The 280,053-nt window shown below is 32.6% G+C and overlaps 42 protein-coding genes, 4 non-coding genes and 2 pseudogenes across 66 annotated transcripts; 25 read left to right on the top strand and 23 right to left on the bottom strand.

The window, feature by feature from the left end:
- Positions 1-6,855: 6,855 nt before the first annotated feature.
- On the bottom strand, positions 6,856-13,654 carry LOC113846483 (pyrophosphate--fructose 6-phosphate 1-phosphotransferase subunit beta). Of its 3 annotated transcripts, XM_027474820.1 has the most exons (17): positions 13,551-13,654; positions 13,233-13,461; positions 12,984-13,145; positions 12,750-12,871; positions 12,284-12,337; positions 12,083-12,189; positions 11,571-11,676; positions 10,983-11,046; positions 9,910-9,998; positions 9,306-9,437; positions 9,010-9,180; positions 8,798-8,913; positions 8,473-8,584; positions 8,239-8,323; positions 7,908-7,952; positions 7,530-7,598; positions 6,887-7,329 (listed from the first exon to the last, which is right to left on the bottom strand). In XM_027474820.1, exons 2-17 carry the CDS (start codon positions 13,426-13,428, stop codon positions 7,253-7,255), a joined length of 1,707 nt encoding a protein of 568 aa, XP_027330621.1. In that variant the 5' UTR covers positions 13,429-13,461; positions 13,551-13,654; the 3' UTR covers positions 6,887-7,252. The 3 variants fall into 3 exon arrangements, 2 of the variants coding, with proteins under 2 accessions (XP_027330621.1, XP_027330620.1); XR_003501688.1 differs by having other exon boundaries at positions 6,856-7,329; positions 7,530-7,717; positions 13,233-13,649; XM_027474819.1 differs by lacking the exon at positions 13,551-13,654 and having other exon boundaries at positions 6,897-7,329; positions 13,233-13,503.
- A 10,288-nt stretch (positions 13,655-23,942) lies between these two features.
- Positions 23,943-25,362, top strand: LOC113847540 (baculoviral IAP repeat-containing protein 7-like). The gene has a single exon (XM_027476712.1). It carries the CDS (start codon positions 24,387-24,389, stop codon positions 25,029-25,031), a length of 645 nt encoding a protein of 214 aa, XP_027332513.1. The 5' UTR covers positions 23,943-24,386; the 3' UTR covers positions 25,032-25,362.
- Positions 25,363-36,603: 11,241 nt separating this feature from the next.
- LOC113874873 (1-aminocyclopropane-1-carboxylate oxidase) lies at positions 36,604-38,701 on the top strand. Its single transcript, XM_027513091.1, has 4 exons — positions 36,604-36,771; positions 36,929-37,155; positions 37,271-37,604; positions 38,162-38,701. The coding sequence occupies exons 1-4, from the start codon at positions 36,667-36,669 to the stop codon at positions 38,450-38,452; spliced, it is 957 nt and encodes a 318-aa protein (XP_027368892.1). The 5' UTR covers positions 36,604-36,666; the 3' UTR covers positions 38,453-38,701.
- A 3,739-nt stretch (positions 38,702-42,440) lies between these two features.
- Positions 42,441-45,669, bottom strand: LOC113847122 (protein CLMP1). Its single transcript, XM_027476007.1, has 2 exons — positions 45,513-45,669; positions 42,441-45,424 (listed from the first exon to the last, which is right to left on the bottom strand). Exon 2 carries the CDS (start codon positions 45,385-45,387, stop codon positions 43,045-43,047), a length of 2,343 nt encoding a protein of 780 aa, XP_027331808.1. The 5' UTR covers positions 45,388-45,424; positions 45,513-45,669; the 3' UTR covers positions 42,441-43,044.
- A 392-nt stretch (positions 45,670-46,061) lies between these two features.
- LOC113848686 lies at positions 46,062-46,194 on the top strand. The gene has a single exon (XR_003501949.1). It is a non-coding gene; the product is annotated as a small nucleolar RNA snoR111 (small nucleolar RNA).
- Positions 46,195-47,370: 1,176 nt separating this feature from the next.
- LOC113846011 (probable tyrosine-protein phosphatase DSP4) lies at positions 47,371-50,564 on the bottom strand. 2 transcript variants are annotated; one of them, XR_003501608.1, is made up of 5 exons: positions 50,022-50,564; positions 49,817-49,910; positions 47,917-49,579; positions 47,783-47,826; positions 47,371-47,699 (listed from the first exon to the last, which is right to left on the bottom strand). XR_003501608.1 is itself a non-coding variant. In XM_027473802.1 (5 exons), the coding sequence occupies exons 1-5, from the start codon at positions 50,213-50,215 to the stop codon at positions 47,514-47,516; spliced, it is 576 nt and encodes a 191-aa protein (XP_027329603.1). In that variant the 5' UTR covers positions 50,216-50,564; the 3' UTR covers positions 47,371-47,513. The 2 variants fall into 2 exon arrangements, 1 of the variants encoding a protein (XP_027329603.1); XM_027473802.1 differs by having other exon boundaries at positions 47,917-47,974.
- A 1,495-nt stretch (positions 50,565-52,059) lies between these two features.
- On the top strand, positions 52,060-53,726 carry LOC113874635 (RPM1-interacting protein 4-like). Its single transcript, XM_027512851.1, has 3 exons — positions 52,060-52,536; positions 52,646-52,849; positions 53,610-53,726. The coding sequence occupies exons 1-3, from the start codon at positions 52,060-52,062 to the stop codon at positions 53,724-53,726; spliced, it is 798 nt and encodes a 265-aa protein (XP_027368652.1).
- A 664-nt stretch (positions 53,727-54,390) lies between these two features.
- LOC113847233 (EH domain-containing protein 1-like) lies at positions 54,391-59,029 on the top strand. The gene is made up of 16 exons (XM_027476209.1): positions 54,391-54,643; positions 54,737-54,816; positions 54,977-55,045; positions 55,140-55,197; positions 55,811-55,866; positions 55,963-56,005; positions 56,093-56,154; positions 56,581-56,694; positions 56,836-56,938; positions 57,060-57,109; positions 57,235-57,363; positions 57,476-57,727; positions 57,823-57,902; positions 58,220-58,346; positions 58,496-58,639; positions 58,713-59,029. Exons 1-16 carry the CDS (start codon positions 54,559-54,561, stop codon positions 58,896-58,898), a joined length of 1,638 nt encoding a protein of 545 aa, XP_027332010.1. The 5' UTR covers positions 54,391-54,558; the 3' UTR covers positions 58,899-59,029.
- A 3,392-nt stretch (positions 59,030-62,421) lies between these two features.
- Positions 62,422-64,376, top strand: LOC113847794 (tropinone reductase-like 3). The gene is made up of 6 exons (XM_027477076.1): positions 62,422-62,644; positions 62,942-63,058; positions 63,217-63,351; positions 63,489-63,614; positions 63,963-64,064; positions 64,168-64,376. Exons 1-6 carry the CDS (start codon positions 62,516-62,518, stop codon positions 64,315-64,317), a joined length of 759 nt encoding a protein of 252 aa, XP_027332877.1. The 5' UTR covers positions 62,422-62,515; the 3' UTR covers positions 64,318-64,376.
- Positions 64,377-67,196: 2,820 nt separating this feature from the next.
- LOC113847680 (serine/threonine-protein kinase HT1) lies at positions 67,197-71,628 on the top strand. Its single transcript, XM_027476918.1, has 3 exons — positions 67,197-68,140; positions 68,762-69,217; positions 71,303-71,628. The coding sequence occupies exons 1-3, from the start codon at positions 67,721-67,723 to the stop codon at positions 71,549-71,551; spliced, it is 1,125 nt and encodes a 374-aa protein (XP_027332719.1). The 5' UTR covers positions 67,197-67,720; the 3' UTR covers positions 71,552-71,628.
- Positions 71,629-78,975: 7,347 nt separating this feature from the next.
- Positions 78,976-79,755, bottom strand: LOC113847113. Its single transcript, XM_027475993.1, has one exon. It carries the CDS (start codon positions 79,730-79,732, stop codon positions 79,100-79,102), a length of 633 nt encoding a protein of 210 aa, XP_027331794.1. The 5' UTR covers positions 79,733-79,755; the 3' UTR covers positions 78,976-79,099.
- A 3,022-nt stretch (positions 79,756-82,777) lies between these two features.
- LOC113847112 (probable carboxylesterase SOBER1-like) lies at positions 82,778-85,891 on the bottom strand. Of its 3 annotated transcripts, none has more exons than XM_027475990.1 (6): positions 85,589-85,891; positions 85,209-85,261; positions 84,148-84,271; positions 83,884-84,005; positions 83,115-83,222; positions 82,778-83,030 (listed from the first exon to the last, which is right to left on the bottom strand). In XM_027475990.1, exons 1-6 carry the CDS (start codon positions 85,845-85,847, stop codon positions 82,935-82,937), a joined length of 762 nt encoding a protein of 253 aa, XP_027331791.1. In that variant the 5' UTR covers positions 85,848-85,891; the 3' UTR covers positions 82,778-82,934. The 3 variants fall into 3 exon arrangements, with proteins under 3 accessions (XP_027331791.1, XP_027331792.1, XP_027331793.1); XM_027475991.1 differs by having other exon boundaries at positions 82,778-83,027; XM_027475992.1 differs by having other exon boundaries at positions 82,778-83,027; positions 83,126-83,222.
- A 1,700-nt stretch (positions 85,892-87,591) lies between these two features.
- Positions 87,592-89,720, bottom strand: LOC113848383. Its single transcript, XM_027477869.1, has 2 exons — positions 89,288-89,720; positions 87,592-89,065 (listed from the first exon to the last, which is right to left on the bottom strand). Exons 1-2 carry the CDS (start codon positions 89,685-89,687, stop codon positions 88,536-88,538), a joined length of 930 nt encoding a protein of 309 aa, XP_027333670.1. The 5' UTR covers positions 89,688-89,720; the 3' UTR covers positions 87,592-88,535.
- Positions 87,818-87,922, top strand: LOC113848683. The gene has a single exon (XR_003501946.1). It is a non-coding gene; the product is annotated as a small nucleolar RNA snoR109 (small nucleolar RNA).
- A 1,567-nt stretch (positions 89,721-91,287) lies between the features above and the next one.
- LOC113847212 (alkaline ceramidase-like) lies at positions 91,288-95,101 on the top strand. Its single transcript, XM_027476175.1, has 3 exons — positions 91,288-91,447; positions 92,353-92,667; positions 94,146-95,101. Exons 2-3 carry the CDS (start codon positions 92,414-92,416, stop codon positions 94,657-94,659), a joined length of 768 nt encoding a protein of 255 aa, XP_027331976.1. The 5' UTR covers positions 91,288-91,447; positions 92,353-92,413; the 3' UTR covers positions 94,660-95,101.
- An 8,739-nt stretch (positions 95,102-103,840) lies between these two features.
- Positions 103,841-104,899, bottom strand: LOC113874634 (acyl-CoA--sterol O-acyltransferase 1-like). Its single transcript, XM_027512850.1, has one exon. The coding sequence runs from the start codon at positions 104,897-104,899 to the stop codon at positions 103,841-103,843; it is 1,059 nt and encodes a 352-aa protein (XP_027368651.1).
- Positions 104,900-108,119: 3,220 nt separating this feature from the next.
- On the bottom strand, positions 108,120-110,399 carry LOC113847935 (rho GDP-dissociation inhibitor 1-like). The gene is made up of 5 exons (XM_027477268.1): positions 109,947-110,399; positions 109,770-109,836; positions 108,916-109,134; positions 108,710-108,834; positions 108,120-108,191 (listed from the first exon to the last, which is right to left on the bottom strand). Exons 1-5 carry the CDS (start codon positions 110,241-110,243, stop codon positions 108,120-108,122), a joined length of 780 nt encoding a protein of 259 aa, XP_027333069.1. The 5' UTR covers positions 110,244-110,399.
- Positions 110,400-112,356: 1,957 nt separating this feature from the next.
- On the bottom strand, positions 112,357-115,474 carry LOC113847581. The gene is made up of 3 exons (XM_027476774.1): positions 115,223-115,474; positions 113,806-114,027; positions 112,357-113,691 (listed from the first exon to the last, which is right to left on the bottom strand). The coding sequence occupies exons 1-3, from the start codon at positions 115,397-115,399 to the stop codon at positions 113,470-113,472; spliced, it is 621 nt and encodes a 206-aa protein (XP_027332575.1). The 5' UTR covers positions 115,400-115,474; the 3' UTR covers positions 112,357-113,469.
- A 1,512-nt stretch (positions 115,475-116,986) lies between these two features.
- On the top strand, positions 116,987-120,802 carry LOC113847406. Of its 2 annotated transcripts, none has more exons than XM_027476501.1 (6): positions 116,987-117,804; positions 118,677-118,788; positions 118,926-119,097; positions 119,218-119,402; positions 119,707-119,868; positions 120,301-120,802. In XM_027476501.1, the coding sequence occupies exons 1-5, from the start codon at positions 117,419-117,421 to the stop codon at positions 119,839-119,841; spliced, it is 990 nt and encodes a 329-aa protein (XP_027332302.1). In that variant the 5' UTR covers positions 116,987-117,418; the 3' UTR covers positions 119,842-119,868; positions 120,301-120,802. The 2 variants fall into 2 exon arrangements, 1 of the variants encoding a protein (XP_027332302.1); XR_003501774.1 differs by having other exon boundaries at positions 116,988-117,804; positions 119,218-119,480; positions 120,301-120,612.
- A 4,890-nt stretch (positions 120,803-125,692) lies between these two features.
- Positions 125,693-127,308, top strand: LOC113846757 (neurofilament light polypeptide-like). Its single transcript, XM_027475366.1, has 2 exons — positions 125,693-125,814; positions 126,524-127,308. Exons 1-2 carry the CDS (start codon positions 125,800-125,802, stop codon positions 126,935-126,937), a joined length of 429 nt encoding a protein of 142 aa, XP_027331167.1. The 5' UTR covers positions 125,693-125,799; the 3' UTR covers positions 126,938-127,308.
- An 829-nt stretch (positions 127,309-128,137) lies between these two features.
- LOC113846756 (E3 ubiquitin-protein ligase UPL5) lies at positions 128,138-135,036 on the bottom strand. Of its 3 annotated transcripts, none has more exons than XM_027475364.1 (3): positions 133,037-135,036; positions 129,641-130,230; positions 128,138-128,898 (listed from the first exon to the last, which is right to left on the bottom strand). In XM_027475364.1, the coding sequence occupies exons 1-3, from the start codon at positions 134,733-134,735 to the stop codon at positions 128,635-128,637; spliced, it is 2,553 nt and encodes an 850-aa protein (XP_027331165.1). In that variant the 5' UTR covers positions 134,736-135,036; the 3' UTR covers positions 128,138-128,634. The 3 variants fall into 3 exon arrangements, with proteins under 3 accessions (XP_027331165.1, XP_027331166.1, XP_027331163.1); XM_027475365.1 differs by having other exon boundaries at positions 128,412-128,945; positions 133,037-134,949; XM_027475362.1 differs by having other exon boundaries at positions 128,600-128,901; positions 133,037-134,938.
- Positions 135,037-144,741: 9,705 nt separating this feature from the next.
- Positions 144,742-147,324, bottom strand: LOC113846445 (F-box protein CPR1-like). Of its 3 annotated transcripts, none has more exons than XM_027474735.1 (3): positions 146,062-147,324; positions 145,213-145,266; positions 144,742-145,091 (listed from the first exon to the last, which is right to left on the bottom strand). In XM_027474735.1, the coding sequence occupies exons 1-2, from the start codon at positions 147,192-147,194 to the stop codon at positions 145,227-145,229; spliced, it is 1,173 nt and encodes a 390-aa protein (XP_027330536.1). In that variant the 5' UTR covers positions 147,195-147,324; the 3' UTR covers positions 144,742-145,091; positions 145,213-145,226. The 3 variants fall into 3 exon arrangements, with proteins under 3 accessions (XP_027330536.1, XP_027330535.1, XP_027330537.1); XM_027474734.1 differs by having other exon boundaries at positions 145,033-145,093; positions 145,208-145,266; positions 146,062-147,318; XM_027474736.1 differs by lacking the exons at positions 144,742-145,091; positions 145,213-145,266 and adding an exon at positions 145,814-145,913 and having other exon boundaries at positions 146,062-147,323.
- Positions 147,325-151,202: 3,878 nt separating this feature from the next.
- LOC113847310 (tonoplast dicarboxylate transporter-like) lies at positions 151,203-156,086 on the top strand. Of its 2 annotated transcripts, XR_003501770.1 has the most exons (7): positions 151,203-151,763; positions 152,033-152,510; positions 153,451-153,494; positions 153,589-153,684; positions 153,786-154,299; positions 154,391-154,759; positions 155,434-156,086. XR_003501770.1 is itself a non-coding variant. In XM_027476320.1 (6 exons), exons 1-6 carry the CDS (start codon positions 151,317-151,319, stop codon positions 154,450-154,452), a joined length of 1,641 nt encoding a protein of 546 aa, XP_027332121.1. In that variant the 5' UTR covers positions 151,203-151,316; the 3' UTR covers positions 154,453-154,995. The 2 variants fall into 2 exon arrangements, 1 of the variants encoding a protein (XP_027332121.1); XM_027476320.1 differs by lacking the exon at positions 155,434-156,086 and having other exon boundaries at positions 154,391-154,995.
- LOC113847311 (cysteine proteinase inhibitor 5-like) lies at positions 154,037-156,079 on the top strand. The gene has a single exon (XM_027476321.1). The coding sequence runs from the start codon at positions 155,645-155,647 to the stop codon at positions 155,981-155,983; it is 339 nt and encodes a 112-aa protein (XP_027332122.1). The 5' UTR covers positions 154,037-155,644; the 3' UTR covers positions 155,984-156,079.
- A 2,966-nt stretch (positions 156,087-159,052) lies between the features above and the next one.
- LOC113846964 (putative MO25-like protein At5g47540) lies at positions 159,053-162,966 on the top strand. Of its 2 annotated transcripts, none has more exons than XM_027475760.1 (11): positions 159,053-159,312; positions 159,386-159,547; positions 159,633-159,751; positions 160,081-160,155; positions 160,392-160,485; positions 160,565-160,624; positions 161,339-161,407; positions 161,765-161,863; positions 162,206-162,250; positions 162,338-162,440; positions 162,533-162,924. In XM_027475760.1, exons 1-11 carry the CDS (start codon positions 159,211-159,213, stop codon positions 162,607-162,609), a joined length of 1,005 nt encoding a protein of 334 aa, XP_027331561.1. In that variant the 5' UTR covers positions 159,053-159,210; the 3' UTR covers positions 162,610-162,924. The 2 variants fall into 2 exon arrangements, with proteins under 2 accessions (XP_027331561.1, XP_027331562.1); XM_027475761.1 differs by having other exon boundaries at positions 159,063-159,312; positions 162,366-162,440; positions 162,533-162,966.
- A 1,058-nt stretch (positions 162,967-164,024) lies between these two features.
- LOC113846571 (inositol-phosphate phosphatase-like) lies at positions 164,025-167,777 on the top strand. 2 transcript variants are annotated; one of them, XM_027475008.1, is made up of 12 exons: positions 164,025-164,289; positions 164,373-164,428; positions 164,515-164,565; positions 164,655-164,735; positions 164,808-164,911; positions 164,986-165,070; positions 165,483-165,537; positions 165,622-165,665; positions 166,735-166,803; positions 166,894-166,994; positions 167,101-167,157; positions 167,422-167,777. In XM_027475008.1, the coding sequence occupies exons 1-12, from the start codon at positions 164,277-164,279 to the stop codon at positions 167,516-167,518; spliced, it is 813 nt and encodes a 270-aa protein (XP_027330809.1). In that variant the 5' UTR covers positions 164,025-164,276; the 3' UTR covers positions 167,519-167,777. The 2 variants fall into 2 exon arrangements, with proteins under 2 accessions (XP_027330809.1, XP_027330808.1); XM_027475007.1 differs by having other exon boundaries at positions 164,254-164,428.
- Positions 167,778-168,703: 926 nt separating this feature from the next.
- LOC113847678 (cytochrome b561 and DOMON domain-containing protein At5g47530-like) lies at positions 168,704-170,648 on the bottom strand. Its single transcript, XM_027476917.1, has 3 exons — positions 169,742-170,648; positions 169,406-169,660; positions 168,704-169,318 (listed from the first exon to the last, which is right to left on the bottom strand). Exons 1-3 carry the CDS (start codon positions 170,357-170,359, stop codon positions 168,983-168,985), a joined length of 1,209 nt encoding a protein of 402 aa, XP_027332718.1. The 5' UTR covers positions 170,360-170,648; the 3' UTR covers positions 168,704-168,982.
- A 7,721-nt stretch (positions 170,649-178,369) lies between these two features.
- On the top strand, positions 178,370-180,777 carry LOC113847259 (U-box domain-containing protein 4-like). Of its 2 annotated transcripts, XM_027476246.1 has the most exons (3): positions 178,397-178,792; positions 179,042-179,711; positions 179,857-180,077. In XM_027476246.1, exons 1-3 carry the CDS (start codon positions 178,495-178,497, stop codon positions 179,915-179,917), a joined length of 1,029 nt encoding a protein of 342 aa, XP_027332047.1. In that variant the 5' UTR covers positions 178,397-178,494; the 3' UTR covers positions 179,918-180,077. The 2 variants fall into 2 exon arrangements, with proteins under 2 accessions (XP_027332046.1, XP_027332047.1); XM_027476245.1 differs by having other exon boundaries at positions 178,370-179,709; positions 179,855-180,777.
- Positions 180,778-183,101: 2,324 nt separating this feature from the next.
- On the bottom strand, positions 183,102-187,267 carry LOC113874633 (inositol transporter 4). The gene is made up of 7 exons (XM_027512849.1): positions 187,235-187,267; positions 185,831-185,983; positions 185,669-185,739; positions 185,255-185,590; positions 185,039-185,146; positions 184,154-184,759; positions 183,102-183,566 (listed from the first exon to the last, which is right to left on the bottom strand). The coding sequence occupies exons 2-7, from the start codon at positions 185,961-185,963 to the stop codon at positions 183,102-183,104; spliced, it is 1,719 nt and encodes a 572-aa protein (XP_027368650.1). The 5' UTR covers positions 185,964-185,983; positions 187,235-187,267.
- A 4,870-nt stretch (positions 187,268-192,137) lies between these two features.
- Positions 192,138-192,224, bottom strand: LOC113848613. The gene has a single exon (XR_003501877.1). It is a non-coding gene; the product is annotated as a small nucleolar RNA SNORD96 family (small nucleolar RNA).
- A 565-nt stretch (positions 192,225-192,789) lies between these two features.
- Positions 192,790-192,880, bottom strand: LOC113848624. The gene has a single exon (XR_003501889.1). It is a non-coding gene; the product is annotated as a small nucleolar RNA SNORD96 family (small nucleolar RNA).
- Positions 192,881-196,209: 3,329 nt separating this feature from the next.
- LOC113874632 lies at positions 196,210-197,301 on the bottom strand. The gene is made up of 3 exons (XM_027512848.1): positions 197,025-197,301; positions 196,409-196,555; positions 196,210-196,322 (listed from the first exon to the last, which is right to left on the bottom strand). The coding sequence occupies exons 1-3, from the start codon at positions 197,299-197,301 to the stop codon at positions 196,210-196,212; spliced, it is 537 nt and encodes a 178-aa protein (XP_027368649.1).
- Positions 197,302-198,794: 1,493 nt separating this feature from the next.
- Positions 198,795-203,122, bottom strand: LOC113846389 (scarecrow-like protein 13). Of its 3 annotated transcripts, none has more exons than XM_027474581.1 (2): positions 202,889-203,122; positions 198,795-201,950 (listed from the first exon to the last, which is right to left on the bottom strand). In XM_027474581.1, the coding sequence occupies exon 2, from the start codon at positions 201,766-201,768 to the stop codon at positions 200,140-200,142; it is 1,629 nt and encodes a 542-aa protein (XP_027330382.1). In that variant the 5' UTR covers positions 201,769-201,950; positions 202,889-203,122; the 3' UTR covers positions 198,795-200,139. The 3 variants fall into 3 exon arrangements, with proteins under 3 accessions (XP_027330382.1, XP_027330383.1, XP_027330384.1); XM_027474582.1 differs by lacking the exon at positions 202,889-203,122 and adding an exon at positions 202,441-202,627 and having other exon boundaries at positions 199,937-201,950; XM_027474583.1 differs by lacking the exon at positions 202,889-203,122 and adding an exon at positions 202,127-202,235 and having other exon boundaries at positions 199,937-201,950.
- Positions 203,123-210,647: 7,525 nt separating this feature from the next.
- Positions 210,648-211,070, top strand: LOC113874631. Its single transcript, XM_027512847.1, has one exon. It carries the CDS (start codon positions 210,648-210,650, stop codon positions 211,068-211,070), a length of 423 nt encoding a protein of 140 aa, XP_027368648.1.
- Positions 211,071-212,943: 1,873 nt separating this feature from the next.
- On the top strand, positions 212,944-213,831 carry LOC113848367 (glucan endo-1,3-beta-glucosidase 12-like). The gene is made up of 3 exons (XM_027477841.1): positions 212,944-213,058; positions 213,298-213,546; positions 213,797-213,831. The coding sequence occupies exons 1-3, from the start codon at positions 212,992-212,994 to the stop codon at positions 213,829-213,831; spliced, it is 351 nt and encodes a 116-aa protein (XP_027333642.1). The 5' UTR covers positions 212,944-212,991.
- Positions 213,832-215,941: 2,110 nt separating this feature from the next.
- On the top strand, positions 215,942-218,269 carry LOC113847093 (CASP-like protein 2B1). The gene is made up of 3 exons (XM_027475961.1): positions 215,942-216,802; positions 216,882-217,014; positions 217,895-218,269. Exons 1-3 carry the CDS (start codon positions 216,579-216,581, stop codon positions 218,141-218,143), a joined length of 606 nt encoding a protein of 201 aa, XP_027331762.1. The 5' UTR covers positions 215,942-216,578; the 3' UTR covers positions 218,144-218,269.
- Positions 218,270-219,820: 1,551 nt separating this feature from the next.
- LOC113846491 (protein NAR1) lies at positions 219,821-224,920 on the top strand. 5 transcript variants are annotated; one of them, XM_027474837.1, is made up of 12 exons: positions 219,827-219,871; positions 220,120-220,241; positions 220,370-220,440; positions 220,897-221,050; positions 221,202-221,388; positions 221,664-221,790; positions 221,984-222,161; positions 222,261-222,310; positions 222,390-222,561; positions 223,550-223,676; positions 223,791-223,882; positions 224,291-224,846. In XM_027474837.1, exons 2-12 carry the CDS (start codon positions 220,128-220,130, stop codon positions 224,441-224,443), a joined length of 1,425 nt encoding a protein of 474 aa, XP_027330638.1. In that variant the 5' UTR covers positions 219,827-219,871; positions 220,120-220,127; the 3' UTR covers positions 224,444-224,846. The 5 variants fall into 5 exon arrangements, with proteins under 5 accessions (XP_027330637.1, XP_027330638.1, XP_027330635.1 ...); XM_027474836.1 differs by having other exon boundaries at positions 219,821-220,241; positions 224,291-224,920; XM_027474838.1 differs by lacking the exon at positions 219,827-219,871 and having other exon boundaries at positions 219,940-220,241; positions 223,791-223,886; positions 224,301-224,757.
- Positions 224,921-225,158: 238 nt separating this feature from the next.
- On the bottom strand, positions 225,159-226,367 carry LOC113874630 (annotated as a pseudogene).
- Positions 226,368-227,145: 778 nt separating this feature from the next.
- LOC113874629 (cytochrome P450 71D8-like) lies at positions 227,146-228,857 on the bottom strand. The gene is made up of 2 exons (XM_027512846.1): positions 227,955-228,857; positions 227,146-227,760 (listed from the first exon to the last, which is right to left on the bottom strand). Exons 1-2 carry the CDS (start codon positions 228,855-228,857, stop codon positions 227,146-227,148), a joined length of 1,518 nt encoding a protein of 505 aa, XP_027368647.1.
- Positions 228,858-231,519: 2,662 nt separating this feature from the next.
- On the bottom strand, positions 231,520-233,181 carry LOC113874628 (cytochrome P450 71D8-like). The gene is made up of 2 exons (XM_027512844.1): positions 232,279-233,181; positions 231,520-232,134 (listed from the first exon to the last, which is right to left on the bottom strand). The coding sequence occupies exons 1-2, from the start codon at positions 233,179-233,181 to the stop codon at positions 231,520-231,522; spliced, it is 1,518 nt and encodes a 505-aa protein (XP_027368645.1).
- A 2,419-nt stretch (positions 233,182-235,600) lies between these two features.
- On the top strand, positions 235,601-238,463 carry LOC113846575. The gene has a single exon (XM_027475013.1). The coding sequence runs from the start codon at positions 235,671-235,673 to the stop codon at positions 236,202-236,204; it is 534 nt and encodes a 177-aa protein (XP_027330814.1). The 5' UTR covers positions 235,601-235,670; the 3' UTR covers positions 236,205-238,463.
- LOC113846576 lies at positions 237,389-237,958 on the bottom strand (annotated as a pseudogene).
- A 3,942-nt stretch (positions 238,464-242,405) lies between the features above and the next one.
- On the top strand, positions 242,406-242,933 carry LOC113874627. Its single transcript, XM_027512843.1, has one exon. It carries the CDS (start codon positions 242,406-242,408, stop codon positions 242,931-242,933), a length of 528 nt encoding a protein of 175 aa, XP_027368644.1.
- Positions 242,934-246,613: 3,680 nt separating this feature from the next.
- On the top strand, positions 246,614-248,164 carry LOC113848397 (two-pore potassium channel 1-like). Its single transcript, XM_027477883.1, has 2 exons — positions 246,614-247,579; positions 247,785-248,164. The coding sequence occupies exons 1-2, from the start codon at positions 246,678-246,680 to the stop codon at positions 247,921-247,923; spliced, it is 1,041 nt and encodes a 346-aa protein (XP_027333684.1). The 5' UTR covers positions 246,614-246,677; the 3' UTR covers positions 247,924-248,164.
- Positions 248,165-251,884: 3,720 nt separating this feature from the next.
- On the top strand, positions 251,885-256,458 carry LOC113847764 (microtubule-associated protein 70-5-like). The gene is made up of 13 exons (XM_027477031.1): positions 251,885-251,900; positions 252,968-253,012; positions 253,348-253,433; positions 253,710-253,775; positions 253,878-254,048; positions 254,166-254,336; positions 254,422-254,577; positions 254,663-254,809; positions 255,313-255,384; positions 255,470-255,649; positions 255,770-256,063; positions 256,147-256,298; positions 256,392-256,458. Exons 1-13 carry the CDS (start codon positions 251,885-251,887, stop codon positions 256,396-256,398), a joined length of 1,563 nt encoding a protein of 520 aa, XP_027332832.1. The 3' UTR covers positions 256,399-256,458.
- A 1,744-nt stretch (positions 256,459-258,202) lies between these two features.
- On the bottom strand, positions 258,203-261,144 carry LOC113847314 (pentatricopeptide repeat-containing protein At4g16390, chloroplastic). The gene is made up of 2 exons (XM_027476325.1): positions 258,323-261,144; positions 258,203-258,233 (listed from the first exon to the last, which is right to left on the bottom strand). Exon 1 carries the CDS (start codon positions 261,039-261,041, stop codon positions 258,957-258,959), a length of 2,085 nt encoding a protein of 694 aa, XP_027332126.1. The 5' UTR covers positions 261,042-261,144; the 3' UTR covers positions 258,203-258,233; positions 258,323-258,956.
- A 1,047-nt stretch (positions 261,145-262,191) lies between these two features.
- LOC113846981 (protein PYRICULARIA ORYZAE RESISTANCE 21) lies at positions 262,192-265,707 on the bottom strand. Its single transcript, XM_027475784.1, has 3 exons — positions 265,586-265,707; positions 265,195-265,276; positions 262,192-265,031 (listed from the first exon to the last, which is right to left on the bottom strand). Exons 1-3 carry the CDS (start codon positions 265,595-265,597, stop codon positions 264,379-264,381), a joined length of 747 nt encoding a protein of 248 aa, XP_027331585.1. The 5' UTR covers positions 265,598-265,707; the 3' UTR covers positions 262,192-264,378.
- A 3,075-nt stretch (positions 265,708-268,782) lies between these two features.
- LOC113847563 (heavy metal-associated isoprenylated plant protein 7-like) lies at positions 268,783-272,817 on the top strand. The gene is made up of 5 exons (XM_027476750.1): positions 268,783-268,924; positions 269,068-269,230; positions 269,595-269,791; positions 270,795-270,885; positions 272,311-272,817. The coding sequence occupies exons 1-5, from the start codon at positions 268,916-268,918 to the stop codon at positions 272,631-272,633; spliced, it is 783 nt and encodes a 260-aa protein (XP_027332551.1). The 5' UTR covers positions 268,783-268,915; the 3' UTR covers positions 272,634-272,817.
- The last annotated feature ends 7,236 nt before the right edge of the window (positions 272,818-280,053 follow it).

The following is a 280,053-nucleotide window of genomic DNA, read 5'->3' as shown; positions in this document are numbered from 1 at the left end:
CTTAGTGTTTATCAACTTGTTAATATTTTTTTAATTATAAAAATATGAGATCAATGTCAGTTTATATTAAATTTAAGGAGATAACATGCAAACATTTTATTATGATTTCACATCTATTTCATTTCAGTGTTTGTCAACTTATATTAATTGTTTTAGTAATGAATTATATTTAAATTTTAGAGTTTGAAATAAAATTTTGAAAATCAAGGACCCAGCACAATACTTATGGTTTGAGAGTGAAGTAATACAAAAAGTCATTCAATTTTCTATCCTTTAACTCAATTACTTCTCATCCAACTTCAGTGATTGATATGTGAATTTTTGACAAAACCTTGATGTAAAATAAAAGGAAATTTCTTTCAATGTTTTATTTTAAATCATCGTATGAAATGAGTTATAAGAGTATTACAATATAAACTCATCTCGTGGGACTGCCATGCATAGCAGCCAGTAAAATAGGAAAGAAGGATCATCGACTCTTTCATGAGACAGTAGGCACCACAAACGACGAGAAAAGGATCCAAAAGAATAGAAAGTGGAAGAAGCACAGTAAAGTTGCTATCTCGGACAGCTTAGGACAGGAAACCTATGTATGGCTTCCGACCCTATCTTGGAGGACATGGCTCCCAAAACTAAGCCTTGGAATTGCTCACTTTCACTCCCTCGATAATTATGCTATTGACTTTGATGCTCACTCTTTACCCTTTCTTTCTATTCACTCCTCAATACTCCTTTCATTAAATTTTGCTCTCATTCATTGTGACAATGTCACGTACACTTCTTTCTAGGGATGTTAGTTACGATGTGATGGTCACCCACCAACTTAATGGCCATTAAGGTCACAACCAACTATCATTGCTCTCTGATCCTGGGGGAAATGGGATATCACATGTGAATTACTAACCATTTGGGGAACAGGAAACACTTATTTAATTGGTTAGTTTAGGTGTCCACTTGCACACTTATTCTCTACTTGATGCTATTAAACTCATCCTTAACTTAGTCAATTAAAGTAGTAAACCCATAAACTAAGCCTTCCCTAATGTCATCTTAGGTTGTCTCTTTTCTTTTTTTGTCAATATTGCGTTTGATACGACACACAGTGGAGCTACCTCATGAAACTAATTCAAACTCACTAATAGACATGCAGAAAAAGATACTCAAATCGAGTTTTGCACATAACAGACAAATAGGAATAATTAAAGTTTTGAATGGTAATATAATTTTTGCTATCACAAAAATAGTGAGAAAAAAAATTAACTTACAAAATACATTTGTTTCTTTCTAATTGATCTTTTTAAAAATATTTTTATTTCTTTAAAACTTCCTTTTTTTTAACACATCAGCAAAATGATAAATTAATTAATAAAAAAGGAATACAACAGATAAAAAAATTAGAAAAATAAAACTAATATTAATAAGGATACTAAAAACATTTTTAATGCGTGTAATATAACGATAAAAGATAATTAAAAAATATTTTATTAGTTAATATAATATTATTATATTATTTTTTTAACTTTTAATTTTACATCTTTAAGGAAGTCAAGATAGTTAAGGTAATAAAATTATCTAATCACGTACTGTATAAGCTAATGAAGGCAATTAAGTAACAAGGGAATCAATACATTAATGAATTCCAAAATGTATAATGTAATTGTAATATATTAACACCCTCAGATCATGTCTGGGAAAGAAATAAGTTAGAGCAGGTTAGACTTTACAAAATCTAATCCTGATCTATTTTCCTAATCAAAATTATAAGCCTTACATGTTTATTTAATATACACATTTTTCAAGATTTGATGTAATCTTTTTAATTAAAAATTGGCTTGACTCAAAAGTCCATGGTAAAGTTTGTTATATATATGATAAGATTTATCAAATAAGATTATAAGTATACATCTAAATAAGTTATTACGGTATTAGCACAAAAAAAAAAAAAGTTACTGCGGTGGTCTTCATCTTGTTTAGTAAGTATATAATTTTAAAGTACTATGAAAATATATATTAATAATAATAATATTATTATTATTAAAATTAAATGACTTTTTAAATTGTCTAAAGTCTAATTCTCTTTGCTAAATTGTTTTTTTTAAATATTCTAATGTATTTAGTAAATATAGTTAACCGGACTTAAGCATGATGTGGACTAACCTATTGAACCACCACGGTTTCTTTTCGTCCCTAATTACATTAGATTTAATTATATGTTACTTCTTACAAATTTGACTTTAATTGAACCATTGCCTTGTACAAATTGCTTTAATTAAACCTCCTCCCACATTAGACTATTGACACGTTGGTGCGTACATGAATTTATAATAATTATTTGAATTTTTGATTAAAATCTATTGATTATGTGAAAAACTTTTACATTATCATTCAAACATAGATATTTTAATAAAAAATACTAATGTTCATACTTCTTATACATTTTAGTTAATCAATAATATTAAAATTTTATACTGATAATACATAAAAATTAAATCTATTATTTTAAATGCTGATTTAGTTTATCATGTGGCAATAAATATTTTTACTACGATCAAATAGTAAAAAAAACGCTATCTTCAACTTAGCAATAGAAGACTCAAAGGCATGGAGCAAATTAATTGCCTGAGAGATGACAGAAAATGGTTTATGTTGAGAAAATGATTAATCAATAATTATAGGAAGGACAAGAACAAAAGGAAAAGTCACCATTATGAGATTCACAATCACGGAATCAAGGGCAAAAACCAAACCATTTACCTTTTTCAATTGGTTGCTTGCGAAATATACTCAATTCTTTCACTTTCAGTGATGCATCATTGATTTGCTACAGTCATCCACTCAATCATAAATGGCAACCACTTTTGCTTTTGTTGCCATTAAACAATTCCAGTCATATATATAATATCTCATTATTTACAATTCAATTTCACACAATATCTAGACAAGTTTTAGATCTCGATAGGAATTACCCTATTTCTCCATGTGCTCCACAGAAAATCACTGTTCTATAAAGTGGCAAGTTTTGTGCAAAAAGGGCAAATAATCAAAGCATGCTAAGCAAAGCTTTTATTAATTATCATAACAAAATTATCGAAATAATATTTTATATTTTTACCTTTTAACTTATTTTCTTCCTTATTAGAGCGCGGGTTGAGATGTCATGCCACCCTTGCATGGACCATCATTTTCTGAGTGTGTTTTATATTGAAATAAAATCTAACGTATATTCTTTATTAATTTCTTATTGTTCTTTCGTTTGTATTTCTGATTTTTGTCATTTGTTGGGTTGAAATAATAAAAATATTTTTTTTCAGGATTATAAAATATAAATCCACCAACAATAGAAGAAAGAGAGTGTGATTCTTGCTTTTTTCTTTAGGAAAATAAATCCCAACTCAGAATCCGTACTGGACAGTCCTGGCACGAAGCACGAAAGATAAGAAAAATTATAATATCCAGCGACAATATTATTAAGAAAAAAACTCCAATCTATTATAATAAAAGCTTAATGATATATTTTTCTCTCTTTTTAATTGTCTTAATTTTGAATTTTTTTATTTTTTTAATTCAATTGGGTTTCTTCAATTTTAAATTGAGCAACTTTTGTTTCCTTATCAATTTTTTATTAAAAAATCGTAAATTCTAATTTTATATTTAAAATATTTATAAATTAAATTTATTACTTTTACTCAAAACTCACTAATCAAACCATCAAATTTCACCCAAAAAAAATCTCAAAATTTTATCCTTTTCTAATCCCAATCTTCCATCTTATAAAATCATTCAAATCTTAATCCAAATTTCATTAAATTCTTCTAAACTATTTTATATAAAAAATTCATGAAAAATAAGATTTTTAGATTTTTAGATTTTAAGTAGAAAAATTAATAAAAGAAATAAATTTATTCTATTATAAAAATAAAAAACATAATCAACTCAGCAAATAATTAAGAGGCAAAAATTACGCATTATAAAATTTAAAAGGGCATAGATTAATTTGCATGGAGTTAGTTCAGCTTAATTAACAGTTTCAAGTTCGAATTTTTACAACACGCTTGTGTTTTACACACACACACACACACAGAGTGTAGCTAAGTGTAAAATGATTAAAAAAACAAAACACCCTTCACTCCAAAAGATATGCCGCCGGGCATGTTAGTGTCTTCCAAGGGGAAAAAAGGCCCTCCTATTTGGTGTGCATATTCAAAGTGAGCATAGATGAACACTTCACAAGAAGCCAATTTGGTGCGAAAGGGAAAGAAAACACAGAAAGTAGAAACAGATTGTATGATTGTGCTTATTTTATTTGCTTCCATATCATCACAGCTATCCAAGATATACCATATCCCACAGAAGCTTACAGAATTATGGACCCAACCCAACCTCCCATACTGGTGAGATATAAATTAAGTCATGTGTGGTTCAATAATGTCCACGGGACATCTATTTGAGTCGTATACCTTAAAGTTCCTTGAGTTGATACATGCTTACGGAGTCATGCTACTGAACAAGCATTCTTTTAACCCTTCGTGTCGTATCTGAATGTATGAATGTGTATAAAGAAATAAAAAATAGATGCGTTTTCATGTACATCTACTATCACCTAAAGCCGTAAAACGTCTTGTTGATTGTCACACACAACGCCAATGGCAAAAGGTTTTTGCCTTTGACCCAGCTCCTCCCCACCGTGTTTGATCATCAACGGGTTTCCAGCTACTTAACTTCTTATCATCGTGGATCCAAATGATAATGTATTCATGTTCAAATTGTCCTGTCATATTATACTTATAGACTATCCTACTGTAGGCCTAGGCTTAGCTGTGATCTGAATAGAGTACTGATCAGTTCCACTGGTTATCGGGACTACACCAAAAAAACCTTTCAATTTTTGTTAACAAGATGGGAAAGTGATTGATTCAATATTTTGTTAATCTGAACGCATGTTATCAATATTATCCTTATAAAAAGTTTACATTATATTGTTTTTAAATTTCTTAAAATACTTGCACGCACAGAGAGAGAGAGAGAGAGAGAGAGTCAAGTGTAATGTCACGTCTAATATTTTTAAGGTGGAGTTGGGAGGGATGAGCGATGAAAGGAATGGCCAAACGTGAATTATATGTATGTCCACTCGACAGTGGTCACAAGTTCAGTGGTACAATTCAGATGTTTAGGGACTGTGCTGTGCAGCTTTCGATCTCGAGCCTGGCTCATCTGCCTAAATGCGTCGTTCCAAATTATATTGAGTAAAAACAAGTAAAGACAAATACAAGTCATATCCGCATATTACAAACACTGTGTTATCTTATCTTCAAAAATGTCTGCTAGACCAGGACACTTGTCCCCCTAATCACTGTATCTGTCATTAGTTTAGAGTTTAACAGCTAAGAGATTTCTAAAATTCTGAACTTAATCCCTATTATTCAAAGTGAGGTGACACTACTTATGTTTTTCACCCAAATTACACGGAATATATTTTTGAATTTGTCTTTTTTTTTTGTTTATGTACAAGATATATCATTTAATCCATCCATCATTCATGGTCAAAGAATCACAAAACATTGTAGAATCCTAGGGATGGACCAATTTCTCACCTCTATAATTGTATGCTTCGAATAATTTTTTACTTAATAAAAAAAATGATTTTTTCTACACTAGCCGAAAATAAATATTCAAACTAAAAAGTAATAAGACTCGGTATCCAAGGTTGCCCCTGGTTCGTTTAAGCAAGACTTGCAAATTAAATGGGCCTATAAAAGTATTGGTTTGCCTTTAATTCATTTTGACCCACGGGTTAGCAAAATTGCTTGTTTACTTAATAAAGTACTACTTCACGTGCGTTGAGAGTCTATTTGCACATAGTGCATTTGTTTTTGCCCTGTGTGGCTTTGGGCCTTGGATTAGGCTTTGTTTGTAATTCGTGCTCTTGCCTGATTTTCAATCTTTTTGAATGAAGTTCTCTTGACAAAAGAAAAGGTACTAAAATATTTAAATATAAATATATATATATGTAAATTGTAAAAGTATATAAAAATATAGTAAAAAATATATATTTTTATATATAATTAGCTCATTTGCTGATGCATTAATCCATGGATCAAACCGGTTTAACTCGAAGGTTAAATGGATTGACTATAAAAAAAAAAAATCGGCATTTAAATGGATCAACCACAAACTTGAGTACATATACCCAACTAAACAAAGTAACACGTTGCTAAGGCAAAACGAGTCTGTTGTCGCACCCAAAACAGAAAATCAATTATGACTGCATTTCATACCAAAATTCAAATAAGTATAGAATTATGGAAGTTAATTTTCAAACTTTTTAGTATCTTTCATAGAAGACAATTCAACTCAACTGTTAGATAGCACCATTATGAACATTAAAACTCGCCATCTCAATATTTTACATAATTACATATTCAAACTAAAATTCAAAATCGTTGATTAAACTAGAAAAATATAGTTAATTTTTAAATTATGACGAGTATATCAAAGGAATACTATCCATTTTAGTTGTCGCTAAGGGGATTGGAAACTTCAACATTTAATTCTACGAGTTATATTAATTGTTTGCTTATTTTGAAGTTAAGTGTCATTAAAATATGTCCAAGCTAAGCTTAATTATAGATATTATTTATAAATATATTCCACATCGTGTAAAACTATTTTTCAACGGTAACCAAGCATGCACTGAGTAATGCCCAAGTAACTAAAATCAACCATGAAATCTACGTTCTACGTTAAATAATATGTCTGGAACTTATTCTGAAAAATAAAATTTTCAAAAACTCTCGTATAAGCCTACTTTTGTTTAACAAAATAAACAATCAAGTAGCTATATGGAAAATTGTGTAAATTGGGAGAAACATTACTCGTTACCGTGGTCAGCCTCGCACTTGATTCAATACACAGAGCAGTTCCATTAGCTTTCCTTATCTTAGATAAACACCATCCATCTTACAATTTTCCCACTCAGGTACTCGACCTCCTAAATTTACATTATGGTACCAAAATGGCGAGACAAAATGAACGATGCAGCGAAATATTCCCAAACATAAACATAAGTCGATGATGTTGATGCAGCACGTGTTTACCAATTAATGCACATCGACTAACGCATAAACTATTATCCACTCGCTTAGTTCCAAAGTCAAAAACACAAGCCCTGACTAATCTCCGTTCTATTATATATTTGCAGTAGCTCGCATAAAACGTGAATAACCACCGTCAAAAAGAAGGCATTGTAATATGCCTATGCTTGCGTACCAAGCTCCAAGAGTAGCGTGTGACTAATTGCATTGGATCCTGGGCCGGTGAATTGAATTGGACCTACAGTAAAGATCATCATCATCATGAGCGTTGCTCCAGTTCAACATTCAAAGATCTCGACCAAAAAAAAAGATATTTCAACTTACCGCACTAATTTCTAGCTAAGATAAAACGGCAATACAATTTCCAAACTAAAACAAAGGAGCATGACTAAGGTGCAGACGGAAGAAACAGTAAATGCAAGAATAGTCAGTGCATACCCGGACTGATGTACCGATTCTTGAGGGCCCACTCATCCCGCAAGGAGGCATACTTTTTGAAGGGCGCTCCTGAGGATTCAACATGAAATGTAGTCGTTCAGTACTCCACGACAATTGAAGTAGGTATTATAACAGCAATTGTTATGTATCTGATATTTGCTAATCCACATTTATAAAGAACAGAAAATCTGTACCCATTAACTTGAAAGTTAGGCTATCAAGTATGTCATGGTGATCAACAACGAGGTGTAAAAAAAACTAATCTTTTGTGCCACATTATGAACTCATAAAAGAAAATACTTTTCCCTCCCTTTCATTTTATTGTCATCCTTCCATGAAAGAATATATATATATATATATATATATATATATATATACCTTCAAGCTCCACCATTGCCTTCTTGATCACGGGTTTGAATTTACCTGCAAAGAAAATCACACAATTCTTAAACAGCAGAACATTAGAGAAAGCATCCAAACAAATGAAATGTACACATGTATTCTGGAATTTTAACATTGCTGTGTTGTCAAATATAAAAGTTGTTTCTAATTTAAAATTCAATTATAGCGAATGTCATCTGCAATACATTTGGTTTATATAACTATGGATCTAAGTTTTGAAACATGGAGACAAAATGTTATTTGATGAATAAAAATTCAGAGATAAGGTATTGGAACAAAGCGAAAGCTCCAATAGATCAAAAGATACCATGTCTCCTTTCCACGTCCATCAGTGCAGTGAGGGCAGTTCCACCAACAGTCCATTCTTCTACAGGAGCACACAAATTACCAACCTGACCAAAATATCATAGCAAACCCAAGAATTGAGTCAATGACCTCAACATTCTCAAACAATTTCAACCACTATCAATCATTAAAACCAATCTAGAAGAAATATATAATTTGATCATTAGAAGATAGTGAGAAGAGCATTGGCACAAACTGATGATATTAATCCGGTCTTCCCACTTTGAAGGAGGACTGCAGCACCATAACCCAAAGCATAACAGTAAGTAGAATCAAAATTAGTTGGCAAGCCACATCTTCCTTCATAACTGCATAATTTAAAAGTGTGTCAGTAACTACAAACTTTAACAAAAGAAGTCAAAGATAGAGATACATTAGCAAATGTATGGTCAAAAGAAATTGTTCTAATCCAGGTTAAAGGCAAAGTATAAAGCAGGACCATAGAACTTTTTTATTTATTTATTTTTTTCTAGAATATCATCAAATCTTGCAACTCCAACAATGATATCTAAATTAGATACCCGAAAAAGTGGGACTGCCCCCTAAAGCCGCCTTTATATGTGCCTTCTTGCTTTCTCTTCTCCAACTCAGTTTCAACCATTTGAATGAGCATTTTCTCTGTTTCTATCTTGGCAACCTGAATGGGAATGTATACCAACATTGAAGCTAAGTCAAATTGTGTTACAAGGGAAAATAAACACAGCAAGCATAGCACCATAGCACTGCTAAGCACCTGAACGTTTCCATGTGGATCTCTTTCAAGCATTAATTGTTCTTGAATTGCTTGAGGCAAAAATTCAAAAAGCTGTAATGACTGATCAGTGAGTTTCTTCTTCCATTGCCCATCCTCATCCACGGTATCATGGGCCAGAATTTCATTGAGTTCTGCAATAAGGTGCTGGACCTGCAAACAAATAGAATATAAAAATGAACTTCATTTACAAGTATTTGCATATTGACTGTAAATAAACAGATGCCAAAACATCGAACAGATAGAAAAAATTTCTATTTGTGATGAGTGATAGCTACCTCAGGAATGAAATCTATTAGACCTTCAGGAATAAGAATGACCCCATAGTTATAATTCACCTCAGCTCTTTTAGAAATGATATCTACAATGTAGTCAGTGACATTCTTCAGTGTCAGCTTCTTGGCAGCAACCTGAAATGAGATATTTACAGGTCAAATCAAATATTTGATAGAGAGATCTGACATATCAATGAATCTAAGAAAAATTGAACAAGGAAATGCACATCTTTTGCAAGGATTGGGAAAGGGGGAGGGGGGGCGAATGTTGGAAGGTACTAGTTACTTAAGGCTGCTAAATATTTCATCAGCCCATCAGTATTGCAATATCACAATCTGTGCATTTTTATATTGAAGTGATTATTCAGAACCATGTGCAAGCAAAATTTTGGATTATGTCCTCATTTAATTATATATTCTCTGATTACAAAGCTGTACCAAACAGTGATTTTTCTTTCACTTAACATTAATATTACAAAAATCATGAGCAGTGGAGAGCCAATTAGCAAACTTTAATCACAAGATCAGTAAGGATGCATTTTATCTTGATTTCATCAACCCCACAAACTACCCAAACACTAGATAAATGACCAGATTTATGACAAACCTCTTCTCCAATAATAGTAATGTTTGGATGAGTTTGCAAAGCACATTCCAGTGTAATGTGTGAAGCTGCACGCCCCATAAGCCTCACAACTGCAGACAGATGACGGAGAACAATAATGAACAGGTAAGGTACGGGCACACACACACACACATGCTTAGACAGAGAGAGAGTGAGAGAATGCAAAAATATGAAGCCTCGTATTTAGTTATTCAATAAAAAAGAAGCTCCAACAAATACAGAACCAATTCCATCAAACCTAATTTTGAGGACACAGATTTATATTCATGGACTTGTCAACGATTCATAAATGTTATGAAAATGATCCTTTCAACAAGAGGAAACCATGAGCAAAAAGACAATTCAAGAGTCAGAAATAGAAAAATCACATAACAAGAGATATGTTGACTGTGTCAGAAACCAGTAAAATGAAAACCGAAAACAGTATTAAGGAGGAAGAGAAATGTATAAAAGAGGTGTATTTTGCAACACACACACAGCTACACTCTTGTTACTCTACTAACAGAAATGTAAAACTGACTCTCCACACTCCACTTGTCATCCCCTTTTTTATTTCTTTTGCTATATGTTTTCCCAAACCAAGGCCCATGGCTGAGCAGGGTTGGACCAACTAACTCCTGAGGCCTTAAGGAAGGTGTAGGAACAAGCCAATTTCTATCCCAAAAGTCAAATGGGTAAAGAAGAAGATATCATACAAGCATGTAATTTGAATGAAAAGAAGATGGAATAATCAGCAAATATTGGCCTTTATTGAAGCATGTTTTTGTTGTACCAATGATTGGATTTGTGATTTCAAAACAAAATAGTTGAAAATATGACTTTAGATTTTTATGTCAGAATGAGAACAAGTGATAATATGAGCTAAAGTGCATTAAGTATAAAACTTGAAATGTTAAGTGGACCATTTGTAAGAAATGGGAAGCAAATGAATAGTAATAGCAATGAATATCTGAATATCTAAGGTGATGCATTAAAGATTGATCAGTGCAACTCCACAAAGCATCTAATCTTTAATTGCTATAGTTCTAAAATGTTTCCCACTTTCAGATACTTACAATGGTAATATTTTCCAGTTGATCGAGCATCTATCATAACATTTCCAATCATTTCTGCGTATATCTGCATTTCATTAAAATAAAAATGTGAACAAGGTTAGGCCATGCAAGTGTATAAACGCATATCCCAAAGGCTATCTAACAACAATTGGCAGAAGGGGGGGGGGGGGTGCTGGGAATCTAAAGGATATGCATTAAGATTATTTTTTAAAAGTATTTACAGATAACACAATGCTATTTCAATCGCAAATAAACCAAGCAGAAAAACATTATTATATGATAAAAGGAAAAGGGAAAAGCAGCATGAATGGAACATTCCATAAATCATGTACAAATCAAGGAACATATAAGAAAGAAATATTCCATGAAAAATGCTGACAGAATTGCTGGAGAAAAGGCAATGCATCTGGTGCACTCAAAAGCACCCTGATATACTAGGATATTTCCATCATTAGCATAATTTTTGTATAGAAATTTATTTGTGATTCAAAGATAAGATTAATTTTTTGAAATTTTACAATAATGTAAAAAATATTAGACCAATAATTATAAATGCACAGCAAATACTGACTGCTTAGCTTCATTCACCTTGCATGCTGTATCAAACCCAAAACTTGTGGGAACTTCTTTGCATTTCAAATCACCATCAATGGTTTTAGGGCACCCAATAACACGAGTTTTCATATTTTTGCTCCTGTATAATCCAAATTAAACAAACAATAAACAAATAGGAAGGCTTGCATATTTATGAAAGGTAATTTTTTCTTCTCTTAAGTATATGCCAAACAAATTTAACAGAGATGGACAGCTGATAGGGTCATAGGATATTGAAGGTAAATCATAAACTAACAATCAAATACATATGCACTGAAAAAGCTTCTTGATACAGATCTAGACAAAATCTAATGGGCTCAAAAGACTCGGACATGCATAATTGTATTGAAATAAAAGTCATATAAAAGTTTTTAAAAAAAAATGGCCCTGAAGCTAAAGACTACGTCTATGATATTAAGAAGAAATATTTGAGTGAGAGGTTGAGAGGGGAGCGCCCTTGTTCCTGGACATAGATTATGCCAAAAGTAAATTTCATTTATAAAAACCTGAAATGCTCAGCAAGAAGGCACGCATTTGTGTTCGAGTCATCTCCACCAATAACAACAAGGCCATCCAAGTCTAGCTTCTGGACTGTCTCTTCAGCTTGTTTAAACTGTACATGTAAAATGAATTACTCTGGAGACTTGAAGATTTATAAGCGTTCAAATGAACAATCTGTATACAGAATGGTGGACAAATGGGCCAACCTGCTCTGGAGTTTCAATCTTGTCCCTCCCACTGCGAATCATGTCAAAACCACCCTGACAACAGAACTTGTTCCCATTAGTTGTCATAATGATCGCATGATTATTATTTCTAGGAAAAGAACAGTAACAGTAGTAGGCTGCCTAAATTGACAACATTTACATTTAATAGCCACCAATAGAAGGCATATCATATGCATTAAGTTTACAGCATCAGAAGTCAAGAAATACAAACAATATCACAGCGAAAGGCAGATATTTATTCCACAGAACATTATTAAAAAAATTAAAAAAATTTGATTTTACCAGTTGAAGACTCACAATATACAGAGGCTCCCAAGATACAAATAACAAAATTTCAAAAGAACATTGAAATAAAAGAAAAAAATAACAAAAAATTTCAGCCCAACTACATTTATAGCATGTTCTTAACTTTATATTCCAAAAACTCGCGAATACGAAAATAAACCTGATTTCTATAAGGATAAATATAGTCTGAGGTGAGTTCAACATATTTGCACTTCATGATGCCAGCTGGACCACCCCTGAAACCATACAATGTGCTTCCTTGTGCTCTCTCTTGCAGGTAATCTAAAACGAAAATCAAACTTTCAAATTGAAACCAAACCACATAAACCTAAACAACAAGCTCAAAAAAACACAATCAGCAGTAATTCAGTTCAATTGGAAAATCATCCTTTACCGAAAATTCCCGAAATCACATTGTGACCGCCAGGAGCCTGACCGCCGGACAAAACCACACCGATCTTAAACTTCTGATTCGACTGCGCCGCATCCGCATCACTCGGCACCAGCGTCGCGGACGGTTGCCCGAACAGGTTTGGAAACAGCTTCGCGATCTCCTCTGCAAAAAACGATAAAATCGAAAAATTACGGCGAAGTCGAGCAAGAATTGAAGTTGCCAAGGGGAAGAAAAGTGACGGAGAGAGACCAGGATTGCCGGCGGCGGAGCTTTGGGGACCATCGACGATCTTGAAAGGGGTTTTGAGAACGGATGGAAGAGGGAGAGCGTGGTCGATCCGGCTATTTTGGACCTCGCTGTACACGGAGGCAAATCGGCCGGTGGTGGAAGGAGGAGTGACCCTGCCGCCGGTGAAGCCGCCGTTAATTGCGAAAGATGGCGCCATTGGATTTTGTGGAGGAGAGAGTGAAGGGAGTTGCTGCTAAGTGATCAGTGCAAAAAGCAAATTGAAGCGGTTACCTACCTTACTATCCTTTAATTAATTAAATAAATAACAATTAGGCTTACCAAACTTCAATTATCGTTATCGTTTAGGGAAAAAAGAGGGTTGGTTGGGTTATCTTTCTAACTTTGATAGATTACATTAGATTAGATGCTTGAGAAGGTGACATCATTTCGTTGGTAAACTTGTTAATACGGGTGAATTATAGCCTGTTTGGTAACCCATAGACTTCCGATTACGGCGACCAAAATTAGGTCTCGATTTGAGCGTTTTTCGCCTTCTTTTATTTTTAAAGTAAAATAATTTTTTAATCAAATTAGTTTTTTTAAGTGTGAAATTCATAATATATATTTACATTTACACTAAAAAATATTGTTTCATCGTATAAATGAAAATAATTTTTAAAACTTAATTTTAGATATTATTTCTACACAATTATTTTTCCAAAATTTATTTTCTTAAAATTTATTTTTGTAAAATTTAAAACAAATAGATCTTGATCATTTTTCAAACAGGGAATTGTTTATTTTTCTCTTTTATTTTTATTATAAATTAAATCAACACAAATAACTTTTTTCCACTAAACTTCACTCGGAAGAAAATATTCGGCAAATTCTAATGATTTTTATATAATACAACTATATTTGATTGTTTTTCTATCGGTTTGTTGTACCTTATATCTTTTTTTTAGCGCATGCATGCTAATGTATTTGTTTTTCAGCAAAGTTAAATGCCAAATAGTGTAATTCTTAAAAATGTATACAAATTCAAATAAAAAATTACCAAAATATTAAGGGATTACTTTTCCTTCCTTTCCTTGTCATCCATAAATCCCAGGTATTTTACTTGGGCTAATAATTCGGCATAGTTTCTCATTCTCTTTGTCTCCATTTTTTTTAGTGACTAAAAAGGAAAAGCCCAAACTTCTTACGTACACAGTGTCAACTTGATTTGCTAATATATAGCAACAGATATAAGAAGGGACTTGATCAAATTCTTGTTATCCATATGAATATGGTGGCCAAATTTGGCGAACAAACTTAGAAGTTAGGTTCTTCGTCTCATGAATGAGAGAATTAAAAAGCTGAGTGAGGACGAGGACATCCATTATCATATTAAGAGCACAAGATGAATCGTTTCAATGATGACCTTATTAAGATGTAAACTATCTCCTAAACGCAATGCATGGATAATTACCCATAATTCATCATGATTAGTAGAACAGATACCGAAGTTGCAAGAAAACACCTTAACAAACTGACCATGTCATTACGAGCAATCCTTCCCCAGTCTGCTAACGATCAAGGTTGTATGATAGAACCATTAATTCGTATGTTTCATCGTGTCAACCGAGAGCCAATATGGCTCTATATGATAGGCCTTCAAATTGCAAAGAGATTTTTTTTTTTTTCTGAAAAATGATATAGTATTTCATAATTTTCAAGGATATTTTGAAATTGTGACATCCCGAAATTATGGACCATCTCAATGAGAAGTTATGGTTTTATGTTTTTTGGTTAGCATCGTTGTATTTTTTATGATTAATGTGTAGTTTTGGTGTTTTAATAATTTCTACTTAAATTTAGTCTTTTTAATTTTTAAATATTCAATTAAGTCCTCCTTTTATTTTTTTCCCGTAGAAAACAGCCAAATCCGCTTCTCCTCTTTTTACTTAAAATTTTAAGAATTTAAGATAAATATACAATAAAAATCATTAAACAGGTTTAGAAGTTAAATTTGAAGTACCTTATAAGATGTAAGTTTAGAATTTTGAAGAGAAAAAAAAATTGTGATTTATATGACATTTTGTTTTGTGAGTTTTTTTTATTGCTTTAAAAAAAGAGGGTTCAAATTGTTAAAATGATTGTTAATATAAAATTTTAAAAAATTGTAAGTTTTTTTTTAAAAAAAGCAATTAAGTAAAACGTTTGATTGTAACAACAAAAAAATTGAGAGGTTAAATTAATACAAAAAATTTATTGAAGTATCAAATTTTCACTCCAACCGTAGTAATAATAAGTACAACTGAATTTATAAAAGAATCAAATTCAAGTAAGACCTTACCAAGTCTTATAAAAAATAAAAGATAAGATAAGAAAGGCCTTACTAAAACTCTACTTTTTCCGAATAATTTATTTGGTCTAAGAAAACATTCATCGATGCCCATGACTTGTCGTGGGAAAATATAAAGAATTGGAGGTCCCTTAACTTTGCTTTCATATGAATCATACGAGTCTATTCATTCTTTTCACCTTGTTTCTTATTCTAAAGAAAAGCAACAACTTAAGAGACAGTCTGTCTTGTGTTTCGGTATTCTATTTCTATGTTATCTTTCCTCTCCGGGGACTTAAGCTTTTAGCTTTATCTCTAGCAAGTAAAAATCATTATAGCAACATGTGCTTCAAGGCATGCATAAACAACTTCTTGTACTGGTTGCTGACATATAATTACCATAATAATGCAGAAAAACGAGGATCATATTTTTCTCAAATTAGCATAGTAATCAATGATAATCACATGCTAATCACCCAGTGACATTCTTTTGCTTTATGAACAAGTTTTGCTGTCTTTGTAATGTGTACCATACAAAGACGAATCTGTTAAAGAGATTCTTAATTAGCTGGGTGGATCTTTAGTCGGATTTTCTCCATAATTGGATATTTAATAACGATCAACGCGCGCTCATACACAAAATCAATTGGTACAAGAGAAGTTTTAATTAACAAGAAATGAGAAAAAATTGCTTGGAAGTAGGAACTTGTTTGATTCATCAAGTCATCCAATATTGGGACTAAAGGTCATTATTGAAGTAGAATGTAACAAATTTAGACTTCTTTATCTCATCAACTAATTTAGTAATTGGCCATCCATTGCATTTATAATTTTTCTCAATTTGAAAGTGAAACTGGGTCAAAGGGCACATGAGTGTTAAATTACTAGCCGAAGTGTGTGCTAAGCTCTACTAGGCATGTCATCAACTAGCTCTTATTAAAGAGGCTTCAAGAGTCATGAACCCTCTCTTTTTTCCGCCCATATTGATCAAATTTTAAATTCTAGTCCACCTAATACTATCCTAAAAGGGTTGAGATCATGATAGGTTGAGTTAAACATAATGATCTTTGGCTTAATTAACAATAAGTATGTCCCCCATCTGGCCTTCAAGCTAACACCTAATCTAGTTTTGAATGTTCTTTAAACAAAACATAATGATTAATTCACTGCCGTGCCTCACTTGTCAATTGTGCATAAGTGATTATTCTTGGACAAATTTCCCTTCAAAGCTTAGTCTCTGTGTCCCAGAATGAAAGCCTCAAAGCAACAGAAGCAGCGTCAGCTCCAACAGAGAGGGTGCAGGACCTTGTGTTGCAGTTGCAGGCTTAGTGTTTCTTCCTCGGAGGAAGCAGAGAGCTCTGCCTCTGATAGGTTCCCTTCTGTTTCTAGCCTTGCCCATGCCATGGTGCAAGAGAGACTTGACCAAATGATTAGAGAAAGGCTTGAAGATAGGCATGTAGAGAGAAGGCGGCAACAAAGCAGAGAAGGAACCAAGTTTGTAGTAATGGTAGCTATGGAGAAGAACTCTTATGATCCAAGAGAGGATTTTAGGGAGTCCATGATGGAGATGATAACTGCCAACCGCCTTCAAGACGCAAAAGATCTACGTAGTCTATTGAACTATTATATCTCCATGAACTCTAATGAGTATCATAGTCTTATACTTGAGATTTTTCATGAGGTTTGTACTAATTTGTTCTTATCATGTAAATGCCATTGGTAACGAATGTCAAATTGCCAATTACTTCATGAACAAAGCATGCTTGGGGATAGTTTAGTTTTTCTTTTACTGATTCCCACATAACATGCATTATGGGGGACCTTGCTATTTCGCCAAAAAAAAAAATTCGAATAAGATGGAAGTTTCTACTGCCATTGATAAGTAGGGGGTCTCAGCTCTTTAGAAATCCATTTTTCATGGATGAAAGAAAAAACATTGAATCAATATGGAGAAACACGCATCAAGTATGAGTCAGTAAACTGCATGCGATTTGCTTTTAAGGAAAAAACACGTTCTCCAACGAAAAAAAAAAGTAAGTGAAGAATACAAATATTTAACCATAAAAAAAATATAATATGAATGGTATTCTGTTATTTTTTTCTGGTACAATATGAATGGTTTATTGCTTGGTAAGGACGTGTCATATAAATAAAGTTGTACGTCTGAACAAGCTCAGTAACTAAAAATCTGAATATTACTTTTACTCACACTTCTATGAAGCAAGAATAAGCCCAAGTTTTTCATCATGTGTCAGATATAAAAGAGAGACAAAATCTATAATAACATATATAATGGTGTTTGGGCGATTCATTCCTGGTATGCAGAAGAGTCACGGCTAGTTGTAATGTCACTCACCTGCCCAAAACAAGCAGAAAATTATCCAGGAATTGCTTGATCACGTCAACTTGCTAAAATCTTTCTTTTTTCGAACTTTTATAAAAATTTACCCAAACTGGGCCATAATGGAAGATTAAGGGAGGGACAAAGGAAGATTTAAATACCTACAAGACGAGTTTGCGCCACAGTGGATAGTACTTGATCTTGTGCAAGATCTCTTGCGAATCTGAACATAAACGAGCCAATAAATAACAAAGGAAAAATACAAACCGAAAAAGAATTCCCACAATATCCATGTTGGAACAGCTGCACTTCTTGAATTTAAAACTTGAGGATAGGTTAATGAGTAATGAAGTTGTAACTACTGGATCAGCGAACTGAACAGAGCTTTTGGATAGTGAAATTATATAAGCCGCTGCTCTTAGATGCTACCTAGCAACATCAACATGCAGTCGTGTTCCCCTATACAACAACGAGAGCATACTTGCAATGGATTTAAACACGTAGAAAAAACAAAATAAACATTCTCTGTGTACACATTGATTTTCCTCTTATCAGAATGATAAATAACTATCTGCTAAGAAGTTCATCATTCATCTCTACCAAATGTCTACACATCAATAATTTGTGATATTGATTTAAATTAAATCGAATTTATTTATTAAATTAGTTTGATAAATCAATAACTATTTACCGATTGTATTTAACAACTCTTTTTCTCTCGCTTTACTCCGCCCACTTAACAACCAAAATGTAGCCGTAGATGGATTTTTTTTTTTCCTATGTTTAGATATTTTGAATAATAGAATAAAAAATAATGTTAATATTTTATTATTTGAAAAATGGTAAATTTATTAAATCTAAGTTATTTCATTTCATATTCGATAATTGGAAGAAAAAGAAAAGTAAAGGTAATAATTAAATGAGATAAAAAAAACAGATTTATCAACTTTCATTTTATTTTAAATAACTGGAATAATAATTGGTATTATTTTGTTTCATTCTTCTCTAGTAATGCACCACATAACTTTAGCCTAAACCGAAACTGTGAAACACAACAACCATTGCCAAGGGTCAACGACTTTTTACGCCAACTGCGCCTTCATTTCCGACCAATTGCTCAAATCCGTAATACAATTCCCTCTCCACTGATGATTGAAGTTACTGGAAATTCCGACAAGGCTCACATGTTGTTATGTGAGTGAGTACAATAATTTAAATGGAAAAAGCTTTTTCACAGTACTCTCTGTTAATTAAATTCTGTTACCGACCAATCTCTGCTCAATTTTTAACTTTCCTTCACAGCATTGCCACACCCCGGGTCGCTTCAAATTCAAGGTAAAATTTCTCCTTTCCGAATAAAGCATAAGAAGAGGTGAGAAACGCAAAACAAACTTTAAACCATCAAGCAGTATGTCAGAATTTAAGATTACAATTGTGTAAAATTTTCATTTCTTTTTATACTATTAAGTAGGCTTGTTTCATATAATTTTTTGAGTAATATTTCAAAATTAGTCATTGAAATTGTATGAATAATGTGTTTTAGTCTCTAAAATTTTTAATTTCTTTTTTTATTTTATAAATGACGTTCAATTTACTTTTTAATGCAAAATAACAATAAAAAATAAGACAAAATTAAACTAGTTTGTTATATAGTTATAAATTAACAAAAAACAAAACAAAAATTAACATGCATAATCAATATAATTTGACGAATTAACTTACAATTTTGCTCCATGTTCATTACATTACGATAATTGAACCTTACAAGTTTACTCTATGTTCATTATTTACACTTTCACCAGCTTGTCAGAGTAGCACCACCACCTTCTATTAGATGTAGATTCGACAAGTCTTTAAATTATAAAGGCTGGGGTAGACCAGAAAGAATAAAGAATTCTCCATTTTATTAACTGATAACATTGTCGCATTTATTTCCAATTTCCTACGTACCAAACAGCCAAAACCGAGAGAAATCGACGTTACTGCGACAAGAGGGGCAGCGGAAAAGGATTAGATGGCGTACAAGGTTGGGTTTAATGAACCAGCTAAGCGACAAGTCGCCGGTTTGAAAGTAATGTGCTGTGCCGTAGACATGATAAAGTCCCCTCCATCCGGAACTACCTCATTTTCTTCAGTTAGAAAAGTAATTGCATCTAAGAGTGTTCATAAATTCGATCTATATAAATCATAAAATTAAATTCAAGATCCGATAAATGAATTAATTCAAAATGAAAATTCATATTTTTACTTTATTAAATTGAATCTTAATTTTTTTTAAATAATTTAATCTAATCTAAATCGAACTTAGTTGTATATATACATTTTATATTTATAAAATAAATTATTTACTAATATTTATACAATCATGTATTTATAAAATTGAAACACTTGATCGTTTTTTTATAATTTTTTAAATTTACGTCTTATTATTGATTTTTAGGGATTCATGTTATAATTTTTATATGTTTTATTTATTTTACACTAATTAAAGTTACTATTGTACAGCATATATTTTTATATAAAATATTTAATACAAAAAAATAAATTACCAAATACAATTTAATTTAAATTACTTTTAATTAAATTATATTGGATTTATGTTTTAAAACTGGTCTAAATTAAATTGCTATGTATATATTTTATACAGAGTCAAGTCTCGTATTATCTTTTATCTGATCGTAAAATAATTCAATCTAATTCACAAATATGTTGATGCATCTCTTACAATCCTAATTTAATAGTCTTTTTAGCAATTGAGTTACTTAACCTTATGTTGTGTTTGATTGGAAAGAGAGAATAAGAAAAAAGAGGAAACTAAGAGGAAAAAAAAAGGGGTTAGTGATTTGGATAGGAAGATGAAAGAGGGGGAAAGGAGAGGAGAAGGATTAATAAATATATGAGAAAAATTATACAATTTAAAATTAAAATATTTGTTGTGCAAGGATTAAGTTATTTTGTTTAATAATTGGTTATAAATATTTAATTTTTATAATTCAATAAATAAATTTAAAAAAAAACTTTTGAAATAATAATTTTCATATAAACTTTAAAATGAGATATAATATTATGTCTAAGAAACCCAAACAATATTTAAGAAGAGTTAAGCAATAATTTAAGAATACTGATACCATTTGCTTTGGAAATGAGTATTGAATAATAAAGGATTTTTGTGTGTGTGAAAATAGTAAAGGATGTGATCATTACTTTGGTTAATGATTACAATGAACCTCTCTCGTCATTGCGGGCCTCCACGTAGACGCGTGAGTGAGTATGTGACTGAAGTTGTATTTGGTGTGCACGTCCAAGGCCACGTTATTGATTTGTTGGACTGCATTGACCAACCGATGCCAATAATTGAACCACAAAGATTATGCCAGGACCAGGAATGAATAGGTTGAACTCCACAAGTTAATAACCTGTTTATTGAATATTTTCAATTAGCGTGACAAAATCCGATATAACACTCCCGTTGAACGTTCAATTCCAATAAAAGTTTGAAAGTTAAATTGATAAATCAATAAATTGTAGCATTAATCGCGGTAGATGATTATGCTCATGAGGACCATAACGTGGCTACTTTTAGCTAGATTTGAAATTTGAAAGCCCCCACTCTCGCTAAACCAAACCTGCACCATGCTTCGACTTGGAGGGAATTTTTTTTTTTTAACGTGAAAGAAGAGAAAAAATAAATACTATTTTAAATTAAATATTTTTCTCATCGAATACAAGTTTTCAGATACGTAGACAGTGTCGGTTTATCATTCACTTTTTTCTAGCCATTATTGATATTATTTTGTAAGTAATGTACTTTTTTTAATGATTGGTTATGCAAAACACGAGTATTGTCTCAACTTTTTAATATAATGGAATTTGTTGCTTCACACAAAAAAAGAATCGTTTTTTTTTTCGTGTGAGAAAATAAAATCTTCATGAATTTCACCTCTACTTTGTGTTTCTACTCGAACAAATGTCTCTCAGATAACCTCAGTTCTCTTCGCAAACCTTTCACATTTTCTACTTTGTCAAATGACGACTTAAACCAAATAAGAAAAACACACTTTTTTCTAATCTTGTTCTCTCCAGTATCTTTCTTTTCATTTTATCCTAAAATAATCAATGGGTTGATGTTTGGGTCTTTATATTTGTAATCAAATTTGCTTTGTGTGGAATTAATCTTATTTTTCTTTCTTTCTTTCTTAGTTTCTTTTAGGATTTTATTTAAAAGCTTAAGGTATTGTTGTTATTTATTCAATGGGTTAAAGTAAGGTATTGTTGTTATTAAGGAGGGAAATATCACAAAAATACTTCTTTTATATGAACGTTTAAAATAAAGCATCTTAATAATACGACAAAGACAATTGAATACATGAAAAAGGAAACTACGTGTAAAATTTATGCTATTTTAAAAAATGAGAATTTAAATCTATAATATAAAGGTAAACGATTTAACAAACTAACTAACAAAAATGGATTAAAAGTATGCTAGAATAAATAATTATAATTAAGTGTTTCATTTAACAATTTTATTACATAAAAGCTTGTATCATAAGATTGATTAAGAACTTTCTAAAATAAATTTAAAATAACAATACAATAACTGAACTCTTATTTTTTTGGTTTGAGATGGTTCTATTTTCAAATAGTTTTATCCATGTTGTCTATAGACTGCTAATTTGTTTTCGTATCAACAAAAATGTGATAACAGTCTGTGTCCATCTTTAGATTAAGGGAGCATTTATTCTCACTTGAAATTGTCTATTTATTTATTTATAATATAAATTATTTCTTTAATTATTACCTTGATTGATTTTTTTTACAAATAAAAATAGAAATATCTAAAAAAAACAGTGCTAATAAACCCATAACTGCAATGACAAATGTCACTTTGAAATAAGTATTTGTTGAAGAATTTATAGTTAATCTTATATAACTATAAACATATTATAAAAAAAATGTTTTAAAGCCTGACGACCTCTCATGTCTTAGAATAAGATATCATTTATTTTCTTAAAAATAATTTACTTGAGAATCTGATACAAAAATGATATTCGTATAGTCTGAAGGTCTCATTTCACTCAAATAAATAATAATTACAATAAGCTTATCCTTACTTACTAAGATGTATTTTTTCAATATAAAAATAGATGACTGATTCTATTGTTTTATTGCAATCAAACATTTACAAAGTGCGATAAAAAAACTTGCAAGTCAAATATATGCATAAATATAAAACTTATAGACGACAAAAAATTAAAACAAAATGAAAAATGCTATCAAATAATAAAACATTTCAATTTTACCTGCAAATGGCGTGCAAAGAAAATTACCAATAAAGAGGACGTTAAACCTTTCAAATTATCGATTTCAATTTTTCAGAAAAATATGAACAGGGTATTCCTCTTTTTATTGTCAATAGAATGTTGAGAGTGAATGAACAGGGGCAGAGGAAAGGAAAATGCTGCTAGTTTAGCTGAGTAGAAGAATAACAATAAAACATATGATATGTTTTTTTTTAATGTCAAATTATGTGGATTAAGAAGTTCGTGCGGGGTCTGGTTTTCTAAAACATGAAACGTCAAGTAATGCTGCGTTAACCAATGTTTGATGATGTTTCCATTGGTTTGCTTTTGGATATACTTACAGTGTCAAGGAGAAAAGAATTATATAGCAGATACGCAATTAGGTTTTGTATTGCCGAATGAGAAAATGTCAGATTCTTGATACAGTGATAGCTCTTAAAAAGGATGGAATGATTATCATGAAATATAATTGATTATAGTCACCATGATTAGTCCCTCGTAGCAAATAGTGTCTGAAGTTGGACTTATTGTTTAGTTTACAAACAATTTTGAAGACGATTATTGATTCATTGAATTTAATAAACCGCTTGGGCAATTGGATGGCCAGTGGGTTTTGACTTATTGGCTGAGACTGGTCAGCAGAAGAAGCAACAATTATGAGGCGGCAGAAAAATGAAAAATAAAAAAGGCGAATTTTGTATTACATGTTATAAGGTAGCAGCATCAATGAAACAACTGAAAATAATTAATATATGGAGCAGGGAGAATAAAGTTTTCAACAAGTGGTGTTTTTATGTAAATGTAATGTGTAACGCATTCGGCTTTGGGTTGTGTTACTGAAAGTGGTGGAGTATAATAATAAAAGGAATAAATAAATGTAAACAAAATAGTCCTCTGTAGAAAAACCCCGTTTCGTTTTCCTTTTGTTTTCTTCCACTGCCTTATCTCCCTTCTATTTTGTCCTCCTTTGTTGTCTTTCGTTTCAGTATCTCTCTTTCACAAACACAAACACACTTCCAATTATTGTCTTTTCAACGACGGGGAGTCAAGAGTTGCCTTACGTTGAACCCGCCCGTTTTTGGGTTCCGTCATTTTTCAGATTCTCTTTAAATGTTCTTCAAGAACCTCACGGGATCTCTGTGCTCTAATCTTTGATCCGTTTCTTTATGTCTTCTTGAAAATTTTAAATCGTCTGCCTCCGCGTCGACATGAGTCAACTCGGTCTCATACTGCAGGAATCGCTGCGTAACGAAAGAGAAGCCAGAACCATTCTCGGTTTGTTAACGGAGCAAATGGACGCCGTCGACAGAGGCCCACGGAGGAGGCGAACTCTCAAAGAACGCCTCAGATTTACCGGAATCGGTTGTTGTGGGGCCACATGGGTTTTCCGTCCGGCAACCCTAACCGTCAGGGACGAAGGAGGAACGCAGCAAAACCAACACCAGCAAACCATCGCGGCTCAAGATCCGAACCCGGTTGAACCAGAGTGTGTGGGTCCGACTCCGTCGAGTTCGGGTATGAATCTAGCGGCGGCGCTGGCGGCGGAGCGACAGTTCCGGGAAGCGGAAGCGGGCGGAGAGGGGGAGGCAAGAAGGGTGGCGGAGACGCCGTGGAGGGTGTCGTTGATGCGGTTGTTGGAGGAAACGGAGGGTGGGGATGCGGAGGTGGAAGCGGAAAAAGGGACGGCGGGTAATGATTCGGTGTGCTGCGTGTGCATGGGGAGGAAGAAAGGCGCGGCTTTCATTCCATGTGGGCACACATTCTGTAGGGTGTGTTCAAGGGAGCTGTGGCTGAACCGAGGGACTTGTCCCCTTTGCAACCGTTCCATTCTCGAGATTCTCGACATCTTCTGAAATTCATCACCCATTTTCTTGGATCCTTCCTCCTATGCAACGGAACACACAATTTTTCATTTCCTCGCTCTCTCTTTTTCGCTTATTCGAAAAAAAAAAAAATCAAGATGATATTTCACGTGTAACATGATAGTCTCAATTTCGTGAATTTGCTGTCACTAGAAAATTAAAATACTCTCTTATTTGTGAATTTTAACGTTGGTTTTCTTGCGGTAGATTTTGTCCTTATATAGTGGTACACATACATATGGTGGAAAAGTCTGCGATTGATAGAACCAATCCCCTATCTTTTATTTTGTTTGAATACATAAAATAATATCAGGATAAATTTGGCGATTCAAATTTCTAGAAGGGGACCATTTTCATTATTTTAATTTAGATGATGTATAGTATAGATTATGCACAATTTTTACTGTTGATTTGCGAAGTTTGTCCAATACATGAGGCGTTATCTTAGACATGCCACAAAGATGAGGTATAGCAACATTGCCGTGCGTTGTGTAGTAGGCCACTCGCCAACAGTAAACAAGACAATATTTACCTTGGGTTAACAGCTGATAGAGATGTGGCCAACTTGGATCCTTTCATGAAGCTCTCTTTCCAGCCACGATTCAGCATAATTTCAGTCATTAAATTTATAGTCTAGTGAACGAAATTGATTAAAAGAGATAAATATTTGTTGAGCGAATATAGTTTATTTACCAAGGCTGGATGGAAAGGGGTTTATCAAAAGTTTATAAAAGTAGTTTTTAGTTTTCATAAATTTTTTTAGTTTATTTCAACATCTTTTTTGGGATAATATATGAAAAAATATTTTATTTTATTAAGTTTTATGATCAAATTTATATTATTATTTTAAGAAAAAATGATTAAACCAGTACTTAATTAAATTACTTATTCAAATGCATTTTTTATATGACATAAATTTCAATTTATTGCACCTAATCCTCATTTTACCCTGATTGTGGGGAAAGGGGGTAGTTTTGCTTACGAAAATATAGCCTTTTCCATAATCGACATACCTCAAGTTTATATTTTTTGGTTCACCCAAAACAGCCCAATATGCACTGGAAAATCAAACACGAACAACGTTGCTGGTTGACACAAAATATAAAAACATAGGCAAGCAAGGTTTTAGGTCAACGCAGGAGCTCTTTCAAGTTTCTACAGAAGCCGAAGCTCCAATAAACAGATACTGCACAGAGACAAAAGCTCAGCAAGGTTGGATAACAAGACTGTTTTTCTTTTGGGTCACAGGATATCTCAAAGAGTTCACAAACAATTACAGACGCACTTCCATTTACACGTGGCAATAAAAAAAGGTTCCCATGTTGTATCTTTTAAATTGGGCTCAAGTACTGAACATAAAAAGGCCAAGGCCCAATCAAAATGTGAGCTGTAATAGTTTTAATACCCAATGCCATGCGCTCAAAACCCGGTATCTCTATCTTGAGTGCGTTCAGACAAAAAAGAAAATATCTCCAGTGCGTGTGATGTCGGCAAGAAATTATTCCCCATAAAGGTGACCTAATTTTCTACATAGTAATCCTCCAATCTAATATGTAAAACTTTTAAAGGACATTGGTTTAGTATTTTAAAATTTAATATTAATTGAATCCCTTAAACATTAAAAGTTATAATTTGGTCTTCTAAGAAAAGTGAACATTGATAGCCCCTTGACCAAACAAAAACATAAACAAAAATACTTTGAACACAAACTTTTTAATACTCATCTATTTAATTTTTTTTCAACATGTTAGACGTTCATACATATGTAATATAATAATAGCTATGAATTATATTTTAAATAATTTTAAGCTAAACGATTGAATTAATTAAATTTATTTATTCATAATGAAAAATTTTAAAAAAGATAATTTAATACATGATTTATTTGTATAAATATTTTAATTAAATATTTATTCAATACTAGAAGGCTATATTTAGTGACAGGAGTCTACAAAAAAGAGCCGTGACTTGTAATCTACTTGCTTCATCACTTATTCTCTTTCTTCATTAATAATAACTGTAAGCCATTAAAATTAAAATGCCCTCTTCTGTATTCAAATTGGGCATAATTGAGTATGTACTACAACTAAAGATTCTTGATGCAAAGTTAATTACTCCCGAACCCTTATCCTTATTGTATGTAGCTATGACAAAATAGAAAGTGAAAAAGGCATCATAAATGGATGAAGAAGAGTTCCTCCAAATAATTATAATAGATTGAAAAAAAAATCTATAACCACAACATCTTGTTTTGTTAAAGGTGACCTCTACGTTCGTTTGAATTAAACTATATTAATATATTCGAAGTAGATGTTATGCCGTATAGTACAAGCACAGCATGTTTTTGGACATGAAGAGCTTTATTATTTTGATTAACAATTATTGAGTTAGTGGGTGGTAGTCAGTAGTATCATGATTAGTAGTCTCGAATTCTCCATGTTGTAAGTTCAGCTTCAGAAAGCCCTTTTAGCGTTTATGTATTCTCCGCATCGTTAACGTCTCTTTCTCAACTTTTGCTGATGCCGATCCAATATAGAAACCCACGTATTTGTGAAATTGTGCAATTTGAATCTTTTCCATTTAATATGTGCGTCCAATTTTAAGATATGGTTCGGACCATAAAAATGAACGTTCTTGATTTCTTTGGAACCCTAGTCTCTAATTCACACCGGTCCGATATTATTCCCCCAAGACTCTAGTGGGAAGTAATGTTTTCATATGTACTTATGAGTTTCATTATCTTTTCAATAACAGTAGATACTTGGAGTTTTCGATTATCTTAATTTATTGGTCGTACACTTTTCTTTTTATATTTTCCTTCAATATTTAACTGGTTCTGTATCAAATTATTTATCGTAAGAAATAGTTTAAATGAGATAAGCAAGTTAAATTAAGGTCAGTCATTAAATGATCTCTCATGTCTAATTCTAGTAATTGATATTAGGATTCTATGATGCGAACTACACTTGTTTATAACTGATTGAAATCGCTTATATGTGTCATTGTTGTATATTAAATTGTGACCAATATTGTTGCAATTTTCTCTTTGTTTATTTCTCTCCCTAATATATGAAAGCCTAGATGAAAGTTTGGATATTTACCTTTTAAGGCATTTTAAACTCTAATAGGGAGCCTCAAAAACCAATCTGTTTTTTCCTATTGCATATTTGAATTTTTTTATCACTACGCATACAATTTTCTTTTTTCATTGATATACTTAAATTCTTAAACATGTCACACTTCCACTTCGGTATTGATTCCAAACGAATAATCTTTACCTTATTGGTTGGCGATTGGCGACTATATATATATATTCCCCCCTTATGAGTTCTCTTTAATGGCAGCTAATCAATACTGCATATGTTACATGGATGTCTAATTGAACACATCGGAACTTGATAAACGGAGATTCGATTCTCATATTGACATGGCAAATTATTTTCATTAAAATGTTTATTGATAATTTTTAAAATAATTTATTTATTTGTTAATTAAATTACTAATACAAATATTTAAATAAAAAAACTTAAATAAAAAGTGTTGGATATAAAAGAATGACAATACAATTTTTTCTTAAATACATATATCACCCTTTTAAAAATGAGAACATGTATAAATATTCCTGTGAATTGGGAAGCACATTTTGTACTTTCGAGATATAGAAATGTTCAAAAGAGGGGAATATTATTAGATATGTATATGTATACGTTAGTTTGGAGTGATAAGTGATAACATAGATAGCGTGTCATGTTGTATATATAGTTTACGTATATCTTTCAAACAACCTTTAAACTGATGCCTTTTACAGAATAATGTTAGGGCTAGCTTAACAATATACAACAAATTACTTATTTTATTGATTATTTTTTATTTAAAATATGGCGCAAATATTACATGTCCAGTTGGTATCCACTAGCATTTCCCCAATGCGTTTGATTTCTTGACAACCTAAACAGTGGCTATATACGTTGGAAATAGTAAATTTTAATAACAAAATAAGGACAATCAATTAAAAACACAGCTTAACGTTAGATTGTATAACGGTTAAAAATACCTTTTTAAAAAATATTTTTTATTTATACAAAAGAAAAATAGGTTTAAATTCGTTTTTATTATTTTTTAAATGATATTTTATTTTATTATTTCAGTGAAATTTTTTTATTATTCTATATTTGTTTATACAATTTTTTACGCATGTCTTAAAATTGAAGACTAAATAAAAATTTTATAATATTTAAAAAAAATAAATTACAAATGTAAGATACTCAAATAAATTAAATGGACAGATAAAAATGGCACCTAAAAGAAACAGTAATAAAAAATATATGAAAGATTAATAGAAAAATTATATAAAAAATTATGAGAATTAGATCACATTTTTTTTAAAAATAAAATAAAATTGGAAGTTATTTGAAAAGTAAAAATATTTTTATCAGCATTAGATTAAAATAATTTTTATTAAGTAATTATCTATTATATTTTGAATTCAATAAATATATTTTTGATAAAAATTATTATTTAAAAATATTTAACTTCGAAGAGAATATCAAGGTCGTTAAAAAAATTATAAAGGCTGCGTAATTCTCACAAGTTACAATGTCGGCGCTAAGGATAGGAATTTCAGAACACAAAATATACATTTTGAAAATTCCTACTAGACATCAGAAGATCTTTTTCCCTTTGTTCTTTGCCGATTATTCCCTTTGATGATTACAGCTCTATAATATAAGTCGTTGGAGTCACAAATTGGTATGCACTATGCACAAACAAGATAAGCAAGAACAAATTCTTAGAATTCAGAACAAGAGACAGTACCAAGTATCAGTGTGTGTGCTCTTCTTCTGCTGCCGAAAATTAAATCTGTACAACTGCATGATTAATGTTTATTTAAAAAATCAATTGGTATAATAAATAAAAATATAACCAAAAAAGTAATAGTTTTATAAAGTTTAAATTATTAATATCTTAATTTTCAGCAAAACTTTAAATGTCAAAGGTAGAGAGAGTATCATATCTCATTGGAAACTGTGGAAGGTATTATGTAATGATAAATGGAAAAATTATTCAACCAATGCTGCAGACCCGATGTGAATTACATATCTCACTATACTATGCAATGTTTGTAATTGAATTATACCATGGAAAATGGTTTTTTTAATCAATGTGATAAAAAAATTATGAAAATTAAGAATTGTTATACTGTTTACTAGCTATAGCATATAAGCTGACCAGCTTCTTACAATGGATATACTAATAATCATTTTCTTAAAAGTCTTCTTCGGAATCACAAGCTATTCATATTTGGAAAGGTATTCACCTAATTCGTTCAACAAATTGACTAGAGAATAGAATAAAATCCTCTTAATAATCTTGTATACGAACTTTCCTGGATAGCATGGTAGTCGATGAAGTCCAAGTTTGGATTGGAATTGGATCTAATCGGAGTTGCATGTTGATCACATATATATTCTTTGGAACAAGAGTCCATGTCATTAACTTTTTAAATGATTATAGGTTAACCAAATCTCTCCATCAGTCCACTAATGAAACGCTGGATTTGTTGAAATGACATCAGATAAAGAAAAAGAGACAAAGAATTGAGGGGTATGCATGTAGCTTCGTTACACTTTCCAACATTAACTGTTATAACATCCACTGGCTTGCTCGTGATTGTGAAATCTAATTAACTAACCACAACATGAGACACAACCTGCCACTGCCATTATAGAAAGCAACATTGCATGTGAGTCAAGACCGAAAGCTGGTGAGTCCAATTCCCGTCAACCATGCAGCCCATGCTTTTTGTATTAATTGACTATCAATTAAAAAAACTGTTACCAGTCAACTTTTTAATTATTAGCTAAAATTTTTAATGATTATAAAAATACAAGAAAAAATATCAATTTAAAAATGGATTTTATATTATTTTTATAGTTTTAATAAATTTTAACTAATAAATAACAGTGTAAAAAATGTTGTTAGCCATTAGAGTAAACAAAACAAAGAAATGAAAATGGGTCATTACATGGTTCTGTCTGTTTGTGGTAATGGAAATATAGCCCACAGTTTAGTAGTAGCATACAGAAAACCAAAATAATTAATTCCAGTGTGTCATTTCCATCTTCACACCCCCACACACCAAAACAAGATAAAAATAAAATTGATGCCATATAGATGGGGTGGGGTGACAATATAGTGGCAGTGAACTCTAGAGTAGAGCCTTTAATTTCGTTACATATACTTCACTCGCTTCTGGGTTGCATGAAACTCACGTATGTGTAAGCACTAGGCAGCCTCCTTTGTTTAATCAAGTCTGCGAATAGGAAAAGGAATAGAAACAAAGGAAAAAAAGACAAACAGCTAGGTAATTCTGTGTTAGTTGATGCCATTGAAAATTATATTTATTTGGTTGTTGCGTGTGACTTTGCCATGGGAATACAATGTTTCGCAGGGAAGTCGACAACACTAGATCAAGTTATATTCATGGTTTAATTGCATTTTTAATTCTTTTATTGCTGTTAGTATCTGATTTATTTTTTAGTAAATATTTGAACCTACCTTTTATTTTTTATTATATTTAATTCTTTTAAATTTTTTATTGCGACAATCAATTATAACCATTTTATTAATTTTTTTACTAATAGATTCTTAAAGTTTTTATTTCTCTCGAAATCTTTACTTTTCCCACATATTGTTTGATCTTGATTGTGTTAGGCTTAGATTTCAATGTATTAAAAAATTGAGTCAGAATTAAGACAAAGTTCTCCCAACTCATCTTACAAACACATTCTTAAATAAAATGGCAAGGATTTGAGAATTTATGTAAAGGAAAAATTCCAAAAAGACTTGAATGTAATAATTAAACTTATAATTAGACATGTGTGTGTCAAATCTAGTGTGAGTTTTGGCTTCTATAAATGATTTAGAGTTAGAATCAATTATGATATAGTTTTTATTCAGTGACTAAAAAAATGTGCTATAGTGACGGATTTTGATTTAAATTTTTGGAAGAATCATTAGATATATTTACTAAAATTATTCAATTAAAATTCATACTAGTTATATATAATTTTATCAAACTATCAAAATAATATATCAGCATTGAGAGTGCTTATAAGTAATAAAAAAATTTGGGGGGGTCACAGCTCTCCCCTGCTCCCATGCAAGAAGCTCTCCGACTAGATAGTAACACAATTAAATGTATGAATGATAGCTTAGATAACTAATAATGTTATATGTTTTTTAATTGCTCAGTTATGACCTATTCCAACTCCGTATATAAAAAGATATTAATGCATACCTCAAATACCTATCAAGCTGAATATAATATATACATCAAAATGAAAATGATTTGAATCCCACCTACACTTGTATTTTGTATCCGTGCATGAATGAATGCACGAATGGAAGCATTAACCACATCGTTGGTTCTTGTATGCTCAAAGGGATTCTGAAATTGAAATGAATGCTGATGCAAATTCTGCCGCGCGCGCACGAGTGAGGATAGTTATGGTGGGTGTCTGTGCGTAGTTGAGTTAGCGTCATCGATCATTTAGGATTTAACTACGCGGTAAGCATTTTCCGGAATCTCTCAATGCATGTCTTGTACGACGAACTCAGCCCCATCAAATTTTTCCTTTGTTAGTGCCATGGTGGTGATCAATCCAAAGGGTTACTTTTTCATTGGCCATAGGTCCTATAACTTCCTTAATTATTGGCATGCCATGCTTTCATCCTATATTAGAAATAATTTTTTCTTTACAAATTCAAATATTTTGGGTCAATGTGCATGAAGCATATGTCCTTAAAATTTTCAAGGGAAAACTTCGCTTAAAGTTAACATAAAAGTTGGTTTAAAGATATACTTGATGATGATGATGATGAAAGCAAATACACGTTGAATTTTCAAAGTGGCACAATTTATTTTTTATATCGAAATATTTTATTTTGTACAATCTAATTTAAAATGTGTTACCTTGTTCATATACTTATCGATGTTGGCTTTCAGTGAATGTTAAAAGAAGTAGACGACGATACCATACAAAGATAACACAAGAAAAGGAATAGTGTAATTAAATAGGATACGATAGGTATCTTGTAAAGTTATACTTCATCCTCTCGTTTGTCCCTTGACTAAGCCGCCGCTATATTTTTCTATCGAATTAGGTATATTAATTAATGAAATATAAATAAAAACAAAAGTGCTTTATTAAAATTAAAAGATTTGATACATCACAAACATAAAAAGTATATAAAAAAAAATACATAACTGAATAAATAAATCACTTAACAAGAAACTACTTTTTGTTAATTAGTAATTTTGAGTTTAAAATTTAGTTGTATATACCAATAACTTTATCGTCTTTAACACTATTACCCAATTCAAATTTAAATTGAATAATTAAGATTTTAAACAAATATTTTAAATAAAGCATTTTTGCAATGTATTTAGTGTCTTATACATCTATTACATAAGATAAAAAAAATTTGATGCCAATAATATTTTTTTTACATAATTTTATTGCATTATTTTTGTTCTTTTAATTATAAATAAGACACATAAAATAAATATATAATTTTTATTTTTATTTATTTAATCAATAAATATATAAATATTATTAGCAATATATATATATATATATATATATTATAAATTAATTGTTTTTGAATTATAGAATCACATGTTTTTTTTATAGCACATGTCTTATGGCTTATATCAAATCAAAACAAATCACTATTTTGTTAATTATTTAAATAATCTTAAAATATCTTCAAACACGTTTAAGTATAATAAGATATTCACGTGTCTTCATTAAAATAGTATTACATTAAGTTGTAAATTTTTTTAATTAAAACTATTAAAATATATTTATATTTTAATTTATAATTTTATTATTAATAGATAATTTTTGTGTGATGATTTTAATTAGTTATATATGCAACTTATTGTAATTAGTTATATAAAATACTGAATGTGTTTTAAAAATTAAAATGCACAATCATGACTCTTTATTAGAAAATTGTTTATTAAAATTTCAACAACTTTATAATTTATATTTACACACACACACACACACACACACACATATATATATATATATATATATATATATATATAATTTATCATAGTCTTAATTACTAAATTTTCAATTAACAATTATTACTATAATTTACCCTTTAGAGTGTAAAGTGTCAAATTATTATTATCATTTTTTCTATATTCTAAATATAGCATTATGTCTGTTAATTTTAATTTTTTTTAAGGTGTTAATTTTAAATTGAAGCGACAAGAAAAGAAGTATAAGAGATAAGTGATAAGAGATTCCTATACCTATAAAAAAAAAAGACAATAAGTATCGTGCAAAAGTAAAATGTTAATTTTGTTATTAAAATTATAAGTATATATAAATAAATTTAATTGATATTTATAAAAAAATTATCTCTAAATTTTATAATTATTAATTAATTTAATTTCTAGAATGAGCACAGTTAATTAATCTAGTCCTTAATATTATATATTCATCAATTTAATTCTTAAGTTTGATTTTATTACCGATTTGGTCCTTAAATTTTGATAATCATAAGATAATTTGAATCCTAACAGTAAAGATTAAATTGATTGATATATAATAAAAGTAAAGACTAAATTAGTTAATGAGTACCAAAGTTGATAAATAAAATGAACTAATTATCAAAATTAGGGCTCAAATTAATTATTTTTAACATTAAAAACTAAAACAATAAAAAGTTGTTAATTAGAAATTTTTTAAAATAATCTTTAGAACCAAATTATTTAATAATTATAATTTTAAAGACTAATTTAATAATTTACTTTATATCTTGCGGTGAAAAACTAAAGCTGGTGACAAACTAATTTTCTTTTCTTTTCATTGATGATTATCGAACCATTACTTACCACACATATTCTCTAATCTTTATCATATAAATGGTATTTTATGTACATCACTTAGTTAGAGTTTTTTAATTTAAAATTATTATCATATTATTAGTCTCTATACCTATATACATAATATGTTCTACCTGAAAAAGTAGGGTAGTGGTCTTTTTAGGTTGGAGAGAAGCGGGGCTTTCATTTTTGCCATCATTAAGTTGTCTCAACCACTTGCAAAATCCAGATTATATTTTCATATATAATTTGATGTCGGTAAATCCATTTTATTTTCAATAACAGAGAGGTTCATGCATGGATGATAACGTTTTGAGGTAGAATCTGAGGTTAGTGCCACTAATTGATAATTATCTTTCATCTTGTTGTGAATGGTACTTCAATTTCTGTGATACTGCCTTGCGTGAGTGAATCATTAGATCATAATGTCCAAAGGGCATTATTAGCATTGGCCTAAATTCAACAATCTTGGTGGAAAATAAAAAGAGAAAAAGAGCAGAGCGTGTATGAGGAAAGTAAACAGCCACTTGTGGAAGTGGGATTGGGTCAGTTTCTGAAGGAACAAGGAGAGGGTGAATAGCTACCCAAGTAGGGTCCCATTTCCTACCAAAAACGAAGATGACACAAACCCCTTAGGGCTTAGAGAGAAAGAGGATCATGATTCATGGCCACATTCTATGTGACAAAAGATGGTAGGGCTCCATCAAGATGTGAACACACCACACCCATACTCCACGAGTGCTGCTCTGTCTTTTTTAACTTTAAGATTATTATTAGATTTTGTTTCACATTATTTATCCGTTTTCCCTTTCCTTTTCCCGAGATTAAAGTTTCCCACCCAAATGCAAATATACGGTGAATGCATCTTCTTCTCTCATTAATTATTTCTAAAATAAACCCTTCAAAATTCGCAGTAAATGTTTTAACATCTTACCAACCTTTATTTTTTATTCGTATTCGTATCCGTATCCACTAACAATCGGGTTCTTTTCAACTTAAATATTATTATATATTTATTCCTTGTACACTTCGTTAACAAAAGGATAATATTACTATTCAATCGTACCTTATCACGCAATTGAAAATTTTGATTCTTTAAGAACTATTTAAAGAATCACATTTTTTTTTAGGATGTCACAGTATACAATTAAATAATCGATTTGTCAAGGTTAATTTTAGAGTTAAATTTAGTTGTTTAAAATTATTTTTTTATTTAAAATATATTATTATATTTTTAATAATAATAATAAATGTTTTTTTAATAAAACCATTATTTTTAATTATAAAAAATTATTCTAAATTCTAATGTTATTATATCCAAAAGTTCTAAATATGGCATTTTACGAGCAAACTTTCAACTTCTTTCAATCGATTCATTTTGTTCAAGATTAAAATATTATATAAGTACACATAATCAAGAATCAAATTTTAGTTAATATATATAAAAGTCAATTATCTATCACCACATTGAGTTTTGTCGGTGGTTTGTGTGTTAATTTTGTTTAAGAATTCCAATGTCAATGTAGCATGAAGAGCAACATCAGCAGAACATTTTCTCTTTTATATATTTTTTTAATTAAAAAATCTCTCCCTGTCTTAGGCACTCTCATTGGAGCCGAAGGCCTATAAATTGCACCCCAGACACCGGCACTCCTCACAGCAAATAGTGGCACAGCCTATTAAAGTGAGATAGAAAAAAACAAAGGAGAAAATAAGCTTATGGAGAACTTTCCAGTTGTTGACATGGCAAAGCTTAACACTGAAGAGAAAGCAGGAACCATGGAGAAAATAAAAGATGCATGTGAGAACTGGGGTTTCTTTGAGGTACTAAAAAACCTCTAATCTAAGTTGGTCACACTTTCCTTTTCTTTTCTTTAGCTCAAAATGAAAAACTTTCCTTTGCATATGTTAGAGTTTGAAGAGGCTGGGCTAATATATTCCTTTTTTGTGGTTTGCTTTAAATTGTTTTCTTTTTCTCAAGTTGGTGAACCATGGGATATCCCATGAGTTAATGGACACTGTGGAGAAGCTGACAAAAGAGCACTACAAAACATGTATGGAGCAAAGGTTCAAAGAAATGGTAGCAAGCAAAGGTCTTGAGTCTGCTCAGTCTGAAATCAATGACTTGGACTGGGAAAGCACCTTCTTTTTGCGCCATCTTCCTGTCTCTAACATTTCAGAGATCCCTGATCTTGATCAAGATTACAGGTCTAGCTCAACACCAACAAAACATCCTTATATTTGTTTGAGCCATTGTTTGTGCATTTGTGTTTTGTTTTGTGTGTCACAAAGACCATTTTTTTTGGTTTTGTGTGCATTTCAGGAAGGCAATGAAGGAATTTGCACTGGAACTGGAGAAACTGGCCGAGCTACTTCTTGACTTGCTGTGTGAGAATCTTGGGCTAGAGAAAGGGTACCTGAAGAAGGTCTTTTATGGGTCCAAGGGCCCAAATTTTGGCACCAAAGTTAGCAACTACCCTCCTTGTCCCAATCCAGAGCTCATCAAGGGCCTCAGAGCCCACACAGATGCTGGTGGCATCATTCTACTTTTCCAAGATGACAAGGTCAGTGGACTGCAGCTTCTAAAGGATGACCAGTGGATTGATGTCCCACCAATGCGCCATTCCATTGTCATCAACCTTGGGGACCAACTTGAGGTATATTATATTTATGAATTCGGATTTTCTCATATTCATAACTAACATGATATGGGCACCGTGGAGAAAGTAAAATATTATTTTTTAACAACTCACCTTAATGGCTGGCAAGTCCTACTGATTAAAATTAATAAAAATATTGTCTTTCTCTCTTTAACATGATGATATTATGTTACTCAATAACATAAAAGGATATAAATCATATATTTATTAGTTTTGTTTATATTAACTTTCATAACTGATTTTAAACTTAAAAAAACATTTTTTTAAGTATTAATTATACTTTTTGAATTTTCATATAATAATATTTTTTAATAAAAGATTGCTACTTTTTTTTTTTGCTTAAAATAAGTTTTATAAGCTGATGTTATCAATTTTCTGTATTTATATACATAGAAATAAATATATATACATACACATGCCCCGCTTGCTTAATATTACTTGTAATTTCATACATCTTGTGAGCCTTTAAGCATATTCAAATGATAGGTGAAGGAATGCATGCAACGTTAACTTTGATGATTGTTTTAACGCCTTGGAGTTTGTGATCAAAACAGGTAATTACTAATGGCAAATACAAGAGTGTCATGCACCGTGTAATGACTCAAACAGATGGTAACAGGATGTCCATAGCCTCGTTCTACAACCCTGGCAATGATGCCGTGATCTCTCCAGCACCAGCCTTGGTTAAGGAAGATGAGACGAGTCAAGTTTATCCTAAATTTGTTTTTGATGATTACATGAAGCTCTATGCTGGCCTCAAATTCCAGGCCAAAGAACCGAGATTTGAAGCTATGAAGGCCATGGAGTCACCCAGCATCAATTTAGGGCCCATAGCAACTGTCTAAGCCTGAGATTGAAGGATTATATTAGTCATATGTGTTTTACTGAGATTACTGATTACCCCTTGGTATCTTTGTTTGGTATGGATGCTGGATGCGCCGTTAAGCATGTGTAGCATAAATATAATATATAGTTTAAAAATAAAATATTAGCTTGATCTGATTGATTCTGTGTGATATATGTCTGTGATGGTTAAGTTGGTGTCATGTGTTGATGCACTAGTTTTATTAGAAAGTAACCCGATCTTAGCCATTTTATAAGGAACTCTCATGATTCTTCTTTTGGCTTACTATGCTTTGAAGTAATCTGGTCACGCGATAGAAAAAAAATTTAAAATAATTAAAATGGAGAAACTGCGAAATTTATTAAAAAAGGCTTAAAAGTTATTCACCATTAAGAATTCCTAGGCATTGCTAATCTGTTCAACCTTTTGTTTTCCCGCGGAGTACGAATACATTCATATTCAATGACTTGATTAATTATTTTTATCCATCATTTTTATTCAAATTTAGCACGTTTTTCCTAAAGTTGTTGAGGAACAGTTGCCGACCTGATAATGATATCACATTTCCTTTGAATTGAAGTTCCATTTCCTTTTTTTTTTCAGACATCCCAGGTTTAAATGATGTATAATGTATATAGGTCAATTGTGTTATAGGCAAAACATTTATCAGTATCTCTAATTTCTCTGTCCTGGTCAACTTCTATTGCCAAAGCAGTTTCTTATAAATTTCAAGTTCCATTTGGAGATTGAAAGGCATCAAATTAAATAATATAAATAATTCTCATACCCTTGACATTGGACAACAACCAAACCAGAATGTTGATAATATTAAGAATGCAAAGTTGGTAGGAAAGCATCATCGTTGGATTTGAAAACCAACCCTGAATGTACCAACAGTATCAGGATAAGAGTTGGAAAAAAAGTCGGTCATTTTAGTTGATTGGAGAACTAACAATGGACTACAGTTTCAATGTTTACTCTGAATAATAAAAGCTGCATGGGCAATTTCATCAAGTCATAATGATCAATTGGGACCACAAGGAGTCAAGGAAGGACCATTTCATTACTAAATTCTGCCTACTTCCCGGCCTAAGCTGCAAAAATTGCTCAGTATCCAGTTAGATATGTTGACACAGAAAAAGGGTACACAAGATATGAACATAAAAAGGGAATGATACAAATGCAGAGGACAAGGTAAATAAGGTTGTCTATTGAATTGATGGGCTAATGTCCACTACCAACAATGATTTTCATTCTATTTTAGAAGGGGAAAATCATGATTAATTGAATTAACTCAATCAAGGTCCCGAATTATATAAGATTCTTAGGCAGGACTGCATATTCATTCTGATTGCAATCATCACTGAGAAGTTGCGGTTTTGCAGGAAATTAAGAAAACATATGCGTTCCCATTATGAGCAACAGCTAAAGGTGCCAAACTTTTTTAGTCAAGAGGCACTCTTTGCAAGTAAATAATAGTGGGTAAACCTACAATGAAAGTGACTAAGCATGTCAGAATACCCAAAGCCATAAGCGACTATATGAGATAATTATATGCTCCGCTGACTTGACTTTTAGTTAATGTATCGATAGATCTATTATCATGCACTGGATGCCAAAATCAGAAACAACCCTACCAGACACCAAAAGTTATATTGCAGTTTTATGTCAGTTATTTAATGTAACCAAATGATATCATGTGAGTATCTAAAATATATCATTAAACATAGAAGGGGTGGAACAAGAAGAAAAAGTAGATTCAGAAAAAATACTCGTTTGCCCTTGCCCATTTCCTCAAATGGATCTAAGAGGACGGGGTACCAATGCATTGACAATTATAGAGTAGAAGAAATACGATATCTAAAAGGCACACCTTTTCCTTTAGTCCTTAAAACTAAATAAATAGACATGTTAAAAGATTATGCAAATTCGATACACTTAAAATAAGTTGACTGAATTTCCGTTATTTATGAAAAAAATTAAGCGACAATTTTGTTTTTGCAAATTAAAGGACTCGTTTGAGAAAGCAAAAATCAGGGACAGCCCCCATGTTTTACCACCTGGGACGCACCAACTTGGCACGTAATCAAAGAGCTATAAGCTGAAACGTGGAAGACATTGCTTATCTACACCCAAGTCATCACACAATCATCAATCACACTACCAAGAAACTTGTATACATTTTCTGACATTAGCAACCAATCTGTTCATAAACGCCATGATTCTCCACTCATAATGATAGAAATAATGCATCACTAGATCATGCTTGCATTTATTACAGACACATTGTAGGGATAGAGTTTGCAATGCTTGTAAAAACTTTTTCAGCATCAATGTTCATAAGCTTTGTCATCGTCGATTTTGCTGAAGCAAAAACTAACAGTGAAGCAATAACATGTATAATGAATATGGTAAAGGAGGAGTTTAAAAATTATGAATCACCCCTAATTTTTTGGAATTACAGAGACATGATTCAATGATATTATATTTTTCTTAAAAAAATTACCATCTATTTTTCTATTATGTTCTTTTATATCTCTTATTAAATAATTACTCCTTTATTTTAGGCTAAGATTATAATTGATAAAAAGTCATTAATATTATCTTAAGCTTTTAAGAATGATACATAAATAAGAATATATATTTTTTTGAAAAAGGTGACAAAAGGAAACGGAGGAAGTGTGTGGTTGATAGAATGGTTTTTAACATATACTATCATACCCGATGCAGTTAATTTGGATAAGATCTCTTAACTATTTATATCAAAGCTGTGGGAAGCCATTTCAATCCCCGAGTCATTGTCTCCAAAAGTTTGCACAGACTTCATCTCTCCAACAATAGTTTACCAAAATAAATTGACAACTCATATTTGGTCTTCTTTATGGTTTAATCGATTGATCTCTTTTGTAGAATGCCTATCGAACTGTTCAATTGCAGGAAGCTCCAACAACTTGACCTCAGCCATGACAACTTCATAGGTGCTTTCCAGGTGAAACGGCAACACTCAGAATTAGAGTTTCTGAGCCTCTTTCTCAAAACAAATTTTCTTAAAAGAATACTGGCAATATACTTATTATATATTACCTTCTCGAATTCTTTTTGTAAAAAATTAAATTGATTATTTTCTTGATTTTAATTATAAGAATTATATAATATATTTGAGATGTATTAATTATAAATTTTTTTTTATATAATGATGACTACATCATTTAATATTATGTTTATTTTTTAAATAAAATTTATATTTATAAAAAAATAAAATAAAATAAATTATCTTTTTAATTTAGTCATTTATTTTTTATAAATAGAACAGGAAAGTATTTAACTAAAATTTATTATAACTTGCTAAATAATATAAACCTCATTCAGCATTTAATAAATTTCACTTTTAATTTCACGACTCAAAAAATTCCGATCGATACTGAGCTATAAATGGGTGGCAGCTCATTTTGTGGTTGCATTCCACGGGAGTTGGGTGCCCTCTCATCCTTGCAGAAAGCATTAAACATCAGTTATACTAAGCTCTCTGCCCAGACCCCCACTGAGCTTGTGAATCTTAATATGCGAGAATCCCTCCAACTCAACAGTAACTATTTGAATGGTAACATTCCAGACTCCTTTGATAAACTGTCAAGTTTATTGGCCTGCAACCTTTCAAACAATTATCTTTAAGTATAGACCCTCTTAATCATGTTGCTGGTGAACAATCGCAACACAGAATACCCTCTGTGCATGGATGCCAGGTGGAAATCAATTCCTCGATAACCTCTTGTTTATTACCACGTTCATATTTAAAATAATAGGTAATTTCAACGAAGCAATTATGAGTATAGATAATCAAAAAGGTTTTTATGGTCTTTGTTAAAGATTTGTTTCCTTCGCAATATTTGCTTATACTTGAGCACGAAGGCGTTTGGAAGAACTTGAGCTTATTTTTATTAAATACTCAAGCTGAAAATTAAAGGTATTTGACAAAGTTTATGAAAATGACTTGGAGAGCCTCTTATAAGCCCTTTGTAGCATATTATAAGCCGCAAGGTTTTTGACCCAAAAAATAAAAAACTACAAGGTGAAACTTGTCAAACTAAGCCTTTTTCCAATAACTCTCCCAATTACATCAATTTCACTCACTGTCTCAAATGCTAATGACACAAGCTCAATCTACGATCGAACGTAACAAATTCTAAGCATAACCCTCTAAAACTTCACGTTATAAAATCAGTAACACATGCAGCATATTGGCAAGACCAAACAAAACCAATTTCAAGACTTGACCAAGTACGCATCCTCAATTACGTTGCAACAGCAGTAAGAACAAAGCAGGGGACGAAAATGACTGATCAGCAAGTGAAATTGATTGATGGAAATTGATAATTGTGTAAATAATGTTAAAAAAATAATCCCCCATCATTAGATCACTGAGAACTTCAGAGAAAATAAGAAAAAAGAGCAGAGCTAGGCACCCTAAATTTTCGATTTCTGTTTCAAAAAAATTCACATCCCTCCTGACCTCTGAATGACAAGGATCTTCTTCATCCAGAGTCTTCATTCAAGACACAACTGAACAGATGTAAAAGAGATTTCAAAGCCACATCATTTATCTCTAACTTGATTGGCCTTATTGATCTCCGGTTTACCAGTCTTATTGTGCTGTGGGTTCACAACCTTTTCATCATCTCCTTCTCTGGCATCTCCATTTGAGCAATGATTCTTTAGAACCATCGAAATATCTGCCTCAGAAGCTCCTGCAAGCTTAAACCGCTCAGTTGCAGCATCCAGATTTTCCTTCCATCCACTCATTCCCAATTTGCATTCAACTTGGGATCTTTCAAAAAGCATATTACCCCAGAAGAGGTGAATCTGTGATCTCATGACTGCTGCTTGCTCTGCAGCTTCTTCGGCAGATATATCACCCTGACCTCCAACACTAGAAGGCTCACCTTCAGTACCACCTCCTTGTTTCTTTCTTCTTCTCAACAATTCTTCTTTCTTGGTTGCATTTGGGTCCTTTAGCTCTTTTGCTCTCTGTTCCTCCAGCTTCTCCCACATATCTGTTGCAGCTTTCATCTTTTCCTCTGCACTGTCAAAGAGTTGAAGTGTCTCCTTAGAATCCCAGCCTGATAGATCTATCTTCTTAGCAAGTGCAAAAGACCAATGAAGTTTAGCCATTTCAAATTGTTGCTGCCCCAGAGCCAAGAGTCCCTCATAAAAGTCAGGTTTGATCAAGAGTGCTTCCTCATACTTCTCTCTTGCCAAAGAATACTTTTCCTTGACCCAGTCATAAGCCACTTGAAGCTGTTCTGCCACTACCTCCTTCCCAGCAGACTCGTCCAGGGGGATCCGCTTCCTAGCAGCGCACATGTGAACATTACCCCAGTTGAAGAATGCCAAAGCAGCCACCTCCTGAAACTTTGAAGCAGCCTTGTCAAATAGATCCTGAGCCTCCTCACTAGTTACTGTTTCCTCAAGTGCCTCAGAACAAAGCTCCATCCCAAGCTCATGCAAGTCAATATGAGCATCTGGATCAATACCAACATGTGAGCGGAAAAGCTGAGCGAACTCGAACAACCAATCATCCATCTCCACTTCTTTGCATTCAGTATCTCCTGGGGCTCCAGACTTTTCCTTTGGAGCATTCTTCCCTATCTTATCAACCTCAGTATCAGGAACTTCAGATACAGATTCACCAAGGGAAGAATGAGAGCCACTCTCTTCTCCTTTGGTCCCTTCATTCTCAACAGGTTTTTCTTCCTCTTCTTCCAATAAAGGTGGCTCCTGCTCTGGACTAACTTCAACAATATGCAGTCTCAGCATCGAAACTGAATCACTTTTATCTGCTTCTGGTTCTTTCAGGAGATGGCTATCGACACTAGACTCTGCTAGTCTGAGTTCATCGGTAGAGGTTATAGTAACCAAATCACCATCACTATCCTTATACTTGATCAGAACTGAACTAGACGATGGAAATCTTTTGCTCACTATATCTCTTAGTACTCTAAAACCGCAATTGACTGGCATCTGGGCAAGCCTAATGTCATGATCATAAACAAGCTTCAATGGCCTCCACTTAATTGCAACCTCAGAATGCTTCCCAAGTATACCTGATGCATGAGATGACTGTTCCTTGTGGTCTTCCTTTTTAGGATTACGTGGCTTTGCAGAACCATTTGAAGGCTTCAATGCCAGTTTTGGCAACTGGGACTTAGTCTCAGGACCATTTTCAGTTGGCAAAACTGGTTGGGACTTGTCTAGCTTGTTATTATTAGGCGACAAGACTGATCCAACGGCTGAATTTGCTCCCTTCTTCTGCGCAGGCCGAGCTGGCAAACATGGCCCTAATCCAGCAATAGGGGCACCACGGACCGCAGAAGCGCCAAGGGCAGCAGGGGAGGGGCGACTGTGGAGGTCCTGCTGGGCTTCCTGGCGAGGTCCCACTGCAGTCCTGAGTCTCTGAGCAATCTCCAAAGCATCCCGGTGGTTAGGGTCAGCTGTCAACAAGAACTGCACATCTTGCAAAGCCATTTCATACTTGCCAACGGCTTCAAAAGCCCGAGCCCTGCGGAGAAGAGCCCGGACAAAACGGGGCTGCACCTGAAGCGCCATGGTGCACTCAGCAATCACGGCTTCATAATCTATGGGCTTCATTTGCATCAAACACGCGGCCCTGTTGCTGTGAAAAACAGCAGTTTCAGGGTGCGTTTTGGGGGTTAGTCGAAGAGCATTCTCATACTGTTCAAGAGCACCAGCATAATCCTGATTCAGAAACCTTCTATTCCCTTCTTCCTTCAGCTCATGCGCTTTCTTCAAAAAGATAGATGAATCCAACTCAACCCCACCATTAGCCGTTGGGGCTGCAGCAGAACCTACACTATCAACGTGACCTTGGTTTGAAGAATTCAAACCACCCTTCTTTTTTCTACCCCCTGATTTCCCCATAGTATTATCCTTCCCCCACGGGATTATTCACCTAAACCTAAATCAACACAGAACCAGTAAACAGGCAATCTTTCCAACCAACCTAGGGCCAAACAGAGAGATGGGAGAAAGAGAGTTACACTTACCAGTGAGAAGCCGAATGAAAGCTCCGCCAAAAAATTGGATAGTTTTTGCAGCGAATAGCCAGTGCCAGTGGAAGACTCTAGAAGAAGAAGCTAGCGCGAATGATTAAAAAAATAAAAGGTGGTAGCTTAGTTAGTTCAGCAGTTTATGTTGGGTTTTGAAAACTCACTCAAGGTGTATGAAACCCTAGATACTCATTGTTGGATCAGTTTCGTTTTTTATTAGATGTCATCCTCAACCCTCTGATCCATTGAATCATCCCCTCCTCCAACAGTGTTGACATTCCATATCAACCATCCGATATTCCAGGTATTTTCGTAAATAACCCAACAAGGCGGGGCAATTTTGTCCACTCGTAATCACAGGTTAGGGTTTGCATCAAATTGACCACTCTATAAAATGCGCCTAAGATGACTATTATGTATTCATTCTCCATCTGCGTAATGTCATTGGCGGTGAAGAACAATAGGGTTAGGTAATTGAGATTGTTTGTTTATGTGTGTTTCAGTGGTTTGCTTATAACTTCATAAAGAAAGGCCTCAATCGTTTCTAAGAAAATGACGAGACTGTTTGAAGTGTCTCTGCCATTGTATGTGAAGATTGAGGTATAACAAACCTAACGGGCGAGTCATCGTTTCGGTCGTCATTTGCGTGATTGGCGAATCGATTGTTCCTCGTCTACATTTATTTTTCTTTGGCTTCCGTTTCTTTTTTTATATATTTTTTTATTTTTTTTATCTGCTGAATTATTTTTTATGTTTTCGTGAATGCTTTGAGTTTGAAAATATAAAAAAATGTTTTATTAAAAAAAAAAAAGAAGTGTCCCTTTGAACCGAGGAGATCTGGGACTCTATTCATTCACTTGGTTATAATCTAACCTCCATATTTGCAGAATTGAAGATATGTCTAAGAATATATAGCATTCTAATCCAAGTTTGCATAATTGAAGATATATCTAAGAATATATAGCATTGTTCGTTACACGGTTGATAGCCGTTATGATAGTGATAAACTGGTAAATGCCTTGTAAGACGTATTTTCAGAATTCTCTTTCTCAATCTGGGATAAGTGTCATTTTTATTGGTTTAGAAACTTGCAATTTAAAAGGTATAAAAAATGTAATGTTCAGAAGGTTTTGTTGATTTCATTGTTTAACCCATTATACTGATGCGTTGGCTTGCGTAGGGATTAATTTCTGCCGGATGAAAAGAGTGCTCAATAATTAATCACGTATATGAAGATATTTGAGAGAGAAAAAAAAACGATGGTTTCTGGGAAATTGTTTAGATGAAATTCAATCCTCTCAAATCAGTTTTCTGACCGAACCCCCGCGAACTTAAAAAGGTTAAAAGAGTTTAGGAAATGCAGAGAAGGGATGCCGTAAAATTATTATCTCTGTCATCAAATGTTGGTAAAATTAACTCATCTAATTAAGAGAATTTTGTATCTTCCTTTATTCGTGAAACATCTATGTTAATTTTATAAAAAAACGTTAATACTTTTTAATTTTTTAATTTTTAAGATATAAAAAGATTCATAACTAAGTTAATATACTTTCTTAACTTAACACCTTAAATATTTCTATCTTTCAATCTTGTTTTATCTTTATGCATATAATTTTTTTATTTTATTTTTCTTCAAGTTTAGAAATTAATCCAAGATGTTTTATTAAAAAAATTGAATTAATCAACTCATGTTTGGCATACTATTTTAAACGAGTTCAATTTTAATTTTAAGCTTGAGCCCTTCTCCGAGACACTCTTTCCCCCAAGATACACTCTCACTTTGCAAAATTATTTTATTTAAAAGTTTTAAATTAAAATATTACCGATGAAGAAAATGCTTTGTCACTATAAACAAGTCAAACAGGAAAAGGATAGATCTCATATTAAAAATCACCCTGCTCTAGTTTTCAGATAAACGACTAGTCGACTTCACTTCATCACGGAAAAATTCCATGGAGGAAGCAGCAACTCTCTATAATACCCCCAATTTTTCAATTTCTATTTCCTTGAGCATGAAAATGACAGTGGATAGTGCTTCAAATAAGAGATATCAAACAATTCGATGAACCTCTGGTCTGACACTCTGGCTTTGGCACCTGCAAACCTTTGGTATTCATCAAAAACAGATGATAGACACCACCTCTGCAATCTTCTTATGCATCCCACGAGACAACCAGTGCGGTGCTGTTCATTGTAAATCACTAAGCAACTGAAGATTAAGGATTCAAAAATATCAATAAAATCAAAGATATAGAAATAGGGTATACCTTTCCTCGTTTACAATGAATCAACAGGGGTTGATTCCTAACATCTGGGGAAAGAAAAACATGAACCAATTAGGTTGATATACAATTGAACAAGCTGTATTATAAGAATAGTGAAATTTGAGATTTTGCAATACCAAGGACTACTTTCAAAGCTTCACGAATTGTATCCTCCGGAATGTTGACGAAGGGTTCCTGCCCACAGACACATATTTGTAATCAAAGTGCAGAAGTATATATTTTTAAGATATCAGTTAAAACTTAAAACATCTTTTTCTTGATCTTTTGCTTTTCCAGCCTTGGCTGGCAGCCTGGCATCCAGGCGGAGAAGGCAATTTATGGGGGAAGGGGATTGGTATCACTAAATTTTAAAGGAGATAACCCAATGCGTCCCCAGAGCTTAAAGACTACAGCCTGTAGGGAAAAGATAACTGAAGAGTGCATAAGATTAGGAGCAAATCCAGCATAGGAGGCACCTTCAAACTCCTGCTAAAGATTGATCCCACAAGAAAAATAAGTCTGCATTGGATAAGTTAAGCTGCAAGATTGGTGACCACCTTGAGCAACACTTAGAAGAGACCAGGCAACTCACTCATCTGGCGCGAATAGCATGGAACACGTATTGGAAAAGAAATCAGTTTAAATTGTTTTTGTGTACGCCACTCTCAATCCCCAAACTTTTGCCTCATTAGTTGAAAAACAAGCTCTACACATAAAGATCAAATTCATATGAACAGGAGCATCTTACAGCCATCAGTTCAGCAAGTCTTGAATTCTCCTCTACAGCTCCCACATCTGATTTTTGTATGAGGTGGCTTATAAAGCTAATGTAAATGTTACTGTTGGTAGGTGGAGGTAAAGAGATTTGTTAGTCTGTGCTAAACGTCTTAAATGAATCAAGACTTTGCCAAGGGCACTGAACAATACATATGCTTATTCTAAAATAGCTTTACGACAAGGAATGAAGCAAAACATTAATTCTAGAACTGTTTTGAAATAAAGGACTCAGTGTAGCTGGCGAGCTTCTGTTCATGAATTCAACAATTCTTCCAAAGAATTTTTCAATAAAATGTAAATTAACTTTCCCCATGAATTCAGACCAAAGCAAACTGTACTTGTACTAAATAATGGTATCCTCTTTAGTTCGTCATTATCAAAGTTTGAGGTTTTCAGGTCAAAGAGTTCACTTTCAAAATGGAATTGGGCCTGAAAGCCAGCCCTGCAAACCTATGATAGAAATCTTATACTTTCTAGGAGCATTAAAGTTCACAGCGCTGCAAACATTTTTTATGCCAAATGCACACAGAAATTGTTCTAATTAAAATCGGCTGTATTTCAGCTTTCACAAACAATTATTTCAGTGGTAAAATGAGGTTAAAAAAAAGGCACCACAATGAGACCTATATGTTGAGGTACACAACCTCTTGGTCCACAGTTCCACACTAATATAGTGTGACACTCAATTTTAGTGAACGCAGACCCTTAAAACAACAGAAAATACTTGACTACCTAGCTTGCACTAATGTTATATGAAAGATCAGCACCATCAGATGCATCCCATCTCTATTCCTCGTATATTGCAATGACACGCACATGCATGTTCATGCTTTGAATTAGCAGTTAAGTGCTTTTGATTATAAAGAGAGCCCTGAAGGAACATTTATAATTCTGAAGAGGAAGTCTTCCAGAAATTCATTTCATCACGTTGTGCAATCATAGAAAAGTAATTTTGACATATTTATATCTTATTCCTGATATTCGGACTCATCTTCAAATTACTAATTGAATTGTATCCAAGCACTGCAGCAACAGATCAAAATAGTAAAACAGACTAAGATTAGAAGACTATACCAAATCTGACAAAATTGGATTGGAAAATTACAATGAATTGGGTAAAGCATCATGCAAGTATGCCAGACGTTCGAATCAAGTAACTCCAGTTAATTGCCAGCAAACGAGCAAGCAAAAATTAAAAATATTATTTAAAAAATATCATAGCACAAACGATGATTAAAGAAAAAAAGAAAAATCACAAACCTTACAGCCATCGATCCCGAATTGATAAAGCCTTATTCCGTTGTCCTTCAAAAATTCCGAAGTGGTTTCTGGATACGGCTCGGGGCACAGACATCTGCACCAAAACTTATAAACATAAAGTACAATTCCGCAAAAATGCTCTTAAATTCAGAAATCCGAATTCGATCACGACAAATCGGAATACAGAAAGGAAAATCGAACTCACATTACGGAACGGAGGCGGAGGGATTTCAAGAATCCGAAGTTGGCAGAATCGGGAAAGCCAGACCTAAAAATGCCATTGTCCACCATGGCGAAGTTGAGCGGCGGGACGAATATCTCCTCGGCGTCGCCATGGTCCTGCGGCGGCGAAACGTCGGCGGCGAAGGACATCTGGCCATTGGAGGCGTCGAGCTTCATGGTTTTTGGCGCCAAAATCCTGAACAGTGAAAGAGGCAATGCAACGTTGATGAGCGATTCACGGGATCTCCAGTTTTCAGGATCTGTCTGGTTATGAATACAAATAGGAAGGTGGCACAGTGAGTTTTAGATAGAATAAAGAAGAAAGAAAAAAGTTAGGATCTTTGATAAGATGCTTTCAAAGTTTCAATATGACTCGAGACCGAGACGTGTACAGAAAGAATATGCTGCGTTTGGAAGTCACCACGAAATACTAAACCCTCTATTTCTCCAATCAAATCCACTCATGTGTCATTAAGTTGTATTATTATCATTTATCCTATTTTTCTTCACAATTTGTGCTTTTGACTTTGGCGGTATTATATGGAAATACTTGTTTGTAGCATAGGAAAGAGTGGATAATTTTATCTCTTATTAAAATTTAAAGTGTAATTTAAAATATATAAATAACAAGAAAATATAATATTAATTTTTAATAATTAAAATATCTAAATTGGAGAATAAAGAAAAATTGGGAGAAAAGGGGCCCAGCTGAGATGGTTGACAACCCGATTCTGAACATGCGGTGCTGGCTGATTGCTATAACCAAAATCCATACGTACCAAGCAAAGGTGCTGCCGGTTATTGCCACCCAAGTTGAATGAATCCTTGGCGACAATGACCACACATGATGTAAAGCTTTGCACGTAATTTATTAACTCGGATAAAATTCTCCTCTCTTTTAGTTAGATCGCTTCTTATTGCTCGTTAGAAATTTGTTCTGTGCACCATAGCTTTCTGATTTCTGTCAATAAAGCTGGCCCAAAGAATATATTTGAGGAGGGTGTGTTTGTAATATTTTTTCAGAGAAAATTTGTTACGTCCAAGTTGTTTGTCATCTCATCATTTTTTCGTGGATTAGCGATCCAATTTAGCAATTTAAAATTATAAAAACCAAATAAGAATAAATATAATTACAGGTAAACTAATTTTACTTTTGAAATACTCAACGTCGTTTTTTGTTTTTAGTATTTAACATACACTTTTTGTTTTTAGTATTCAACATAGTAGAAGTTGTATTAAAATGAGAAACAAAACAAGATAAAGAAGCTCTGTAAGCATCGATTTATTTTATTGGTTATGTCCTCCAATTTCTGGGTTTGAAGTTTGTTCGCCTTCATCCTCACTTCACATTACAATAATTGCTCTACCACCACTACTATGTTTGCCCCATCTTTCAATAATATGAAGGTAAGTGTTCATACTATATATATTCTCTACGATAGTTTTCCCTCTGTCATCTTTCTTTCTCATAGTTCTTTTTCTCTCAAAATGTCCATCATTTTTAAACATGACTTTTGACTCGGAAGCAAAAAAGACATTGGAACCACGTGTCACTCACAATTAGTTCTGCATTTAACATCAAGAAAAATCATTCTGAATTATCAAATGAATAGAGGTTGATTTTATTGTCCTATATACTAAGTAAAATTAAGCTTCAAATCACCTAAACATTTTATACTGGAAAGAGAATTTCATTGATGGAAACTCAAAAGGTCCAACAAAGCTAAGTTTCAAATCTGTGGTGTTGGTGTATCTTAAATCCAAATTCAATCGGGTTTAGACAAAGCAAGGTGGCAAATATTCATGAGCAACCTTATTATTACCTTGTTTCCTTGCAAGGTGCCATTTCCAAAGCAATTATTTGGTCTTCAAGAAATATTAAATTCTCTCGAACGTGTATTCATTTCCACGAATTATAGATTTTATATCAAAACGTAATTTTATAGACTTTCTAATCAAATTCCGAGTCCTTTCCATTTGTTATTCTAAACCAAATTCATTCTCTCACAAACTCTTTGCTAATGGATCATTATTATCAACGGCAGCATATTCATGTTCCAAAGTTTAGCAACTGGGACAATGACAACATCCCATACACAATATATTTTGAGAATGCTCGCAAAGAAAAAGCCTTTTTAAATCCAAACGATCCAGAGAAAAATCCGAAAGCCTTAAAAGACGATGATGAAGCAGTGAAGGCTTCTACTCTTATTCACTCCTTTAGTACATGTTCTTCAGAACAAACAAGCAATGAGGAAGAGAGAAGCAACACTAAACAACAGTCCCAGTCCCAGCACATGAGTAAGGGAACTCATCATGGTAGCTACACGACTACAGAGTCTGACATTGAAAGAAGCAATTCCGATTACTCTATCGTTGAGAGAGTGAAGTCAGATCTCAGAAAAAGCATGTCTATGGGAAGTAACTTCATTGATAGCTTCTCTACATCAAGTCGCATTAAACGCAAAGGTGGAAGCCATTCCCTTAAATACAACACGGTACAAGTTTCTCATTTTCTCAACTTGTGAAATATGAACGGCTCCTTGCATAATTGGTGGTGTTAATCATCTTAAGCTAATGCCTGATCATATCACGGGTTGTGTACAGAACCATGAAGCAACCCTGGTACCTGAGTTTGGTGCTTGGGATGTGACGGACCTCAACTCAGGAGACGGATATACTGCCATATTCAGCCAAATAAGAAAAGAAAAACAAATTGCATCTCGCCACATCCCTAGTAAGACCCCATCACTGAACAACTGTTCCAAAATCCACAATCAATGTGGCAGACCTTCCTCCACATTATCTAAGGTAAAGTTACTTCGTATATCTCGTTATGAGATAAATAATAATAATAATTCCTTATGTTTGGAAAATTAATAATGCTAATGACAATAAGAAGGGTCGGTAGACCCCATAAAATTCGGTGACAATTTAAAATAAAGAAATAGTAAACACAATTAACTCGTATTGCCAAATTTATTTCGTGAAACAGATTTCAAAACAGTTTCATCATTGTATGAGTTGGATGAAGTATAATTGCAAATTTGAAAAAGTTTCGGTTTAATGTGTCATTTTCAAAGTAAATTATGCTAACCACTTTACCTTTCATGTTATTATATGTCAAAGATTGAATAAATTAATCAGTATGTATATTCATTTGTCCTAGATTGTTTCATGCATCTAAATTATGAGATGATGATTTGCAATACCGTAATGATTATGATGCAGTACTGCTGCTGTTTGTTTTCAAGTGAAGGCATATGAACCCGAGTTGCTGTTTGCTTTGACACACGGGAGCGCTCATCCTTTAAATTGGAAGTTTCATTCCTTCTAGTGTTTAAAATTTATAATCTATGTTCAAGAACTAATTAAACGTGTTTGCGCCGTTGATTTTATTAATACCCAAAATTTTTAGTTTATCAGTGATCTTGCGCACTCCCCAATGTTATCAAAGTAAAATTTAAAATGTATTATATAATTATTTGTAAATCTATTACTTTTCCCTTTTGATTGCCAATGTTTTCCATCTGATATATATAAAAGTCATAATTTGCTAATTTAAATTCAGCAATTTACTTCACCTGAGTTCAAGCAAACATTACAATCCGTTGGCTTGCCCCTACGCCTCAATGGACAAAGGGTGAGTGTCAAGTCAACCCAGATGGAGCAAGTTGGATACAAGTAATCTAATTAAACAATTAAAAATATATTTTTAAATTTAATATTTATATCTAAAATAGCATAACTTGGTTTATTTGACATATAAATTGTTTATAATTATTTAATGTCACTAAATATATAAAGTAGAAATGCAGTTAATACATGATATTTAGACCAAATTATAAAAAAATATAATTTGGAAATTATTTGAACACATAGAATAATGTAAATAATAGATTAAAAATAACCATTACCTCTCCCTAAACTATTATATATGTATCATTTTAATTTATAATACTAAATTAAATTGAAAATTTATTATTTTTAAACATAATATAAATTAAATTTATTCTAAAAATTAGTAAAAAAAACTTATTACATATTTGAATATATATTTTAGATATCAAATTTGCATATTTTTCTTTAATATATATATATATATTGATAAATTATTTTTATTTATTACTTATCTTTTATCTTTTTATATATACATATTTTAAAACGTATTCACAGTAAAACTTGTCGGGCCTGGGTAGTGGCGCTGCAATTCAAAACTTCAAAATTCCGAGAGAAGAAGCGTAGCAGTAATCGGGTGGTTTTTAGTTGCATTAAACTCAAGGGCCCCACCCCAAGCAAATTAATCAAACATAATCCGACCCACTAATCACAATAAAATAAGATTACGATACTCATCTCATGTTAAAATTGCACTCGAAGCAGGAGACCAAAACTCCACCTGGATGCGTAATCTTTTGACAAATTGAAAAGCAAGGAACCCAAATTGAAATATAAAAGCAAACCCTTCAGATTGAATGTTACTTGCTTAGGGATTCAAATCAAACTCTTCTGCTCCGAAGATGAAAACGGTATCCGATTGGATCGATTCGTGTTCCAAAGAGCAATTGAAGACGTACCAGGAATGGTTCAACTTAGCAGATTCAGGTTTTGCTGCTTCGCTTCCTTCATTCTTCATTTCGTTTCGATTACTGATGTAACGTATTATTTTTCTTTACTTCTATTGTTATTTGATTGTAGATGGAGATGGCCGAATCACTGCCAATGATGCTACCAAGTTCTTTACTCTCTCAAACTTATCTCGCTCTCAACTCAAGCAGGTATCTATTCTTTTTTCGTTTCTTTCTTATTGTTCATCCCTCATTTACCGACAAGTCATCCATTTCTACTTCATTCTCAAATTAAATTACCAAATTCTTCCTAATTGTATTTCATATTCTAGTGAAATTTCACCAATAGTTCCCTGTTTTCCATTCATAGGTTTGGGCTATCGCGGATGCCAAAAGGCAAGGATTTTTAGGTTTTGAAGAGTTTGTTGTTGCAATGCAGGTTCGAGACTTTGAAATTTTGACTCTTGGTTTTGGTATGGATTATATGATATCGGAATCTGACTTTAAAATTGAATGCTTGTTGTAATAAACAGCTCGTTGCCCTGGCACAGACTGGACATGATATCAACTCAGATATCCTTAAAACTGAAAGTAAGTTCACTAATACAACGTCTTTCATGCTTTGCTATTTGCCTCAGGTAAATAGGCTGTGGGTTTTTGGCCATGTAATGAATGTCCTTGTAAATTATTTGTACTGATCCTTATTCCTTGGTTTATCACATGCTTCCCCAATTTCTAGTTAAACACGATACATGTTCAATAGCTGGTAGTAACTAGTAAGGATGCTAAAGAGAGGTTTCTTGACCTATTTTATCTGTTGGTTGTAAATTGTTTGGGTGATAGCGTGATACTAGGCATTCAGTGTGTGACTACTAGGCTTAATTGACTGATATATCATATATGCGAAAGAAAGTTCAGGATTTAATTAAGTCCTATAAATTTAAATTTTAAGGAATATTGAAAAGGCAAACAGACCTGAGAAAATCGCTGGTCTTGATGGATAACGTGCCAAATTCCTTTAGCCACCTAAACATGAAGGATATTGGTCTCAATTTGAGTAATGGTTTACGATATTGATGACATATGAATATATTACCCATTGAATTCAAAGAGACAAGTGTCCCTTCTGTCTAACTTCATTGTCTTTTGTTCTCAAAACTTTGTACTATTCACTCTTTTCAATGTACCTTTCTTTTGATTTCAGTTGACAAGGAAAAGATTAAACCTCCAGTAATGGAAGGGCTTGATGCTTTAATAGCAGTAAGCAATTCTTTTAATCTCAACTTGTCTTTATCAATTGAATCATATTATTGCTGATGAATTTTTAATTATTTTTTTTTACCTTTTTTTTTTCAGAAAACGAAGAGTTTGACAATAAATGCCCAAGCTGATGCATTTGGTTAGAGATTTAATTTTTTCTTTTATTATACATGACATTGTACTGTTTAATTAATATTGATTGTATTATTTTACTGATAATATGCAGGGACTGCTCAGCCTCAGCTGTTGCCTCCCAATTCACGGGTTGCTTCAAAGTCTGTAAAGAAAGTAAGCCCCCCCAAATTGATCCCCATTTTGACAAAAATAAGTAGTTTTCTCTTAAAAAAAATAGAATTAAAATATCATAGATTTTGTATATTCACTATTTTCCGTCTGTAGACTATAATGAACTAATGAGAATTTATTTTCTGGTGCAAATATAAAAGGCTGCCTTGTAATTAGTGAAAGTTTTATTTATTTATTAACTTGCATTATTTTAAGGGATAGCAATCCCTCTTGCATGCATCCATTGCCTTGATGAATCAGATGGTTATATAGGGCAATATTGAAGCAATGTAATTGCTAAGTGAAAACAATTAAAAACGTGCATTTGTGAATTTATTTCTTTTCAAGCTCTATTTAGATATGCCGTCTTTATTTCAGTTTGTAGCTAGGTATATTCTGATTATAAAAGTTTTCTTTTTGTTTTTTTAGTTACCTCTCAGTGCAGTTACATCAATAATTGATGGATTGAAGAGATTGTATGTGGAGAGGCTAAAGCCATTGGAGGTCACTTATCGATTCAATGATTTTGTATCTCCATTATTGGTAGGTAACAATTTACACCCAGTATATAGATAACATATGCTAATTCATGTAAAGTATGTGTGTTAATATTAATTGACATGACACATCAATTATGTAAGTATGATGTTAAGTTTAAGAATGTCTGTGGTTTGTCCCTTTCAGACTAACAGTGATTTTGATGCTAAACCAATGGTCATGCTTCTTGGTCAATATTCCACAGGAAAAACAACCTTTATAAAACATTTGCTAAGATGTGATTATCCAGGTTGGTTAAGTTGTGGATAGTCTAGCAACTGCATTGTTTGAAATTCTTCATGCAAAAAGTAGATGATAGAGGGATATAAATTACATTGTTGATCCTACATCACCTTAAATTCTTCACACAGGAGCACACATTGGACCAGAGCCTACAACTGACCGATTTGTTGTTGTCATGGTACCATAATCCTTTTTCTAGTATTGGCTTTGGAATTTAATCAAATGTTAATATGTTCCCTTGTGTTTATTTGTGCTTTGCTTGGGTTCATGGAGGTTCTGAGCCGAATATCTTTTTATTTGTAGTCTGGCCCTGATGAGAGGAGTATTCCTGGAAATACTGTAGCTGTTGATGCTGGCATGCCTTTCAGTGGCCTGACAACCTTTGGTGGTTCATTTTTGTCAAAGTTTCAATGTTCTCAAATGCCACATCCAGTGAGTTTTCCATGCATACATACATTCAAACATATATATTCCATTTCTGGTCAATTGACAGTTGGTTGTGCTTTTTATTTGTCCTTGAACTTGAAGCTATTTTTCCTTTCAGCTGCTAGATGAAATAACATTTGTGGACACTCCTGGTGTGCTCTCTGGAGAAAAGCAAAGGACTCAACGAAGTTATGACTTCACTGGTGTTATATCTTGGTTTGCTGCAAAATGTGATTTGATTCTTCTCCTATTTGATCCTCATAAACTTGACATTAGTGATGAATTCAAACGTGTAATTGCATCTCTGCGTGGTCATGATGACAAGATACGCGTGGTTTTGAATAAGGCAGACCAAATTGATACTCAACAAGTAATACAGTGTCAACTACTTAATTTAATATAATCTAAATATAGTTGCAATCGACTTTTTGGCCTACTTACATGCATCATATTTTAATATTGTAGCTCATGAGAGTTTATGGGGCATTGATGTGGTCTCTGGGGAAAGTTCTGAATACACCAGAAGTTGTGCGTGTATATATTGGGTAGGTTACTCGTCTTTCAAATACAGCTAATTATTCTTGCTATATGTACAACGGTTCAATTTATGCATTTTTTAACCATTCATTTAAGATTATGTTGTGATTGTTGTCTTGTGGTTGAACATTTTCAGAAATTTATTCAATCTCTGTTTTGGTGACCAATTGATCTTATTACCTTGACATTTTATAGGTGAAATTTGCATTTGAATACATAGCATCTGTGGATGCTTCACATTGCTTTCACATCACCTCTACTGATTCCTTCAGTTAATTTGACATTCTTCTGTTGTAAGTTTATTCTACTTCTATTTTCTTTGCAGTTCGTTCAATGATAAGCCTATAAATGAAGGCTTTGTAGGTCCATTAGGAAAGGATCTCTTTGAGATGGAGCAGAATGATCTCCTTGCAGACTTGGTAGATATTCCAAGGAAGGCATGCGATAGCCGGGTATGATCCTATTTTCATAATATTGTTGACCTGGTAGTTCAAATGAGTAAATTATTTGCATGTGGAAGATCAGTGCAAGCTTTACTCGTATTTGTTTGTATTATTTTCATTCCCTGCTTCTAAAATCTGATGTTATTGGAATGGTACAGATCAACGAATTTGTGAAACGTGCTAGATCTGCTAAAATTCATGCATATATTATTAGTCATCTTAAGATGGAGATGCCAGCAATGATGGGCAAAGCTAAGGCTCAACAGAGGCTTATTGATAATCTTGAAGATGAATTTAGAAAGGTCTCCTCTTTTCCTTCGTCTCCTTGTTTCTCTTAATTTCTAAATTCTTATCATATATTATCTTGGAAAACAGGTTCAAAGGGAGTTTCATCTGCCAGCTGGTGATTTTCCCAATGTAGAACACTTTAGAGAGATTTTGAGTGGCTATAGCATCGACAAATTTGAGAAACTGAAGCCCAAAATGATTCAAGCCGTTGATGACATGCTTGGATATGAAATACCGGACCTATTAAAAAAATTCAGAAATCCTTATGATTGAATCGCAAAATGTTAACGCATGTTGTTGATGTTGTGATTAATGTTTTTACACTGAGATTATGATGTTTAGATTCTTTAGAAATGGTGGCTTTTTTCACGTTTCAATGTCTATTGTCTATACCCCATGGAATCCAATCCTTAGAAAAAGTTTATAAAGCGGGGCTAATTCAGAAAGTTCCAGTTCCCAAATTAGCATTATTTGAAGATGCTCACTGGCCCATTAAACATTTCTTGCGCCCGCGGGCCGGAGTGGGACAATAAAGTCAATGAATTTCTGATGGCCTTTTTGACTAAAAAAAATGCATTCTTTTAAAAATATTTATAAAAGAAAATATACTAATGAAATATTTTATTCGTCTAGAATAACCTTAGGATTTTATTCACGTATACATTGTGTCATTCATCTGAGACTAAAAAAAAAAAGATAACATTAAGTATCATATGCACAATGCGCAATGAATGACTTTTGATTTTATATTGACATGTATTCTATGTGTAGAGAATATCATTCATATAGTAGGTGAGAGACAATTTAAAGAAAAAATATAGGGGGATTACATGTGAGCCACCAAATTGTTCCTTTTCGTCTTATTTATAAGAATTGTTTTTCAAGATTAATAAAAAATAGTTATATATTATAAGTTTTTAGTGTATTTTAAAAATATCAATAATTGGATGAATTGATAGGTTATATATTAAATAAATGAATATAATCATTTATGAGTAATGAGTGAATGTCCTGTAAACACAAATTTTATAAATAAATGTATAAAAAATTGACAGTTAATGCATATAAAATAGGCTATTCTTTTTTATAATTTTTAAAATATATATTAGTAATTTTTTATTATAGATAGAATTGAAGACAGTATAAAGTAAAAGGGGAGTGCTAAGAATGTAATTTAAGTTATTGACTAAATTTTATTTAAAAAAATAAAAAAATATGAGAGCATTAATAAATTTAAAATAAGACTCATAATTTTTATTGAATTTTAATTAATAATTAAAATTTGATTAAAGTGTGATAAATAATGTGTATTAATAGCAAAATCATATAAATGAATACTTATAACCTGCAGAGATGAAGAAATTTATACATAAAAATATATTAAATATCTAAATTATAGAATTGAAAATAAATCACACAATTTTTTTATTTTTTAAAATATTAATGTCAAATTGTAAAATTGATTTTAAGCAAATCAAAATGATAATCGAAAAGAAAGATTATTAATATATTTTTTAATCAATTAATTATTTTAAAAATAAAAGTGCTTATCTTGTAAATTAATTTTTTTAAAAATATTTTAATTTTGAAAAATTAAATAATTATAAAATGCAGAAAAAATAATTTAAAAAGTATATATTACTAATAATTTTCACCAACAAAGTGCGCATTCTTTGAGTCTGTGCTCCCGCAAAAACTGCTCAAACATCAAAACGTTAGACCTGCGTAATTCATAATAGCGGCGAGAATATTAATATGTTATAAACTAATTTTAGAATTTCTATGAAAAAGGGGAAAAAAAGTGCAAGGCTAATAAACAATAATAAAATTTTTAGTTATCAATGATAACATGTGAAAATATGTTGTGTAGACTAAACTTTTATTTTGATACTCGAAAAAATTTGTGTCTTATATTTTAGTTCTTAAAAATTTTAAAATATGATGTTAATATTTGATATATTTATCGTGTATTTAAGTTTCTAAATTAAGACGTTATTAATAGATAATAATAGAATATTGATAAGTCATGTGTCATTGCTTACGCGATAAAAATGACAACATATGTAATATAATATATGTTTTCATTTTATTTTAGTTTTTAAAATTATAATTTTTCAGGCATTTTAGTCCTGAGATTGTCATCAACAAACATTTTAATCCCTACGAGAGAGAAAGAAAAAAAGTGTGGTGGAGGTTATATTGAAAAAAGATCTGGTGGAAGAGATGATAAAAAAGGTTCATGTAGAGCCCTCATATTTCTTTTCTCAATATATGATAATTTTCATAAAATTTTAAATGAAAATAAATTTCTTTCTTAAACTTTCTAATGAGAAAGAAGCAATGAAATGATATATGATTCGTAGAGTAAAAATTTTATTGATTCATAAGTACTTTAAAAAATAAAGATTCTAAAATTTTATCTGCAACAAAGAAAATAATAGCTTATATAACTCAAAATAACTAAGTCTTATAACAGTTTTCATCTATCCATGCACTGTGAGCTAGTATTACTCGTCTTAATTTCTTGAAAATGTTGTATAAGGGTGAGTCTCTACCCTACCATTCATACATAACACATATTTATCATAACACACTTCTTATCACATCTCTTATCACGGATAAAAGAAACATCATGTTATTACATATCTTAGTGTCATGTAAAGCAAGTTTTGGTTTTGTGCTTGACATGAGTCATTACTAGAGTGAGTATCGACCTGATATGTGCAATACTGTTTTAAAAAATAATAAAAAAATAGTATCGTTTATAAATCTCTGATAAACCTATTTACGTGGTAAAAAAAAAGCCTTAAACAGAAAAATAGTTTTTAAAATTGCATTATTTAAATAAAATTGTCATTAAGATGCCTGATGAATTATAATCTCAAAGACTAAAATAAAATGAAAATATATACTATACTATATAAGACATTATTTTTGTCACATAATCAATAACACGTGTCACTTAATGTAATACATCAATGTCATTTTGACACATAAATAATGATATTTGTTACTTAACGTGATATATTAGCATTCTATTACTATTTATAACGACGACTAGGCCTAATAACTTAAATACTCGATAAAGATGAAAGTAAAAAACTAATATAATATTTTTAATTTTTCAAAAATTAAAATACACAATGCAAAGCCTTACGGAGAACAAAATGACACTTTAGTCATGTTGTGTACTATACACGAGTCTTATAACCCTGAAAATTCTAATCCACCTATTATTCCTTCTACTGCAACGGTGTCCTTTCTTAGTTAAGAACGGTAAAAGTTGTCATAAGCCCATATACCATAGGGTGACCATAATGACGTTTCAGTCCTTTCCACGTAATATATATTGTGATTAAGAAGTAATTTTATTAATTGTAATTGTAATTTTTATATTTTAATGTATATATTAATTTTTTAAAATTTTAATGATTTATATTTAAGTCTTATTTAAATGTTAAAATTGAGTTTTCTACCTCAATTTTATACTTTCACTGTATTTTATATATATAAATAAAAGGTTACATTTTTATTAATTATTGAATAAAATTTTAGGATGGGAGATTTAATTTAAATATTAAAAAAAACAGAGAAATTAATATGAATAACTAAAAAAAATCAAAATTGTCAGACAAAAATACAATTAAGCTTTTTTTAAGGCTAATCTAGCCTTAACTATTATTTTTATTCTACATCCAAAATACAAAATGTTAATATAAATTTGGCTGCGTTAATTTTTATGACAATCAAGAATGCAATATGTAGTAAAAATTAAATCTGAAGATGAATATGATTTGGCTGTAAGCATCACCAACTCCGAGTCTCCTTGCTTGTTCGCAGTTCCCCGAGACAAGGATCTTTATTTAGCTGTGATTGACTTGAAAGCAGAAATGGGAAAGGGAACGAGATTTGAAGGCAAGGTCGCCATTGTGACAGCTTCCACTCAGGGAATCGGCTTCGCCATAGCCCAGAGGCTTGGCTTGGAGGGTGCTTCTGTTGTCATCTCTTCTCGAAAACAGGTTCAATTTCCCATTTTTAATTTTTTTTTTTTCGATGATGGGCTTCGATTACTTTTCCCACTTTTAAGCCATAGTCTTTTTCTTTTGGTATATGAGTTACAAGAATTAAGGTTTAATTCCTGTTTGCTTGGAATAATAATCAAGGAGAGAGTTGATAAGAGAAAAGCTGATTGTTAAATAGAAAATTATTTTTGTGTTTCCAAATTCAAAAATCCGCCTATCACGTGACATTTCTGTTCTGCACTCATGTTGTTGATTACTGAAAATGGTATTTTATTTTCGGTTGAATCACGGCAGCAAAATGTTGATGCGGCTGCAGAAAAACTCAGGGCCAAAGGAATTGAAGTGTTGGCGGTTGTTTGCCATGTTTCAAATGCTCAACAAAGGAAGAGTTTGATAGACAACACTGTGCAGGTGAAATTGTCTTCAGATAAGCTATGAAATTTAACTGAAGGCTTTTGTTGATGAATTTTCCTGTTACTGGAATCTTCGCACCCATGAATTGGATTTTGTACTTGTCTAAATAATTTCATTAAGATGTGGTTGAATATTCTGGTTTGTCACACTTACAGAAGTATGGAAAGATAGACATTGTTGTGTCCAATGCTGCTGCAAATCCTTCCGTTGATACCATTTTGGAAACAAAAGAATCGGTCCTTGACAAGCTATGGGAGATAAATGTCAAAGCCTCTATACTTCTTCTCAAGGTAATTGAAGTTGCGAAATGGTGAAAGAAAAAGAAACCCAATGCATGTTTCAGCATTTTCTCTTTATGCAATTTCCATATGGTGTGCTGATAATGTAATTGGTATATGGTGTGTTATCCACTTTCTGATATATACAGGACGCATCTCCTCACTTGCAAAAGGGTTCTTCTGTGGTTATCATTTCCTCAATTACTGGTTATAACCCGCCAGCTTCTTTGGCTATGTATGGAGTGACCAAAACAGCTCTTCTTGGACTTACCAAAGTTGGTACTTGCCTTACGTTTTTCTCTTAAGCCTGCTTGTTTAATTTTTATTTTTATTTTATGATAAAAGTGCTTTTAAAAAAAATCACTTTTTCAAATTTTTAGATCATGAAAAAAGCAGAGGCTGAAAATAATCTGATTTTAACTTTTTAGTAGAAAAAACTAAAATTATAATTACCCACTAAAATTAATAAAAAAAAAGAACTTTTGATAATGGTAAGTAAACCAAAATAACTTTCAACTTTAATAACAAACTCGAAAAAAACCAATTTTTATATCTTAAAAATAATTTTAAAAGTTAAAACAAATGGGCCCTTTATTGCTAATTGTTTATAACATGTTGCATAGGCCTTGGCCGCTGAGATGGCCCCAAACATTCGTGTAAACTGTGTTGCCCCTGGTTACGTGCCAACTAATTTTGCATCATTTCTTGCAACCAATGATGCCATGGTGAGTATCTTTTGGCCCATGTAGGTGTTTACTCTTTCCTAGAGTTTCATTCCTCGTTGCATATTTAGTGATTTGAATGAATTTTCTTTGTGTATTACTGTAGAGACAAGAGCTTGAAGGGAAGACATTACTTGGAAGGCTTGGTACAACAGAAGACATGGCTGCTGCTACTGCTTTTTTGGCATCGGACGATGCTGCTTACATAACAGGAGAAACTATAGTGGTTTCTGGGGGAATGCCTTCGAGGTTGTAGCTTCCATTTTCGTCTTCTCAGTTGTGGGCCGAGCCCATTAATCATTAAACTGAACTAAACCGAACTACATTGTTACTTTATAATTTTATTATGATCGGATCAAATGAGAACTGATCAATCTGCAAACACACATAATCTAGTAAATATACTCACTTGCTTGGAACAGTGGTTTTTCAATTATTATCTTCTTTTAAATGCCACAAGGATACCACTGAGCTACTTTTGCCATTACCAATGAAATAATTAGAGTTATCATTTTTTAAGAGAAAAAAAGGGAAAGATTATGCACGGTTTAAAATGAAGTTATGCACACTGAAGTCCTGTACGTAATTTTGGATTAAACGAAATTTTTTAGCTTAAATAAAAGTCACCTTTTCTACATATTTTACTAAGTCAAATTTTTTTACTTAAGCAAAAAATCATTTTTTTGAAACGAGAAAAATTTCGCTTAAATCACACTTGGAGCAGTACTGAACTACAGGGCAGAAAAAAAGAGGTATCAAACACATGTACGTATCCGGAAGTGCCCTTCTGTAAGTGGCAGCTCACGGGTATTTGTCTAAATGAAAAGCTGAATGAACTTTTGAAGGGTAATTTAGGCATTATAGTTCACATGGGCAGAATTTCTTTTTTATGATTTTCCTTGCCACCCATTTTGGTATACCTGGTTTCGATATATTTTATCTTCTAAAATGTTACTTTCATTTTAAGCAAGCTGAATTCTTTTTTCTTATTTTACATTTTATTTTATTTTTCAGAACTTGATTGGTGAGAAAATCTCTCAAAATATGGGTAAGCACCACTAGGAGAATTTCACCCAATGATTTTTCTCATGTTCAACAATTCGAAAGCACGGACTTGTATCGCACGTAATCAAGAATTTCGTAGGCTAAAATTAAGAAGGAATACCAAAATCTAATCATTTACCTCGCCTCTTTTGTCTTTTTCTTTTTTTGCTTTGAGATGTTTATATCCAATCCAACTGAACACTCAAAATATGGTTGATTGAGAAAATCGAAAGTCGAAATATGATAAACATAAACTGAAAAATAAATAATTGTTGTTTATTTCTACATTGGTTATAAAAATTACGTGTAAATAATTTTTCTTTTTTTTTATGCTTTTTAATCTTATGTTTACAAATTTTTCTAGGTGATAACATATATAGAATGAACTGAAAGACTGAGTTAGAAAAATGCAAGCCTTCACATGGAATAACTTTCATTTGCTTTATGCAAGGAAGGTGGGTGGTTTTTGGTTTTCTCATGCTAATATATCGAATCTTTGGCATTAGGTGTCTCAACCTTTTTTTTTGTGACGGAGTAATCATTTGGCATCTCAATCTTATAAGATGTTTACACTATCACAGAATATTGAATTAATGGTATACTCCCAAAGTTATTGAATAGTTACTACATATATCGTTAGCTAATTGACGTATAATATAATTGTTTTCAGTTTGGGTCTTGCGCACCATCATTTCTACATCGAGCATCTAGTTCTCTTTCTCTGATGGCTTTCAATGGCCGTTTCTCTTGTAAATCAGTATAGCATCATCCTATATTTTATGGAACAAATTTCACGGATAAAGAAACCAGAAAAAATCTCAATGTCCAGGACACCAACAAGAGAAAAATTAATTAAGGCTAAATAAACATGGAATTTTTGTTGTAGACCCATGTTCAGCTTCATATATTACGCTTTTCTTTATCTATATTTCTGTGTTCACATTTTTTAGGCATAAACTACTTTTTAAAATTATTGAAAGTTAGTTTTGGCATAAATATCATTTTATAATCTATTTGTTTTAAATTAAAATTAGTTATTCGAACTGAATTAATATATAAAAGTAGAAAGTGATAAATATACATTCATAAAGAGAAACAAAAGCAATCAAATTAAATTGTATCCGGGGAAAAAAGAACTAAATAATCAAACTTGAACATGCTCGATCATCGCTACAGATTGATTGGAACAGCGGAACCAAACTATTTTGGGCCACATTGAGGGATTGGAATGAAGCATCGGACGGTGAAATAGAGGGTTTTGGGTACGAGTATTTTGTTCCCTTTGATCTTTCATTCTTCCATCTTTATACGTTATGTTTTCCACACTTGTAATTTATTTCTAGACACACATTAGTCTTTAATCAGATTCCACACCTTTTAAATTTATTTTTTCAAAGGTCAGATTCCACGCTTAGAATCTCTGCTTTGCCAAATTTGAATCATGTGCTTGGATTGGAATATAAGCTTAGATGATCCACAATTGAAATGCTTAAAGAACATATTGTTGCCCCGATCACGTTGTTATCTTTGATTTAGTGCTCTATTGATTATCGTAGATAGAATAAAGGGACCTCACATAAAACGTCTACCAATACTAACATAGTGCATCCAAATCCGTCAATAAGGTACTACACCTTCTGTACCTTTCAGTACCTCTCCAAAGGGAACTTCATTTTCTCAGCAGAAGCAAAGATAAACAATCACTTGCACGTTGATCAAACGGTTCTTGACTTGTCCCTTGTGTTCTCTTCTTTTTTATCTTTTAGTAACGTTACGTGACACATGTATTGTAGGACTTTTTTTGGTCCCAACATTGTGGTGCTACAGTTTAAGGATGGGATATGGGATATGACATATCCCAAAGTCTAAGAAAACTGCAAATTGCAAATTGTTGGATCAACAAATCGCAAAGCTCAAAACTACCAAGCTTTGCACTGTGCCCACTTCAACGTTGATGATGTGATGATGCATGCAAGAAAAGAAACCCAAACAGAAGCAAGGTAGCTCAATTAAATTAAATTGAGCTAAAAGTCTCTCTCTCTCTCTCTCTCTCTCTCTCTCTCTCTCGCTATAATCTCTCAACTTTTGAACCAAAGCTCTCACGAGACACCCCTGAAGCTTCTGCCTTTGAATTCATCTTTATGCTGCTACACGACCTAATCCTCCTCATCCGTCCTATTAGGAGAAACCGTGAAAACTGCATCTTCTCTTCTCTTTCTCGTTAGAATTTTCATTTTCATGGAACTTCCCTGCATTTCGTTCCAAATTCTTAAACAATGAAACCCTCTCCGTTTCTTTCTGTGTCTCTAATTTCTACTTGTAAAATTTTTCACCCTTTACGACTTTGATAAACCAAAAGTGTAGATGTGACATGAAAAACCGTGTTCTGCTTCCATAGCATATCTTTCTTTTCCTTTCATTTCGTACAAGCTAAAAGGGTCCTCTTTGAATCCATAAATGAGTCATTTTGAAGCGTATTCTTCTTCATTTTTTGTTGGAGCCTATGTTTGGGAATCGGTTCATGCAGTTGCTGAAATCGGTTCACACGTTCAGAAGAAAATCTCCTTTTGACAGTCTGTTTTGAGAAGCAAGCATCAGTGCAAAACTTTGTTTCAATGGCGGGTTCATGTTTCCATGCGCTTCGTTTGAGGAGGTTCAAGAGCAAACCTTTGCCTGAACCTTCTTCTTCTTCCAAGACCCGGTTGGATTCTGACTTAGAGAACATGGAAAGAAGAAGATTTGATAGCTTGGAATCATGGTCCATGATATTGGACTCTGAGAATGTGGAAACATGGGAAGCTTCAAAGGAAGATCAAGAAGAATGGACCGCTGATCTTTCCCAACTTTTCATTGGTAACAAGTTTGCATCTGGGGCTCATAGTAGAATTTACCGTGGAATTTACAAGCAGAGAGCCGTTGCTGTGAAAATGGTGAGAATTCCAACTCAGAACGAGGAGAGAAGAGCCTTGCTAGAGCAGCAATTCAAGTCTGAAGTGGCTTTGCTTTCACGTCTCTTTCATCCTAACATAGTGCAGGTAATTCACCTCTTAATTACATTGAATTCAAGTGTGAACAAATTCCTGTGCAGGTTTCCTATGTCAACTTCTTTGTCCCCATGGTTTTTGTTTGTTTAGCTTTATGGCTTTTGTTTCTGTCGGTTTTTTAATTCAACTGTTTTTAGTTCTAAATTGTAATATCCCTTTCCTTGTTTTATAGTTTGCTGTTCTTTTGGTATTTCTTTTTTATATAAATATCCATCGCCACTTAAATGCCACTTTAGTGAGAAAAAGAAAAACAAAAGAGGTCTTTTCATGAAAGATTTCTAAAATCTAAATAATAAATTGCCTTAATAGCAAAGGGAAAACAGTGCATGGACACCCTCCTTGGATGTATTGATCCTGTTAGAGTGTTCATAAATCAGAATTGATAACAAAACACCAACTTACTCTAAAAACAATTATTTCCTTTTGTGGTGTTTGTAGGGGATACAACGTGTAGTACTATGATTCATATTTGTCCGCAATCTTGAATACACTTGCAAGTACAAACTAACATCTATGTGTGGTCATACTCATCAATGACTTTATGTGTAACTGCAGGGGTCAGGGGTGTGTGTAATTCCTTGGCCTGATGTTTAAATGACACTTAATTTACAGTTTATTGCAGCTTGTAAAAAACCGCCAGTGTACTGTATCATAACAGAATACATGTCACAAGGAACACTGAGGATGTATCTGAACAAGAAAGAGCCGTACTCTCTATCGATAGAAACTATACTAAGGTTAGCTCTTGACATATCAAGGGGTATGGAATACCTTCATTCACAAGGTGTGATTCACAGAGACCTCAAGTCAAATAACTTGCTTCTCAATGATGATATGAGGGTTAAGGTGGCAGACTTTGGAACGTCATGTCTTGAAACACGGTGTCGCGAGACCAAAGGAAACATGGGAACTTATCGTTGGATGGCACCAGAGATGATTAAGGAAAAGCCTTATACTCGTAAAGTTGATGTCTACAGTTTTGGAATTGTTCTTTGGGAACTCACTACTGCTCTACTTCCTTTCCAAGGAATGACCCCTGTGCAAGCTGCTTTTGCTGTTGCTGAGAAGGTTAGATACCTCTATATCTATAAATTTTATGCTATGTCACGTTTATTATGATAAATGCTTTTAGATAGAATACGGCATCCCCATCACTCATAGAGGAATCTTTCTAAAACATACTGTATCCTTAACTTGTTTTTTTTATTTAGTCCTTCTAAAAATTGTAAACTTTTCATTTGATCTATTGGAACTTGTTGCATTTAGACAAATTGATAATTAAGCTAAAATTGTACAACGAGAAAAAAAAACATTCATAGATGAATTATTTAATAAGACAAATATTTTATGAGGAGCTTGTTTGCAAAGAAAATAGAAATGGGGGAATAAAGGAAAAAGAAAATCGTCAATTTTTATACACTAAATTAAGTCATTAAAATTTTATATAACCTGCTCTAACCAAGATGCAAGAGCTCCATAGCAGATAGTTATTATAACATTGAGATATTGAAAATTCTTAAAATATATCTAATGGTAAAATAACTAAGCCCATCCTATTATGCAGTTTGAATCTCTTCTAATCTCACAAACCTTGATTTAGTGTGGTACCATGGAAGTTGAACTACGAATCTTCTTAACTCCTCATTCCTCACCTGTTTAGCCCCTTAACAATCTCTAAGGCAGAGTCACGTATATATCCTTAATATTTAGTAATTAAACCCACAATTTGGTTACCTATTTAAGGGTTTTTCAGCAAAGCATAGGTGGACAAGCCTTGACTTCCATTTAATTCAAATAAGGTGAGAATTACTTTGATCTCTGTCATACTAAACTTCTCTTATAGGGAAGAAACTCTGGAAGCCATGTCCTTATGTTGTTTAAGATATACAATGAGGCAACACATATTTTTAATGAGGGGAAGGATACTGTTCAGCTTTGTAAAATCCATAACCCATGACCGCCACACCAATAGATTTTTATGCAATTATTGGATATCTTGGAATCTGCTCTTACGTACTCAGCCAACAACATGTCACTCAAGGGATCTAGATAGTAATGCTAATCTTAGTGTTTTATTGAATAATTATTATGCTAAGGTAGTTAGGTACTGATTTGCCTTCCTTCAATTGGGTCAATGCAATCTCTTTAATTTTAGAACCATACGTACCTTTGCTCAGTTTGGGAATTAAGGTTTCGGGCTTTAGTTTTCTTCTTTTTAGCCCCAACAACAATATACAGCGGAAACTTGAATGTTTACCCAAAAAATTGCAGACTTGTTACGGTGACTACTAGCGTAAGGTGACCAAACAAAAGTATAATTGCTACATCAATAGATTTGTTAAGATTATTTGTTACCACTTTAAATTTAAAGGTTTTCTTTGTTCTTTGCATTTTTGTGTAGAACAAAAACTTACTGTAGAAGAAAATAGACTATTTACCACAAACTCTGTATGGCGAAAGATGCATTCACAGGCATAAATGTAATTCCTGTGATGGAACAAAAATAACCATGAATTGCTATTCAACTTCATTTTGGTTATTCATTTGAACTAAAAATAAGCACTTGGAGTGATTATTTTCCTCGTAATAATAACATTTACACCCCCTTCAAAAGTTGGTAAATGTAGGTCTTCCGTCCTGGATTCCATGCACAACAAATTATCAAAAGGCAAGGTAAATTACACAAAAAATAAACATATGAAATTATTTGTAGTTTCATGTATCATCCGGATGTCTAAAACTTGAGAAAATTGTAGCATTCCAAGCATGGAAATTTGGAACTATTTGACCCCTGTAAACTAACTAAACATGAGGAATGGTACTATTGAATTTTGATTAGTATTGTGGCAAGTAGGAACTATATGCATAAGGGTTTGACTTGGACAAGCCTTTGTAGATTATAGGCCCATTTAGCCCATAAAGAGTTGGTCACATGTGACCCAATCATATTAACTGTTAGTTTGGGAGACCCAAAACAGGGATATAAATATGCGTCCGTGGGTCTTGGAGGACTCAATAATGGGAAAGAAGCACGGGTGGATGGGCCTTGGAAGTCCTTCTTCCTTTACTAGAAATATTTAATGTACCTCATTACTTAATTAAACATAAAGTTGGTATTATTATTTGACTTAATATAAGTATTATTTTGAGCAGAACGAAAGGCCTCCATTTCCAGCTAGTTGTCAGCCAGCACTTGCCCATCTCATAAAGCGTTGTTGGTCAGCAAACCCTTCGAAGAGGCCAGATTTCAGTGATATTGTGTGTACTCTTGAGAAGTACGATGAGTGTGTTAAAGAGGGCCTACCTCTCACTCATCATTCAGCCCTTGTCAGCAAAAACGTCATTATTCAACGCTTAAAAGGCTGCGTCTCGATGACCTCTTCCATACCTGTACAGGCTTGACTCCCCTTAAGGTAATGCTTTGCTGCTGTCTTCCACATTCAAGCCCATATTAACTTCTATATCTCTCTTCTTTCTCTCTCTCTCTCTCTCTCTCTCTCTATATATATATATATATATATCTATATCTATATATATAGTTTACACATGCTTCATGTTCTTTCAACTGTATTATGTACCTGTACCTTTTTTAGTTGTGTCAAAGGGATAGTTATTTCATTAAGAAAATAATAAAGACCAGATACAACTCAATAATGTCTTCATTTCCGAATATTCAGAAGTCTAGTGCAGAGTTATAGAGCGGAATTAATTAATCAATTAATTAATTAAAGGCCACGTGACTATATTCATATATGCTATGTTGGGGATGCAAAATAACTATGCCTTTTATAGCCGTAATCTGAAGCTCATCATCCACCAACTACCAAAAGCTAACCAAATTCAGCAACAGCATCCATTCACCAAACAACATGAGAGCAAAGTACTACTGCATTAACACATTGGTAACTATTACATTCCACCCACCACGAACGTTGACATTAGTCTTATAACTACGCTATTGTTGGAACCTTTCCTCGATATTTTATCCCTCTTCTTGTCTTAGAAGTTAATTTCCACCTTAAATAAACACCCTGCTAGCTTAACCATTGAAAAAAAAACTTGCAAAGTAACTCGTAAGTGTCAGTTAGCCAAAATAGTAAATTTCTTTGGTGGCAGTTACTCGGATAAATGATTAAAATTTTCCTTCAATAGAGTTAGGTAAGATTACGAAGTGCGAACTTTAAATGCATAAATAGACTGTGAAAATGACACACAATATTGTAGAATTTGGGGCAGCCCACTTGATATTTTTGTGTTAAGAACTTGAGATATATTCGCTTGGAGTCATAAGTCTTGTACCTGTTATTTGTAATTGTGATTTCATGTATAAGTAGTGTCACTCATGAGCTGCTACTACAGATGCACGCTTTGCTTTACTTTTCTTGTTGCCCTTATGTTCACTTTCTTTGTGGTTGGGCTTCTTACTTATTCTGTGTACATAAAAGGAGAAAAAAAAATGCTGTTTGCTGTTGGTGATGGTGGGACACATGAATCTAGAAAATCTGTGCCGCAGAATATTAAAAGTGGCTTGGCAATAGCAAACATGAGAAAAAGTAAAATAGTTATTGATCATTTGGTTGTTGAGATTGATATTAGCGTTTATAGTATCTGCACAAACATATATGCTCATTGTTATCCAGTGTGCAAGCATCTTTCAGCTATGGTTTCTTATTAAGTCATAATTCACCCTATATCAATAATACCCATCTTCTAAAAGGAGAATATTAATTCACTGCCGATGTTAGGTTGGCTCATTGAGTGACACATTTAATTTTATATATGAAAAAGGGTAACTTTTCAAATTAGATATATATACTTATATACTTTTTATTTTTATGAAATCATATTCATTAAAAGTTAAAATATTAAAGAATAAAAATAATTAAAAAAGGTTTGGATTGAGTAGTGAAGTTTGATCGGATCCAACGTATGCATACCTGGTAGTTAGCTCGATTAAATTAAATTTGACATAAATCAACTTATTGTGACCTATCAAACCGATTTAATCTTATTACTTTTAGTTGAATCAAATTGGTCGGTTTAGTCCATCTAAATTCTTAGAAATTACGACTTTTTAGTTGTGTTTTGCAATGGCCAAAAGAATGATAATTTTATTATTATGCATAAACTCATATCATGAAAAAATGATTAAAAATTGAATTTTTTTATTTAAGTGATTAAATTTGTTTTCTTATTTAATTTGATTTTAATTTATTAAAATATGAAACTAACTATTTCGCTAGATAAAAGCTTCCATGATTATTGTATTATTTCGTATGATACATGGCTTTATTGACGCAATACAACAAGTGAGAACTGAGAAAACATGGCAGACTCATTAGTACCTAACTCCACTACTTGTCGTCCTTTTTCTCGTTATCCACTTATCATCATTCAGAAAATGAGAAAAAAAAAATCGTATATCACTGACACTGTACATATATCAAACCTGCGGATAATGGCCCTAATTATCTTTGATTGGTTAACACGCGGGATTGCCACTGTGTTTATCCTTAGCATTTTGGGAAAAATATTTACAGAACAGTTTTTGAAATATATATACAATAATTAATAGCATAATTATTAAAACAACTTTATCTCAACTTTAGATAAATATAAATGGTTTATACCATCTTGCTCCATCTGAATTTTTGGTATCTAAGTGCGCGGTTTTTATTTTTATTTTTTTTTAAATTTACAACAAAAAGGAGGCAGTGTTTCTAAATGAATATTGTTATAACTTTCCAATATATCTTTGTATTTATTTTCAAAATACTTTACGAAAATGTGATTTAAATTTGTCCTGGTACTTGAGGTCGGAATTAAGCTATAAAGCTGATGGTATTTTGAAATTTGATTTTATGGGATGGAAAAATTGGAGATCATAGTAAGATGGAGCGAGATTACAAGTTTAACTATGGAAGATAATGCCGTGGATAGTCTAGAGATAGATGAATTTTTTTTTTCCTTTTTGTCAGAATTTTTCACATAACAGGGTTATCTAAAAAGAAATAAACACGATACCTTCTACATACATGGTTTCATAAAATAAAATAAGAATAAAAACCGTTTGTTTAATGTTGTATATTTAATCTCTTCTGGCATGATCCTATCAGACGAGAAATTTAATTACTATGAATTCATATCCTTAATGACTAAGCAGAAGACTAATTAAAGAAGATACCGACCAAGTCCAAAATGGAGGGACGGTTAGACTTGGAAAGGGTTATTAATTTTGAAGTCAGCGTCACAATCACACGCATATACCGTGAGAGTGTAAAGATTAGCGATTGAAAATTCATAAAAACGATAACTATAGATGACAACAAAAGCTCAAAGTATTATTTGGAAAACAACACAGATATGCACCATACACCATCAATTAAAGGCAAAGTTATCAAATTCTGGCAATGAACCGGCCACCTAAGAGTTTAGTCAACTTGTCTCACTTAGAGAGTTTGAAGCGCTCATATTAATTTTTTTAAAAATGTACTTAATCTCCTTCACTTTTTAATAATTTTAAGAGTATAAAAATAATTAATACATTAAGAATACAATTTTATTTTTTATAATTAAATAATAATAATAATAACTAATTAAATATTAATTAACATTATCTTAATTAATCAATTACTAAGAAGAGGCTTAGGATAGGAATCAATAACATACATGCGGTTCTAGGGAAACGTGTACGGTGATAGGTTGTGTTGATGAGAAAAGATTGACGGTGTAAGAGGGTGAGACATTAGGGTAGAAATGTCTGGTGGGGTTTGAGAGTTGTCCCCTCTTTTGTGTATCAATTAATTATTTATTGGCCGAACGCAAAGCATGGAGATGCGCATTCCAAAGATGCTCTAGCAGGGCGTGTCAATTAATTAACATTAATATGTATCACACTCCCCCCAAGTATTCGCAAGTCCTTCTGATGCATGGAAACAATCATGATCACAAAAGTCTTCAAAACATTAACTGTTTAAATTTACCTTTACTTCATTTGCTACTACTTTGAAGTTTTGAACATATCTATCTATTATTGTCATCTCTTACTATTTTTTAACAGAAAAATTATAAGTAATTATATTTTAATAAAATACAGCAATATTAACTGTATATTCTTTGAATTTTTTTAAAATTCTATTTTCTATTAGACAGCCCTTTATCTTAGTCTCATTAAATGATGTCCTCTCTTCTTTAATGAGATCAGCATAAAATTGATGATAAAGTATAAATAAATGTGTTGTTATTTTTAAAAAAAAGATAATTCTTCAGTTAGACATGGTTTACTATGGGCATTCAAGGTAAATATACACACTCTCATTCATTTTGAAGATCAATTCATTTTAGAAAATAAAAATCCAATCACTCGAATCATTATTTGACAGATCTAAAACTGTGGAGGCCATGATATAATGTAAATGTATTTAACTTCACATTTTTTTAATATTATATAATGATTTGAGCACTTTAAAAAACATTACTTACATTAAAATTTCTCCAAATTTGTCCATTTTTTTCTCTGAAGAAGACAATTTAATGAACTTTTAACTTGTCTGTAGTCGATATTTGCAATGCGTTTCGTTTATCTCTGCGTGTTTTCTCAATATATTTTGGTAGCCCATCGGCATCTAGAATTTGACTTAAATTTCACTTCTCCAAGCGGAATCCACCCTAAGAATAAATAAATATCTGACTGGTATTATATTTAGTGCCTTCACCTTTTATTATTAATATATTATCATTATAGATAGCGCAATAATTTAAACGACAACAAAACTTTCTTATTTGGCAAGGAAGTTCAATGATAGACGGATGTACATTTAGTTTTTTGCAAGAGTTTCTCATATATACAAGTGACTGGGGGATATATTTAGGTAGGAACTAAAGTAACTTTAAGGTACTGTAGCACAAGAGTTTAGGTGATCTCTACTTTTTTTATCATCCAAATTTTAAATTTGTGTAACATCACGTGCATTTCATTTGAAATTGAAGAGCTTCAAACATAATTATTCCTGGAAAGAGGTATATTTTAGTGAAGTAATTGAGAATTATATAGTAGGGTTGATGCCATTTCTCTATTCAGAACTCTAAGAAGTTAAATTTATAAATCATTCAATATTATTAATCTATGTAACTATGGCGCAAGGATAACACAATACTTAGTCTACACATGAAACGCTACACAAAGTGAGACATCTTCATCCTCAAGCTACAACCGGCTCTAGCAACCTATTTAGTGTATGTTTAGTTTCATATTTACTAATGATAAATTTATATTTAATACTATTTGTTGTAATTTTTTAATTAAATTCATGTTTTTGAGATTTCAACGTGAATTCATTCAAACACACACTATCGTGAGTCCAGAAATGTTTGAATCAATGCTTAAGTTGCCACCGTTGTAGCTGAGGTGCACTGCACTAAACTACTACCATCAAGGAACCCTGCAAAGGTACAGCCTTTTTTTTTTCCTTAAAATTTTAGACGACCCTCTTTGAGTTCGAATTTGCGTACGTTTTACGCAAGACCATAACCTTACATAGAGAAATAGACATATAGTAATTGAATAAAAACATTTTGAGAAAATAAAATGAAAATTTAAGGAAAAGGATAATTTATCAATTTTGAGTAAATTTAATTCATTTCAAATGAAAAAATATTTAAAAAACTAAGAATATTTCTAACAGGATAAATTGGATTGGACTAAAGTACAATTTCAAAACAAAAAGAAGAAAATAGTAATTTAAACATTTTTAAGAGGGTAATTTGTTAAAATTTAAAAAGTGTACGAGCAACGATGAAGCATGTAAATAGTTAGTAATTACAACTAAAAAGAAACGTCGGATGCTTATTAGTTGAAATAATTTTATCTGTATTTTTATTCGTTTAAAATTTCGTTAGGATTAGTTATTTAAACTCAACTTAATTTGACTAAAACTCAATGATGTAGGAGACAAAATTGGGTTAAATCAATTTATTGACATAATATATTGATTTTAATATTATAAAAAAATGATTCCACAAGTTTAGTGCAATAAATAAAAATACAAGTTGCAGAATGCATGACGAATGCCCCCTCATTAAATTGTGACATACAATGTAATAAACAATCACTGTATAATAGTCTCTTGGACAACTAATCCATTCACTACAACCACAGTGAAAAGGCAACCCTTTGAACATGCATAAATCTACTTAATTAAATGATGAAACAAAGAATATTAAACATTTATTAACTTATTTAGCACATAGCAAATATACTATGCACACTTGGATGTTTGGTTTGAGACACTGGATTGAATAAATGGGTCATGGAGAACAACGAAGAATAAATTTGGACTTGAGTGGAGTGGGAAGAGAAAGAGGAAGTGAGAGGGGGGCCTTTCCATGCCCCTCTTGCTTTAATCGAAGCATTTGCTTTCGCCGACCTCGTTCTTCGTGACACCTACCCGTCCCCATCACATTTTAAATTTTTCAGCCCATTTCAGTATTAAAATTAAAATACATGTTTACCAATTTTATTTAACCTTTAATTATTTTCCGATAGTACCCTTCATCTTCAACATAATAGAATCGCACGGTGCAACAGCCACACGGCAGTTTTCGGAATAGAGTTCCAACCAATCTGTGAGTTTCGTGATCACCGGTACTGCAACGTTGACGAAATCGCCCCGCTGCCCAATTGTTTCCAAGCCACAGAAGCGCGGTGGTGGTTTTAAATCTCAGTCTCGGGCCATTCCCCGTTTCCACCACGAATCCACGTCGTGTCAAAGCCTTACCAACACATGTTTCCCTCAGACTTCCCTACTATGATAAAATAGCACTATTAATTTACTACCACGCCGTAGATTAAAGAAAGTATAAAACTTTAGATAAACATACCCATCATTTATCACTTATATTAAAAATATAACAAAATAAAATAAAATCCTACGTTATTCTCTTAAAAAAAAAGGTTTCCAATTTGCTTTTTGAAGAGTTAAGAGAGCTAATATTTTATCTTTCCCCAATTTTAATAGTATTTTTGTCAATAAGAATAATTACCATAGAATAACAGCATAAAATAACGATTCAATCATTAAATTTAATAAAAATTATATCGCGCTCATGTTTTTTTTAACACTACTTGTTCAAATTAATGGAAAATATTTGTTACGACAAAAAATATAATATATAACTTTTCTCTCTTAACTATTTAATAAACCCAATCTTAAGACCGAAGGCATATACAAAGAATGAGTTTTCTTCCATGAGGATTGAAGAGTAGATGAAGTTAAATTTTGCTCTTCTAAAATTCGTATTCGGCAAACCAATTGGCATAACTTAGAAAATAGCAATAATCCCTTACCCTTTCCAAAGGCTTCCGTAACTTTGCATTAACAAAACGTTGGAGATAAGAGAAATGGTTATGAGTTTGATAGGAAATGAATCATAAACAATCAGGCCCACCATTTGGAAGCGAAAAGAAGAAGACACTAATCTGGGCTTTAATTTCCTAGACATCTTTAGTGTATTCCGTTATGTTTCCTAAAATCAAATCAAGCCATCTATAACCCTACAAGATTTGAAGTCGTTCAGCAAACTGCATTCAATATGGGTAGAATGTTCTGAAATTTGCAAAGAAACAACTTACTAATCGAGAGACCATCCAAACCAACATGAACTAATCTCGGACGAAATTCATTAGGCTAGAATACGAAACAGGATTTTCGTTTTGCTTCCATAGATTAAATATAAAAGAAGAGTGGGTTTGTGTGTGTATGATTTGATTGTGGTTATGACAAAACTAACTTCATAAAACCCAAAAACCAAACTGCCATTCCTTTTTATACATTGCAGAGAAGTGATTACTGATTAATGTACAAAATGAAAAAAAAAGAAAGAAATTGGTTTATAAATAAAAAAAGAAAGAAAGGGGAAGGATTAAACCCACCTTTTCTCTTGCAAAATCATTCACTGACCCCAACCACCCCAAATCCTTTCTCCAATGAAACTCACAAACCTTCTCACTGACCCTTTCTCCTCATCTTCAACCCCATCACCGCTTTCACCAACTTCAGCGTCACCACCACCCCCACTAATACTACTCTCTCCCACCGATTCCGACTCAGGAGACGCCGAAGCCACGAACTCCAAGCGATTCGACTCAGAGGGTTTGTTGTTGGAGGCTCTCTTGTTTCTCTTCTCCTTCCTGGTCTTGTTACCCTTTTTTGTGTTCTGAGACAACGAGTCTTCGAAGGCGTCGATGATTTCGTGTATGAGTTGGTGGTTGGGAGAGGAGTTCCATCGGGCCCAGTAACTCATGTAGCAACGGAAGCAGCTGCAGTTGAAGAGAGGAGGGTGATCGCCGTCGACGATAGCTTTGGGGTACCGGCGAGGGTTGTTGCCGGAGGAGGAGCATGAGATAAGATAGGCGAGAACTTCCTTGTCTTGAGGGGAGAGAGCGAGGGTGAGGGTGAGGATGGCGGCGGGGAGGAAGGAGAGGTGGTCGGAGATGGATGGCTGTGGCGGTGGCGGTGGCGGTGGCGGCAGCGGCGACAGCGACGGCGAAGGGTGAACGGTTCCTTTGCGGTAGAGCTTCTTCATGGTTCTTCAAAAGACGGAGAACAACTAAAAGTTTAGACTTTGAAGGCTTGATGCCCTTTTATTGTAATTATTCTGATTCTCCGTTGTGAGAGATAGAGAGAGAATATGAATATGAATATGTGACGTACATTTGGGGGGGTGTTCCTGTGCGATGCGGCACTCGCTACGACCCAAGCGTTTACGTATCTGGGTTTCTGATTCGTGCAGTGTTGGGTCCCTCGCCTCTGATTTGTCCCTGTCTTCGCTTCGACCTTTGTGGGGTTTCATGTCAAGCACCTTCTTACACACACACTCTCTCTCATTGTTATTGTTGTTATTATCGTCTGCAACTACCCCCGAGTACATACTTTGATTAGGGTTTTCTTCTTCTTCCCTTGCCCTTCATATTTCATAATATTATTATGCATATGGCTGTGAGATTCTTGCGATTTATTTTTTTATTCATATATTATGACTTACAACTATTTATTCTTTTAATTATTTATGTTTAATTTAATCAAAATTAAATCATTCTTACTTTGATATATTTTCAAAATATACGTCACATTATTTTTGTAATATGTATTAACAAAGTAAGTTTTAAATTATTATGATTTTATAAACACAATGCATATCATTAAAAACCCTGAATTTTTTTTTATTTTGATTCTTACAAAATATATTTATTTTTAAATAATCTTTATCATTACATATTAAGAAATTATTATGCATCACTTTACCTCGTAATAATAATATTTAATGTATCATAAAACGCATGTCACCTTGTCTTTAAATGAAGATAGGAATTTACCTTTAAATTATTAAAATTTAAAAGCATCAAAATAAAACAAAATTAAGGAAAAGTAATAGTATACTTTTGAAAATTGTTTCATATAAATTGTCTGTATTTTTTTAATATGAATATAATAGCTGTGAGATTCTTGAAAAATTATATTAATAATCTTTCTTCTTGAGTTAATGGCAACAAAATATTACGCTTTATTTATTGAATTGATGTTTGCATAGATACACGCAAATTTTATTCTTGAAAATTTGTTATTTCAATGTAAAAAGGAATTTAAATTGAACGCACTAATTATTCTTAAATTATATCAATAATAATAATAATAATTTTTAGTATTTAATATAAAAATTATATTTTTAATTGTTTTAATTATTTAACATTATAAAAAAACTTTACATTAAAAATGCGCTAAAATTAAATTATATATTAAAAAAAATCTTACGCATTTTAAAAATGCCGCAAGACTTTAATTAGCACAGAATATCTTTGAAGTTGACGAATATCATACAATATGCATGAAAACTTTAACGGTTATATTAAAGTATATGTAAGAATGTATATTAAGAAATTAATAAATAATAGTATTGTATTAAAAATCTTCGTATTTAATGTTAACATTATATTAAATCTTATAATAGTATGTAATTTTTAATTAAAAAAACATTATATATGATTTTTTACTATGTTTTTATGAACACACGTTAAAAAATTAAAATTATAAAAAGCAAAAAATTTTAGATAAATTGATTGATAGATATATGAGTTAACATACTGTCGTATCTATATCCATGGCTATTAAATTCAATAAGTTTTTTACCCATAAAAAAGTCTCAATAAGAAACGTAATTATAAAAGCAATAAAAACAAACATTAAATTACTTGACGTGAGTTAGAAGTTACAATTCAAGCGGAAAAAAAGAGGGTTTTTTTAAAGATTATTGATTGCATTTAACCTATTATATGATTGACGTGTAATGCAAAAGCAACTGGCATGTAATATGACCAATTTGATCGATTAATTTAACTCGCATTTAATAAAAATCATAGTTTTTAAAAAGTAATGTCGGGATTTTAAGTCTACCAAACAATTCTGGCTACGTGTGGTGAACTCAAACCGTCAAATTTAGAAGTTTGTGGTTATTAGCAAATTCAAGATAAGTGAGATTTTGCTTCCTCTTAATTATCGGTGGGGGGGTGGTAAACATGATTGATTGCACAAGTCCGTAACCCCAATCAAACTATTATTAACCACACTGGGTCTTGTGAGGGAGACAGCGACTCATATAAATTCTATAACCTACGTGGAAGGTACAAAACGGTGGCGCCAATGTGATAAAAAGGCATAGGATGCTTGCAACATTATTGCCATAAGATACACTTCTGACATTAAAAATTTATGTGCTTGATATGTGTCAGGTACTTCATCTGTCTTCATCATCCTAAAGAGTGAGCCCCCGCCCAAACCATCTATTGGCTACAGATAGTCTTGAAATCCAATTGCTGTTGGCCGAACTAAACTAAAGAAAAGACGGCAACTGAAGATAACAAAAAACTCACAACAGAGGGAAGTATTCGTGATAAATAAAGGTGGCCGCAAGAAAACGAAATTTAGGTTTTGCATGCTCAACTCACCAATGGTTAGATAATCTATCCTCTATGCAACTAGTATTGGCTTAAAGGAGATTGAGTTCCAAGTGGTTTTAAAATATTAGTTTGCTCATAGAGCGATAAGCTTCTCAGTTCAGGGACTTGATAGTTTGGTCCAAGTGTCCAACTAATAACGATATAATGGGTATATGAATCGACCCCACCAGAAAGAGGCAGCAGAAAATATGCTGCATAAATATAGATGTTGCTCAAGAAAAAAACTATGCAGCGAGTATACATTATATGCTCTCCATGTGGGGCTGTTTCCGTAGTTCAAAAAGGAAATAGGCACCGGGGAACCGCATCACTGACTTTTTTACTATTTTTACAACATCGCATTTCATTTTTTTCTGGTGAATTTGGGCGAATTATTCACCGTCACACTCACCCCTCTAAAGTCAGAAAAGTTCCAACTGCCAACATTTACGCTAAATTTCAACTCAGATTATCTGTCCCAATCATGACCAATGATCATTTTTACCCATGTTTTCATAAATACTAATTAAGTAAAAAGCAGAGATCTGTAGCAATTAGCTTAAAGTAAATTATTCCAGATACTACAGACGGGAAAAGAGCAAAGCTCCAAAGTGAGAGAGAGAGAGAAGAAAATAAAAGCTAATGGTATATCCCACTGTGATGCAAAAAGAGTAAAAGATGAAGATAATTTCAATGCCGGTTAACACTGGGATGAATAAAACGAAATAGATTAACTGATGAGGGAGTCTACACAAGTACAAGCCTATATTCAAATTATATTCCAGGCTGAAATAACTATTGGGAAGAACTCTGTAGGCGCGCATTGATCCATGACTCGAGATACCGCAGCTCCTCATGGTTTATCGAGTGGTCAAGACCAGGATAAGCCTGCTAATACAATAAATGTCAATATCCATGATGGACGGAAGGGCTTGTTGGATAAATAATCGAACTGTTGAGAACTTAGAATTTCACCTTAAACTCACATCCCACACCAATTTTTTCAAGGAATGGGGGACCTGCTTGTCCGGCCTCGAACAATACGGTTCTATCAACCAGCCCATGGGACCATAGTATGGGTGTCTACAGATATTTATATACACTAGGTCAATAAATAGAACAGATGATAATTACATACCGCAAAATTCAGTTGAATCAAATATTACTAGGACAGACTAAAAAATTTGTACAGTCCTACCAATTAAAAATACCCCATCAAATCATACCAAGTTATTCTAGTGTCACGCTCATGGCACATGTGGAAAGCGATTCTATATTCTAATGACACAAACAATTAAAGACTTTGAGGTGTCATTGTTCCAAGGAAGATTGAATTTCAACAACTACATGCCCCAATGAGGAAAACCAACTGAGCTGGCATTCATGCTTGACAGGGAAAGAAAATAGAAATCCATGCTGTTGTGTGTATTTAAAGCCATGGGTATGATTTTCAATGTTGGGTCGGTGTGTTTTTGTTGGGACATACAGCAAATATCGTGTTCCAAAATCCAAAGAACAAAGATAAAGGCAAACTCAATATTTCCACATAATCCTTTGATCCAAGAGGCGGTTAGTACGTAACCAAATCATTACCCGCAACCATTCTATTTTCCCATCCAATGTTATAGATTCAGAGTAATTACTCTTGAAGAAAATGGGCAGAACACAGCTACACTTGACAAAAAGGAAATACGAGAGAAAAAATATTAAGGTGGCACATAATAATATTCCTAAAGATCAGTACCTGCTTTGCCTCTGGTGTAATTTGTTCTGTAAAAGACGAATTGAATGGAATCCAACCACTAAAGACTGCACCTCCACCTAAAGTTTTAGGGTGCAGTAGAACACTAGCCAAAGTCAAGGCACCTGCAAAACAATGTTCCCATTAGCAAACTGTTTACTGTTTATAAATCACATCCATTTTTCTATTAATGAATTGGTAAGAGGATGAGAGATGCACAAACATGCAGAGACACACTCATACAGACACGGGAAATAAAAGAGAGACCTCCTTGACTGAATCCACAGATAAATATATTGTTAGGGTTTATGCCAGCAGCTATTTCCTTGTCTATAGTAGCATGCACATTTCGAACAGCTTTAAGTAAACTACTCTCGTCATTTGGAGAATCCTGACAAATATAAGCAAAACGTTTTGCAACATAAATTGATTAGATCAGTAACATATCCTGAACCGGATAATAGTAATTGCCTAACTCAAGTTGCTATGCCAGTACACTAAGCTTTTTAGTAAATCAAAGTAGTTGAACAAAAGAAGGGGGGCAAAAAACAACAAAAAGCCCCTCCTTAAGCTTGTTACACGACATTTACAAGACATGGTGACATGATGTTTTCAAGAAAATTTATTGTAGAAAACTGATCATGTTCACAGTCACCCAAGTGTTGGCCTGAAAACTACATCATTAAGTTAAGGAGACACACTGGCTCACCGTATGTAAGAGAAGGGTGTAACTTGCTTCACACAGAAATTCGAAACTAATTAGAACCACAAATAAGATAATTTTTTCCTTCTAAAAGGAACATTGTAACTGATCAGATTGAAGGCAGTAAGCATAACTATGATCAGTGGTCAAAAACTTTGACGTATCAATATAAAATTATAAATGTACACGTGAGAAATATGGTTCAATTCACTGCCAATACATGGTGGCATTAGTAAACAAACCAATATTAGGTTAAGGCTACACAGAAGAGCACTCTGCAGATCTCATGATTCTTAATATCGGTTAACAATTAGCACCACTTTCGACAGAATTATGCTTGATGTCAAGTGGACTTTACAACCAGTCACTAACATTTTGTAAATATATTGAAAAAATATGTAATACACATACTCCAATTCACAATCTGACAGCACTTCGCAATACAGAAAATGTGGAAAAAGGAGATATAAAGAATCCCACAGCATTCTAAAAATAAGAAAAGCAGTAATTTGCTGTATTGCTTATCATTTTCCCTTCAAGACTGGTCATTCGGCATCAATATTCTCAAGAAAGAGAGTGAGTGAACAGAAATAATCCAAAACGGAAAAAAAAGAGTTGAACTTACAGCTGTCACAGGAATCTCAAGAATGTCAAACCACGAAGGCATTATATAACCATCTACAAGAAGAGCGAATCAGTATATGGCATTTTCATAGCATTGTATCTAAAATAAAACTGGATAGTAAGTCTATCGTGTTGTTAACAAATGCCGTCATAGGTGAATGAATGTACATTAAAAGGTACGAAGCAGAAAATCAAGACTAAACAAGGGAGGAATAGGAGAAAAGATCAAAGGAAACACTTATACGAACAACATTAACGAAGGCCCATCAATCGGAAGCTCTAATTAACAACGCCTAATTATGAATTCTAAGATCCCCTAAAACCTCAATTTTGTGGACAACACTGGTAAATAAAAGTAGAAGAAGTGAGGCATAGACATACGGTTGCAAGTGACTGGGGCGGAAGGGGCAGAGGGGAAGGACCATTTGGTGTTTCTGAATCGGGGAGAAGTGAAAAATGTTTTGATGGGTTCGTTGGGAGGGCCAGAGTCACCCAAACCGTGAAGCCACAGAATAAAACTTGGCGCCATGGACATGGAGTGTTGTCGTGGAAGATAGTGGTTATTTGGAAAGGAAAGTAGAAACAGAATGGCGCTACTTAATGTGATTGCAAACACAACAGTGGGCTTTATCAGATTCATCTCATCCCTCGATCTTCCTTCGACCCACCCTCCACTCCACCAATTTCTTTTTAACATGCGCCTTCCCTTACCCCTGTTTTCTTAAATTGTACTTTACATCCTTGAATGGTGTGTAATTTTAATTTTTTATTAAGTTCAATGAGTTATTTTAATTACAATGTTTATTTTTTAATATAATTCAGTAAATATATATGTATATAAGAAAATTTGAATTCTTTTTATAAAATTTATCAATTTTATATAATGTTATATTAAGGTCTTGAGATTTTATTTAACTATAATTTAATATTTTGATCGATAAATTTTAAGAAAAAAACGGATTCATTTAATTTATAAAATTTTAAGAAAAATATAAGATTTGAAAGTCTTAAATGAAAGAGAATAATAAGAGAACTGGGTTAAATTAATTTAAAAAATATAAAGGCACATTTAACTCCGAGAAACTTGATGATTGGGATCATATATAATTTTAGAAGGGTGACTCGTGTTCAAACCATTGATTTTGAAAATTTCATTTCTAAGCCTACATCACAACATGAGTTACATAGACTAGTTGTCATTGGACTATTTTCTACGAGATATATGAGAAATTGGATACGTCAAAGGAAAAGGTGATAATTTCAATTTTTAAGCAACTTGTCCACAACTTCTAGGACTTGGAAAGGGTCATAAAACCTTGTTGTAAGTTCATGGTTATTTTGGCCAGCCATGGTCATCTTCTTCTTTGCATGCCTCTTCGTCTACCATGCTGCACATGGCCAGTTGTACTTCAGTGGTTTCTAAACTATTTTCAATCAATCATTTTTTTTCATCACAGCTGCAACCTTTTAAATTAGAATATTTAATAGTTGGAATTAAATTTAATAATATTAAACAAGAATAGAATTCATATATCCTAGTACTTTTAAAAAATTGTTTTTATTAGTTTGTATAATTTATTTTTTTCATAAAAGGACCACAAAAAGGTAATTAAAACATTATATGATAATAGCTCTTAAAAGAAAACTTTGCTAAGGTACAAGCGAAAGGAGCAAAATCTTTTTTAAAAAATGAAAAGAATAAATATTTCTTTTATTTTGAAAAATATTTGTCAACAATTAAATTTTATATTTTAATAAAATCAGCACAAAAGATTTTTTTTAAATAAGTGATTTTTTCAAATATTATAATAGTAGTATAATCACTCATTATAACAAAATAATAATAATAAATATGTCTCACTAAATATTTTATATTTATAATATAAAAATAACAAATCACAACTAAAGATTAAGTAGCACATTAAAAAAATTACTATTTACTAGACAAAGTAGTAACAAAATTTACTTAATACATGTATTTATAATTTATAAACAAAAAAATTGCATAAGTGGATATAAAAAAGTTATTTCTTCCTTTTTTTTTTATAAGAAATAAAATACAACATTTCTTTAGTTCTTATTAAATTTTTTATATTTTTATTTTATTAATATTATTAATTATATAAATTATTTATTATAATATTTAATATTATAAATATTTTTAAAATAAATTTTATATTAATAAAAAATATAAGTGACTTAATTATTTTTTTAATTATAAAAATTTAATTTTTTTATTTTTTATAAAAGAAAATAGGATGTTGTAAAAATTTATTCTTTAATAAAAAGAATAGGAGGTAGTATGTAATAGTGATTTTCGGCGGTGCTGAGCAGTAAAGATAGTATAAATACGAGGCAGTAACCGGTCGTTATTGTTTACCCTCAGTTCTCAAATCTTCTAGGGTTAGGGCTGGTTTCTCCGCACCCTCGCCATGGAGTTTGATGTTTGGCTCAATCACCCCTAACAGTCTGGTTTCTTTGGTGTTTGGTGACTATCTTTTTCGTTTTAACCTGATTTATTTTTCTTTTAATTATTGTGTGAGGCTACATGTACCAAGAATAGGGTGGGAAGCAAAAAGCCGGTACCCTTGATTCTTGAATGTGCCATAGCGGCTGTAGCCAGATCAAACAGACCAGAGAAGCTAACTGGCCGGTTGTTATGAGATCCTTTTTGGGTTTCCGTTAACATATCTGCTTACCGAGCTTCTCACATTTGATTTGTTCTGTACTGTTCCTTCTGTTTTCTGAATTTCTGAAACAAAACATAAGTTGAATTTTGGAATATGAAAACAATGTGGCTAACGTATGCAGGTGGCGTAGTTGGGTTTTCAAAACTTTTAAAACTGGACACTTTTTTGTGATTTGGAACGAAAATACCCCCATCTTTATCCATTAGATCTCCTTCGATCGGGTGTTAAGATCTACACTCTTAATAAATTATAAGATTTTATAAGGATAAAAACTAAAAAAAAAATAAATTAGTTCATTTACATCGCGCCTAATTAAATTGGAAGACACATTTTTATTTTACACTATACGCAAGAGATAATTTTACATGCAGGATTTGGCAAGTTGGACATTTCAGCTACTGTGCCCAACCATATTTATGTGCCGCACATCGCCACATTCATTTGAAGGGTTTTGTATTAGGCAGCAACAGACCAATTTATTATTTACTTTGCTGTGCCAATCAAAGGGGCAAAACTTAGCCAGAGCACAGCACTTCTTGGGCGCACTTAAGGCACTTCTACACCAACATTTTATCAACTGAAATTACAAAAAAGAAAAAAAGTACTTCTATACCTATGCACATGTAGCATCAATGTAACTATAATTGCATCCCAAGGCCCTCTGCATTAAACGCATTAGTCAAATGACCAACTCTGAAAGCATCCTTACTCCTATAATCATCCCTACAATTGTATGATTTCACCGATCTTGCTTCAAACCCCACGGACTTTCTGGTAGAGAAAGTTTCCCCACCATGAGAAAAAGGTGATGATGCCTTTCTAGTTGCAACAACCTCGTTAGTTGTTCTTTCGTAAGAACTAAACCACTTGGCTTGCATGTAGCCATTTCTCCTCCATGGAGGTATGTGCAGATCCATGCTTTTCATTGAGCCCTGAATAGCATTGCACATCAACCTCACAACCAGCTTAAGCTCTTCCACTTTACCAACAAATACTCGAGGAAAAGCACTAAGTAACGAAGCATATTGATTTGTGGGACGAGCTATTTCAAATTCTGCAACAAGGGAAATTTCAATAATGTAGCGATTTCCAGCAATATTCACGTCAACGTAATCGTAATCACCAACAGGGAATCTTCTATTTTTCTCGCACTTTGATTTGCAAAGTCCTGTTATGAAAAGTGAGAAATCATCATAATTCAAAGCAATTGACGTCATTTCCTTCCATCAAAATGAAATGAACAGGTAGTTATGTAAAATTTAGGTGGAAAAAAATTATGCTTCCTTGTTAGATCAACACAGACAGGAAAAAAGAATTTATATGATCTCAGTTATTTTTTTTCAATATTTAATGGAAAGGGAAAATAATTGCATAAAATCAGAGTACTCACCTGCATCAAATCCTCTCTGACGCAAGCGAGCCATCAGGTGGCGTTTGAATCCGGGCGATGAGTAATCCCCCACAAGCCCCAAATCAATTTCAACTTCTCTCCTAATATTTTCTTTGACATCCCCATCTTCGCCAAATATCCCCTCCAACATCTCCCTCTTCTCAGAATCAGACCACTCTGAATCAATCTCAAGCCCTTCCTCTCCTTCGCAACCAGCCACAGCGGCATCTTCTCCTTCCTCCTCTCTCTCCATGAACGATTTCACAAGATCCGACAGATCAATCAAGCCTTCTCGCGAGTGCTCGCTCCCATTGCTCTTGAAGAGCCTCACCCGCGTCACGTCGGCGTCAAAGGCCGCCGCTACCCTCTCAAACCTCACCGGAACCCTTCCCAATCCCATGCCTCAGTTTACAATTTCCTCTATTCGCTTTACACAAAGTACGGATGAGAGACAAGATTAAGTAAGAACAAGAAGAGGGAAACGGCGTCGTATTTGTACGTTATTTTCAAGTACGTTGCGATGGCAGAGATTTACTTCAATTACAGCATGAATGTGGTCCAAATTACGACATTTTTGGATGAACACAAGTCCCATAAGCGTCCAGGTTCACTTTTCCATATTGCGTTTGAAGGAACGGAGTTGGACGATTATTGGTTTCTACTAGTTACAGGCAGTCAAACTGTTCAACAACTCATCATCGTAATCCTATAATTTAGTTTATTTCCAAGTTCCAACTGTTTTCATCACAATTTCTTTTTTGATAAAATACTATTCTAAGGATATTTTATTTAAATTAATATGGATGCAACGTGAATAAGCGTTTGTTTTATTTGAACGTAGATCCAAACGTGTGTTACACATTACAAATTTGGCATGTCTCGAGCTACTTTCTATCCAAATCCAGTCACACACTCATCTCGTGTTTTTCTCTGTCATGCGATGTGGAAATTGGCTGCTGCTCTGTGACTTTCACTCCAAACCCGAGAGCTGCTAGTAAAATGTAATGTAGGTTCAGTGAATATCAAATGAGCGTAGCCATGCATTGATTCTTGGATTTTGTAAAACTAATACAACATAACTCATTTAAAACTTTCGTTTGATCCCTGAATAACATCTGTAGAAGAGTTTCGCATACTTCAATCTCCATTTCTTTAATTTGGTTGACTGGGATACAAACAAATTCACGCAGCCAGTATATAATTAATACTTGCAATTTCTAAACTTAGTAATATATTTGATCAAAATAAATTTTATTTTAATTTATTCAAATAATTTCAAATGTTAAATTTATGTCATGAACTATTATATAATACAAATTTATTAAATAAACGCATTATTGAGTTGCTTAAAAAAATCAAATATTTTAAGCATGTATATTTTGATTTTATGCTTAATATTTTGAATGAAAATTTTGATAATTAAGTGAGTCAAAAAATATCATCGAAATAGATGTATTTTATCTACTGAAAAGGGATATTTTAAAAAGAAAGATATCAAAGTGATCGATTACAATAAATAAATATTATAATTGGTCCACGATGCATTTTTCTTTATGACTAAAAAACTGATAATTAATAACTAAAAAAATATAGAATAAAAATGTTAGACATCAGAGAACTATTAATTGTGATAAAATTAATCTTTTAAAAATATTAGGTGATATCTAAATAGCTCACATCTAAAACTTCTTAAAAGTTTGTCAAACATTCAAAATTCATTTACTACATTTTATAACTACACAATTAGCAAAAAAGCTAGATATATTTCTTTTAGCTCGGAGGAGGGAAAAAATAAAACTAAATCTTCTACCGTCTTAAAACGCATTGAAACCGCGTAAATGCTGCTAGGAATGCAGTGTCGAACGGTGTTAGATTGAGTTGGACTGATTTCGGTCAAGATGCGGCCCAAAGAGAAGTTTGACTTATGAGGCCTGAAGGAATCGTGGGCCAGACGAGATTCCCGACCCGATATATAATATAGTAATATATTATAGAATTTTAAATACGGAATGGCATGTAAAATAACTAGACTCGCAAAATCCAGAGCATAGCGTAGGGTTGCTGCGTTCCGTTCCGATGGGTTTGTGATTTGAGATTTCACGGCGCGCATTATCAAAATCTTGTGTGTTTCGCGGCCATTGCCTCTGCTCGTGGCTTCAGGTAATCTTTCTCTTTTCACTTCATTTACATTCTAAACTATCACCATTTTTTTTTATAAACGCCTCCTGCTTCTATTTCCGGACTTCCTCTCTTTCTTCCCCAATTTCCCTAACCCTAGACCTAATTACTCGCTTCATCTTTGTCACACCAAACGCTCTAAGCTTTTCGACGCTTTTCCCCAATCATCTCTCCGAAATTTTCCGATCGGTGGTTCACTCTGGCTCTTCGGTTTCATTAGTGAGGCACGAATCTTGCTTCCTCTGGATTCCTTGCTCGATACGGTTGCATCTCAATCCGTTTTTATCTCGAGATAAAGGAATACTGCATTAGCATTTCTGACATCGCAGAATTCACCGTCGTTGGCGTCGTTGGCTATTGGAGTTAAAGCATTTTAGGACCATTTGAATTTCATCAATTGCATTGATATAATTTTTTTCTCCTTTGGAATTTTACACATGATCTATAGTCATGGATGCACGCTTTAGCAGTACAACTTTAAAACCGAATATCTCTTCAGCTTCTGGTGTGTATGCTTGTATTATAAATCTTGTGTGAACTTTTCAATAGCTGTTTTTGATTTTCAAGTTTACACTGTGAGGGGTTTTGAGGTTTCTCTCTTGATTTTTATCTGCAGAATTAATCTTGAAATTTAATGTAGTGACCAAACTGTAGATCCTTACATGTTTTCTATTGATACTTTTCAGTACATTGTTATTGAATTACATCCATATCTGCACTTGGAACTAATTTTGTCGTACTGACTCAGTACATTTACCAGGCTTTCATTGTGAATTAACAGTTGTGTGTACGTGATATTTGAGAACTGCTTGACTTGATTGCTTTCACCCTTACAAACAAATATTTTGATTGATTGGATTTTGACATGTTGCTACATGGTTTTGCAGGATTTTTTTTAATTCTGTAGCTCCGAATACAGATAAATCAATAATCAGGTTGTAGAGGAGAATGGCAGAAACTATATCTAGCTTCTGGGGTCCAGTCACATCCACCAAAGAGTGTTGTGAAAAAAATTATGCATATTCATCTTACATTGCTGAATTTTATAACACAATATCCAACATCCCAACGATACTTCTGGCTCTGATGGGTCTTATAAATGCATTAAGACAACGATTTGAGAAAAGATTTAGTGTTCTTCATGTATCAAATATGACACTTGCCATTGGAAGCATGTTGTACCATGCCACACTGCAACATGTGTAAGTATCTCCATCATTTTTTTTCCATTAGTTTAAATGAATTAATGTTTGCTTTTATGAAAGGTTCCATTTTGTTTTAAGTTTGTATGATACAAAATGATTTTGTCATTATATAGATCTGTTAATTTCATAATTGAAGAATTTGGATTTAAGGCGCTCGCAAGGAATAAGTTTTATATGTTTATCACCATCAATATGCATACATTAACATCTTTCATATGCATATGGTTTGCTTGATTTTCATGTTTTTGAACCGTTAGTGTTTTTTTCCCTAGAATCCCAATAATCACTGTTTTATTTATTCTATCTCACTTGTTCAACTTAGTTAATCTATATTCCATACTACTATGAAGGGAGTGTGGACACCTCTGTTATAAATGGTGGATGGGGGAAAGTAAACAATTCACCATGTACTTATGGTGGATGGCACTGTGACCAATGGCATAGTGACTAATTAAATTCTTACAATTTGAAGTAAAATCCTGGTTTTAACTACCTCTTTGAGAGGAAAAGACAGCCGCTAGTCAAAACAGGAGAGAATCAAAGAACAGGGGAAGTGAGAACATGGAAGAATGATGGGGGAATAACATGAGCAAAGAATCAGAAAGAGTGTAGACAGAGATGGCCCAAATCGCAGGAGAGGTTTGTGGAGGAGGAGAGGATATGTGAATGGAGAATGGATTATGTTCAGGTTTACATTTAGATCATTCACTGGAGATGAATGGGGTTGGTCACACAATTGCCAGAGATGATGGATGGGTATGGAGTTCATACAGTTTGATGAGGTTGTTAGTGTGGTTGTTGTTGCACCCTCTGGATTTCATATAACAATTCTTATTACAAAATATTAAAAAAAAAAACCTTTTAAAAAATCCCTGTCTACCATTTCTGCTTGGATCACCATAACTGTCATTGCACCTGAGAGAACACTGGCCTCCGTTTGCCATCATGCAGAACCTTCAATGCCATGCATGTCTGTTGTCTGAAGTGGTTTGCTCAATTTCAGCCCACCATGGTGGCTTGTGCTGCCAAGGCAGCAATTTTACAACACTGGATGACTGAATCAACAGCTCTCGCTCTTTTTTATTAATTAAATAATTTTAAAGAAATGTATGAAATTTATTAATATTGTTAGTTCACGTTAGTCCAACTTTAGGACCAAAGTGAGATACAAGAAGGATTGTCATGTGAGTTTATAAATTGGGAGCTATAAAATAATTCTGAGCTAGATAGTTAATAATTCTGGGGACAAGTTATCAATTTTATTCACTGAAAAACGATGCTTTTGCTGATAACTGAACGATTGTTCATAGGAATTAATCTTCAGTTACATTTTTCTTCCATTGAACAAATACTACTAGGTTGTTGTTTTTCCCCTTGTAAAACTGGGTAGATTGATTATTTAGTTTGCTCATCAATGATTCAATGTTCCTGCTTTGGATGACTATTTATTGTTCAGATGTTGTGCTTTATTTTAGGCAACAGCAAGGTGATGAAACTCCAATGGTATGGGAGGTGCTGCTGTACATGTACATCCTCTACTCACCAGATTGGCATTACCGCAGTACAATGCCCATCTTCCTCTTTGTGTATGGTGCAGTTTTTGCCATTGCCCATTCAGTGTTCCGTTTTGGTATTGGCTTCAAAGTGCATTATATCATTCTCATTCTCCTCTGCATTCCGAGAATGTACAAGTATTACATTTACACTCAAGATGTTTCTGCCAAGCGGCTCGCAAAGCTATTTCTAGTTACTCTTGTATTTGGCAGTTTGTTTGGGTTCTGCGATCGTGTTTTCTGCAAGGAGATATCCCGTTGGCCTATTAACCCTCAGGGTCATGCTTTGTGGCATGTGTTCATGGGTTTTAATTCCTACTTTGCGAACACATTCTTGATGTTTTGCCGTGCTCAACAGCGTGGGTGGTCTCCTAAAGTTCTTCATTTAATGGGTGTTTTACCGTATGTGAAGATTGAGAAACCAAAAAGCCAGTAACAGATATTTGTGGGAAAAGAAGGAAGCTTCTTTGTGATCATACATTTTGGCGAGATAAGTTGTTAGAAAACCATGTGTCTTTTTTTTGTGGTTTAGATTGCCTTAAAAATGATGATTGATTATTTATATATTTCGATGTAGAATTAGGACATGTACCATATTTATCCCGTCGGTACCTTTTTTGAGCCTGGACCTTTCTTAGCTTTAATGTTGTTATGACAACCAAAAACATAATTTTACTGTAGTGGTTGTTGTTGGGCTCTCAGTTGAATCGATCCTCACACTCTACTTGTAATGTCTTGTGTAAACCTATTCAGGTTCATTTGAGTATATTACTAACTTGTTTTCGAGCGCTTTCAAATGCCACAAACAGTTTGCTGTTGCTTCTCATTGGGGATTTACCTTGTTATGATGTCTAATTATTTCGTATAATTTTTCACTCTACTATCTTCAAAATTCTCATTTTAGAGAAGTTAAATTCTAATTTACTGATGCATAAATTAATACGTGACCTAGATGTATGATACTTGATCATTTGCGTACTACGATGACCATGCCATGTAGAAAGTTAATTTATGTCGTCATGAGATGCTCTGCTCTCCGTTTCGTTACATCATCAAAATGTTCAACTCTTCTTAATCCTATACGATCGGATTTCAGCACTAAAGACACGGATACGTATGTAATTTTGACGTAAACGTTTGTTTAAGCAAATTTTACAAATAACAAAGAAAATTTGTAAAATTTGGTTAAGTGAACCTACATCGTGAGCAGTTGAAGCAACTTGTCAAAGACACAACTTTCACTACCCTTTTCTTCTCTTCACACTTGATTCCTTCGAAGGTAATAGCAGTGATCCAACTCCAAAAGTTTACTACTTTGTCTTCAAAACCTTAACCGACACCTCCCAGTTGCAGAACATTCCTCCTGTTCTTGACCACTTTGAACACATGGAGAAGTTTGAAACGCCTTAGTTCATCTTTGTGTTCCTTATTAGGTTCTATGGTCTTGCTAACATGGTCCAGGATGTTGTTGATTTGTTCTTCAGAATCCCTAGGTCCAGGTGTACACCAACTATTTGTTCATTGAACTTGGTTCTCTCCCCGCTGCCATTGCCTTGACACTGACAAGTTGCTTGAACTGCTCACACGATGTAAGCGAATTTTCTTTATTATTTATAGATTTTACTTAAGTGAAATAAAATTTACATAAATAAATTTAGACTATAAGCTACAATTTGCATTAAAATTATAAAGAATCCGTATTTTTAAGAAAGTGAATAATTAGATGGAATCTCAAGAAAAAAAAATAATTACCGGTAAAAAAAAAAATCTTAAAATTACAAATCTTTTGCCCTAATTCTTAAAAAAAAATTAAAATGTATTTTAAAAAAAAAAAAACTTTGACATCTAGTGTCATTTTACCAAGTTTGGTAGAACATTGCTCATAAGCTGAACTTTTATCCAGTAAGTTTATAAATGCATTGTTCTGGAATCTGATTTAATGTGTCTGCGAAGGAGATAACATATTTTGTGTTATATGGATTATAATTTCAGCTAATTGTTGAGTACTTTCATCTTAGCAAGAGTGAGACTCTGGCTTAAAGAGTGGAACAGGATCACAATTCAACGAACGAGTTGACAAATGGTGCCTGTCATTCGCAAGTTACTTAAATATTGTATAATTAATGGCATATCCAACTAGTTATGATCTATTACAGCACTAGGTTCCTTGGCCTTGTTAGCCACCAAGAACAACGCATGATGTTTGCCTATGGCAAGCTACACTGTGTCACTATAGTTAAAATAATAATAATATATTCTTGTTGGTAATTTTGTCCTTTTGTTTTTCCCATCATTATTTTTACCACCAAATTTCGTCACATTTAGATTCTATCAGAAGTATTTGATGGAGGATCAACCTAGAAACCGTCTCGTAATCCTGAAGATAAATGCTTGGAACTCACGTTTCTGTTGTCGCCATACGGCAATCCTAACCACCAAAATAAAATTTAGAATAAAGAGAAAATGATGTCAAATTCCAAAAGTCATGTATTTTGCTAACAACCTTAGTACTTGGAAAAATACAACACCGATAATAACCAGGTAGCGATTATGGTCCTGAAGATCCATTTTTTGCTTTAGGTCACTCCGTCTCAGTCTCATTACCCCTTTATAAACCCTGAAATATACTGAACCAGTTCACTAATCTCATTATGTTCCTCCCCGTGACTTCTCTTTCAGATACATTCATCTGATTTCTTATACGATAATGGGTGCTAACCTTTGCACTCTGTGGCACCCAAAATCAGACCAAAAATCTAAATCACCTAGTGCTAGAGATGGCAGGTCAGGGTCATCAGGCAAAGATCTTATCATAGCCAAGAAGAGTAAGAAGACAGAGAGCCCAGGATGGTCGTGCAAGATTTTAAAAGGAAATATGGAGATGGGGGCGGAAGAGAAGAAGATTCCAAAACTGACACTAAAAGATTGGATATTAGCTTCTCCCGGTTTGAAGCCAGGCTACATGAAGAGTGGTGCACTCTCAGTGGGTGCATGTAAGCAGTCTAAGAAAAAGGTGCACCCATGTTTAAGCCAATCACATGGATCTTTGATAGCTGAAGCCAAAGACAGTTTATGCTTGGAAAGACACTTCAATCGTGATGAAGAAGGTGAAGGAATAATGCCAAGTTGCTCGTCCATAACTACTACAAGCTTAAGTGGGAAATCACACAAAAGGGTCAGTTTCAAGCTTCCTCATGATGTCATATTTTACTCACCAGAAGAGCCTTCTTGCAAAGAAGCTTCGCGAGAGGAGCATGAGCCTAAGCCTTATGATTATTATTATAGTAGTGAAAGTGAAAACTCATTTTCCTCATCAATCTGCGGAGATAATTCATTTGCCTCTGCAGAGGAACCTTTTTTCAAACTCGCAGTGGATGTTCTTCCTCACGTCTTTGTCTCTTCCAAAATTTGAAGTAGAGTTGTTCTTGCTTACTCATTGCTGTGCTGCTTAATACCTTAATCCGTTCACGTCTGTGTCTTCCACAACTGCTTGTCTTCCTAGTTAATTAATATAAGATAATTTGAAGGGAAGGGATAACATTTAATGGAAATGTATGGCTTGAACACTAAGATTTAAGGGGAAAAATTGAATACATAGATGCAAAGCCTCACATTCTCATAAAAGGATAATTTAATGTCCCAATTTTTCTTGGGTTCAGAATGAATTTTTTTAGGCTGTTACTTTCCACACCTCCTAACTCCTAGAATTTAATTTTCAAAAGTTAATAATACCTTCCAGAACTTTATGTTTGGAAGATATAAAAAAAATGTGCGAGAAAAAGAAAAAACCCCTTTTTTTCGCTTATTTAAGTAGTAATGTATCTGTAATATGTAGCTGATTGAGCACATTGGAGATGACTCTGGTATTGGTATAGACCAGTTTCGTTCTCCAAGAACCAGGCCTGTTCTTGTACCTCTCCTATGAAATACAACAAGTGACTGGCAAAATATGCATCACCCAGATTACTCAAACAGAACCGTCTTTGAATATCCCCTTCCTCCAAAGTTCAGTAAGTAGACGGCTCAGTAATCCATCCTTCTGCTGAGACCACGTGGTTTCAGCGCTTTTCTTCTCAGGAAAATCAGGTACCAAACAAGGACAAGGCACCCAAATTCTACTCGTATTACTAATTAATTGCATTGCTGCAACAAAATGCCAATTAAATTTAATTCGATTTGCACTGGATAGGGCCTTACTCGTAGAAAAAGGTAACCGAACACCCCTTGTCAGATTAAGAGATAATTAACCCAATTGAGGGTAATAATTAGAATATTATTTACTTTAATTAAAGGGTCAAAACCAAGGCTAACTCAGCAAGTCCATCAGTCCATAACAATACCTATAAAAGAAAGGTAGGAAGTACAGGTAAATGATTAACTTTTAATTATAAAAATAGTATTTACTGCTCAGAACCGAGATCTGATTTCAGCATTGGAGTGTCTTTTACAGGTACCCTCCCTACATCAGCAACGTACAGAAGGACGTTATCGTACATAGGCAGATGTCAAAAGATTAATGTTTCTCGAACGGGAACATTTTGGCGCCCACCGTCGGGTACGAATAGCCTCATTTTTTTCAGTCATCATGGTACTAACAAGAAGCAAACAGGAGAGACAAAATTATCAAGGACGGAATTCTCGTCAACAGGAAGATGTCACACCCAATCAACCGATGCTTGAAGTTTTGGCCGAAAGGGAGGGAGATGCAAGCCTCTCTTCTGTAGTAAGACAGCTCCAGGCCGAGATGAGGAAAATGCAACAGGTCAGAGAGAGATGCTCTTGAGATGTCGGCTTTAAGGAGGGAGAACGCTAACTTGAGGGAGGAAATTAAAACCCATATACCCTCTCAGACTATCTTGTTCGCTCAAGAGCAAGTAGAGTCTTCGACATTGCAAGAAAAGCCTAAGGGAACTCCACAAGTTGGAATCCCTACTGAACAGGACGATGTCTCGAGTCGAAGCCCTTTTATTTAGCCTATCCTTGAGGCCAAGTTACCCGATAACTGGAAAGGTTTAACGTTAGAAAAGTATGATGGCACGTCTGACCCAAGAGAACACTTAGATATTTTCATAATCCAAGTCGGTCTGTATACAGAAAACGAGGTCTTATAGTGCAGAATTTTCCCCACTTTCCTTAGAGGACCAACTCTTAGTTGGTTCACCCGACTCTCCCTTTCCTCCATTGACTCTTTCGCAACTCTTAGATGACAATTTAATCTATAGTTCACCACAAACCAACCTCACCCCCTGACATCCCCGGCACTCGTCAATATTCGCTAGGAGAAAGGGGAAACACTTAGAACATTCATGGAACGCTTTGGCAAAGTCACCTTTTCAATCCATAATTTGGAACCAGCCGTGGCCATGCACCACCTCACAACGGCTCTTAGACCAGGACCTTTTGTTAATAGCATATGTAAGAAACCATCCATAGACCTAGACGAATTAAGGAGTCAGGCAGCCAAATATATGCAAATGGAGGACTTAACTGAGTACCGAAACCAAGTCCGGATAGATCATGGGGGATCCAATTCGAGAGAGGCAGACAAAAAAGAAACTTTCAAGTCTCGACAAGAAAACAAAGCCAGAAGAAATGATGTTAAGAGGCCGCCTAGAGGTCCCAAGTATCCTTCATATACTACTCTCAACACCAACCGATTTAGGGTACTTGACCAAGCTCTCGCGACTGAAATATTGAGCATGCCCAAGCGTGCTAATACCCCCTCGGGTAGACAAAAGCAAATCATGCTGATATCATCATAATAGGGGCCATACCATAGAAGAATGCACGGCCCTAAAGGATAAAATCGAAGATCTGATTAAGGAATGACACCTTCGAGGATTTGTGCAAACAAATCCCACTGATCATGCTGAAAGAAGTAGAGACTGATATCCCCAATCCTCAAGAAGGTATGAGGATAAACAACCCGAACAACAACGAAGCCAGTTAAGAGAACCTCTTGCGAAATGATATGAGGAACGAGAGAGATACCCGAAGCGGGTTATTAACACCATAGCCGGTGGGTTTGCAGGTGAAGGACCCACCAATTCGGCTAGAAAGAGACATCTGAGACAAGTCTGCTCTGTCAACAATATATCACTAGGTAATAGAATCCGGATTTCCCCCATCACATTTACTAACGACGACTTTCAGGGGATAGATCCAGTGCAAGATGACCCTATGGTTATCAGTGTGAATATCTTTAATTGCACCGTCAGGAAAATACTAATTGACCAGGGGAGCTCGGCCGATATCCTTTACTGGAACACATTCAAACAACTAAGGATACCAGAAGATAAACTCAGAGAGTATCACGAAATGCCAATTAAATTTAATTCGATTAAAGAAAGGAAAAATACAAATAATAAAGGATATACTCTTGAATTCCTAAAATATGTAATTTCTCTAAAATTAATTATATACATATATATAATTCAAAATTTAAAATTTTAGTCTTAAAATTAACAAAATCAGGTTAATTTTTATCATTAAAAAATATTAAAACTAAGTAACAAAATGATAATTTATCATGATAAATGATATATGCCAATTTATTTTAGATATAGTGTTTTATTACATTTAAAAATAATTTATTTTTGTTCTAAATTTTAACATTTTTAGACAATAAAGTCCATTTTTTGTCTTTTTTATGAAGTTTTTTTTCTTAACATTGTTGCAATAACATTTCTTCTTCCATGGTATCTATTTTGCCTCCATGAAGTAGTCTCATATTCTTTTTCTCTCAATAATTCTCTTTTTTATCTAACTCAATGTTTCATCTTTTCTCTTTTAAATACAATCAAATAAGTTTAAGTTCTCATCAACTCACAATTATCTTTTAATCACATCTCTCTCACACTTGTCAAAATTACTTTTAAATGTAACCTTTCTATTGACCCACTCTACAACCCTCAATACACTCCATACAAATCCCATCATTCTTTCAATATTTTCAATAATCTCCCTTCGATTAAGGAAAATTATCATTTTACTTCAACAAAATTAGCATCAACTGTGCATTCTTTCTTATTTAATTTGTTTCAAACATTAATCAAAATCCTAGATAAAACTTGGATATGGTGGTTCAAATGGTAAAAAAATGAAATGAAAGAACTTCATAGCATGAACATCGTTGCATGGGTGACAAGGAGATGTCATGGAAGAAAGACAAAGTAGAAAAAGACGAATAGACCTTATTAATAAAAAATGTAAAAAGTTAGAGACAAAAATAAATTATTTTTCAAAAGTTATAATTAGACATCATATTTGTCCATAATAAACTTTCACTTTTCGCTTAACTTCACATATTATCATTTCGTTATTCACTTTTAACATCTCATCACAACAATAACTAATATAATTAGTTATTACTAATTTTATATTTCAAATTTAAATGATATTTCATATTTCAGGGATTTAAATGAAAAATTATGTAATAAAAAGATTACAAAATATTGAAAAATAGTAGATAGAAGTCAAATACAAATCAAGCAAATAAAAATGTCACAATTACAGTATTTGCCCTTGTTCTAAGTCATGCACTTGCAATTGCTATTGCTTCCATAAACTTTAGAGCAGGGTTGTCAAAATAGGCTTGACCTAACATGTTGGTCTGCCTAATCTACAAAAATGACGAGTTAGGTTAAATGTTTTGGATCCATTAGTTCGCCTAAGCTAACCTCTTTTGACTTGCCAAAATAAGGGTTAATGATAGACCAAAGCAAGTTGATCCATAAGGCTCATTTTTTTAATTTTCTAAATTAAAAAATATTTGTTTATTAATTAAATATTTGTTTTATTAATATAAAACATATTTTTCTTATTTATTGTTATTTTCTTATTTTTTTTAGTTAATTTTAATGAGTTGACCTATTAATTCAATTGCCCACCAACCTTTTTATTATTTTTTTATCTTTTAGTTTTTGACAGGTTAACCCATTAGCCTACCAATTCACTCTTAAACTCTCAAGCTATGAAATTTAGCTCATTTTCAAAATGAGACAAACTCAGGCTAATCTGTTTTTGAATGGGCTTTTGGCGGGTTAGCCAGAGCAAGCTAGTCTGTTGAACTCTTTTCTTATTTTTTTTAAATTAAAAATTAGTTATTAATTAATTAGATATTAATTTTTATTAATATAAAAAATTTATATTATTTATTATAATTTTTTTTAGTTAATTTTCAGTGAGTTGGCTTATTAATCCAATGGTCCACTAACCCCTTTTATTATTATTATTTTATTTTTATTTTTGATGGGTTGACCTATTAACATGTTAGCTCATTCTAAAAATTTAGCTCATTTTCTAAATGACGCAGACTTAGGCTATTCTATTTTTTAATGGACTTCTGACAAATTAGTCAAAGCAAATGACTCATTGGGCCCATTTTTTATTTTTTAAAGTTAAGAAATGATTATTTATTAATTAAATATTAATTTTTATTAATATAAAAATATATTTTTATTATTTATTGTAATTTTTAGTGAGTTGGCCCATTAATGCAATGACGTACTAACCTCTTTATTATTTTTTTCTATTTTTAGTTTTTGACGGCTTAACTCATTAGCCAATAAGTTTGCTCTTAAGTTGATTGAACTAGAAAATTTAGTCTATTTTTTAAATGAAGTAGATTCAAACTAGTTCATTTTTAAACAAACTTCTTAACAAGTTAGTTGAAGTAGATTGACCTGTCAAAGTCATTTTTTAATTTTTTTAAAATTAAAAAAATAATTATTTAGTTATTAAATATTAATTTTTATTAATATAAAAATATATTTTTTATTATTTTTTTTATCAATTTTTAGTAAGTTAGCCTATTAATCTAATGACTCACCAACTTCTTTATTATTTTTTTATATTTTAATTTTTAACGATTTGACCTATTAGTCTGTTAACTCACTCAAAAATAGGTCAAGTTAGAAAATATAACTCATTTTTTAAATGAGGTAAACTCAAGCTAGCGTGTTTTTAAACATGCTTTGATGAGTCGGTCGAAACAAGTTATTCTATCAGGCTAATTTTTTATTATTAAAAATTAAGAAATAATTATTTATTAATTAAATATATATTTTTATTAATATAAAAAATATTTTTAATTTTTTATTATTTTTTATACTAATTTTTGGTAATGTACATTAATCTAATGATCCACCAGTCTCTTTATTATTTTTTAGTTTTTAGTTTTTGACATGTTAACTCATCAACCCTTTAAATTTGGTTGACTAAAAAATTTAACATATTTTTTAAACCAAGCGGGCTCAAGTTAGTCCATTTTTTATTAGACTTCTTTCAAGTGAGTCACAAGAGGCTAACTCATGTTGCTTCCCTACATTAAAGAAGGAATTGTGCCAAATACTTTTACATGTCTTAGATGCTTGATTTTGGTATACAATTTTTTATACTTGTGTACGCATTCCATCAACAGTTTTACTTTTTTATGTAAATAAAAATAATTCTTCTCAAATTAACTTCTAAAATATCATTCCCAGATGCAACATCTCAATTTTTTTCTAAACTCAAGACTTTTATTAGCAATCAATTATATTAAAACACAGAAGAAACACAACTTGATTAATTATAGATAACATTTTTATTCAAAAAAAAGAAAGGAACAGAGGGCTCTAAATCATTGCGAGGAGGGTGGAGGTAAGTGCATCAAAGCATAGCGACAAAGTATCTTTGAGAAAGTTTCCGACGGCATGGAACTCCTGAAGTGCCCTTTGGACACCGTTGCAGCGGAGAAGCTGAGGGAAAAACAACCAAAAGGCAGTTACCATAACAAAGCCGAGGGTGAGAGGCCCCGACACCATTCTTGGTAACCGTAACTTGTTGGCAAGTTTCCTCTTACAAAACACCTCCAGGAGTATACAAAGCCCATGAAGCACGAAGAAGCAAGTTATTTCCCAAGTGGGCTTAGCACGGCCCAAGTAGTAGAATATGAGCTCATGAATCAGCCCAGAGGCAAGAAAAGTAACGAACACTGCAGGGAATGGAGCGATCTTGGGCCCAAGAATAGGCATCACAAGGCGGTATGTGGGCTCGAAAAATGTTAGTCGGAGGATGTTGGTCACGGCAAGGTTCCACCTTCGGCTCCAAAAGTCTTGGAGGGAGGAAGAGAGGTAAGGCTCGTTGAAATGTGGATCGGGCTGAACCCCAAGAAGGGTTCGAACCAGGACCGAAACCAATGCTAGTATGATTTCGAGACAGAGATAAACATGCATGCAATAGAGAGAATATAGTATTATAGTGGGGATGTAGTCACCGAACTTGTAAGTTGTTAGCACCCCTGCGAATATTATTCCCTTTATGATGCAACTCCATGGCGATTTATGGCGGGGCGAGGTGGTTCTGGTGTCGTTTTTAGACTTTATCTTGACGGGGAAGGAGGCCACCACTAGGAAATGTTTGAGGGACATAGATGGATCCGATAGAGGACCCTTGTCAAAGGCAAAGAGCAAGAGCTTTGAGTTGGCAAGCCAAGAGATGAAGAAAGAGAGAATGCCTACGAGATGCATTGTTTGGAGGTGGAGAGGAAGAGTCAGGAAGAGCATGAGGGTTGGTAGTATTGCCAACAGTGTTGGCAAGCCTTTTGGGACATTCTTCCCAATCATGTAACAGTAACACAGAGATGCTATTACTTGAAGCAATATGCTTATGAAATTGCTGATTTCACCCTCCATTGCCTGTGAATTGCGATGTGATATGAATGTTAATTCAGTATATGTTGGGAAGCAGAAGCAACATCTTTATATATAGTAAGGGACATGGGTGATGATATGTGAGGTTTTGCAACTTCGTGCGTGAAACTTGCTGTGTTGATCTTTCAGGTAATAATCTGAGTGCATGATGGTTATCATGATTCGGATCCAACATCCTCCAACTGCTACTCTGTCTTTTTTCTCAGCTCTTTACATGAATATCCGCTAACTGCTTGGTTCTAGCACGCCTTCCATTGCAATAACATCTGTTTTGATGGTTCACATTTAACTTTAATCACTCTTTTGCGCTTAATGATTAATAGTGGAGGATAAAAATGTGAAGATAGCTGGAGTATGGTTACTTACTAACGTTTATTTCATAGGAAGGGTTCTAGAATTCTAGAGAGTCTAATAACAGTTTAAACTCATGGTTCTTGCTTTCTAACAGTTTGAATTCATGGCTCTTGCTTTTTTAATATTTGTTTTGTATATAAACTTTAAAAAAAGATATAATTAAATATAAAATTAAATATAACATTGTAACATCAATTAATGAGAAAATGATTTAAAACATAAATTTTTCCATTTAAAAATTAAAACAAAATAATTTAATCTATTCTTTTTAACATGAACATAACTATACAAATTAATTAATAAATATATTTGTGCATTGCACAAATTTACACAAATATATTTTTATTTTTATTAATTAATTTAAAAATAATTATAATTTAAATGTAAAAATAAATTAACTTTAATGTGATAGAAAGATAAAAAAAAATTAATTATTTTTTTAGATAAAAAAATTGATTATTTTTTTAAGATAAAAAAATTGATTATCTTTTTAAGATAAAAATATTATTTGGAATATGATTTCACGGTAACTAAAACAAAAAATATGTACATATTTTTTTCCTTATTGAAACTAAAGTAAAGTAAAAATTTGTTTTGTATATAAACTTTAAAAAAAGATATAATTAAATATAACACCATTGTAACATTAATTAATGAGAAACTGATTTAAAACATAATTTTTTTCATTTAAAAATTAAAAAAATAATTTGATGTATTTTTTTTAATATGAATACAAGGATATAAATTAATTAACAAATATATTTGTGTGTTACATAAATTTTTATAAATATATCTATATTTTTTATTAATTAATTTAGTTTAAAAATAATTATAATTTAAACATAAAAATAAATTAATTTTAATGTGACAGAAAAATAAAAAAATAAAAAAAATTGATTATTTTTTTAAAATAAATTATATATAAAATAAGTATATCACTTAAACTTAATTTATACATATTTTTAAATATTTTAAATTTTAATAATAATAAATTTAGTTATAAATTAGTAAATATATTTGTATGTTGTATAAATTTATTTATATTTTTTATTAAATTATTTTATTTAAAAAAAAATAAAAAATTATAATTTAAATATAAAAAATATGTAATTATAAAATTTTATTACATTGAATGATATTAAATATAATTATATTAAAAACTATAATAAAAAATTTTTAATATACAATTTTTTTTTGTATATTTTATATATTCTTTATTATCTTCAAAAATTTAAATTTTTATTCTTTTAGTTGATGTAAATATAAAAAATAAATTTTTCAAAATAAATTGAAAAATCTTAAAAGGGAAATTAAACAGTAAATTTTTTTAATTGTTTTTAAATATAAGTAATATAAATCTATTATATTATTATTCTTATTAAATACTTTAAAATAAAAATAAAATACATAAAAAATTTCTAATAAATTTGACAAATGAATTATAAAATTATTAATTTATTATTTTAAAATAATATATTTAAATTTAACTTATAATAAATAAATTTATACTAATAATTAGTGACTCTAACATAAATTTTTTTAACTTTTAAATAAGTATTAATTTTAAGAATATAATACTATAAATGATTATATTAATATAAAAATATATATTTATCTTATCTTACGTATGATTTAGATGACAACTTGAGAATCAAACGTAAATTCAAATCATGATTGAATATTTAAAAAAAAAAATTAAAAGTATAAAAATTCAATTTTAATATCAAAATTTTTAATATTTAAATAATTTTATTAAATATCACTCAATAAATTTATTAGGCTTTTTAAAAATTGTATAACTATTTATATAATTTTTTTAATATACAATCAATTCTAATAAATTTTCTTTAAATACAATTTAAAAGTAATAATTATGAATTATTTATAATTTTAATTATAAAATTATACAAAATATTATAATAATTTCAATAAATATTTATTAAATATAATTAATATATTATTTTTACTTCTAACATGCAATAACATTTGTTCTGAACATTCATATTACTAATCATATAAATGAATTTTAACAATTTAAATTTTAATAATTATAATTTTTATTATAAATATATATTAATAAGTAAGTAAGAAGTAATATTTTTTTTAATAATATAACATTTATATCACTAATAATATAATTGATTCTAAGTATTTTAAATATTTATAATTATAAAATTTAATATAAATATATAAAATAATAAGTAATTGTAATTACAAATATCATAAATTACTCCAATAATTATAAAATTTGTTGAAAATGTATACAACACGAACTACTAAGTTAATTTAATTTCTTTTGACGGTTGATTTTCAAATCAATGCAATTCCTTTTCACCTTTCGGTAAATCTGTACTAGCCCATTTATACAAGCTCAAGCTTATTTTTCCAAGTTCCAACCTCTCGTGGAAGTTGTTAACAAGCTCAAATGAGAGCACCACCTCAAGCTTAAGTTCAAGTCATTGGAATCTTCCTAATGTTTCTAAAATTAAAATAAAACACCAAAAAGAAAGAACTTGGGAAGCATAACAAGACATAGTGGCACAAAGCAAATAAAAAAAAAATGCTCCTTATTAGCTTAGTAATTACAAAGAGCGGGACTGAGAAGAAACAGAAAGCATAATTGCGCACCAAAAGAGGCAAACTAAAATTTGTTGACAAAATTATCTGCCAAATGAATATGAATTTCTTCCTCCAAATCCTCTCGTCATTGTTAAGATTACTAATCTCAGACAGGATTAAAAATAAATAAACAACGGAAAAAGAAACAGGTAAACACTGAAGGAGATCTCAGCTCAAATAACAATGACTATGGATTAAAAACATCACTCATGGAGAGGTGAGTTGACTCCTAAAGCCATTCCTTCCGAATATCAAAAGTGTAGTTGATCTCCAAGTACAACTTGTTGTCATCGTCAACAAACTGAAAACCCAGAAACAAAATACCAAGTCAAGTAATGCATTAATCCAAATGAAAGACTGTACTAAGCAGTAACAAAAGATTGTACAAAAAATATGAACTTGTGAGGGGGTAATAAGTAACTTGGAATTTGAATTTTTAATAAGTGGTTAAATATATGCCCATGAAGTCTGGCAACAAATTTATTAAAACATTTATTGATCGATGCCAAAGTGGCAAAGAGACATTAACTCGTGCACGCTTCATTTCCAAAACAAGTCACAACATCAATACGACAGTTGGACACAGGCAAGAATTTAGGATCAGCTAAGTTTTTTCTTATATAATGCACTAGCACTAGATCTCGTGACCATTGCAGGCTTACATTCACTTTTTCTTGATAATGAAGTCATTAAAAAGCAAGATAAAAAATGTGTAAAAGCTACAGATTTTGAAACCATTTTACGCTTTTTGAAACAGCTTGCAGGAATAATAATCTGTTTTGTGTTAATGACGCATGCATGCATTATATGCTAAACTACCTTAGATCTAGCCGAATATGTCCCTCTAGCAAATAAACCAGATGGTGTTGTCTCTTCGGGCATTTCATGCGTGTAAGGCTCAGCTTGAGGGCTGAATGTTCCAATCATCTCTTTAGTGCTGTCAACTGTAACAAGGCTTTATAATGAGATAAGTGAACTAGAAAATCATCTGTTTAGCATGGCTTGATTTTAGTGTGACAACTTACCCTTTAGACCAGTTTTCCACACACTGTTGGTGTATTTGAGACCTGAAACGATATTATGGCTGACCTGGAAGGTGAACATTAGCCTGTAACGGCTACCTTCTTTCAAAGTAAACCACAACCCTTCAGGATTTCCTGTCTCTGGTATTGGAAGAACAATATCATCTCTACCAGCAGACTTGATTGCAAGGCTCAGGATCTTCACTTCTGGTTCGAGAGATTCTTGATCATTCATAAGACATGCGAAAAGTTTAGTCAAGAACTAATAAATTAAAATTCTATGGCAAAAGGATTTTCATGAGGGGAGCAACAAAACGCAGAAGAGGATTTAATTGATCGCTGCTATTTTCAAATGAAAGAAATAAAAAGCCAGAAATCATCTTTCATCAGTAAACCTTCAAAACAGTATAATCATAAGGAAAAGCCAGAAAATTATAAAAAATCCGTTTCAAATTGTGTTAAAAAGAGCAACTGAAATGACTTATTCGAGTCTAAACAAGATGATACAGAATCTTTGTTTGTCGCTCGAAAATCCATGATCAATTCACAATATAATCAATTCAAATTGAGCAAGCAAAATTATGTTAGTTCTGTTTTAGAACGTATTTGACTATTAGAAAGCTTATTACTAGACACATTCTCAAAAGACTATTCAAAATCTTCACACATGGGATAAAATTCATTAAAAAAATCTGATTTTTCAGCCACAATCTATTCTGAAACTAATCCCAATTCTATGGTATAGCGGTATATATCACCAAAAAGAAGAGAAGAGAGAGAGAACAAGATAATATGGACAAACAAAAATTGAAAGAAACCGAAGCACCAATAAAATTAGCAACTGAACAAGTAATTACCCCCAACAGAATTTATGTCGACACTTCCAAGAAGCTGTTCCTTCCACCTCCTCAAGCTCTCATCATCCTAAGGCCTCAAGCAGAAACCAACATAGATACATAAATGATATTAACAAAAGCATAGATCTTTCAGAATATCAAAGACAACAAAACAAAGGGAAATAAAAAAGAGTAAACCTTATCTTTCTCGAGCTGCTCTTTCAAAGTGAACTGGGGACCCAAGTCAATCTTCTTGTCCACGTCCTCATCTTCATCCTCTGTGGCAGCAATGGAACCTTCGCTCATGTGTCTACTGAGACTAGTCCCTTGTTCATCGCCAGTTTCAACATCATTCACCGTTTTCTCAACATGCTGCTTTTCAGGAACATCTGCACCGTCATTGCATTTGTCATCAAAACCCATGCTTTTGCAATTGGTAACCACAGCAACGGCCAAAGACATCAACAGTGGCAAAACCCAGATGGCAGCTAGCATGACAAGACAAGGCCAGAACCACCACCTAGCTAGTTAGCAAACAAAGAGATTTAAGCAAAGAAAACCCACTAGGTAGAAGCTTCGGTTCAACGAAAAAAAGGTGCTAAAAAAAGGGTGGTGTTAAGAAGACATGAGAGGAAGACGTGCGTTCAAGAATGCCAGAAGAAAGCGTTGATTGAAATATGGAATAGAAAAAATGAGATCATAGGATGAGTGTTGCAGCAAGAAAGGACGCCAAGAAGGGAAGAAGAGAGGTACAAAGTACAAAGAAAGAGAGATAGAGAGAGAAGGAAATGGTCGTGTGGTGATCCGCAATTCAGAAATATTCAACGACAAATAAGGGAGAGCTTCCTTTTCATCGTGAAGGTCACTCTTGTAGCACTAGCTACAAATATTATATTTTAAATAACATCTAAACCCAAGATAGAAAGCAACAAGGCCTCAAGAAAGAAAGAAACCATGTACAAAACTGACGAATAATAAAATTCATATTTGATAGTCTTGGCTTAAAACATATAGATTGAGGTTTGAGTTTGAGTATTCAGGTGAACTAAACATGGAGTTTGACTCCTTCAGTCCTTTTTATGGTTAATATCGTTACTATCAATTGTCATTAAGTTTAAAAAGCTGGTGACCTAAAAAATATTGAAAGCTATATCTGGTATATCGTGCATCCCACGCGCACCAACGTTAAGGTTTCTAAATATTACAAGATCTCGTATTTACCCACCAAAAATATACATCTAAGGGGAAATGGAAACTTATTTAAAAAGTGCATTTGCTCTATTGCAGTTCATTGCAAAATGTCAGATGAAAAATTTATATATTACGTATGCCAACTTACTTGACAATATTAAAATTTTTACATAAATTTTCTCTGTCCTTATATATATTTAGAAGCAAACTTAATTGCTTTCTTAACTCAAATATTTCGAAAGTGTGTTATGCCTCCGTTTTAAGTATATTGAAGTACGGGAAACAAAATTAAAGTGTGTTTGTTTCTATCAAGTAGATAAAAGTTATAACTACTCTTGGTTTAATTTAAAGTATATTGTGATTTTAACCTATTAAATTTTCGTTATTGTTCACATTAGAATCGAATTCATTTTAAAATAATTATTTCCCCTAACTGACTGTGTCATGTGCAAAAGCAAAGTAGAGCCATTTGATTCAGTGATCGAGCTGCCATTAAAACCTATTTCGGGAGGTGAAGAAACATTTGCTCTGATCAACAAAGCAAGAGTGTTCATTAGCTAAAATTTTAACATCTTTGCGGTGAAGTTTTCTTCCAAGGAAAAAAATTGACCCCTTGGTGAAATGTAGGTCCATAAGAAATATTTAACACGTATATCCCCCAATGAAACACGCATATGAGTCATAATCTTCCGGTGGAAGAAAAATATTTTAAACATAAGAATTCTCTTCATTGCAGAAGATTGCTTCGCTTGTATTATCACATTTTGTTGAAAGAATATATATTAAACAAAGTATTGCCAACGATTCAAAGGAATAGAGAGCTCAATAATTATTTTTTAATGGATTTCGTTAACTGTCCTAGAAATTATTGGACAACGTGATTGAGGTTTGGGAACATAAAGTCCATTATGAGGAAAGCACGTTCTTTCACAATCTTCCCACAAATAGATCGTGCCCACTTTTCTCTCATCTAAGAGCATAAGCTAGCTACCAGCTACCCAGCTTGCTGTTCTGGAGCTAGTAGCCTAGTAGATGTTCATGCGGTTCAGCTACATAGGCTGAGAGGTGGTTGACTACAATCGGGTTCTGAATTTTTCTATGATCTTGAAATCGTCGGTCAGATCAATTTTTGTTTGATATAAGTTACATAAAATCTGCTCGATCATGTCGTAATTCAAGTAATTATTTACACAATTTGTTTTTATATTATGCAATAATCAATAGAGCAATTTTTTTGGGGTAGATAATAAATAAACCGTGTCTTCCTTAACAAAAATATATTGCCATAAAGAAAAAAGAACGACAATTCTTCTAAAAAAATAGTTTTATTTGTTAATCTGGTAATAAGAACGAAAAGTCCTATGTATAGCATAGCTGGTCTCAGAGATTGGAGAGGTGATTTCACAACTTCATAATCAGCCAGCAAATTTACATGCTTAGATATATGGAAGGAAACATAGATACAGTAATGCAGACAAACAATTCTAGCACCTACAGTCTTAAAGGGAGTTATAAAATATAAAATTATTCATGTAATTCTTATCTATGACTAACTTAAATTATTGAAAAAATTCACAAATGATAATAGAGCATCTATGATTATGTAATCCAAAAGTAGCATGTTAGAGGGGTATTATAAAAGTAGCATGTTAGAGCTTCATGGCAACAACAAACAAAAAGATTAATTTATGGGCCTTCAATACAACAGCTAAAAAAATACGAATGCCCACGTCACTGAGATATCCCAAAACATTCAAATATCAACTTTCAAGCCAGCTCAACTTGTTGGTATATTCGTGCGCATTCCTAATTTGGCATATTGCTGTTCCCTGTGAAGTCCAGTTGCTGACAGTGACAGCCATAATATAAAGGCAAAAGGTGGTCTTAAATGTTTACATTATGAGACACAGCTCAGAAGAAAATGAAATGAGCAAATAATCCAATAACAGGTCATTCCATGTATAATTGTATTTGGAAAAATTAAGTACCATATATCAAATAAATAAATAAAAGCGCACCTAGCTGGTTTACACAGAACTGAAGACGCACTAGGCATCTTTTTTGGGCCATTTTTCAGGTGTTTGTACGCTACACTAGTGGTCACAGCGGTGAGAAATCTGTTTTCTTACTTGATCTTATACATTCATGATGATTTTGTATAAAATTCGATAAAACAACCACAGGAAACCAATCGACATGCAGTTGATGATAAAATTTGAAAGTTACCCTATTGAAAGTGATAACCCAGTGCTCTCAACTCAACTTCCACATTAACAAATTTTCCTTATCAATTGCATGCTTGTAAAGGAGCATTTTTTAACCCTAACTAAACTCTCAGGATGACAAAAGAGGAAACAAAAATCAACAGCTGTTCAGGTGTGAAGGAAAACAAACTTTTAGTTACAACAATAATTGCCGCACTAAGATTTGCATGGTGCAATAGATTATGCAGAATGAGCTGAGAGGGTTAATATAAATAACATCCTGCATTAGAGGGGTAATGCCAAACCTTCAATGAACGAGTTATTCTCTAGTCACTGCCCCATTTTCTTACAACATTCTGTTTGGCAGAAGCATGCTGATAAACTTTCTTCTTCGACAGTCCATCAAAATCAGGCTGATTGTTGGTAGAAGTGTTTTTCAAGACTTTAGATGTTATGAACCCAAATCCATTTCTTACTACCCGAAGTGCATAGAGCAATGGATTGAAGATGACAGCAAGGATCAAATCACCTTTTGCAACTATTAGATACTGAAATGCAGAGAGAGAAGGAAAATAGAGATTTTATTGTATGTTACTGATAATAAATTATGAATTTATGACTATCAGCAAGGGAGTTGAAATAGGAACGAGGAAAATTCTTACTATTAGTATGATACCAAGTACAGTAAGACTAGCTTGTTTTGCTTCTTGCCAAAAGTTATCATCATTAGACCAGCCAAACCATCGACCCCAACCAGACCAACCTCCTCCACCAGTGTCACCTCCACCTCCCAGCTTTTCTCTTCTTTTAATTTCCTTATCCCACTTCTCAAATTCATTTTTTTTCCCACTCAGTGCACCTTCTAATGCTTTTCTAGCTCGTTCCTGCAATCCAAATTTACTTTTAGTTTCTTTTCCTCATGCTAGCTTTGTGGGGCATTAGGGAATATGCAGTCCATCAATAGATTTTAGTGATAAACTATTTCTGTGGATAACCACCCATGAGACCAAAATGATAGCAATATAAGCAGATCGTCAGAAAATCTTCTCCTTCACAAACAAGAGAGTATAATTCAAAATTTAAAATTTTCAAGAAGATTATACCTACACAACATGAGGACGCCAGCATAATAATTAAGATAAATAACAAACAATCCAGATCAATTAATTAAGGCATCTTCCAAATGTTATCCAAAAAGGAAAACGAATAGAAACTCAGCATTGCATTATGGGATCACATTAACATCTAATAGTCGCGTGACAAGGAATTGTCTATAGAAACTCAGCTACAAGACCAAGCCAATACTTAATAGGTCACATACAAATCACTTCAAAATGGGGACCATGATAAACACATGCACTTATTCCTCGTATTTTATAGTATCATGATCTATTGATAACATATGATTCCCAGAAAAAGTATGTCAATTCGAGATTTTGAGACTACTTGAGTTGGCGAAGGCAGAATGTTGTTGATACATGTAAAATTATATGGAATAATTCTTTTGAGAGCCAAGCCAAGATGATAATTCAATTCGCAAGCATATCTACTCGGGCAAAATGGCAAATAATACGCATAATAGGAATTCAAAAAAATATCAAGTAATTCAATGCTGTGTAAATCATGTAATCCTAACTAAAATCCTCTAAGTTGCCAAAATCAAAAGGTAATTCCATGAGGGAAACTATGTTTGTAGGAACAATGAACTCCTTTAACTAATTTAATCTGTTTGATATGTCTTTCTAAGTCGAGAGTGTATGAGTGTGTGTACACTGACACTTGAACACCTTTAAATCGACAAATAAAACTTAAAGAAAGGAAGTTCATAAATATTGTCATGACAAGATACAGTGTGCAATGGACAGATGAAGCATTATCAGTAAAGAAGATAGAGTAAGTATTATCGAAACTTTTGTTTGGAGCAGCATAAGGCCCCATCAGAAACACATGGTCAAGGCAAGCCAAACAGTAAAAGGCTAGAAATTGAAAGGCAGAGTTGCAGAGAACGAACGAATGTTAAATGGCGGAGAAATAGAATTCCAGAAGCAAAAATTAAAATGACACAAATTTCAGCGATACCTCTTTTCTGTTATCTGAGAAAAGGCAAAGGAATCTAGCGTTACACTTGAGCTTGTGCTGCAAACGAGTCCAATTTTGGTTGATGGAGTCATGCTTCGTCAATTGCGAGTGGGAACGGCATGACCATTTCCTCGTACTTGGGAGTGGCGGGCCTCCTAGGTTTACAATCTCTGCCATGTTCGATCTCTGATAGCCTAACCCGTCGCTTTTTCTTCTCTCTATCACAATGCCCAGCAATTCACTTGTATTTTATTAACTCCAATTATCATTTTTGCTTTATAATTTCAATAAATTGGTAATATATCATCATATCTCACTATTGCATTTTTTTTATCACTTCTATGCAAAGTTCATTTTATATTACAAAATAAAATAATTTCTATATAAGTTTACCTTTTCATAATTACATATTTAAGGATTTTTATATTAAAATAAATATTTGTAATTAATTATCTAATAAAATAGGATTATAACTTGTTTAATTGTTGTTTTAATTTTTCAATCAATATCAAATATAAGAAAATATTTAATTATTATTATTGGAATTAAAGTTGTCTAATAAAACTATTTTAGAATTATTACGTTTAAAAATGTTAAAATCTTGCATTTTATATTTTAATTCATCTCTTGTTATGACTAATAAGAATCTTTTCTAACTATACATATTAATAATTATTTTATTAAATCCGATCCATCCCATAAATTCGACTCCGTCTCAAGTTAATTTTGAAAAAAATAAATTTTTAAAATATATTTTGAAGTGTAGCTTATATGTTTTAAACGAATATATTTTATATATTATACTGTTATATTCCGATATTATTTATTTAAAAAATAAATAGTAAAATATGTTGTAATTCTAATTTTATATTTTATTATGTTCGTGATTTAATTATACATTAGAAATAAACTCTTCAATATCAGCAACAATAACTCAATACATGTGAAAGACTATATAAGATATTTACCTATACAATATAGAAAAAAAAAGAAAACTATATATATATATATATATATATATATATATATATATATTACATATAATTAAAATGCATTCATAAATTAACTTAAAACAGAATTTTTTTATTGAAACGTATATTATTATTTCATTAAAAAGATATGAAAATTGTTTATCTTTAACTTTTAAACATGTCAAATATTTAAGACAAGTATTTCTCCTTACAAATTTTATAATTTGGTGATGTACACTTTACCTATCCGTTTACTTAAAAGAAGTTATTATTATTTAAGGTGCATGTACAACATTTAAGAATAGTAAAAAAGTTATTCATGTGAGGCAAAGAGAAGCATGGTTGGGAGCAAGGGTTGATCTGAAGTTGGACAAGGTCAAGTGACCTGTAGAACCTGTCCTCATCCGGTCACAGGCATCTTTATCACTTTATGGGAATAGAAAGACCTATGTCACACTACGTAATAACATTAGTCTCTCTTACATCCGGGTTATGTTATTGACGGATTTCCCATGTTAAAGAGGTTAGATTTTGCTATTTCGCTTTCACTAATACTTAGAAGCTATAAAGCTGGGCCATGGTTGTTGCCTGGGTTGGGTTCCCATGCGTTGACCGTGTCAGCTGAGTAGAAGATCAAAGTGAAGCCCCACCTATTCAAGAATGCAGAATCCTAATTAGTTGACCAAACTCCCCTAATCCCTAACCACCCATGGATTCCCCGTACAAGCTCCACCACCATACCATTTTCAAAACTTGTCTTTGTTCAAAGATAAAGGTACGTAAATGGCAATTCTGTAATTTCCCGTTGCTTTCATTTTACACCATTCCTCGTTGCCAAAGTCTAAAGAGAAGTAGACGGTTACTTTGGGGTGCTCCAACTTTATTATTAGCCCCATGCCTCGTTTCATCCACCTCAAAAAGAAGCAAGGTCCAACTTTTTTTCCCTTTTTACGCTTCTACCCCCCAACCACTACTCTCACTTATCCATCACGCAAAATTACGCTTCTACTCCTATCAATCTGCGCACTGTGGGTACACAGTGGTCATTTCGTTTCGTTGCAAACCATTTTTGAAACGGACGAAAGGGCATTTTGGTGATTTCGGTGTTATAAAGAGAGAGAGAACTAGAGAGAGAGAGAGAGATTTTAGACAGAGAGGAAGAAGAAGAGAGAAGGTGTAGCCGTTTTTTCTGTTGGTATATGAAGGTGGTGAAGAAGCAACAACAATGGTGTCGGACCAGGATATAGCCAAAGGGGTGGAGTCTCTGCTGCGCCACTCAGACCCAAACTCCATAACAACGGTAAACGGTGTCGTTCAGCAGCTCGAGGCCAAACTAGGGTTAGACCTCTCTCACAAGGCTTCTTTCATCAGAGACCAGATCGACCTTCTTCTCCGCTCACAGCAACAGCCATTTGTTCCTCACCCACCACTCCACAAAGACCATTTTGCCCTTCACCCCCAACCACACTTCCCAACCACCCACTTTCCTCCCCATTTTGCCCTTCATGACGAGATAAACTTCCAGCAACCACACCCTCCTCCGCCGAGTAAAGCTCACACCTTTACTCAAAATGCCGACACTGTTACCCCTCTTCAGGTGCCCAAAGAAAGGTGGCATTTTTTCCTATTCCTTTTTTCTTTTCTTTTTTCAAGTTGTTAACTGGGATAGTGGTTTGCCATTGTCGCGTTATTTAAGATCTTAGGTCCGAGGTCTTTTGTTTGTTTCGATTTAGGGTTAGAGTTGTTCGCTTTCGTCCAAAGCTACTGTTATGATCTTGTGTTTGATCTGCTAGTGCTTAGTTGGAGTGCGGTTCCATTTCTGGAAACTGTTAATGGTTGTTTTTTTTTTCTTTTTTATAAAATTGGAAACCTTAGTTCTTTTGTTGAAATTTTAGTAGCCTTACCCGCTATTTTAGTAAAATAGTTGTAAATTTGCTTATGTCATGTCGTTTTCCTATGATGATTTTATCAAGTTGTAATAATTTTATTTATTGATGTCTCTCTCTCTTTAAAACTATTCTCTTCTTGTTTGCTAGCCTTCTCCTGGCCCTATTGTATGGTACTCTTGTTATTATTATTTATTCGCATTCATTGACCATGACAATTTTTTCGCTTATTGTTTTTTTGTCGTTTTTTAAAAATTTAGAATTTGTTATTTAATATACTGTCCAAAATGCCGCCACAGGTAGAGAGCTTTTATATATTTCATATATACATGAGCAAAATTAGCGTTATGCTCGCCCATGTTATGCTGTGACTTTCTTCACTCTTTAAGCCCGAAGTATTGCATCCAATTGCCCAGATTTGGATTTTAAAGTTAATTTGAAGGCAGGGGTTCGATATCTCTGCCAGGTGTCATGTTCTGATTAGCTTTGAGTATGCTAGATTCTCTCCAATCTGTCTTTTATAAGAATGTTGTAGTGTATGTTATGGAATTAACGGATGACATGATGTGTTGGTATTCCTTATAAATGATTTACCAGTGTGCAAACTGGAGGCAAGAGAAGAGGTGGTGCAGGTGGTCTAAACAAAGTTTGTGGTGTTTCTCCTGAACTTCAGGCAATTGTCGGTGAGCCAGCACTGCCTAGAACTGAGGTAGTTTTCTCTTTCCCAAACTAACTTAGATCGTCATCCTACTTTCATTGTTGATTCATGAATTTTCATTAATCTGAAACGAACCATTATTTAAAAAAAAAAAAATCTTTTGGAACACATTGATATGCTCAATTCAGATTGTGAGGCAGCTGTGGGCATACATAAGGAAAAACAACCTCCAAGACCCTGGTAACAAAAGAAAGATAATTTGTGACGATGCTCTGCGTTTGGTATTTGAGACAGACTGCACTGACATGTTCAAGATGAATAAGTTGCTAGCTAAACACATTATCCCACTTGGACCTACTAGTAAGTTGTTAATAGCTAAATAAAAAGAGGAAGCAATGTTACTATCTTTCCTACTAAGGATTTTGTTGGTTCTTTAATTAGTTAATTAATTTAAATATTCCTTAACTGTTATTGCTCCAGAGGAGTCACAAGCTAAACGAATGAAGGTGGATGCTGAATCTAAAGCTGAAAGTGCTGAACTTGCTTCATCTACTGTGGTAATATCTGAAGCACTCGCCAAATTTTTGGGAACTGACGGAAGGGAGATGCAGCAATCTGAAGCCATAAGACTTGTTTGGGAGTACATCAAGCTTCATCATTTGGAGGTGTGTAGCCATGCTCACTCCTGCATGCCAACATACTCAAACATGATTCAACCATTGGTTTAAGATTCCAATAATTATGTAAGAATTAAGAAGATTATGGACTTCTTTGGTAGCGTTGAAAATGTTGCACAAACAAATAACTGAGATTAATTCGTAATTGAAAGCGGAAAAGCAAAAACAAAATAAACAGTTTTATATTCCATGATACCTGGGTAATCTCCTTCTCATTAGACAAGTTCTTTTCAATGAGCTTTTCATGGCATCCATAATTGTGTGATCTACAATTGATCCATGTTATTTGTAGGATCCTTTAAATGCAATGGTGATATTATGTGATACAAAGCTTCAAGAGCTACTTGGATGTGAAAGCATTTCTGCTGTAGGAATGCCCGAGATGTTAGCACGAAATCATCTATTTAAACAGCCTGACACCTGTTAGTGCTGATCAATTATTGCCATATATAAGGTTAACTTTCTCCTTCATCCTACGTTTATTTACTGTCCTGATGAGTTTTTGTTTCTATTTTTTTAACCTGTTTTTTTCTGAAACAAATCTCTCCTTTCAATTACGTGTTCTTTCTTTAGACAATACTGGAATAACTTCAAACTTGCATGTTTCTTCTACCTTTTATAAGTCAAACAATTTCTACATTAGCTGGATCTCTTCTAATAAATTCTGTGTCCCTATTTATTTTGTATGTTTGAAACTGTGTCCCCCACTTGTACAATATATTTATGTATGTTTCCCGGCCTTGTTTTCCTTTCCTGAGCTGCATGTTCTCTGTTGCTACTCTACTATTAACTGGTAGATGCTCATGAGTTATTTTCATCTGTTATAGCCTACTCATTGAATTTGACAAATAAATGGTTCTTCTGTTTTTCTTTTATTATGATGCAGGGCATGATCCGCATAGAGCCTTAGTCATCTGCTTCTGCTTGTTGCTAGATCATATAGGAACCTTTTTACTTATTCCTGTAACTTCTTTCTTTTATCTCTTTGTTCATTGACATATTTAAAGTGTATGTTGTCTGACGGTATTAGGTTCGTTGTTTAGAATGACAATATATCTTGGGCTAGGCAAGAAGTATATTGTATTTAAGATATGCCCCTTTAGGTTGTTCGTGCATTTTACTTTATCAGTTCTCAATGTCTAACCTCAACTGACTGAAGGAAACTGAACTCGAGTTACTGATACTTTTGTACATTGAGACACACCAACTACTTTGAAATGCACCTTCTTGTTTTACCAAATTTGTGAAAAATCTCTTGGCTTTACACACAATACCCGATTGCAGGCTTGCAGCTATTCTTATGTTTCTCCTTAGACAAGTAAACAAGCTCTACTGTTATATTATTACATCCTCTTTATCACTATTTTAATGAAATCGTTTTACTTCACCAATATGTTTTTGCATGGTGAACTTTTTATTTTCTTGACAATGTAACTGCTAATCTGCTATACTTTTTATTGATTATACGAACTCATATTTGTCATATTGTCTCTATATTTTTGTACTCGGAACGGAATGTCATCGAGCTAGTTTATGGTATTGGCAGAAGTAACGATTAGTATAATTATAGGTTATGATGTGATTTTATTGAAACAGCTGTAGTCTGTACGCGATACATAACGGATCATTTCGATTTTAAAATTCAAAATTACAAGTGTCGGTGGTTTAATGTAGGCTTTTCATATGTTTGGACAGATCATTTTTTTCCCTCGAAGCTGTTAAAGAATATCAAAGTTGTTGATTACATTACTATTTCCTCCCTTCTTCCCTCGTATAATATTTGTTCACGTGTGTTTGCAACTCGGGCAAATTTAGTTGAAAATATTAACTAGGTGTAATACTGCTCGAATTCAAGGTAATGTGTCATTCAACTATTAAATAAACCTTGCATATTAGGTGGCTTCGATCACTTTGGATAGCTTTTCTGGTCCTTATTAGGAAGGATGAATCTCTGGAAGATCCAATTATGGGTTACATGCGAACGACTGGGATGCAAACATTACAATATATGTATAAACCACGTAGAGCCTTCTCATTGCAATCCTTTATATTATTATCCAAAAGATTAACAAATTTCGAACAACAAATTCCTAGAACAATCAGACAATCATTGACGTAAAGATGAGAATGCATTGCATATTTCTAATCCCAAGTCCCAACTAATGTTTGTTGTGTACTCTCTGGCAATTGGCAAAGTAATGAAAAACTGCTAAATGGAAAAGGACACAGAAGTGTATGTTCATTACGATTAGAACTTAGAAGCATTAATTCAAGTGACATTCCGATTAGGGTGTTTTGAGACATAGATTGATAGCACAAGTCCCACCCCGATCTCCATTTTCGCAAAGGAAATGTGGTTGTTGCTAATTTTGGTGACGAATGAACAAGTAAAGGTAATACCCATTAGGCTGTTACCGAACAATAATGAAAGGAAAGTTCCAAAAAATAAAGGTCAAAGGGAAAACGATATTATTGCCAGCACATCGCTTTCCAAAACGAAGCATGTCTCCCAAAAGCACCTTTCACAATGAGCCCTGCTCTTGCCGTTCAAATTCATTTACATTTAGTACTGTATGTAAGAGAATAAGCATTTCTTCTGCAAAACTTCCGACACCTCGCATAAGAATAATCAGATAATTTCTTCACTGTTGAGTCACCACCACACTGTTCTCTTTTCATTTATCTGTTCAATACTATAATCAACTTATTCTTACAAATATTCCGATTAAAAAGTTGAGTAATTTCAAAATATTTGTTAAAAAAATCGACTTTTACTTAAAGACTAAGATCTAAACATGGGGATGAGTATCTAGTATGTGCCTCCCTCTCACCCAAAAAGAAAATAGTGCAAGATTCTAAAAGTGATAAGCAATGAATTTAGACTAATGTTATTTTAACACTCATATATAAATATATCATAATTACTTTTTAATTTAATTTATATATATAATCATCGTATATGACGACAGTTTAAAAAGATATATATTGAATATTATAATAACATTATCAAAAATATTTTTATATATTATGTTGATATATTATATAAAAAATATTAAATAATTTTAGATTAATATTTTACAAATATTATTGGGTCAAGTTAAATGAATTAACAAGTAAGTAGCACATGAATGAGTAAATATTTTAAAATTGTTAAATATATATTTTTTTAAATAATATAATTAAAATTTTTAACTCAATAATTAAATTTATAATCAAACTATTTACTTAAAAATATTAAATATTAAAAAAGCAATGTAAGTTAAACTCCCTCTCTCGTGTATGACTATAATTTTATATAATAAGGTCTACTTGCATTTTGTTGTCATTACAGTTTGGACTGAGTGATTTTTACCAATTAACATTTTTATTAATTTTTATTTTGAATTGGATTAATTAAATAATATTTTACTCAAGATTCAACAACTAAAATATCAAAATTTACCTAAAGTTAAAAAGAAACTCAAATTTTTTTTTCTTTCCAAATCATAATATCAGTTCTTATAAAATATTTCAAATTCTATTGAGTTTTGATTAAATCTCTTACTTCTAAACTTTTAATGAGTTTCTCAATTTCATCATAAACTCTCATGTATTTGAATTAAAAAAATGATAATTTAAACATTTAAGTAGTAAAAAAGATGAAGAGATCGAGTCTACATAATGTTAGAAATAAAAAAATTTAAGTGATGCGACCCTCTCTAGTTTCCATTGGTCTTTTAAAATAATAGAGTTGATGAAGGCCACGCAAAGTGAAGCATTATTTTTGCCACCTATGCTTATGAATAATGCAAATTGAGTTTATTTGCATTTGACACTTCTGTGGTTAGAATTTGGAAAACATTAATGAGAAGCCACTATCACACAGCAGCAATTTGGGGTTCTTTCTTAATCTTAAAGTAATGTGAGTCACCAATATTGCCACGATGGAGATGTGACTCTGTCTTAATATTATGTGTCTACACGTTGGAAGCATCATTATCTAAATTCATCAGATATTTTTAGAGCTGAAAATATGAACTATTCCAGTTATTTGAACTACTTCGTTCCAGGGATGAATTTTCATAAGCTGTAATACGAAATTTTAAATTATAAATTCAATTTGAACTCGGGATATTTAACTACAAAAAAGTTTAATTATTATTTTTTTTGAAGGTGAACTCTACATGAAATTTAATTTAATTTTGTATAAAAATAATTAACATTAATATTTAAAATTCATAATTTAAATATAAAAATAATTTATTTATTAAGAGTGAAGTGATGGTGGTAGAAAGAGAAGAAAATAGGGTAATTACAATTAATTGGATCCTGGAAGGCAGGAATTATAACACAACAGATGAGTGGATCATCGAGGGGTCTACACGTGTTAGACAATTAATTGGTCCGTAACATGAGTATTGTAATTTAACTCTTATTTTTAAATTTTCAATTAATAATAAAAATTGTGTTATTAACATTTTTTATTAATTATAACGAAAGAACGATGTGAGGTGGCATGGAGGGTGCTTGCCAACTGTGTTGTCTTGGAGTAGGTGGGGGCCACAAAGAGGTGTGGGGTTGGTTTGGATGGTAGTCATCGCCACTTGCCCTACACCTTTGGGTCCCACATTGCCACCGCCCCTTCTCTTCCTTATCCAACCAAACAAATTTCAAATGAATATATCTTATATTTTAAAATTATATATCACATTTTTTATTTATGTTTAAAAAAATATATTTAAATGAATATGCATGTATGTATTAAAGGATTAATTTTCACCAACTTTAGGAAACAAAATCTTTAATTAGAAGACAGAACTACTTTCATTAAATTATTAAGTGGCAAGGCCTGGTTTTGCAGGCATATGCTAATGTCTGCTATGCTTGGGTATGGACATTGGACAATGTTCATTTAAACTTCAATGGCTCTTATTAATCAGAGTTTGCTTGATATACTATTCTTAATAAAATCAAAGCATTGTACCTATTATTGTATGGACAAATAAATCATTTCAATATCGTCCCCTTTTTTTTATTGTTTTTGTTTTATTAATAAATGCCATGTTACCCTTAGTGTTCATTTGAAATTAAATAAAAAATTTAATCACATTTTAAAACGAAAATAAGGTTTTTGCCCATAAAATCACATGTACCTTTGTCTTCACCGAAATTTCAATAATAGAAGCCTAATGCAATATTAGTTATGATCTTAATTACTGCTCTAAAGATAATCTTTTAGATATTTAAAATAATATTTTTATATAAAAATTGAATTTCATTGAAAATGATAAAAAAAACAATTAATTGTATTTTTAAATAAAAATATTTTACCTTCAACTTTTTAAACAATTTAAGAAACGCAAGGCGAAGGTTATGATATTCCATAAACAGAGCAAGCACACAAAAATCCAAACATAAAATGATCACAATGACCATCCTAAATCTTTCACCATCATATGAACCGTCTCAAAAGAAGAAACATATATATTTCTCACCACAATTCAACTCTTCAAAATAATTTTAATTAAAATTTAATTAAACATTAAGAAAAAAAAAGATTATATAAGATCTACGTCGTACAGAAAAAATTTGTGGGATTTAATTAATGCCTTTAGGTAGTAATTAACATGAATGTTATCAGAGAAAGGATAATATCAAAATAATTTAATAACGTTTAATTACCATTAAAGACGTAATTAAAATAAAGAAGTAAGACTAAATTGGATATTTTCTCAGATAAAGAAAAAGTAACCAAATTACATAAAATAAATGCACATGTTTTTATTTTTTATTATTATTACTATTCACGGGAAAGGCATAAGATTTTAAACAAGCCCTATTTATTTTCTTTTTCCTTTTCAATTTGTTGGGGATCCAAGGAAAGCAAGTTCTTTTACATTAATCCAAAATAATTACCACAGTGAAGCGCACCCAAGAGAAACACAAGATCCTGAATATTTAATTTGTATACGTACAGCAAAATAGTTGTATTTCTATGTTCTCATTAAAATAGTCTCTTTATTTCTTCTTCTTTTTCTTTTTATAATTTTGAAGGAAAAGAGAAATTAAAGGAAGAAAAATCATTTACAACTGGATATGCCGATCTATTTGTTATTATTATTATTATTATTATTATTTTGGGTACATTGATCTCTTTAATTTCTGTCAGTAGCATGAGGTGTCTGGTTGAAAAAGATTCTTCCAAATGGCCACTCTCTCTCACTCTCACTCTCGTTCACACACACTCTCTCCGAAAGGTGTCACTGTTTTACACTCTACGCCTCTATATAAACCTCTCTACTTTGATCGTCTCAGTCACAAGCACTCTCTCAGCTTTCCTTCCTGGTTTATACATCCCTAAACCTTTCTTTCATTTCTATTATTACTTTTCCTCTTTGCTTTCCAAATGGCCAGTGCTGAGGTAATTTAAAGCTATACATTTAATTACTAGCTTATGGTTTAGTATTTTACGTTATTAGTCCATGCGTAGCTTTGTATCTCTAGGCAGACGATGGAAATCAAAACGTTTTTGACCAAATATGTCAAACTTTTTTTATGCGTTTCCTTTTGTTTACTGTGATTGATTCTTGATCAACAAATCAGAACGCGTTTGATGTTCTCTGATGTGCGATCTATGATTCTATATACATAGCATTTGGGATGGTAATAAAAAAGTCTAGTGCAATAGTACATATAAACAAGCACGGCACATTTAATATATACTCCTAATCATCAACATACAAATTAAACCATTATGTATATATTCGATAGCCAGGGTTATCAGTATCACTGTTTTTCGATCATACCCATCTTGATCAAAGAAATTCACGCAACATTTTACACCGCATCAATATCACTCTGATAAGTATTGGTGAAATGGATTGTGATCAACAACTTTATGTAGATCTCTCGTTTTCATGAATTCCATTACAATGTATTGTTAACACTATATTCTAGATTATAGGAGTTCTATTAATTTTTGAATAAAAGACGGTTCATTTTTACCTCATATTAGTTTTGATCGGCACCCATCAAGTTCTTAGTTTCTTATTGAGAAGAATTATTATACCTTGTTAAGCATGAACTTAGATTCATTAGAATGCTTCATTAAACGAAAATGGATCTTGCAGGTTGCACAGCAAACACCAACAACTAAGAATGAAACAGTCGCGGTAACCAAGATCCAGGAAACAACCCCAGAACAAGCAGTCTCCGAGGTTCCTGCTCCAGAACTGATCACAGAACAGGCAAAGGAAGAAACAACCGAAGAAACAAAAGAAGAAGCAGAAACAGCAATAACTACAGAAACAGCAGCCCCAGAAACGGAAGTCTCAGTTGAAGCAGATACTACTGAGGCAACCGAAGTGGAGGCTGAGGCAGAGAATCCAGCCCTGGAGAAAACAGACGAAGAAGAAGAAGAAGTGAATGAGGAACCAACATCTGAGGAAACTAAAGAAACTAACACTGAAGCAGTGGAGGAAGAGAAGGAAAACAAACAAGCTGAAATCGCTGTGGTGGCTTCTGATGAGAAGACTGAAGCTTAGGCACACGGAAAAAGTGATGATGGAAAAGGTTCCAATGGAGTGTTGGTGTTGGGATCGGGTCTACCTTTTTGCATGTCAGAGTTGAGAAGCTTTTCTTATTTTATTTGTTTACTTTATTTACCGTTAATGTTATTGTGAAGGTAAGTCTTTGGGTATGGCTTTACCATTTATGGAGGATCTATATTGTAGCTACACATAAGCACCGCTGAATTTGCTCCACATCAGCATGCATGCCAAGTCCGAATACGAGAAATTTTATGGGTTATGTATCAAAGTGGGTCATAAAGTTGGGGGGTGATGATTCCAGGAGGGTTCAACTAGTTTGTTCATTACGAGTTACTCTTGGTTTGAATAAAATATATTTGCTTTTTATAATCTTTTCTTTTCGTAAGAGTCTATATTTTTTTTTAGTTATTCCTTCTGCTTCACGTAAAGTTTATGATATTTCTAAGTAATCTACTTCTTGATCAATTCAAGTTATATTACTAACGAACTAGTAGACTACTAGGTTTTACTAAAATTGAAAGAATTTCCGCCTTCCAGAAGCTTGAGGTTTATAAATATAAAACAACCCAGTGGAAATAGATTGGAAAAGGCGAAAAAAGAAAAATTTCGTGTGGAATTGTTTACATATAGACCGAAATTTTTATATGAAAAAATACTTAGTAAAGGGAAAAGAAACTTGATTAAATTTGTTTTCGTTGGTCTATTAGATTCGTAAGCAGAATTTCAACTGGGCCTATATTAATTGTATGATTCATCAATACTAATAAATAAACTCATTAATATAATAAAATTGATAAATCATTAGTGTTTCATATTATTATTATGATGAATTAAACTGGTAGCATAAATTCATAATAGCTGTGCTGACAATTTAAATTCTATACCAATTTATTTATCATTGCTTCTCTGCTAATTTGAATATTTATTAAGAGAGAATGAAGTTGTATCTCAAATAAAATTGTCAGTTACGAAAGATATCTATAGAAATACCAAGAATCAGTAATAAACAGATCTACTATTCCAATTTTTATCCATTAGATTTAATAAAGAAAAATTAATCAGAAAACAAAGTCTCTGGGAACGGGTTCTGATGAAAGAACATTGTTTTAAAGCAGCTAAAAGTGCCTAAAAAACCTCCATATAGTTATTCTTGTATTTTTTTTATTTTTTTTTAACGATTCGAAACAATGATAACCAAAACTTATGACATTAGTTATTATTTATTATTTCTAAACAAATACAATTTATAACAAAACAACCACATAGTTTGACCTAAACTAGTTACGAGGGAGGAGGCAGCAGCAAGCCGTAAGCCCACTAAAACAACCCTTACTTGATTTTGGGGCGAAGAGTTGCTCTTTGAGCACGATTACCCCAAATCCAAACTTGATTGTTATGGCATATCCACCATGTCCATGGCACAACGAAATAAGCAAATTTCATTAGAACAGCAATGCTAGATCATAGAGAGATCGAATTCTTTTTGTTTCAATCCTGTTTTTATTTATACTTTATCCATATAAACATTTGACAAAGACCAATGACACTGCAACCCGTGACTACTTTGAAAAACAGCACTAGAGAATTTTCCCACATTTTCCAATTAGAAGATAGATGGAATACTCCTATAATCTGTACAACGATAATTCTATGTGCAGTCAAAACCACTTCTATCCAGATTGCAGGTGTATTCACCAAGTACCAAAACTGCAGCCAATGTGTTCTTGAGTGATGACATCAAGACGATCTTGCATGACAGCCATAGATGAATAAGCTGGGAAACACAGCCGGTAAAAGCAAGTGTGAGATGAAGGAAGGCGATCACCGGGTTCATGGGATCTGTATATGTAGAGACGGGAAGCTAAACCACGGAAACCTTCGACCGGTAAATATTTTACAGATGTCCAAAAGAATAGAAGAACCTTCCTTTGTTCTGCTGTCATTCTCCCAACAATCTGCTATGTTTTTTTTTTAACAGAAATCATACATAAAAATGAACAAACTGAGCGGAGTCTATTAGCAAATCTTGAAATACTATTTTATTTGAAAAAGATTCCAGAACTAATTAATCCAAGGACACAATAACCAACCAGCTTTAGCTAAAAAGAAATCATTGGTCAATTAAATAAAGACACGGGAAATTAATATTCAGATATCTCAGCAAAAGGTGAAACTATATGCTACCAATTTGCAAAATTCACAACATCAATATATTTTTATATGATATAATTATCAGCATAAGAACGTAGATTTAAAATGTAAAAAAACTAGATGATATGAGAATAAGGTCGCAGACTAACAATCATTACCCACACATTTTTTAATGTTAGAGATATATTTGTAAACGACATGAAGCACATCAAAGGTTGAAGCTATCAGGCCTAAAGGAAAGGAATAATTTACAGTAACGCAGATGAGGACTCTAGCATGTTTGCTGATCAGGTTAGGAAGAAGTAGATTCCAAAAACAGTGCAAGGTAAACAATTCCCTTGTGGAGACGGGGACTGTAAAAGTAGCCAAGACAGTGAAACATCCCCCCCCCCCCCCCCACCCCAAAACACACACCCACACTTTTTGTGAATAAAATGGGAACAGAGACAACCTTAGAGAGTATCATGTATCACTTGTTGCCCAATAGAAAAGGAAAAAAAAAAAAGGAATAAAGATACATATTTTGTGATAGCAGAATGCACATACCTCCCAAAACCAAGATATCTGAATATCTGTCTCTTTATAGCCATTGTACTCGGTGTGTGTTTTCCAATCTTCAACAGAAATGGTATCTTCACTCCCATGCAGCATCCAATCAAGATCTTCAAGCTGTAAACTTTGAAAGAAGTACTGCTGGAGCTTTGAGTTTGAAAGAATATCAGCAAAACCTTTGGCAAAATGTGACACCTGCTCAGAAATAGATGTTACGAAGCGATCCTGTATTAGAAGATCAACATACTTCTCCCTGTTCTTACTATTTACTACAAGGGTTTTCCCATCAGGGCAGAGCTCAACCACTTTCCTGTGTCCTAATTCCTCCACCTCTCTAACAAATGTCAGTCCTAATTCATCTGAATCAACGAAATCAGAATCCATCTCCAATATTTGCTTGAGGCTGGTATACAGACAAGGATCTGCATCCCTTATATCTTCTAAAGTAATATAGTTTCCAGCCAATTGCAAGAAAAACACACGATCAAAAACAATACCGACTTGCACCCTATGCATCAAAGCTAATGCAATAATTCGACCAGCAAAGCTGAAGTACTCAAGGTGCAGAGGATGTACCTTAGAAGCTTCAAACAAGTAGACAATGTATAAGCTAAACTTGATTATCCATAAATGTTTTAACAATTTCAACTCACACAAGATATACAGCAGCATGGAATAATACTCAACACCAATCATCATCAAGCAAAAAGCAACCCTAGTCCCTAACAATACTAGCTGGGAACTCAAGTTTAGAAGCAAAACATTCATGGTTGGACAGGGTGACACCATAAATTTGAATTTCAGTTTGAATAGCCATCAACCTACACGATTATATGTGTTAATGGAACTTTGAGACAAGGTGTCACTGTGTGATTCTCCAAAGGTGACTGAAGGAAGCACAGATACTATTACTAACAAATTGTACCATACAGATTCACTTGGTTGTTTTCACACTCATAATTTTCTTCCAAGATGGAAGATAAACCCTTATGCATGACACACTGACCCAAAAACACCCCCAAATAGTTGAATCATTTAATCTTTAGTGAATTTTAAAGTGAACATAAACAAATAATTCTTCCCATCATTTTTATAAGAAACAAAAATCTATTGTTAGATAATATAAAAAAAAATCTATTGTTAGATATATTAATTATAAAATTCTTTTTATTCTCTTATATAAATGAAATTTATGTTAACACAACACCTAATTATTACTCATTCAAGTGGATACATAATAGTCAATCACGAATAGTAGCTAACCTCAAAAACGCTATAGTGGGATAGCGTATAGCTGGATGACCGCTATTTTGAAATTTTAAATACACCTAATATACATTAAGCTACACATGTAGATATGCATAAAAATACAAAATTAATATACAAAAATGCATAATTAATTATTGAAATTGAAAGTTTATAAGCATAACACATGTCAAATGTTAATAATAACAAAATAAAGGAACCCAACAAATTCAATTCTCTGACATTTAAAAGTTTAAAATCATTAAATATTCAAAATTTGCCATGTCATTTTCATTTTTACTTACATCATTATTTTTATAGAAGTTTTCATCCTCCTCTTTTTCAGAATCTTCATCATCACATTATTCTTCTTCTTGTACATTTTCATTTCCTTTTTCCTTAAATGTAGAGGAAAAAGCAATCATAGTTGTCTTGTTTGTCAATTTAGCTTGCCACCTAGTGGAGGTTATTGGCTCACTAATGCACAAGAAGAAACTGAAACAGAGGTATAGTTATGGTTTTGTGTAGTTCCTTGTGACTAATTGGGAAGAGCAACCATTGCTTTTGTTTTAGGTATTCAAATTTGGATCATTTGGAAGGATTCAGAAAACAAAAACAGGACAAAATAAAAAATAAAATAAAAAAAAAGAGAAGGAAAATAAAACATAGAGTTGTCAGTCACCGGAAAATGTCTAAGTCACGTTAGAAGTTTCACCAAAGACAAAGAAAATGACTGGAAAACATTTGGATCACATCAAAAACAACTTTGGTTTTGCCGTTGATGAAGACGACGAACTGAAACTTTGTCGAAAATGGTTACTTGCACCAGAAAATGACATTGTAGATGGAGGAGGAATCAAGAGGACAACAGGGCAAAGAACTTTCACTAGGGCTCGATTTGTTGAAGATGGAGAACCACAAAAAGTAGCAGTGTAAAAGGGGGGGATGAAATCCAAAGATTGCCCCCTAAAAAGGCTTCCAACCTTCTGGAAGGGAAGGTGAACTTGACCTTTTGCCTTGCATGAAATAGCAGCGACGAGTTGCAATTTGCAGCGTGACAGCTGCTACAGAAAACCACAATGCAACTGACCATGGAATCCTCTACAATAGTGGCCGCCGCCATTGACTACTTTGAGTGGATACATCCATTCATTTAATATATAAAATACCTCCTTTGGTCTTTTTAATAAAAAATAACTAATATTGTTTTTGTCCTCACTATAAGAAATGAAAATCTATTTTTAGATGTATCAACTACTAATTTTTTTATACTCATATTTATAATAAGATTTATGTTAACATTCATAAATTGTAAAAGTTGCTTTGAAAATATTAATATACCTTTCTTCAAAGATATAATCTTGTTTGGGACTTTTTTAGTAAAGAGACAAAGTACTTACATTGTAAAATAATGTCTTTTAATATTTTTTTGTGAATTTGATTATCATAGGAAGGAGGTGAATACACAAATGCTGATCATTAATTTTGTTTTTTTGTTATGTTTCTCGTATTTAATTTAACTTGATTTCTCAGGTATGTATGTGCAAGCCAAGTGTCCTATAGTTTAGACATTAGCCAAGTTATTCTCTGCTGTCCATGTTGGAGTCCATGCTTTGTAGTATAGTCCTCCCTACACAACCAAATAATTTTAAGCATATTGGGCCTACTCTACAAACCAGTGGAGATCCTCCACGGATCTCATCTAATAGGAGCACATTTCATATATGAAGAAACTAACGAGTAATAATTCACAAACAAATGATCTGACTTCCACTAACTATGCGAGTTGTGTTAACACAATCAATAAATCCACACCCTTTAGCTACATTTTGTTAGTTCTTAAAGTAGGGTTTTGTTTTAAGTTTTTACATTTTGCTATTTTTTCTGGTGCATTTGTTTCTTTTGGATTTAAGTTAACTGAACACTTCTTTGTAAAACAAAAGATTTAAGCCTCTAATACAGTAATATGAGCTCAACATATTTTATATTCCTAATAAAGACCATTTTGTAAATACAGTATATAACTGTTTTCATATGAAAAATGCAAGCCCCAGTCCAACATTTTCAAATTGAAACTACTTCCAATGCACAGCAAACTATAGAAGTGGAAAAAAAAGTCCATTCAGAATTTCAGATGATACTTACCAGGATTGGGGAAAAACCTCCTCCGATCATTTGGGCAGGCCACAAAAAGAGCATTTTGTGGATTGAATATTGCTTGACATACCAGGAGAAACCACTCCCTAAGAACACCTGGGCCAGTAGCTTCCTCATTTTTGAATTCCATAAACAGGCCAGCATGTAGAGATTCAGGTTCAGCACGAGCTATGTATTCAAAAGATTCAGCCAATAACTGAGATCTGTCAATAAGCATCTCATGCAACTCCTCATAGTCTTCTTTTACCTCCGGGAACATCATCATGGCCAAATGCCTTCGAGACTCAAAATTGGTCACACACCTGTGCTCAAGAATCCACTGATGCTCATCAGTTCTCTTCGCATACCGAACAATTAGTTGACACAGCACACTTCTTTGGCGTGTCAAAACACTCCAAAGCTTTTCCTCAGCACCATCATAAAGCTTAGAAATTTTATTCAACTCCTTCAAGATGGTAAGATAATGAGACCACGCAGGACAAACATTGTCCCCTTCCGCAATCTCCTGACCTGCCAAACTTTGCTCCATCTTTTGAAGGCACTGTTCAATTTTGTTCAACAAATCAATGTACAAACGATGAAGGTGTCCAATCTCTTCGGCAAGCAAGAGGTCCTTATGACGTTTGTCTTGAGGCATAGAATCCTTGATAGCCTGGAGCTCCATGATTCCAGTTCTCAAAGGTATTAAGAAGGCAGTAAAATCACCAACATCGTTCAACAAAAGCCCGGCAGCAGAGGGGGATTCCATACTCAAATCCAAGTCCCTCAACAAGCTTCTAGCAAGCTCACGAACAAAGGGGAAAATGTCTTGAATCAAAATCATCCCTTTGCCATTATCAGAGCCAGCATAGGAAACCCCAGCTGTTTCCAACAATGACCCAAAAGTACTCCGACAATAGAGATACAAAGGGTCCTGATACCCCACTCTCCTAAGCAATTTACAAAACTCCAACACCACACGCGCACACTGGCCGTGCAACGCCTTACACAAGGTATTACAACAAGAACTCAAAAAATGTCTAACAGAAGAATCAGCACAGTCCTTGTTACCTGCAAAGGGAGACATATAGAGCATAACCAGCACCTCAGGAGCATTAGAAGACATGAAAATCTGAAAATACCCAGACGCAGAATCGCTGTCAATTCTTGGGGTCATGTTCAAGTAACTGGCGATCAATCCCTTGATAGTCTTCAAGGCATCACGAACGGTTTCTCCGCGGCAGAGACGGTAAACGAGAGAGACCATGTCGTTTATAACCTGCCAGGCCTGTGGATGCTCCGTGCTACGCATGCGACCAACGAGTTGAAGGTTAGCGTCGTTTTGGATGGAACACTCAGCAAGAGTCTGTTCCCACTGAAGCTGTTTGCCTCTGTAGATTAACCTCTGTTCGAACACAGGGATTCCCTTCATGCTTTGGATTCGCTCGTGAATCGATTTCACGCTGTCGTCGGGATAAGCTTGCATCACGATTGTGTTTCCGCCGGACATCATTCGCACAAAGAACTGCAGGTGCGATCGCAACTCCGACCACGAATTCACCGCCTCTTCCTTCTTCATCCTCACGCTCACTAAGTCTGACAATTCTTCGTCCTCGCCATCGTCGAATTTGCGTTTGGAGGGGTGACGGTGGTGATCGGAGGCGCCCCCGCTGCGGTGGTGAACGGCGGGGGTTTCGATGACAGACATTTAGGAGGCGCCGCCGCGAGGGGGTGAGTCAGTGAGCAGCCAAGCGGGAAGCCGAAGCCGAAGCCATGGAGAGGAACTGCGTGTGCTCCTAAACTGAGCCGAGTAGAGTGGGAATTGGAGAGGAGTGGAATAAGAGTGTGTGAGAGAGCTGTCTGGATTTTGGTTACCTTTCTTCTTCTGCTCTAGCGTCGTCTCTTCTTCCCTCGTTCTAATCCCCTGTTTGTGCATTTTCCAATTTACCTTATTTTTCTAAGTTCCTACAAAGGTGTCGTGTTCCTCTACGGGAAGGCGCATTGTTCACAATCCAAATCCAAACGGTGTGTTACGTTTCTTTTATTACCATTGAGCTCATGGTGGGGTCTCATGCTTTTGGAACCCATGTAAATGTGTAATAAATAAAAGGTCATTTTTATAAATATAATATATATTATATTGTAATATCAGACCACAGAGAGAATGTTCCCATGCTTAGCATACAAGTGTTAGACTTTTTCTTCGTTGTTTTATTCTTATATTTAAAAAATATACAATAAACACAAACTTTTTATTAAAGCTGTTCACACTTTTCTTTTTTTACTTTTAAACTTCTCTTCCTTTCTCTAAGGGTATTAGACTCATAACTTTAGTTCTGAACTCCTAGATTATTATTTGCAGTTTTCTTTAATTTATTTTTAAATAATAAAAAACATTTCATTTATTTATAAAAATATATTATAGCTCGATTTGAATAAAATTTAAAATCTAATCTAATCATAAGTGTTTTAATGTAATTTGATGATTTAATTTTGATTTTTTAATTTAATTATAATTAGAGATTACTTTGTATATCATATAATTATTATTAAATTCTAGTCATTTTTATATATAAAAAAGTAAAAATATAAGGAATTTCCGTTTTAAAGGTTCTTAAATATTATACAATTAATTTTTTAAATTTAAACAACAATATAAAAAATCAGAATCATATAAGATTAAAAAAACTAAACATTCACTAACAAATAAGGCACGAGTAGGAGACATAATTCTTAAAATTATTCTTGTTTAAAATAAATCCTCAAATAAAGGTAGGTGTGGTAAATAAAATATTTTATTTTATTTTATATTTTTTAAAATTTAGATATTTTTATATAAAATATAAATTGTATATGATAAAAAAAATAGACAAAGTAATAATTTTAAGTTAATCTAATTTTCCTAAAGAATCAAGCTGCAAATTTGAGAGCTAAATTATGAAAAGATGATTAAATATCATATTTTATTAGAATTTGATTAAATTATATTAACAGTATAAATGTTTTTTACGTTACTATTCAATTATAGAATATTATGCATGGTAAAAATATTTAAATAATTAATTTTAATGTTATATTTGTAAAATTAATTTCAGTACAAGTAAAGGACTTTTTTATTGAAATGGACAGTTTCTTTTTTGAAATCAACTATCCTATTAAAAAATTATTATTGTAATAATTAATATAATAATTATTACAATATGTATTTTAAATTATTTTTAAAATTAATGTATGTTTAAAAATATGTTAAAAAATTTATAATATAAATTTAATGTAAAAATTATAAGTAGTAATATTGATATATACATATAGAAGAATTTTGTGTAAATCTAAAAATTCTTATACTCTGTCTGAGTCATTTATTTAATCCGTTAAATATAAGTTAAATAAAATATTCAAATTGAGTGTAACATTAGTGTAAAAAAAATTATATATATATATATATATATATATATAAATTAAATATATCATAAATTCAAAATCTGATATATATTAATTTTATATTTTTTAATTAAATTTTGAATGACATGTTTCTACTTATATATACAAACTGAGTTATAAATCCATAAATAAAAGGAATTTTATTTATTTTTAATTATGTCATGAAACATTTTTTGCATTAAATATTTTTAAAAATTTCAATTCTTCTTTAATTTTGTTATGATTTGATTTAAAATTTTCCTAATTTTTATTTTAAAAATTGTAGTCATTTTAATATTATTTAATATAATAAATTTTTTACAATTTAAATATTTAGTTTTTAAATAAAATTATTAATATAATACATCTTTAATTCTTATTTAAAGAATAGTTTAATTTAATAGTATAAAGCTCGACGAGACGCGTTAGAAAGCATTCCTGTCAAACATTACGAGTCTAGAATCAAACCATGTCTCTAGATTTGTTCTTTTTCTTCTATTCTAATCTTTAAAAAAAAAAGTTAGTAAATCTATCAATTGTACGAAGGAAAGCATGAGAAACAAGTTGCAGTAACCTTATGGGTCGATAACCTTAAAAAGAAAAAAAAAATCAAGTTTTGTGCAAGTGTTCAAGAAAATTTAAGTGGCAAGATATATGGATGAAATGTAAAAATAAAAAATAAAAAAAGCTATTTTTATTTGATTCTATAAAAAAAATTAAGAAAACAAAATAAAATATTTATAATTGAGTTTGAACGAGAAGAAAAATGAAAAATTAAAAGAAATTTAAAAAAAAATTATTTTTTTATCCAAATTCACCTTTAATTTAGAAACATTAAAAAATAATTTAGAAAAAAAAACACAAAACCATGCGAATGACAATTAAAAAAAAATACAAACACAAGTAAAAACAAATTATCATTTGATTATTTTTAAATACTAGGAAGGTGGCTCGTGCGATGCACAAATAAATTATTATATTATAGTATAATATTATAATTAATAATTATAAAATAAAAAATAATTACATAAAATATTTACGATAATATTTAAATTATTTTAAAATTTAAAATTAATTAGTATATATTAATATTATTATTCATAAAATAATTTCATAAATTATATAAAGATTTATAATATATTTTTAAATATTTGTTAATTAACTCTAAAAGTAAAGAGATTAAACTCAAATATAATTTAAATTAATAAATTATAAATTTAATTCTATAAAATTTAAAAATACTCTTATAATTAATTTAAAATAATTTAACATATATACATACATACCACAACATAAGAATTTTTTATAAAAAAATTAAATAAATTTTAATATATTTAAAATATTTTAAGACAAAAATTATTAAAGGAATAAAATTACATATCTTATTTTATTTTACAAAATTATATAGCACATAATTTAAAGATAAAAAATTATTTCTTTTATTAAATAAGCCTGTTTTATGTTTTTGAAATCACTGTTACGTATCAAGTATCATAATTTAATTTCTTATTATTGAATCATATATTTATCAATTATATATATATATATATATATATATATTTATATGTCACAGAAATTTGTTTATATTGTATATTAGTATATATAAATATTATAAATTATAATTTAAATATAAAAAAATATATAATAATAAAATTATATTATATTGAATAATATCAAATATAATCAGATTGAAAAATAAGATAAATAAATTTTCATATACAAATTTTTATATACTTTATATATTTTAAAATTTCAATGAGGATTTAAATAGAAAGTAAAACAGGAGAATAATTTTACTGAAAACAAAAATGAATCCTTATATTAATTAAAATTACATATGTTGATATAATATAAAATTTATGAGTCATATATAAAATATAGACAAATATAATGATAAGAACAACTTTATAATAATATTTAATTAGCATATGTTAATGTTATCATTAATAAAAATATTAGTTATTTGAAATAAAAAAATATAGTATATAACTTTATAAAGTATTTTTCTTTCATATTGACATTAATTAAAAAAGAAAGTTATAATTTTTATAATAAATTTAATTTAAATTTCAAAATATTTTCTTATACACCACATTTGTAACAGTTTTTGTATTTTTTTCATATAATATTTAAATTTGAAAAAAAAGAAATAAAATATTTAAATAAATTTTAAATATTCTCCTGTAATGTATCAATATTATATAGATAGTCAAGAGTTTTCTAATTAATTTTATATGAATTGATTTAATTACGTAACAAATATAATAATATTAAAAGTTAAAGTATTAATAAATTTTATTTATTTAATCCATTATTCCTCATTAATCAGATACCATTTAGCAGTTTCCAATAATAAAATTTAAAGTAAACAATTAATATGAAATTCAAAACTATCGTAAGCTTTGTAAGAATAAATGCATTAATATGTTAATATTAAAGTTACAAATACTAAATTAATTAATTATAATTTATTTATTTTACTATTTTTCATGAATAATCCTATATGTTAATATTAAGGTTAAAAAGAACATATAAATATGTTAATATATATATATATACACTAAATAAAATATAATTTTTTATCTTTATTAAATATTTTACATCCATATAGCTCTTATTTGATTATTTATAATAGATTCAAATGTAACATTTACCTTTAGAATATATATATATATATACTCATCAATTTTTATTCATTTTATTATTTCTTATTAATCATATATAAATTATCAATTTTCAAGAATAAAATTTAAAGTAAATCATTTATATTAAAATTTAAAATTTCATTTAACTGCTAATTAAAAAAGAGGTGTTAATGCACCTCTCGAATATATCAAAATTGCTAATCAATTAGAAATGAATGCATTTAAGTTATTTTAATTAAATAATTTTAAATAGCCTTAAACTTTGCAAGGATAAATGTATTAATATATTAATACTAAAGTTATAAAAAATAAGGTAAATATGTTAATCGCACTAATATAACTTTACTAATATAGATAACGAAGGACTTAAATCAAAGTGTGCTAAGAATTTTTCTAAAAGAACTTAAAAGTTAAATTTATATATTCAAAATCTTGTCCACTCACGTAACATTGGTAAAGAATACCAAGGTTTAGATAGATTAAAATATTAGCAAATAGTTTTATAACTAAATATAAAAAAAAAGGTCACATATAAATAAAAAAGAAATTAAATTCATGAAAATTAAACATTTAACTCATTCTTAATGATGACCTTCTTTAAAGGTTTTATCCTTGAACCTTGTGTTTGTGACTCTTCAACAACTAATGGACTCATTACACCCTTATTCATTATCATCTTACAGGGTTGTTTGGCACTCAGAGCTACTTTAACAGAAACTATTTGAGAATTCTAATACAATTTAAATTATAATCAATATTTAAACCAATACTTTTTAAAATATGATTACTCATTTGAAGTCAATTCATTTACTACCTTCGTAATATCAATTATTTGCTCATCTTCAACATTGTTCATGGTTAAGCCAGCACCTTCATTCAAAGTCTGCATGCATCAAACACAATACAAATTTTTTTTTAGATACTTAACAAGAAATAAACTTGTAAATGAAATTTCATTTCAATTTGAAGACGATTAAATTTATTCAAAATAAATTACAACCTTCAAACTGATAGCATTTTGAGTTGACAAAGTATCTTCTTAATCTCTTCTACTTGATCATCGTTCCACTAATATGCAAGATTTCATTATTTTATTTTGAAATCAAAATTTGACACCTTTATTTCAATCATTAATAATTTTAAAAATATACCTTAATACCATGCAATGACTTAAACTGGTTAATTAGATCAACACTATCAGCAAGTCTGTTAACATTGTATGAAACCCAATTGGCATCTAAATTTACTGGAGTAATTTTAACTTTGAATGGAAAGAACTTGAATAATATTGTATCAATCTCAGGAGAAAATTCATTACTCATATTTGCCTATAATAGAAAATAATTTTAAAAATATTATAGATTAAAACAAATATAAAATATTAAATGAAATCAATATCAACACAATCAATTTTAGTCATCTCTGTTTTCAATTGTTTTGCAGACTTTTCGATGAACTGTGATAGGAGATTTTCAAATATTGTAAAAGAAGCAGAATTCATAACATTAACATGCAGCTTAGACCTAGAAAAAAAAATTGGTCATAAGTTCACTAAAAATTTAACTAAAATAGTTTTAAATTGAATATATAGTTTATAAGTAGTAATATTTATACCTGAGAGTAGGAATGATATATCTTTGATAATTTTCACAAAAAAACTTATGTCTATTTTCTTTTAACTTCTTGAAACATTTGAGCCATATTGTCATTCCTTTTAATATTCAATTTCAAAAACTTGGGCAAGAACAACAACAAACCTAACATTTTCAAAGAGAAACTTCAAATTATGACTTCTATATATTTTAAAAATAATTATATGCATTTCACTTCATTATTTTAATATAAAACATACATAATTTGTCTCAATTATTTCATGTATGATTATGCTTTGAGCTTGGAGCAAATAATCTTTCATTGAAACAGAAGAGTATCCAGACATCTGATTTAATAATTGACTTATACTTGCATTATTCATATTCATCTTATACCACAAATTGGATAGCTTATAAGTTAACAAAAATAGGAAACATCAGGCAAAACATAATGATGTCTTCATAAATAAAAAATAATTAAAATACTTATTTATTCTTGTAATCAAAAGTCTCTTTTATATTGAGATTGATATACAACTTTGTCCCATTATAAGCATTTGATATGCCTAAAGTTTCTGAAACAACCATGAAAAATAATTTGTTGATAACTTATACTTACATTATTCCTATTCATCCTATACCACAAATTGGATAGCTTATAAGTTAACAAAAACAGGAAACATCATGCAAAACATAATAATGTCTCCATAAATAAAAAATAATTAAAATACTTACTTGTGTTGGGATTGATATACAATTTTGTCCCATTATAAGCATTTGACATGCTTAAAGTTCCTGAAACAATCATGAAATAATATTTGTTGATAATAATAACTATCACGTAATTAAAAAGAGTTTAATATAGATAAAGAATCATACCACCAAATGTTTTTATTTTACATTAGAATTTTCATTCTTTAAAAAATCAACCATTTTATGCACTTCAACTAAAGAAATATAAAAGCTTCACCTTTTCATCAACTAAAATCATGTCCATGCGATTGACTTGAGTTTTATTTGGAAACTCATGAGAGAACCACAAATGAATTATCTGAACCATTATCTTCCAACCCACCTTTCCAGGTCATATTTTAGAAAACACTGAAATAGTAGGCGCTATTTTGTAAGAATCTTAGTTCAAAATTTTATTTTGAACAAACAACCTGTATTTTTCTTTATATATATACCTAATAAAATATAATTTCTTTCTCACTTTAAGATATTATTTTTTACTGATTTTTTGTTTTTATTTTTATAATAAACTTAATTTAAATTTCAAGATTTTTATGTAATTTTATCAATTATTAATTTTTAATAATAAAATTTAAAATAAACATTAATAATAAGGTTCAAATCTGTCGCAAATGATACACTTTTTGAATATATAAAAATTGTTAATTAAAAATAAATGCATTTAACTTATTTGAATTAAAACATTCAAGACGGTCTTAAAGGTACTATTTTTTTTTTATAATAAACTTAATTTAAATTTTAAGAGTTTTATATAATTTTGTCAGTTATTAATTTCTAATAATAAAATTTAAAATAAATGTTAATATGAAGGCATCATTTGAATATATAAAAACTGTTAATTAGAAATAAATGCATTTAACTAATTTGAATTAAACCATTACGGCTTTAAAAGTAAAGATATATCAAAACTGCTAATTAAAAATGAATGAATTTAATTGATTTGAATTAAAGCATTCAAGATGGTCTTAAATAGTAATTATTAATTATTATATAAAGATTATTATGTTAAAGAGACAAGGCAAATTTTCCTCCTAAACGCATTGCAAATTTTCTTCAAAAACTCGTATACTTTTATATATATAAAGATATTTTCAAAATTTTAAATTATTAATGACTGATTTTGATTGTCCTCTAAACTAGTTCACTAAATCATCCACAAAATTCATCTTAAAATTAATCATAAAATTTGCTTCTAAATTAGTCACTAAAATATATTTCAAGAATAATTTAATTAAATCTCTGATAGTCACTAATTTAATTTTTAAAATTAGTCATTTTTAAAGATTAGACACTAATATAATATTTAAAATTAATTACTAATTCAGTCTTCACAGTCAATTATTAATTCAATTTTTAAATTTAGTTACTAATTTAGTATTTAAATTTAGTCACTAAATATTTTTAAAATTATTAATTGCTATTGTATCCTTTAATTATCTTAATTTTGGCTGCCACTTAAAACTTAAATTACAAGAAGATGTGCTAAGTGCACTTAAAGAAAGCTAATTGTATGAAGAATAGATTGAAGTGTGAAACATATGTCGATGAGAAGAAATCTGAGGTGAGTCACACTGGTAAATTCCTGATAAATCAGCTTGTTTTTACCCGCAACTCGGTTTTTTACTGCATAAACTTTGCTTGTCCCATGTGTTAAGCTCGTCATACTAAATATAAATATATTATTTTTTAATTCAAGAAAATATTTTTAAGAATTTAAAAATTGATTTTTTTTACTTTTTTTAATTTAAATTTCATTTTTTCTCTCTTCCCATTTCCTTTTTATTTTTTAAATTTAACTTTTAAAAAAGCAAGTTTTGAGATATTTTGATGTATAAACATGAAATACTTTTTCCCTTTTTTATTCACTTGTTTAATTAAATAAAAAATAAAAGAGAGATTTTTAGTATAAAATAAACAGTAGTTAAAGAATTAAAAATAATTTTTTATTAAAAGATATTACAATATCTTTCGTCCATATTTTTTAGTAGATTTTCTCTTTACTCGATTTCATATCTTATTTAGTGTTAACATGACCCAAATAGAAAAAATATACCTATGCGATGAGAAAAATTCTTTGTCTATAAACATAATTAATCTTGATGCAATTCTCCTCCTTACAAACAAATATGTAGACGTAAAACATACGTCAATTTAAACACTGTTACAATAAAAATTATCAATTTAGTTTGGGAGGGGAATATACAATTTCATACGAAACCAAAGATAAAGCATTTAAAATACGTGACGTGATACACAACAAAAGATGCATAGTATGGCTTAAAATCATGGAGCAAACAAGGTTCTCAAATGTATTGAACAACATTCTTTACATCGAGCATCCTGTATATACAACATGTCTAGTTGCTTGAGAGCGTAAGCCCGTCTATTGAAATAAATCGTAGGTCAGAAAAGACTACCCATATTAAGAGAAAACATAACAGTCACTCTCTTTGTTTCTCAACAAATATAAATCAGTCAAAATATTCAAACTTGCTTTGACGTGCAGACATTGAAGTCGTTACATATTATACCTTGATTGCTTCTCGTGTTATCCCAGCTATTCTTATACTGAATTACATTTCAATTTAAAAAGACATGCATTGATAAACAAATTACCGAAGCCACATTGAAGTACAAGTAAGATTGCATCTAACGATACCATTGGAGATGAGAATAGATGATTGCTCAATCCTGATGGCCAGACATGCAAAACTGAAGATCAAAATCATCCTACATTCATACATAATGCCGTCTAAGAGCTAAGCATGGTAAGATTATTTAACATTGTTAAGTCATACTGCGATATATTCTATTGTTGATCTCTGTCCATTTTCATCTTCTCCTTTCAAGTACTATGTTTTCTTCTACCCGTTCAAGCACCAAATTCGGGCAAACCAAACTCCCTTCTCTTTGGATTTTGACAATATTAAGAGACCCCATCATCAAATCATACCAGATCAGTGTCAAGTTTTTCCCCGCCGTTTTGATTCCAATCTTTGGTATTTGATCTTGTTAATTAAGGGGATCAAATATTCATGATGATCTTGTGCAACAGTGAATAGGATCAACAAGGACTCTTTCCCTCTATATTCCATCATTACCCCACATCATGAACGTCGTTGTTCATATACAAAACACAAAACAATCCGTCCAACACAGCTGCATTTACGTAATAATGATAAAACATGAAAAATGATTCAGTCCTCCAATGTTATACACCTTTTATAATCCACACACATATTTGTGGACTTCTTTTAATACATAACATTTACTTATACAAGCAACTATCTACTTTAATACTATGCAAATTCGTGAAAGATTACTAGCGTGTAAATGATGGTCCTCTTGTCATACAGCTTTAAAACGTCTGAGATTTATACATCATAGTGGTTTGTATAAGGATGGCTACAACCATTAAAGTACATACATGCATGCATAACCACCCAATGGGACAATCAGAACTCCAGTTTCAACATTAGGAGCCTTGGAGTATATCAACTTAGTACAATAACAAACAAAACGAAATATGGCGCATTTGCTCTTTGGTTGGATGAACAATTTCTAATGTAACAAACAGAATGAAGCAGCATCTATTTTCAATTCCTTTTCTTGATCTTGAATATCGTGAACTCGAGCACCTTCGGCCATTCAATCCTGAGAATAACAAGAGCAAACTCAATGCAGAAGTCTTCAAGGCGACTAATTTCAGCACAAATGACAACTCAAGAAGGTAACAATTCCCACAATAAACCAGTTTCAGCTATTTATCGTTTACTCTTCTTTGCTCGCCTACAACGTCAATTTGAACCCCTGAGACAAGAAGTCATCCCTGCAAAAAAGCGAAGCATAAAACAAGAACACAGAAAGAGGAGGAACGTTGAAAATGCAAATTGGCCACTGATTGAAACGGGAATTAGATTAAGCATTTTATAATAAGATGCATACCGTCAGATCCTTGCCTTAAATTTTCATAATACACAGTCCAACCTTGAAAACTTGACTCTGGCAAAGAGAACCCAACTGTGGTAGGATATAATTTAAACCAAACAGTACTACATTGACTCCAAGTTGACTCAGGTATCCCTAGACTCTAGTCATAAACATTAAATCTCACATTTGCACTTTGCTTCATCAATCATTTCAAGTTGTAAGGTGAGCTGGACTTGGTTCGTTCAAGTCAACGTCAACTCACTACGAGACAGAGCCACACAGCAGAAAAGCACACTAAATCCAATGGTAAAAATGAAATATTCTGTAATCAACTACTATATTTTCCACTCACTTTCTTTTGTATTGTTTTCCGTCCTTATTTTCTTTCTATCTTTTATTTATATATATTACTTCTTTTGTCATATTTTCTTCCCATTTCTCTGTTTCTGCCGCTCATGCCGCTCCCAAATGCGTGTAAAGGGATTATTTTCCTTTTATGTTCCAACCATGGTATCTTTTATTTTTATATTTTCTTCCTATCTCTTTCTGTATATCCATGTAGTGAGTCTATAGTGATCTTTTTTCATAATAAAAATTAAAAAATTATAATACAGCTATCGTCCCTCATCTTGAAGGGGACAACCCATAAGTGAATTTCTTTCAATATCAAACAAGTCAATGGGGATATTGGTACCTTTTCTTCCTAGACTTTTGATCTCTCAGTCCCTGGCACTTGCTCTCATCACGTTGGTTCAGTAAAGTTGGTGGGACAAGGCTTCCCACACAAACCGTGGCTTCAATTGAATTAGGCATTCCCGATATTTTCACGTAACTCACATCTTCACTTTTCAGGTTATACCAACAGAGCTTGCGACGATCTTGTTCAAACAGAACCCTGTCCCCATCACTCGAAAAACCCAAAGGCTTCAAAGATTTTATGGATCTCTTGTCATAGCTCTCTGTCACCGTAAACACTTTACACCACGACTCTTGCGATCCATAAACTCTCATAACCCATACATCAAACCCACTTCTTCCTCTATCCTCCACCATGCAAAGACACCCTCCTAACACTGCCACGTCCATTTCGAAATTCCCCTTCACGGACACAGGTAGCGGAACTTCTCGAAACTTCTCGAACCTTAGGTCAAATGCGACGATCAAATCCGGCTGATCCGGTTCGAGTTTCCGAGTAACGACCCAGTGCAAAGCGCCGCCAACGAGAACGCCCATTGTTCGTGCACAACAGAGCGCGTAAGGCATGCTGGGAAGGTCTTTCCACGCATCGGATCTCATGCTGTAAAGCTGAACCAGAGAATTGAAGGTGCGCTTGTGGAGATCGACGAAGTAGGAAATGCTCACGACTTTGTAATCGTTAGTGAAGGAGTCGTAGCCGAAGCCGTATACTCGAGCCGCGAAGAGAGAGGATTCGGCGTGGTTGAGTCGATCGGCGGGGAGAATCCGATGCTTTCGGAGGGAAGGGTTCCAGAGGGCGAAGTCGTCGGCGATGTTGGAGATGCAGAGAAGGCCGTTGCAGGAACCCAAGACGTTGATGCTGCCGCTGTAACACATGAGAGGGTGGTTGAGCTCCACGGCTTGATCAAGCGCGTGGAGGTCCACCTGGTATAGGTGGGAGTGGTGTCGGAGAATGAGAGCGGTATTGGAATTGTTGTTATGGATGGATTTGCAGATGTGGAAGAAGATGAAGTGAGTGGAGTCGATTAGGGAGCGCCACCACTTGCAGGTGACGCGCAAGCGGAGGAGCGTCTTCACCGGCAAACGAGCGACTATGTCGGTAATTACTTCCGGCGGAAGATCTGTCATCATTGAGGTGCTGATGCATCCACGGGATTCCGCAGATTCGCACTATCTTGATTTGGTTTTTAGGGTTTATTCTGGAGAATTCGACTTCTTACCGAACCGCAAACCTGTAACACACTCCTCCTATCATGCACCGCAATTTTTTTATCCTTTATTTTACATTTTATAAATATTTTTTTCCTGTCTATTTCTTTTATGTTGATGCAGTAAACGTGAGATATTCCTTTTTTTTTTTTTTCCAAACGGTTAGGGAGACAGAGCAATGCAGGGTTCTAATTTTTCAAGTTGCTTTGTCATATTCTTTTTTCTTGTAATTATCAAGTGCCATTGTGTGTAAATATTCAATTGGCTTTTATTCTGTAATTATTATAATTTAGATAGTGAAAATTGAAAACAAAAGAAAGGTAGAAGAAGTTTATTGGTGATTAATTAATCTCAATTTCAAGTATGTTTTTCTTTTTATAAGGTACAGAGACCTTGGACATATTTCAAAATGAGAAGATAAGAGATTAATGAGAATTTCAAAATTGACAACAAAATAAATATTTATTGTGAGTCGGTTACGTGAAATGGAATCAACCATTGACGGTGGGGGCTGAAGGCATACAAAATCAGGGAAATCAATCTCTCGAAAACAACGAAAAGGTTTCCACTTTAAGGAAATCTTCACGGGGCTGAAAGACGCATCTTAGTATTATTTTTTCTTTTGCATCTTTGGGAAAGGTTGGCCTTCTATCTCGTCCTGATTCCCGTGTTACGTTACGCATCTCTCTTTTTCTTATAAAAGCTCTTTGGACTGGATCAGGAAAAGTAAGCTACTGAGATTCGTTGGGCCTATATCCTCAATCTAACTACTCAACCCTTATATAAAAGTAACTAAGGGCCCTTTAAAGCATCTCTAACCCCCAGCCCTACAAAAATATACTAACGCTAGTAACATATTTCTCTCGAGCCATTGTCATAAGTTCAGAGTTTTGAAAATTATGCGAAACGAGAAAGTGGTTCAAAAATAAATCTATTACTTTTTTTTTTTTGCGATTATTTTTTCTTACTCTTATTTTTCATCCTCTATTTCTTTTTCTCTTTTATCATATTATCTATCATCTTTTTTTTTATCTTTTCATTTGTCTCTTCCTCCACTTATTTGAGACCCCAAAATAAAATGTCAAAAATTCGTTTTCTTTTGCTATTATTAAGTGTTTGATAAAAATCTCCACCGGATATCTGTATCGCAATGGATATATGAATATAAGAGAGAAAAATGAAAATGCGATGAATAATATGATGTAATAAAAAGAAAAAAAGAACATGCATGTTAAAGGAGTGTGGACATTGTTTGAATGCTTATGAATAAGACTGTTAAATATTTACTAATTTTCACCTACTGAATCACAAGAATAAACAACAACAAAAGCAACATTTTGGTCAGTTTATCTCATGTATTTATTGTAATAAATGCAAAAATCTATTTGATTACTTTTGAGAAGACTAGTGACTTTTGCGCTGTGAGCTTGATACATCATTATAATTATTAGTCATGTTTCCTGATTTCAAAACCACCATTGTCCACTGGGCTGTACTTAAAACGAACATGAAATTATCTTAAAGATCACCTCACCAATTTTTCATGTGTCAACGATAGCGACTTTCTCTTTCTCTATCCAAGTGGATAAGTATAATATGAACGATTTGAATTTTTTAATTTAATTCTTGGTCCTCAAATCCGTAAAAGAAAAACAATTTTGTCCACCTCATTAGCAATTTAGTTTGTTCCCCTTACTATTAACTTTGCAAGTAGCAGCAGCTTACAAGTAGGATTTCTTTTTCATTTTTGTGTTCTCTTTTGCGGGTTAGACAGAAGTTGATTTGTTTGTCATAAGCTAGTGCAGATAGTAGATACAACCCATTCACGGATAAGAAAATGCTGAGTAATCAAATGACAATCTTATCCAATGTGACGCAATGATGCAGCATGCCTCCAAATTATAAACAGTAAGGTGAAATAATCACTATTAATTTTTAAAAGAGCTGCATCTTAATATATAAATTTCTATGTTGATGGGTTAGTAATATATTAAATCATATAAAAATAAAATTTTTATTTTAAAATTATTTTAGACATTTTAGATAAAAAAACAAAACAAAAATTTACAACACAGACACTCTCTTCCGCTGTTGGAAAGCTATTAGATGCATGTTAAATCTTAATATTATACAATGACATTTTATTCTAATATGCAAAAAAGTATAATAATTCAAAACAATTTTGACTTGCAGAGCGGAATACTTGCTTGTTAAGAGGAGTTTTTTTTTTAAATAAATAATTCGTTAATTTTTAATTAAATTCAAGGTTTCGTTGTGTTATTACTTCGTAATTATTTTTATAGAATAAATTGATATTCTTTTGTTTATTTCTTATAATCATGTGTATTTTTTTTAATTTTACATCACGTATATTTAATTCAAAATTTCTTTTTCCACATACTCTTTATTTCAATTTTTAAATGCAGAAAAAATCCTTCGTATTTGTTTTAAGGAAGCAGTTTAGACTCGAACTTATCGTCAAATTGTCGTCGTTGACTTCAATTGCGCATCTTTGTTGGCCCCCCTGCATATTTGCCTGGGAAAACAGTTTTTGCGGTTTCGAAGAGCCACTTCCATTTTCCGCGATACATTGTTATATATACATAATATTTTTTAATGTGTGTGAAATTAGGCTTGTTTATATAAAAAAATTATTAAAATACAGTGTTTTAAATATATATATATATATATATATATATATATTTATTTTTTTAAAAAAAAAATATTTATATTCCCTGTTACCTTCTAAATAATTATATTAAGTTATTATTATTTTTTAACAATAACATCCTCTGACTCAAAAGATTGGCAGAGTGATATATAAAATTTTATTACATTTACACGTGCAAAATTAATATACTTAATAAAATATATTATATTTGGATCCTATTATATGATATATAAAAATATTGTGACTCTTTAATTGAATTTAACTTTGAGTCAAAATCTAAATTAAACACGAATTGTTGTTTGGTTTAAAAACTTACAACAGCATATTTTGTAAACACGCATAATAAGTTTATTTTCTCACCGAGAGAGAATATAAATAAGGTATTCTACAACTATTAATCATCGATATTTAAGTTGTATTATATTATGCAGGACTATTTTTTTTAAATGTTTATTTATTGTTAATGCTCAAAACTATAATTAATTTTTTATTTTGTCATTAGCAAGATTAACAAATTTTTAAGATGTGTTAAATTTGTTAAATTTTATCATGTTCTTAGATAAATAAACCAGAGTACTGATTATTTGACTAAATTAAGTTTTGAGCTTAGAATTATTTTCTGCTATTTTTAGTGAAACTCTCTTTTTTTTAATCTTTTTTCATATTGGACTCTTTAAAATCTTTGTGACATAGATCTATAACTTAGTCTTATTTTGTTTTACTTTTTATCCTGTTTAATATAAAAAAAATGCTTATTTAATTACTATTTTGCTTTGACTGTATATGTCGCATCATTTGTAGCTTAACAACCTTTAAATCTGTAGAAAGAAAAAAGCAACGTACTTAGCTTATTTTTTTTACTTTAGTTGTTTATAACATTCAACTAACTTCTTATTATATCTTTTTAAAATAATTCTTAAAATAATGAAACATATACATACATACTATCACCAATACAATCTTTTACCAATTAAATAAAACTTTCAAAATTTAAAATCTCAAACGTATAGACTTTTACATTGTAATTATTTCATTTCAAATAGTTTTTATATTAATTAAACTATTTTGTGAAATATTTTAAATTTAGTTTAATTTTAATGCCATATGAATATAAAATATTTATGCGAAAACATAACAAAAATTAACATTTTTGTTAAATTTTTCTATTTTTTAATATGCTACCAATATTTTCTAATAGCAACTGACGTACGTGCAATGTGTAATTGTAATATATATAATACAACTAAAAGAAGCAAATTTGGCCACTCCTTCTCCGTGTTATGCGCAAATTCAGGGATAAAAGCCCACACTCACCATTCACTCGCTCCCCTTCCCCGCATAGTAGCTAGCTGCCCATCTTCTTCCCGTCCAAAATGACCGGAGAACACACTCCAACGTCTACTTCCGGCGACATCAACATTAAGGCCCCACTTCTTCCGCTTCACGACCAAACCCAATCATCACAGAGGCAGAGCCCCCCCTTCACCCTCAAATCCATTCTCACCCTCAAGAACTTGTACATCACCCTTGGACCCTTACTGTCCCTCATCATATGCCTCTTTGTGAAGCTCGATGCACCCCCCAGCAGCCAGAAGATGCTTGCGGTGATTGCTTGGGTTTTCTGTTGGTGGGTCACCGCCGCCGTACCTCTTCCGGTGACATCCATGTGTCCCCTGTTTCTCTTTCCTCTCTTTGGTATTGCTTCCGCTGATACCGTTGCTCACTCTTACATGGACGACGTCATTACGCTCGTCTTGGGAAGTTTCATTCTCGCCCTCGCCGTTGAACGCTACAACGTACACAGAAGATTGGCCTTGAAAGTGAGTCCTTCCCTTTTAGTTCTCCAATGAAGTATTCCATGAACTAACAGATTCAAAGTTTTATTTTGGTGAACCAAATTGTCAGTTTTATTGTTAAAAAATTTAATAAAAAGGAATATACTGTATGAATTATTGAAGCTTGGACAATTCTCTCATTAATATTTTTTATATATATAATTTACTTCCTGAGGTGGAAAATGAGGAATTATTGAAATAGAAAAGGAAAAAAACGTGGTGCTGATAATTAGTTTGGTGACGTGGCACTACAGGTGACGTCGGTGTTTTGCGGTGAACCGCTGAATCCAAGACTTCTGCTATTGGGGCTATGTGCGATTACGTTCTTCGTGAGCATGTGGATGCACAACGTGGCAGCTGCGGTGATGATGATGCCGGTGGCGACGGGGATCTTGCAGCGACTGCCACCGGCGGAAGAGCAATCGGAGGTGGTGAATAAGTTCAGCAGAGCGGTGGTTCTGACGGTGGTGTACGCGACGCCTATCGGAGGAATCAGCACTCTGACGGGGACAGGTGTGAACCTGATATTGGTTGGAATGTGGAAGAGCCTTGTCCCTGGGGCCAAGCCAATCAGCTTCAACACTTGGTTCTTCTTTGGTTTCCCTGTCGCTGTTCTCTTCCTCTTTTGCTTTTGGTTCATCGTTTGCTTCCTCTATGTCCGACGGGACTCCTCTCGGGCCTTGTCTTCTTATCTGAACAGAGCCCACTTAAAGAGGGACCTCCAAGCCCTGGGTAAGCAAATAAAATGTATAGCCAGTATCATCGAGACGTTAGTTATAGAATTAAAGGTAAAATATTTTTATTAATTAATTATAAATATACTTTTACTATAACTTAATTTTAAATAAGAATTTTAGTATTTAATATTAACCAGTACCTTACCTAAGTCACCGAGAGGCAAAACAAAATAGAATAAGTCTAGCGGGTTAACCTTCTTATTCTTTGTCGTTTAGTTTCTGTTTTGTGTGGGAACATCATTGGTGTTCCTTATTGGCCCACGAAATATCTCGGGTCCACTGTGGCCTCCTGTTCAACCTCAGTGGTATCATTTCTTTCTCTTTTTTATGGTCAGTGATGCATGCTATACAAACTTTTTGTATATAAAATTATAAACTGTACGAAACTAATTACCAAGACATCAAAGTGATTAACAACTTCTTTTTGTATAAATAAGTTTCTTACATCTTGGATAAGCTAGTGGTGGCGGAAATTATTATTATCATTATTTTATACAAAACCTCTGTAGCCGGCGCCATCTGAGATTCATCAACCAAAGTAATAATAATAATAAGAAGAAGAAGCTGTTGAAAGAGACTGCAACGGACTTACGTGGAACTGATGACTTGTCGCATTCAAATTGCTCACAGCGTCTATACAATACGATACGTTGCTTTTGTGTTTTTATAATATAATATAATCTGACTAAACAATAAAGTTGAAGCTGATAATTCAGTTATTAATCAAAATCATTTGGACAACGTGTTCATAGTATAATTTAATCCTTTTAAAAATCCGAATCGAATAATTTTCCCTAACAATATGTAATATCTAAACAATTCATATTCCGTTTATTTCAAAATAAATTAATATTTATCAAAGGAACATCTTTTTAACTATTTGATCCAAAACTGTTAAGCTGATGTGGTTCTAATTTTGCATTTGTTATACGCAGGTCCCATGTCTTTTGCCGAGAAGATGGTCTTGTGTGTATTTGGGGTGTGTATGTCCTACTACGGTTTAAACTTCACACGTAATCATGAGGAAATTTATTTTAGCACAGAAACATTAAATAGAGGTGTTGTGAATGCAGTTGCTGATTATATTATGGATGACAAGAAGAATCACCGATGACATTCCAGGATGGGGAGCTTTGTTCCATGGCCTTGTTGGCGATGGAAGCGTTAGTGTGAGTACTGCATACCCTTGAAGATTTTATGTTTATTTGACCAAACTTTGACCCTTGTCTCAATCATACAGAAAAAAAATGAATAATTTTGTATGATGTAGGTTATGGTGGCTGTGTTATTGTTCATAATCCCAAACATGAAACAAGAGGGGGAGAAGCTAATGGACTGGAATGAGTGCAAAAAGTTACCTTGGAACCTTATTTTGCTTCTTGGAGCTGGGTTTGCTTTAGCTGATGGAGTCCAATCTAGTGGCCTAGCAGATGTGCTTTCCAGAGCCTTAGATTTCTTGGAAGATGCCCCATATTTGGCTATTGCTCCTGCAGTTAGTCTTATGAGCAGCATTATTACTGAGTTCATCACATCTAATGATGCCACCGCCACGCTTCTTATCCCACTCTTATATCACATAGCCAAGACTATGCATGTGCATCCTCTTCTGCTTATGGTCCCCGGAGCAGTGGCAACTGAATTTGCTTTCTTACTTCCAACTTCAACTCCTTCAAATGTAGTTGGATTTGCCACTGGCCATATTGAAATCAAAGACATGCTCAAAATTGGAGTGCCACTTAAGGTTGCTGGGATAGCGGTCCTCTCAATTCTGATGCCAACTCTAGGTAATTTATTGTATATGATCTTGTACACATTTTTAAGAGAAAACCAATCTGATTAAAAAAATATTCTGACTTCTAAATTTTGGTGTTGCAGGAGCTGTTGTTTTTGGAACAAATGTCGATATTCAATGGCTGCCAAGGATAAAGTCTCCTTGATTGCGAAATCGATTTCTTCTCCAAATCCCATGTTGCTTTATAATTTTTTGGTGTTGTCTGTCATTGACAATTCCACACAACCTTCCTTCTTACCCCAGTAGATCAAAGCATAGCAATTGTGGGATACCTAGTATATATTTAATATCAATACTCAATAAGCAAAGGAGGAGGGTGTTGAAATATCTGTCTCTCTACTGAATTTTCTTTTTGACAGCTTGAGGGAAAGGTTTTTTTTATCAACTTCTGTTGTAATCATTTCATCCATCAACTATCTATAAGGAAATATGGATTGGAGATGTCGTCACTGGTTAGTTTGCTTGCCAAATTGTTTATAAATGTTAACTTTCTACTCGCGCACACAAAGTTTATCTCTTTCGTCTTGATTACAGTTTTGAATGATCACTGTAAATCTGTAATTTTTCTTAATAATAGCAGAAGAAAAATGATCTAAAAAGTTTTAACTTAGTATAATTAATTCATTTTTTTACTTTATTTTTGGTGTGTAATAACAAAATAATAAGAAGAATTGTGCCTAATTTTCACTTAAAGATGATATCATTATGTCATCAAACAATTGGCCACTTCAATGTTGAGTTTGTGCTTACTAAGAAGAGGATCTAATTCAAGTTGAAAATAATGGACTACAGTATTACAAGACTGTAATTAGAATTTGGAAACAGAATGAAAATGATTGAATCAAGAGGTAAAAACTATGATTAAGCCCGATTTTCACGCTTATCAATTTTTGCTAGAAGGCATGTTATTAGACCGACATCTCAAAAGTAAATGTAAGTTTATGTTTTCATGAATTCATCGTTGAAAATTAATTATATTTTACATTTAGAAAAAAATAATAATAATAATAATCAGGATATATTTGGTGTTATTATGATTTAGGTGGAAGCCAAATGCTTACACAGCCGCAGCTCGTGGATTCAAAAGTCAATGCCTCACCTAATTTTGCATTTTTTTTGTCTGCAGTTGATTGGTGTAATTCGATACCCCCCTTTGTGGGCTACAGCACAGCACCCTCCACCTTCAACCTAACTCCGTCACCTTCTTTTCTCATCCTTTGGGCTCTTTTATGGGCCGACCCATAAAAAAACGATTCCCCTTCGACGCAGAGCTATAAATGGAAGGCAAACCCCAGAAGCAGAAGCAGCACGCATAAACCTCGTGAAAAGTTGACAGCATGATGAGATTCGAGTACCTTGTTGTTCTCTTTGCCTCAGCGGTTGCGATGAATGCAGCTGCTATGCGATTCGGTGGTTGGAGCCCCATCAAGAACATCAACGACCCCCACGTCACGGAGATCGCGAATTTCGCCGTCACGGAGTATGTCAAGCGATCTGGGGCGAAGCTGAAGTTGGAGAAGGTCATCAAGGGTGACACCCAGGTGGTGGCCGGGATCAACTACCGCCTCGTCCTCGCCGCCAACGACGGTTCCTCCTCTAACAACTACGAAGCCGTAGTCTGGGAGAAGTGGGAGCATTTCAGAAACCTCACTTCCTTTACTCCTGTTCATGCTTAGTTAATAAGACAGAGTCTATCGTATTGTTATCTATATATGTGTTATTTATTTGTGCCAATAAAAGTTATGCTTAGTTAATGAGAATGAATTGTGAATCTTAATTTATGGTTGTGTCTTATATGGGTATCGGTCTTCCAAGATGACGTCGATCAAGTCTCTACTTTTGAGATGTTTGTGTTTTGGATATATTTTATTTTCAAGGAGAAAAGAACAGCGAGAAGGATGATTGACAGAACAGAAAAACGATTCTGCGTTACGATTGACTTGCTGTGTGAAGGTTGACCGAGCAAATTCATGGGTCCACAGAGTCTAAGAGGAATGCTTGCATGCGATTCTTTAATACACTTCTGAATATCAGATAAAATTTATTAAAAATATAAATATAAAATAAAATATTAAAAAGTCTTTAAATGCATTTAATTAGTTTTGTTTTGTATGCCTTTTTCTCTTGCTCATTCTAACAGGTCTTTTTTTTTTTGGGAAAGGGTGTTTAAAAAGTACAGTATCATCCTCTTTATTTCTGCAGGTTTTGTTCCGGTGATCGTGTTGTTTCCATTTTTTGGGGGAATTAGAATGTATTTTAAATTAATTACGACCTTTTAATATTAGTAAGTGTATATAATATAATCACATTGAAACACTATAATTTTTATTAAATAAAAAATTACATTAATTAAAAATAATAAAAATGTATTTATTTTAACAAGACTGCACAAGCAACAATACAAGAGAATTCAAATCTTTTGACCACACATGATTGCCTTTTTAATTTACTTAATACTTTTTAGTTTCTTGATGGTCAATAAATTAATAGTCAGTGAATAATTACTTAATTAATTATAATAAATATTTAATAATTTCATTAAAGGATAGATAATAAAAAAATAAATATAGTTGAATGGTTTTTATTTAGTGGGTGAACCCACTAGTTAATACGGTGATTGATTGTCCAGTAAGAAAAACGAGATAGCCGGCAGTTTAGTTAAGAAATCATTTTGTTAATCACAATTTCTAATTTGTATTTTGAATAAATAATTGGGATATTGTTTGATATAAAAAAAGGGAGAGGGGATATTTTAATTAAAGAGAAGAAGTTTTATTCAGTTTATAAGGGAAGAAAAAGAGGGGGGAAAATCAAATGTATTGTATATTTTAATAATTAAATGAAGTTATAAAGTTGAAAATAATTTTATTTTATTATTCTAAAAATTTGAAGGGGAGCTAGTGAAGTGTTATTGGTGAAATGAAGGTCAATAGAGCCTAGAAGCCATCAACTTATTTAACTGTATTCCAATAAATGACAGTAAAGAGATGTAGGAATCGAAATACTTTAGTGACAATAAATTAGAAGTTGGGTGAGCAAGACATGGGTATTGAAGAGGAGCACTAACTCAAGGTGTTCCTATGTATATATGGTACTTTGCTACGCCTACATAAACATAATCAGGTCTGTTTTAGGAACCAAAGTGTTTATCTTTGATAAAATTGGGAAAGTGAGCAATGGTACGTGAAGGGAGGGAAATTATTAGAGGTGGAGGTGATTAAGAGACCAGTTGTTAAGCCAGGGAGAGTGAGGGATAAAAGTAGGTGAGCATCAAAAGTCGTTGGATGGGTGGTTGCATGTAATTTCAAAAAAATTATTCTCTGTTTGTTGAATGGGGTGAAAATATTGTAATATATTATGTCTTTCTCTTTTTAATGACTTAATTGATAAATAAATATATATTTTTATCTAATTTTTACGTGACATAAAATAAGGGAGTTTAATGAAAATAAATATGTTAAAAGAAGTTTGTAAATAAAAAAAAAGTATACAATAACTTTTTTTTCGCTTGCTATGTGAGTAACTAGAGTAACAAATCTTCCCGTAAAAAAAAAATCTGATCCCAATATTAGAAAAATAAAAATATTAATGGAGAAAAATAATTATATCACAAATTAACACATATGTAATATTATGATAAATTTAATATATCATTAATCGAAATCTCTCAATCATAAAATATTCTCTCGTTATTCTTTATCTTTTAATAAGTATCTGTACCTTGATATCTTATATTTAATAGGATAAAATATGTTTTTAATTTCAGTAACTATAGCCAAAATTTGTTATAGTCATTCAAACTTTGGTTTTAATTAATATAAAATATTAAATGAAAAAATATTAAATTTTTTATGCTTTAAAATAATGAAAACACAGATATTTTATATAATATTTATTTTGTAAAAATTAAAATAATATTGAGGAATGTGAAAAGAAGAAAAATTCTTAAAATATTTTAAAATAGTCCATGTTATATTATTTATTGATTGTGTAATATGTATCTAGACATGTCATTATATTTGATACATCGAGTCATAATAAAAAACTATTTTAAGAAAAGTTATAAAGACTAAAAATAGCAAGAATTAAAATCAAATTTAAACATATTTACGTCTAATTAATATTTGTAATGTGTCCGGTTTAGTTGAAATGTAAATAACTCATAATAACTTATTATAGACCGCTTGTTTAATAATCTTAAAAAGTTAATTTTCAAAATATATAAAAGTATAATTTGATTTTACAAAAAAAAAACTTAACATTTTATTCAATTATATAATATAAATTTTGTATGTAAAAATAGTTATAATATAATTTTTTTACAATTATGAATTTTTATTTAATCACAACTAACATAAAAAAAATGTAATAATTAATTTACATAATTTTTTTTCATTTTTATTGTCAATCTTAAAAGTTAAAGCTGCTAATTATTGAGTTTTTTTTTTATATGATGATTTTAAATGTTACATCTTTTTAAAATATGATAGTAAAATATAATATAAATTTACATTTTTCAGGATGAGCACAATTTTATCGTATGCATATTTTCATAACATTTTAAAAAGATTGGGAGTGAAAATATAATCGCGAAATAAGAATTAAAAAAAGAAAAAGAGAAAAAAAGGTTATTGGCTTTAATGCAGTGTGTTGAGGTTGAGTTGCGGGAATCGGCTGGGAAAGGAAATTAACGAAAGAGACATGCGTTAAGGACATAAAGAAAGGAAGGGAAGGGAAAGGAACTTGAAAGAAAGGGTAGCGTTGTGGAAGACGAAACAGAAAATGAGAAGCGCGTGAAGAAAGGCAAAGAGAAGCAGAGATAGGAGTGTGCGCGTCGAAACCGAAGGGGCTTGGAAGAGGCTCTTTATCGGAGGTGGTTTATTCACCTCCGGATTCCCCCAACATGAAGAGTCTCTTCAAGTCGAAGCCCCGAACTCCCCAAGATATCGTTCGCCAAACCAGAGATCTTCTCCGTCTCCTCCAAAACACTCAACGCGATGACAAGGTTTGTCACAAACTCAGTTCGTGCCATCATTTCTATTTCTAATGCTCGCGTGCTTTCTTCGATGCAATTGCAGATGATCGAGTTGTGTAAGGATATTAGGGAGCTTAAGTCAATCCTCTATGGGAACAGTGAATCCGAACCCGTCCCTGAAGCCTGTGCTCAGCTCACTCAGGAGTTCTTTAAGGATAACACACTGCGACTCCTCATCCAATGCCTTTCCAAATTGAACTTGGAGGTGACTGGAATCTTTTTCAAACGCGGATTCCTTTGGTTATTTTTTTTTTATTGTTTTATTATCTTTCAGCTGTGCGGTTTTGCAGGCAAGAAAGGATGCTACTCAAATTGTTGCGAATTTGCAGAGGCAACAGGTTCAGTCTAGGCTGATTGCGTCTGATTACTTGGAGACAAATATGGATCTTATGGATGTTTTGATATCTGGGTAAGCAGAGCAATTGTTGGATGAACATTTTGGTTTTCTTGGTGTTTGCTGGTGAACTCACCAGCTTGATCAGACTGCACAATGGTGGCAGTCTCATGCACTTTCTGTCCTCTTAGAAGCAGTTGGTTTTAATGTCTCTATGATGAAACAGAACAATTGCTCTTGATTACTGAATTTTATGTATTTTAGGTGAAAATCAGCCATGTCGTGTTCATATCTTACTGCCTGCATGTGACTTTTCTTCTGTTTCTTTTTCTGCTCGTTGTCAAGTTATGTTTTCCCTCTTATTTTTTCTTGTTTGGTATTGACTAATCGTTGTTTCTTTTTAGCTATGAAAACACAGAGATGGCTTTACACTACGGTGCAATGTTGAGGGAGTGCATAAGACACCAGATTGTTGCAAAGTAAGGGAAAAGGAGAAAAAATAAATCCAATTTTGTTTTTCTTGTTATTTCAAATTTTAAACAGAAAATTTTGACAGGTGGTATAAGCACAATCATTTTGGTTATGGTTTTAAATCATGTTAATTAGAATAGTTTTATATCTTGAATTCATACATAGGTGCTATTGGTTTCTTTACTTCCATAAAATCGCACAACTTTTGGGAGTTGTGATGCTGAAATTTTGGGTTTTATATCAGATATGTTCTGGACTCACCTCATATGAAGAAGTTTTTTGACTACATTCAACTTCCAAATTTTGACATAGCTGCAGATGTTGCAGCAACTTTTAAGGTAGATTTTTTTTTTGGTGCCAATGCCATATACCTTTTTCAGACATAGTTGGCAGTTATATCGTGTCATATCATTGCAGGAGCTCTTGACAAGACATAAATCTACTGTAGCTGAATTCCTTTCGAAGAATTATGAATGGGTAGGTCCCCTTCCATTCTCAATTTATATCGAACATGGATGTTTTCATACTTGTCTATTGACATGCCACTTTTTGTCCTATTTTGCCTGTTCCTAGCATGGGTGGTGTGTTTGATTTGTATAGGTTTTTACTGTAGTAGTTTGTTGCTTGGTGCTAATGAGGGCACTTATTTTATGATTTTAGTTGTGTGGTAACTCTTAGATTGGTCTTCTGGTTATCTGATATAAATTATGTTCTGAGAAACATAATTTTATAATATATTATTCTGATTTCTGACTATTATTTTAATCTTCCCATTCTTATCAGTTGCTATGGTCCAAATAGATCAATCTCTTTTTGTTTTTTTGCTTTCATAGATTAAAACACTGCACTTAGAAAAATTAATGCTTAAAATATTGTGGAATTGAACTTTTTTGGCTAGGATAGAAGGTGGATGAACACATTTTCCTTTTGGCACACCTGTAAATACATGATCACAACTTTTTATGACTATTAACAACACAAGGGTGTTTACTCACTCTGTTCTTGGAATTAAGATTAAAACAATCTAACCCCTTTTAACGGTTTTTTGGGGGGCTAACTTTCTATTACTTGCATATATTTTATTAGTGTGGCTATCAGTTTATCTTGACATGATTTATTTTGTATTGGCTTTATCTTGTTATACGTTAGTTACCAATCATTACTCATTGTCTTTGTTGTCACTTCTTTCAGTTTTTTGATGAATATAACACTAAGCTGTTGGAATCTTCCAATTATATTACAAGGCGTCAAGCTGTCAAGGTTTGTTATAAGTTTGGGTATTTATCTCAATTGTAAGAATATTGGATGAATCAATATGGAGCAGTCTGAGATGCTGAGATTGTCCTCTTGAAAATGTTTTAATAAATCTTTGTTTCTTTCTTTATAATACATATGAACTTGTATGACCTATAACTATAAGCGTGAAAAATAAACAAACCATCACAAGTATTGTCTTGTTTTTTCCCCTGCTGAACTTGTTTTCATTGATCACTACTATTAGTCTTTGCCGTCCTATGCTATAGTATGTTAATGCAATGTTATTGCTGCTTTTATTATATTGCTTATTTGTTGAATTGATGCATGTATATTTGATTAGTGTTTTCCCCTCTTCTACAGTTGCTGGGTGATATGTTACTTGATCGTTCAAATTCAGCTGTAATGACACGATATGTCAGCTCAAGAGACAACTTAAGGATTTTGATGAATCTTCTACGAGTATGGTCCTTTCTGTAAACCTTCATGATGTGTCTTGAAACCTGTCCTCCCCCTTTCCTTGCTTGTATCCTCCCCCACAAAAGAAAATGCGAAAAAGATTATATGAAATTCAAATACATCTTTTGTATTAATAATGTTAAACTATTCATTTGCTGTTTTTAGCGCTGGAAAATGTATTAGTTCTGTCAAAATGCTTGGTTGTTACTGTACCAACACTGATATGCCACATGTTCAGTGTTGAGTTTCTGATGAGCCTGCATTTTAACGTTGAACAGAAAGTTCAGTTGTTAGATTTATGTTTATACAGGCATTTAATGGTTCATTGCTAATATCTCTCTGCAGGAGTCAAGCAAGAGCATACAGATAGAAGCATTTCATGTTTTCAAGGTACTGTAATTACATAATGGCGTACATTTTGAAATGGTTATTCTCAACCTTGTGTGTCCCAAATTTTGCTTCGTTCTTGTGATGCAGCTATTTGCTGCTAACCAAAATAAACCAGCTGATATCATCAGCATACTTGTTGCAAATAGAAGCAAGCTTCTGAGACTGTTGGGTGACTTAAAAATGGATAAAGGTAAGGAGGAGATGCTATTCTTCAGAGTCTGCACTTTTATTTTTTTTATGGTATCACGTTCCCATGATCACATATATATTGGGATTGTGCAGACGATGAACAGTTTGAAGCAGACAAAGCTCAAGTAATGAAGGAAATTGCTGGGCTTGAACCTAGGGACCGTGCTTGAGCTTCAGGCTGTGTGAAGTAGCAAGTTGCATTGCGACATTTTACTTTATTTAATTGTCTATTATTATACTTCTGTTACTCTTCATCAAGATGAAGCTAACATTTCACCCAAATTCCAATATTTTCATTCTGTAATTTCTTTTCGGTTCTGTAAATTCTTTGGTAAATAAATTGCTGAAAAGAGCTACATGCAGTAGCAGTATATAGCTTTCCTGATGTTAGAAAGCTTTGCCTAGTCAGCTAGTGTATAAATTGTACGAGGTCATGCGTTAGTCCTATTACCTACAATTTGTATGACTTATTTGTTCTGTTATTTCTTCATGATGGCCTGCTGGAGCGCAATGTTCCTGTACAGTTTAAACTAGATGCTGTAATAAGTTTTGGTCCTAAAACGGCCATGCGCGCACGCTCAGATATTGAAGCTCTCTTACATTGTGATATGTTAGCATGTTGTTAAGGTGTTCCATGCGGAGTTCATCTAAAATGAGAGCAGATTTTTTGGGAATTGCTTAACTTGTTTTTTCAAGTAAGCAATTGTTTCTTACAGTACACCAATAAGAGTTCCAGGAGTAGGCACCAAACTATCTTTTGCAAGACGCGGCTCCAAACCAGAGAATATGCGCCCGGCATTGTAAGACCACCACCCTCAACAAATTAAAATTGCAAAAGGCCTTGTAAACTATAATCCTTTAAAGAACTAAAATTTTTAAAAAATATTGAAGTGTATTAAAAAAAATTACATAGAGAACAATGTTTGATCACCATCACCAGCCCCACTCCTCCACGTCATTGATCTCCTTTGCGTAGTCGAGGATCTATGCAAGAATGTTGTCCGAAGATTGAAATTGTTGCCACCCCAAGATCAAAAAATACTGACGTGGCTTAGTAATAATAAGACTTATTATTTCAATAATAATAATAATAATAATAATAATAACAGGAACTAAAATTTTAAAAAATGCTTATATTAAAAATTTTAAGCATAAATTGTAAAAATTTTATATCCTCCCTTGCTTTATTTTCTCTGAACCAAAGCTAAGACTCGTTGAGTTGAAATGGAATACTTACGGACAGCAGTTCACTATTTGGGATTATTACTTGCCTATTATCGAATCTAAGGAATACATAATATGCGATTTTTCTTCCTTTTACCAAAATAATTGAGGGGAATTCCTTTTTCATACGTGGCTATGAGGAAGCTTCGATGGACAAACAAAAGAAGAGGAGAGGAGACAAATGGCTTTAAACCATCGTCTGATTCACGGGAATATGTTTTGGTATATACTGGAAGCATTATGCTCTCCAAATTCGCGAACCCGGGTACCTTAGGAATAGAGGATATTTCCTCTATCTTTTGGAGGAGGACATGAAAGGAGCCTGAGCTTCAGTAACGCATGCACGACTAATTCTATCAATCAGGACGAGCCCAGGGCTACCAAAAATACATTATTTTTATCAAATATAAGAACTAAAACAAATAATTTTATATAAAAAAACATTACAAAAAAAAAAAAGAAAAAAAAAAGAGGCAAGCTTGCGAATGAAATATAAGGGGCAATTTTGGGTTTGTGTAAAATAAAATATCAAAACAGAAGAAAATAGAACTTAACATGATATATGTTGGCTTCTGATTCTCAGACAGACTGCGCTTGAATTGCGAGGGAGAAAATGGGCGACAATGGTAGGGGTAGGAGTAGGATTGAATAATGTTTTTGCGAGTGTTAAATGTGATCGTAATGGTGGTTTTTATTGCAAATATAATAGATTCGCTCTCCGAATTCCTCGCATCTGCAGTCGACGCTGCTCGCAAGGCTGGTGAGGTCGTTCCCTACTCTCACTCTCACTCTCTGTCTCTTTCGTTTTTTTAGCTTCATGTTTTTTGAACGTGAAATCCTTCAAAATCCAGATTATTCGAAAAGGTTTCTATCAGACCAAGCATGTGGAGCACAAAGGACAGGTTTCCACCCCACTCTCTCTTTTTCTTTTAAATTTATGTAAAGTAAACGACGAAAGGTATAGCCCTTTTACTTTTGTTCCGATGCACAGGTTGATTTGGTCACTGAAACTGATAAAGCATGCGAAGACCTCATATTCAATCATCTCAAGCAACTTTACCCCACTCATAAGGTTCAGTTCATTCATCTTTACTTATACTCAAGTTTTATCGAAGGTCATTTTATAAGTTGGTTTTCTTTTTAGTTCATTGGGGAAGAAACCACAGCTGCTGGTGGCGCTGCTCAACTTACAGATGAACCCACTTGGATAGTTGATCCTCTGGATGGAACTACTAATTTTGTGCATGGGTAAATTTCCACCCCATTTTTAATTGATTCACTCGTGTTGCCATCATCATTCACTATAACTCTACTTTCTTTAGGTTCCCCTTTGTTTGTGTCTCAATTGGTCTTACAATTGCAAAAATTCCTACAGTTGGCGTTGTTTACAACCCAATAATCAATGAGGTGAGGATCTTTTCTCTTGCACAACTGGGTGAACATTAAACCATTCAAAATTTCCTGACGTTTAAAACACATTTTTGTTTGATGGTAAATATAATTATGCACGTATTGTTTGTATTTTTGGTTGCCGTGTAAATGTAGAATCAGGTCCAGAATGAGTTTTGTAGGCAGCAATAATCAATTGATTCTTTCTCTTCATTTATCATTATTATTTTCACTGACCTTGATGTACCTATGATGGTTTGTTGAAGGCTGAAGACTATGATGTAGTTAATTTAGGACTATGACAGTCTATAATTTGTTTTCTATTAGTGATGTTACATGTTAGCGTGGAGAGGTGCATTTTTCTAAATTCATTTTTTTCTTCCCTTGCTTAACTTAGTATGCGAGCTGAATCTTAGATTGCCATGTGTAGCTTTTCACTGGAATTCGTGGAAAAGGTGCTTTTCTGAATGGGAACCCTATAAAAGGTGTGTCTTCTGTTCTCTCTGTCTCTTGATTGTTCTTGTTAATTGAGTTTGGTTACCTCATGGATAAGCCTTGAAATTTTGCAGTATCATCACAATCTGAACTGATAAACTCTCTTCTCGCAAATGAGGTATGTCAAGTTTGTTAGAGTTGATTATGTGAAACTTTTTCTATGGATCAATATATTGTATTATATTCCTCTCCCACCCTTTATTGAGCATCAGTGAAACAGTAAGTTTGGACAATAATTTGCTCCAAAATATCAATGGAAAATAACCACATAATTCTTTCTGTTAATGAAAACAGCTGCAGACTAACTAGATGACCAGGAAGAAACCTGACTCATGTTTTGTACTTGGTGTCCTTGTCAATCTACATATAACATTTTTATTTTCAGTAGCTAGCATCTCCCACCATGAACTGCATTATGGAACCAATTGAAATCATGATATTCACCTTTTTTTTTTTTTACAATTATTATCAATGTGTGTACCATGGCATACATAAATGGTTTTGTTGGTTTTTCTTTCATTTCAAATTTCAAACACTGTATGGAAGTAGCAACTGGCTATGAAGAGACTCTTTTTCAAGCAAAAAATAACACTCATTAAATTTGCACGGCAAAGATGCTCAAACTCTGTATATGTGTAAATTGATCATTTGGATTTATAAATTTTGTGTACTGTGCTCAGTTTTTATTTGCTTTGAAAGCATGCTCTGGTAGGCAAATTAAGAGCCTTGTGTTTTTATTGCTATTTGCCACTCAAATATTGCAAATTGTTAAACACATGTCTGGACTATGCATTTCAAAACCTTTGTAGTCTTGACTTCTGCAAACTTGAAAGGTGAAAAATCTAAACATTTCCTTTTATTCTGGTGTTAACTGGGACTTGTTGAAGAAATTATAGGAAAGTACTACTGGAATTAAAGATTTTGACGTCATTACTAAGTCTGCTTCAAATTGTATCCCTCCCCTCCGTACTTGCCTCTTTTGTCCCTGCACTATTGTTTTTAATTTCATGCAAGTCCATCCATCGCTGCAGTTTGTTAGTTATTTTATTTCCTGGAATACCAACTTGAGATGGGATTACCCAAACTCAAAAATTCATATTTGTTGCACTTGGGGTCATGTTTACTGCAAATGTAAGAAATCAAGATGGATTTGAAATTAATCAAGTTTTTTACTTCTGAAAGAGCAGGCTGGAACGAAACGTGACAAGCTAACAGTAGATGCCTGTACAAAAAGGATTAATAGCTTGCTTTTCAAGGTAAAACAAGGTCATCCTACTGGAATCAATTGGGCTGAAGTTCGATATGACTGTGCCATAACCAATTAACCATGCCTTTAATATGATCAGGTGAGATCCCTTCGAATGACCGGCTCCTGTGCTTTGAACCTTTGTGGAGTTGCATGTGGAAGGTTGGATGTATGTTTTGAACTTGGCTTTGGAGGCCCTTGGTAAGAGTTTCACATAACTCATAAATATTGGACATTATGATAATATGATATGGCTGTTGTGGTTGTATTATGATAAGTGATTGGCATGGTCTCTTCCTTTTATCAGGGATGTGGCTGGTGGAGCAGTCATTGTTAGAGAAGCCGGAGGTGTTATGTTTGATCCGTAAGTGGCTTTAATAAGATACCCTTGTTCTTAACGAGATAACATGTTATGATTTTTTAGTGTTTGCAATGTGGTAGTCTAGTTAACTAGCATGGATCTTCACCTTATGGACATCTATATATATAATGTTGGATGAATATGGAAAGTTTTAAGCACTATTTGGCAAGCCTTTCTATTCATATGAAACTACGAAACACAAACTGGCATGGATATGCTTAGAAGATTTTATACTTTTATCAAAATCTGATGGTTCATTTGTTTCAGGTCCGGTGCAGATTTTGACATCACAGCTCAGCGAGTAGCAGCTTCCAACCCTTTCTTGAAGGATGCCCTTGTTGATGCTCTGCGCCAGATCGAGTGATGAACCTGCTATTTGATCAATAACGGGGAAAAATTGCCATATTGGGTCAGCTTATGTTAATTCATTTCCGTTTTGTTAAAATGCTAGGACGTGGGATGCATGACGTAAATTATTTTTCTATTTCTCTTGTGATCTTGCTCACCAAAATATTAGTATTATATTCTCTCTCTCTTTTTCACGAACCTCACATGGTTAACAGTGCAACTTGCTTTCGAATAATTCCATTAGCGTAGCCTCTGAGCGGCTGCCAAGAAACTTTCAACTTGACTGTGTTTTTTCTCCTTATCGCAACTCCTTTTTGAATTCCATTTTATTTAATCATTAGATGGCCGAGTCTTTTGGTAGTTGGTATGATCTTAAAATAATAAAAAAAAAGAGAGGCAGAAATAAGAGAAAAATTACAAGTCTTAAATCGACTATCATAAAGTGAGTTGGCGTGCGCGTATGCTTCCGTGTGGTCGTGTTTGGTGTACAAACTCTCATAATATATGAACTTCAGAAGATTAAATAGAGCAAAATGATTGGTACGGAACAGAGAAAAGTTCAAGAGAATTGTGCCCAGAGAGGATGTTTGAACAAGCCAAAAAGCACAGATGATTAATTTACACATTTAACTGCACAAGTCAATGTGCAGCTAAATGTACCATATTTCAGGGTATCTGAGCTGTGAGCTTAATGTTTGAACTTTTATTTACAACTATACTACAATTGAAGCTAAAGCAATGCTATTAAAATTGTAATGGAAGAGTTGGTTCGGTTCAACCAGACCTTCGTGTTTTCGCTTTGGTCATTTCTTATTATGTTGTTCTGTTCAATTTCAGATGAACCATCAATTTGGTCAGTCGAACCAGTCAAATTTTATTAACATATTTGGTATAATTTATTTCAATTATGAGAAAGAAAATACTTTTTTTTAAATAATGAACTAACAAAAATAGGTTATTATTTTAAAATAAGTTATATTAATTGTGTATATTAATCTTTACAATATTGGGACTACGTTCCTGAACCAAATTTATATTGCTTCAACTTATTTGTTATTTTTGGATGTACTGTAATACAATTTTCATAGTAAATTTTCCGCCTTTTGCTTTGCCACAAGCGGAAGACAGAGAAAGGTTGCTCCCACAGAACGTAATAGAGATATTTGAAACTCAAGGCATGTAGAAAGAGTAAGAAATAAGTAAATAATAATAAATACAAATCTGAAGAAATAGAAACCGATACAACGTATATCCCGTAATAATAGTGTGGAGAAAACAACTAAACCACTCCTCTTAAAAGTTATTATCCTATGAAAGAATTAGCTCAAAAATGAGACTCTGAGTAGCTGAAGTACCCTAAATACCCTCAACATATACGAGAAAATATACAATGGAGTCAAACAAACAATAAAATCAACATATATAGAAGTAAGAGGCAGAAAATAGCAAAAGAAAGCAAAATCTATCTGGCAATCCATCCCTACACCTGCTGTGTTCTAGAACCATACCCATTAACACCATTTGCACCATGAATGCCGTGTGGCATCTTGTTCTCTGATTGCCGCCTCTTCAAGACTATGATCCACGTGTAAGCTTCCAAAAAGACAGCAATGCCACCCAAAGCTCCAATAATACCAATGTAAGCATGCTTCCAGTTATTGTAGCGATCTCCAACGTAATTTTCCAAGGCGTCGAACCCCTTAAAAATGTTGACGATACTGATGATTATGGTAGCGTATCCGACAGAGTGGTGGTACACATTCCAGTAGAATCTGTACTTATGGTCTTTGTTAAGCCTCAAGAATAGAGCGAACACCTGAATCCAATCACATAGGTTTCTGTCAGAACAGGTAAATTTAATGCATCCCTATGGTTTCATAAGCAAATCATGAAAATCTCGCACCTGAAGAGTTCCTAAGCAGAAGAGAACAATACCAAGTGCCCTATGAGTGTCATAATCAACACCCTCTGAATCACTGCCAAGTTTGAGACCCATACCAAATCCAGCAACCCCAACTATGTAAGCAGAGGCTTGGCAAGTGACATGAAGATAGAACCAAGCAGGGTCTGCGGATTTGAACACCTTCAGATACCTCGCGATTATGGCACCCGTTGGCATCAAGACACCCCAGCTCACGGCATTTAGCACACCATGGGTCTGAAATTAACAATCTTCAAGGTAAGCAAAAAGATCACGTAGTTATTACAAAACCAGAAGCTAGAACAGAAAAGTGCTTACGTTTCTTCTTCTTTGACGTGAGTTCCCACTTGCCTGGGTGGAACCAGAAACAAGGTCCAAGAGCTCCTTGGAGTTTTGGTGGGAAGTCTCATGGCTATGCTCTTGAGGGGTACCACCAGAGAGAGGACCATCTTGCCAAACGTGGACGAAGGAAGTGGTATCGTTTGGAAGGGTGAGAGTGGCAAAAATGGTTACCTCGTTATTCTGATACGTGGCCGTTAAGCCCGAGACTGGATAACTGATACTTCCCTCTTGCAACTGTGTGTCGGTGTTGGCGATGGATGAAGTATAGGCTTTTGGGCTTCCACTTGATTGTGGAATAGCCACCAGGGCTTGGGCTCCAACCATGGCTCGACCAAGGTCGTTTTTGGGATTGATGGCCCAAGCAACCCACCTATTTGTTGACGTGATTCCGGCATGTATGAATGCTATGTCAAGCTTGCCACTCGCCTTGTCATAAGTCCAGTGGAGGTAAGAGGTCAACTGTGGAAGATCACGACATGTGGAAAAAACCTTGTTGCTAGAGAACGTTTGGCTTCTACATGTTTGAGCAGAGGATGTCAAAACCACAGTACTCATAACAAACAAGGCCAATACTAGCCTCAACATGGGAGCCATTAACGTTGATGGATGGATGGATGGGGGTGTAATATCTTTGTTATGGGTTGGTACAATGCAAGTCTGTTACCAAATGCGTTTTGAGAACTGAATGGAATGGATGGTTTGGCGTAGCGTTTGTTTCTTGTGATGTAATCAAACGCTCTAATTAAGTTGAAAAATGAAAAAGGAGGAGCAGGTAGTAGAGGCAACGATGAGAGAGACGGGGAAGGGAGGGTTAATTTATTTATAACCTGTAAGAGTTGGTGGGGTTTGGTTGTTGAGTTGTTGATTTCCAAGGATGAGGACGCAGGGAGGATATAAAATCTTTTATTTTTTTTTTAATTTTAAATTATTGACAAATAAATGCTTAATAATTATGTTGTTATAATATCATCCACTAATCATAAGAATAAAGAAATAACCTTCCCTGCCCATCGTTCGGAAGCTTCGGTTCCGTGTGAAAGTGGTTTGATTAATTCCTCTTTTAAGAATTTGAATTCCTACCTCCCCATGTTGACGGGGTTTCCCTACTCTTATTTTAATCAACCATTGCCTCTTATTATTGATGATTTCGCTAAGTTAACATCAATTTTAACATGCTTCATTCTGATGCGTGATTCATGAATAGAAGAATATCCTAATTTTGTTGGCCTGTTAAACCAAACTTGAAATGTTACTTCATACATTTTATTTTCTGTAATGTTAGTCTACATAAATTCTTACAACATTCTTAAAAACAATTATTTTGTGCTCGCTTAAGTACAAGGTTATTGTTAACCAATGTTTAAAGGTACATATTAAAAAAATAATAAAAATAATTTAGCATTAAAAAATATATTACAATGCATTATAAATCATAAAAGTGTGTGGCTGTTTCTATTTTTTTATTTTTTTTATTTTCCTAAATACAATTACTAGCTCTCATGTTTTTTTTTCTTTGACATGTTTTTATTGTCATTTTATAAAATCAACAAATAATTATTGTTTTTATATTTTCAACTTTAACCATTAATGTTTGTTTAATAAAAATTTTATGAATAATTGATATATTAATTAATATAAAAAAATGATTAACTAATAATTTTATAATATAAAATATCAATATTTTTAAATTTTTATACAAAACTTTAAGCATGAAACAAAATTGAACCACACACCCTTTCAGTTTATATAATTATTACAACACAAAATATATGTATAATATTATAGATATTTTCATGTTATTTTTAATATGAATTAAAGTTTTATCTCAGTTGAATACATAGATTTTATTAAATTAATTATTAAAATAAATTTTAATTAAAATATATTTAAAAAATTATAATACTACTCAAATTTTATTCATTATTATACACCTTTATGATACAGCTACCTAGCTGGTTAGGGCTGTTATTGCAACTACTCCACTCCCTTACGAACTTGCTTAAATACCAAGGGATTCGAAGTTTTTTCTTTCGATATACTCGATACGGTATCGTAGCGATAATCTATAATTATATTGAAAATCAATTATTTAATAGGACATTTTTAGCTCGTGCTTTAATTTTTAATTAATACACGGGGAGTGATTTATTAACATAAATTTTATAATGAATACAAGTATACAAAGTTCAATAGTAAGTGTATATAAAAACAGTTCTTTATTTTTTATAATTAAGAAAAATATTATATTCAAAGTGTATTAATAATGTTTTTAAAATAATGTTAAATCTTCTTATCTTTTATTCTTACCAACCATCTTAATCATTAAATAAATAAATATTAAGTATTTTTATATTTTCAAGATAACAAATATGTTCATATAGTTAATAGTTATTTTAAATTTTAATATATATATATATATATATATACAGTAACTTTTAAATTTATATTTTTTAATTTTAATTTTTAATAAATACTCACGAACACACGTGGAAATTATTGGCAAGCAAATATTACTTAAGACTTTGATTACATTTGCTTAATACCAGTAATTTAAGGGTGTGTTAGTGCTTAATTAATCAACAGAACAGAAGAAGATGGTTTGCATTGCAGACTCGCAGTTGCAGAGAGTGAGTCCACAAGTATTGGCGCGTGGAGTTAAAGTAGTTGATATTTTCTTTGTGGGACCCACACGGCAAATCATTCCATTGCTCCCAGCCTGCCATTTGTCCGTTTCTTATGGTAATTAAAATGAAAATCAATGACGGCTAATTAACATGTATATTAATCAGTCAATATGTATTAAAATAACTGCTTAATATCATTTTAAAATATAACTGCTCCGAGGATTTTAGACAAGCAATGATAAAAAAAACATCACGTAATTCAATTGACAAACAGTATTAGAATTCACACCAGATAACAAATAAGTGTAACATTAGAAACTAATTAATTCTTCGTCAATAATTTTCATTTTAGTATACATTATAATTTTTTAAGTATAAACAAATGACAATTGTCATATTATATATTTATAAATATCCATTCATCTAAATTTTTTTATATATAATTTTTTAAATATAATATGACATAATTTAACATTTTCATTCATAATTTATTAAAAAAAATTAGTATTCCAAGTATATATTTTCACTTAAAAAAATATTACCAGCTAAATTAAAGTGATAGAATAAAGCATTAATTAGTTTTTGAATTGTATCAAAATTTATACGCATAATTAACTTCATAAAAAATTTTCAATAATCAAATTCATTAAATATAAACCTGCATTTGGCGTCAATAAACTTTATCTTTGTTGCTGTTGTTATTTTTACATTTCGAAAACATATTTATTAAATTATTTAAAAGATTAAACCTAATATTTTAAAAATTTTGCTGTAGTATTTAAATATCTTGTCAAATCGTCGAATAAAATTAATTCCTATGAAAATATATTTCTACTTTTTATAAAATAAAAAAAATTGATCATGTCTAATTTTCGAATAGGCTAGTATAATCTTTATATTAAAAGACAACATAGAGATGTTCAAGATATATTTTGACCTAATCTAATTCATTTTTACCTTGTTTTTTTACCTCTGCTTTTTCTCCTTATTTTATGGTCGAGCAGTTGAAGAATTTGATTTTCTCATATTAATATCCATCTAATGCAATGTTTATATAGATTTCAGACGAGATATGTGGTGAGACATACATGTGTTTGTGTCCAACTATAATTAAAAAATTATCAATAATAGGAATTTTATATTTTGATATTTAATAAATGTGTGTGGTGTAGGTAGAGTAAAGAGAAAAGAAACACATTAAAAAAGAGAAAATAAAAAAAAATAAAAAATTATGAATGTAAAATATAATAATTGTAATATTATTAAGTTAAAAGTTTAGTACTTGCCAGGCATAGGATAGTACAAATTTAAGGGATAGTACAAGGTTGAAGGAATATTTTTTTAAATAACAAATTTGCAACATAATTTTCTTCTAGAGATACAAATAATTAAGTTTATCTTTTTGTCCGCTCCAAAAAAGTCCTGGTCATAGACCACGTCACCATTCTCTGTCTGAGGTAATCTGATTATTACCTTTTCTTTACAGTGAAGTCATACACTGCGTGAAAGGCTAGGTGAGATAAAAAATAAAGATCTCAGTTTCTCTCACTTTTTTTTTTGTTTGACCTGCAAACTTCAAACAAGGCCCAATTTTTGTGGAACATCCTTATCAATCCATTTCCAGTACCTGGTAGCCCTTGTTTTATATTACAAGAAAAAGCCATTTTTAAAAAAAATTCTAATACCCCTTTTTATATTAGTTTCTATCAATCCACATTGGCAAAAATATAAGCTCGACCTGATTTAGGCCTGCTTCTTTTTGTTCGTTATACTCGTGACAAAGCTTTTACTAACGAAAAAAAGAATTATAAGATTTTGTTAATATTATTTTAGTCCTTGAAAATTTGTATCAACAAATTAGTCATTCAAAACTTATTCTGTCACCGTTTTAGATGACCAATTCAGTGAAAAATTAAGGGATTAATATGGAGAAGAAGAAAAAAAAAAAAGCTTTGGATGACAATTTTAGAATATTTATAAATATGTAATTTTTTAAAACTAAATTGAGGATTTACTCTTGCTGTAAATTACTGAAATGGGACCTAGTCCAGCTAAACAAGTAATTAGCATGAAGAGAAGAAAAGGATGAAAAACTCAGCACCACTGTGGCTTGGACTAGTTCACGCTCAACCAGTAATGTGAATTTGACTTGTTCATTTTGGACTCTTTTTTAATGTAAAGATACATGACATGCATACTGGATGAAGTTGAATTGAAAGAAGAGGTCCAATAAACACAACGTTCCTCCAAAATTCACAAGCAAGCTTTTCAGCTTATTATTTAAATCGAAAACAAGAAAGGTTCGTATTCCTTTGTCTGCGCATGCAAAGATACTCGATTGAAACTTGAATAGCTTTAAGATTTGTTGCGTAAAAGGAGGAGTATAGCTTAAGATCTCACAGATCACTTTTACTTCGAGTCACTGTGGATCACAATTGCACATATATAGTAATTATTTGAAAATATAGAAACAAATGTTAAAAATCAAGCCATTCGTATACTTTTTTTTAAAGCCAATTAATTAAATAATAATTAGCAGTTGATAGTGAGTTGGTAGTATTCTTCCTAAGTGTTACCTACTTCACGAGATCGAAGACCAATTTTGAGGAAAGCATCTTGAAGGAATCAAAAGTGCTGAAGCAGAATACTCGAATATGATGCTTAAAGGGTAAAATTTCGAGAGTTTTAAGTTGAAGTTTTAAGACAGGAAGTTATAAATTTATGTGTGTGTAAAACTCTTAGGAAGTAGTCCTCATTAGTATTTGTCTATAAACAACAATTTATGTAATGTTATCAGATCGGATCTGATAATACTCAAAACATTTTTGTTGTGCCTATTATTATGTCTTTACATTGACTGTTATCAATTGAGATCGAGTATCCGTTCGGTTATTGTTCTTCATTTAATTCTTCTTTAATTGTGTAATGTTCATTTTCTTTTGTTTTCTGTTATCTTAAATTCATTTATTTGTGATTAATTGAATTTGACGCATTCAAACGCGACAACTCAAGAATCGACTGGAAGAATTAAGTAATATCCGTGAACCTATGTTCTCAATCTCACATCCTACACTCATACTCTTCTGAGGAGTCACTAAAAACTATTTTATATACCTCTAATAAGTCCTATGATATACTTTACAGCCATTGAATCTTTTTTACCCAAATTTTACACTTTTTCATGAAAAATTGAAAAAAAAAAAACTTTCATAACGTTAAGTACTTCGTTTCCCATCTAAAAAATATTCATTCCCATGCCAGCCTATTTGCAAAATAAGATTTGCAGCAATATTGATGTTCCATCGGCGACAATAACACTAAAAAAGAATCCGTGTCTCAACCTTAACGCAGGTCTCATCTTTTTTCTTGTTATGATGGAATGATAGATAGTTAGATAAAACTCACATCACCACATAAATTTGTGGGCCTATAGTTATTATGCTTTTATTTATTGATGGTTGGCAGTGATTTGAACCGAAGCTCTTGGTCACGTAAGCTTTTAATAACTCTCATCTGATCTGAATGATTACTAATTGTGTGATAAAAATGTGCAAATGTTCAAAGGTCAATGCAGCTTCGTTGTCCATCTTCCAAATTTGCATGTCCTGTCCAATAGCCATCACGTTTTTTCATTCAATTAAATTCTTTTAAGGACTTATGCTCAATTAAAATAATTGTACTGCTTGACCTAATGAATAATTAAAATAATTTAATTTGTTTATTAACTTCTTGCTTTCATAATTAGATGAGTTGGTTAAATTTATGCATAAATGAATTGAATAATTAGTGAAATAAAGGGATTGAACTGCTATCCCTAATTGTTTGTGACTAAAATTTGATTATCACACTTAAGCTTTTGCTAAGAGATAAACTAATATGGTAGGATAATACTTGGTAGCATCGTAAAACGCTGGGAACTAAATAAATTGTGTCGCTTGAGAAGGTTTAGACAAAGCAAGTTCGCAAGGTGTTGTTTATATTATGAAGGAAGCCTTCATGATATACGTATACAATAAATGAAGACGCTTTTAATACTCATATTGCTTTATAAATCTAATTCAGTCTCTAAAATTTATGGCACTCTTAAATTAGCTGTTCTCAAACCTGTTGACTTTCTGATCAGCTCTCATACTAGCCCATTCCTTGATCTCCTCTTATAACTCACTCTTATTTGATACAAAATCTCTATATACTTGAGATATACAGAGTGAAAAATTATTAATTCCTTCCATTATTTGTTCATTATTCCTTAAAAAAGATTACCGTTTTTCTCATTTTCAGAAGAGGTTAAAACTAAAATATACATGAGATATGCACATTGGTAATACTTACACAGCCACCACGTTGTCCCCCGAAAAAGCGAATGAGCAGAACGTAGAGTGTGAGCTGCAACATCGGTCTCTGAATGAACATCCCCATTAACAATCGATATATCTTATTCCCCGACAAGATTTAGGTGCATGCACGCTCAATTCGCTCCATACTTGATTTAGTTATAATTTCATTTTCATCAAGTTGTCGTTCTTTTCCGTTCAAATGGATATCTAATTATATAATTATTTTTTTCCATGATTGTTGCGTAATGAAATAAATCTCCCAGAAAAAAGAAAACGAAGAAGAAGAGACAAGAATGCAAATAGGAACAAATCCAATCTTTGGGATCTATATATATATCATATTGCTGTTAGGGTTGTGTACAACTCATAATGTTATATCTTTACACTACATAATAATTATAATTATACTTAGTATTGAAGAAAAACTATTCTTATTTATCTATTTATGTCAAAGTTTAGGATAATAATATTATTGTTCTTTTATTAATATTTTTTTTATTTATATAGAATATTTAAACTATTTATGCAGTAAAAAGTTATTATAAAAAATGAAATAACAAGTTTAACAATCAATTCAACAAATGATTGAACTTTTTGGACATGCGTAATTTATTCTTTTTTCAAAAGATAAATAAGAAAAAAAATACTTTTTAATAATTTTATATATTAATTGCACATGCAGGATCATTAAAGTTGTTATAACTTGATCAGCTATACATTACATACTGCAAAAACAGTATTTATTTATTTTTGTCTCTCTCTCCTTTTCTATTTAAGACTTTTTATATAAACTATGTTTGTCTAGAAAACTACCTGACACTTACATATAATATACAATACCAACCTCCACCTACCCGACCATGTAAAATCCATCAGCTATAAGACCATCCACAGACACAAGATATCCAATTTAATATTTCTGCATTCTTTTGTTGAGTACATTTTGAGAGCCATTTCTCTTAAAATTAAGTAAACTATATACACATTTTCGTAAACAAATAATGAACTCAAAAGTTTCAGTAAAACACTAAATTTTATGTCGAAATTAAGCATTAACGAAGAGAGAAGAAAAAATATTTAACAATATTGCAAGTATTCCTTGTCATTATATTTTGCAAGTAATCAAATCCCTTTAGCTGTGACAGTTCTATAAACTCACTTGGCACATGCATGCGGCGTTGGATTTTGGTGACGGCAAGAAAAATTATAAAATAAAATAGAAATAAATATTGGTCATTAATTATGAATAATACAAATTAATTTCGAAAATACTACAATTCTTACTTCTTATTATCTTTTGAAAAATAAATGCATCTTTGGTGAAAAGTTTAAGTGCAGTGGAAGGGTCATTATCGAGGTGTGAGGCTGTGATCCATGAACGCTCATTTTGACTTTGTATAATCGTAATAAATAAAATTCAGATGGGTGGGCGTAGAGTGGATAGATAGGGTACGGTAGAGTGCAGGCATGAGACGTGGAAACGGGAACACGTGGTTCTTACTCTCTCCTTTTGACAGCCCTAATTGAATCTTGTGGTCGCACACAAATCTGAACGGCGCTGTGATTGTACCGAAACCACCCGTTCCTTAGCAAAAACCAGCCTTTTAATTATTTATTTTTAAAAAATTGCGTTCTATAAAGGCATTCGCTGATATCATAAATGCGCCGTTGGTCTCATTCTGAAATCTCAACTTGAGTCACTCACTGCGAAGAAATATCAAATGAAAAAATATCAGTTGCAGTGCTGAGAGTCTCATCAAATTCAAAAATGGTTTCTACGGAGAACGATTCACACGCCAATGCAAACAAAACTCAGCGCCGCGTCGGAAGGTCCATGCGAACCGTACGCACCAATTTATCGCAACCCGACCACGCCACGTGCGTCTCCGACAACTTAACCGATTCACTCATCGAACTTGCCTCGCGAAACAACAACTCCGTTAAATCTTCCGTTATTGAGGAACAACTCCTTCAACTTTCTCACGCTTTCAGTGATTTCTCCGCTTGTAGCAGCGACATATCCGGGGAGCTTCAGAGGCTCGCCACTGTCTCATCTTCCGAACCTCCTGCTCACGTGGACAACGAACCTCAGCCCGAGCCCGAACCTTGCCTAGGGTTCCTGCAAAGGGAGAATTTCTCCACCGAGATTCTCGACAGTATTTCGCCGGAGGATCTTCAGCCGACGGTGAAGATCTGCGTCGACGGCCTGCAGTCGCCGTCGGTCGCCGTGAAACGATCGGCGGCGGCGAAGCTGAGGCTGTTGGCGAAGAACAGAGCGGATAACCGTGCTATGATCGGCGAGTGCGGTGCGGTGCCTGCTTTGGTTCCGCTGCTCCGGTGCAGTGACCCGTGGACGCAGGAACATGCCGTAACGGCATTGCTTAATCTGTCTCTTCTGGAAGATAACAAGGTACTGATAACGAGTGCGGGTGGTGTGAAGTCTTTGATATATGTGCTTAAGACGGGGACAGAGACTTCGAAGCAGAATGCGGCTTGTGCGCTTCTGAGCCTGGCTTTGGTGGAAGAAAACAAGTGTTCCATCGGTGCTTGCGGGGCGATTCCGCCGCTGGTTTCGTTGCTGTTGAGTGGTTCGAACAGAGGGAAGAAGGATGCATTGACGACGCTGTATAAGCTGTGTTCGGTGAGGCAGAACAAGGAGAGGGCGGTAAGCGCTGGAGCGGTGAAGCCGCTGGTGGAGCTGGTGGCGGAGGAAGGTAGCGGCATGGCGGATAAGGCGATGGTGGTGCTGAATAGCTTGGCGGGGATTGAGGAAGGGAAGGATGCGATTGTGGAACAAGGTGGAATTGCTGCGCTTGTGGAAGCCATTGAAGATGGGTCGGTGAAGGGAAAGGAGTTTGCTGTTTTGACTCTTGTTCAGCTGTGTTCTGACAGTGTTAGGAACAGAGGATTGCTTGTGAGGGAGGGTGGGATTCCTCCTCTTGTTGCTCTTTCTCAGACTGGGACTGTTCGTGCTAAGGACAAGGTCTGTTCGTCACTTCCTCTTGGTTGCTACCATTCTCTAAGCTTGTTTATGGCCTTTTTCTTCATTATGCTACATAATTTGATGACCGTAATTTGCTCTCAGACACTAAACTTTCTTGATATTCTCTTTCTGATTGGTTTTGCAGGCGGAGACACTCCTTGGATATTTGAGAGAATCAAGACAAGAAGCGTGCTGTTCAAGTCCTTAGAGAAGAGAACTATTTAATACATAGGTAATTATATTATGTAATTTGTTGTTGTACATATAGTGTTTATTTGATTTGTAATTTTGTACAGTTTGTATTTTTTGAATTAGAAGCTAGCCTGACATTCAAATGATATAAGCTGGGTTTGTTGATTTTGCTTCCTCTTCTTCAATTTGTTATGTTTTCAGGATTTACATGGTTATCTTGGTTTTAGTTTATTGTTTTTAAAATCTTTTGTTTTGTTTTTGTTTTGAAAACAAAAGGTTAGCTGTTTTTTATGCCCTCCTTTAGTTGAAGTGTAAACCCCTGATTGAAATATGTTAGGATTCATAATTTTTTATTATGGTCAAAATGGAGCTCTAATTTGGTTAGTTTAATACTACTAGTAGTACTAAATATATCGCATAGGCCATTAACAATCACCTTCATCTGTTTCCTCTGAATTTCCCTTCGGAGTCATTTGCACCGGCTATCCGGGATTTAACATTCAACCAAGGTGACGTTTGACATAAATTTTTCACACAGTGGAGTTCTTGATTTCTTGCTTGCTTACCAGCATCTCTAAAAGTGGATATTCTATCTTTTCTTTCTAAGATTGATATGTTGTTGGCTGGAATGAAGTTTCGGAAATAAAATTTCTTCTTGCCAAGATTAACTTAAGCGGGTAAGTCCCCAGATGCATGTTTTGTGCAAATTTACAAGACCTAGGCTGTGCTAGGATGGATTTTTGGGAATCTAAGGACGCTATTAAAGTGGTGGTATTTTACCATTGGGAATTATGTGTAGGGACCAAGTTGGAGGTCATGTTCAAAGAATTTATCAGATGCAATAGAAAATCGTGAGATTTAAAAAAAAATTGACCTAAAATAGTAAAAAAAAATTAAAAAAAGTGCTATTCTGATAACAATTTTCATTTGGGCAAGGACTTGTAACAATTTTCTGAGAAGAGTAAAGCACGAGTCTTGAAACTTCAAAGTTAGATGGGCTCGGAAGATACATTTAGCTTTCTTTTTCCAGCTGCTGAACGGCTGTTTAGATTGTTGGCGTTAGCTCTAGTGAATAAAATGCCATACTCAGAAATGTTAGGTGGGTGTGAAATTATGTGCATATAGGATGAGATAAAGACGTGTTTAGTCGGATGTTTACTTGAATACAGTGTTATGATGCTGTAGGCCCGTGAAGCTGCTAGTCCTTGTTGTAAAGCGGCTTACCAGTCTCATACTTTCTCATATGCGATATCCAGTTGATCTGTATTGCAAATCAGTGACCCACAGCCACCATTGAAGGTCAAATGGTCAATCCCACCACAAACTACATCATCTTTAGTGGTACCTATTTTTTCCTTATAAGACCATCTTATATCTCTCGTTTTTATTTTTTCTTCCTTTTCAAAACTTCTTGTCGGTTATAATAATAATAATAACAATAATAATCAATTAGCTGGCACGGCAGGTATGGTCTGTCCTGTTTATTTGGATTTTTTGAAGTTTCCCATCATCAGGTGTCGGTGTTGTCATTCATTCATAAGCATGGGTTTTATACACATTAGGCTGATGTTTGCATCGCAAGGCGAAGCTGTTTGGTGAGAGGATGGTGGTTTCTCTTACTCAAAAGTATGAGTTTGCTGGGGCATACAGAAGTCCACAAAACTTAGTGGTTGGTTGAATTCTCGCTTCTTCCCCACTAGGCGGGTGCGTAGTCGAAAAGAAGAAAAATAAAATTAGGTTGTTGCGTATAGCTAATGTTTGTTTCCAGATTAATGTTTCTTACATCAACATGATCACTAGTAGGTGAAAAAAAATGAAGCAAACCAAGAGAGAAATCAGTAGGTAGCAACAATCAGTATTGGACATGCATTTTACGACGATAACAACTTAATTACGGAATATAATTAAAATCCTTATTTATATTAAAATCATTTTTAACTTTTCAAAATGACCTTTTTTTCCCTCTCATTTACGAGTAGTATATAAAGTATTTAAAATTTGGGTAAAGATAAACGTATATTTGAAAAAGTAATATTTGATCAATATATTATACATAGATAAATGAAAAACAAAATCTTGCGAAGTAAATATATAAAAAAAAAAACGGAGAAGATTCTCTTGGCTTAAACTTAAGATTATATGACGTCTTTAAAGAAGTAATTAAAAACATGTAAGGGTAACTGTCAAGGTTTTAGATTTGATTTTTTATAGTATATTTAAATTTATTCGAATACACTAGAGTGATTAAAATTTAAACAAAGTGAACATGAATCAAAATTAAAATAGAATAAACAATGATTTTTAATGTGGATAACATAAAAAATTTTATGCTAATATTGTATACAAATTAAATAGATTATACTAGTTGAGTTTTAAATAAAAAAATATCAAAATTAATTTGGACTTCACATTTAAAAAGTCAAAATCTATGTTTTAAGGAGTTTAAGTTGGCTTGGTAAGGCCAACTTATGTCATCGTCTCTACATAAATTATAAAAACAAACAATATTTATAGTTTGATTTTATGAGTGTTTTTTTTCTTTAAATTTTTGTAGTGTTTGTTCCTCACATGATTGCTTAATGTTAAGCTAGAGGGACATAGAATGTAAGAAGCAGGTTCAAACTCTTTCACATGCAAACATTACGTTATATCATCTCCTTTAAACTAAAAAGATAGCAATTTTCTCGCTCTTGTTTTTTTTTTAAACTTTCAAGATTAATTTTAAATGAATAATAATAATAATAATAATAATAATATATTACAAATTATTTTATTTACTTTTAATATCATAAATATTTTTAATAAAAATAATATTTTTAGATGTTTAAAATTAATCTTAAAGACTAAAAGTTAACAAAAAAATTGATAAATTCTTTATGTCATGAAAAATTTTAATATAACCTTTGTATTACACTACAAAAGTTAGAAGTATTCTTAGATTAATTTGTTTTATGATTACAAAACATTTAAATAAAATGTTATTTAATATATCTTAATTATATTTTTAATCAAAGTAAAGTAATTAAAACATATGAATTTGAAAATGACAGTTGCAATGATCTTCCATTATTTAGTTTAAACTACTTTATAATAAATTTAGTTGTACTAAACATAGATCTTCCATTATTTTGCCAAATACAAGACAAGCGATAATCATTTTCATGAACTAAAGAAAAATGATTATAGCAGTAATGCTATTCTTACTTGTTAATCTCCTCTTTCTTGTTAAACGGGAAAGGTCTAAAGCCTTTTTGAAGTAACTTCTCCACCTCTTCGAACTGGAGGCCTTTGGTTTCAGGCACTAATGCATAGATGGCGATGAGGGAAATCATGGAGAAACCGGCAAAGAGGAGGAATGTGCCAGAAGAGCCTAAAGACTTAGTCATACTTAAGAATGACTCACTCACAATGAGATTAGCACACCAGTTGGAAACTGCAGCAATACCTCCACCTAGTCCTCTGAATCTCAATGGGTATATCTCTGAATTCAGAACCCAAGGCACGCTTCCCATTCCAGGAGAGTATGCTACGATATACACTCCAAGCATTATAACTGCTAAGAGTCCAATTTTGCTTGGACAACCCTGAGAAAACCATACTCTTTCTTTTGAACGACACACGCTTCTTATGCTCTTTTCTGCAGTTAAGCATGCTCCCGGGAGAAACTGGATAACAAATACAGAGAAACACACTGAATCATTTTTTGTTGAATCAAGCTTTGTATTCCTTGCACCATGTTCTGGTTTAAAAGAATTCTTAGAAAACGTGAGGGCATATTTGAGTATCTTAAATTCTTGTATGTCAATTGTCAAGTGGAGTCAGCGTGAGCTGCATCCCAGCTACTTAACTATATTAGCATATGGGAAAATTGGAAAAACTCTGCTAAACTAAATATGTTTATAAAGTGAGAAAGTAAGGAGTTATTTGTCATTCAATCTTTATGGGTTAATTTCATCATATACTTTAAATTGAATCAACCGTAGATCACTCATTACTTTCTCATTTTACAAATATAGTCACTTTAGAGAAGCTTTATGCCCATAAATTTTGACACCCTTTTTGGGATATGAATTGGGTGGAAGAAAAAGAGAAATAAAAAAGAACAAAAAAAGAAAGTAAGAGATGTGATCAAGGATGTGATAGAAAAAGAAGAGATAAAAAAAAGAGAGAGGTGAAAAATGATTGCTAGATAAAATTGGTTGGAAAATATAAAAGTTGTAGCATACGATAAGAGGATGTTCGAACAACATACTTCACTCTGGCTGTTGGCACAGAAGGCACACTCTGCTTTCAAACATTGCATACAGTTCCATGATGAGAAATTTGGGGCTTTTGTGTAAGGCTGGCATGTAGAGTTGGCACCGAAAGTGAGGGTGTCCGCGTTACTAATTGCAGGAGCATGGCGAGCTGCCTCGAAAAATGTAACACTCAAAACCAAGAGGCAAACAATGATCCCAATCATGGAGATGAGCATCAATCTTCTCCTTCCATATCTATCAATGAAAACCATACTCAATATAGAGCCAACCGCATTTAGACCAGATGTAATGAGAGAGAGTGCAAGAGCTGTGGAGTTTGAGGCAATGCCAGCAAATTGAACAATGGTGGGGCTGTAATACATCACGGTGTTAATACCTACAAATTGCTGAGCAACTTGAACTGTGATGCCTGCATACAAAGCTCTTCTAACTACATCATTGGTCAAAGCACCCTTTAATTTCTCTGCAAAACTCTGCCCCATCAACCCTTCCTCCTCCTTCTCAATCTCAACGGATTCTTGCATGGCTCTCATCTCCTCTTCAACTTCACTCGCGCGATAGATTCTTAACAAGATGCCCTTTGCCTCCTCTTCCATCCCCTGAAATATGAAATGCACGGAAATGGTTCCGAAGACAGATTATTTTAGAAGGTAGTAAACCTCACAAGAGGATCGAAGGACAATCAATGAAATGTACTTGTTTACAAAGTAAGGTATATTTATAAAAACTTTAGACATTACTTTATCATTTATAAATAGAGACATGAAATAAAAAAACAATGATGAAGTTGCTAAAAATCACACTTTCTTTGTAGATTAACAACTTCATAAGCAGCATCTAGAAATTTCAATCTTGATTGGTAGGGGGATTTTTAGTACCTGCCTATAGAGCCATCTAGGTGACTCAGGGAGGAACAGCATTAATAAGAACTGAACCGCAGCTGGAACTCCTGCCACCCCAAGCATCCATCGCCAGGTTCCTGGGGCCTGAAACACTTACCATTGAAGAGTTAGAAAAATAAAAATACTCTTAAGGGTTATGTTATCCAAACCAAAAGTTTCAAACTCGATTTACTAAGTGTGTTTCTTGCACACCTTTGTGAATGCCAAATTGATAAGGTAGGCAACAAATTGGCCACTTGTGACAAGCAAACTATTGATACAGACTATAGCTCCTCTGATGCTATGAGGGGAAGCTTCTGAGATGTACAGCGGGGCAGTCATGGATGCCATACCAACTCCCACACCAACGAAAACTCTTCCAATAATGATGACCCATGGAACTGGAGCAATAGCCATAACAACTGCACCAACGAAGAACAAAACATCAGCAGTTAAAATAGACTTTTTCCTTCCTAGCTTGTCATTCATCCATCCTCCAAATGCAGCACCAATGATAGCTCCAGCAACAGCCATACTCACAATGGTTTCCTGCAAAGCAACAAACGAAATCAACCACCCATCTAGAAATAGAGAGCATCACTTGTTTCAGAAGGAAGTTTTCAAAACCTGTAACCATGTTTTCTTGTCAACTTCATCAAAGTCCTCACGGATGTATAACAAGGCTCCAGAAATCACACCTACATGTGAGAATTTGGTAAAAAAGAAAATCAATTTCATGAAATGCTAATGTTATAGCGGAAAATTGAAAAGGGATGTATCAGTTAATACCTGTATCATAGCCAAATAGAAGACCTCCAATGCCAGCAGATAAAGCAAGGCGCATAATGTAAGGTGAACCAGTTGCTCTGTGCCAACATTCTGTGAATTCGGCCTTGCTTGCACTTTGGGGACCCCCTTCCATACTTACACGTTCCCTAGCGACTCTGAAAAGGGCATCAATTGGTTAATGGAGCTTCAATCATTCACAGGGAAGTGTTTGTGCGAAAATCAGCCCCAAACCAAATCAATGCCCCTCACTGCTATTAAAATTATAAAACATGTCACCTTGATTTTCGCTTTCCCTTACCTGCATTCCTCGCTTTTCCCCTTTCGAGAAATCGGATCTGCTATAAGTTGCAGTGTGTGTGCAGTTCTAAATTCTACCGTTAAAATAATTGAATTTGAGATTAAACAATAAAATTCCCATTTCATAAAATAAATCAAACGACTGGTTTGATGGAATTTTTTGTAGAGGATCAGAAAATTACATTCGAATCTGTTCAGCGACTGCTGCTATTTCATGTCATCGTCTTTGACAAGAGTTTGTGTCTCTGATGAATAAGTTGTGTACGTCATAGCACAAACATAGCATGCATGCCTTCAAGATCGTGTCATGACTGTTAACTATTAATTAATTACATCGTCCCTTAACTCTATATTTATTTTATTCGTCTTTGTAGAGTGTGCCCGGCGTAAATTTAGAAACAATAAATATACCTATTAAGTGCCTTCAATTCTAATAAAAATATATACACAAAATATTGTTTTTATTCAACAACTATCTTCCACTTGAGTAGTTCTTCCCGGGCACCATCCCTCTAACTCGGAATATTTAAAACAACTCTAGTTCCACTAAATTATACATATATATATATTTACTTTACTTTTGAAAATTATTATAATATTTTAATTTTGTCTTTAATTAAAGTCAAATTATATTATTAAATTTATAATTTTATATATTTTAATTATTCACTAATTAAATGTTGATATAATTATATCATTACTGAATTTCAGTTTTAATTAAAAAAAGTATTAAAATATTTATAATAATAAACTTAAATTTTATTAATATATCATTCTTGCAAATATAGATTTAAATGATTAAAGTTATAACATATCATCTAAATTTAGAAGTGTAAGGAAGTGAAACCTTATAAACTAAATTAAAAAATGAGATACATCATACACGATATATCGAAATTTTCTCCGCCGCTAGCGTGGGTATCCGAATTTCCACAGTGAAAGTAATAAATCTCTAAATTCCCCCCAAACACGAAAGAAAATGGTTATACTTACAGCAGAAGCAAAAAAAATAGAATGAATATGGTGAGGCTGAAGGTGATTCTGTTTACAGAGAAATAGAAACTGAAAAAAATTCAATGAAACTTAGCAGAGATGAAAACACTTCACCTTTACTATGGTTCTGTGAAACGCGGTTTTCAGTTCTGTCTCTTTCGAGTCTACCGAGGGTCAAATTTATGAGAGAGAAGGTTGCTGGCTGGCACTGAAAACAACATAAAAAGGTCGTCACAGCTTTCAACATTATTGTTATTATGACAATACTACTCTCATTTAATCTTATCCTATCATTTATCACATTTTTGTTATACCTTTCAAATTATTACGTACATAATATTTTTCCTTTTTAATTTCTGTCTCTAGCACTTGAGTTTAAGCTTGACAGGACAGGATACACGTATTATGATATATTATTTTTTATTTTTTATAAATATTTATTTATTCATGTAACCGATTACGATACTATCCATTATTATTATTTTGTTTATATAAAAAAATATATACTATTTAAATAGTTTAAGAGTAAAAATAGTTCTTTTATAAAAGGGCAATTAAGAAATTAAATAATTAACTCTGATTAAATACATAAATAAAATAATATATTTTGAAGACAAAATTGAACATCTAACAGGGACACTTCTAAGCATTTATTTGTATTGTAAAGTGCATCTACTAGATGAATGCAATCAACCTTCTTTCATATAGAAAAATAGTATATTGAATGCATACTTGTGCGTTAATTGACTGATTAGTGAGAACATGATGATGCCAAGGCCAAAATGGTTATGAAATCAGAAGCATAAAACACAGATAAGGAAGACATTTCAATTTCTTTCCTACGACAAGAAGCAGAGCATGATGGGCAATGACCAACTTTACTTCTCTTCCTTTTGATGATCCAAGGTTTATTTTTCACTGCTTCAATTTTTGTCCTGTAAGGCCCACATAATAAAAAGAAAAACTCTGTAACGAGGACCCCACAACAATTTCCTTTTCTTCTCCATTTTCATTTACTAATGATTGCATTTTTAGACAAATAACAAAAATGGCTACAATCTGTTTTCATATTCTTATAATTTATCTAATACAGACGCATCGCGACAAAATTGCTGTTCTCCTGTCTTTTAAGGTAGACACGGATCCTCGGAAAATTTGCAGGTATTCTAGAATGTATTTTTCAATATAGTTTTATTTGTATATAACACAGTTATTATTTTTTACATTTTTATACACCCAACTTAAAAACACTCTTTTAAAAATAAAGACCCCACACTCTAGCTTTTTATCCCAGTAAACAAAGTATTGATAATTCTATTATTTTTCAAGAAATCTTACATTCTTTTAATAAATTAAAAGATAAAAGTAAATATATCGTTATCAAAACTTTATTTTGAAAAAATCTATGATAAGTTTGTATTTTGTTAAAAATACTTTTTAAAAAATAGGTCTAAATTTTGAGCTTTTTGAACTTATTTATCAATACATATCTTTATCTTCTATTTACATTATTTGAAATAGGATTAATAATTTTAACCCTTTTAGAAATACAGAAAAAGAGATTTTATATTTTCTTATCTCTTTGTCTTATGTATTGAAAAGTTAGCTCACTTAGTTCAAGATAAAGTTCTTAGTAAGAATTGATGTCCTTTTGCTTTTAGTATTTCATGCTTCATAATTTTTCACCTTTTTTTTTTTTTTTGCTAATAATATCATTTTGATGGCTAAAACTAATATGTATAATTCCTATGTAATTAAATCTATGCTTCACGTCTCAGTATCAATTATGCTAAATCTTCTCTTTCTGTTCTAAAAATATTGATCCCTTGTTAGTTAAGCAGATTGGTAATAGCCTGGGTATCCAATATTCAAACTAATTTAGTAATTATCTAAGAATTTCTCTCCATTCCCCTAAATCTACTAAATAAAATTTTGATTTCTTAATTAATAAGATTAGGAAAAATTATCTGTTTAAAAGATGAATTCCCTTTCTCTTATTGGTAGAGTTACTTTTACCAAAACTAGCCTTATGAGCATACCATCTTATGTCAAACAATCTGTTTTATTTTTTAAATCTGTTTGTAATGAAGTGAGTAATATATGCAAAAGATTTATTTGGAGCTCTTTGGAATTAGAAAGTATCACCTTATTAGTTGGAATAAAATTTGTAAGTCTAAACAAGAAGGTGGCCTTGGATTTAGGAATATTCACTTATTGAATGAAGCTTTTTTAATAAATTTTTTTTGAAGAATAATACGATCTTCTAATGATTTGGGAGCTCAAGTTGTAATTAATAAATATAGTTTTTTAATTGGTAAAAATTCTAAATTGTATATTCATTATAAGCCTTCTTATCTTCAGAATAGCTTATTATCTTCATGGGATGATTTTTCTAAAGGTCTGGGATGGATAATTGGAGATGCTCTATTTACTAAATTTTGGGATGACAATTAGATTCCTAACATACAACCCTTATCTCATTATGTTATGCAGTCTATTCCTGTTGTTAATATGCATGATCCTGCTAAACATGTCTAAAAACATTTTATCTTATCTAATAATTGGGCTCATTTTTTTAGCATAGGGCTTACTCACTGGGTCGATTTTAATTTGTCTAAATTTGATAAGAATAATTTTCCCTGCTAGAATCACTTGTTTGGTTTTGTTATATGGCATTTATGAAAAAATAGAAACTATAGATTTTTTTAAATTCTGCTATCTTGATTGATATTTTAGTTAATAGAATTCTGTGTGATTTTGGATATTTCATGTATTGCTGCAGGAGCATTCCTAGAGCTGGCTCTGTTTCCATGAATTTCCATAATTGTATCAAGTGGTCTCCTTCTCCGGTTGGACAATTTAAACTGAATCTGGATGGTTTTGTCTCTAAATCTGATCTTGCTGTGGGTTATGGAGGCCTAATTAGAGATGCTAAGGGTAATTTTGAAGTTGAATATCAGAGTAGTTTGGAGTCCTGTTCTCCCTAGAGGCAGAGATTTGGAACATTTTTTGGAAAGGCATTGATCTGATCTAGATAGAAAATAACTCTAAAAAAACTGTTTCTCTGACGTTGAATGTCTAAAATTGTAATCATCTCCTCTTCCCCTTGATTAATAGTGTTAGAACTATGCTAAAAAGTATCAAATTCATTAGACTGAATTATTCTTTAAGAGAGTCTAGCTATAGTGCTGATAGGCTTGCCAAAGTTGGATTGAGTGTTTGTCATTTTGCTAAGGCTCCTTTTTTGTGGCCTATCCTTAGGTCGGATGCTCTGGGCTCATGGCTCCCTAGAGGAGTTGGATAGTTTCTGTTTTGTTGTTTTGAGTTTTTAACCCCGATTAATATAAAAAATAAAGACCCCACAGAAAGCATTTTTATTTCAAATACTGTCTTAAATTTGTAGTCAAACTAGCTGATATAAATATAAATATTAATTTTCTATTCCTGATCCATGTACAATTGATTATATTTTTCTCTAAATTAATTGCGGATTTTATAAAAGAGAATATATATGTTAAACATGTTACTAGCATTCCTCATGTGAGAAATGTGATTTGACCCCATTCCCTGTCGGACCTGAACCTGAAACTGGCAACTTAGACCGACTGGGCCATCTTAACCCTTTTAAACTTCCGGTGCCTCTTTAATAGTTGATCACTCTGTAATTTATTATTGCAATGTAAGCTTTAAGGTTTCACAAAAGGTAGAATCTTAATGTTTCATTGATTTAAAACTATCGTTACCGTTAATTTAAAGATGATATAAAATACACTCACAACTTTTATAATTACGTAGCAAACACTGTCTTAAAATCCACTCACAAATATTCCATTTACACCTCTCGTAAATCGGGGAAGAAATCGTTTGTTATGTGGATACATAATAAATATGGAAAAAAATTTGAATTTTATGTCCACATAATAGTACCTTATTCGCTGGAGATACTGCATTACAATATTTGAGCATCGATGGCATAACGATCCTAACCAGCAATTCCAGTAGCAAAAAATGTTCGATAGCACATGAATACATTAAAACTTTGTGCGGTCAAATTTTATGATATATATAATTTCACCTTAATTCCCTTTATATTGCAACCTGAAGCACAGGTTAAGGAAATCAATTCAACTACACTTCAAACTATGATGCAGACATGACTCAATATTACCTCGCAGCACCATCGTGAAATATTGATTATGATGGTAAATAAAATGGTAACCATCTGAGGATTTTATACTTTTAATTTATTTTATTTTGCTTGGCATAGTACTGCATTTTAACCCAGACCTCCAGATGCTTTTATGTGTCGTGACAGAATCAAGTTAACACCTAATTTAATGACTTCAAACATTTACTAGTTAAATAATTCAAACTTGAAAGTTGAATTTCAATATTAATTGGCTATTTAAACCTTAGAAGAGAGGTGTCAGGGTTACAGAAAAGTGAATAACTTCCCCTATCCATTGGAAGTGTATAGTCCATGTTTTTATGCTAATGAGCTTCTGGTTGTTTTGAAGCACAGTGAATTGGGGCGATTATAATCCTTTTATTTCAATAAAATTTTCAAAATAATGCTAACATGAACTGAAGAGAATATCTTCGCATCCCTTTCGCTGACACAATGACAACAATTCCCTTCATGATCCATACATCATATAGAAGAGAACTATCGCAATATACATTTTTTCTCTCTTTCATCTTTTCTTTTGTTCCCTTAAAGAGGTGTTATATATACTTGTACACCTCAACTGAGTCGGGTGCTCTACTAGAATACTTTTCAACTGTTTAACTACTAATTTACATTGAATTATAAGCAACACAAATCTTTGTTCTGTCAATCTAACATAACAAGATATAAACTATCTTGCTAGTTAATCTAAATCCGAACTTATTCATGAATAAAATACCAGTTGACACATGGTCGAGCATACGAAGGAATTGATTGACTTCACAGAAACATTGAAAAGGCTAATTCTACTACACATGCAGAATTGTATCAATTGAAAACAATGACATACAGCCTCAGAATCGCAGAATTACAGCAAGGCATAAAGGCCATTCAGTCCCGAAAGATGGTTTTGGTAACTGATATCATCATCGGCTATTTCTTTGTTCAAAGAAGGAAAAGCACATCAAACCAAAATAAAATTGGATCCATAATTTAATTTGTAAGCACGGGGTAAAAAATATGCATCTAAACATAGACATAGTAAACATACATTCACACACTTCCCTATTTTTCTCAATGAAAAATAGTTCTACCACTGAATGTGAGCAAGTAATTCAAAACAACGTTATCCTTTATAATTTGCCAACATGAATAACAAACATGGGGATATTAATCTATTAAGATAACAATAAGACTTAATAAATAGTGTATCCAACACAGATTGCCTATGTTTGTTTATGACAAGGTTTCGAAGGCAGAATTTCCTTACGAAGGTAGATCCGTTAAAATAATATATTTTGCCAGCCATTAAAACATCCAAGGAATCCATCTTTAACCTGTTTCTGCGCCTTAGTTCGAAAACAAAAGAAAATCAAGAAAGCACTACCAAATAAGAAAATATTTGGAGAGCACAAAGAACATAAGTAACCGAGGGTCAAAAAAGCACTTATCATAAATGAAGGAAAGAAGAATCCATGATCCTCATGAAAACGAAAACAGAAAGCCTCAGAATTGCAGAATGATAACAGCAAGGCAAATAAGCCATTCAGTCCCGAAAGATGGTACTTGGTGACTGATATCATCATCGGCAACATTTGGGAAAAACAAGAAAAAAGGGAATAGAAACGAAAAAGAAAGAAAGAAAAAGAAGAAATGTGAGTCTCATGGCCAGTCCCAAGAAGTAAAGGCAGCAACGCTGCTCCACAAGGCGATGGAATATGAGACAAGAATCGACGGAGGAATTCCCTCCGAGAAGGAGAGAGAACCGTCAACGTCAATCAACATTTCTATATGACGTTAACTTGGGATTATGCAAACACAGGGTAAGTTTGCCCCCAATTAAGTTAGGAATTTCGACAAATTCCCCGTCATAAAATAAGATGAAACACAGTCACCACAAAGATGTTCGCGAAGGACCTCATCAACAACAATCGAGTGAGGGTAAAACCCTAGTGGAGGAAGAACTGAGTTATGAGGCAGCACAAGAAACACATTTTATACTAGTTAGGACTCTCGCTGCCGCCGCCATTCATAAACTAGGTTTTTTAACTGTTTCAGCGTCAAGCGTTGGGCTTTTAATCTTTAACCCATCAAGCCCAGCGATAAGGCCATATAAATTAGCATGACAATCTAGTCTGATTTGACAAAAAAAAACACACAATCTACATCTGACGAAAATTTTAATGTATTCTTCTTAGGCCCCAAGTAGTTGTACGCCCTTTTCACAATGTTTTTTCAAATTATATATTCTGTATAAAAATTAATCAATATTTAACTAATTAAAAATTATTAAAAAGTCAAAAAAATAATGATTTTTAATATATTGTAACATTATTAAAAAAAAAATTGATTTACTAATTTCTTAACTGATATTGTTAGAATAAAGATTAACAAAACTATTCTTTTATTCCAAGATGTTTAAACTCTTTGTCCTTCCTTACTTAAAAACCTGAAGTCGTTTCTTTAAAAACAAAAGGTGCGTTACAATTTAATTATTTTAACTAAAACGAGCTTTTGAATATATTTTTTCCCACCCTCATATTGTTGTCATTGTTTACAACTAATTTTGAAAATTTAATATCAACTTTGGGGCATTATAAGATGTCATGAAGATTTTGAATAAAATTCTGAAAGTTGTACAAAAGAAAAATGTTTCAGAAACTCATTTATAGTTATTCAGTATGTATTAAAAGTTTTGTTTCTGTGGAAATAAATTACAATGTAGCATTTTTCTCTCTCTCAATAAATAAAAGATGTAATTTTTAAAAATAGAGGGTGTACTTTTTAAATACTAAAAACAAATAATTGTAAGAGCAGAAGTGTGTTGAACAACATATGAAGCGCGAGAAACGTTATGAGCAGCTCTACGCTTAACTATGCAATATTCAATTTTTATCATTCCCAATACTTTACTTTGAAGGTTCCAGATTATTCGAGAAAAAACTTATAAAAGTATATTCTACATACAATTTTTTTTTGTACTAATAAAACTAAAAACAAGTCATACGTAATTGACTAATTGAGTTCCTGCTCAAATATACCCATAAGAAATAAGGTTTTAATCCTCTATCGCGACCAGAAAAAACTATATTTATTAACGAATTTTTGTTTGATTAACTTTCATTAGTATAACTTTTTAAAATACAATATATTTGTTTGGGATTAAAAAAAAATTTAAGTTATAAATTTCTATTAGAAAATTACTTTTTGAAGAGTTTTTGAGAGTTGAGAGAAAAGTCTTCACATGTTGAAAATTGCATCTTTTGAGGAATCATGAAAAAAGCTTCATATTTCATCAAGAAAAAAAATCATATTTTGAGTAATTTTATATATAACATGAAAAAGTTTATTTTTGCTCGAAAAATAGATCAACAAAAAAATATTCTAAGTCTACAGACTTGAGACTTTTCGAGGAGTTTTTGAGGAGTTTTCACATCTTTGACATCCAAAATTGCTTGAAAAATAAGATTAACAGAAAAATATTCTAAATTCACAAACTTAAGGCTTTCTGAGGAGTTTTTTGAGGAGTTTTCAAGTCTCTGACACACAAACCTAGTTGAGCTTCATATTCTTTCCAGAATTACTCGAAAAAAATGAATAAAAAAAGGAAATATTCTAAGTCCAAAGGATTGAAAAGAGCTTTCAGATTTTCCAAAATTAGTTAAAAAGTAGTAGTTGAGAGGAAAATTATTTTAGGTCCTAAATGAACCTCTCAGATTTTTCTTAAAAACTGTTCAAAAAATAAAAAATAAAATAAAAAGATTCTAAGTCCATAAGACACATGATAAAATTTAAAAACTATTACAAAGCTCAGGAATAGTTACCAGTAGTTACTGGCAATTAACACCAGGCAAAGGTTCAACAACACAAAGCAGGATCATAGGCAATATCAATTATAAAAGAAACTATAACCGACAGCATGATTAGAGTCAGTTACTAAAAAATGCTTGCAAAAGTAGGAGAACTGTGGTAGTCCTTCTGCCTATAAATACTTCAAAGCTTTATTTTACAAATGACGACTTTTTGTACCCAGACAGTATACTTAAAATTTCTACATGCTGAAACTCTATATTGTGCGAAGCACAAGCTACGAAGAGACTCACAGTGTTCGTGGTTGTTAGGAGTCGTACGTTACATTTATGTACATTTATGTTTTTACATTTTAATTTTAGTTTATTTTGCTTATTTCTTTTTATGCAATTTAGTTCCCGTTACGTTTCTGTAAAACTTTTATATGTAATTCAGTTCTACGTGTTTATTATGTCGTCAACTCGAACATCACATTTAAACAACATATTTAAAAGAATTTAAGAGTATTTAATCTAATCTCTAAATTGCTCTTAGAATATTTGTTTACAATTGACATTTTTTATCATAAACAATATTATCCTAAAAAAATAATATATCACTATTTCTTAGTTGTTTGTTAAATAATTAAACGGCATATCCTCCCCCTAATTACCAGTCAATTGCTAACTATGATTTTATCTCTATTTGCCCCCGCCATACTGCATCCAATTCCTTCAAATTTAAACACATTTCGCTGTTTTCAACCGAAGTATTACAAATTTTTCATGTGATGATAAGCTTGGAGATATGATCACACTCATTTATTGGTTAACCACAGAGTTTGCTTCCTTCTCAAAAATCGATGCATTAAGGTTTTACCTTGACGTGCATTATTTCTTTTAGGGTTAAAAAAAAAAAACTTAGGTCCTGAAGATTAATCGGACATCAACGAGATAATTGGACACAGGACACCATTCCTGTTGGTTGTATAAAGTCTAATTAGTGATTGATTATATTATTGTGTGTATTGTATTCTGTTCCTCATTATCTGAATATGAATGGGAATATACATTAAGAAACCAACGGTGGTAACTGCTAAATTACAGTATCTGAAACCGATTATCGTAACCAACTAACAATTAGTAGCACTGTGATCCTTCTGAGCAGGAGTGTTTTGGGAAGGAAAGCTTAATGATCGAGCAAGGCGCTTGACACGAATTAAACTCAAGGGTTTTGTTGTGTTACCTGAATCAAAATGTGTCAACTGTCAACTACATATGTTTTCACACACTAAAATAACGTTTTTTTTAACTACTGTTCAACTTACTCACCATCCCCACTTGGACAGGGCATCAACTCTGCCGCGACTTGGTGATTGCCAGGTGGCACACTCATCGGAGTTACTAGGTTTCGTGCGAGACGTTTAATGTTATTTAGACGCATTCTTCTTGGTACACCTTCCACTTGAATTGATGTTCCTGTTTGAGGCATATATTGATTATTAATTGCATGAGCGTGAATAGTAAAATCAAAGAAAATGGAACGAGTATAAGTTTCAAATCAGTTATTGAAATTATGTTGATAGGATATTTTAATTTCTAAAATCTTAAAAACCTTTTGTTATTCCTTGTTATTTTGCATTAAAAAATTAAAATAAATATCCTTTCATAAAATTCTGTACTAATTAAAGATAATTCAAAATATTAAAACCCATATTATTTTAACTATTAATTTAGATGTTTAATTGAAAGATAATGTTAATAAAATACTCTTATAAACGTACATTTTAATATATTCCTGGTGATTGATTTATTTATAAAAAAAATTAAAATAATTAATTAACGGACTGATTATTTTTACTTTTGAAAACAGTGTGTTGCTAATATTTTTCTTGCTCGCAAGAAAGTATTTTAAATTTAGAAAAGAAAAAAAAAAACTAGAGATGACCTTGAAGAGTTTGGGATGTTTCATGGGGATGATGGAGGAGTGTGTGATCTGACGAGGTAGAAGGAGTGTAGTATTGAAGGTGAGCACTAGTAGTGGCTTCACCGGTGGTAACTGATTGAGGAAGAGGAACAAAAGGAGCATTTGCTGCTCTCTGTCTTCGGAGCTGGTAGTTTCTACGGCGTCTAGCAAGGTGGCGTTCCCTTTGTTCTTCAGTCATAGATTGTCTCCTTTGCCTGTCACGTTGACGGCGCCTTTCCTTCTCTTCCTCCCTTTGCATTCTGCAGATATTGATTCTTAATTGTTTACCCTATCTTCTGTTGTAACCACAAAATCTTCTATCAAATTTTCTCTTCTTAAATAATAATAACTATCTTCATCCTTTATATGTTCAGATCTTTCTTCCTAAAACACACGCCCCTATATTGGAATGAAAATCAATATTACGTTTCATATGAAATATTTTATGTAAGGAAAGACATCTGTGGAGAATCTGGCCAAGTGAATCGCAATCAAGCACATGCCAGACGACAATCGTGCAAAATTGATTTGGAATTTATTTTATTTCAGATTCTCGAAGGTATTTGTATTTGGATTAATTAATGTCAATTACAGATTACGAGTATTTGATGCCAAGTAACGCGAGGATCGTTGGATTAAATAAAACATTAATTGGAATTTCACTCTTAAAAAATATAGAAAAAACGCAATTAGAGAGTGATAATATAAATTATCAAATGTTGAAAGTGGAATGGTTGCGTAACTAGGAATGGACAATGAGTTGAAGATTGAGTTAGAAGACAATATACCTGCCACTGCAGATTCGATAACTGGAGCGAAAGCGAATCAATTTTCGTGTGTGTATGTACAAAGCAGGACATAAAATAAAAAATAAACATCATATTCAAATAAATAAGGAACACTTTTACTATAAATAAATAGTAATAAATGTTTTTCTATTACGTTTAATGAGTTTCCATTTTAAGTAAGATTCGGTTGCGGGTTAATTAAATGTGAACTAGTATTTACGTGCAGGTAAATTATATTTTTTTAATTTAATATTTTTCATTGCAATATTTTTTTTATGATATAAAAGTTCTCATTAAAGTTGTGAAATTATTTTTTAAAATTAACTTTTTTAGACTTCTTTGTATTTACTGCTTTATTTGATACTTATATTCATTTTTAACTTATCATATATATATATATATATATATATATATATATATATATTGAATTTGTGTTTTCATCTATCATTTTTTTAATTAATTTTCTAACCTAGAAAGTATGTATAACATGAAGAAATTCAAAGAGGAATATAAATATTGAAGGTAGAAGATCAAAATATAATTAAAAATTAATAATAACTAATAAATGTTATGTGTATATATTTTTTATAATTTGCTAAAAAAATAATGGACTTTAATTGATGTTTGTTTACAAAACAAGAATAAGTATAACTAAAAACACTATAATGTAAAGTTTTAAAACATAAAAAAATATATATACATGAAATAAATAAAAGCTAATAAAAAGTAAAGAAAGTAATTAATTTTTTTTTTGTTAATTATCTAACTTGAGAATTTTTTTAAAGGGAAAAAATAAAAGAATATTCAAATACCAATGTATAGCATTGAAAGGGAAAGGAATTTATAAATAAGAAAAAGATAACTAATAAATATTATATGGATAAGATTATATATATATATATATATATATAAGATTAAATTAATAATCAAATAAGATTTTTTTCTAAGTAATATTTTTTTTTGGACAAATCCTCTTAGTTTAATGTTCCCCGTTAGCAGATAGATATTTTTCTTATAAAGTTAAACTAACAACAATTTAACCAATAACTAGTACAAATATTTGATTTATAGAATTATGTTATTTGAGATGCAAGTATAATACTTCAAATTAATTAACAAAGTTGATTGAATTCAGGTATACAATATTCATATTGAAGTGATTATTCATATATTTACGAAGGAAAGTTATCATCTGTTTCATTTATCAGACAAATCAAATTAAACAAATTAGCACAATTCGTTTAATTTATTTTTTCAATCAATTTTAAAATTTGATAGTTTGACAATTTTGAAGGGGTTACAGTGTAACTCCTAGTTGAATACTTGTTAGTTGTTTTATTAAGATTTTATTATTCTATAGAACGAGATATTGATCTTTTATTAAAAATTAAATAAAAATTATTATATTAAATAAGATAACCATTTAACTACTAATACACTGATTAACTAATATAAGATTATTTCACTTTAACTCGCAATTTTATATTAGAATTCTAATTAATGCAATTTTTTCGTGATTCACAATTAATGAAAATAAATTTTTACTTTTTTTTTACTGATAAGTTACGTATAAATTATATTAATATTAAAAAATATTTATTTAAATATGTAAGATCTTAGACACACCATGCTAATATTATTCATGTAAATAAAATTTTAAATTATTAATGAAACTTACAAAATAAATTAGTTGCTTGAATATTTTTTCATAATATTTTTAAAAACAATTTAGACTAGATAAATTTCGGATCTAAATCCTCTCTCGATTTACTACAACTACAAGCATGACGATACAGTCGAGATTTTTTAAGCAAAAATATTGGCTTATAACAAATCACTAGAGCAAATCGGCTGAAATCTGTAGGTGGAGGCATGGGTGTTCAATTGAGATGCTTGAGCTTGACGCTCTGAAGAAAATCTGGTAATATGTGTCTGTCGATGGGAATGGGAATGGGGTGGGAAGGGAAAGACATGGGAATGAATTGAATTGGGGATTTGGGATCTGAATTAAAAGAGAAGAGGGAGTGAGCTAGGGTTGTTGCAACTCTCGATGGATGCGTGACAGTCAAAAGTAAAGAAGCGGCCATATGCAACAGCACATTAAGTCACAACACAGGGTTTTCCCCTTTCATTTCAATATTGACATTTACAACAAGTTTAGACACTCTGCGTGAAGCCGCATAACCCACAAAAGTGCACGTGTTGGAAAAGAAATCTAAAGTCCTATGGAGACACTAGGGATATATATAGCGTGAACTATGCTAAAGTGAAGAGGTCAAAAAGGAGGCCAAAGCTGGAACCAGTAAGTTTCATCTCCAAGCAGAAGAGGTGGCCATAGGTCTATTCATCCAGCCAAGATAAAGAGCACCATCTCTATGTTTAAGCCTATAATTTTGATTGAAGTCCTTCAAGAGATTTTGGGTAGCACCCATCACTGAAGAACTCAATGGGCTCTGTTTAAACCCAGCCATGGAGAGTCTTGACCTCCACTTTCCAAAAAGTTCATGCCTTTCAACCCTCTCAACCCCCTCACAAGCTATCATGTTGACAATGTCACGTGCGACACAGTGCTGCTCCGCACTAATCCGCTTCTTATCATCTCTGGAGGAAGCCACGTCAATTGATTCAAACATAGCAGCATAATAGTCCAATGTCTCAACAAACCTGTGAAAGAAAGGAGAAGTGTTGGTGTTGGATTCTTGCTCAACAATGGTAACAACCCTGGGAGACAAGCTCTTCACCAATCTCAACAACCTATCTCTGTGGTTCTCAGTGCTCACACTCTCATCTGGCATGTGATGCAATACATAAGGAAAGTTCACAGCAAGAGCCTCCCCACGTCGAATTTCAACGTTTCCTCGCACAACCTCACAGCCAGACATTGCAGCACTGTGGAACTCAAATGGAACTCCACAAGATTTGGCAAAATTTGACAACCTCTCCCCTACAATCTCGAGTCCTCCACCTCGAGCATGAAACGATTGTGCATCATCAACACCTGTTACACGGAGAGAAGGGGGTCCCCCAGGCCTGTTTGCAAGATCTTGGATAAGTAAATGCCACTGTGAGCCCTGCGCAATTTGGAAATCAATTATGTGAATTCTTGTTTCACTTGCCATTGCTTCTTCAATGACAGCATTTGCTGATCTGTATGCAAACTTCCAGTATGGGCAAATCTGATACAGGATGCTCATGTAACTCATTAATTCATTGCTTGTTGGTTGTTCACACTTCAAGGATTTGTAGATCATATTCCCTGATGATTCCAACCTTGCTCTTAGCCCCTCCAGCAAGTAAGCACCCAACCTCTGGATTGGATCTCCACCAACTGATACCATTTTCCCCAACACATTATCCATCCAACCTCTTGCTGTTGGAATATCATCATCAGACACAGCTTGTGCACATAGCTTGAGGACTTCTTTCAAGTCAAGTTGTGGGATCTTTTCTGCCATCTGATCCCAGTTATATTCAGCCAATTTAGGTGCTCCATGGAGGCCACTGTTGATGCAGCAGCCACAACTGTCAACAATGTCTGATTCATCAGGTCCCAACAACGAAATCTCCAGTTCTTTAAGTTTGTGCTTGAGTTCATTTCCATCATCAACACTAGACAACCCGCTTATTGGTGATCCATAGGTGTTGTCAGATAATGGGTGGGGGTCTGAATAACATGATTGAGAACCTTGTGGAGAAACTGGAGTCCTGTTAGATGATACACTAGCATAGGATGGAGAATCACAATCCATGAAACCAGTGGATGCAGGGCATGATTCAAGGGTATAGTATTGCTCCTTGCAGGTTTCAAAAGAAAGACTAGTGTCCTGGCTGCTGCTATCGCGACATAGATTGCTTTGCAATATTTGGTACATGCCTTGCACAGGTTGGTGATAGAAATGCACACCAGCTGAATTAGGGTGTTTCTGGGACGTTTGCATCTACAAACAATTGTGATTGTTGTAATTGTGAGGTTCTACCAACTGTTTCAGGTCACTCGTTGGTCATTCAGAACGCGAGCATAGCAACATACAGTTATGCGGACACGGTCACCTTGTTGATAAGCTACTATATGCAGCAGTTATACCAACAAACGATCGCAGATGTTTTGAAGAAACACAACCTGCATAATATGATAAAATTAATTAGAACGCTTGACTTTAATTGAACAAAGCAAAGAAACAGTTAAAGATCTTAATAATGAAGATGAGCTGAAGAAAGGTGAATTCAAGCATCAAAAAATGATGGCAATCGATAAAAACGTGTGATCTACAAGCACTGATCCTGAGGACCATAAACCTTCTAAAAAAGTCATCTGATGAAACTGAATCTTATATGGAAGTAGGATTTATTTCTGGGCAGAGGGAGGTGGTGTTTTCAGAATCTAAAAATGACCAATAAAGGATCCGAAATAAACGTCTCAATTTTTTTAGATGTACATCAATACGCTTAAAAATATCACCAACTAATAACCTATTAAAGTTCCTGACCGCGTGTTCATCAAGTAATAAAATACGTAGGATTTCTGATATTAATTATGGAACCGAAAGCACGGAAAAAGGAAAAAAAAAAACAAACGAGTGAAGCAGAAAAAACGAAAATGTTAATATTACTAATAAAGATGGCAACAAATATACAGGACGGAAGGGCTCTGTAAAAATTGGAAGCATTTGACCCGTCAACAAAATAACGAAAGAAGAGGAAAAAAAAGAATTGAATCTACATGGCAAGAAATTCAATTCCTTCGGCTGCCAAACTTGCAAATCGTCAATCTCTTAGGAAAACGAAAGGTTTTAATTCCCCTCGAAGCTTATCATAAAATAGAATTTTAACGAAAGAAGTTTTCTAATTCATCTTTTCTTTGGGTTCCTTATCGCTAATATAAAAAATCAAAGAAAACCCTCCAAGTCGTACCTGAAACCCCCCACGAAAATCGAAAACTTAGATTCTAGCATAATCAGCGCACACCCATTGGAGACGGACGAAGGTAGAAACTATAAACAGAAAGCAATATAGAGATGAAGGCTTAAACACGTGTAGTTGAAATCTAGGAAAGCATACCTGTGTGTGTCGCAGCAGAGAGAAGAGAGAAATGACTCAGTAATGCATAAGATAAGATGAAGATGATGATAGGTAAGGAGGTTAGCGAATAGTTGTAGTATTTGTAAGTGAAAATTACACGTTGCAGAGATTCTGTCTCTGTCTCTCTCACTCGGTTGGGTTGAACACTGTTATTGGAAGGAAGGAACTAGGAAAGTCAGCACAACTGCAACACCGAGTAGTATAATGTACGGTAGATATTGAATTGAATACTATGTTACTAATATTCAATTTTTCTTCCCTCTCTTATCCCATGTGCCCTCTGACACACTAACACTTGGATGAATTCGATGCTAACCTTGTTTTTTGCAAAACATTTCTTTACTTTCAATAAATCAATAAAAGTATATCATTTAAAATAACGACTTCTATTTCTTTTAAAATATATTTTTTACTAAAAAATGAACAAAATAAACATTCTTAAAAATTTATACTTAAAATCAAAATTTTTATGTAAGAATAATTATAAATGCATGTGTTACCTGAATCTTTATTTGGATTGTCTAAAGTTGAAAAAATATAATATCGTGGAGTTGTAATTCAAGTTTTTATTTTTATCTAAATTGTACTTATGATTTTATTACAGTAAAAAATCTAATTACTAAAATTCCTAAGGTCTTACTGTTGATTTTAGATTTTCATGATTTTTTAAGAAAATAGCATTAAAAGAATTAACTCTGAAAATTAGAGGAACTCAGTTTAAAGGAGTATTTAATATGTATAATTTTTCTATGAATCGAAAATTTGAAAATATTATAAATGTTGCTTAAAAATTTTGGAAAAAAAAAAGAGAACTGTATGAGCATAACTAAAATTTTATACTTTTATGACAATCATGTATTCTCATCGAGCATATTTTCTTTTAGAAAATATCACAAAAAATATTCATTTTTTGGAAGTGCTTTTGAATATATTTCAATTAAAAAAATTTAACTTAAAGTTTCTAAAAAATTTAAAAGAACTTCTGACTCAAGCATCCAATGAAAAGCAGAGCTCCTATCTGTCATTCTTTGTTTAGACCAGCAAATATTATTATTTAAAATTTATTCTTTATATAATAAAATAAAATTATATTTGAAATGAGAAATGTTTTTAAACTCCCGCTTCTTGCCTCAATTTTAGTTGTTAATTGAAATGTGCATGTTTAGACTTTGGTAAGTTCTTGAGATTCAAATTTACTTAAATTTTGTATGATAAAAATAATTAATTAACTTATTAAACTATATATTTTCTTTCACAAAACTTGTATTAAAACTTTCCCGCGAATGCCTGTCGATCTATTGCACTTCTTGTTGTTTTAATTCATATAAATTATTCGACATTAATCCGTATAAGTTGCTTAAGCTACAGTTCTAAAACCACCACCACCACCACCACCATATAGCTATCCTTATTATAATACTGTATGCGTTGTTTTCTCGTTCAGATACAGTCAACCTAAGAAAAAACAGCTATTTATAGAAGAAAAGAAAAGGAAAAACATAACATTAATAAAGAAAGGTTACTGTTGCATTTAATAACATATGTCTCCACACATGAATGTGATTTAGAATAGAACTTCAGAAGTAGAAATAGAATATATCTGCATTAATTAAATGTTTTAAATAGTTTAAAATTTTGATAAATTACTTATTTAAGAATATATATTGTTAAGAATGTTGATTAAAAAATTAATAAAAAATATTAAAAATTATAAAAAGTGTAATATTATATTTTTAATAAAAATTATAATTCTTAAATGAACATTTTAAAATATTAATTAACATTTGATTAGAAAAAAAATGCATTTGTTAATGGAGTGAATTAATCAAAACATTTTTCATTAATTACCTACGTATTCGACAATAACGGGTGCACGTGATTAGATTTGAACATGACAATTAGCAAATCGATCCCAAGCCTAATATGATTTATGTATAAATTGAAAAAATAACTTTATCAAGATATCCTTCATGTTACATTCAAAGATATATCTAAGCATGTATTTGTAAATGAGTTAAGGGCGTGCATTAAAAAATTGGTTTAGTATATTCGTAATATAATTTATATATGTTATTTATTTAAGCGAACGTAGTCAGTTAGACTTATATCGATATATGAATAAAATTAAAATAAATATATTTTTAGTTATTAATTAAAATTTATTAAAAATATATAACAAAATTATTTATTTATTTTTATACTTTTTATAATTTTAAAAATAATTTAACTAATAATTAAAAATATTTTAAAAAAATGTGTAAAAAAAACATATTCATAACCTTCTTAATTAACATGTTCAAATAGATTGTTTGATAAAGTAGGGAAACAAAATGCAAATAAAATAATCAGAAGAAATGTAAAGACCTAGTATATGTTTGGTAATATTTAAATATAAATAAATAATTGCTTCTTTTTAACTTTTTTAAAACATAATATTTATTTATTTATTTGAATAAACTGAATGAAATACATATTAAATAATTTATGTAGTATTTAATATGTTATCTAGAATTGAGAAGGTCAAATTTGACGGTATGATTTTGACAATAGCAAATTACAGTTACATATATATGAAACATGAAGTCATGTATGGGGACAAAATTCATGCAAAAATACTAACAAATGATAAATACACATAATACATGAAAAACTAATATACAAGTATTAAGATAATTTTGTTATTCAATTTAATCTGAATTTAATTTAAGTTATACAGCTAAATATAATAAATAAATCTATTATTAAAAAATTTTTTACATATAAAAACTCAATTTCAACATATCAAATCACTTGTTACTCAAACTAGTGATATTATTAAGTTATGAATATAATATATTATTAATATATTATTATTATGTGTTAGTATAAAATATAATTTGTTAATATAAATCGTTACAAGCTACAACAGACATTTACTCAAAAACAAAAAGAATTATTCATAGCGTCAACTAACGACAAAACAAATGAACATTCTATAGGACTCTACGTGACTTCGCTTACTAATAAAAGTTAAATATTAGTAATTACATGATCGTATTATTTAATAAAAAATATACTCATTAATATCATATATTGAATATATTCAATTACCACCTATAATAAATCAATAAGCATGCAAAATTCTTACAGTAATGAAATAATGGCCCACTTTACTAGTAAAGGATATCATAACTTGACGAGGATGCTGATGAAATGAAAGAAATGTGTCGCGAGCTTTCTTTGATGCTTCGAAGAAAGAACTAGTTATGTCACACGTTTTTTTAATTAATCCCATCCTCACCATAGAACGCATTTAAAATTCATTTGATCATGATCGAGATAGGACACGGTGATCCATTAAGTGCGTATTTAAATTCGTTTCTTAATATCTTGAATACTGAAAAAAGAAAAATAGAAACATTATGGTACGTCACAAAAATGTGGGGCGGGGCAAACAACGTCAGCTAGGAGTAGGACGTCACGTGGGGGAGACCAAATCAGCATATTTGACCCATATTTATGCCTTATCACAATGATTTATTTAACAAAAGAATGATTAAGGACAGAGAGTGGGACAATACATGGATAAAAAAAGAATGTGGTGTGGGGATACACCTTATCTTCCCAACTGAACAAAAGAGACTTTTCTATTGGCCTCATCGTCTCCAAATAATTTTTTGTCTCATTCTCACATCAACTCACAACTTCTCAATCTTTACCACTACCGACTTTGATCTTTCCTTCGACCTCAGTGCTTTGTGGAATCGCCTTTTCCTTTTTCTTTCACCCAACCAAACACATTCTAATTCCAAAATCCAAACATGCTGTTGTACCTATCGCTCCCCTCCTTTCTTTCTCCCTTCCTATTTCCATCAATCTTTCAATTTGCTTTCTTCTCCATAACTAACGTTCTATGAATATAATAATATAAAATCACAAAGGTCTGTTGTGTTACTTATTGCACAATGATAAAACAGATCCCATACATGCACTTGTACCGTGTGTTATACATTTATCAAAATTAGACTACGAAGTATGTTCTTTATAGTTTATACAACAAAAAATCCTGTTTTAGAAAAGTATTTTAATATTGCATTCTTTTGTTGCTGAATCGGAAAGATCCTGGACGCTCACGGATTCCAAGAGTAAATGGACGTCTCCAATGGCTTCTTTACACCAGTTTATTATAACCTTTTTCTGTAACAGGCAACAGCCCCACGCACTCAACAATTCTTTATCTTTTGAGACAAAAAGGAAAAGCACAAGTCACGGTGACGGCAGAGAAAGAAGGACATTTTTATTTAATTATTACATCTTTATTCCTCAAGTCTCTTCCACAAGGACACGAGTCATGAGTGTGTACAGATGCACAAAATGATTCTATTGACATATTTAAAGTGAATGTTATTCTGCTTCTGGTTACATAATATGCCGAGGATGATAAGCTCATTGGCCATTTCATATTTCTTTACTTCATAATTTTCTAGTTTTTATTTTCATCTCGTCTCATTTTACATTTTAGTGTAGCAAGTTACAAGGCCACGTGAATAATTTAAATCACATAGGAATAAAAAATTGCACAAGTATCTTGATTTTTCACTTGGTCCGTTGGTACTTGATGACATTATTTCCTTTATTTTTGTTTTTTAAATTTTGGATCTGTTGTTCTCTGCCTCAATTTCGTGTTGCTATGTCACGGAGGCTGAATATCTCGCGTACTGCACAATCTCTGTTGGATATTAATGTAGTTTATTAATTGATGTAACAATAGAGAATTCATGCACCACTGTTGACACTCCAAAACAGGACAATCCTACGCTGAACCTAAAACGTTGCAATAATACCTGCTGCAATTTTGAACTAAGCATCTATTCTATCCTAAAGGGACAAACAATGTTTCAACTTACAAACTGAAATATCTGTCCCTTATTTTCATTTATCAAGTAACCAATACCCATTAAAAACACGGGCAAGGGTGATAAAGATAAAGACAAACCACTCAGCAAAACCAACTAATAGTGCATGCTAGTTTAACAATAAAAGCCTTATTGCAGAAAAAGGAAATGATCTTCAAATGCCTTTGTCAGATAAAACGGGAAATCAACTCCAACCAAAGGAACAATTTTAATGTGGCGTGTGTGGGTAGGGAAACTAATTATCAAGTGCTTTTACTAGCAACAGATCCTCAATAAGGCCAGAGCTGAAGTAGGACTCAACAGTAAAATTCTTTCAACAAATTTCCAATACCTAATCGCTTTTTGGTGCAACCGTATTCAAACGATTAGGAAGTGCTTTTATCTTAACAAATTAGGACGTATAGTCGAGGCAGAATATAGGATTCGTGTTGTCTACTCCAAAATTCTAACACTAAAATCTCACTTTATCCTCCAATGTGATTATTCTCAATTTTCAAATTCTCATTGATTGAACTTGGCCACCAAAAATCCTATCTACGTGAGGCTCCAATTCAAGAATATTTAGTGTAGCTTCTTCTGCCGATTTCACATTTTTGTGGGTTCCACGAGCTCAAGAAAAGGCCCTTAGCCTCTTCAAGCTTTCTCGTCCCAATATATAAACCATATACCCATAACGTTGTCCTCTGTTCAATCTTTGGAGTTACTCCGTACGTAAACACTAAAGCATTCCCATCCATTGTCAGTTGTCAGGCACATTGATATTGTAATTTGCCTCTATGTTTTTGAAGAAAGAAAAATTCTTTCACGGGTAGAGTATGATGGCCACACCCAAAATTCCTAAACATATGTAAGATCTATTTGATATAATGTTGGTCCCATATTTGTGTGACTGAACGCTGTTGGCACTTGACACAAGTATTTCTTTATGACTTCCAGTACCTCTCAATCCATTATTAATATGAAAAGTGATAAAATTTGGGTCATTGACCAAAACTATTAGTAGCCATTGGCCTTACATACCAACTCATTCAAGCAAGTAGTTCAGTGGGGGATTTATTCCATTACCAATAATAATCTGATTGGGGGAAGTATTCATCATACCGTTACAAATGATATCCTGATCATGAGAAGCATTCATCTTTTGAAGTCTGCTGAGAATTCTAGTAGAAAAGGTCAGATTACCTCATGACACCAGTGAGAAACACTCAACTGAATCAAGTAATATTTGTTTTTTTGTATACTGAATCAGTTCGTATTGATTGCTTAACCAAGTCATAAACGCAGCCAAATGCTATTGAATTTACATGCCTATTCGTGCATCCGCTATATATATGTGCATCAAGATAAGTTTGCTATCTGTTAAATACTCTAAAAAAATTATGTAAATCAGAAAGAAAGTTGTAAAGAATGACAATACTTCTGTCAATATAATTTGAAAAGTAACTCCACACAACTGATATCTAGCAATATATGTAACTATGGATTGGATTCAGAATAGTAAACTGGGGTTAACATGTTGACCACATGTGTGGACGTGGACTTAAAAGAGACATTCCAATCACATTCAAAAGCATCCCCAACAGTGTGCTCAAATGAGCATCATGAGCTGTGGAAACCTTGAATAAAAGGTTGTTTGATTGCTAGTGGCATAGTCTTTACTCCTTACTTAGGCTTTGTTAGAAATATAACGCCTTTTACCCAAAAAATTGAAGTCGTTTACCTCTTCTGAAGTTGCTACGTCCATTCAAACTGAGACCCAATTGCCTTTTGCAGTTTGCTTTATTGGGCACAGCGCGGCACAAGTTATATCAGCACTAACTAGCACTCAGTGTTAATAATCAAATATAGCCCAGGAACATGTATAGACTCATCAACCTTTTATCCTTGTATGTTACTAATTTGGCGTGATTGTATTAACTTAATGGGCAATAAAATATAATAGATTTGGAATGCACGCCTTGCCTATATTTGAGTTTAATATAATCTCAATCAGCCAACACGTGTTTCAAACTTCAAAGACTTAGACGAAATTATGGAGAGTATGGTGCATAAAAGAAGCATCCAGTTCAAGCATTGCAGCTTTCGTTTCTGCATGCCATACACATCCAAACACTTGAAGACAAACAACTTGCATAGATATGAAGAGAGAGAGAGAAAATGTTGGTATGTTTGTCCTTGTCATACACAATTGATCCATCAATGCTTGATGATCTGCCCATATCATTCCTCCTCCCGATAGCCCTTGTCCTTTTTGCTCTTACACTGCCCCCAATTCTTCAACTTCCCCTTCTTCCAACAAAAGGAAAAGGTTAGAAGAGTATTAAGAAGAAAGAAATAAAATATATGATATCCAAACAAAGCCCACCAAGAAGACTCCACCAACCCCAAAGTTGAGAAGAGGGCTTTTGGACATGTTGACAAAGCATTACTCGACTTATTATTCCTCCAAACACATCCTTCCATGTGCTAGTTCCTACTTTCTCTTGGACCATTCAGCGAGTCCTTTTCTACTGTACAATGCTTTTGCCTCTTTGTACGGACAAAAAAGGAGAGATATGCTCATGCAATTCCCCCACATACACTGGTTATAAAATCGGTTAGATTGACCAATCGACATCTTCTTTATGGATTTTGCACCTTCGCAGCCGATTCGCGTTTCTTTTTTTAGCCATTAAGAATTTTATTGAGGGACAAAAAGTGAATAATTTATTGCATTGCATCAGAAATCCTAACCATATCATCACTCTATAAATACACACGTAAAGCAAGTCATTACTCCTTGGACCTCCTCTACCATCCAGCATTTTGAAGCCACGACCACAATATACTGCTACGTTGTAGTTATGAGAAGGAAAATCCATAACCCCACCGTTGTTCACTCTTCCGTTGTTTTGCTACAAGAGAGGTTTAGACAGTTGCAGAGAGTAAAAGAAATGAGGAAGGAGAGAGAGCTGCTGAAAATGCTAAGCACTGAACCTAAACATTTGAAAAGCTCCAACCCCACCACAAATTATGGCCCAACAAGACAGTTTTTCCACCCTGAACTCATCATGCCATCGAAGTCACCTCCCCATGTTTCTCTTTCTCTATGGCCAACTTCGCAGCGCATGCAGGATGACAAAAGAAGCATTGTTGAGACCCCAGTCTCAATGAACTTGCGCTCCTTAGAGTCTACACACACACAGTCCTTGAATGCTTCATGGAAGAACGTCTATGATTGGGACTCTGCCTCTGACTCTGGTGTTGATACTTCTCTTCACCTGTAACATAGTGATATATATACTTGTCTAATTTTGTACCTTCATATATAACCCCTAATGATGTGTCACACAACGACCTTTTCTTGCCACTAAGCTACTAATCAGCATATCATAATTATCTGTTATGATAACTAGCTACAAGCTAGTATTACGAAAAGACTCAATGGTTGGGTTTGAAATAACATGAACTGGAGGGTGTTTGGAAATTTTGGTGAGTCCTTGAGTATCCGTCAACTATATGTCTCGTTTTCTTTGTCGGTTTTAGGTTTCTCTGGTTCGGTCTATAATCAAGTTTAGTCTTTTTTTTTTTAGTTAGCATCTGTGCTTTACATATTGTTATCAATCTGCTAAGTGACGTTTTTTTTTTAAGGGAATCAATATATGTTTAATGTAACGAAATTGTGCCAAATTGCAACCTTATGTATTGGAAAGTAGCAAACTGGGAATCCTAGCACTATGGCTAAATGATCATTGATCATGGACATGTATAATTAATACAGACAAAAATTTCCCTTTGAACTTGTATACGGTTTTCATTCAACCAGGTTTATCTAAATTATAACAACAGAAGATGACTTCAAAGCTCAACCAAGCCCATATTGTCTTTTCTGATGTTTCGGCATCGTACGAGATAAGCGCACTAATTCCAGTCAAATATACTTGTAATAATATTGTTAGCGTACTAACTCCTAAGCTGGATTGTATTTTACATACATATATGTAAATTGCATAAGCGATGTATCAAATGACAGATTTTTATTTTACATATATGAGGATGAAATTAACAAATTTCAATTATTAAATTTTATTATGAATGATTGATATCAAAACATAAAGTTAAATATGAAATGCAAGAAAAGTCACATGATATAATAAGGAAGAAAATAATTTTTTTAAATTATCTTATTAATTTAAAATACCTTCTAAAAATATAATCGTCTGATATGCAGAAGTTAAATTACGTGATGTATTATCAACCCTCAACTATCACTTTTTCTTATTCATCTAGTATTATGTTCTATTATTGCATCAACTCAATTCCATGGCATTTGATCACAGAACCAAAGCAAACTCAACGGTTTGTGCCTAAAAGTTAAATCATGCCTTGGGGATTCTCGTCCTAATCCTAATCTTTTTTGCAGATAATCCCTCGGGCAACATGGGCCCCAGTGTGTATATGAGATAAATCATTGAACTAGAGGAACATTGGGATGGAATGGCTTATTTTGCTCAACTGAACATTTATAAACAATGAAAAAGAATCACTTCTTTATTGGCAATTCCTGTAGCAATCCTGACTTCTGCTTTTTCAGTCTCATAGCTTGCTTGGAAAATTGGTCATCAAGATTCCTCATTACAAAAGAAAATATGCTAGGAATGGACCTACTGAACTGTTTGTTCTTGATATCTTGTACAATGAACACTAGAAACAGTATCTTAACCAAAACTAGAATTACATTAGATAATTTGTTTGATCCTACACCACACAATTAATGATCCCTGTGGAGCTTCTCTTGATTAACTTTATGTACCATCTGCAATTGTCCACTCTTATTAGGCAAGTTATCATCGATCAGTGGTTCTAAAAAATTTCTAAATACCCTATCTGGGATGTCCATATCTAACGTTTGGCTATAAGAAAAGTGAAAAATTCGGTATGGCAATATCATGGCGATAGAGACACTCTCAAAGGCAAAGATAAAGGCAAAGATAGAAAAGAAAGTTTCAAAGTTATCGTGACACCGAAGGAACGGAAGTAGGACCATAACTTGGTGTTTCAGCCTTTGAAAAAAGTGTATCTACTATGCTCTAACCTCTTTCCTCTTCAGGATGAAACTATATAGACAGCACCACTTATAAGAATATTTATCAGCCATATATGAAACATACAGTTCAAGGCTAGATACCAAAAAGCTCCTCAAGAACAATGACTTCTCCAGTGCTCAAAATTTTGATGGTTCTGCTTCTTTTGACCCTATCTTTGCAAGCATTTGGTAAAATGAGCATTACCCTCCACATGTGTTCTACTAAATTTATTAATTTCTGCTAGAGATTTTACTTGGCATTGTTTTAAATGAGTTATAAATTAAAAGGATAGATTTCATTGTGCCTTATATGTGGCCGCCATTATTGAGATTAAACTAAAACCATTAATTTATTTTTATCAGTTAGAAGCCAAAGCCAAAGAATCCTATGATATCTTATTGCACTCTGAGTCAATGGAAAATTTCAGGACAATTTGAGGAATGGTGCATAGCAGATGAGCAGACCCCAGATGATGAGCTGCAGAGGGCCATGGATTGGGCTTGTGGAAAGGGTGGAGCAGATTGCAGCAAGATAAAAGTGAACCAACCCTGTTACCTTCCAAATACTGTGAGGGACCATGCCTCTTATGCCTTCAACAGTTACTATCAGAAGTTCAAGCACAAAGGAGCCTCTTGCTATTTCAATTCTGCTGCAATCACCACCGATCTTGACCCGAGTAGCATCTCTAAATTATCTCCCATAACTTAACTCATCTTTAGATATTATGTCAAATTAGTTAGTGTTGATTTCTGTCTCAATGCGTCATCCTTTTTCATTCATAGCAACAATTAGTGAGACATTGAATACCAAATGGGGCATAAATCCTTTGAATTTAATTATTTGACATTATCAATTGATGCTATTTATTTATTCTCACTTTTAATATACACGGCAAATAACTTCTTATCTTTTTTGTCCAATGGCAGGTCATGGCTCATGCAAGTATGAGTTTCTTCCTTGATTGAAGTTTGAAGTAACTTCTTTTCTGACATTAAAGATAGTAAGATCATATTTTAGAGTTGAACATTGGAAGCAGAAGTGAAGTCAACGTTTCTAGTTGTCTGGATCTCATAAATTCTTATTGTTCTGTCTCTTAGTGAAACAATACCAGAGCGAAACAATCTTGAATTCTTTCTTTTATTTATGTAATTTTAATGATCCTGAATTATACATTTTAAGTACGTGAGAGAGCAAAATACCATTGGTTATTTGGATTCCCTCACTTTTCCTTTTGTCGAAGAGAGTTGGAGTTTGGAAAACATATTAGATCTCAATTAATTTGAGTAAAGCCATCAATCACGCACACTAAATTAAGGGAATATATAACTCTCCTAACACTTATTTTCTTTGATTTATCTTTCTAATGGGTGTCTTTTTTGTGAGCTTTTAATGGGTGTCTAACGATATACAATAATAATTTATATAGATTAATTAATATTAAAATTTATAAAATATTAGTAACTTTAAATGCTGTATTTTTTTAATAAAGATTTATTATTTGTTAATTTTTTTAATTGTGTGCCTTGAAAACATATTAAAAATTGAGTTTTGGACACATGTAAAAGAAATTCAATGCATTAATTTTTTTTAATATCACCCTTGGATATATATTTAAAAAATCTGTATTTATTTACAATATTTTAAATTTTTTTTTCTATATCCTATGACTCCTTCTAATAATCTTTCTATGACTTAATAAAGTATTAAATAAAAAATACATACACTTTATTATCTTAAAAATATAAAAATATTGAATAGTTTCTCTATTTAATAATTAAGAAAATTTATAGACATCAAATATAAGAAAATTTAAAATAGATCTTGCTAGATATAATGTGTGTAAAGTAGAAAAAATAAAAGTGCATCAATTATTTAAATTGGAATACCTTATAAACTTTATACCAATTGTAGATATATTTTTATATTTTATATATCTTTTCACTTTGAAAGCAATAGGCTTTTAAAGTGGGAAAGTGGAAAGGTGGAATGCATGCTTTATTGTGGAATACAAGGGTCTATTTATTTATTTATTTTAAATACTTATATATGAAGACAAAATGATCTTATTTTTATATTTTTAATTAATATTTGAAACTAAAAAACAATAAATAACATTTTTATAATTATCCGTAAAAATAGAAACATTTTTCCAAACTAAATAAATTCTAATATACATGGAATGGAGAAAAGGTTATTTAGAATAAGCTGGATACCAGGCACAATCTAAATAAAATATATATAAACATAAATTTGGGCACATCCAATTCAATATAACTTTTGACATTTAGAGTGTGTGTAAGGTTTTGAAGAATTATGATTTGGTCGCTTATATTGTATCATGCTGATAGACAGACTGACATCAGAAAGCATTATATGAGGAAGAATTATGCATTTTGCATTGGAAGGGCTTGAAACCCTCTCCCTTTCACACATGTAACCACAAACTAACCACTTTTTGGAGGTAGGTTAAGAAAGTGCTGTGCTTAGTGGAATGAAGTAGTTGCCACCTTATGGCTCCTATATTCAACTTTATAATTTATTTTTAAAATTAATTGAGTTATTTAATGTATAAAAAATTTACAATTTTTAAAATTTAAAACTTTATTCTAAATATCATTCAGTTTATTATAATTTTATTGCCAATATTTAATTTAATTTAAATGCACTTATAAATTACATTATCATCTAATCACGAATTATTATATAAATAAAAATTGTTTAATTTTATAAAAAATGAATAAAAAATCATATTTATGATATATTTTAATTAGACGATACACTAAACTTGTTCTCTTATAAATTTAAGCTAATTTTTGTGGCACAAATAAATATTTAACAAGCTTTGCAATGCGCGTGCGAGCTTTCATTTTATGAGACTAATAATAATAATAATATAAGATTTTGGGTAAAATGAAGCCACATGGGAACTCAAAACCACAAACACAACCCAACCATCACATGTCCCACCATAACATGCAAATAAATCAATCATTCTAGACAACATAAATGATTGCTTCATCAACTTTGTCTCTTTTACGCTCTTGCTTAGTATTTCAACGATCAATTTTACACTAGACTAAATAAAGGAATCACTGTTATTCCACATCTTCAAGCCATTTTCCACAAAATGAAAATTATATTTGGCGAGACACCATCATATTCACTTCCCAACCCCAAAAGAAATCGTGTAAAATAGGAGGCGTGTATGTACGCGTTCAGTATTCAGTATTCACTTGCCATGTGTTTGGTATGGCCTTGGCAAAAGAAATGGGTATCATAAAACTGAACCATTCGGTCCTTAAATGCCCTCCTTACCTTGTCAGACACACAATAGGGACGAGAAACTGTTCCTAATTTCTAGAAATGACAAAGGAGCTCTAAAAACCACACTTTTCTCGCTATTTAGAACTCCATAAATGCAGAACCAGAAATGACAGCAGACTCCTCAATGACCCTCTTTTTTGTGTGATAGCTGAGTTTCCTTTATCAATACGTGTTCTCTGTCTTCTCAGCCTTAGGCTTTGACCACTTGGCACACTCTGTAGCATTTGTACTAGCTTCGATCATCACTACTATTTTGGAAATTCAAGGACAAATTTTGTGTTATATATAATAACAGTGTAGAGCGCAGGGTTGTTCACCCTTTTACCTCGTTTGTCTATTTAGTCCAATCCTTCTTGTTCCTAAGTGTTGATATTAAAAGGGAAAATGAGTTATATGGGTGTCGGTGTTAGTCCTGGTACTGTCCCTGTGTATCATGGAACAAACCTCAAAGTATTGGATAGGAGGGTGAGGATAGCAGAGTTGGTGTTAAGGTGTGTGAGCCTTAGTCTAGGACTTCTTGCAACTGTTCTTGTGGTGACTGATGCCCAAGTTCAAGAATTTTTCTCCTTTCGGAAGAAAGCTAAATTTACAGACATGAAGGCTTTGGTGTAAGCTCTTTCATTCTTCTCTTTCAGTCTGAAAATGGTATATATGCATCTCCTAATATTGATTGCCAAGACTTTTCAGGTTCTTGGTTGTTGCCAACGCACTATCTGCTGGGTACTCCTTAATCCAAGGATTGCGCTGTGTTCTGAGTATGATTAGAGGAACTGTGCTCTTCAGCAAGCCCTTAGCTTGGCTCATTTTCTCTGCTGATCAGGTACACACATATTTTTACTCTCCCCTGCTGCCATAGAATATGTACACACGCACACCCCTCAGCACTGTACCAGGGACAAATATACAACTAAATTACTTATCGGTTCCCCTATTGCATTTTTCATTTGTTGACATGTAGCTAAATATGGTTAGTGCCTGAGGCTGAATCTAACCCATGTGGCAGTTTTTTTTTTTCCTTTTCAAGGAGTTAATCCCAAGTTCCCGAACATTCTTTAACCAATGCATCAAATTGATCATGAAATGGAATAGAGAACTCTTATTAAATAGTAATAGGCAAATCCACCCCAGGAGGGAGTGGCGATTCATTGATTCTTTTGATAAACTTTCACTTCAAACATTTGATTCTGTCCGTAGCATGAGTTTTTTTTGCTTGCACTCGTTTGATTCTGTCAGGAATCAGAATCCGAGAGTGTGGTGGGATTGGTTTTGTTTTGAAGTCAAGGCTCGTATTTTTATAGCAATCCATAATGACCTCAAATTTGCCCCATCAAGCATGTTAACTGGTGCTGCGGGATCTCAAGGGAACCGAGCAGGATACACCCTCACCACATGCCATACTTAATCCCACTTGTATAGAATATAATATTATTAAATTCTTTAAGGAGGGGGTTACACAAATAGACCTTTCTTGAAGACAGGTTTTTTAATTTATTTTAGTTTAAAGAAATAATCTCAAAGAAACGTATTCTGGACCAACATTAAATAAAACAAAATGTTAATCTCAACTTTTTATTTGTTGATTCTTAAACTTAACAAAGCGTTCAATAAAAACGTAGCTTATAAGTTTAGTAAGCACTAGACAACATTAACACAAGGGCAAGGCCAAGAGACTAATTGAAGATTCGTATCTAATTATACAGGTGATGGCATATGTGACGGTGGCTGCTGTGGCGGCAACATTGCAATCAGCCGTGTTTGCAAAGGCGGGGCAACCAGAATTTCAGTGGATGAAAGTATGCAACATGTATGGGAAATTCTGCAACCAAGTGGGAGAAGGGGTAGCCAGTGCTTTTGTGGTTAGCCTTAGTATGGTGGTCCTCTCTTGTATTTCCGCTTTTAGTCTCTTCCGTTTGTATGGCTCTAACAAAAACAAATATGCGAGTTGGTAGGTTATGAACTAACGTGGTTTCATGCCATACATACAACCTACTCCTCTTACCAATCTTTCTTGGTTAATATAGTACTTCTGTAATTAAAGAACGATGGTGGTGATATGAGAATTTCGATTATGTTACTAATTTACCTTTCAATGATCAAAGGAATTTCTGATGCATATGCTTTGCATTCAAAACCAAAATACCGGACATGTTAATACAATCAGGGAAACCAAAAAACTTCTCCTCTTTAGAAACGGACTTTATTTTTACTTACTTAAAAAAATATTGGGATTCAACCATAGTCTATGCCGTTTGATCTATGTTAGAAAAGTGTGCAACATTAAGAATGCTTCAACCTGTGTTTTTAACAAGTAAAAGACAAAAACTAAGCGTTGGGATAAAAATAATCAATGATGCTCTTTTTCTTATGTCTGGCTTGAAATAAAAGTTAGAAAGAAATCCAAAACACAGCGAGTTTTGGACGAGAAAAACGTACTTAGAAAATCTCTATAGTTTAAACAAGTTTTTAGACTCGTAAAAAAATTATCTCTAAAGCAAATAAGAAAAGTGAAAAAAAATTATCCTTTAATATTTTTAATATTTTAATTTATATCTTTAATATAATAAATATTTTTTTCTAAATATTTACGAATTACACACATTTATAGCATATATATAATTCCCTGAAAGTTTCAATAACATTTGGCCTGCACCTGTGATTGCGCGAGCATAACTTGTTTTTGTTTCCTTTAGCTCATTCGAAAAAGAAAAGAAAGAAAACGCGGTTACGCAAGAATGTTCTTTATATAGATAATAATGATATGTTAAGTCATTAGTCTTTAGAAATCTTAATGAAAAACAGGAGAATGGTTAATCACGTAATTGCGACCCACCAAAGTTGATATTATTTGGTGTCTAATCCAAAACCTACTGCTACTGCCAGCAAGTCACCGGCGAAGGGAACATAAAGCACACGTGCCTGTGCCTGTGCCTGTGCCTGTGCCTCCTACCACCGCCTAATGCCTAATTCTATTGAACTTTTATTTTACAATAGAATTAGTGTGTTAAAATCACTCGTAGACAATAATTCAAGATCCTTTTTTTAAACAATTTTTTTTCTATTTTTTCAAATTAATTTTATTTAAATTTAAAATTCCTTTACATTACACGTTCAACTTTTTTTAATTATTATACCATGTCACAAATAGTTGTTACTAGCTTTTTGTACTGATAGCATAATAATATTAACTTTTACATTATCAATTGATTTCACAATATTTTTTAATAAACTTTCATTGATAAATTAATAATATTAAATGAGTTAAATTAAAAATTTAATCTTTAAATATTATTTTTCTTCAATTTTTAAACAAAAGAATTATATTTTAATTTTATGTAAAACATTTATATATTATCCTGACAGTTTATCATGTATTTTTTATTTTAATCTATATAAAATTTTATTTCGTTTTAATTTCTTTACAACTTTTTTTCTATATTTTAATTTTTACATTTGACAAGATTTTTCTAATTTATATTTAGAAAAAAATTTATATTGTTATAATATTGGTAAGTAATGGAAATCATTTTTAAAAAAATGATATAAATTAAAATATTTTAATATGAGAACTAAGAAAAAGTTAGAGTTAATTTAACCTATTAAATATTGTATTTGTTTGGAAGGGAACTATATATGTTATTTTGGAAAGGGCAAGAGGATACAAGAGACGACCATCGTTGGTAATCGCAATACCCTGGAAACCCGAATTCACTGTTCACAGTGTTGGATTTTCTGTTGTTTGTTTTGTTGCTAATGCTTTCATCTCCTTTCCCTTCTCTTCCTTTGACTTAACGTCGAAACCAAACCCCTATTTGGGGCTGTGTTCCAATTTCCTTACCTTCAACACTTCAACTCAAAACCCTAACTCAACCTTCGATTCTTTGTTCATTAACTTAGTCACTACTATTGCAACCTATTCAATTGTCAGAATCAGACATGTCGGAGAAATTCTCGCCAGCGCTTCGAATTGGAGATCTCAACGATTTCATCGCGCCATCGCAGGCATGCATAGTTTCCCTGAAAGGATTTAAAAAGCCCGATAAACCTGAGGTAGCTTGTTTCATTCTCTATATCTTCATATGATTTATTTGATGGCTTAAAAGAATCATAGTACCTTACGAAGTAGTTCTGAAACCCAAGGAAAGTTTATTTTAATATATATATTTTTTCCACTGTAGGTGTCAGTTGCTAACAAGCAGGTGAAGTCTGAACCTGTTAAAATTTCGCTTAAGGATTGTTTGGCATGCAGGTTAGTCTTGATATCAGTGGCTGTGACATGTGTTCACTCGTCTTGCAGCATATTGTCTTGAATTGCATAACTGTGTCATACTTTTCTGATGTTATCACATGGGGCAATCCTGCAAACTTTTCGCTTGAAAAATAATGAGAATCTCTTTATTTGGTGAATGAATTCAAATCTATAAGATTTTGGTTCTGTGGCATTATTATATTCGACTTATAATTATGTCTGGGCTTTATTGGGATTTAAGAATATGACGTGCTTAGTTTTCTTTTTTACTAGTTGCAATCATTTGAGGAGAGTGCTAACAGAATGGCAGCTTGCTAAAAGCTTTAATATCAAAGTGCCCTTAAATGGTTCATTAAAAAAATTACATGGATTGTGCTCCTTAACTCTATCACATAGTTGATGATCTCAAAATGTAAGTTTTATTTCGAATCCTAATTTATTTTTCTGGTAAAGCAGTGGATGTGTCACATCGGCGGAGACAGTTATGTTGGAGAAACAAAGTTTGGATGAGTTTCTGTTCAATATTAATGCAGGAAAGGCCGTGATTTTGTCTCTTTCTCCCCAGTCGAGGGCCTCTATTGCTGCTCATTTTGGCATTTCTCCACTTCAGGTGACACTTTGGATATTGCTTTGCTCATAATAACATTTTTATAAGGTTTTTTTTTTTTTTAATAAGGTTCTCATTTGAAATAAATTTGGAAAAAAAGAAAATTACTACCTTCTTGTTCCCCCTGGCTGACAGTAAATTCTTGGCATTCCAGGCTTTCAAAAAGTTGACAAGGTTTTTTAAATCCTTGGGAGTGAAGGCAATATTTGATACAAGTTGCAGTAGAGATTTGACCCTTGTCGAATCTTGTGTGGAGTTCATCACGAGGTATAGACAGAATCAATTGGTTGATGATGAGAAGAGTAAATCTAGCCTACCTATGATTGCATCAGCATGCCCAGGTATAAAAGTTAAACTTAACAAAATTATAGCTTTGGCATATTGTGTCTATGAATCACATAGACTTTGATGATGGACATGACTCATGCATAATGAATCAGAAAAATTCATAATATATTGACTATATCTGTGTTTCTCACTAACATGGATCCTTGTTTCTGTTATGATTGCTTTGTACTGTTTCATTTTTAGTGTTAGAAATATAGGGTTGGGGAGCATTATTACTTTTCAACATGCAGAATAGGTTTTGGTTATTGATGTGAATATATTTGTGCAGGTTGGATATGCTATGCAGAAAAACAACTTGGATCCTTTGTTTTACCTTATATTTCGTCAGTAAAGTCTCCACAGCAAACAATTGGAGCTATCATAAAGAATTGTGTGTGCCAAGAATTGGGACTCAGGTTTCATGTTAACTCCAAATTTTATCATGAGATGGAATGACATAATACCTTGAGGTTGTGGGGGGTCACCAAATCTTTTGATGATGATTTGTGAATTGTGATGCCCCAATTGTTAGTCATATGATGTCTTTTGGCATGATGCTATTTCCAGAATTATATGCATAGTAAAATGCTTGAATTATTGTTTTAACAGGCCAGAAGAAATTTACCATGTCACTGTGATGCCTTGTTATGATAAAAAGCTTGAGGCTGCTAGGGATGACTTTGTTTTCCAATTTGAGTCCCATATAGAAGGGCATGAAAGTGAAGTTAACATGATTTCAGAGGTAGATTCAGTATTGACCACTGGAGAGGTTTTGGAATTGATTCAGGTTTGAAGTTTGATGCATTCCTTCATTTTTTGTCAATCCTTTTACTTTTAAGTTAACTAATGATATGTATATAATACATGTTTGGGTTCAATCTTACAGTCAAAAGAAATTGATTTTAAAACCCTAGAAGAGCCTCCTCTGGACAAACTGTAAGAAATGAACTTTTGCTCCATTATTAAATTTCATTTTGTCAAACAATAGTGTTAACATGCAGTGTGGTGCTTTCAGGCTAACAAATATTAATGAAGAAGGAAACCTTTATGGTGTCCGTGGAAGCTCTGGAGGTTATGCAGAAACAATTTTTCGATATGCTGCTAAAACACTTTTTGGAAGACAGATTGATGACCCTTTGACCTTTAGAAACATTAAGAATTCAGATTTTCAGGAAGTTACTCTGGAGGCAAGCTCTTGTAAACTTTTAATATTGATTTTTATGCTTTTGATGAAGGGCATTATCGGAATCTAGGGTCTGCAAATATCTGATTATAGAAGGGTTGAGTATTTTTTGTTATAACAAATTGGACAATTAGTAGTTTTAAGAGCCATTTCATGATGAAGTAAATTTCCAACATTATTTCCAGAGACGTATTATTAAATTTCTCTCGTTATTTCCTTGAAACCATCGTTCTTACATGAATAAGAGTATATGATTATTCTCTTCACCTGCAATGCTTGCCATCATGAAGCTTATGGTAAAAACTGAAGATAAATATTTAATGTAATTTGGTCTCTAAAAGTGGCATGTTATGTTGCTTTTGTCCCTGAAAGTTTTCATCTATACAATTTATTCCTTTGAGGGATGAAATTGTTTACAGGTTGACAATTTGGGAAGATAAACTTGTTTATCAAGTTGACACTTTTAGGGACCGATTTGTATATATGTGCTTATTCAAGGAACAGGCCAATGCTACTGCTTTCAAGAATGAAATCATATATTATATATGGGACATAGTATCCTTAAAAATAATAATGCAGGGGACATGCAAAGGTGGTATGTGTAATTTCTGAAACAAGCATGGTCTTGTTGTAATTACTACTAACCTTTAAGGGGGAGGTTCATGCAATTATTCCCACAAACACACAAAACATGATATCATGATGTAGAATGGGCTTTTAGTTTTTGTTATTTTATCTAGGATTTTAATTTCAAAATTAGGGTTTTGATAGGGATTATTTGTTACTTTGCATTATCTTATTGTGGCTTAGAATAGGATTATTTCTCAGTTTTTGTGTCATTTGGTATAATCAGTTGAGTCACTTTTTGCATGATCTTGATATTTTGTTTCTTTCAAAGAGTATCTGAATGCTAAATTACTAATTAGGGGAGTACCCTGCAAATAATACTCTTGCTTACTGTTTCACTGTTTCACATCATGTTGTCTGTGCAGGCGGAGGGAAAAACGGTGTTGAAATTTGCTCTCTGTTATGGTTTTCGGAACCTGCAAAACATTGTACGAAAACTTAAAACTGGGAAATGTGATTATCATTTCCTAGAAATAATGGCATGCCCTTCAGGTACTGTGCTTTTCCCTCATCTGAAATTTAATTTATTTGCTGGTTTTTGTTTGTTTTCCATGAGCCCCATAAAATTGGTGGGCATTGAACTGAAAGGGAAAGCTCTTTATGCAGGTTGCTTAAATGGGGGTGGTCAAATTAAACCAAATCCAGGGCAATCTCCTAAAGAACTGAGTCAGCTGTTAGAGTCGATTTATATGGAAAATGTAAGTATTATCTCAGAGAAGCTAGTATTTTAAGTTGCATTTTTTAAACAAGTTTGACTTGCATAAAAATGAGTAAGTGTTAGTGTATCTTTATTAAAGGGAACATTAAAGGTCTGATCATAACTCTTAGATTCTGGAGAGACAAAGTGCAAACAATTATTACTCTTTTATTCTGTATCCTTATTGATGCTATACAACATTTGCTTCCCTGCCCCTTGGCACTAAACAGTGTGTCATTTATGATTTTACCCCATTTTTGTTACTGTGGAACATAGTTTTGGATATTGAAAACTTTTTTTTTCCTGGTTAACTGTAGAAGTAATTAATTGAGGAGTTTGTTGTTCTGTATTTCTACTTTCTGCAATCAAAATTTTAATTATGGGTTGATCATGTTTCTTTATATGCCAGGTTTCGGTAGCATCACCATTCGATAATCCCATTATTGAAGGATTATATGATAAATGGCTTGAGCAGCCTGGTTCTGAGAAAGCTAGAAGATACATGCATACACAATATCATCCTGTTGAGAAAAGCATCACTTCTCAGTTGCATAATTGGTGAGGCGTTGAAACTGAACAATTCATACTGTTTCTTCTCAAGGTAAATGTATTATTAGGAGGAAAAAGTACTTGGTCTCTATGCCCTGGCTCCTTGTGGATATGTTGCAATTTGGAGTCACCAAATTTTGATAGCGAACAAAATTTTTGATGTATATAGACCTTGATCTGCATCCATTTAGGTAGAAGAAAGAATCACACACACATTTGTAATTACCTTCTGGACCTGCGGCAGGACTTCTATTGTTTTTAGGATATAGGTTCTCAATAAAATATTCCTTCATTACATTTGTTAGTGTGAATGATTAGGTGAGAGAATGAGAGCCCAAGTGCCGGTCGTTGGAGCACAAATTGTAGCTTTACATTTCTCAACTCTTGAACTCGAATGAAGTAACAAAATTTTCTCTGATTTCCTGTTTGATGTAACATATTCTTGGAATATTTTTATTGCCGTAAACATATTTCTTGCATTTTACCAAATTAGAATAAGATACTGTCCCACTTTCAAAACAATCACATGGTATATGGTAGCAAGGGGCGGAAAAAAAAAATCTTCATACGGAACAAATATTGAGGTTATCTATGTAAGTTTACGTTTCTTTACTTCATAGACCAAATTTGTCGCATCTGCGTTTGCGGTTGTTTCCTTTCGGACAGCCCTTAGAACTCCTCTATAACATCTTGTCGTAAGAATTATAATCCAGGGGATATTTTGGAAATTACAAATTCACCATTCCCCAATCAATAGTTAATGAAGATGAGCATAGATTGAGTAATTTGGCTAGAGCAAACTCAACATTGGCTAAACCGAATGAAAGGCCTGGACACATTCTCCTTCCAGCCCCAAAGGGGATGTACTCAAAAGTGTATCCCTTTAAAAATCAATAGAAGTTCCATTGAACCTTTCTGGCATGAAGCGCTCTGCATCATGCCAATACTCAGGATCTCTTCCAACTGCCCATGCGTTTATAATGACTTTAGTCTTGGTGGGTAAATCATATCCATCGATCTTGCATGCTTCCACGCATTCTCCTGGAAGCAACAAAGGAAGTGGTGGGTCTAACCTCAAGGTTTTCTCTTATTACTTCCTTTAAGTGGCCAAGTTCCCCTAGATCACTCATGGATTGTTTCCTTTCCCCTCATAGTTTCTCTAATCTCAGCTTGTGCCTTCTCTCTTACTCTTGGGTTTCTCATCATTTCTGACATTGCCCACTCTAGTACTTTCGCTGAAGTATCCGTTCCAGCAGCAAATATATAATGTGAACATAGTTTTCATATACATTTCAATTCATAACAAGGACAAAAAGATGCCATTGATTTATTATATTAACACACTTGTTTGAATTATCTATGTGGATGATCTCAATCAGAATTCAAAAATCAGATGAACGTTATGGCAGACATACTAACCCAAATCACAGCCTTGATATTGTTGGTTGTAATTGGGGTCTCAAGGTTGCCATTTTGTTGGACTCGTAAGAGTACCTCAACAAGATTTTCGTTCTTTCCTTCTCCCATGCCTTCGTTTTCACTCGTGTACTTTACTTGATTCTCCTTTACGATCTTCTGTAAAATCTTGTCAACTTTCTTATGCATCTTATCCAATTTGGCTTTCAACCCGGTTATGAGGTGTATAGGTTTGAAAGAAGGAAACAAATCCGCAAGATCAAAGCCGTCTGCCACTTCTATTGCTTCCTTTACTAACAAAATAAATTCTTCATGATCCTCAGTTATGTTACCAAATGCAGCTCTAGAAACAAAGGTACTTTTGAGTTAATCATGCTAGTGAGGTGGATTGGTGCACCTGAAGATGACTGACGAAGGCATAATAAGGATGGGACTTTGTTCTGCAAAATGAAGATTAGATTGATTCGTATTTGGACAGAACAGCCTGAAACTTTATCGAGACGTATACCCTCCACACACATCACCGTATATTTTATTAACCATATCTATTTGACTATTTACCTTATAAGTTTAGCTATTATTGTCATTATTTATTCCTCATCGTACCCATGGACTTCTTACTCATTTACAGACGATTAATTAATTATTTGCTAGGAAGTGATGTAAAGTGTTTCTCTGTCTATACTTTTAAATATGTTATGAATAATAATTTTAAAATATTGATAGTTAAATAAATATAATTTTTTAATATGTAGTTCAATTAATTTTTTAATATTTAATATTTTTTTCTAAAATATTTTCTTTCAGTAAAATAATTTAACCTCAATTAAATATCATGACTTGAACGTTTTTTGCTTCATAGAATAATAAATAATTATTTTTAGCAGTATTTTATTTCAAATTCCCCATGCTTTTATTTTATATATTCCTCAAAAATAAAAGAAAAGTGTAGTATAAACACGCAAGCCTCTCTTACTCCCGAGTTCTGAGCTACCCGCTTAGAATTTTTAACGCAAGATTCCTGAGTCACAATTGGAGGCACAAAGAATGCTTCCTTGAAGATACAACAACTCATCAAATCCTTCAAATTAATAATTTCTTAATGAAAACGAGTTACTTGAATGATTTAAACTAATCGTCCAAAAAGCTTAAGATTGTATGAGAAGGATATTGAATGATTTCACAATTTTTATTTTAAGATAAACTAGGAGGATAAATCCCTTAATGGAGAAAAGTTCTAACCATAGGAAGGAAATGGAAAAAGATGGAAGAAATAAGGACAACTAAGATATATGAGGGTCAGTAGTTATTGTAGGGAGTTGGAATCAAATATAGGTTGTCTCTCCTTCCAACAACAGCTCCAAAGACTTCAGTCATATCCAAGTCCTCTGGTTTGATTCCATTGGGTAGTTCCCAATCAAAGTGATAGAGTAATGAAGCAAGTGGAAGCTCAATATTAGCTATGCCAAGTAATATGCCAGGACATATTCTCCTCCCTGACCCAAAGGGGATGTACTCAAAGTTATTACCCTTAAAATCATAACCGCTCCCAAGAAACCTCTCAGGTATAAACTTCTCCGCATCAAACCAATGCTTAGGATCCCTTCCAAGTGCCCAAGCATTTACTATCACCTTAGTCTTCATTGGTATTTCATATCCACCTATCTTGCACGCTTCTCTACATTCCCTTGGCAGCATCAAAGGAGCAGGTGGATGTAACCTCATGGTTTCTTTGATCACTGATTTCAAGTACCCAAGTTCAGTTAGATCTTCCTCGCTTATCATTTTCTTTCCCCTAAAAGCTTCTCTTATTTCAGCCTGTGCCTTTTTCATCACTAGTGGGTTTTTCATCAGCTCTGACATAGCCCACTCTAATGCTGTTGCTGATGTATCAGACCCACCACCGAACATGTCCTACACATAATCTTATATACTTAAATTATACCGTCTTTGTAACAAAAATCACAACACATATTATGCATACACCATTGCATTTAATTTGTAGCAGATAGTACACTTCACGTCATATATATATATATACATATATAAATATATATATATATATATATTTTTTTTTTATATTTAAGAGTGAATTACTATTTACTGACCCATATCACGGCTTTGATGTTGTTGAGTGTGACTGGGATCTCTAGGCTTCCACTTTGTTGCACGCGCAAAAGAACATCAACGAGAGTTTCTTTTGCTTCACTGTTGTCATGGTTTGATTGGTGCTCCTTGAGAATGTGTTCTAAAATCTTATCCAGCTTCTTTTGCATGTTCTCCAATTTAGCTTTCATCCGAGTAATGAGATGAATAGGTTTCATTGAGGGGAACAAGTCAGCGAGATCAAAGCCTGCCGCTAGTTCCACTGCTTTCTTGAGCAAAGTCAAAAGCTCATCTTCATACTCAGATTTCTTGCCAAACGCTGCCTTTGTAACAAAAGCACTTACCAAAGAGAAAACACTTTTAGTAACATTGACTGGTGAACCCGCAGATGCAGACAGATGAATGGATCGTATGAGCTTAGCCACCTCATCTTCTCTGACATAGGAGAATGATTGAACCCTTTTGGCACTGAGAAGCTCTAAGGTACATATTTTCCTCATCTGTCTCCAGTAATCACCGTAGGGAGCAAAGGCAATATCCGTTGATCCATAGGCCAGAATTTGAGGACAAAGGAGTTGTGGTCTATCAACAAAATTAAGATCATGTGTCTTCATCACCTCCTTGGCCATTTCGGGGGATGATACAACCACTGCAGAAATTTCACCTAGTTGAAGGTGCATTAAGGGTCCATATTTGTGGGCTAGATTTTGAAGAGTATGATGTGGAAGTGTGCCTGCTGTTGCCAGTTGTTGCAGGTTTCCTATTAGAGGCAGCTTCCATGGCCCTGGGGGCATCTTATTACGAACCACACTCTCCCCTTTGATTTTTTGCTTATAAATGTTTGCAAACCAAAGCAGCAAGAATAGGAAAGATGGAATAACCAAGAAGGAAGGTTGGAATTCCATGGTATGAATGAGGGAGTTGGGAGTTTGAAGTTGATCTTTCTTTCAGTCTTCCCAGTGCCGAGGATATTACTTAAATTAAATAATAAAAAATAATTACTTGGAAGAAAAGTATTGATGAACTACTGCATATATAAAAAAAATCAATTGTCATATAGTAAACGAAATAATTATATAATAATGAGATGCTTTCAAAATATATTTATCTAAGATGGTGCAATACTAGACACGGTTGGACAAATAATGCTTACCACTTAACAAATTTCTAAATGAAATGTGAGGTCAAATCTATACCTCAACATGAGATCATGAGTTGGCTTTATGCTATATCAAAAGTAACCCATAAATTAAAGTGGTAACTACTTCACACCAAACCTCATTTCATTTTGTTCCCAAACCACGCCATGTTTGCTTTTGCTGCCATTGTCATTTCCCTGCCAAAACCCAACATTTCACCATTCGCGCCACTGTAGAACAAAGCTCTTCACCGTGATCGTGCGACCGCATTATCACTGTGAGTTCCTCTTTCACTGATTTGCAGATAATCATAATGCGAAGAGAATGTTGTTATTTGCATATTGTTCCTCTTTTTCCACTTAGATTACACAGTTCTGCAATTACAACTTTTACTTTAAATTTTTTTTTTCTAGGTTGAAAGTATCTATTGGTACTCGGAACCATCTAATTTGCGAGAACTTAATTTTGAGTAAAACTTATGCATAAGAAAGCTCCAATTTGCAATGGAACTTTAAAATCAATGACTTTACACTTGTTGTAGGTTTTAGCTAACGTCATGGTGTGTTCTGTTTAGCTAGTTATCTTTTCAGACATTTTAAATGTATCTAAAAGTGATATTTTACTATTTGCTACATATCTATTGAACTTAATTGTATTTTTATTTGGTTGCACGGGTTGAAAGGGTTTTTGAAGAACTAGTGTAGAAGTTTTCAATTAAAGTGAGCCTGTAGAAAAATCTTTATAAGAGAAAAAATAATAATATAAAAGATAAATAAATTCTTTTTAATAAATTAAAAATAATTTATCTCTTCAAATTTTAAAGAAGTTAAATGATAAAAAATTTTAAAAATATAAATTAATTTTAATTTATAAAAATATATTTATTTTTATATGATTTTTCTTGAATTTATCTAAACAATCAGTTTCTTTTCACCCAGTAATTTTCACTTGTGGAAGAGTTTTTGGACAACATTTGGAGATATGGACTCTATGCTGTCACTGTGAGCACAGGTGCCCATTAAACTGTATTCCGACCTATAATGGGCCTTCTCAAGAACCCCATTTCTGCTATTCTCATCCTTTGCTCTTTTCGGGGCAGCATCTACATTGTTTCTCAAATGCTTTCTGCCATGGTTGGTGATAGTATGTATTGTGCACGTAATTAAGTACGCATACTATACTACTCATATCTATGTTATTTTGCAAGTATTTATCCACATTCGTATCCACACACGTTGAGTTCGTAATTACTAATTATCATTGTAAGTATCTATCGAGTATAATTATACTCGTTCTCATCTGTAAATGTGATAGAAATAAAGAAAGAGATAAATATATAGTAAATTTTTTAAAAGGATAGAAAGAAGTAAATGCGACAAACTAAGAATTTATATGAAAAATAAAATTCAAACTCACGTAACTAAAACAACTTCTATATATATATATATTGTGTGTATAAATTATTAGAATATAAAAAAGTAACATTTTATTATCTTTTAAAAATAAATAATTTTATATTTAAAATTTAATTATTAAATTTTGAAAAAATTATAAATAATTTTAAATGGAATTGTAAAACATCTTATCTTAAAATTTATTTTATACCTAAATAAATATTGAGCCGATAATAATATTAAGAAGATATTTATCCGTAGAGTCAAATTAAATAGTCCACAACTTTCAATAAATTTTAGACGGTCCTTTATCATGACTTGAAGTTTGTATGTTTCCTAAAATATTAAATATTTATAGTTATCTGTCTCTTTTTTATTAGTTTTCCCATGTTTAATGTTATATATACCTAAAAAATAAAAGAAAAGTGAGTAAACACACAAGTCTGACTACTAGGATTGAATAAAGTGATATAAAACTATATGATATCAGTCACTCACGTTCATAAATTATCCCTAACAAAATATTAATAATTGAGATCATATGTTATCTGATAAGGTCTATGCTGCCTGCTTAGAATTTTCAACGCTAGATTCCTGTATAGATGTTACAGATCTGCTTCGAGTATCCAATGGACCAAAATAATTGTGTAGTACACTTATTTGACTAATTCAGTGATTTTGAGCCCCGAAATTAATTCGAATTAAGCACCACCAACAATTTACATGAATGTTTTATTTTTTACTTTAAGATCACTTGGGAGAATAAAGATAAAATTTGTGATCACTTAATGAAGGAAAGTTCTACACCATGCTATTTAGTTTGTATTTATAAACTTTGGCTTTTAGGAGTAAATTTAAACATTTTAAAGTAGTATTTTTTTTTATTAAAAGAGAATGTAATTATTATATGGGAGATAAAAAAGTATGATAAATACTTTATTTTAAATAAATAGTTTTGTTACATATCTAACTCACAAACTGATAACAATGAAATGAAAAGAGAAGGAAGAAATAAGACAACTAACATAAAGAGGTCAAAAGTTATTATAGGGAGTTGGAATCAAAAATAGGTTGTCTCTCCTTCCTGCAACAGCTCCAAAGGTTTCAGTCATATCCAAGTCCTCTGGTTTGATTCCATTGGGTAGTTCCCATTCAAAGTGATAGAGTAATGAAGCAAGTGGAAGCTCAATATTAGCTATACCAAGTAAAATGCCAGGACAGATTCTCCTCCCTGCCCCAAAAGGAATGTACTCAAAATTATTCCCATTAAAATCAACACCGCTCCCATGAAATCTCTCAGGTATAAACTTCTCCGCATCATACCAATGCTTAGGATCCCTTCCAAGTGCCCAAGCATTTACTATCACCTTAGTCTTCATTGGTATTTCATACCCACCTATCTTGCACGCTTCTCTACATTCCCTTGGCAGCAACAAAGGAGCAGGTGGATGTAACCTCATGGTTTCTTTGATCACTGACTTCAAGTACCCAAGTTCATGTAGATCTGCCTCGCTAATTATTTTCTTTCCTCTACAAGCTTCTCTTATTTCAGTTTGTGCCTTTTTCATCACTAATGGGTTTTTCGTCAGCTCTGACATAGCCCACTCAAGTATTGTTGATGAACTATCAGACCCAGCAACGAATACGTCCTATACATATGTTATAATAACTTGTAACAAAAATCACAACTCATTAATCATTATACATACACCATTGCATTTGATTTGCAGCAGATAGTATACTTCATGACCATATGTTTATAACAAAATAAAATAAGTTACTATTCTACTGACCCATATCACGGCTTTGATGTTGTTGAGTGTGACTGGGATCTCTAGGCTTCCACTTTGTTGCACGCGCAAAAGAACATCAACGAGAGTTTCTTTTGCTTCACTGTTGTCATGGTTTGATTGGTGCTCCTTGAGAATGTGTTCTAAAATCTTGTCCAGCTTCTTTTGCATGTTCTCCAATTTAGCTTTCATCCGAGTAATGAGATGAATAGGTTTCATTGAAGGGAACAAGTCATCGAGATCAAAGCCTGCCGCTAGTTCCACTGCTTTCTTGAGCAAAGTCAAAAGCTCATCTTCATACTCAGATTTCTTGCCAAACGCTGCCCTTGTAACAAAAGTACTTACCAAAGAGAAAACACTTTTACTAACATTGACTGGTGAACCCGCAGATGCAGACAGATGAATGGATCGTATGAGCTTAGCCACCTCATCTTCTCTGATATAGGAGAATGATTGAACCCTTTTGGCACTGAGAAGCTCTAAGGTACATATTTTCCTCATCTGTCTCCAGTAATCACCGTAGGGAGCAAAGGCAATATCCGTTGATCCATAGGCCAGAATTTGAGGACAAAGGAGTTGTGGCCTATCAACAAAAGTAAGATCATGTGTCTTCATCACCTCCTTGGCCATTTCGGGGGATGATATAACCACTGCAGGAATTTCCCCAAGTTGGAGGTGCATTAAGGGTCCATATTTGTGGGCTAGATTTTGAAGAGTATGATGTGGAAGTGTGCCTGCTCTTGCCATTTGATGCAGGTTCCCTATTAGAGGCAGCTTCCGTGGCCCTGGGGGTATCTTATTATGAACCACACTCTCCCCTTTGACTTTCTGCTTACAAATCTTTGAAAGCCAAATCACCAAGATGAGTAATGAGGCAATAACCAAAAAGGAAGGTTGAAATTCCATGTTATGATGAATGAAGGAGTTGGGATTGGTAGCAGTTTCAAGCTGGTGTTTCTTTCTATCTTTTGGTCTTCCACTGCCCAGGCTGAACAATGAACACTGATGAAATAAATAATTGACTGAAAAGTAGTCTAAAAACTCTTAAATCAAATATGATATAAAATATATTAAATATTCAAATTTATATAAGAGTTTTTAGACTTAAGATTATTCTTTTATATATATATATATATATAAGTGTGTTGTAATAATGAAAATAATTATATGCTCTATTATATAATGGTATTAGTAGTTTATTTTAAAAAAATATAAATATTTTTAATTTTTAAGATATTAAAAAATTACACTTTTTAATTTAAAAAGAGTATACAATATTTAAAGTGTCAGAATTAAGACATTGGATTTTTATTTTAAGCAAGTTTCTATCTTTTTTAAGATTGTATTTCCTTCCATTTTAGTATCAATTAAACGATCAGTTCTATTTTTATTCAAGTAAAAATTGACTCACTTAAACAATAATAAAAAAAATAATTAAAATTTTTTATTCAAAATTAACTTAAACGAATTATGCATCTACATTATTTTCTAACTTTTTACACTTTTTTTTCTCCATCTTAACACTTACTCTCTCATCTTTACTTTCAACCCTTTTTTTTTTTTTCATATATTTAACTCCTCACTTTCAATTTCTTGGTCCTTCCACTCTACTCTCACAGGCAATTCTCCTTCTTCTTCTTCTCATCCTCACTCCACTCTATATCTATCTTTTCTTTTCTTTCACACTCAAACTCTTCCATCTTTACCCTATACCACAATCTTTCTTCATTTTCACCTATCTCAAGTCCTCTCTTTTTTACAATCTCATTTGTTCTGTGTTGTTGCTTAAGTGAGTATTTAAGTAAAAAATAAAACTGAACATTTAGTGTATCTTCATTTTCAATGTTAACTATATTTTGAACTTCTTTTTTTAAAATATTTTTATTTAACCAAAAAATTTTTACTTAATTGAAGGTAAACAAATAAACAAAACTATAAGTTACACTTAGTGTAAAAAATCCAAAGTATTTTTTGTTTAATAAATTTATCAATTCCATTAATCTAACACAACCTAAATTATAGTTGATAAGATTTATATTTAAATATTTAGATATGTTTTTTAAAATATAATTTTTAATAAATAATTTATTATTCAAAATAAATTATTTTTATATAAATATTATTTTTTATTTAATAATAAATTTGATAATTTCAATGTGATAACTAAATTTTAAACATACACGCAAAGATCATTTATTTATATACAGTGTTTAAAAATTATAAATACTAAAATATGATATTTTTAGAAAAAATATAGAAATAGAAAATTTAAAAATTACCAAGATGAAACTCCAGACATTCAAAAATAAAATAATGAAGTTATAATATTTCAAAAATTATTAATGATAGGTTTTTAAAAAATTTAAAAAAATAAAAACTTGTCAACCGTAATTTGACAAAAATAATAAAATTTTTTAAAAATAAAAAATTACTAATTACAAATTTTAAAAAAGTAATAATTTATTTTAAATTTAAAAAATATTTAATGTGATTTTTAAAAATTTCTCGTATTTTCATTAAAAAAAATCATATTTTGATTTTTTTTCATATATATTAAAAAGGCCAAATTGTGATGTCCAATCTATACGTCCTCAATAACGTGATTCGTGATATCTTGTGTTGGCTTAATGCTATGTCAAGGTATGGCATGAATCATAGTTGTAATTATTACTTCACTCCAACACAGATGAGAAAAATAAATAAATTATGATTTTCTCGTACAGCGATAAAATATGTAGGTAGTATATTTGTTCAAATCCATTTCTGTATTATTATATTAGAATTAAAAGTGTATTACTTAGTTTTTAAAAAAAAAATAATATAAAAGTAATTTATATTAGTTATTAAGTGTTATGTAAATTTCATAAAAAAATAATTTATGATTTTAATAAAATTCATATCAAATTTATTCAACAATATAAAAGTACGTTGAAAAAATTATGTCCATAATTTTTTTTTTTTTGTGGTACATACCTTTTTAATTTTTACTCGATATAACAAGTGAAAAGTATATAAGATATATATAAATTACAATTTAAATAATGAAAATATAAATATATTTTTAAACCAGTTTACAAACTTTGAAAGTTGACAAGAAACTTCACCATAAGGTAAATGGTTTTTATTAAAACAAAATTGATTTACATATATAATAAATGTTATTCTAAGGGAGGAAAAAGACTTTGAAACTTGGCATAAAACAATATTGGAAGGTTTAAGCTTGAAATTCAAAGTTGGAGAGAGATGGCAGTGAAGATAAGGTATCAATCAAAATATGAATAGATAAAAAGATAAGGTGTATAGTGGGGATTACATTTACATCCACACGATCAATAATAGCACAAAGGATATTGCTATCACATTGACTTTAGAGTGGTGTGAGTGAGAAAAGAAAGATGAAAAATCTAAGCCTGAAACCAGAGCTGCACCTCCACATCCCAAACCCCCCCTCTGCTTCATTTGCCAAATTATCAGTATCATGTCGGAAAAGCCTCAAACACCCACCTTCGAAATTTACACTCACTCTGAGAGAACAAACTCCAATTCGTGCAATTAACCTCAACCTGAAGAGGCACCCATCAATGAAACCTCAAAATGGGCATTCCAAGATTGTGATAATGGGAGCTGTGTCAGTGGGAATTTTGGTGGCGCTTCTGAGTGGGATGGATGAGCAAAAGGCCTGGGCTTTGGGCCCAGAAGGCCCACTTGTGGAAGAGTTTTGGGACAACGTGAGGAGATATGGACTCTACGCTCTCACTGTGAGCACAGGTGCCCTTTACACCATATTTCGCCCTATAGTGGACCTTCTCAAGAACCCCATTTCCGCCATTCTCATCCTTGCTCTTTTCGGGGGCAGCTTCTACCTTGTTTCTCAGGTGCTTTCTGCCATGTTTGGTGTTTCTGATTTTACTTATGATTTTGGATACTAGCTGCTGCTACTACCAAAGTAAAGCCATCATCTATACTTTCATATTCCTTTTCCCCTTCTTATAATCTTATTGGTTGCTCCATGCTTCGTAATTATCCTCTGCACCCTGTTTAACATTTTAGGTAGCTAAGCCTGTGTTTTGTAGGCAAGTTTAGCTTCTTCTTTTTTTTTTAAAAAAAAAGTTTGTAAAATTATTAGATAATAACAAATAGAAGAAGCTTATGATTTTGTTTTTGAATTTTTTATTAAAATAACATTCAGGTAATAATTATTAAAAAATTTATCTCACATTTAATATTATATTTTTAACTATATTTAAATTTAATATCTCTTCGTTCAATTTTAATATTATATTAATATAATATGACATTTATTTTAGTCATTTAATGTATTTTAGCTAGTTTTATTAAATAGTTTTTATTCAATAACTATTTGTAAAGATATATTGCTAACATTTATCAGGTTATGTAAGATACTTGCCGAGTATGGTTAACAACGATATTCTTGATCCTTTTGCTTGTTTGGTACGATATTAATTGAAATATTTTTTAATTTATGGGCTGAACTGAGATGATAGTAAAAGTGTAACATGAATTGTACCTCAATTAAGTATTTATTTAATAATTTTTTATTAAATAAAAAATTATAACAAAGTCAATTAAAAAAATTATTAGAATAAATTGATGAAAATTTATTTTAATAAATTATTTGGAAAATAGTTAAAAAATAACAGATCACTGTATTTGAAAAGGAGAGGCATAGCTTTCAACTAAAAAGCTCAAAAAACTGCAATAGAGTAAGGATTTAAAAATATATTTTAAGGCAAGTTTTATCTATAAATATTAAAAGAAAGTTGTTATTCATTTAACACACTGTTTGTGTCTCTCTCTCTCTTTTGACGACATCTTATTATGTGGTGTATGTAATTAACAGTAAAAGTAGTCTATAAACAAACAACTGATGCAACGGATAGAGGGTAGCTGTAAGTGTTGGCATATTCAAATTGGATGGTTCTTCCTGGGCCAAGGGGTTGCCCATCGTTGACAAGGCAATCATCGTATTTGAGTCTACGAAACACTTTGGGGTTTATCACACGTGCTGAGCTGAACATTCCACAGTGAAGGTGTATTTGTCCTATGTTGCAATCGCTGGGGCACAGGTTCGAGATTTCAACGGCGGACGAAGGAATACCACTCGGAAGAGGAGGCACTTGCGCTTGAGATACCCGAATGTCGTTTCTTGAGCATCCGCCATCAAGGTTCTTGTCCCAATCATCTATAACAACATAGTTAGTTAATAATATATTAAGGGTTCTCAATTCTCATGCCAACAGATTAGTGTTGCAGTAACTTACGATGGGTGATCACTGTTCTGTTGCCTTCGGGAAAAAACATGTCTTCAATGCCAATGTCTCTTCCAGCTTCCACGTGAATTACTGAATCCCTCGCTGAATTTCAAACAATATCGGTGCCTCAGTGCACATATATCAAAGTCAAGAACATAATTGAATGGATTAAGAGGCGAGGAAGGAATAGTCTCCAGCCAATCTATAAAATTTGCAATTAGCACACAGTATGACATAAATGATTTTATGAGTGTAGCACCCGAGTATTGTGCATTCTTACGTGTGTGTAACGTTGCAATCATAATGGTGCAAAGACATGTGTCAATAAAGTGAAAGGCGTTACCCAAAAGCACGGCTAAGACAAAGGCCACCGACACAATGCAAAAGCTTTGAACTTTGGTCGTCATTCTGAAATGGTTTCAGTCTGCTCTCAAGTAGTAACCTGCAAAAGCCGAAGAAGATAAAAGGAATGCAATGCAAGTTAATTAATGTAGAGGGAAAGAGGAGCTAGAAAGAAGTAATAAGAAAGCGTTGGAAAAGTTTAGGAAGACGAGGGTCGAAGCTTCAGAGTTAATGCAGAGGAAGAGAAGATAAAAGAATAATAGGTACTTGACCCAACCTGCTAGTTCAAGGATGTATATGCCTTGCACAGAACCTACTTCAATTTATAGCTCAAGCTCTACGCTCCCTGTTGCTATAGAACTAGCAGCTGCCATTGCATTTGGAGCCGTCATTGCATCTTATGCCGGTTAAAATAAGCAAAAAGAATAAAAAAAAAGGGGAAAAACAGGAGACTTCAAAACAATTCATTATGCATGAATTATAAAAGACAAAACTTTTACACTTTACCAACGGTTTTAGTATTATATTAAAATATTATTTTATTTTAATATTTAATGTAATAATGATCCATATTAAAAGTCAATATTTTTAATATAAAATTTTACTTTCGAATAAAATAATAATAATAATAAATTGTGTATTGTATCTAAATTTTATCTAATTATAAATTGAGCTTAATTGCATTTTGATCCCATTAATTGACTTATGTGTAATTTTAATTTTTTATTTTTTTAATTAAGTTTTTCTTATATTAATATTGTGTAAATTTAATTTCTCATCATTTTTTTTACTTTAAACTCTTAAAATTTAATTATTTATTAAAAAAATTTACAAATTAAATTAACAAATTTTTTTATTATTTAAATTAATCAATTAAAATATCAATTTTTTTCAAATTAAAAATAATAATTTCTACCATGCCTTATAAATCAAGAGAACATTTTATATTTTTTCACATGTAGAATTATTATCATCATTAATTTTAAAATTAGTAAATAGAAGAGTTGATAGTTTATTTTAAAAAAACATATATATCATTTACTTTTTGAAACATTAAAATAATCATAACCATTAATAGATAGTAGAGTTGGTAGTTTATTTAAAAAATATAAATATTATTTATTTTATAAAATATTAAAGTAATCACAACCATTAATTTTAAAATTAATAGAAGTAGCGTCAACAGTTTATTTTAAAAAACCCATAAATATCATTTACTTTCTAAAATATTAAAATAATTACAACCATTAATTTAGAGATAATACATAATATCTTCTCAAGTTTATAAATATCATAAAAATAACTATTAAAAAATTTTAAAATCCTAATCTCGTACCTTATGAAACCTTTTAAATTTTATCAGTTGTTGGTTAATTTTGTTTAACTTTTAGAACTTTTAAAATCATTTTGTATTTCAATTTTATTACAAATTGCAGTCTTTAAATTTTTTTTTAAAAAAGTAGAAGAAAACTGATAACAACTAAATTTTCTAAAAAAAAATTAAAACAAAAAAAGAACAGGAATTAATTTAAAGGACCAAAAGTGTAATTAATATTTTAAAAATCAAGTAAATATAACTTTTACTTCCTTGAAAAAAAATGAAAACGAATCAATTTTAATGCTTTTTTATAAGAAAAAATTAAATGAAAAATAATATATTTTTAGTATCATTTTTAATTAAATTAAAATTTTGATTTAATAATGCATAAAAATCCTTATTATGAAAATTATTGAAATAAAATTTTAATTTTAACTAAACAACAACACTAAAAAAGACAACACTTAAATTTGTTCATCTTATAATTACTTGGCAATATGATACGGTCGGTGGTCTAAATTTTTAAGTTATTATTAGTAAAATAAGTTGAAAGTTATAAGCTTACAAATTTTAATTAATGAAGTTAGTTAAAAATTATAAACTTGTAGTTACAAATAATTTATAAAATTAAAATTTTAAATAAATTATTTATATAACTTTCTGATTTATATTAAATAATTTAAAAATAAATATAATATTATATTAACATAATATTTAAATTAGTTATTATTATTTTATATAATTAATTAATTATATAAAAAAATAATATTTTTATTTATATGAGCCATTTTTTAATAATAAAATAATTTTAATTAGGGGAGACAAATGAACAAATAAAAAAAATTAAAAAATAGAAAAAAGTGACTAATAAAAAATAAATAAGTTTAAATAACAAGAAGTTTTAATTATATAATATGTAATTTTTTATTAAAAATAAAACATAAAAATTTAATAAATATATTAATAGCTAAATTTGGAAAGTTAAAAGTTATTTTAGATAATTTTTTAAAAATATAAAATAAGAATTTATTTAAACTGATATTTTGTATTTTAGATTAAATTTGAATATAATACATTTTATTAAAATCGTAATATTTATGATATATAATGATAATATTAAATATTTATTTTTTAGTAAAAAATATTATTTATTCATATTTTATCGTTATTGAACTTAACCTCCTTAAAAGAAATCTATTAATGGTTTTATTGGTCTTTATATTTAATTTTGAGCATCTAAATATAATAAGATTTTACTAAAAAATAATATTATTATATTAAAAATATAAATGTGTAATAAATATTTTTAAAAATAAAATTTTAACATTTTTAAATACTTAAAATTAAGAATATTTACGGTTCAAATTGGATCAATTTAAGAAATATCAAAATCAATTATAAAATAAATTTAAATTATAGTTAGGATAAGCTTGAGAACAGTATCAAATCGAATGAATCCAAACTTATCTCTTGCAATTTAGCTTGAATTGATTATTTTGATTTTTGTCTTATTAATATTTTAATTTTATAGTTAGAAAAAATAAAAATTTATTTATTAAAGTATGAATAAAGTATTAAATTAATATATTTTTTAGTGATTATTTTTTATTTAAGATACAATGCTTATTAAAAAAATGTTAAATACATAATATGTAGATAATGCTTGTTTGAGTAATTTTTTTAACACATTGATCGTAATATTATATTTAAAAGCCCACAATTCAGATTTAGATTCATTAAAAATAAAATTTATTAATATTATAATAATATTTAATAGTATTGTATTGAAAAAAAATTAACTTAAGATGAAAATAAAAGTTAGAGCACTAAATTTTAAAAAAAAGTTGTAAGATTAAATCAATAATTTTTTTATTTATTAGATGTAATTAAATTATATTTCTACAATTAATGTGCATATTATTTTTGTACAATAACTAAAGAAATAAAAATGATTTTATGAAGAATAATGGTTAAAAATATTGGTGTGGAACAATTTGAGGGTAATGTACCAAAATGGGTGGAGAAATGGTGCACAGTGAAACTGAACTGAAAATATTCTTTGGGCAATGTCTATGAAAAACAAAAAGAGTTAATGCAGTGAAAAATTGCATGCATCGTGTCGATGAAACAGAGGGGTCCTCAACCTCAACCCTCCCCAGTGAGACCAGACAACCATTTAATTTTTGAGGAAACTACAACAGCAGAGACATGGCTACTGCCTTTTACTATTCGCCCTGATTTAGTGAACTGTCTCACCCTTTTCGTTTCTCCATTCATTCAACCACTCAAAAGTATATAAAAATTGAACCTTTTCAAAGGGGATCTTGGGATTGTGATACAAATTTATTTATTTTTTCGAAAAGAAGATTCTGTGGAGAGAGATGAGAGCAGATGATAAAAAGGTCAGATATTGTCACATAAAAATGCATATGTAATAATATTTAATAGATTGTAATTAGCTTTTGAGGATTTAATTTTAATTATAGAGACTTAATTAGAATTATTATAAAATTATAATAATTTACATATATTAATTTAGCCAAATTAATACATTGATAATATATTAAAATTAAAGTATTTTAATAATGAGTTAATTAATTTTATGGTTGTGAACAAACATTTTTCACGATCATTTCGGTTTATTAATTAAAAGCTGCATAAATGGTAGAATAAACACGCACGTAATGTGTAGTTAAACACAAAGGCATGCATCCAAATACTAGTTTATATATATTATTTTCTTGATTACCGTATTTGAGAGGGTGCATGTACGTGTGGCGGGGAATGGTGACAGCTAGAAACTTCACACAAGTTCTTTTCTAAAGGACACACAGTATCTCCTCCCATTCTGTATGTTGGATTCCTTCTCCAGAGAGATAAGCGAAATTGACATAATTTAATTTGTTTTGGTTGCTACTCGTAATGGTTTACTTGGAAAATTCCTCTTGTTCATATATATATATATATCATCCCCTTAATTCATAGTGTAGTGCTTATCCGTATGATGATAAAAACTAGGCCATTTTGGTAATTTGACGGCAACACCCTAAATTATTAAAGACTCAATTTTATGCTTTCTACAAATACAAGTATGTTTAGAGTTCTTTGTTCACTCAAACCTCAACTCAACCCAAGCAAAATAGCCTTACAATAAATTTGAGACTAGCTAAGGCAAGTATACAGCTGCCCCACCTTAGATGGATGGAAAAAAACATCATCAGAGTCAGAAGAAATACAAGTTTTTGAAAAGAACCGTGCAGTTTGTTATATCACTTTCTGTATTTTCTTTCTTTGTGTGGTACTCTTCTGGTTTTTCCATACTCCCTCAGTCTTTTAATGCCTACTTCTCCACGTTCCCCTTCTCCATGCTTACTCGCACTCTTGAAAGGAAATACATGTTCCTCATCTGCAATGCCATACTTGCTCTTCTAGCCAAGAGTTCAGTCCTCACTTCCTCTTCACCACCCATGTCACCTTTTGACTTAGAATTTCAAGTTTCCACCAATACAAAGGCACAAGTTTCTGACGTGGCAGTCTTCCCTGTGGGAAGTTTTCGGTGCCTGGAGAATGCTCCTCTTATAGCTGAAGAAGAAATTGGACAAGTGAAAAAGCAAGAAGAATGCTATGGACAAGTTTTAGAAGCTGAAGGAGAAGAAGCACGTTGTTTGTGGGAGGGATGGAAGAAGCAGATGAAGAAGGAGGGACAAGAAATGGGGTTATGGTGACACATGATGATGAATTAGCAGATACAACATTAATGGCAGCAAACGAAGAACTAGCAAGTACAGATGAACTGAACAGAAAGTTTGAAGAATTCATAAAGAAAATGAAGGAGGAGATGAGGATCGAAGCTCAAAGACAAGCAATTGTCGTCTAGTACATATATGCATGAATATCATGCATCTAATATATGTAAAAGAAGAGTAATTATTTAAGTTCTTGAGCCTTATTTTTAAAACGACAAAGCCTTGTATTTGTGGAACTATTTAATCATTTTCATTTGTATGTTAGCATGTAGATCTTCCCTCACTCTAGCTTCTTTCTTTTTCAGTCTTCTAAGCTCTGTGGTGCCATTTTCAGCTAGAATAGTCAGTGTAGTTTAATAACCTGCTCCCGCTTCTCAGCTCTTGTTGCTTTCTAGCTTTATTAATTGCCCATTCACTGTATATATATTTTTAATATTTACAATCACCTCTTTGAATGAGCCTTACCCACATGTGAATAAATTGAAGATCAATGTCATTCAATATCTTAACAAGGAGAGAGAAATTGACGCACAAAGAAAGTGGAGCACTAGAGCGTATAGATTCCAAGCATACGTGAAAACAGATGAAGAGGCAACAACGTGTATGTGGAAAATTCTAGACAGAACAAGATTTTACAAAGTTCACGCACAAACTTTTAGCGTAGGAGGCTGAGGAGCAGATATTAAAACTTACAAAATTCAGAAAACATGTGCTGTGCTTCACTTGTCCTCGCTTTATAAGGTATTTTTAATTATATACAACTTTTTATTGCGTGGAATGTTACAATAGTTTAAAAAACGATTTTATAATATTGTTTATATTCATTTGCATAGATAGACCATAAGCTTAAACAAGGCTAACAGCCTTTTTTTCTTTACTAAGTTTATGTTAATTAAAATAAATTGATCGTACAAATAAATCCGTAAGAATCTTGTAACACACACAGTTATTTTTTTATTTAAATATATTTTTATCCTTCAAAATACACTAAATTTTAATTTTATTTTCTATAATTTTTATTTTTTTAGTCTCTTTTACTTATATAACTTCACAAAAAAGTAAAATGTGACTCAAAAATTCACAAATAACAACATTTGAGTTGACTACATCATTATTTAACAATAATTGGGACCAAGAGCAATAATTTTTAAAAATATAATAACTAAAACAAGAACATAATTTTATATACAATTCAAAAGGTCAAAAGAATTTGTACAATTTCTCTGCCCAAATTTGATCATTCATCCTAAAAAGGCACTTAACTTTTTTCCCACCCGAATCGCAACGCTAATGATTTAATTATTGTGTCATGCCCGTCTCTCTTTCTTGCAAAGTTTTGCCAGCACTAACAGAAACAGGATCGAGTTTTCAATTTTCTAAGTCTTTATTTTTAAAGCTTAAGATCCATTCCTACTCCCTCCAGCTCTTCTAGTACTGAAAGTAAATCAACCATTATTGAATTTCTGTGCAAAAATGGAGCTCAGGTCCATCTTGAACTAGTGAAACAAACTTTTGTTATATCTGGATGCCAATGGAACTTTGATTATATAAGATGTATGATTTACCGTAGAAAGATATATATAACATATCAGAAAAGAAAGCACGATCTTAAGCAGATCTTCCAATAGATTATGGCTTTGAATTAGCTTTAAATAGATAATCTCTCGGTCTTAATTGTAGAACTACCCCAAATCCCCCAGACATAAACTTTCCACGTGGTACAATTTCTATGCATCCAAAAGCTCGCGATTGCTACATGACTGTCATGATAACATACCTTCGATCTCATAATGAATGTAGTGCACCAAAAATATCAATTACAGGACTAGTAAAGTTGAATAGAACATCTATCATGGAAACATTGCGTTGCCCTTTAAGTCATCTTACTGTGTTGAATAGCATCAGGCTTCCGCATCACTGGCTAAGAAATAAGAGAACATCACTTATCAACCTTTCTAATCTAATATTAATGACCATTGCTTGGACACAGGGTTTCCCCACCCAAGAGGGACCCTCTTCTAAGCGAGCTAGGATCAAATTTAATGAATTGTGTAATAGTATCACCTACTAACCTATAGTTAGCACCCACAAGATAATTCTAGAAGGGCCTTGCAACTTGGAAACCTAATCAGATCATGTCTAATTTACCCCTCACAAGAAAAAATCATGTCTGTCTGTAACTTAGAACAAATATACAAGTGTTATGTAATTGTCAACAGTTCTAGTACGGCATATGATCGTTAGAAGGTAAGTACAAAAGCACAACTAGTCATCCTTAACCCTGTTTGTTTGAGTTAATTTGGTAAGAAATTAAATAGCCAGAGGTGAATAAGGATAGAAATAATGCACTTCAGATTATTTAACTCGTATCTTTATTTTAAGAAAATCTTTTTTCTTTATCGAAATAAATAAAATATTATTTTTATCTAATTGTAATTGTTCTAAATGCTAGGCGGTATCATCTTCAAATTGTAAATGTTCACTTATATCTGGTTTTGATGACATTAACCTAAAATGATGCTCATCATTTGGTACTATGGTATTATTCGTTATCATTATTGTTGAATGAAATTATTGAATACTTGTATTAATAGATGAAAAACAATCGAATACTCTAATTAATTGAATGATTTTTTTGGGGTCAAGTAATAGAATAATTTTGATTACTTCAACGACACTTGGCATTCAAGTGGATCAGAACGGCCACATTAACTAGGATTTTATGGAATGTAAAAGGGTAAAATAGAAACTAGGTGTTTAATGGTTTTTAAAATGTCCATTTGGAAGCATGAGAGACATTATTGGCTGTTTTTCACGAATTGTAAACTTCCTGAAATGGGGAAAATAATAGAATAGTCCTTTCTGGTTAATTTAACTGAATTTGAAGAAGTGTGATCATCAATTTCCTTTCTGAACAAGTTGATCCACTAGAAACAACCTTCTCAGGTAGCTAAAAACTTAATCTATTATGCATTTATTCTTGTGTCTATTGGTCGTTAAACCATTTCTTTGCGTACATTTTAAAACCTGAATGATACTTTCCCCAAAGTTCATTTGGGCCCAAAATGATGATTTAACATTTAAATGCCATATGTCCAGTTGTGCAGTTTTTCGAAGAGAAAAAGGGAAAATCGTATCAGTGTTTTCTTGGACTTAATATTACCTAGAACAGTACATCTTAAGAACAATTGCCTTTGTATAGTTTCCCAATCAATCAAATGAATGTATTGGTTATCCTCTGTTCAAACTTTAAATTGATTTATAATATATAGCCTACAAGTAATATAGACAGAGGAACAACCTTCATTTCAGCCCCTTGATTTGCCCTGATGATGAATTTAGTCTACCATTATAGCACAAGAGAGTTTTACAATTTATTATATTTCCTATGTTCTTTGCGGTAACCTAGGAACAATTAATTTCGAAGTTTTGTTCCCAAATACATAGAACTATCTCAAAATAAAAAACTATTAGGTAATTAGAGAGGAAGGAAACTAGTTTGGACACTTATCAAATAAAATATGAATAACCACATAAACAAGAATTTTAAAACTTTTAAATAGATTTTTAACTGAAGGAAACCTACTATTACTAGTTTAATAAATCAATGGTAGGGAACTTCCTTTGTTTGAGATTAGAAACATGGCAGGAAAAAAATCAAGTCTGTCACAACTTTAACCTTTCAGGTGGTTTGCTAACACATGAGGTTCTATCAGTAAGTTGATGGGTAGTGATGAAGCTCGAGAGTCATTGCTTTCAGAATCAAGAGATCATTCTCATGTCAATGAGAAAAGTGACCTCCAAAGAAGAAGGCCACGGCGTGGCAGTGCTTCAGAGAAAGATTTCAATCACCAAGAACAAAATATTGTCCAAAACCTTTTACACTCACAATGTATAGGTGCAAAACCACAAGCAGAATTCCATTTCAGGCCAATGATCTTGTTGTTAGCTGCATACCTTGGTGTAGGTACCCTATGCTTCCTTTTGACAAGTCATCAAATAAAGGGAATAAAAACCAATGGGTTTCTTGATGCCATTTACTTCTGTGTTGTGACAATGACTACTGTTGGATATGGAGATCTTGTGCCCAATAGCCCATTGGCAAAACTTCTTGCTTGCATTTATGTCTTCACTGGCATGGCTCTTGTTGGGTTAATTCTTAGCAAGGCAACAGATTACATTGTTGAAAAACAGGAAATCTTCCTAGTTAAAGCCATGTACAGGGGTGAGAAATTTGGTCCAGAAGAGCTTTCCAAAGAGGCTGAAACCAACAAAGTTAAATACAAATTCATGCTGGCGGCATCCACTTTCTTGGTGCTCATGGTTGTAGGAACTATTTTTCTGTATTTTATTGAAAATTTGGATTTTGTTGATGCCCTCTATTGTGTTTGTTCCACAGTCACAACTTTAGGTTATGGGGATAAAAGCTTCTCAACTATTGTTGGTCGTACTTTTGCTGTGTTCTGGATATTGAGCAGCACCATGTGTTTAGCACAGCTTTTTGCATATCTTGCTGAATTATATACTGAAGAAAGACAAAGATCACTGGCAAAATTGGTTCTTACTCGAAAGTTGTCACTTTTTGATCTTGAGGCAGCTGATCTTGATGGAGACCAAGTTGTCAGGTAAGGTAGACGAGTACACTTGGTAAAGTTCTAAAATAGCGAGAGAAAAAAAATTGTTTTAAGCTCATACGGATTCTTTTTCTCTCTATCATTTTGCATTGGGAGACGCAGTTTAAGTTCAAATTTATAACATCCAGTTTCTAGCATTGATAGATAGCTCCAACATTTAGTTGAACTAAGACAATTTTTTATTTTTACTTTCCAGCGCTGCAGAGTTTGTTTTATACAAGTTGAAGGAAATGGGAAAGATCAAGCAAGAAGATATTTCACTTGTGATGGAGATTTTCAGAAAACTAGATTTTGATAAATCAGGAACTCTGACAGAAGCTGATCTCGTAATCTAAATCATCTTAATCCTTGACTTGCCTCCTATTTCTCCAATTTCAATTTATATTGTAATCTTTGACCTCATCAACTTGGGGTCACTTGCATCACTCCATCAAATCCTTGATACATTCAAAAGAACTTTGTTTAGTTTGCCATGTAGCTAGTTGACCGTACGACATAAAAGGCTGAACTGAGTGCCAGCCTCTGGCTAAGTCTCTGTCTTGTGACTTATATTATCCACTTTAGTTCATTTTCCTCCTAAGAATATAGCTGTATTTAATAATATCTACTTCTCTCAACCAGATATTGTGTTTAAGGAGATTCATTCAATTTTCCATTTCATATTTAACTTGTACCTAATTCTGATAACACTTACCTTTTTGCTGTTAAACCTAGCCTCCACACAATCGGGACACTCGTTGTACAGGATTGATAGAATTGTCATTTGAACATAAATCTAGACATAGAGTATATGATAGCATTGATCATTGTTCTGAACATCGAAGGGTTCTACCTATCGAAACTAAGCCTGAAGCTGAACAGTGAAAAACCCTTTAGCGTTTAGAAGTTTTGAGCATCCTCAGTATGTTCTGACATGCGTGCTACATAATCCAAGAGCCCTTCACCAGCCTTTTCTCCATGACTTTCAGTTGAGGATTTGGAAACACCTCCAAAGGCTATTATTGCAACCAAGAACACAGTGGTGGAAGCAAACAAAGGCCAAAAATATGCCAGAATGGTCAGGATTCTCGGGGCTGCATATGACAACAAGGAAAAGGACAGCGAAACTGCTATTGCTATGCAGACATGGTATCTATACTGTAGAAACTTTTTTGGTACATCCATGGCCCCTTTGGATGAATGCAATAAGTCCTAAGGGAGAGAGGAAGCAAGGGAGAAAGAGAGAGGGAGGGAATAGAAGTATGGTTATATCTCCAATCCATTAACGAGCTAGACGTTTATACTCTGAAGAGATTCTCAATCGGAAATGATGTCTCAATGATTCTCATAGCTTGCTTGGCCCAGCTGCAACTTATTCTTCTAAAAGCCAAGATGTTTCCTAAACTATCCTCTAATTATTAAATGAAAATCTACCTAAAATTGGTAGCCATGGTAAATATTTATTTTCAGCACTATAGTTCAAGTACTCCAATACATTTTACATAAAATTGATTTTACATTAAGTAAGCAAGATAATTTCAAAGTTACCTAAATGTATAGAAGCAAATAAGAAATTCTTCTTTCCATGGCCATAATTCTGCCACAATTTGTTCACCTCATATTAGATATACCGATATCATTGGCATTAGACTAGTGACTGTGAAAGTTTGCTAGTCACTAAAACAAGCTGACATGAAGCTTTTGGTAACAAACTTCCTAGAGAAATCAATTGAAAATATGGAATGAAGACTGAGTGCACAGGAAACGCATAGATTCTTATTCTTCTTAATGGTGATGTCCTGATGAGTATCAACAAGACAAGAACACATGAATGAATCAATAACATTTGAGACTTGAGAGTCCTATGGACTAAACTTATTCTTGCTTTGGATTTAAGGTTTCTTTAAACTAGACATGGACACTGTCTCCCCCACACGTGGCAACTCCAGGCCTTGAAATCATTATTTCATGAAAGAAAGCAGATAAAAAAATATTATTTAATGAAAGAAAATTCTACAATCATACAAATTCAATTTTAGGAGCCTAAATTCCGATTTCAACATCTGCTTGATATCCTGAAAAGTCGAATTTGCTACTTCTGTAACTCTTAACACTGGTCGTAGAATTTGCGAAATTGAAGTTACAAGAAATGCAAACAAAGTAAAAATCATTAAAGTATGTTAAGATTAAAAAAAATAACTAATGTGATTTTTTTATTTATTTTTTGGGTGAGTGAGATTCTAGACAATGCAACAATTCAGCTGTTAGTATATATTCCATTATCAATTTATTGTTCTTCAACAAAACTACAACTACCTTGGTGACTTTTGATTTACAGAATATGAAGCACTCAGTTTGAGATCACTTTTAATCCCCTTTGAAGGAAAGGGAGAAGATAGGTGGACAAATAATTTATTTTAAAAAATATGTTTAAAATTAATATTTTTTTTAAAATAGAATATGTAAATTAATATATTAATAATATAAACTAAATGTATTAATCATGTATTTATTATTATAAATAATAAATAATTATTTTAATTTAAAATTTAAAAATTTTGACCAACAAAGATTAGTCTAAATAATAAGTGGCTTAATATTGTTTATGTAAAATTTTGGATTCAAATTTTTGTGTAAGTAAAAAATTTTCAGTGATAAACTTACTGTATGACACAGATTGAATCTGAATTAAACTGGATGAAAAAAATAATATTTCTTTACTTTATTAAAAGAATAAGTGATAATAATAAGAGGCTGGGTCCTTTAATCTTGTTTTGTTGTTTTTGGTCAACTCTTGAATCTTGTTCTGTAGTGATGCTTTTGTAACCCATAGTCCACCCTCTCTATCATTATAGTATGGATGCCATTTGAGTCCGTTTCAGGAACCTTGGATTGGATTCAATATCATTATCCATTGCATCATGTTGAATGCATAGTTCCATAAACAAGAATGGTTGCTTACAAAGTGAGAATGAGCTCAACTTACACATCCACTCTGGGTTGGATCTGTTAAATCAGCAATTGAGCCCAATTTCTTATGCAAGAATATATATTAATGATAGGTCAGAGGGTGAGTACAACTTGAACCGTCGTAAAAATATTTAGAAAAAGAAAATATATTTAATGATAATGATATTCTTGTTATATATTTTTAGTTTGAAATTATATTCAACGTTCAACTAATTAGTAGAATTGTTATTCGTAAACATTTTTCGTTTATAAATCGCTTCATTTCAAGCATTGAAATATATTGTCCTCTGATTTTTACCTCTGATGCTAAACTTCACTTTGAAAAAATGTAAAGCGTACACAAGCAATTTAAAATAAAACTAGCTAATAATAAACAAGTATTTAAAGCAAAACACAATAGGGTAGTTGAGGACATATAGGCATAATAATCAATGGATAAGGATAGAAAACATCTGGAATTGTTTTATGCCTAGAAGCTTCTATTATTTATCATCTTGAATCAGTACTCTTAAATCCTTCACGTTGAATTCGATAAAAGAAAACCTTCAGGTTACATTATATATTTGTTCATCCTTATCCATTGTATTTTTATTTTTCCGAGTGTGCCAAATTATTATGTTCATTCTTAAAAAATATTGATATTTTTAAATATAAGTGTTAATAAAATAAACAAAGTACCAGAATATTTATTGGAATTTGGTCAATTTGGAGTTTTATATAATTTAAACGGTGTTATTAATTTTTGGTTTGTTTTGGAACCTTATATTTTTATGAATGTACCAACTCAAACCAACAAAAAGCATACGCCATATGGAGAGGACCACCTGAAGCTTAGCTTGATCCCACTTTCGTTACATCACTACCAAACAGTGATTAGTAATTGCAAAATTCTAACATGAAATCATCAAGTTCAATCAATCATATTTCATCGGAAAACTCTTTCTATATGCCCTTGTATTGTGTTGTTGGTAAAGCCCTTCCTTCCCTTTGTCGCGTTTCCTAATAAAAATAAAACATACCAACAATTGCCATTTGGCTTTGGCCTTGTGTACCAAAACAGCTGTAGCTACGAACATTAAAAAATATTGTTTTTTTAATAATTGTACTTATAAGCAAAGACGAGAAGTTCTCTAAATATTTATCCAAATTTATTGTTCTTCCAAGTCACTTTAGTTCGTCGCTTTCAAATTCGATCATCATCAAGATTACACCTCATTTCCTTCGCTGTAGTCGCAGTCTTATCCGAGTGAATTCCACCAAGTTATAGAGAAATGATCTCGTAACGATTTTCGCGGTTAAGCAATTCAATAGTCCAAAGTGATATTTTTCTATCCACACAGATAGAACATGACAACTTCAAAGAGTTAATTTTGGTGAATAGTTTGGTTACCAAGTCAAAAATTTCGTTTTTCTAACCCCTATACCCTTTCAAGAGTTAATCATATCTATTCTCAATCACTGTTATGTTAGCCCTTGTAATAATGTAAGTAAGGATCCTGTTTATCTGAATACTAATTAATACTGAACATTGAAGCAAACGGTGTCAGCAAATTGAAAGAATGTTTTGCTTTGCAACCTATGTCACCAACTAATGCAGTAACGCACTACTCTGTTACTCTGCAATATGATTGATGCCGAACTTTATTGTTCCCCAGCGCAATGAATTGATGTATTAGGTTGGACAAAATAATTATTATTATTTTCATAAACCAAAAGTAACTTTTTGATTAACCTTATTTAAATCAAGTAATATTATGCTATGTTTTACCCCAAGATGGAAATGGGATGGTTACGAGTTTAACTGACTAAAGAAGTCATTGTTAGTCCCATTTGTTTGGTACATTTGTTTGAGAATAAAACGGCATGAAACATCCTTAGTCCTTTATCCATTTCCCTTATAACAGCCTAATAAAAATAAAGGTCATTGATTCATTATCCTAACAACTTTTGTTTTAAATTTTTGAAATTCATCTAACAGAAGATATATAGGAGTAAAAGTTAGTGGGACACATAAAAGGAAAAATAACCGTTACAATCAAGTGTTAAGGAGTAGCCGGCTTGGCCGGCCTCTTATGCCTATGATTAGTCAAGTTTGCTTCACCAAAGGGGAAGATCATCTCATGCCTCTCTTTGTGGTCAATTCCTTATACGAAACGAAGTCTTTGAACAACTCTAATTATTTTATATGTTGTCATGAAAACCTCCATTTGTTGTTGTTTTTGGACTCGGCCTACTTTGTCATTTAGCAGCACCTAAAATGGGAGCCAAAGTACCAAACCAAAGCATTGTGTATATATAAGCCACTAAGTTCTCCCACCCATTTGTTGTTGAACTTTGGTTATTCTATATTTGTGCATTTCCCAGCGCCAAGAAGAAAAATGGTGACCTTTGAAGAGCAATATGGAGAAATGCTTCCACTTGTCCAACCAGACCCACTAGTGTTGGAGATTAATCGTTTGCAAAACCAACTCAAAGGTTCTTATCTCTATTTGTTCTTCTATCTTTTCCTGTTCAGGTGTGGAACACTAAACCAATGGCATTGACGTTATATAGAAATTAAAGTTTTATATCTATTCAACTTAAAATGGATTTGGTTTGGTTTTATGTCAAACCAATCCATGCACAGCCCTACATATTGATATGCTTTCTTTTTTATAGATTGCCTTTAATATTTCGTTCTCAAGAAATCATAGTTTTCTTCTTGCTCATCAAGATGAATAAGTTGAAAATAGTTTAAGAATATTATGGCATCCTCATATCAGTGGCTCATCTATAAACCTTGTGATGACTCAATTTGGTCGTCATTGCAGAGAAAGTTAAAGAACTAGAAACTAGTCAGGGTGAAATCAAAGCCTTAAGGGCAACTGAAGCTCTGAAGGATAAGGCCATAGTAGAGGTACTTCTTTTTAAATGCAGTTATACAAACTCTCCCTATGATACACGTACTCCCCCCTGATAATTTTTTCTCGAAATTTAAGTTGGAAACTCTTTATCTAAAATAATGCACATGACGTATCACAAGTAGCTTGATGCCTTATGGACCATTATACCATGCATGTCACAACAGAAAATTATTTAATTATATATTTAGTTGCATTAAATGAAAAAATTTTAGAACTTTCTTCCAAGTCAGTACTAATATTAGCTATAATTCTCTTTTCTCCACTTTCAGTTGAGAAATGAAGTCAGTAAACTAGACGAGAGACATGGAGTTACAGAGGATCATCTAAAACAAAAGGTACATTCATCTGGTACTAGTATTTCTTGGAAGTTGGAACCATGTCCAACAACACAGGACACAAAATCAAATGCATATTTTTCAAAATCTATTCATATGCAGAATCTAGAAATCAAGAAACTGATAGATGAAAAGAAAGGTGCATTGGCTGCACAATATGCTGCAGAAGCAACACTTAGAAGGGTACATGCAAATCAAAAGGAAGAAGATTTTGTTCCAATTGAGAGTGCCATTGCTCCTCTTGAAGCTGAGATCAAAATGTATAAGAATGAGGTAGAAATGGTGCAATTTCCATCAAGGATGTATTAAAAAGGAAATAACAAAATGTAAGTGAATTTTGTGCACTTGACAATACTAACTAACAAGTAATGTTCCGATTTGGCTTCATAGATTGCAGCACTTCAAGAAGATAAGAAAGCTTTGGAACGGCTCACAAAGTCAAAAGAGACTGCATTGCTAGAAGCAGAGAGGATTTTGAGAAGTGCACTAGAGAGGGCTCTAGTAGTTGAGGAGGTTCAAAATCTGAACTGTGACTTGAAGAGACAGATTGAGATCTGCCAGGCATGAGTTTCTATGTTTGCTTTTTCATATTTGGTTTCCATAGTGAATTGTAAGTGTCTCAGCCAATTACAACTACCAAAAACAGGAGGAAAATAAAATCTTAGAGAAAAACCATCGGCAAAAGATTTTGGAAGTTGAAAAGCTTAGCCAAACCATTCAAGAACTTGAGGAAATCATCTTAGCTAGCGGAGCTACTGCTAATGCGATTCGTGATTATCAGCGACAAATTTCTGAATTGCAAGTAGGCATATCTTAGGGAGTTGCTAGCATTCTGAATTTATTGTTGGTTGATCAATATTGTTACTTGGTTTTGCATAATTTTTCAGGAGGAGAAAAGGACATTAGAGAGGGAGCTAGCAAGAGTAAAAGTCTCAGCCAACAGAATTGCAAATGTTGTGGCTAATGAATGGAAGGACGAAAATGATAAGGTCATGCCTGTTAGGCAATGGCTGGAAGAAAGAAGGATTATGCAGGTATGTCTTTATAAATAAATTTTTATTAAGTTTCTAGTTACATTTTTTAAAAATTTTGGGACAAAACTGAATATTTTACTTTATTTAAAAAATTACTTCTTCTATCTCTTTAGCCAATTTTATTTTAAAAAAATAACAGTCATTTTTAATTTTAAGGTAAAATTAACTTTTGTATCTCTATCTGTTTATTTATTACATAATACTTTTTATAAAATAAGATAAGTAAATGCTTTTTTTAATTTGTGTCACAATCTCACACAACTATTTTTCAGAGATAAATAGAATAGTAAATAATTAAACTAACAACTTAGTTGCTAAATTATTTGAAAATTTTTAATTAGGTTTTTGTACTTAAACAGAATCTTAATAAAAATATAATGAGACACAATTAAAAATAATTTATAAATGTAAGGACCTAATTACCAACTTTAAATTAAAAATACTTGACCTTTATAAAATTGAGCAACAATTTTCTATAATCAAGTACGTCCCTGCATATGTAGGCAGAGATTCAACGCTTGAAAGAGAAGCTAGCTACATCAGAGAGAACAGCTAAGGCAGAGTCACAATTGAAGGTACTTATCCCACTTATTTTTCTTCCATGTAAGCACCTAAATCAATTTTTAACGTACCACTAAATTTATCTGCTGTTTACTCCAGTATAAACTGAAGCTGAGGCTAAAAACAGTGGAGGAAGGCTTAAAGCATTTTTCAAGTTATCCAATCATTTCAAATATGTCTTCTGGATCTCCAAAAGTAGAAAAGTCTAACATCTTAGGTTTCCTAACAACAAATGGTGGACTGAGAAAGAGATCCGCATCACAACCAAGGGCATCCACTGTTGGAAGCTCTTTGTTCCCGCAACCAAATATAAGAAACAACACAGACAATGTTGATGGGAATTTAAAACAAGGGAGCCCTGCTAAGAAGAAATACAGTTCCACAGAAAATATGTTGAAGAACGGAATATGGGCATCAAGAAGTAAAGTTGCTGATAATGGTGAAAAGGAAAATGAGATGCAGGTAAACACAGACGTTACTTTCAACAGGTGCAATGGTGAAAGAGAAGCAGCAGAGATTAAAACTACTGTTAGTGTGGATGAAGACTCTGAAAGCAAGAAAGCGGATGATTCAGGCAGTGACGATGTGGTCTCAGGTTTTCTATATGATAGGCTGCAAAAAGAGGTCATCAATTTGAGGAGGTCTTGTGAAGTTAAAGACAGTAGTTTACATGCTAAAGATGAAAAGATTAAGGTAATAGTACTAAGTACTAACAGCTGTGCCCCGCCTTATCCCTTCTCACATTGAACTAAAGGTATAATATGTGTTCTATTCAGATGCTCATAAAGAAAGTTGATGCACTGACAAAGGCCGTGGAAGTAGAGTGGAAGAAAATGAAAAGAGCAGCAGCTTATAGAGAGAAGGAGGGTTCATCAACAAAATCAGATGATAACAGAAAAAACAACAGAAGCACAAACTCCTCCAAAAGGTTCTGTAACTTGTCTTTTTGGGTGTGGCTGCCACCTCTTAACTGTCAACTTAGTTTAAGACTAACCGTAACAATGTTATAAATTTGGTGCAGGGGATGAAAGAAGGTCGACCATTCTTTATGTGGAGATGGTTAAAGACAAGTTATTTGTCAATGACATCTTGTGATATTTCTTTGTAAATACAGAAAATTGGTGAGGTGGTATCATGAAATAATTTCCGCTGGGGAAAGGGAGCTTGGGAATCTGATTCTGTACAAACAGTAAACACAAGTATTCGGTGTTTTCCTCTGTATTTTGATAAATAATATCTTTTGTGATTGTGAGTTTTACACACTAGCCAAGTTTGCAAAAATGCTGCAGGGACATGAAACACGAGGAACACTTGTAAAACAAGTTTTAATTTTCCAACAAAAAAGAGTTCACCTAAGACGAGTACAGAGAATTGTTCTCCAGTGATTTCGAGACTTATACTTAAAAATAGTAAATATTGAAGTCATTATTTTGACATAACTATAGCTCTCTTCTGGTTGAGAATTGAATTGAAACATCTACCAGCGGTAGTCCTGGTTGACTACATGTCAAACTTCAAATCATATTTCTGAAAACAACTATGCAGTAACTGATTTCATGCTATCATGTAATATAGAGAAGTAGACTCGATGAATTCTACCACTATATCACATAAGAAATTGAAATGTGTGGAAGTATCTTGCACTCATTGGCTCATTGAAAAGATGAGAAAAATTCAGCATTTACTACACCAATGGTCTGAATGCAGAAGTCTTAGACTTCACAGAATCAGAAAGAAAACAAGCAAGTATCAGTTACACACATAGGTGCTGCATTTCAAGAATCAACGGGTAAACATCACTAATTTCTTGAGAAAATACAACTTAATATCTGTGAGGAAATTTTAAGAAAACCAAAAATAATTAGTTGCACAATTTGTCACAGAAAAGCTTAAACTCAATTCTGCTATTTAATATTTCTGCACCTATAAAGGCATTTGGTAAAGGATGCACCCTCGCAACCCAGAACATTCCCTGAAGCGAGCAACTAACTATACTTTTGGATTTGGAAATCCACTGCTCCAATTAACAGCAATTGCAATTGCTCCCTAGTCATAACAATCTTCACTTTCCTTGCTTTCACATTTCTGTTGTCAGTTATCCAACAAGGTACCATAGCCTCAAGAGATTGTGTCAGGTATGGTGCAAGACAGTAAACCTCCCCAGTATGCAGCTTCCTGCACACCCCTACATAGCGTTTATTAGAAGCACAATACATATTTTTAACCAGCTCTGAGGCATTGAACTCTTTCTCCTCCTTCAAGCAGAGGACCTCTGCTTTTCTTCTTTGGTTCAAACTGAAAAGCCACACGGTTTCCCATTTGTGCAGGATCAAATGAACTTGAGACTCTTAACATTACATATAGGAATATTTTGGTCAACTAAGTTACAAGAAAAATTAACGTGCAAACCATCACACTGCTTTCGTTCTGATTGACTTCCTTAAAAAATAGTTCTTTTCAGTCAAAATACTCAATGTCATGGCCATACACTCTAAGGATGAATTCAACTACCAATGTCATGGCATATGAGCTCCATAAGACCTACCATTTTCACTTTACTAATATTTTGCAAAAGAATGCAAATTTTAATAAGACTCAAAGTCAAACCTACTACTCATAATTATTCGATATAAGGATTAAGGAACAACTATTGTGGCCATAAAAAGGTCAACCTTAACCATGCCTTCCACTCTTTCCTTTTTTTCTTTAAATTGTTCGGAAAAAAGAGAAAAAAAAACCGAAAAATCACTTGCCCTATGTTGTTCATTATAGAACACAGAACGGTGTATCGTTGTGTGTGTGTGTGTTGGGGGGGGTGTTCTCCGGCGCAAGTTTGTTGCTCTCGACCATCTCACTTGTGGTCCTACAACAGATATACCCCAGTTCACTAAATATTGGCTGGTCAAGGTAAGTTAAAAGTAGATGCCCCTTTACTTTGTCTTTACCCTCTACCTGGAAGATGTGCCACATCGATCTTGCCATTAAACTAGGAACACATGCAGCAACATGTGTAAGAAGGAAGACCCCATTTTGCCTTGTGTACTTGTCTCTGCCAACTATCACTTCCATTAGTTTGTTAATTCAATCAACACTTCTACAGTCTTCAATAAAAGGAATCTGAAAAAACTCCTGAGCCAAGAAGAATTTACATTTATCCTTTCATGTGTAAATGATATTTTGCAGATGCTAGCAGTTACTTTAGCATCCGCACATTTTACATAAATTGATGAAAGTAACCTTAACAAGGTTGACGCCAAATGGGGTTTGTATCGCACCTCAAAAAGGAATATTTGGCAAGAAATGCGTACGTATATTTCAAAGAAATATACAATTTCCTAGATCCATTAATTGCAAAGAAACCTAGCCAGTAGCCAACAAACTAGATAATATATAGCAGTATCAGCTCTTCATTTACTCTACAAGACATCCAAAATTAAATAATTATTATATATGAATCTAATACAAAAAATTTCCTCAAAAGACAGAAAATTGCATAAAAACTGCATGGCGTATCATTCCCTGAAATAACATTTATCAATGGAGAAAAGCTGTTGTTGGAATCCCTTAAGACCATGGAGATCAGAAATCATGTTGCAACTAATTCAGACGAACCCCTCGACTCCAGCCATGACTTGGCTGCGGCCTGTGTAGTCAAAAACCAGCCAGCCTTATCCGGAGCCTCATGGAATGGAGCATCAAGTTCCATCAAATGTGATTCAACTACACTCGCCAAACCTTTGTCTGAATACCTGTGTTTCCCATGACCAGTATTAATTCCAAGCAGTGGAGGAAGATTCTCTCCTGATTCCAAAGCTTTAGACAAATCATTTATCCAAACATGTAATGCAGTCAGCGCAGCTCCAAGTGAGAGACTCTTTAGATGCAGAGACCACTGGGTTTGAGACTTGGACTGTATGTCTGTATATATCTCACGGGTCAACCCCAGGTCCAGAAGCTCACATGCTCTGTCCAACAAATTCAGGTTGACACAAAGATCAATCAGAGAATTGCAAAAGGCCTTCGTTACTTCATTGGCAATTGAATTGAAGAGTTCAGATGCTTCTTCTCTAAACTCTCCATCACCCTCCTCTAGCCCTTCCACCAAATATCTTACCACTGACCCAAGCCTTGGATTTGCCTTCTCCACACAATCAATCAGCTTACCAAGTTCTTCTTTTGGTGTCTGGGTCATTACATTCAGAAGACAACCACAGAAACGGTCATCTGGAGTGATGCCCAGATCCAAGAGTTGATTAAATGTCTTCACAACATCATCAGTGCGCTTGGCTTTTCCATAGCACTGGACAAGTGACGTCAGAACAAAAATAGTAGGCTGAAATCCAGATTCAACCATTTCATTCAACATTCTTTCAGCCTCTGAAACGTTCCCACTGCAGGAATATACGGTAATCAAGGACGAGTATGTCCAACTGTCAGGAAGGCAAGTTGAAGCACTTCTCATGTCTTCAAAAATTTCAAGTGCTTCTTCAATGAGGCCAAGATCAGCACACATGGCTAAAAGGGTGTTATAAAGATGGGTATTCATTTCCATTAGCTTTTCCTTCATTTCCTTATAAATAACGAGAGCATCTTCGCTGTACCTCCCTCTACCATAAGCTCGTAACAGAGATGCATAAGTTGCCCAATTTGGCGAAAATCCATTATTCGTCATCTCTATATGTATAGTCTTAGCCTGCCAGGGCCTCTTAGCTCTCCCCATTGCATCCAACAATGTGTTATAAATAACCATATTAGGCTTAACACCAAGAACCTTCATTTCTTCGTAGACATTTAAACATCCATCATAATTCCCCGCCACCCCATACATCTTAATCAACGTCGAGAAGGTAACAGTATCAAGGCGCCAATTCTCAGTCCTGGCACGATCATACAGGTTCAAAGCCATATCAATATTACCCGCCCTGCCATAAGCATCAATCATAGCCGAATAGGTAACATCATCAGGCTCACAGTCGAAGGAGGGCATCTTTTCAAACCACTCCACAGCCTTACTCGGCAAAGAAGAAATCCTAGCACAGCTAATTATAGTCGAAAAAGTAACATTATCAGGCTTGACCCCTCTCTCAATCATTTCATCAAACAGCTTCTCCATTGCATCCAAATCCCTACATTTCCTAAACACCTTGAGGGTGACATTGTAAAGAATGACTTCCCTGGAGGGTCTAGTTCTTCGTTGAAAGTATTGAAGAACGAGGGGGGCAACATGGGAATTGGTCATGTTATTGATAACAATGACAGCGTCTTGCTCTAGAACCTTACCCTCTAAGTCCTTCAAAACTTGAGAAACATCCTCTTCAGTGGGATTGCAAGAGTCCAAAGAGTGGGCGAGTTTGGCAAGAGAAGTGTACCTGGCATCATAAGATTTCCTCTGAAGTTGTTTGGCGCGAGGGCTTCTGGGATTGACCCAGATGTAACTACTTTTCGAGGAGGAAGAGGACGAGGACGAGGATTTTGCAAGTGGGTCATCAAAAGTTGCGTCTTGTGGAATGGGTTCGTGCAAGGAGACGTGAGTGGCACGGAGAGGGGTTTTGGGTTGTGGGGTGAGAGAAGAAGAGGGTGAATTTCGAGGTTTGAACTTGCGAGAAGAAGAAGGAATGGAGGGTATGTCATGGAAGAGAGAAGAAGGTGAAGAGCAAAGATGGTAAGCCATTTTCGCGCACTCTGTTCTGCGTGCCTCTCACAGGGCAGCCTTATCGCGCACCGGAGACAGCCCCTTCGACAAATATCTAATTGAGAAACAAAACCAGAGAGAAAATCATAAAATAAAAAATAAAATAAAAACATTTATATTCAAAATTAAAATAAAATTCAAAGATGATGCTGGCATTCCTCTGTCAGTGTGTGTCGTTAATCTGATGTGTATCTTTAATTTATTTATTTTTTATAAGTCAATTTAGTTAAGAAAATATGCACGCATAAAAAATATACTTCATTAAAAAAACGATTAATCAACAATATTTTCCTCTTAATTATTATTAGTTTTTTAGTAAAGTAAGAACACTGATTTTTAACGATGCATGAATATATATATATATATATATATATATATATATAATAAAATAAAAATGTTGTAACCAATAATGTTTGAAATTATTGGTTTAGGGTTATAATATTTAATCATAGATTAATTCATTTGTCTCAGGATTTGATTAGAAAATAGAGTGAAAAAAATATTTTAAACATTGCACTTTATATTACAACACTTCTAAAGGGATTGAAAAAAAAATGACACAAAAGTTAATGTTATTTATGAATATCAACAAGTTAAAGAAAACATGAAAAAGAAATTTGCCTCTACTTTGACGAGTTAAGCATTAAATAAAAGTATATGAAACTCAATATTTAAATACCTTAAAATTTTATATATACGAGAATAAGACAATGGGAACAACAACGCGAGCAAATTCTTCTATCCCTTTCTCCAAACTTTGTTCTTACTGGTATTATAAATACTAAACACATAGTTTATATTTGAGTTTTATTTTAGGTTATCTTCGTATTTATAAGAAAACTTTGATATAGTACTTCACTTGGCTTCTTCTTTTTTTCCTTCTATCTTGAGAGGGTATTACTTGAAAAAGGTTTTCAAAGAATATTAGGGTTTGAACCTAAAGAGGACAATAAAAGTGAACAACTTTATTTTAAATGACAGGTACCGAATGTAGTCTTGGGCAGGTGTTTGAGATAAATTTATTGAAAAATTTACCGTAAACAATACGTAATGAACATAGTTTTGGGTTTGCATTATCAACTAGTATAAATTTGAGAGTTAATATTTTTTTTTTTTCCTTTCGATTTTGTATGCCAATGCATAAGGGTGTATTCATCAAGTAGCTTTGGTATTTTAGTAATAAAATTTCATAAATTGTATAAGTTTCATCAAGTCAATCACTTGTTACATTTAACTGACAATTACTTAACTAGTTTTGTTTTTGAAACATGCAAAAATTCAAGGAGCCAAAACTCAATTTAACCCATCATTCTTATTTTATTTTTTTTTAAATCTTAAAATTAAAATTATTTTTATCTAACAAAATTCTTGGTGTAGACATTGTAAATTTATGCAAACAATATAATATATTATATTAACAAATTATTTTGTTGATATAAAATATTGATATATACTATCATGTAAACGTTAGCATAATTTTTCTAAAGATTTAATATTTTTTGTCCGTTAATAACATTTTTATAATCAAAAGGTAATAAAAGGTCTCAATTATTTTAGTTGATAAAGTCATTTGTAGTTAACTATAACATTTTAATCACGCCTTTATTTTTCCCCCTTTTATAAATAAAATCATAATAATATGTAACCTTACTATCGTTAAATATTAATAATTATGGTGCATATGATCAGCCGTACCTATTTGAAAGTTTTTATGGTTTTGCTGCTTTGCTTTTAGGCAAAAGCCAAGAATCCAAAAAAGCTTTGTTTAATGGAATCTTTTGCAAGTGTTCTAAAAAGAGAGAAAGGAAAGGGAAAAAAGGGCTTCCACTTCTTGAGAGTACGGTTTGGAACAAAAGTTACTTATTTCCTTTTTCTTTTTACGAGGAACACCAACACGTATTGGTGTTATCTGAGAGTTCGCAGTTCACAATGAGATTTACGAATATATATATAGTTGGCACTAATTAAGAAAGAACAGGGAAAAGAAATTATATGCATTTTGGTGGCCAATAATTTAATGATTTGCTATAAATTGTATAACATAAACTAAACATTATCTTCACCTGAAAGCAACTGTTATCTCTCTGGATTGGGATTGTCAAGTCCTTTTCAGTTTTCACTTCTGCCATAAGAAAACCTTTCTTCAAATTTTACTTTTCTTCTTCTTTGTTTGAAGAGGCAGCATTAAAGTGAATGTCGGCTGGATCACTCTCGACTATGATATAACGTTCTACAGTAATCAAATCCATATAAATTAATGAATGAGTTCATTTTACACTCCTTTATTTTGCTCAGTTTTATCTCTTTACTCGTAAATATTTTCGATGGATCTTTCTTTTCAAATGGAGGTTAGTTTTTGTGGAAAGTTCCTTTTGTATATTATTAATTCCCCTCGTATTGTGTGTGATTCCGTGTATATGGATCTAAGAAAGGTGGTGTTGGTAGGAAAGAAGAGGGTGATGGTTGTCAACTTGTCGTTGTCTATTGAGGTTACCCATCAATGACTAAAGCATTGGCAGGCAAAGTTTATTCAACTTTGTCTAAATTAAGACAATATAGATAACCAAGGTCATTTTTACTTGTCTATTAGAAAATAAGAAAAAAAATATAGTGTAATCAAGTAGTTTCATACGAAAATGAGCATAATGAGTGTCTTTTAAGTACAAAGTTAATTTGTACTCAATAAGTATGGTAATAGGACCTTTGTAGAAACAATAAATTGAGGGTCATTATCGTGACTCATGAGCTAATTAACTAATATTAATTGGTGGGGTGATTGCGGTTAGAAAGTTGTTTTATTTTGTGAGGAAAATAAAAAAAAGTGCAATTCAACGTGTCACATTGATAGGGATTAGCTGCCCACCATTTAAAGTCCAACCAAAGCAGTGCCCTTTTCAGCAAATCCAACAAATCCACTTCTCCCCCCTTCCTTAGAACCAAATGCACTGCACAAAGATTAGTTAGATGATCCATTAATTGCAACTAATATGTATGCAAATAAACTTTACTAACTTGTCAAAATGTAAGATATGATGGTATATATTATTATTAGTTACACGATTAGTATAACCTTTATTCTTTATAGCCCCTCCTATCATACATATTGCTCCCAATTAACGAAACACTGTAAGGTACTAACAAATTAACAACAAAGACGGTTCCTGGAATTATTGAAGACATGGGAATAGGATGGTTGATGAGCGTGAGAGAAGGCCCAATAATAACGAGACCCTTGCATGCATGGCGAGAAGTGACAGGTTCGATGAATTGGAGTGTGCAGCAGTGAACAATAATAAAGGGATGATCCAGAATGAGATCACATAATTGTGCAAGAAGAGGTGTTATCTTCACAGAAATACTCATCGCAACGGCTCACGTAACAAGGCCTGCCCCCACCGTAACTATCATAAACAGGCCTTCCATAATACGCGTCATAACAAGGTGGAGGCCTACCATACCCCTCAAAGCATGGCCCACCAGGCCGACCTTCATAGCATGGTACACAGCACACCCCAATTGGAACCACTGGCGGTGGCGGACACGCCGGAGGTGGAGGACACACCGGAACTGGAGGAGGGGGTTCAGGCTTCGGCTCCGGTGGCGGCGGGGGTGGGGGCTTTTCTTTCGGCTTCTCGGGCTCCTTCGGCTTCGCTGGCTCCTTCGGCTTTTCGGGCTCCTTCGGCTTCGTTGGTTCCTTGGGCTTTTCGGGTTCTTTCGGCTTCTCTGGTTCCTTGGGCTTTTCGGGCTCTTTGGGCTTCTCTGGCTCCTTCGGCTTTTCGGGCTCCTTAGGCTTCTGTGGTTCCTTGGGCTTTTCGGGTGGTTTTGGCTTGGGAGGTTCCACAATTTCGATGCTTTTGATAAGACCACAACCTTTGCAGCAAAGTTTGTCCCTGATCTTCTCAGGATTGCAGCATACCACCGTGATGGTCACGATGTTGTGCTTCTCGTCGTACACCTGGTCTCGGATTTCTCTTGTTCACAAAAATTCAATCACCCCAAAAATCAACTCAATTTGATATCTCTTACTATATATATTTATATATATAAGTAAGTTATATATGCATGCAAGTTGATTTTCGATATCAGAGCAATAACAAGTGAATGAAAATTAAGTACGTGATCAGAGACTCACGAGGGAATTTGCAGAGAATCTTCTTGACCTTTTTGTAGCATTTGTCGCACTGAAGATCAACCTTGAGCCTCATTATGGTCACCTGATGAATTAACGTGATCATAAGAGCAGGATCCACCAATTAAAACAACGAAATTGAACTGTACATATATATATATATATATCGAAGTGATCATCTAATAGAAAGAATGACATGTATATCTGGAGTGGACATGTGACAATATAATCAGATAGAATTAGAAGAGTACCAGCCAAGAATGAACACATTCTTATTTAATAATTAAAACAACAATAACCATAAAAATTGAATATTTATCAAAATGGGCATTTAACAAAATTGAAGACTAACAAGAAAATACAATAATTTGGATTAGAATGAATATCCTCGAACCTTTTCCGCCATGGGTGTGGTGTAGGAGAGTTAAGATCTGAGGCACAGAACAAAAGAGATATGGAAAAAGAATAAAAATAAAAAGGAGTGAGGAGTAACGAACGAAAGTGAGCATTGGGGGGAAGAAAAGAAGAGAGAAGGGCGGCTTAAGAAGGCACCAGCTCAAAGAGTAGAACCAATAGAATGGAGACACGTAGCGTTACGACGTTGGATCATGTAAAGATTGTCGTTACATGGATGAACAAGGTGAAGGTGAAGCAACTCGAAGAGTGTCTTGCGTTGACACGTAGCATTGCCTACTCTGCAATTATTTGAACTTTAATAACACGTGCTCCCTTCATTCACACGCTTCACCGTCAAGAATTTCAAACTATATGTCCAAACAAATTAATAACACTAATAACTAAATCTATATTTTCAAAGATATTTCATATTTTTCTTTCATTTATAAATGTGCTAACCACTGATCACCTGTTAATTTTATATAAGAGAAATGACTTTTTCTTACCACTAATAGTTTTCACTAGCAACTTTAGTAGAGTTTAAAATATATGAAAATAAAAACGAGAGAAATATTGGATAAATTTTGCAATAATTATACTCTGGGCTTTATTAATTAGTTTGGTGATGTGCAATGATGATAACGCACTATGACATGGCCACCGTAACGTGTCTCCAAGCCTAGTTTATAGAACGTATCCTATCTTACAGTACAGAAGAGTGAAGAATGAATTTGTAGGCATTGATTACTGATTTATTCCACGATCAAAGAAGATGGGTTCGTTTCATAAGTCGTATGCATAAGTGGGAAATGATAAGAGCAATAATTAAGCAATAAAGCAAGTCTGACTTAATTAAATTAAGCACATTTCTATCTCTAAATATAAATATTGTATCCATTACACATTTTATAGATGATGTATCTTTTTTATTTAATGTTTATTAAGAATTTAAGAGAGATATAAATTTCAATATGGGACGATTCATTTCAAGTTATTTGGGCCTTTTTTATTCATTACTTGGGCTTATTTTTTGTTGACAGGAAACGATAGTGGTGTTAACAATTTTGTGGATTCTGATTTGTTACTAGGCCTACAACTGGCCAATGGTCCTCGGCCCGTGCTGTGTTGGGCTCAACAAATTCGGCCTGGCCCACAAAAGGACTCTAAATATCTGCTATTTTCATATTTTTTATTGTATTTAAATTAAATTATATTATTTGCGGGACCACCATGCAAAACATCTAGAACTAAAATTGACAAATTGACATGGTCTTTTTAAGCTTTCAGGGTTCCATAAGAAATCAAATTTCAGCATCACCCTTTTCATTCAGTGGAAAGCTCATCCATATTTAGCTGCTGCTCGGCACTAGCACTGGCAACTTACTCCATTTGGTTCAGCATTCATCCATCACCTCCTCATTCTGTTCCACTTCATTTTTCATTTAAAATTTGATATGTATATGTTAATTTTAATTTACTAGAAAACATCTATTTTATTCTTTTTGGTACACATCTTAAAGGGAGAAAGCGAAACGATTCATAGAAGTAATTAAAGAAGGAAAACCCATAATGTTTCGATCCAAATGAGCAAAGAATTTGAGCTACACATATTTTCTTGGCCACGGGATATCATGTCACATTTCATCCAATTGATTAATTGAATCCACATAAGATGCTCGGCAGCAAAAAAACAAAAGAGAATATGGAATTATAAAAGGAGGGTAAGTGACAGTGACAATAAATTTGGTAGAAGCAAGTGGAGTGTATTTTAATATTTTGAGTTTGTACGTACGCGTATGGCTTGATTGAGATTCTTTAGGTTAAGGACATAAAAGACATCAAATTAACTTTATTGCTTTGGTTTATTTATTCTCTTTTTCTCGTACCATACCCGTGCCATACCATTAACGCATCACTGTGTATGTTTTTTTCAACCATTTTTATTTACTTTTTGGTTATATAGATATCGATTATGGGCTCAAGGCCAGCGTCACCTTCTAAGACCCACCATCCTTTGGATTTGCGATTCCACAAAAAATCATAATCTTCCTTCAAGCTTCATAAATCTGACCAAAAACCTTCATAAACGGTGGTCTCCATTTTCTGTCTTCGTATAATACTTATTCACAGTCACATATTCACGTTAGAGTTGTTAAAATGGGTTGACTAGCCTCACCTTGTCCTGTACAGAAAGCCAAGTAAGTTCTGTAACAAGACATAAAAAGAACAATTCCATTTGTAAGAACGTGTGAGGAGTAATCAACAAAAAGGTACAATACAATGTACATGTCTTCAAGACTAATAAACCAGTTCCACCTATGATTAAGAAAAGGGTACAAATGTGTCTCAAACAGGTGCCAAAATATGCTAACAATAATTGAAAAAAACTAAGCAACAATGCTTATTACTGAGAATCACTTAAAAATAAAACTACATTTTGCATTGAATATCTCGGCGAGTATGTGAATTCATTTTCTCTTCTCTCTAGTTGGTTGTAGTTCTCTCTCAAGAACAGGCTTTCTAGTGTGCCCTAATTTCAATTTAGACAAGTAAGATATTAAGTGGCTTTATACATTTGAGTCCTTATTCACACAGGAAGGAAGAGATTTCAACACTCAACAATAATATTAAGTAGCCTCGCATAATTTTGTATGTCACCTAACTTCTTCTTTTAAAATTTTACAAACTATATTTCCTCATTGCTTAAAATGTGCATTAACAATTTCTCAGTCAGATATTTTTCAATTTATGCAAAAATGGATGTCCAATTTTATTTTTATTTAAATAAATTTAAATTTGTTTTAAAAAATGGAAGTAAATAGTAAATTTACATAAAATTTTATAAATTTAGTTAAGCCAATTAAATTTGTTTAAACGAATGTTGACCTTTACGTACAAATATAATAGATATTTTAATTAAAAATTATTATTATTAATTACTTAATCACAAACCCGGAGACTTGGATTATATATTATCTTAAAAAACAATATCTTTCTTGTGCGAATGTCAATTATAGATATTGCCTTAATTGTAAAATTAATTCAAAAGTCATTAGTAATAATTTATTTTTTTCAAAAAGCTGGCAGTTCACTATGCAGTAAAAGGTCCACGTCAGATTTGCAGAATCCCTACAGGTTCCTTAAATAAAATTTCTCATGAGCCCAACAAAGCATTGCTGCTATGGAAAGAGAGGGAGGGAGAGAGAATGTGTGTGCGTGTGCATAAACAAAACAAAGAGAGTTTCAAATTCATTTGCTATCAGTATCTTCCACTCCACATAACCACTAAAAATCTCTGAAGCTGAGGGCATTGTCTACTGTCACAGACATGGGTGAAGTAAGACTTCTACACTCAATTTCATATATACATTCATTCTGTCTCTTTGCTGCTTCCAAGTTTTTTTCTGTGTTGTCTTTTTATTGACATGGAGATTTTTAAGCTCGTGTTTTTATAAGAATGTAAATGTTGTTTATGCAAAGGAAAAGAAGGAAGAAGGAAATAAAGAAGAAACCAAAGAGGTAAAGAAGGAAGAAGAGAAAAAGGATGAAAGCAAGGACGAGGCAGTGGAGATAGTGCTCAAAGTTTATATGCATTGTGAGGCCTGTGCAAGGAAAGTTGCAAAAGCATTGAAAGGATTTGAAGGTAATCTCTATTCAACTTTCTCCCTCTCAGATCAAAGATGTATTCTGTTTCTTGACTACTTAACTTCTAACTACGAATGCACATGATTATCATCTGAGCTGATATGTATTGAATATATTATAGGTAGTTCTGTGGTTTAGTGTCAACTAGTACTTCTAGTTTCTTACTTTTTAAGAGGGATCAATTACCCACATGAATACTTTTGAATTTCATAAGATAATGATGAAATAAATTAGTCTTAGAGGGGATTCATGTAGAGACAAAAGTTAATTATTGCATCATAGCTAACAAAAGTAAAGGTGCTTAGGTGGTGGAAAAGGTTAATAAAGTAGTGTTAACGTTTCTAATATCTTTGGTGAAACAGGAGTGGAAGAGGTGAGTGCAGATAGCAGGTCAAGCAAAGTGGTAGTGAAAGGGAAGGCTGCAGACCCCATAAAGGTGTGTGAGAGGCTACAAAGGAAAAGTGGCAAGAAGGTGGAGCTAATTTCACCGTTGCCAAAACCCCCAGAGGAGAAAAATGAAGAACCCAAAGAACCACCCACAGAGGAGAAAAAAACACAGGTAAATATATAAACCATTCTCTTCTTGCCTCTATCTGGAAGTTTCCAGATTTATAACTTGGCTCAATCATTCTCTTAGTCAAACATTGGTTAAAAACTTTCAAACCCAATAACATGAAGTTACTTACAAACAGAGTCAAAATCACAGGGGTTTATTAGCCTTGGAGATTAAGAGGCACATGCTTGCACTGTGAGTTCTTGGAGTGTAATTTCTATACTCCTTTTTATGTATATACGGTCTCTTGTTCCGGCTAAAGGGGTTAAAGTTTTTGAATACACGGTGGGTGCTGACATGAAAGTAACGAAACAAAGTAAAATCCCTCCAAAAGGCACACGTAACGAGGGCAACGGCGGTGACAAATGAGAGGGTTTGACCCCACCCCTTTTTCCAAATTGCAACTTGACATGCTGCCCTGCTGCAAAAATGGGGTCACGGGTGCAGTACACCTGGTTTTACCGTGTCCCACTTTGTAACATTCACTTCCACACTAACACACACATAAACCTGTGACGTATGGAGGTTAAAAGTTAAAACAACAGGCCCTCTTGGACGAGATTGACAGGGTAATAAGATAGACTCTCTCAGACTCATCTACTGCTACTCTGCTATGCTTGTACGCTAATAAATTATCGACATGTTTTTAATAATTAATCATCATACTTTATTTGCTAATGTTTGCTCAACCCCATGCCATGTCCCATATCTGAATTGATAAATTATATAACTTGTGGGACCATCTAGGTGTCCTTTTCATAGTCTACGTTGTGACATGGCTTAGACATTTAAGATTCAAGAGAAGATCTATTTATTTTTGTATTGAATGTTTGTTGCGTTTTTCTCCAGAGCTTTTAAGTTTTGAATAGTGTATATGTTCCCAATTGACATCGCTTTAGATGTACTTAACTTCATGGTGCCTAAGCAATAATATTCCCTTAAAATAAATTTAATGTTATTTTGATGGTAATCTAATCCCTTTCTTGTGGTTTTTTGAATTGCTCCTCAGCCTCCTCCTATGGTAACAGTTGTCCTAAAAGTTCGAATGCATTGTGACGCATGTGCTCAAGTTATACAAAAGCGAATCCGTAAGATTAAAGGTGTGCAAATATTCATCCTCTCTTTCTCTATTGCTCCTGCCTACTGTTTCTCATTCGTGCCCTTAGCCACTTGCAAATACAATAAACCAGTTTTGGATCAATTCAGCTAAGTCACAGGCCCCACGTTATTAGTTCCTGTCTTCCAATCATTATTATTTATCATGGTTTCTAATGACTAATGACTAAACTCTAAAGAGAATCCCAACAAAACTGCGGTGCATGATTAAAAGAAAGAATTTACTGGCCCTTTCATTTGATTTACTTCTCTCTTTTCTCAAGTTAACCATGGAATATTTAGGTTCTCGAGAAACATGCTAATATTATACTTTTCGATACTTTCTTTTCGACACATTTTTATTGTCTGATAAAAGCTTATGATAGTGCCCTTAATACCGAGTGAGCCCACGTTCTTTAGTATGGCAAGCATGATCTTTTATAAAAAATATGGAAAGTATTAAAAAAGAAAGAAACAATTTGTTGCTAATATTGTTTATAACCATAAATTTTATGGTTATGGAAACCATTATTGCCCTCATAGGGATGTGATAAACAAACGCAATATTTTTAATACTAGGTTCACGAGCATGTTATAACGTTATGTTCTTTTTTTAAAGTAAGGGCATAAGAATCCTAATCTTTGGCGCTAATCGAGTTCCTTTTAAAACCGTGTGAGCTTACAAGGTTCTTGACTCATTCAAAAAGGAAAATACGAGATCTTATTATTTTCAAGGGGATTTCGATATATCGATCCCAGTGTAATATATATTAACTTCTTTATAAATTAGTATTTTTAGCTCAGAAAAGAAAATGCATAAAATTATTATCAGACAAAAAATTAGAACATTACACATATCTTTAACTAACTTATCTTGAATCTTTAAAAGTTCCACATCAACCCGAACAAAAAAATTCCTTAAAAGTATATCAGATAAAAAGAAAAAGAAAAAGAAACAACACTTTTTAAGAATGTAGGGTATTGTATCTCGATGCTGAAACATTGTACATAACCGCTATGGTTTCAGCCGCATATTGTATTTTAAAATGCCCTTGCAGTTTATATTCTACTTCAGCCGACAAAAAGTAGAAAAAAAAAAAGAACATTAGCCATTCGTATAACACGTGTTATTGAAAGAAAACTATTTTCAATGCTTCGACTTTCAACTAGTGATTTTGTCTTGTACTTTAATTTTGACGCCTATAGAAGTATGTTGGCCTCTATGTTTCGTTGGGTAGTCATGTAATAGCACTTCCTTCGGTTAGAGATTATTAAAAGATAACTTCATTCCTTGCACCCTTGATTCCATGAATAGCCTTTGAAAGATGATTTCTTCATGGAAAGATTTCCATGTTCTGCTCCTTTAACACCATTAACAATTGTTACGTAATTTGAAGCATACTAATGTGTATTAATAATTGTATGTGCAGGAGTAGAATCAGTGCAAACAGACTTGGCAAATGATCAAGTCATAGTAAAAGGTGTTGTTGACCCTGCCAAACTTGTTCATCATGTGAACAAGAGGACCAAAAAGCAAGCCTCTATTGTGAAGGACGAGGAAAAGAGGGAAGAAGAAAAGAAAGAAGAGGAGAAAAAGGAAGAGAAAAAAGAAGGTGAAGAAAACAAGGGAGAAGAAGATAACAAAACTGAAATCAAGAGAAGTGAATACTGGCCATCGAAAAACTACATCGACTACGCTTATGCCCCTCAGATTTTCAGCGACGAGAATCCAAATGCTTGCTCTGTTATGTAAATTAGCAAACCGTGCTGCTAAATCTGTATTAGTTAGAATGCTTAATTAGCTGAAGTAATTTTCTTTTTCAGTGTTGTTAGGTAGCGGTGTGAGTATTTCGAGGTATATTCCTTCCTTTCCATGGCATCCCTCAGAGTTAGATGTCTTATTTCTTATGCTTATGGGCTTTCATGTAGTATAGTCCTTGCCAAAAGGTGGGTAGAAGCACTTCAGTTGGTGTATGTGTTAACATGCTTCACTGAATTTTGGCCCAAGTTTCTTTACCTATTAATGTTGCATTAAAATTTGCATGCATGATGCAACAGTAATTACAAGTCACAACTAGCACCTGGGAAGCCATCCAAGCCTTCAATTCATAGGATTCAATAAATTACCTTCTCCTCTAAGGTCTCTTTAGAATCACAAGAACTCCATCATTGGTAGACTACGGTTCTCTCATGAGCGAATCTGTTGCTTGAGAAAGCATGGACCATTGGTTTTTAATTTTGGCACTCAAAAAGGAACTGTGTCATCAATCACTAAACAAGGTCACCGTCTTATATTAAGGTGCAAAGGAACTAGGCTATCCAAGGTATGACACGGCTCCTACAAAAATTTATGTTGACTTCCACCAAGATGGTTTGGGTGAGATGTTGACTAGACATTTCAGCTATAAGGCGTTCAAAATGCTGACACATAATTGGCAGAATTTATAAGGCTTTGAACATGCGGCCTAGCTTAGTCTCAAATTCAATCAGCACATTCCCGAACCCCTTTTTGTTGTGGCCCATTAACTCATCTACTAAGGTTAAGACACAAAGACAAAAAGGCGTACCTTATTTCTGTGTGTGGCCTGAGATTCCAAAATCCACTTCTCTCACCTAGCTGGATCCCTCAAAAGGAAATGGGGCTCTTGCATGCTCTAGAATCAGATTGAGAAAACAGAATCTTGACACTTTCTCAGTCCTTTTAGGCAAATACTAACACCTCTATGGCTAAACCCAAGTGGTGATCGTGTGATCACAACTTTTTATCAGCTTCATTCATAGTTCATATACTAGACTGCTTAACATGCAGTGCAGAGTGATATTTGGTGCGTGGTACAAAGGAATATATGGCCTGATAACGTCATCAGAGGAATCTTGTGCTGCTTATCTCTTGATTTTGGATAGTGGTTTGTGCCAGCAAATGTATATTTGGACCACAAGGCAATTGTTGAACTACATTTACAATGTAGAAAATGAAGTCTAAGACAAATACGGGCATACAAAAGGAAAAAGCTGAGGGAGACTGGCTCAGGTCCTAATCACAGAGATATTGGAGTTGTGGTACCGTGACTCAGAACTGAATAATGCCGAAAGCACATCTTAATGGGCTTTTTTTTTTTGGTCCCATCTTGAAGCACTCTTTAACTTTAAAGATTGAGTCCCTTTAATTCACTCATTCAAAAATCTCTCTTTTTTTAGACCTACCCGTTATCCTTTTCAAATTCTCAGTGATATGATAATCACGTGGATTTGAGTTCATTAGATCTAACTATTATCACACATATAAAAGAAATAATTATGTGTATAACGTTAGAAGTTAAGTATAAGTAAAGAGATCGCAGTTATAATAATCGAGAAATTCAGTAGCATATAAGTGGGTGGTGTCAAACAAACCCTTTGCCTTAAAGTTTTGATATGATGTCGAAATCCACTTGTGTGATTCTCACAATGACTTAATGTAAGTGATACTCCCCATACAATACAAAATATTCTTCATACATTGCTTGTTCAATTTGACTTATATAATCAAAATAATATATAATTATAATTTAATAGTTGAGTAGATAAAAATTATATTTTATATAAAATTATTAGTGATTTAAAACTTAATATAATTTATGTGTAATATAATCCTTTTTATATCTTATGCATTTCAAAGAATTAAAGATGTTTACAGATATAAAAATAAGATTGACTCTTCCGTGTTCGAAGCAAAAGGGGGAGCATCCATATTACCAATTCTAATAGCCATGGGTATAATACTAAAAAAATGAATGGTGCCAGTTGATTACCTACTACCTATATAACAAGTAACTTATGCATCTTGTTAAAAACAATTATAGGATCATATTCAGCAGCTCCTATAACTATCCTGCATATGATGGCAACGGAGATGTTGTGGCACCCACAGAAATAACGACAACCCTCGAAGACAATAACCACTTATATGACGTTGTTAGAGAAATCAAAGAAGAGTATAAAATATTAATCTCATTAAATTGAATTCATCCTATTTTTAAGAGTACAGAAAGTTATATATATATATAAAAGAAACTAATAATAAAAAATAATAAAATAATTATTATTACAGTTTAGCTAACAAACTAAACCTATTATTACATAATAATGATTTAACATCTCTTTTATCTCCCATTAAACTCAATGTGGAGTGTTTGTCAATACGGAGTTTGTCTCAAAGATCTAAAAAGATTGCTAAACTAGGAGACTTGGTTAAGAGATCTGCAACTTGGAATCTTGCTGAAATACGTTTAACATGAATTTGACCCTGAGCCACTTTTTTCCTGATGAACCATAGATCTAACTCAAAGTGTTTTATTTTAGTATGCATAATAAGATTGGCCGAAAGAAGAACAACACCTTGATTATCACACCAAATTAAAGGAGGTTGTTTACTTTTGATATGAAGCTCAAAAAGAAGGTTTTGAATGTATTGAATCTCAGTAACCAGACTTGCGAGGCTGCAGAATTCAGCTTTTGTTCTGGATCAAGAGACCACACGTTGTTTCTTTGCCATCTAAGAGACAATATTGGTACCCAGATACACATAATTCCCAGAGGTGAATCGCATATCATCTTGATCACTCATCCAATCAGAATCACAGTAGGCTAGAATGTTTGTATCACTAGAGTGCTTGAAATGCAATTCATGATGAAGAGTGCCCTTGAGATATCGAAGAAGATGTTTTGTTGCTTTTCAATGAACTTCAAGAGGACGATGCATAAATTGACACAACTTGTTTACTTTGTAAGCAATATTTGGTCTAGTGATTGTAAGATATTGAAGAGAGTCAACCACAGACCTATAAAGACTAGGATCATGACAACCTTTAGTATTGTCACTGGTTAGTTTCAAAGATGAAGCCATGGGAGTTTTAATTGGGTTGGCCGTGGACATGTTAAGTTTAGCAAGAATATTTGTTATATACTTTATTTGAGAAAGATGTAGATCACCTGCATTATTTGAGTGAACTTTAATGCAAAAAAATGATGAAGTTTGCCAAGTTCTTTAAGAGGAAAAGAGTAATAAAGAGTCTGAATGAGGTTTTGAATTGCAAAGGATGAATTGCTAGTAATGATGATATCGTCAACATATATAAGAATGTATATAGCAGTGGTGTTAGAGATGGAAATGAATAAAAAGTGATCAGATCTAGCTTGAACAAAACCCAATTTGAGTAAAGTGACAGTTAGTTTTTGAAACCAAGCTTTAGGGGCTGCTTGAGGCCATAAATGGCTTTGCGCAATTTGCAAACAAGATAAAAGTTCCCTTGATGAAATCCCTGTGGCTGCTGCATGTATATATTTTTTTTGAAGATCTCCATCAAGAAAAGCATTGTCCACATCTATTTGATGCATTGACCATCCTTTTGAGACAGCAAGGGCAAGAACAACACAAATGCTGACAGGTTTGATGCAGGACTAAACGTATCTCTGTAATCTAGCCCTTGTTGTTGAGTGAAACCTCTTACCACTAATCTAGCTTTATGCTTGAGAATGGAACCATCTGGTTTATAATTATTTTTGAAAATCAATTTGCAAGTTATTGCTTTTCTGCCTGGAGGTAAAGTAACAAGATCCCAGGTATGATTCTTCATTAGAGCCTTGTATTCGTCTTGCATAGCTTGTTTTCAGAGAGTAGTTCCAAGGGCTTGATCAGTAGTGGTTGGTTCAAATGTTGCCAAGAGCGCCTTAAGCTTAAAAATGCCAGCTTTGGCTCTAGTGATCATAGGATGACAATTATGAGTGTAAAGGGCAGACTGAGCTTAAGTGGCAAATTGTGTATGAGACACGGATGAACTGAATTGAGGAATAAGCTGGGTAGAAGCAGCATAGTGCATAGTTGTGGGTTGAGATTCAGGTTGAAGTTGAGTTGAGATATTGTTAGTAGTTGAGGGAGAGTTTGTGAGAATGATTAGTGTAACTGAATCAGCAAAGTCAAGCATGATTTGGGCAGATTAAAATAGTGTTGGAGCTGATACTTGAGATGGCAGAATGGGTATTGTGGGTACAGTTGGAGTTAGAGTCATTGGTGGCTGACCTATAAGGTGGTTAGTGTTGAAAATAGAGGTACCAGGGAAAGTACCTTCATCAAAAATCACATTCCTAAATATAATAACTTTGCCATTATTTGTGAAATATTTATACCCTTTATGTTGCAAGCTATAGCCAATAAAAATGCATTGAGAGGATCTGAAATCCATTTTATAATTATTGGAAGGCCTCAAATGAGGATAGCAAGCACAACCAAATGATTTTAGTAGAAGATAGTTAGGCAGCTTTTTAAAAAGGAGTTTCATATGGAGATTTCATTTAAAGGGTAGGTGTTGGTAATCTATTTATGACATGAATAGTCGTGCTAAAAGCATCAGCCCAAAACACATGAGATAGACCAATTGAGGATAAGAGAGTTAGACCTACTTCTGTAATGTATTTATGCTTTCTTTCAACTGACCCATTTTGTTGATGAGTGTGAGGGCAACTAATCCTATGAATTATGCCATTTTCAATAAACATATTGTTAAGACATGTGAATTCTTTTCCCCCATCAGATTGAAATAGCTTGATATTTCTTTTAAATAGGTTTTCAACCATGTTTTTAAAATGTTTAAAATGATGTGCAGTTTCAGATTTATTTTTCAGAAAATAAACTCATGTGAATTTGGAATATGCATCAGTAAAATGAACATAATAGCAGAAAGTTTCTCTAGAAATATAGTGTGAAAGGTCCCTAAACATCACTATAAATGAGATCAAGAAGAGCATGATATATGGTATTAGAATCAGGAAAGGGTAAAGCATGAGATTTACCATTATAGCAAGATATGCAAACAGAAGTGTCTTTATTACTATTAACAGGTATAGAAATATTATAGGATTTCATGACAATTTCTACTATTTTTCTAGAGGCATGAGCATGAGCTAATTTATGATGCCATGTATCATAAGATTTGTCCACTCGTTGAACATTCAGACCAATAGAAGAAATAGAATCATTAGTAGTAGGATTCACACATGAAGCAGTTTACAGAATTGAAACTTCATCAAAGACATACAATCCATTTTTAAGGGTCCATTGCAGAAGAATTTTCTTCAAATCCTGAAATTTTACAAGACAATGATTGCTATGAAAGTAAAAAAAAAACTCATTGTCTCTGCAAAACTTAGATACACTAAGCAAATTTTTAGTGATTTGAGGTACATGCAATAAATTTTTCAAAGTAAATACTTTAGAAGACATGGGAGTATGAAAGAAGGAAGTACCTATATGATGAACACCTATTGGTTGATCATTACCCATATGAATCTTGTCTTGAGCAAAAGTAGAAGTTATGGAACCAAGATTGGTCAAATCAGGAGTGAGAAGATTGGTAGCTCCTGAGTCTGGCCCGCAAACATTACTTGCATTTGCTGTTGTTAGTTGCCTAAGTTAGCCGAGTCAGAAATATTATTGAAATTTGGTTTAGCAAATTGCTGATCATACCTATGCCAACGATGAAAAGTTATATGGCCAAATTTGCCACAAACTTGACATTATTGTTTGTTACCTCTACCAAGTTGTTGATTTGATCTTCCACGACCTTTTTCTCTTTGGTGACTTCTTCTAGTAGAACCATGTATGATAGACCCTTCTCTGTAACTGTGAGATTTTTTTTTTATTTGAGACTGACCTTGAGCCAAGTTTGCTTGAGGAGGGACACTGTCACTTCTTTTATGTCTTTCCAAGTGTTTTTCTTAAGCCATTAATAGGGTTTCAATCTATTCAACGGAGTAATCTTCTGTGTGTGTAAGAACAAAAGTAATGAGTGGGTCGTATTGTTTGGGTAACCCATCAAAGATGACATCAATGTGCTCAGATGTATGAAGAGGTGACCCAATAGCAGCAAGTGTGTCCACAATTTTCTTGATTTCAAGAAGAAACTGATTTAAAGTTGTGGTTTTCTTTGTGGTCCTTAGTTGAATCTTGAGTTGTTTCACTCAAGCCTTGGTTTGGGAAGTAAAATAAGTTTCAAGATTGTCTAAATCTTATGACATCATTCGTAGCCAACCATGCGAACCTTGAATTGAGATTCCATACTTTCGAGTAACTATGATTTTAGAAGGTTATCTTGTGATCAAAATTTTCATAACCTGGATTGATAGCTCCTTTGTCTATGTCTTCTTCACTCAAATATTGAGGCAGAACATGCTTGTCTCCAAGAATATGAGTCTTTAAGCAATACCCACGGATGGTAGATTCAACTTGTTGTCTTCAAGTGAAAAAATTGTTCTCACTAAGTTTTGATGAGATAGGAGTGAAAAAAACTTGTGAAATAAATTATTTGTAGGTTACGAAAGCCATGAGAGAACAAGAAAAAAAAAATTAACAACTCATAATACCATGTTAGAGAAACAAAAGAAAAGAAAAGAAGTCTGAAATATTAATCTCATTTAATTAAATTCATTCTATTTTAAAAATACAAAAAGTTATATATATACAAGTAAGAAAGTAATAATAGAAAATAACAAAATAACTGTTATTATAGTTCAGTTAACAAACTAGACCTATTATTTCATAATAATGATTTAACATCCTTTTAGACATTGTATTCCTAACGTTGATCCCATGGTACTAGGTGAAATTGGAAAATAACAAGGACACCCGAAAAACATTACAAACTCAACTACCATTTTTTCAGTTAATTATAGAAAGACTCTCATTGTGTTTACATGCATTATACGCTTATCTTAGGATCGAACTAAAGGAAAAGAAAAAGAATAATCGTGTTAATGGCGGCGGCGTAACTGACTTATGATCATGAAGGTCCATGTGCTCAGCAGCTATATCTTATGGTTCTGGGTACAGAGAATGACCATAGGTTCTGAGTGGACCATTATTTGCTATACTGTTGGGCCTTTTATCGATCATTTGGAGATGGTAGATGGTGGCCTCTTTTATGTTTAGTGTTAGCATGCTCGTATTCGATCTGTTGAGTGGCCCCATAGATGGTTTGAAATTGACTAATTAAAAAGAACTGTAATAATAAGTAAAAAAAGAAAAGGAATATTTATGTGCTAAACTCAACTTGAAGCATGGCAGTATCGACCATAAAACTAATAATAAGTAAAAAAAAAAGTATTTTCAGAAAGTTTCGAATCCATGCATTTTAAAAGGT

This window comes from Abrus precatorius, unplaced genomic scaffold (assembly GCF_003935025.1).
Source record: "Abrus precatorius isolate BTA unplaced genomic scaffold, Abrus_2018 Scaffold8, whole genome shotgun sequence".
Classification (NCBI taxonomy): Eukaryota; Viridiplantae; Streptophyta; class Magnoliopsida; order Fabales; family Fabaceae; genus Abrus; species Abrus precatorius.
The sequence above is the reverse complement of the archived record's forward strand: the minus strand, read 5'-3'. Positions and strand labels throughout refer to the sequence as shown.

Excerpts from the sequence above, each read along its gene's own strand:
- LOC113846483 (XM_027474820.1), bottom strand. The coding sequence starts at position 13,428 with ATGGCGCCATCTTTCGCAATTAACGGCGGCTTCACCGGCGGCAGGGTC. Across the intron at positions 12,872-12,983 it reads TGTGATTTCGGGAATTTTCG|ATTACCTGCAAGAGAGAGCA; the intron begins GTAAAGGATGAT and ends TTTTCGTTTTAG. Across the intron at positions 12,190-12,283 it reads AGATTGAAACTCCAGAGCAG|TTTAAACAAGCTGAAGAGAC; the intron begins GTTGGCCCATTT and ends TTACATGTACAG.
- LOC113847540 (XM_027476712.1), top strand. The coding sequence starts at position 24,387 with ATGAGTCAACTCGGTCTCATACTGCAGGAATCGCTGCGTAACGAAAGA.
- LOC113874873 (XM_027513091.1), top strand. The coding sequence starts at position 36,667 with ATGGAGAACTTTCCAGTTGTTGACATGGCAAAGCTTAACACTGAAGAG. Across the intron at positions 36,772-36,928 it reads AGAACTGGGGTTTCTTTGAG|TTGGTGAACCATGGGATATC; the intron begins GTACTAAAAAAC and ends CTTTTTCTCAAG. Across the intron at positions 37,156-37,270 it reads GATCTTGATCAAGATTACAG|GAAGGCAATGAAGGAATTTG; the intron begins GTCTAGCTCAAC and ends TGTGCATTTCAG.
- LOC113847122 (XM_027476007.1), bottom strand. The coding sequence starts at position 45,387 with ATGGGGAAATCAGGGGGTAGAAAAAAGAAGGGTGGTTTGAATTCTTCA.
- LOC113846011 (XM_027473802.1), bottom strand. The coding sequence starts at position 50,215 with ATGAAGCTCGACGCCTCCAATGGCCAGATGTCCTTCGCCGCCGACGTT. Across the intron at positions 49,911-50,021 it reads CTCCGCCTCCGTTCCGTAAT|ATGTCTGTGCCCCGAGCCGT; the intron begins GTGAGTTCGATT and ends GTTTTGGTGCAG. Across the intron at positions 47,975-49,816 it reads TCGGGATCGATGGCTGTAAG|GAACCCTTCGTCAACATTCC; the intron begins GTTTGTGATTTT and ends GTCTGTGGGCAG.
- LOC113874635 (XM_027512851.1), top strand. The coding sequence starts at position 52,060 with ATGGATCATTATTATCAACGGCAGCATATTCATGTTCCAAAGTTTAGC. Across the intron at positions 52,537-52,645 it reads ATTCCCTTAAATACAACACG|AACCATGAAGCAACCCTGGT; the intron begins GTACAAGTTTCT and ends GGTTGTGTACAG. Across the intron at positions 52,850-53,609 it reads CTTCCTCCACATTATCTAAG|CAATTTACTTCACCTGAGTT; the intron begins GTAAAGTTACTT and ends ATTTAAATTCAG.
- LOC113847233 (XM_027476209.1), top strand. The coding sequence starts at position 54,559 with ATGAAAACGGTATCCGATTGGATCGATTCGTGTTCCAAAGAGCAATTG. Across the intron at positions 55,198-55,810 it reads AGATATCCTTAAAACTGAAA|TTGACAAGGAAAAGATTAAA; the intron begins GTAAGTTCACTA and ends TTTTGATTTCAG. Across the intron at positions 56,006-56,092 it reads TGCCCAAGCTGATGCATTTG|GGACTGCTCAGCCTCAGCTG; the intron begins GTTAGAGATTTA and ends GATAATATGCAG.
- LOC113847794 (XM_027477076.1), top strand. The coding sequence starts at position 62,516 with ATGGGAAAGGGAACGAGATTTGAAGGCAAGGTCGCCATTGTGACAGCT. Across the intron at positions 62,645-62,941 it reads TCATCTCTTCTCGAAAACAG|CAAAATGTTGATGCGGCTGC; the intron begins GTTCAATTTCCC and ends GAATCACGGCAG. Across the intron at positions 63,615-63,962 it reads CTCTTCTTGGACTTACCAAA|GCCTTGGCCGCTGAGATGGC; the intron begins GTTGGTACTTGC and ends CATGTTGCATAG.
- LOC113847680 (XM_027476918.1), top strand. The coding sequence starts at position 67,721 with ATGGCGGGTTCATGTTTCCATGCGCTTCGTTTGAGGAGGTTCAAGAGC. Across the intron at positions 68,141-68,761 it reads TTCATCCTAACATAGTGCAG|TTTATTGCAGCTTGTAAAAA; the intron begins GTAATTCACCTC and ends CTTAATTTACAG. Across the intron at positions 69,218-71,302 it reads CTTTTGCTGTTGCTGAGAAG|AACGAAAGGCCTCCATTTCC; the intron begins GTTAGATACCTC and ends TATTTTGAGCAG.
- LOC113847113 (XM_027475993.1), bottom strand. The coding sequence starts at position 79,732 with ATGAAGAAGCTCTACCGCAAAGGAACCGTTCACCCTTCGCCGTCGCTG.
- LOC113847112 (XM_027475990.1), bottom strand. The coding sequence starts at position 85,847 with ATGAATCTGATAAAGCCCACTGTTGTGTTTGCAATCACATTAAGTAGC. Across the intron at positions 85,262-85,588 it reads CGCCCCAGTCACTTGCAACC|ATGGTTATATAATGCCTTCG; the intron begins GTATGTCTATGC and ends CTCTTCTTGTAG. Across the intron at positions 84,006-84,147 it reads CTGTGGATTCAGTCAAGGAG|GTGCCTTGACTTTGGCTAGT; the intron begins GTCTCTCTTTTA and ends ATTGTTTTGCAG.
- LOC113848383 (XM_027477869.1), bottom strand. The coding sequence starts at position 89,687 with ATGGGATTGGGAAGGGTTCCGGTGAGGTTTGAGAGGGTAGCGGCGGCC. Across the intron at positions 89,066-89,287 it reads TCAGAGAGGATTTGATGCAG|GACTTTGCAAATCAAAGTGC; the intron begins GTGAGTACTCTG and ends TTTTCATAACAG.
- LOC113847212 (XM_027476175.1), top strand. The coding sequence starts at position 92,414 with ATGGCAGAAACTATATCTAGCTTCTGGGGTCCAGTCACATCCACCAAA. Across the intron at positions 92,668-94,145 it reads CATGCCACACTGCAACATGT|GCAACAGCAAGGTGATGAAA; the intron begins GTAAGTATCTCC and ends GCTTTATTTTAG.
- LOC113874634 (XM_027512850.1), bottom strand. The coding sequence starts at position 104,899 with ATGGAGGGTGAAATCAGCAATTTCATAAGCATATTGCTTCAAGTAATA.
- LOC113847935 (XM_027477268.1), bottom strand. The coding sequence starts at position 110,243 with ATGCTAGCTGCCATCTGGGTTTTGCCACTGTTGATGTCTTTGGCCGTT. Across the intron at positions 109,837-109,946 it reads AGCAGCTCGAGAAAGATAAG|GATGATGAGAGCTTGAGGAG; the intron begins GTTTACTCTTTT and ends TTGAGGCCTTAG. Across the intron at positions 109,135-109,769 it reads CGACATAAATTCTGTTGGGG|AATCTCTCGAACCAGAAGTG; the intron begins GTAATTACTTGT and ends TGAATGATCAAG.
- LOC113847581 (XM_027476774.1), bottom strand. The coding sequence starts at position 115,399 with ATGGCAGAGATTGTAAACCTAGGAGGCCCGCCACTCCCAAGTACGAGG. Across the intron at positions 114,028-115,222 it reads TCTCAGATAACAGAAAAGAG|GAACGAGCTAGAAAAGCATT; the intron begins GTATCGCTGAAA and ends TTTGGATTGCAG. Across the intron at positions 113,692-113,805 it reads TACTTGGTATCATACTAATA|TATCTAATAGTTGCAAAAGG; the intron begins GTAAGAATTTTC and ends TCTGCATTTCAG.
- LOC113847406 (XM_027476501.1), top strand. The coding sequence starts at position 117,419 with ATGGTGTCGGACCAGGATATAGCCAAAGGGGTGGAGTCTCTGCTGCGC. Across the intron at positions 119,098-119,217 it reads TATCCCACTTGGACCTACTA|AGGAGTCACAAGCTAAACGA; the intron begins GTAAGTTGTTAA and ends TTATTGCTCCAG. Across the intron at positions 119,403-119,706 it reads TCAAGCTTCATCATTTGGAG|GATCCTTTAAATGCAATGGT; the intron begins GTGTGTAGCCAT and ends TGTTATTTGTAG.
- LOC113846756 (XM_027475362.1), bottom strand. The coding sequence starts at position 134,735 with ATGTCTGTCATCGAAACCCCCGCCGTTCACCACCGCAGCGGGGGCGCC. Across the intron at positions 130,231-133,036 it reads GAGGTTTTTCCCCAATCCTG|CTTCTAAGGTACATCCTCTG; the intron begins GTAAGTATCATC and ends ACTTGTTTGAAG. Across the intron at positions 128,902-129,640 it reads AGATATCTTGGTTTTGGGAG|CAGATTGTTGGGAGAATGAC; the intron begins GTATGTGCATTC and ends AAAAAAACATAG.
- LOC113846445 (XM_027474735.1), bottom strand. The coding sequence starts at position 147,194 with ATGATGACAGATCTTCCGCCGGAAGTAATTACCGACATAGTCGCTCGT. Across the intron at positions 145,267-146,061 it reads CAAAAGTCTAGGAAGAAAAG|GGATGACTTCTTGTCTCAGG; the intron begins GTACCAATATCC and ends GCTTTTTTGCAG.
- LOC113847310 (XM_027476320.1), top strand. The coding sequence starts at position 151,317 with ATGACCGGAGAACACACTCCAACGTCTACTTCCGGCGACATCAACATT. Across the intron at positions 151,764-152,032 it reads ACAGAAGATTGGCCTTGAAA|GTGACGTCGGTGTTTTGCGG; the intron begins GTGAGTCCTTCC and ends GTGGCACTACAG. Across the intron at positions 153,495-153,588 it reads TGGTCTTGTGTGTATTTGGG|TTGCTGATTATATTATGGAT; the intron begins GTGTGTATGTCC and ends TTGTGAATGCAG.
- LOC113847311 (XM_027476321.1), top strand. The coding sequence starts at position 155,645 with ATGATGAGATTCGAGTACCTTGTTGTTCTCTTTGCCTCAGCGGTTGCG.
- LOC113846964 (XM_027475760.1), top strand. The coding sequence starts at position 159,211 with ATGAAGAGTCTCTTCAAGTCGAAGCCCCGAACTCCCCAAGATATCGTT. Across the intron at positions 159,752-160,080 it reads ATGGATGTTTTGATATCTGG|CTATGAAAACACAGAGATGG; the intron begins GTAAGCAGAGCA and ends GTTTCTTTTTAG. Across the intron at positions 162,441-162,532 it reads TGACTTAAAAATGGATAAAG|ACGATGAACAGTTTGAAGCA; the intron begins GTAAGGAGGAGA and ends GGGATTGTGCAG.
- LOC113846571 (XM_027475007.1), top strand. The coding sequence starts at position 164,315 with ATGTTTTTGCGAGTGTTAAATGTGATCGTAATGGTGGTTTTTATTGCA. Across the intron at positions 165,071-165,482 it reads ACAACCCAATAATCAATGAG|CTTTTCACTGGAATTCGTGG; the intron begins GTGAGGATCTTT and ends TGCCATGTGTAG. Across the intron at positions 165,666-166,734 it reads ACTCTCTTCTCGCAAATGAG|GCTGGAACGAAACGTGACAA; the intron begins GTATGTCAAGTT and ends CTGAAAGAGCAG.
- LOC113847678 (XM_027476917.1), bottom strand. The coding sequence starts at position 170,359 with ATGGCTCCCATGTTGAGGCTAGTATTGGCCTTGTTTGTTATGAGTACT. Across the intron at positions 169,661-169,741 it reads CACGTCAAAGAAGAAGAAAC|ACCCATGGTGTGCTAAATGC; the intron begins GTAAGCACTTTT and ends TGTTAATTTCAG. Across the intron at positions 169,319-169,405 it reads TCTGCTTAGGAACTCTTCAG|GTGTTCGCTCTATTCTTGAG; the intron begins GTGCGAGATTTT and ends GATTGGATTCAG.
- LOC113847259 (XM_027476245.1), top strand. The coding sequence starts at position 178,495 with ATGGTTTCTACGGAGAACGATTCACACGCCAATGCAAACAAAACTCAG. Across the intron at positions 179,710-179,854 it reads CTGTTCGTGCTAAGGACAAG|GCGGAGACACTCCTTGGATA; the intron begins GTCTGTTCGTCA and ends TTGGTTTTGCAG.
- LOC113874633 (XM_027512849.1), bottom strand. The coding sequence starts at position 185,963 with ATGGAAGGGGGTCCCCAAAGTGCAAGCAAGGCCGAATTCACAGAATGT. Across the intron at positions 185,740-185,830 it reads TCTATTTGGCTATGATACAG|GTGTGATTTCTGGAGCCTTG; the intron begins GTATTAACTGAT and ends TCTCACATGTAG. Across the intron at positions 184,760-185,038 it reads CTAGATGGCTCTATAGGCAG|GGGATGGAAGAGGAGGCAAA; the intron begins GTACTAAAAATC and ends TTCATATTTCAG.
- LOC113874632 (XM_027512848.1), bottom strand. The coding sequence starts at position 197,301 with ATGCAAAGGGAGGAAGAGAAGGAAAGGCGCCGTCAACGTGACAGGCAA. Across the intron at positions 196,556-197,024 it reads AACATCCCAAACTCTTCAAG|GAACATCAATTCAAGTGGAA; the intron begins GTCATCTCTAGT and ends TGCCTCAAACAG. Across the intron at positions 196,323-196,408 it reads GCCCTGTCCAAGTGGGGATG|GTAACACAACAAAACCCTTG; the intron begins GTGAGTAAGTTG and ends ATTTTGATTCAG.
- LOC113846389 (XM_027474581.1), bottom strand. The coding sequence starts at position 201,768 with ATGCAAACGTCCCAGAAACACCCTAATTCAGCTGGTGTGCATTTCTAT.
- LOC113874631 (XM_027512847.1), top strand. The coding sequence starts at position 210,648 with ATGAGAAGGAAAATCCATAACCCCACCGTTGTTCACTCTTCCGTTGTT.
- LOC113848367 (XM_027477841.1), top strand. The coding sequence starts at position 212,992 with ATGACTTCTCCAGTGCTCAAAATTTTGATGGTTCTGCTTCTTTTGACC. Across the intron at positions 213,059-213,297 it reads CCTATCTTTGCAAGCATTTG|GACAATTTGAGGAATGGTGC; the intron begins GTAAAATGAGCA and ends GGAAAATTTCAG. Across the intron at positions 213,547-213,796 it reads CACCACCGATCTTGACCCGA|GTCATGGCTCATGCAAGTAT; the intron begins GTAGCATCTCTA and ends GTCCAATGGCAG.
- LOC113847093 (XM_027475961.1), top strand. The coding sequence starts at position 216,579 with ATGAGTTATATGGGTGTCGGTGTTAGTCCTGGTACTGTCCCTGTGTAT. Across the intron at positions 216,803-216,881 it reads ACAGACATGAAGGCTTTGGT|GTTCTTGGTTGTTGCCAACG; the intron begins GTAAGCTCTTTC and ends AAGACTTTTCAG. Across the intron at positions 217,015-217,894 it reads TCATTTTCTCTGCTGATCAG|GTGATGGCATATGTGACGGT; the intron begins GTACACACATAT and ends CTAATTATACAG.
- LOC113846491 (XM_027474834.1), top strand. The coding sequence starts at position 220,128 with ATGTCGGAGAAATTCTCGCCAGCGCTTCGAATTGGAGATCTCAACGAT. Across the intron at positions 220,242-220,369 it reads AAAAGCCCGATAAACCTGAG|GTGTCAGTTGCTAACAAGCA; the intron begins GTAGCTTGTTTC and ends TTTCCACTGTAG. Across the intron at positions 220,441-220,896 it reads AAGGATTGTTTGGCATGCAG|TGGATGTGTCACATCGGCGG; the intron begins GTTAGTCTTGAT and ends CTGGTAAAGCAG.
- LOC113874629 (XM_027512846.1), bottom strand. The coding sequence starts at position 228,857 with ATGGAATTCCAACCTTCCTTCTTGGTTATTCCATCTTTCCTATTCTTG. Across the intron at positions 227,761-227,954 it reads ACATCAAAGCCGTGATATGG|GACATGTTCGGTGGTGGGTC; the intron begins GTCAGTAAATAG and ends GATTATGTGTAG.
- LOC113874628 (XM_027512844.1), bottom strand. The coding sequence starts at position 233,181 with ATGGAATTTCAACCTTCCTTTTTGGTTATTGCCTCATTACTCATCTTG. Across the intron at positions 232,135-232,278 it reads ACATCAAAGCCGTGATATGG|GACGTATTCGTTGCTGGGTC; the intron begins GTCAGTAGAATA and ends ACATATGTATAG.
- LOC113846575 (XM_027475013.1), top strand. The coding sequence starts at position 235,671 with ATGAAAAATCTAAGCCTGAAACCAGAGCTGCACCTCCACATCCCAAAC.
- LOC113874627 (XM_027512843.1), top strand. The coding sequence starts at position 242,406 with ATGGATGGAAAAAAACATCATCAGAGTCAGAAGAAATACAAGTTTTTG.
- LOC113848397 (XM_027477883.1), top strand. The coding sequence starts at position 246,678 with ATGGGTAGTGATGAAGCTCGAGAGTCATTGCTTTCAGAATCAAGAGAT. Across the intron at positions 247,580-247,784 it reads GATGGAGACCAAGTTGTCAG|CGCTGCAGAGTTTGTTTTAT; the intron begins GTAAGGTAGACG and ends TTTACTTTCCAG.
- LOC113847764 (XM_027477031.1), top strand. Across the intron at positions 253,434-253,709 it reads AGGATAAGGCCATAGTAGAG|TTGAGAAATGAAGTCAGTAA; the intron begins GTACTTCTTTTT and ends CTCCACTTTCAG. Across the intron at positions 256,064-256,146 it reads CTAAAGATGAAAAGATTAAG|ATGCTCATAAAGAAAGTTGA; the intron begins GTAATAGTACTA and ends TGTTCTATTCAG.
- LOC113847314 (XM_027476325.1), bottom strand. The coding sequence starts at position 261,041 with ATGGCTTACCATCTTTGCTCTTCACCTTCTTCTCTCTTCCATGACATA.
- LOC113846981 (XM_027475784.1), bottom strand. Across the intron at positions 265,032-265,194 it reads GATTCTCTGCAAATTCCCTC|AAATCCGAGACCAGGTGTAC; the intron begins GTGAGTCTCTGA and ends TGTGAACAAGAG.
- LOC113847563 (XM_027476750.1), top strand. Across the intron at positions 269,231-269,594 it reads AGCATTGAAAGGATTTGAAG|GAGTGGAAGAGGTGAGTGCA; the intron begins GTAATCTCTATT and ends TTGGTGAAACAG. Across the intron at positions 270,886-272,310 it reads GCGAATCCGTAAGATTAAAG|GAGTAGAATCAGTGCAAACA; the intron begins GTGTGCAAATAT and ends TTGTATGTGCAG.